At 37.0% G+C, this 236,136-nt stretch overlaps 1 protein-coding gene across 21 annotated transcripts; it reads right to left on the bottom strand.

Annotated features, from left to right (window-relative positions):
• Positions 1-589: 589 nt before the first annotated feature.
• Odf2l (outer dense fiber of sperm tails 2 like) lies at positions 590-206,431 on the bottom strand. 21 transcript variants are annotated; one of them, XR_012449821.1, is made up of 23 exons: positions 206,230-206,369; positions 201,231-201,402; positions 199,074-199,206; positions 198,301-198,426; positions 194,392-194,454; positions 194,201-194,272; positions 193,535-193,651; positions 190,083-190,268; positions 186,936-187,045; positions 185,890-186,025; positions 182,345-182,455; positions 181,278-181,382; positions 176,583-176,668; positions 176,338-176,500; positions 173,973-174,098; positions 107,789-107,927; positions 106,963-107,078; positions 101,828-101,985; positions 100,002-100,132; positions 98,605-98,795; positions 73,779-73,949; positions 17,078-17,584; positions 590-724 (listed from the first exon to the last, which is right to left on the bottom strand). XR_012449821.1 is itself a non-coding variant. In XM_074079541.1 (17 exons), the coding sequence occupies exons 2-17, from the start codon at positions 201,341-201,343 to the stop codon at positions 170,959-170,961; spliced, it is 1,935 nt and encodes a 644-aa protein (XP_073935642.1). In that variant the 5' UTR covers positions 201,344-201,402; positions 206,230-206,369; the 3' UTR covers positions 170,587-170,958. The 21 variants fall into 21 exon arrangements, 13 of the variants coding, with proteins under 13 accessions (XP_073935634.1, XP_073935639.1, XP_073935640.1 ...); XR_012449822.1 differs by lacking the exon at positions 106,963-107,078 and having other exon boundaries at positions 591-724; XR_012449824.1 differs by lacking the exons at positions 590-724; positions 17,078-17,584; positions 73,779-73,949; ... (2 more) ...; positions 101,828-101,985; positions 173,973-174,098 and adding exons at positions 110,802-110,875; positions 117,141-117,276; positions 119,140-119,253 and having other exon boundaries at positions 106,835-107,078.
• Positions 206,432-236,136: the final 29,705 nt, after the last annotated feature.

Genomic DNA, 236,136 nt, shown 5'->3' with positions numbered 1-236,136 from the left:
TAGAACTATTATTATAGAACCATTTTATGGGAATAATAGGTATTTCAGGAGTAAAAAAAGAAAGTTTGTACCCTGGTTTACTTTTCCTAAATCTCCTCTTGCAACTTCCCTCATTTTTCATAGGACAAAATTCTATTCTGAAAGTTTCTGGAAAAAAGTTTAATGTTACCATCTTTGATATTCATAAACAGAATAATTTTTAAATAATAGTCTGAAGAAATGCTAACAGACAATTGGGGTGCCTAGAATCATAGCAGCACACTGTTATCTTCTAATGTTAAAGTTTTATCAAAAAATGTATTATCAAAACAGAGTATTTCATGTGTATATAAAATTTAGAGGAAATTTCAAAGTATCATAAGAAATATGACATTGGTATTAAATTTAAGGCCTCTGTGTACCCTCAAGCCCCCATTCTCACCTTAAGTCACAGCTTTTAACATTCAAAAAGAATTATAAAACAAGATTTAAGCTGAAACTATTTTATTTTTCGGTATTAAAGAATTCATATTTACTTAAAGTCTTTTGTAAAAGAGTATAGTAGACATTTCGTCACTGAAAAGAAATTCTTTGGATTTGAGCTTCGAACACTGCATTTCTCTGGGCAATCTATCCACGACTCCTTCTTTAAGGCTCATCTAGGTCCTTGCTTGGAAAGAGCTCTCCCATTTCTGATCTCTCTGTGCCAGCCCGATATGTCTGCCACAGTTGTTTCCTGGCAGACCTGAAAATAAGAAGAGTGTGTGATTAATAGCAGACTCAGTATAACTATGCTTGATTCCATTGGCTTTCAGCCAAGAGAGAAAAGGAATTCAAAAGATTATATGTAACCCTCATCCTCTAAAATAAGATTGCTAACATAGTCATGCTTTTAGTTATGCAAAGATCTCAAAGATTTCAGATTGGCAAGAATTCCAAGATGAGATTTTCTAACTTTTCCTTTTGAATTGTACCTTCTAAGATTATTTTCCCTGACATGCAAATCTGAAGTCTTTAACACTTACTATGATATAGGACATCTCTCTTCTTTGTTCAAGCAAAAACTGAATCTTATACTAACCATATGAACTGATCACATAGAGGCATTTTCTTTCCTTTTGTTTTGGCACACAGGTTATTAAATAAAGATTCTTTTCCTGTGTTGACTGTGTGTGTGTGTGTGTGTGTGTGTGTGAGAGAGAGAGAGAGAGAGAGAGAGAGAGAGAAAGAGAGAGAGAGAGAGAGAGAATTAAACCAATTTCTTTCTCTTTCATTGCTGCCTTTTATTTAAAAATCTATTCAGCTCATGTTCCCATATTTTAATTTAGAAATTAAATTGACTGAAAGGCATTGGATAACATATGAATCACTCCTTTCAGAGGAAATTTTGGTCATGTTTACAGGCTGTACACTACATTCTTAAACAAGTGGAGTTGACTTATTAATGAAATAATCTGTGTCAATATTGACTAAAACAGAAAGAAATGCAGGACTACCCTGATGTTTAAACTGTCTCACAATTAGAGTCTGTCATTGCTGATCATTTCTGTTTGGGGTATTTTGAAATTTTCTCATTCTCATAACCACAATACAGTGGTTTTGTTATATTTCTGGAGGCTAAGACTACAATACTATAATATGGAATATATATTCAAAGAGAAGGTATTTAGAATTTCATCACAGCTGGCCCAAAAGTATGGAGCATCACTTTGCTTAGAGAAATCCTAAATGCGAATATAAAATACTTAGGAAATACAAGAAATGAAAAGAATTAGAGCATGCTTTCAAGAGTAGCCAGACTAATTTTAGGAGAGATGGATGTTCTTCCTAAACATCTTTGGTTTGAATAAAGCACAAGAGAAACATTCTTAGGCGATGGTAGCAAAGATGATTTCCCCCAATCAGCATTTTATAAAAGAAGGCATGGGGAAGGAAGGACCTTTAAGTTCATGTACCAGATTGCATGAAGAAATTTTTCCATTGTGTGAATGTTAGATAGCACTTGCATATCATAAATGTATATCTGCTTTATATGGAATGTTTCTTTTAAATGCATTGTGATATTAAGCAGAGTCATTTGAATAGTAGATGATAATGTTAATGCTATGTAAGTATTATTTTTGTTACGTGATACTTTGGAAAGACTCTATTGCTCTTTTGTCTTCAGAAATCTGTGAAATCAGGACTGATGATGTAGCTCAGAGATAGAGCACTTGCCTTGCCTAGCATGCCCAAAACTCTGGGCTTTATCCCTAGCACTGCAAAAAACAACAAAAAAAAACAACCCTTCCCCCCAAACAAACCTAAAATTTTGAAGCTGGATGTGGTGGCACCCAGCACTTAGGAGGCTCAGGCAGGAGGATTTGTGAGTTTCAGGCTTGCCTGGGCTACATAGCAAGACCCTGTCTCAAACAAACAAACAAACAAACAAAATCAGTAAAACAATATAGTCTTCTTAGGAAATACATAGGAATGTATTAAGTCCTCCTCCCACTCTGGATGAGAGAATCAGTGCTGTTTCCATGTGCCTACATTTCTGTAGGTAGATATTTCAGTTTACAACTGAAAAAGGTCCATGCTTATTTATAGTGATAGAGTAGAGTGGGCTTAGCCCAGGGGACCTCAGGCACATAATCTCTTTCCACTTCAGTTTCTATGTTTGAAAAATAAAGATAATGCTATCATATTTATAGGCATGCTATAAAGACTAAACTAAATTCTTCATGTAAGATGCCTTACAGGACCTGGCACACAGCACCAACTCAACAAATATTACTGTCCCTCAACAATCCTTTGAGGTCTGCAGTTTGGTGATTTTAATTCCAATTCTGTTTTTTTTTTTTTTTTGGTACTGGGGTTTGAACTCAGGGCCTCATGCTTGCTAGGCAGATGTTCTGCCACTTCAGCCAGTCTGCCAGTCCCCCCATCCCAATTTTACAAATGATGACACATACTTACACAGTTATAGTCACATTAGGAATACAAATCTTTCTGATGATAATGATACTACTAACAACAGTGGTAACATTAAGATTACTGGTAATGAATTTCAAGTTGATTGATTGATGACACTTTAAAACTTAATATATTTCAGGAATATTATTGTGATAACAATGTTAAGTCCATAAAGAAATTATTACAAACTTGTATATTAAATAAGAGTTCCTTTTTCTTCCTTCCCTTTCAAAGTTACTTCGTATTTGCAACTATTAAGGACAGAAGATTATAGGCAGAAAACAAGGTATCCTTAGAAAGGGAAAAAGACTTTCTTCCTTAGCTGCATGGTCCAAACCCAGGACAACCAGAAACAGCTCTGTTTTCATTTGGAAACAAAACAAAACAAATGCTGCAATTACTTAAGCTATCAGTTTAAAAGAGATGCATCTGCCTCCAAACCTCTCCACATGGTAACAATTATTGGTCTTAATGTTGCTGACTTGCCATTACTCGAGACCTGTATTCACATTCTTATAAATGAATGTGTATTCATATGGCTAGTTTACATGTGAAATGAACATTTCCATGAATCATGGAGTTTTTTGTGGTCTCAGATGTAGCCATCTTACCAGGTATTAGCCAAGCAGGGTTTCTGTCTGTACTAGGACAGACTACTTCGGTAACAGAAAGTACCAAAGATTGGTGACTGAATTTAATATGGTCAGATACCTTTATGGACTTCAGTGCTTTTGAAATCCTGGGAAAATTGTGACAGTGTGAGTACAGGATAGAGTGTAATATTTATTTATAACTGAATCAATGTTGGCCCATGATAAGGTTTTAGAGGGGTTTATTAAAAATGATTTCCTCTCTCTCTCTCTCTTTTTCCCTCTCCCCATCCCTCTTTTTCTCCTTTACAAGCTCTGACCACATGAAGCCAGTTTGAGTTCATGAAAAACAAGCTGTCAGAGACTAATTTAATTTCCTTTTTGGACAGTTTGACAAAATTAGCGAATCAAAGGAATGCATTTCTATACAGTGTACCTGGATTTAAGTAAGGCACTTCACTAGATTTTTATGATACTCTTAAGGAGAAAAGAGGAACATGTTTTAGATGGTAATATAATCCAAAATATCTAACTATTTCAGGGATGTTAATTAATAAATAGAAATGAACCTATATAAATATCTTTAGCTGTATCATAGAATTCTGAGGTTGGCCCTTTTCAAGGCAAAGATTTTAAGTTCTTAGACGAGGACATTGAGGATATTTAAGAATTCTGGCCAAACTTGGAAATAGCATAGCATTGAGACTGAGTGGAGTGACAGACTTGTTGCAATTTGCCAGAGACATCCCCAGTTTGAGGACTGGAAGTCCTTAGCCCTGAAAGACCCACTAGTCTAGGCCAAGTGGGACAGTGAGTCACCAGAGGTTTGAGCCGTAACTAAGAGAAAGAGTAAGAAATTATCAGTCATCACACAAGACAGTGCTGATTTATTAAAAAGCCTAGCATATTTGAGGAGCTATGAGTTGTTCAGGGGTGCTGGGACATATGTTGATGACAAGGGCAGATAGCTACAAATCGGATACAATGGGATCTTCCTTTTATAAAATTGTGATGAAATATGCATAAAATAAAACTGGCCAGTTTAACTACTGAATTGTACTCTTCAGTGGCTTTATGTATATTTATATTATTATATAACCATGACCCACCCATCTAATCCAGAACCTTTTTCATTTTCCCAAACTAAAACTGTGTTTCTGTTAAACATTAACTCCTCCCAACCCCTCGCAACCACTGTTCTACTTTCTGTGTCTATGAACTTGCCTACTCTGGGCATTTCATGTAAGAATCATATAGTATTCTGTGATTGGCTAATTTCTGTTAGCATAATGTCTTCAAGTTTTATCCATGTTGCAGTATATGCCAATATGCCTTCTTTTGTAAAATTAAATAATTATATGTAATACTATATTTTCTTTCTTATACTGTATTTTCTTTATCCATTCATTTCATTCATCTCATTCTTCTGTCAACGGACCCCAAGTTTTCTTCCACTTTTTGAGTATAGTGAGTAATGTTAGTATAAACACAGGTGTAAAAATATCTTTTGAGGCCCCTAGTTTCAAGTCTCTGAGGGTATATACCCAGAAGTGGAATTAATGGACCATTCTATTTATAATTTTTTGAAGCTAGGTATAGTGACACATACCTGGAACCCCAGCACATGGGAGGCTGAGGTGGGAAGATCATGAGTTCAAGGCTAGTTTGGATTACATATTTAGACCCAGTCTTAAAAACAAACAAAAAATAATAAATTTTTGAAAAACCACTATACTTTTTTCCATAACATTTGTACTATTTTACATTCCTGTTCCAATTTCACTACATTCTCAACATTTAACACTTTCTCTCTCTTTCTCTGTCTCTCTTCCTCTCTGTCTCTGTCTCTCTTTTTCTCTCTCATGATAGCCATCTTAATGGGTGTGGTTGTGGTTTGGTTATGGTTTCCCTAATGATTAGTGGGTTAAACACTTTCTCAAGTGCCTACTAGCCATTGGTACATAATTTTGAAGAAATGTTTATTCAAGTCCTTTGCCATTTTTAAATTCAATGTCTAGAGGTTGCTGAGTAAGAGGAATTTATTTATTTATTTATTTTTTATTATTCATATGTGCATACAAGGCTTGGTTCATTTCTCCCCCTGCCCCCACCCCCTCCCTTACCACCCACTCCACCCCCTCCCTCTCCTCCCCCCTCAATACCCAGCAGAAACTATTTTGCCCTTATTTCTAATTTTGTTGTAGAGAGAGTATAAGCAATAATAGGAAGGAACAAGGGTTTTTGCTGGTTGAGATAAGGATAGCTATACAGGGCATTGACTCACATTGATTTCCTGTGCGTGGGTGTTACCTTCTAGGTTAATTCTTTTTGATCTAACCTTTTCTCTAGTACCTGTTCCCCTTTTCCTATTGGCCTCAGTTGCTTTAAGGTATCTGCTTTATAAGAGGAATTTAAAAAACATATTATTGCTACTTGAATGAGTGTGTCTACAGGATCTTAAGTGCCATCAGATGCAGATCTGAAATCACTTAAGAATTTTGAGCTGAAGATGACAAGAGGTTTAAATTTTAGGTAGATCATGGTAAATAAGTTAAGAAGAAGGATTAAAGGGGATGAGACCAGATGGAGGAGGCACCTTTTATAATTGTGAGTCAAGAAACAATGAATACCTTTGGTAGTAGAGTTGGAGAAGCAGAGCTCTGGATGAGATTTTTAATAGGTCAGTATGTAAAGGCTTGGGTGATTGATAGAAGAAATCCAAGACAACTTCCTAGTTTCTAACTTAGGAAACTATGTGGATATTGGCATCATTCACCAAATTCAAGAATCTAAGGAAAAGTAAAACCAGTTTTGGATAATTTTCATATGAGGTGTCTGTAAGGCAGTCAGGTACATATATGTCTAATTGGTAGCTAAATATATTGATCTGAAACCCAGCATTAAAATTTGGGCTGACAATATATACTTTTCACTGTGGAGGGGAACCTTAAAACCATAGGTTTTCCTGGGGTAAGATATGGAATTAGAAAAGTATACTGATTTCTGAGGAGCACTGAAACCTTTGGGCCTGGAAAAGGAAGACGCCCACAAAAAGAACAAGAAAGAATATTCACAGAGATGAAATCTACACGGATATAATTTCAACTCAATATAAGAACTTTATAAAAGTTGTTTGAAAAGAAAAAAATGGGGGGAAATCCTTTGAAGCCCTTGAGCTGTTGTTAGAATGGAATACCTGCTTGCCTGGATGTCACAGATGGACCCATTCCCTTTTGAGGATTTGGTTCCCATGCTGAGTATATATTTTAAGACTAGAAGAACAAGCTGTCTCACCAGAAAACAAGGTGAATTACCAAAATCCTGGGAGTTTTTTACTCATTTAAGATTTGAGGTTTCCAGGACTGATTGAATTCATTAAGGAGAAATACATGAGCCTTTTTTAGTTTTCCAAGGCAAGAGCCAGGCATATCCCACTCAGAAATTGCTGCAAATATTTTGGGAATATAAACCAAAATAATAACTGTGATTCTCTTATAAATAATGCTTGCTGAAAGACTCAGACTTAGTGGCCAACTACTTAAGCTCCAGTAAGATGAGTAAGAGATCTTGCTGGCACTCTGGAAAATAACTTCCCCTGTGTCTAAGGAAGGCTCTTTGTGTGTTACAATTTTTATTTATAATTATTAAATATGAATACAGGAACATAATGAATAAAGGAAAGATGAATGAGAACATAAATGAGAAGTGCTCTTGTTCTCTGTCCCAAACTACAAGGTTTACAGAATCCCAGGAAAATCAAAGAGATCAGAATAAAATCTCTCCAAAGAGCAAATGATAAGCATTCCATCCCTGTCTAGGAGAGGGCAGGTTTGTCTTTGAATCCTTAACGTGGTCTGTAACTCATAACGAAGTCCACCTGCCTCTATATGCTGACTGACAGCACAGCTGCATTCCCTCAGACAAGGCGGGCTCCCACGACCCACCAGACCTGGATGAAGTTCAGATCACCAGTTAGTGTAAGCCCATTGCTGGTCTCCAAGGGATGGTAACCAGCTTTCCAAACAAATGTGAACAGTCTGGAAATCATCTCCATAGTCTACACACAAGCAAAGCTGTTTGGGAATGAAGGCAGTAACTCCTTGTCTCAAAGTCTGTATTATTCATTTCTTACATTCCTCATCCATGGGGATGGGGATGAGAAAGTGAAATTTCTATAAAAAAACAGTACCATTCTAATATCCTTCTTGCAGTGTCAGACAGTGAGGATTTGAATCCTGCCTTTGTCATTTATTACTTCATTAGCTTAGATATTTTTGCTTCAGTTTTCCTTATCTAGTGAGGTTATTGGGAGAATTAAATGAGTTCATAAAGAGCTCAGAACAGTATAGGTACATAGTGCTCAAAAAATGTATGCAGGATATATAGGAATTTTATCTACACAGACTTAGAGTAATCATCAAACCAACTGATATTATTCCTGAGCAGGCAATGGGAGAGGACTAGGATGCTTAATGAATTAACCTTTCCAAAATGTAAATAGGTTGCCCCACTCATTGAACTATTGATGTAATCACCTTTTTTCACCGCCAGTCTCCAGGTCCTGGGGTCTTCAGGTTTTCCTGAGGAGGAGGTATTTATGATATAATGACGTGTTTAAAATATTCAGTATGCTGACCTGTGTGGGGTCCTTGAGTTCCAGGTGATTGAAGAATTGGAGGCAGGAGAAATCCAGTGGCTAAGAGCTAATATATCTGCTTCATTAAATATATATATATATGAACTAGTGATACATATATTCTTACAAGACTAGAATCCACTGCTTCTGGTCCAGTTCTCTCATTCCAAGAAATATTTCTTAGGCTTTCATGATACACAAAACATTGAAAATTAAGAGGTTAATAAAACAATACCTCAGCCCATGGTGGTCAGCTTTCTATCACTGAGACAAGATATCTACAATAACCAAGTCAAAGGAAGAAGTACCTCACAGTTTGGGAGGTTCAGTCCGTGGTTGGTTGACCCTTTGCTTTCAGGCCTATGGCAAAACAACACATCACCATGGAGGGCACGTTGTGAAGCAAAGCTGCTACCACAAAGTAGAGGGGTCAGGAGGAGGGGCCAGAGTTCCAATATTTCCTTCAAGAGCACCCTCCTAATGATCTACCTTCCCTTCACTAGGCTCTACCTCCTACAGGTTCCACTTCCTTTCAATACCGCCACAGGCTGGTGACCAAGTCTTTAGCATGTGGCTTTAGGGAACATTTAAGATCCAAACCATAACAGAAGTCCACCAAGTACATTGACAATTATCATACATTGTGGCAAATATTAACTGCTACAAAGTTGGGGAGACAATGTCAGAGGAGCTTGTCATACTCTACTGATAACTTCTCTCTCCCACTGAGGAGGTCCTAACGTATATCAACACCGTCCTAGGCTCTCTGAGGATGCAAATGTTGAAAGGTACAATCTCTGCCCAGCAAAGGTTGTAAAGGTCATCACAAATACAGTACAAAGTATCCCACCCCAGGTTGTGAGTTTTGGAGGCAGTGTAGCGCTAGTGGAGTGTGGAAGATAAAGAGCTTACTGAAAAATGAGACAACTGAAGGAGATGAAACTAGCATTGAACTTTGATGGGAATAACAATCTGAACAGAGCATCTTGGACTCCAAATGTACTTCGTGAAAGCAAAAATGTAATCCTTCCTTTTGTCTCTTCTCAATCTGATTCCTTCCTCCAATATGATGGCTGTTGCCATGACAATCTTTTTCAGAATTTATAAAGAATTTAAATTGATGGACTTAAAGCATTACTTCTGCCAAATGTGCTTTGATTATGCTTCCTAACTTGTCCTTTCTCAAGGATTCATTTTAAATTTAAATGAATTTTTTAGATTATTTACCTGTTTCTTTCTGAACATACCATCCTAGTTATTCCTCAACAAGTTCTTTTCCTGATCCATTCTCTTAAGAAATGTCTTTAGATGGATTTTAGTTTTATATTTCATTATTTTCTAAATATAAATTAATATGTGACTTTTAAGTAAAGACAATTTTCCAAATAAAAAACTGCCACATATTATTAAATATTTTCCAACTACGTATGTGTGAATATGTGCATATAAGTTTTAAAATAAGCATCAAAGTCTACCAAGTAACTAAATAATAATAAAACAGATTAATATTAGATGGCCAGACATTATTATCTAAACTTGGATAAACTGAATTATTTTTCCAAATAAAATATAAAAATCATCAAGTCGAGACGATTAGGAGAAAAATGATGTAATTAAATCAACTTTTAAATAGCTATAGCATGCTGAATTTCCTAGGAACCTTCAAATGTTTGCTTAAGATAGCCAAAATAATTGAAATAAAAGATAACAAGTCCCAAAACAGTTCTTTGAAATCATATTTCTAAGTATTTATAAATTTTCCCCATTATCTACATTATTTAGAAAAGAGTATTGTTTTCCCAGGAAGGAAACTTTCTCTTAAAAAACCACTCCGTTCTTTCCCTTGCTAGAAAATATGCGAGATCATTCCAACATGGAGAATTTTACTTGAGAAAAATTCTGAATATCATGAAAACTTTAACTCTTTTTGGCACTAATGGTCACTGTCCATTCCAAGAAGTTTTCTTCTTGATGAAAGATGATAATAATCAATGTCTACTAAAAAACAAAGTAAAAATCTGGTAACTGCAGCAGGTAGTGGAATGGGATCAGCACGAGATTCTAGAGTCTGGACTGGGATCAAGAAGCCTGCTTATCAAGGAGAAAAGAGTAGATTCTATAGATATGTTTTCAAAGTGTTCACTTTTTTAAAATCTCTATCCATTAAATATCCAATAGTATCTATTAGAATATTTATGTTTTACCCTTTATTTAATTTTTATTTAATTTCCAATGCAATGTAAAAGTGTTCACTTTAAATAGAGCATTTTGACAAATGTACATATCTGTGAAACCATTAACCCAAACAAAATATGAACACTTCCATCACCCTAGAAAGTTCTCTCATGCCTGCTTGCAAACAATTCCCAGCTCCTTCACGCACACACGCACACACATCATTGCCCCTGGAAACTACTGATTGTATTCTATCACCATCTATTAGTTTTCAATTTTCTGGAATTCATAGAAATGGAACTCTATAACAGACATTCTCTTTTCTCTGGCTTCTTTTTGCTCAATTGTTTTAAAGACTTACCTTTGCTGTTGTGTGCACTAACAGGTTTTTCTTTTTGCTACAGAGGATTTTCTATTGTGTAAATATACAGCAGTTCATTTATTCATTCATCTATTGACAGAAATTAGTTGTTTCCAGTTTTAGACTATTAGAATAAAACTGCTGCTGTGGTTAGTCAATCATCTTGCTATTTTTTCCTATTTGCTCCTTAAGTTTTTATTTCTCCTTTCCTGCCTTTATTTGTGTTAATAAAATATGTCTTTAGCATTTCTTTTAATTCCTTTATTGTATTTTTCCCTCTTTTATAGCACTGGGGATTAAACCCAGGGCAAGCGTTCTACCACTGATTTACGTTTGTCCCACCACTGAGTATGGGGGTTCTCTGTTTTGTTGAGACCGTCTCACTGTGTTGCCTGGGTTGGCCTTAAACTTGTGACCCTCCTGTCTTAGCCTCCCAAGTAGCTAGTTTTACAGGTATGCTCCTCCACACCACCTCTGAGCTCTTAACTACATTTTGTTATTATTTTTAAGTGGTGACTCTAGCACAAACAATATTCACAGTTATCAAATACGAGTTCAATCCTTTACCACTTCACTCTTTATACCTGACACTTCATATTCCCATTTGCTGCTTTTCATGTCACAAATGTAATAATCTTGCATTCACTTGACTTACCTTTGTTATATCTTTTACTTTCATATAGCTTATAAGAGCTCAATTTACAATGTCATTTTTCTTTTAAATGTTCACTTTATATTTACCCATTCCTTACTATAGATTGGAATTCCATATGGTATCATTTCCTTCCAATCTGAAGATATCCTTAGGCAGGCACCAGTGCCTCGTGCCTATAATCCTTGCTACTCAGGAGGCTGTGATCAGGAGGATCACGGTTTAAGGCCAGCCCAGACAAAAAGTTTGCAAGACCCCTCTCAACCAGTAGTTGAGCATGATGGAGCACACCTGTCATTCCAGCTGCAGGGGAGGCTGAGATCTGAAGGCTCATGCTTCCAAGCCAGCCTGGGTAAAGAAAAATTTCCAATCTCAGTGGAAGAATTCTGGGCATGGTGGCACACACATGCCATCCCAGTTATGGTGGGAAGAGCAAAGTAGGATTGCTGTTCTGGACAAAAACCAAGACCCCATCTCCAAAATAAACAGAGAAAGGGGGCTGGAGGTGTGGCTCAAGAGGCAGAGTACCTGCTGAGCAAGGCTGAAACCCTGATTTCAAGCCCTAATACCACAAAAAAAAAAAAAGAAAGAAAGAAAAGAAAGAATATCCTTAAGCATTTCTTATCATGCAAGTCTTCCAAAAGATATTTCCAAAGTCCTTCAAACACTAGATTGATATCTCTGTGTGTGTATGTAATAATGGGGTTTGAACTCAGGGCCTATACCTTGAGCCACTCACCAGTCCTTTTTTGTATTGGGTTTTTTCAAGATGGGTCTCAAGATGTGTCATGAGATGGGTCTCATGAACTATTTGCCCAGATTGGCCTCAAATTGCAATCCTCCTGATCTCTGCCTCTTAAGAAACTAGGATTTCAGGTGTAAGCCACTGGCACCCAGCTTTTTTTTTTTTTTTTTTTTTTGTAGCATTTCAAAGATATCTTTCCTTTGTCTTCTGGTCCTCAATGATTCTGAAAAGAAGTTAGCTATTATTTGTATCATTGCTCTCTTGTATTTAATGTGTTTTTTTTCTACTTTTGTGTTTGTTTGGGGGGGTACTCATGCATGTTAGGAAAGTGCTTTACCATTTGAGCCATGCTCCCAAGCCCTTTTGTTTTAATTTTATTTTTGAGACAGGCTCTCCTTATCTTTTTGTTTGGGTTAGCTTAGCCTTGAACACATACTTCTGCCTCCACCTCCCAAGTAACTGGATTATAGGCATGTGCCAGAATGTCCAACTCAGATTATCTCTTTATTTGTTTGGCCTTCCTTCCTCCCTTCCCTCTCTCCCTCTTTCCCTCCCTCCCTTCTTTCCACGTGAAAGAGCATCTACTTAGTTTCATAGTGAAACCATTTCTCTCCATTTCTTCCACCCTGCATAAGTATTGTATATTGGCTACAGTAGACCAGGTATAACTCTATGCCACACACAGTGTTCTGAATGAAATACAACTTCTTCAATGTACCAACCACAAATATGACAGAATTGGAAGAACACCAACAATAATGAATATATTTGGGTGTTCCTGTAGGTTTAAGGCAAAAATCTATTATTATACAACTCTGAAATGTCACTATCCATTATAAGTTTTAGTTTTGCCAGTTGTAGAATAAAAAGCAATTGAGGATTAGATTTCAAAACTCTTTTAGCAGTAGTTTAGAAATAGCCAGGCAAATAGAAATTATGCCATCTGAATTTCTGCACAACTGAAGGGCAACTTCTTGCCTGAATCTAGTTCACAGCATTCCTCAGCTGGCTAGGGAGGCTGCAAACATGAGCCAACAGTCCAGTGATTTGACCCCTGTTCTTCCTGCTATGGGATGTATAGCTGCACTTTAATATGTATTAATTTGAACTAATCTTAGTTATATGAAGACAAACAGCAAAGTCCTATGACTTGGTTTGAAGGTAAGAGAAGCAGGTGAAATGAGTCATAATGTTTTGACACCTTCTAGCCAGCTTGACGGCCATTAGATGGTAGACTGCTCTAGACCCTGTATTTTTCTGATTTGTGTAATTATTTAAATTCCTGATGCCTGATCCATGGAAAGTTATTTGACAAGTCTTTGCTATTGAATAAACATCAGGGAAAGATACATGTCTCAGTTATTTTGGCACAGGAGATTATAAATAAAGGTAACCTATTAGTACTTCATCACCAAAAGATCTTAATAAATTGGTTTTCTGCCTTAGTGGAATGAAATAGACATATTTTACTATGGCAATAGATGTTATCCAAACTTGAATCTTGACCTTGTCACTTACTACTGAGTTGGTGTGATGATGGATAACTTACTTGACATCTTTTAGTCTCAGTTGTCTCATTTGTAAAATGAAGGTAACAATCCTGACTTCATAGAATTATTGTAAATATATGTGCTGCAGGGTAAGATCTTAATTGCTGTAACTGTTGTTAAATCACTTTTAGGAATGTTGACTCTTTGTGCTGGGCCTGTGGTCTTTGGTACTAGAGGCAAGAGCTCTACTACTGAGCCACATTCCTATCTTGAATTGTTTTTTAGAGGATAGATGAATAAGAAATGACAACATTTATAAATGCTCATCAGAAGTGAATATGTACACTTCGGTTTTTAACCAAAAATTTGGCTATAGACAAAGTTTTTCTTTTGTAAAATAAATTAGTTCTTATAAAAGCAAAGATTTTGAAATATTTGTGAGCTATTCTCACAACTGAAGTAACTAGATAACTAAGGCCAATTGAATGTATTCCCTAAAAATCTATACTCAAGTCCAAAGCCCTGTTACCTATGGGCTTGCTCTTCTTTGGAAACAGGGTCTTTGCAGTTGTCATTAAGTTAAGATGGAGCCATATAGGATTAGGGTAGGCCCTTAATCTAATAACTGGGGTCTTTACGGAGGAAAGGAGAAGGAGACACAGACAACAGGAAAGAAGGCCTGTGAATGTGGAGGCAAAGATTGGAATGAGGAAGCTGAAAGCTGAGGATTGACAAAGAACGCTGAAAGCCACCAGCAGCTAGAAGAGTCAAGGAAGAATTCTTCCCTCCGGCCATACAGAGCCTGCCAACACCTTGGTTTCAGATTTTTTACCAGAACTGTGAGAGAACATGTTTCTGTTGTTTTAAACTGCAGAGTATGCAATACTTTGTTATGGCTTTACAAGGAAACTAACAGAATAACTAAAGAAGGGTGCTATTTTTCTTCATCTTTAAAGTTCTTTGTGAAACAAAGCTTTAAAAAAATATCTTTAGTTGAATTTGTTTAAAATATATGGTTTGTAGGCAGGAACTTCACACTTCATTTTCCACTTAAACTTTTTTTGGCGGAGAATGATATTTATAAACTATGGAACGACAACTAGTGGAAGAAGTATTTTAAACATGGGGCTATGTTTAAGCAAAGTTACTGACCATGAAGGGGTGTGAGTTACATCCTAATACAGTGGAAGTTCTTTATAATGTTTTCCAGGAGACCAGGTTTTTGAACTCTATGTTCAGGAAACCATTACATGGAGGAAAATATTGCTTTATGGGTCTCCAGCTAGGACTTATAAGTGTTATGTACAAAAAAACATTGAAATTGGGGGAAGGGAGAGATGTTATAACAAAGTGATCCTGTATTATGTTCCAAAATGCCAGATTATGAGGAGCATTAATTCAAATTCATTCTTATCCAGTTGCTTTTGTTCACATTTCTGGGGTTAATTTCACTTGCATTTTACATAAACATCTCATTTGGAGTTAAAAATCAAAATACAAACATAAAAGCCTTTTAGCCAAAAGCATGCAGTGCTTCTAGAGGTACCCCATTTCTACTTAGAAGGCAGAGGGCACGGGAGCAACCTCCTAAATTATGAGTATGCAGTAAAGTCGGTAAGTATAGGTGACATCTAGGGTGTGGGCAGTGGGCAATACGAGAGGAAGGGAGAGCGTGGAAGTTCCCTGGGCTCCAGATAATTGTAGTACTTTTTTAAAATTCTGTTCCAGTTATTTTACATTTTAGTTTTCTTATCTACTTGGTTCTTAAAATGATTGTTTTAGCTAATATATACAAAGCACACAGATAAATTTCTAGCATGAATGAAAGTTCAATAAATATTTTTTCTTCTTCCTTGTTGAACCTTTAACATACATTTGAGAGCACTTCTCTGTCTTTCTATCTTGGAACTGAGGGGAGGCTAGATGAAATGCCAGAACCATGTTCAAACACCCAAGTTATGATTCAGTGACTAGAAAATTCCAGTATCTGCCTTACCAGTGTGGAACCTGTTAGGCTTCCCTTGGATGGAATGGAGGATTTCCATCCTGCTAGGCTGTGCAGGGAATCACCGGCTCAGGTATAATCATAGTCTTTCCCAGCACTTGAGGGAGGTCTCTGTTCACTTTGTAATTCAACATGCGGCAAAGAAAAGAATTCTGAACTGAGAGCAATGAGAACCTGAAGCAAATTTCTCCCTGGTTTCTAATTCTTTCAACTGGACAGCAGGGGAACAGATTGATCTCCAAGGTTATTTTGACATATGTTAGCAAGGTATATTTTGGAAATTAGGCAGCTGTTGGCTTAAATCTTAGTTCTACTACTTACAGTCACTCAATTTTTGACAAATAATTTAACTTCTCTGAGTCTTACCTACCCAATTGTAAAATATGGAAACTACCTAATTGAAAGAGTTGTGATAAAGATTCAGTGAGAAAAAAATTTGAAAGTACCTGATATAAAGCAGACACTCAATAAACATTACTCCCTTTTCATTAGATCAGCGATTCTTTGGCAAGAATCAGAATTACCTACAGGGTTTGTTAAAACATATAAATGGCTCACCTAGAGTTTGACTCAGTAGGCCTGGGGTAGGGGTCCCAAAATTTGCATTTCCAATAAATGCCCTGGTGATGCCGCTCCTCTAGAGATTATTTTTTGAAAACCATCGCTTTGGACCAGGGGTTGGCAAAATATAGCACTTGGGCGAAATTTGGCCTACTCCTTATTTTTGTAAAAGAAAGAAAAAGTTTTATCAGAACACAGCCATGCGCATCGTCTATGACTGGTTTTGGCCTACTATGGCAGAACTGAGTAGCTGTGTCAGAGACTACATGGCTTATGAAGCCTAAAAATATCGACTATCTGGTCCTTCTCAGAAAACTGAGCATTTCTGTTTTAGGCTATCATCTTCCCAAAGAGTTCTTTTCTGTCAGTAGGTCTGGATATATTTCCCAATATTAAGAAACAAAGTGTTTGGTAAGCCTAATTGAATGTAGAGAGACTTAAAGGTGTTTCTGCAGAACACAGTTAAGAAGTCTCTTATATTCAAATCCCAGCTCCACCACTTACTGCCGTGTGGCCTTGGATATTTTATTTCATGAATATGTTAAGTAGAGATAATAACAGTACTTATGACATTGAGTTATTGTGAGTTAATACATTTGAAGCCCTTACTAAAGTTTCTGGCATATCGAAATCCCAAATAAGTGTTAGCTATTGCTACTACCATTATTATTATTAAAGGAAAAAAACATTAAAGGTGCCTATTCTCAGAATCATATTTTCCCTTTCTGGGCTTTTGAAGTTTCTTAGTAGATGAGATCATTAAATGTATTCATTCTCTGTTTATGATAGCAATGCAGCCACTTATTCTGGTTTAAAATATTTGATCACAAATCTTACTATCTCTAATGACTATCAAAAGCAAAGAGACAGAATTGCATTTTATGGGGGTGATTCATTAGAATTAATGACAACATTAATAGAACCTTACCCAAATTCTTTCTTTTTTCGGCAGCCCTTTGTGGAGACTTAAAGGCTTTTCTAAAGTGGGAAGGAGATCAAAGGTTCTTTAAATCAGAAAATCCAGTGTATCATACTGAGGAATCTCTGTGGTGAAGCTTAAATTTCTACCCTGAGTTGTTTGTTCCCAGTCTGAGGCTCTCCAGAAAAGTCTTGGGGAATGATAGGTTCTTCTGAGATTTTGTCAGGGTGCTTGTTTTGCTTGTAGAATTTCTCCTTCTAATAATATTTGAACTTGAGGAACCGAATGTGCAAATGATAAACTAGAGAGGCTTTCTTGGTGACACGCACAGTATCAGTCAGCTCCTCTCTTTCTCCTCTTGTCCAGACTGCAGCTTCACTGTCACTCAACATTCTGTCACCACTTTCTCCTTTACCTCCTCAAAGCATGATGGTTTTAACAGTCAGGCAGATCTAGATTCAAGCCTTGGTTTTTCCCACTTCGAAAGTATGCCCCTGGGCCTCTATTTCCTCTTTTCTAAAGTGAGATAATAGAATAATGTAGGAATTAAATATTCAGGCATATGAAAGTGCTTTGCATTTAAAAAAAAAAACCTCTATAAACAATAGAACTTTGTTTTCTTCTCGAACCATACTCACCATTTTTGAACTATGTAGGAGACTTTATGAAGCAATCTGTCTTTAGCCCTTTAAAAATGGTTTTCTAAATAATTAGAATCTTACTCCTTTAAGCTGAATTGTAGCCCTCACTCAGCAGGAACAGCCCTCACTGAAAGAATTAAAAGCAGCTGGGGGCAGACACAGGCTTTCCTTCCAATGACAGTTCAGGGAGAACAGGAGAAGCCAGACAGCCAGAGGAATCACTTAGACAAGGATAAATTAATTGCTGCATGGGAGCAATTAATTGCTGCAGGAGAAACCTTGTAGTGTTAATGAGGCAATTAACACTTGGGATAAAAATAGTAACTAAATGAAAGTTGAAACAGATGGGATTGGAAGCAATGACAATGACCTGAGGTAGTTATAGATAGAAATAAATATTTAGAGATAATGAACTGCTAAATTAGTGAGTGTGCATATAAGATTTTTTTTAAAAAACAGATGCTCTCTAACTATAGTATTGCATAGGCAAGAGAATATAAAATATAGGTAGTCTTAAAGAATTTATCAATTTAAAAACATCTGTGTAAGTCCTTCTCCAATCTAGAAGTCAAGCTGTCTTACCAATATTTCCCCAATTCTGCATTCCCTGGTGACAGCCTTGAAATTGCTGGTGAAACCTTTGTAGACCTGTCTATCTTAGCAATGGATCCAAAGTTACAGAACCAAGCCCTGAATCTTAAACTTTCAACTTGTACAGTTCAACCTTCATTTCCCTCTACTTTCAATTAGATAAAACCATTTTCCCATACTCTAAGTGGTGACTTTGATCTCCTGAGTCCTGGTTGTAGAAGTTGGTTTCCTCTGTCCATCTCAAACACTGTAACCTCCCCACCCCCACGCCCCCAACACCCTCACAGAGCTGCAGGGATTTCCTTGAATTTCAGTATTTCTGTTTCTCATGGTGGATAGCTAGGAGGTAATATGCAGAAGTCTTAAACTAATACAAAGATATGCTGTGTTTTACATAACAACTTGGTCTCAGCAATAATGCTTGCTAGAAACTTCATAAATACTTACTGATAAAAACAAAATTATGATTGAAAACATGAAATAATTCATATTTCTCCCAAACAGAAACATTTTAAAATCTGAGAGCCAAGATACTTTGAATTCAATGTTAATTTTATAGCAGATCTCTCATGTGGATTTATAGATAATGTCTTTCAAAGTTTCCTGTAAACCTTCAAGTAAAGAACCAGAACCTCTTACTGGCACTGGAAAGCTGAATTAAGGATAAAAGTTCCAAATATGTTTTGTCTGCTAGAGAATCTGGTACTTACACAAATTCATCTGGTTTTGAGTTTAAATTTCCACCCTAACTCTAATTAATCAAGAATTTAAACTTCAGAAGGCAAGGAAAATTTGACTAGGTTGGTTTGACCAAGGTTGGTCTGACCAAGATTTTTTTAAACTCAATTATTCCTAATTTATTCCAGAATCTTTTTTCCTAAAAAGGATTTCTGTTGGATTTGCCATGAACAATAATCAATAAAGCCAGCTGTAAGTAACTTAATAATTGTTTAGATATTGCAGAAATATATTAGAAATATTTATAAAACATGAACAATGACAAGAAAAATGAGTTCAGAATTTACCTTACATTCTCCAAAATTGAAATATGGGGTTAGGGGACAACTGGCAGGGTATTGTGAGAGTACTGGAAGAAGGAAGGAAGAACTATTAAAAAAAAAGCCACCATCTCCAGGTAGAGATTCTCTCTCTCTTTCTCTCTCCCCCTCACTTACCTCTCTATATCTACATACATACATATATACACACGCACACACATATAAAGTTTTTTTTTTAAAGAAACAAGGCATTGAGAAATCACTAAACAGAACTGATGGTAACACAGTCTAATTTGTAATAGTCATCTTTCAAGATTAAATCATGTATGTTTAATTTCTCAAGAGAACTGGCCCGGTGGCAGAGAACTTAAGAGGGTCAGACAATTACACAATGATCTAGGACAATGTGTAAAAAGCATCTGATGGCTACAATGATGTCTTTGTTTTATGCCAGAACATCTTAATTTTATTTGGCTTCCTTGATGCTGGCATTGGAAATCACAAACAGCTGTTTTACATCAATGCTCATTTGGTACATTCCACAAGTCCATCAGTTATGAAAGGTAATCAATCAATTCTTCAAATTTTTTTAAACAAGCATAAGACCAGATAAGATAGGCTTCCTTAAGATGGAACAGTTTTCACTCTGTGGACAGCAGTGATTTACAGTGGCCATGTATCTTCTTCCTCCCTACTCATATATTTTTCCCATTGCCTTTAGCACCCATGACAAATAATACCATGTGCCTAATTTCAGGCTGTGACCTTGTCCTCATTTCAACTTTATTAGTTCAACAAAATCCTGTTTCCTTGAGTGAACATCACAGATGGCATCTTTTATAATTAGCATGTTGGTTATACAGATTTAGTACTATTTAGTGCATGGGAAGAGAGTATTATTCTAGTGGCCCAGATTTACTCTTTTCTCTCCCATTTGCCCTGGTACTCTCACTTATCAAAATGTCACATTTCTTTTGCTGAGGAAGCTGAGAAAACACTTTCTTTCATGTATATATGGAAATAGATATTCTCAGATGAAGATTGACTACACAAATTCATGATATCAATATTTTCAAAATGCATCATAGGTTAAAAACTCTAAGAAACTCTTACTAAACTTGTTAAAAAAAGCTATCATAGTTAATGATGTGAATAATAAAATACCTAATACATATTTGTTTTTTCAAATGCCACTTAAATTACAGGGGGTAAAATTCTCTTTAATATAAGCAAAACTCAAGGAAAAATTAAAACTAATAAATTGTTCTGGATATTAATTCTTTTGAATACTGGTTAATTTTACATGAGATAAATAATTTAATCCTGTGAAGGAATGAATGGGATTCTAAATAAATTTATGATCTATGAACTTGGCAACAGGGAAGGAATCAAGCTGAGACTGAGAAAAATTAGCATAAATTAGAGCACATGGGGAAGCAACTGAACTGCAGGGAACTTTCTTTTTTATTGTTGTTGTTAGTGTTTGTTTTGTTTTTTTCAGACAGGGTCTCACTAGCCCAGGTTGGCCTGGAACTTGCTAGGTAACCCAGGCAGGCCTTAAACTCTCAATCCTCCTGCCTAAGCCTCCCAAGTGAGAGGCTTCTGCCTTACAGGTGTATCCAACCGCACCTAGTGGGATCTGTCAACATTGAAGAAATCACCTGCAAACTGTATGCTAAATAAATTAAGCATTCTTCCTTGTGTCCAATTTATAATGCTGGCATTGTTACTAGAGAATTTAGAGTGAGTAAAGTATGGACAAGGATCTCTGTTTCATGGAAGGATGATACCCATTAGCTATTATTAGTGATATTGTGGACATGACATCTCTCATCCTTCATTTATTACTACCAAAATAAGACCATTCCAAACCAATTCCTCTGTAATAACATGGTGCCCGGTGTTTGTTTCCCTAAATCCACACCACTTCAAGGTTTACTTTCACCTTATGTTTTGGCTCTTTTAGTCAAGTTCATAACAGTTGTCTCCATCAACTGTTTCTGTTCCTCAGAAACAGAATTCAATCTTGATGCCAGTCCTCATTTTATATCAGTCTTTACCTGTTCACAGTGACCAGTGGGTGGGCATAATGGCTCACACTGTAATGCTAGCACTTGGGAGGCTGAGACAATAGAATCACAAGTTCAAGACCTGAGCTGCACAGTGTGACCCTATCTGCAAAAGAAAAACAGAAGAAGAAAAAAACCCTATTCCTTTGCCTGCATACTTGTTCTGTTTTTAATCTTTTATTTGTGTACCTGTTCTTAAATGAAATGGTTTTATTGTTTTTAATTGCTCAATCTAAACATGATTTAAATGCTCCTCTGCTAGTGAACTTCAGGTAACAAGCCAATTCTGAGATAGATTTCTCTAATCAAAATCAGCTGCCTTGATTGTAATGAAGAAAAAGCTTGGATGTAGAGGTTAGCATATCATGAAAAGAGTAGAAGAGTTTAGGGGGAGGATTTTTGGCAGTACTGGGGCTTGAACTCAGGGCCTACACTTTGAGCCACACCAGTCCCTTTTTTGTGATGTTTTTTTTCAGGATGGGGTATCATGAACTATTTGCCCAAGGCTTGAACTGTGATCCTCCCAATCTCTGCCTCCTTAGTAGTGAGGATCACAGGCGTGAGCCACCTGTGCCCCGCTAATGGGGGATCTTTTTGAGCAAGAATTAAGACCATTTCCCAGTTTGCAAAGGCTCTGTATCACTAAGGTAAAGGGTCCAGTGGACTTCCCAGTCTCGGAGATTACATTAGCAAACGCCAGGTTTTGCTACTGAGCATGCAGTGTGTGTGCTACGCTGTTGGAAACAGGCCGTGGAGTCTCCAGTACTGTCAGTGATTAAATTTATTTTTCCTAAAATTCATCACTTCTGAAAATTAATTTTTTTCAGATATCGATTGCCCTATGCCTACACCTATTTGGATGAAAACTGATTTTTTCCTGGATTTGGATCTTCTGTTTTGCCATCCCAACACATCAGATACCACTCTAACTCATGAAATCATAGGAACGTACCTGCTTTTTTCTGTAATGATTCACTGCCCCTTCTCTGACCCAGTGGCCCAACTGGGCTCCCAGGCCAAGGCTGGCTCCTCATCTTGAATTTCCCATTGCTGCCTGTCCTATCATCATGATTTATGAAAACATACCTCACTCTGCAATATCTTAGGCTTCACCTGCTAAGAATCCTGCTTCTGGACAGAGTGGGCCATGCTGATTATTCTACCAAGTGAGAGATACCTTCTTGGCTTCTCTGAGGGAAAAAATATACCACTTTGTAGTCAGAACTAATAGCATCAGTGAAATAATAAGATTGGGTCAGGGAATTTCTAAAGTCTCTTTGCAATCTAAATGCTGGGTTGCACTTTTCACAAACAAGAAAACAGAGGATTCTCCAGCAAAAAGAAAAAGCAAAGGTGCTTTTTGATAAATGTAGAAGTACCATTGGAGGTGTGCTGATAAAAGCTTAACCACTGGATCTCTGTGGTGGGGGGGAATCCTGACTTGAACTGAGTTGTAGCATTTCTGTGATGTGATTCCATGGTGTTAACTTCTGTGGTGTAAATACATTTATGACTGCTGATTTCAACTTATCAACCAACTGCAAAAGTCCATCCCAAGACTCATTTATGAGTTTATTTTACTCTGATGTTTTACTGGTGGTGCAGGTGAGAAATGAAGCACCGAGAGAGGCAGCTGCAGCTGGACTGGGGAGGTAGGGGTGGGTATGATCTAAGAAATATGATGAATGAAGCTTCTCGATCTCTAACCACTGTAGAAATGTGAGGTTTCTAAAGACATTGAGATCCTTTATCTTCTTTCACTGCTGACCTACAAAAGACCAAAAATGCATAAAAGCATTTTCTTTGATGCTGAGTCAAAGAAACATCAAATAGAGTTGTGTGCCTCCCTCTTGAACAAAAGACATTCCACTATGATGTCACTAAAATATGTTGAGTTCAAAATGTAGCTTAGGAAACTCTTCATGAGTAGCTATGATTTTGATACTAGAATTTAAAAAATACTGACTCTGGCATGAAAATGAATGAATAGTCATACATAGTCATGGCCACAAATCATAGCTCACTGAACCACTTGTTAACAACTCTGAGAAAAACCTGACCAATAGAGAAATAAATGAATTATAATGCATTCAATAAATGAGTTGTTATGCAAACCTTTACATTTTAGTTATAAAGACTACACAGACAAATGAAGAATGTTTATGATTTATTAGGTAAAAAGATAAAAAATTGTGGGATGCAACAGCTTAAGCCTGCAATCCCAGTTACCTGAGAGGCAGACATAAGAGGATAACAGTCAAAGCCAACCTGGACAAAAAGAACAAGGCTGGGCAAGGTGGTATACATCTGTAATACCAGCTACATGAGAGTCTTAGGTAATAAAATCATACTCCAAAGTCAGCCTGGGGAAAAAGTGAAAGACCTTATTTGAAAAATAACTCTCCCTAAATCTGTGACTTATTTACTCCATTTTGCTAAAAGCAAAAAGTGCTGAGGATGTGACTTCAGAGTAGAGCACCAGCTTAGCAAGCATGAAGCTCTAAGTTCAAACCTCAGTACGGCCAAAGAAAGAGAAAAAGATGCATTCTCTCTTCCCTGAGTGGTGGTAAAGTAAACAGCTCTGCAAAGTAGAGCTGCTACAAATTCATAATCTCCCAACTGGATTGCTTCCTCAGTCCTATCTCATCTACCTTCACCAGAGATGAGAAGAAAAGGCTCTAGTAAACAAAGAAGCAAGTTGGATGGAGTCTGTGCCAATATCAATTGATTGTCTTCCAGCTCTAAGTTCATGCTTGAACATATGCTCTGGGTTGTTGAATGGAATTCTTTTAAGCATTTCTCCCTTGAAATGAACATGGTGTTTTACTTTCTTAATAGACAATGCAGGACACTGCAGGAGAAAAAGGGTTTCCTGGGGTTTCTGGGGTAGCCTGGTGGGTCAGCAGTGAGGGTATGAGGATATCTGCTCGTGACTGGCCTCAGCCACTCACCCAGAAATTCTGTCCCTCAGGTGCTTTGCAGCCCCAGCATGGCTTAGTGATCATCTTTCTGCTGTCCTCTCTATGCACATATTCTGTGTCCTCACTGGGCTGCTGGCACTGGAAGTAATATTCACATTTACTTCCTCCTCCAGGTGTGTCTCTCACAGTCCTCCTGAGCTATGCCCCTCCTAATCTGACTTCTCTCCCTATGGGGACACCAGGCCTTGTGCCATACTGGAGTTCCCCTCCTATTGCACACCCATGCATTGACCACCAGCTGTGGCTCACCAGTCCTGCCTGATCTCTAAAGGGTTTTCCTGCTCATGCTGTGACAGCAGACCAACTCTGGCTAGCAAATCAGCAAACTTCTCTTCCATCCATTGGATTCAACTGTTCATTCTCCAGTGAGATTTGAATTGCAGTCTTGGGAATAGGGCCCCATTTCAAGTTTGTACCTCTTCTTGGTCCTAGGGTATCATAAAGAGTATTCTTGTATTCTGTAGTTACTCCACTATCATAGTTTAATAATTCTGATTTTTATGTTAAATATCTCCTATTTAAATCACTGTGTAGTTTCAGTCTCCTGATGAGATCTAGGCTGGTAGAGTATAAGAAACAATCTCTATTTACATTGACCAACAGCTTCAATGGAAGCTTTATCTGTATTTAGTTTTTCTACTTCTTGATGTCCAATCCATTCTTCATCCTACTGCACTCCAGTTTCCAAACCCATTATTTCACTAAAATATTCTTACCAAAATCACTAACCTCTTGCCAATTCTATTAGCATTTTTATCTGATGTATCTGTTCCATCTGACACAGTTTGCCTTCATTTTATGACACATTTTCCTTCTACTTTTTTTGACAATTCTTTTTTCAGCCTTCTTCTTCCCTCTGAATGTTTCTTCAATGTTGGTGTTTTTTCAGGATTCTGTCCATGGTCTTCCCCTTCCATATAATTTCCTCAGTGTCTTCTTCCATTTCCATGGTTTCAATTCTCAGTTACATACGAACACATCTCATATCTATATGTTCAAAAGTCTATAATTCAGATTTTCATCCTGAGCCTCATCTTTCCTTATACATCTTTACCTGATGCCTCTTACGCAACTCAACTCAATGTGTCTAACTGATAATCTCTGCTGAATCTATTTTTCTTCTCCATTTTCTGCTTCAGTGAATCACACCACTCATCACCTCACATAAGGCAGGAACATGGGAGTCATCCCATATTATTTTCCCTCTCCCACTTCCCAAAAACCTTAGTCATGAAGTCCTATTGATTCTCCCTGTGAATAGTTCTTGAAACTCCTAATTTCTTTCTATTTCCATAGTCCATACTGTAGTGAGGGGATGAAACCTGAAAAAGTAAGACACATTCAAGGAATAAGAATCAACATGAGGGAAGGCATTCCACATGGTGGTTACAGCTGTACAAAGGCACAAGGGCACGAAATGGTGTAGTCTGAGTCCGTGTTGCACTTCACAATGCCTGCCACGATGGTTCATTTATGTATCAACTTGGTTAGAATATAGTAACCAGCTTTTAATCAAAACTAACCTAAGTGTGGCTAGGAAGATGTTTTGTAGCTGTGGTTAACATTTGTAATGAGTCAAATTTCGCTAAAAGAACCTACCCCCAATAATTTGGGAGAGTCTTATGCAATAAATTGAAGGCCTTACAAATAAAAACAAGATTCTCAGAGAAAAAGAAATTCTGCCTCAAGACCACAGCATTAATTCCTGCTTGAGTTTCCAGTCTGCCTGCAAATTCCAACTTTCCAGACTTTCTCTTCTCTCTGTCACTTTCTTTCCTTCTCTCTCTCTGTAGAGTTGGCTCTCCTTATCCAAGGTCTCCACATTAGTGGATTCAACCACTGCTGATCAAAAATATTTTTTAAAAAATCACTCTGTCCTGAGCATGTACAGACTTTTTTTCTTGTCACTGATCCTAAACAATATAGGATCAATGTAACAACTATTTTCATGACATTTACATTGTACTAGGTATTAAAAGTAATCCAGATATGGTTTAAAGTATATGTAAGGATGCACATTAATTATATACAAGCACTTTGCCATTTTGTATGAGACTTGCACATCTGTGAGCTTTGAAATCCACAACACATTCTTTTTTTTAAAATAAATTGTCATTAGGATATATTCATTATGGGGGGGATTCAAAGAAACAATTCCGATTAGCCTTATATTGTACATTATTTACATTGCCCTGTAATCTCTCCCCATCAGCCCCCTCCCCATCCCACTTAAAGCAATTGCAAAAGGTTTTTTAGTTCTGTTTCATATAGTTGTATGCAGTCTATCAACCATATATAGCATCACCTTAATCTCCTTCCTTCATCCTCCCCCCTCCCTTTCCACTAAGACCTCCCCTCCCCTTGTACACACCCTGCCTATTTTACAGTCCTGGTTTTCATTATTAATGTTTGAGTTGACATTCAAAGGGGTGTCTCAATGTATGCCCACCATGGGTGTGCTTTAGTTTGGTCTGTTCAATCCCTTCAAATATACTCCCTTACCCCTTTACCTACCCACCCCTGTTTTTCAACAGTTTTCAATACACATTCTCATATCCTCTACCTTCACATCTTATGGTATGCAGTATTACTGATGCTCTATCATTCTCTTTTCCTTTCTCTCTTTCCCCATGTTCAATAGAGTAGTTCCACTGTTACAAATATGTTCTACAATTGAGTTTGTATATGATCATGCTTGTTTTTGTGCATGTGTTTATCTTTGGATCTATCTTCTACATATGAGAGAAAACATGCAGCTTTTGTGTTTCTGATCCTAACATGATCCTTAACATGATGTCCTCTAATTGTATCCACTTATTTTCAAACCCCATGTCATTATTCTTGTGGCTGAGCAATACTTCATTGTGTATATATACCACAATTTCATGATCCATTCATCAGTTATAGTACATCTGGATTGTTCCCATAGCTTGGCTATTGTGAATAGTGCTGCGATGAACATCGGTGTACAGGTGTCTCTATTGTAACCTGTCTTATGTTCTTTTGAGTAGATGCCCAGGAGCAGTATCACTGGATCATATGGCAGGTCTGTCTCCAGTTTTTTAAGGCATCTTCACATTGCTTTCCTTAGTGGTTGTACTAATTTGCATTCCCACCAGCAGTGTATAAGTGTTCCCGTTTCACCACATCCTCACCAGCATTTGTTGTTGTTATTACACTTGACTATGGTCATTCTAACTGGGGTGAGATGAAATCCTAGTGTAGTTTTGATTTGCATCTCTTTTATAACCACGGAAGTTGAACACTTCTTCATGTATTTACTGGCTATTTGTACCTCTTCCATTGAGAATTCCCTGTTTAATTCATGTGCTCATTTCTTCACTGGGGTGTTGATTCTTTGGGGGCTGAGTTTTTTGAGTTCCCTGTAGATTATGGATATTAGTCCCTTATCAGATGAGTAGCTGGCAAAGATTTTTCTCCCATTCTGTGGGCTGTCTCTTGAGTCTAGTGATTGTTTCTTTTGCTGTGCAGAAGCTCTTTAGTTTAATGCACTCTCATTTCTTCATTGTTTTTCTTCAGACTGGAAGCAATCTTTTGTGAATACTGAGGGATGACTGTATACACATGCGTACACACACACAGAAAGATGCACACATTTCTCTGAATAAACCCAACTGATACACCTGCAAAATGTCTTCACTTGGCCTAGTTGACCAGATATACACTAACTGATGGCCAACCCCACAGAAGGGTTTAACTCAAAGTCTGACACTGTCTACATTTAAATCCTTCTACATTCAGCTAGATCATAGATATGGAAAGCAGAGATTATGTTTTTCATATTCTATGTGTAAAAAATCATGTGGTATTTGTGATAAGACCCATACTTTTTAATAGCTGGTAATAGATATTGTTGAAGTGTTTCTGAGAGGAGAGAAAACAAAATATGTCAGGAGAAAATCAGTTTGATTATCAGGTAATTAATGAGCCTGACAACCTTAGCAAAAAGAAAGTAAGTAATTTCTCCTTCAAGTAGAAAAAGAAATAATTAAATTATCCCAGCAGATAGATGGGAAGAAGTCAAGAGCTAAATTCCATCTCTTGGCCACTGTCTCAATAATCTTTTTTTCCTTAAATACTGAGAAATTGTAAGAGCAAAGAGACAGTGAGAGGAGTTGACTTGCTGGAATATTTCATTTAATTTCTGGCATTGAGAACTAGTAGAAGAAAAAGTCTTTTGAAGTTAGCTTCTGCAACAGCCAGGAGCGCTCATTTAATCTTAGCAGTGATTCAAAAGGGGGTTAAACATTCTTGTATCAAGTTTGCCTTGAGAGATGACCTTGATCAGTTCATCAACATTTCTGCAAGTCCCTATCCTGAGATAGTACACCATATCTGCCCTAGGTGAGCACAACCCTCCCCCAAGCAATGTACTTTTTACTCAAGAAAAATCCCACAGAACCTGTGACCCCCAGAAATGGTGCTGAGACTCATGCTAACCCCACAGTTCTTGTATAAACTAAGAGGTTTCATTCCTTTACCTATTAGTCAGACAAACATTTTAGACTTGGTTTTTTTACCCCCCAGTTTAAGAGAAGAAATGAAGAAAAAAAGCACAGGAATTCTTTTAAAACCCTATTAGTTTTCAGTAGAGATGAGCTAGTTTTGAATTAAACAATATTACTAAACACTTCAAGTTAAAAGTTTAATATCATATGGCAGATTTTTAGGTTCTGAACAATCCTTGTACTTAGAGCATGAATTAAAATAATTATAGAAAGGATTACCCAAAATGCAATCCAATTATCAATTGAATTACATTGGACAATCTCAAAGTATACTCAAGAAAACCTTAATAGTGTGACAACAGAGAACTAAAAATTTGAGATAAGATTTAAAAATATTAATAACTGTCTCAAAAAGAATCTTCCAAATGCAGTTTTCTTGTCTGAAATTTTCAAGTAAAATTTGTTTTGACCTTTCTCATAAAGATCAAATTTTGCCAAGCAACCAAGTTTGTAGGTCCCCTGCTAGTCTTTATGACAAATTTTCGTGGTATATGATTATAAGAGTCAGAAGTTAAACAAAAGCCAGAGATTTTTCTGGTTTCTATTGTGGAAAGTTCCAGTTCTGAGTATCATATAACATTACTGGCACCACACCATCATCTTAGTACGATAAACATTCTAGAAAGACACGAAGAGTGAGCAAAACAAGGTGTCAAGTACTTTCCTAGCACTCAAACATTTTGTTATGTTGAAAAAGTAAGAATTAATGAAATTTTGGGAGGTAAGGTGAATCAAAAATGTTTTTGGTAGGGACATTAAATCCCTGTCCTAATCTGAAATGCAGTTACCATGAAGACTACAGTGCTATATGCAAATAATAGACTGGTCTCAAGACTCCATTCTTGAGATCTGATTCTACTCCAGACAAAAGACACAAATGTTTTCTCCTTGATTTGATACTTGTAGAAATTAAATAATATTGTGAGAAACAACAACAGCAACAATGACATACAATTACATTGTATGTATCTATGTCATACAACAACGACATAGAATTACATTGTAAATATCACAAATACTCCCACTTAGAAGGATGAAACATATAAAGTCCCTAAAAATAGAATCTGGCACACAACAGCCACTTGAATGTTTGATAAAAATATTAATTAAACAAGTAAGTGATTGTTTACATGTAACAGGGAAACTTTCTGGGATTCTTTCATTATTGCACCATTGTTGGTCATATTAGGCACCAAAATTGGTATTTCAGTTTAGTTCCAATTGAAGTGACTGTCCAGTATTGGAGGTCCAGCCATGCATTGGTTTTGCATTAGTTATGCATCAGTGGGGATTGTTTGGCAATGTGTGTCAATTCTGGACTCTCAAGGAATGTATACAGCATCACTCTATTGATTGCTGAAATAAAAATACTACAGATGGGTTTTTAACAGACAAACCCTCCCTCAAGACCTCCTTCTGCTTTTATGACTTCCTCATCACCAAAAACAAGGTGACAGCAGGGGCTACTAAGACTTGCTTCTTGGTAGCAGCTGAAGTCTTGCCAAAAGTTGATCTCAGGAGTGACTGCTCTAAGGAGTAGTCATCACCACCATTTGGAAAGGGGTGGGATGATGTCTAAGCATCTCTCAGCTTGGCCTGGGTCCCAGGAGGAGGGAGGATACTGGAAGTGGAAGAAGTGTGATGGGTGAGAATGAGGCAGACTAGTCTGTAACTGATCCTGTCAGCTCCCAAAAAGTTGGGCTTTGCTCAAATGGCAACAAAGGGGAACCAAAGGCAAGGTCTGAAAACAACCTTTCAGAGATAATGGGAAGCTAGAAAGCGAGGCTCGGTCAAAAGGTTCAGGTTCCTTTTGGTTAAAAAAGATTTATTCTGAAGAAGGGAAGGATGAACAATATGTATTGGGGATACTTATGACTCAGTAGGAAGAAATAATTGTACAGATTACACAATGAACCAGGCACTTTCACAACTTGATTGCTTTTTTTTAAATAGTAACCCTCATTTCACAGATGAGGAAACCAACTTATCCAAATTATGTGGGAAATATGGATAGAGCTGGGATTCTCTTCCACATCAGTCTGACTGCCAGGGCCGGACTGCTATATAAAGTATCCTATTCACAGATGGATTTGGTTGCAGACTCAAAGCGGAGGATCTAGAAGGGCATCAGGGTAGTCTATATAGACATCTCAGGTCTCTAGTTGCCTTGTGTCTGCTACTGGCAGCACACATTTCAGTTTTGTTCAGTCCTCCTTCCCCAACACATGGCACACTTGTTGACAGGCTACAGAACTCTCAGCTCAAATTTCTGAGTGACTACAAGGCATAATGGCAGTTTCTCTATCTCTCTGACTCTCTGTTTCTTTCTCTCTCTCTCTCTCTCCCTCATTCTCTACACACACGCACACACACACACACACACACACACACACACACACACAATATACTCTCCCTCAGAGCTTTTGGATTGAGTTCATATAAAACTTGCTTTCCAGTAAAGAAGTATAGAATCTGATTTGACCAATATCTCCTGGAGAGTTTAACAATAAAATAAAATAGTCACTACTATACAGATGCTTCAGGCAGAGACCAAAGTTTGTAACTCAATAACAGTACTCCTCACTCTGAGGTCTTCTGTGATACCTTTACAGAATGACATTAGTTTATGTCAAGCACTTCTAAAACCACAGAAAGGCAAAAAAGGATCTGGGATAACCTGGCCCAATTCCTACATCGCTTCTGAGGAATCTGCCATCTTGGTTCAGACAATTCCTGAAGTTGACTCTGTATTTTCTGACTACTCCATCACTCTCCCACCCAGCTCTGATACAGTATTAGTGCTTCCTAGGTCCCAGAAGGTGTTGTGACCCACTCCCATTTACTCTTATCTATTCAATTTCTTTAGGCCAAGTATGCAAGACAGGCTAGTCCTTCAATCACTCTACTTTTCCACTTCATCTTCCAGCTCTGGTCCCATGAGCCTATGCTCCAGCCCCACCCTATTCCATGCTGTTTCGTATTGCTTATACCTATTGAATTTTGCTCATGCACTTCCCTTGAAATGGAATTTCCCTGCCGCTTAAACTGATAAGCTTCTATTCATCCTTTAAAGTCTAGCTATAAGTAATCTTATATATGAAAAACTTCCAACCTTCTGCTTAGCAGAAATTAATGTGCACCTGTAGTGTGGTGTTTATTGTGACATATTATGTTTCCCTATTTCTCCAAAATGTTTATCTTTATTGCATATACTAATAATGCATATATAATAACATCTTTGTGTTATTCCTTTCTCAGTTGTTTGGCCTCCAGGGCATTTCCCCTATGATTCTGGAGATATAAGAGTGGTCAGATGGAGTCTAGAGGATAGGAAGCTGATCTCTTGGGATTTGCTCTGGATTGAACTCCCTGAGCTTCCACCTGGCTTCTTCTCCAAAGGTCACCAGTATTAGGAAAGAGGTAGCAGGTGAACATATAAACTCTTTCCAGCATGAATCCTGTTTGTTTGAACTGCCCTTAGTGTTCAACTGGTGCTTTCCTGAGAGTGAAAAACATCAACCCCTTGCCACATAGTCACACTTAATAAATATTTGCTTCACTGGCTTGAACTGAAGAAAACTCTCTGACAACATGTACATTTAACTTTTTCCTCAAAACCTGGTCTTCAATATAGCTAGCTTATTCCAATCCCCAAACCTCCTCTAACCTTGTCCTGTTAGATACTTTTTGATGAGCCCCTGAAAGGTTCCTGCAGATGATAACGGATTAAACTATTACTAAACATTCCCTCTGTTGCCCTGACTAGTTTTCTCCAACTGATTTGTTAGGTAACTAGCAGCTGTGGAATGATGAAAGTATGAAGTCCAGATGCTTAGGTTATGTATTTGAAAGTTCAGACATGCCTGAGGATGGCAAGCACCATGGCACAATGTTCTAAGAAAGTCTAATGAGAAAATTCTGCAGTATACACAGGTGGGAGGAAGAATTAGTAATCTGGAGGTGACCAGGAAGGAGGTAAGACAGAAAAGATACCAAAACTGAGCAAGTACCTAGAGTGACTTTCCTTGACTTCAGCATTTTTTCTGAATGCAGCTCTGCTTGCCATAGTCTGTGCCCCTAAACTGCTGGTCACTAGTCAGAGAACAGGACATACGACTTATAAAATCCTGAATGGGCCCACTGTCATGTAAGAGTCCATTGTGCTCTGCTTCCCACAGTCCATGGGGGTCTCGGCACCATTGTGAGTTAGAGCTGCCCAAGACCCAAGCTCCCAGCTGGTCCACTTCCTTTGGGGAGATACAAGGAAGCCAAGTCTTAAAAGCTGTAAAGAATTTATTCAAGATCACATTAAAGTCCTAAATCTTGTTCTGGGCTTTTTATACACTGTGCCACCTCTCAAATTAAAAAAAAAATACCTAAGAGGTTTATATAAAAATATTTTTCTATAAATCACCATAGTGTTGAGGCTGATATTCTGTTTCTCAATACATAATCACCCCTTCCCCCTCAACACACCACCTCATCCTAAAATGCATTAGGGAGGAGTTTTGTTGGGTGTGTTTATGGGTTTCACAGTGTGTTTGGGGATAGATTTTAGTGCATTCATATGCAGGATAATGTGCTGACCTGAGTTCAACTCTTGGCTGCACGCTACGGTAACCATGACTTCTCCGAGTCTCACTGTTCTCTGTAAAATCAAAGCACTTATTTCACCTCATGGGTTTTTATGAAGAGTAAATGTGAAGTGCATAGAAAATATTTAGTATGGTGGCAGGCATTAATCCTTATTAATATAAGTGTTCTACTTATGTGTCCTTTCTTTTGCTTACATTTTTTTTAAATTCACATTTTATTTCTTTAGTATTAGGTACTTAATTTCTATCCATTTAAAAAACACATCTAGCTTGGCTTGCTTTACATATCACTCATTTAATTAACAATAAGCTATGAGGGCGTATTGTGTGCCTGGCATTGCTCTAGGTAATGAGGATACAACAAAAAGCTCTGTGTTCTAGAGTCTTCTTCCAGGACTCACTTGATGGAGGCTTCCTGATCACTCTGTGCCAAAACATTCTACTTTCAACACAAGAGATGTGATGTCTACTTCATATGTATATCTCACAGCACAAAAGTAATCTGGGTACTATATTATACGGGATATCAAAGAATGCTTAAACAGCACCAAAAATGACAGTAGCTTCAGCAGAGCAGACGTTTGTCTTTCATGTGGAAGTTGAAGCTGTTAGGTACATGAGAGATGTGGTAGGTTCATGACTGCCCCTTGGGTGGTCTAGAGACCAAGGTTACCCCTATTTTATTGCTTCCCTGTTCCCTAGGGTATTGTCCTCCTCTACAGGTTAAAGTAGGCTCTCAAGACTATATCCACTCCAGAAGCAATGGAGGCCAAGACGTATCTCTTTAAGGGCCAAATTTGGGAATTGAAATCATGTCATCCATTCCTATCTCATGGACCAAAACTTAATCACATGGTCATACTTAACTGCAAAGGAAGCTTGGAAATATAGTCTCAAACTGGGCAGCCACATGCCAGCTAAAACTCACAGGGAAGGTAGATATTGGAGGTCAATTCTTGGCACCTGCTGCAAACAAAGAGGTGTCTCTGCCATGAAGGAAGCTAGTCAACCAGCAAGATCACTAGATCATGGATGAGAATGACTCCACTATTACATGTAATATGTTTCTACATATTCATTCATTCATACAACTGTTCTTTTGCATAACCCCCCCGAAAGGCTTGTGATACGGTTTTTTCAGATACTATTAAGGAAAAATTACTTGTGATTTGAGGCTATCTCATAAACAAAGTACATTGAACTTACCATTGCCAAGTAATTATTTAGAATAAATAGCCACACCAAATTTAAAATGCAAAGAGAAATTGCTGCAGCCTATATTACTACCAAGGAGCTTGATTTATGGACTCCTAGACCTATTGTATCACATGCAATTTCCAGATCTTAGTCACAGAGCTCTTAGTTTAATCAGTCTCTCAGAATGAAACCATAATAACAGATGATACAGCATTTTGTGTGACCAACACACACACACACACACACACACACTAATAAAATGAATTAACCAAATTCAAGATGTTACCCTTCCAAAAATATATCTTAGAGGAAAGAGAGGACAGGAACATTTGACTCTATATAAAAACACAAATCCAATAGTCCTCTTTTCCCAGATTCCCAACTCGAAGCCACAGATAGTATTAAATTCTATATATACTGTGCTCTTTCATATACCTACATACCTATGATAAAGCTTAATTTATAAATTAGACAAAGTAAGATGTTAACAACAACATTATAATAAACTTGTAAGCAATATTATGATAAACTATTCTTGTATTTGGGGGTCACTAAAATATGGGCTATTTGAATGCAAGTACTGCAATACTATGACAAGCAGTCTGACAGCCTAGATGGCTACTAAGTGACTAATGGGAAGTAGTGTATACAGGGTGACTATGCTGGACAAAGGAGTAATTCGTCTCCTGGGCAGGATGGAGAGTGTGAGATTTCATCATGCTACTCAGAATGATACACAACTAAAAACTTACTTACTGCATATTTCTGAATTTTCCATTTAATATTTTTGGGCTCTGGCTGGTGATGGGTAAACAAAACTGTAGAAAGCAAAACCATGAACTGAGGAGATTACTATTCAATGTGACTACATGCATAACCTTTTCCTGGGGTTGTGCTCATCTGAGAATTGCCTCTGTTCTGGCAGTTCCGTTTAGCTACAGACTTGAATTTCAAACTGTATAGATACAACAGCAACAATTATGCTACTTATCCTGGCATACTAAGACTGCAGGACATAATAAATAGTTAATACTTACTGAGATCAGCTATGGTCTGAATGTCCTCCCCAACCCCCAAGTTCAAGTGTTAAAACGTCAACTACCAAAATTTTAGTTAAATTAAGAGGTAAGGCCTTTACCAGGTGATCAGTCATGATGAGCCCTTATGAATGCATTAGTGCCCTTATAAGAGGGCCGGAGGAAACAAGCTAGCTCCTTTTGCCCTTCTATCCTCTCTTTCATGTGGGGACACGGTGTTTGTCCCCTCTAGGAGTCTCAGCCCCAAGGCATTACTTTTGTGCTCTCCCTTTGCCTCTGTGCTTACCCCCACCTGAACTCCTACTGTGCTGTGTGAATTCACCCTTTACTCATTTGCATACCGCCTGACACAGGCAAACACCTGAGTGCAAGAAATCTACCCCAATGGGCTTGTGTTCCATGGGTCCAGCATCATGGCTAGCACATAGGAATGTATCAGAGATGAAGCAGGAGGCCTGGCACATAAAAGCACTCTCTCCACACCCCAAGAGACATTTATTTATTTATTTATTTATTTATTTTTGCGGTGCTGGGAATAGAACTAAGGGCTTTGAGCAAGCTAGGAAAACACTTAACTGTCAAGCTACATCCTCATTTCCTCTGTTTTCTACTAAAGTTATAGAAGAATGTACATTCTGAGTATAGGGACATTTTATGCACTCTGTGGCCCCAAGAGCCTAGAACTATGCCTGGTACATGGGAAGCACTCAATAATAGGTGTTGAATGACACAAGAAACAAAATCCATCTATATTTGCTAATAGTGTCATTTAGTTGGAAAATGTTACATTGAAAAATATTTTTGCTTACTGTTTCTCTAAAGTTTTCAATAACTCATCCCCTTGGAAATATATTTGAATGCTACTTAGTTGCTGCTTTTGTTGTTTACTATGATTTACAGAGATGCACGTATGTAGATAGACTTTGAAAAATGTTATTTTACATGTTTGGACCATTTTCTAAAGTACACTGAGAATTATTTTATAATTTTTATTTAAAACAATGCACATTGACAGGAAAAAGTAGGACAACAGCAACTATTTGTAGTTACCTACACAGAAAAACAACCATTGATATCCTTCAAAGTCTCACATTATTTTCATTTTCTCTCTTAATATGTACATATATAAATGGTATATGTGTGATATTTGTTATATATATATATATATATCAAATTTATATCTTCAGATTAAAAGAGAAAGATCTATACATATAAGGTATATACATATGCATACATATGCACATAAATATATTATACATACTGTTTTATAAATTCCTTTATTCACTTAATAGTGGATTATGAATGTATTTCTGTGCAGTAAACATTTTTCTACATTGTCATTTAACCTATCTTACAGGCTTGTGTTCTATTAGACAGGAAGCCACTTGCTGTGTCTGTCTGTCTGGGTGGTTTACTCTATGTGAGGCCCAACATGTCTACTGTCAGCAAGCACCTGTGAATGGATGAGTATTTTTTTTTAAATCTATGAGCAAATCTTTACGCTTTTCTCAGGCTAAAATCTCAGTAAGGCATCACTGGTCTCTGAGTAGTACACAGCATCTGGGCTACCTCAGCTGTAGAAGGAGCATAATGACAGACAAACAAGAGCCAGGACCCATAGCTGGAACTCATGAGGCACTGGAGTCAGAAGCCTCATTTCTGGAACTCCACTGGTATCATGTGCTTGCTGTTCTATGTGCCCCAGCTTTATTCTGACTTTGCAGTGCAGAAGAATTTTCTCTACTCTGGACAAGCAGAATGATCACAAAACACTCAACTCACATATTTTCATTCAAACAATGAACAAAGTATAACTGGCATCTCTGAGTTACATCTCCATCCTCATAGGAGAAAAAAATCTGATCTGCCCAGCATAGGGTTCTTACTGGGTTCAGTCTTCTTGTAGAAGGGAGGCAGAATGGGTAGTTACAACGTCATCAGTGGGAAGAGCAAGCATCAGCAAAGGGGGATCATGAGTCGGGTATGTTAGAGGTAATTCATTAGAAGTGAATAGTAGTATAGACACTACCAGAATTGAGGCCTACCACAATTTTCCATGAGCACTTCCAGCAATAACTTATCTGAGAGTTGTGTATCTCTGAGGGCTTGCCCTCTGCACAACTGTGAAATAGGTCAAGTCTGTCATCTGTGCTGTTTCAGCTTCAATTTCAGAGTCACCCTGTGATTACTTAGTCCTCTTTCTCCCTGCTATCTGAAACTCACACTATTGTCCCCATCACCAAAAGGGAAGCTTCCCAGTTAGAAAACAATGTTCCATTCCCTTAGCGTACTGTACTGTCTCTGCAAATCTAATGAACACGTTCTTTGCTAACTTAAAAACCACGGTGACTTGTTTTTATACTCTTCTCATTCCAAAAAGGATTAAGGGCAGCTTATGAGGATACCTAAAATAAAGCAAGATAGCTTTAAGATAGCTTAAATAGGAATGAAAAACAATGGCAGGAAAATTGAAGCCAGGGATCAGACTAACTTTAAAAATGTTTTTTTCTACCCAGAAAAGCTTAATAGTCTTTTGATGAGTAGGTTACTAATTCAGTTCATTATTTTAGTAACAATCACTAAAAGAGAAATCGAATTATTTGCTTAATTCATTACATTTGAAAGGTCCAAACAGATCAATTGCCCAGAAGTCATTCTTAGAATTAAGACTAAAATGGGATAGCTATCTATTCCTTATAAAGATGACATAGTTTGATATCTTTAGAAAATAGTTCTCAGAATGATAAGTTTATTCAGGCCTCAGTATAGCTGATAATATCACACCCAGAGGTAAAGTAAGGAACTAGCCATTTTCCACGAGTACTAGTTTATGAATCAAGAAAATAAAATCAAAATGGAGTAGCAATGGTTCGGGGCACTTAAAATAGAATCAGATATGTTAGTCTGATACATATTAAATCCGCTCAGTCATGCTCGTAACTGAACATTTGAACTGGGCTTCAGAGATATTTGAACTTGGCCATCCCCTGCCAAGCTGACGTTTGCACTGACCAAGTCCTCAGCTTCCTGAATATCCTTCTCTTCTACTGACCTTCCGCACGATGGACCCTTCCCCCAAACTCTCAGAGTCTGAGACCACAACCAATCCCTTTCATACAAAACGCCGTAACTTTTACCAGCACCAATCATAATTTCTGACTAACAAGTGATGCAATGTCCACCCTGCCCCCCGATTGTGGTTTAAAGCTATAAATATTGTCCCCATTTTGGAAAACCTCAGAACATATTTTCAACATTGCTTGAATCTGTGTTTTCCTGGATTGCAATCCTAATTAATCATAAATGAATAAACTTTTATTTGTTCCTGCCTAGGTTGATTTTACTCTCAGTGGACACAAGGAACATTAAAAGTTTGTCCTCAACAAATGAGAAAGTCAGTGATAATTGACTCAGATTATTATTATTTTGTTGGGAGATACTAGAGGCTGAACTCGGGACCTTGTGCTTGCTAAGCAGATGCTCTATAACTTGAGTCACTCCACCAGCCTTTTTGCTTTAGTTATTTTTGAGATAGAGTCTTGCTTTATGCTTAGACCAGCCTGGACTGCAATCCTACTTCTTATGCTTTCCACGTACCTGGGGTGACAGGCACACCCCCACCACACCCAGCTTTTATTGGTTGAAATGGGATCGTGATAATTTTTTATACAGGATGATCCTCCCAATCTCTGTCTCCCAAGTAGCTAGGATTATAGACTTGAGTCATTGCATCTTGCTGACTAAGATTTTTATATATGCCATCATACATATCTGGTAAAACATAAATTGACTTTACCAAATGGGAATCTGCTAAATAAAATTATTCCCTTAGGTCAAAATAGGGGCAGAGGGAGAAATCACACCTTATCTCTAAGCCAGTTTAATCCTTTGTGGTACACGAGTAAGTTTTATGGTAAATATAGATGTACCACCAATGTTGACACCAATCATCTCTCAAGAATCTGTAACTAAAAGTCAGAATCTAAGTAATTCATGGGATTGAAGGATTTACTTGAAAGATGCTATGGTTTGAATATGAAATGACCACCATAGGCTTATATTTTGAAGTCTTGGTCCCCAACTGGTGGTGGTATTTGGGCAGGTTCTGGAAGCTTTAGGAGGTGGGGACTAGTTAGAAGAAGTATAGCACTGGGGGGGGGGGTAGTCCTTGAGGTATATTATCCCTGGCTCCTCCCCTGGTCTCTTTCTTTCTGCCTCCCATTGCCATGATGTGAACGTCTCTGTTCTGTCATGCCCTACCTCTCTGATAGACTGAAACCTCTGAAACCATGAGACAAAATGAACTTTTCCTCTCATTTAAATTGTTTCTGTCAGGTATTTGCTCACAGTAAGGACAGGTTTATTTTTATTCACATTTTACATAATATAACATGTCACCTAATTAAATGTGACAAATTCCTTATTTTAAACATAAGGTCAGTACTACTTTATTTCCATTATTAGGAAACAATTATTTACTATCTCATTCAGTAATTATTGAAAAGTATATTTTGAAAATACTGGTTTGATAGGGTACTCCATTATTACCTAGGTGTCTCTGATGGCTAATATCAATTGTCAACCTGACTGGATTGAGAGGTGCCTGGGAGATTAGTGGAAGCACACCTCTGGTGAGGGCATTTCCACAGAGGATCAGCAAAGTGCAGAGAAGACCTGTCCTGAATATGGGAAGCTCCATCCCATAGGTTGGGAGCCCAAATGGAGTAAAAAGGGCTAAAGGAGAGAGCCCTAAAGGAGAGAGCCCGAGCATAAGCATTCCTCTCTCTCTGCTTCCTGGAGTCCACATGTGAGCTGCACTACTCTGCCACACCCTCCTTGCCATGATGGACTAAAACCTCTAAAACTATGGACAAAATAAATCCTTCTTCCCTTAAGTTGTTTTGTCACAGCAACAAAAATTCTAACAGACTCCAACCCACCCAGTCTAAACCGGATTGGACCAACAGTCAATTTAACAAAGCAGCTCTGTAGAGTACTGATGACTTAACATGCTTCATCTCCCAGAAAAAAACCTAGACAAGGGGAAAGAGAAGAGACTCCTATTGTGTGCATAAGTGCCCCTATATCAGTTTAAATCTAGGTAGAATGTAACTTGACCATGATTAAATATGATCAACCAAATGGGAATCTACTTTGAAGAATTATTAACAGCTGCGTGGAGCCAAAAATGAAATAAACCAAACAGATAAAAGGGCAATACAAAGAGAGCCTGGAATTGTTAGAGACTGTTCTGGTTATTCTATGGTTGGCTCTATATTGGGGTCACCATCTAATGCCTCAGTGGACATGAAGGAATCAATTAACATTCATCAGTCCTTTATTCTTCACAAACACCATGTAAGAAAGGATGCTTATCATCCTGGAAAATGTTTTGACTTCTCTGAAGAAAGACCATGTTATATTTAAAATTCTAAGTGATACAATAAAAAGAGTTCACAGAAGGACTTGGAAGTCCAGAAATTGAGCTTGATGGTCTCACTTGTAAAATTATGCTGATAGGAAAGTATGAACTATTTCTGGATTAGGTGTAACTTAACAAAATATTCAAGAAAATTTAGCCAACTTCCTCTAGTTTTTACTTAAACAAGCTCAAATAAATGTATTTTAGGAAGGAATCTGGGATCAAAATACTGAATCTTCACCCCTGAAAGAATTTTAGGGTCCCTAAAATCTTTTTTTGAAGTGCTACTACTCTCCTGAGAATTGCTACCTGCAATAATAGGCACTGTTTTCACACACTAAATGCTGAGAAGAAAAACAAAAACATATGTGGCTGGGATTTCTTTTTTTTAGAAAAGAAAACCATATTTAAGGTTTCCTGTCCAGATGTATCAGCGAGACGTGTCTTGCTTGTCTGACTGTATCACATCCGCTCATGTTGCACAATTTCATGTCAACTGACAGATTCCTACCACAGGAGGAGGGCAGGAAATCTGAATTGTGAGTTAACTTACACCATGAAGTCTATAAAGGTAGGTTTAAAGTGATGTTTTGTTTTCCCTTTTAAATCTTGCAATTTAATTTAAAATAGCATAGTTCTTGTTTGGATAATAGGAAAAAGTAAATGGGGCATTTTGGGCTTAAACTTGAGCCCTATTTTTTGACCCTGTCTCAAAGACTTTTGAATAAATTTAGAAAAAAGTCTTGGCTCTCCCCTTCACTTTCAAAATTGTCTGAATAGACTGATAACTAAGACTGTCCCTACAGGGCGCTTAATTTCTAGGCTTTGAAAGTTAATGGTGGGAAAAGCACAGCTCAGTATTTCAATAAAAGGCTTTGGACAGCCTCCTATAGAACTGAGATAGACCTGAGCTGACCTTTGCTTACTGACGTATGATCTTGGGCAAGCTACTAAATTGCATTAAACTTTGGATTCTAAACTGCAAAATGGGCTAATAATAGTACCTGGCTCCATAAAGTGGTTATTAAAATTAAATGAGACAAAGCACATAAAATTGCTTAAATGGCACTAAGACTATGTAACTATCCATTCTATGTTAGTTCCATAATAAGGACCTACCCACAGAAAACTTTTCTCACAGTTAGGCAGAAGGGGAGTAGGACAAAACATACTTTAATGAATTGCTTGGCTCCAATGGAAAGCTAATAAGGTGGTGAAGAATCTTGGGAGTAATACCTGGAAGAAGAAGCAAGTTCAGAGAGCTGAGCCTGGCTTTGGGGACCTTTTTATCTCCCAGCAGATTCTTCCAGTTCTGGAAGAAGTTGTTGAAAATCTGAGAAGCTGAGTAGAGATTTTGTCAGCCCCATGGGACTAAGGAACACAAAAATCAGAGACCAAGGGCTTCTAAAGAGGGAAGCTTTGGATTATAAACAAGGAGTATGGGTCAGCTTGAAATACAGTGGTACATTGCTTAAGGATAGGAACACATTCTATGAAATGCATGTTTAGGCAATTTCATCACCAAACATCGTATGTACTTCCACATTAAGATCGTAGCTATGGGGGAATGGACGTTCCTGACTGTTGAACAATGACTATCATTGACTGTCCACCTTTGTGGTCCTTAGTCACTTTTGAAGTCATATAGTTACAGGTCAGTCACTCAACATGACCTCTTACTGACAACATTAGCTGTGGATTTTGACTTTGGGGCCATGATAAACAAAACGACACAAGGTTAAATCTAGCACAAGAGAAAATACTGTGGTCAAGAGACCTACCAAATGAAACGTCTGAGGCTGCTGCCTGGATAGCACAGCATCATGTTTTAACATAGACTTTATTATTTTACAGGTGGAAAGAGTGTGCTTTGAAGTAACAATAAAAAGTACAGCATGTCTAACACCTAAACCAGCAACACAGCTACTCGTGATCGCTATTAAGCATTAACTACTGCACATAATTGTATGTACTATGCTTTCAATCTTTTTGAGTGCGGTGCCCTGCATGTGTTGAGCTATGCCCCTAGCTCCTTGTACTGCACTTTTGTAAGCCTGGCAGTGCCACAGCAATAAGTACAGCATCACAATGGCTGGGCATCACTGTGACAGGAGATTTTTAGCTCCGTTACAATCTTACAAGATCTTATAAGCACATATAGGGTCCATCATTAACTAAAAAGTCATCATGCAGTATGCATGACTATAGGCCCTGGTGGTGAGGGAAGCTGTTTCAAATAATCTCAGTCATGAGTGTATGTTAGGGAAACTAGCATTGCTATAATACTCGCTGCTGCAACAATGCAAACATTCTCGGGGGTGGGAATAGGAAGAACGTCACTCTGACCTTCAGATTATTCCTGCATTTTTTTCATATACAATGTCTGGTACTCAATAAAAAAAATGACTAGATCTTCCTTCCTTCCTGGATTATTCAGTTCAAAATCCATTAGATAGGCCCAGCAAGTTAGGTGCTTTTAAGAGTACGGGGATTGGTCTGGGCGAGGAATGCATCATGAAGCAGGGGAAGATGGTAAAGATAATGGAGAATTGGTAACATACAGAAAGAATGTATCCAATAAATAAACATGTTGGGGATGATAGGATTTAGGAGCTAGTTTTCTGTCAGAGAAGGGAGTCACAAACATGGAAAGAAAGAACAGTGGAATAAATCCTATGAAATTTGTTAGAATGGAGTTTTTTTTTTCAATGTGAATCTATGTGTTTCAATATAGAGAGATTTAAATATATACATGAATATGTAAATGAGATGCATACACATACATTCCATAGCTCTGTCCAATGAGAAGCCTAAGGACAGTACACCCCAAGAGTATTGACATGCCTAGCACCCAGGGTTTTTTTCTAAATTTTGTCCTCTACTAAAAGTCACCAATTTTCCTTGGGAAAATGATGAGCCCCAAGCTTATTCAGAGAAAGTATAAGCTGGTTCTGGAAAATCCTGGTGGGCCATGAAGTAAGGGGCCCACAATAATGACAGAACAAGCTTAAACACAAAAAGACATCTTTGTTTCCTATTACTACATAACAAATTACTAAAACTATAGATGCTTGAGACAATGCATGCATATCATGTCATCATTTCTGTGATTCAGAAGTCTAGGAAAACTTATCTGGGTCCTCTGCTCAGGGACTTAAGTTTGCAATCAAGATATCATCTGAGCTGTGTCCTCATCTAGAAGCTTGACTGGGAAAAGATCCACTTCCAAGCTCCTAAGGTTGTTGCAAGAGTTAATTTCTTTGCAGCTTCTGGACTGGGGATTCAGGCTTTTGCTGGTCACCACCCTCAGTTCCTGAAGTGACCCATGGCTCCTTTGTATATGAGCCACCTACTTCTTGGTAGTCTACTTTTTCAAGGTCAGAAACAGCCTAAGATATTCACAATAGCCAAGTTATGGAAACAACTAAGATGCCCCACTACTGACGAATGAATCAAGAAAATGTGGTATTTATACACAATGCAATTTTATTTAGTCATGAAGAAGAATGAAATCTTTTCATTTGCAAGTAAATGGATGGAACTGGAGAACATCATTCTGAGTGAGGTCAGCCAGGTTCAGAAGACCAAAAATCCTATGTTCTTCCTTATATGTGGACTTTAGATCTAGGGCAAATGCAGCAATGTTGTTGGACTTGGGTCACATGACAAGGGGAGAGCACATTCAGGGGTTATGGGGATAGGTAGAAAACCCAAAACGTGAAAGTGTTTGATGTCCCCACTCCAGAGGAAGAAATACAGAAATTTTAAAGCAAGAGAGGTCAACACAAGAAGGGGATCAGGAACCAGTGTCAAGATCATTTAGAGATGAATCAACTTGTGTTGTAACATATTTGTACATGAAAGCAATGCTAGGAATCTCTCTATATAGCTATCCTTAACTCAACTAGCAAAAACGCATTTGTCTTTCTTACCATGCTTATGTCTTCTCTTCAACAATATTAGAGATAAGGGCAGAATAGGTTCTGCCTGGAAGTGAGGGGGGAGAGAGAGTGGAGGCAGGGGACAGAGGGGAGAAATGACCCAAAAATGTATGCACATGTGAATAAATGAATAATAATAATAAAAGAGCCTAAGAACAGTTTGCATGGAGGTCAAATAATGTTGTTACCAAAATTTAACAGTGACATTGCAAGAAAGAAAAATTAGTCAAATTTTACTCTTAACCCAGAGACCAAAATCCTAAACAAGGTATTAGCAAACAGAATCCAACAGTCTATGAAAAGAATAATACATGGTAACTAACTTGGATTTACAGAATTATAAGATTGACTTAAAATTCAAAAATCTAATTCATCACATCAATAGAATAAAAGACAAAAATCTCCTATGATTACCTCTACAATGTGTATAAAAACTTCTGATAAAATTTAATATCTATTTATGATAAATACTCTTAGAAACTAGAACTAGAAAAGAACTTTCCTCTAAGACTGGGGAGACAAGTTTACGCTTTACTGTCACTACTCAACATTATATATGAAATGTCATGTAGACGAGGTACAAATGAAACATAAAATTCATAAAGTGAACCTGTGGGATAGTAGCCCATGCTTCTTTTTTTAGGGACTTTATTTTCTCCAAATTTTTTGTCTGTTATACTCAGTCAAATCTCAACAAACATATATTGACCATCTCCTTTATTCCAGGAATCTTTCTTCATTCACTCTGAGAAGAGCTGGGTCTCATTGACAGGCACAAATATTAGACTTTCTTCCGTAGGAATTTCCTGGTGTTTACATTGCCAAAGCTTATTTTGGGATTTTGTTTTACTTTAAGTGACTATTTTCACTTAAAACTCAAATAAATTGGAACAGAGTTGTATTATACATGTATGCATTTTGACTTTCATCTCTCACAAAGGAGGCTGGAGGAATAGGTTCAATGGGAAATTAGGAGCAATAAAAGGAAAAGAGCATGGCTTTCTCACAGTTCAGTTAGTAAAGTGTAACTGAACCCAATGTAACGAATGCATCAGGTTACACAAATGAAGCGTCTGTTATTGTGTACTTACAATAAGAATAAAAGCAGTGGCTGCTAATTTAATGAGATTTGAGTTAATTGATCTGGATAACTTTGCACATAAATAACCTGCATTGCATAAAAATACTTTAGAAATTTCTGTAAATAGTAGATGTGAAAAGGAAATAGGCAAACAGACATGTTTGATTCCTTCAGGAAAATATTTTCACATAATTAAAATTGTATAACTTTGCAGGTACTAAATAATGTATGTGAGTAACTAGATCATTTCCATAATTTGTAGAAATTCATGATATATGAATTTCTACAAATGATTATCAGACAACCTTGCAAATATCCAGACATGATATACCAAACACAAGTGGTCTGATTAAAGTTTTTGAATATACAGTCACATGAGGATAACAGTCCCCAACAACACATCCTAATAGTAAAATGTCACCATAGACTGCTACAGGTCTAATGGCAAAAATGGCTTTTCCATTTCATTTCCTGATCTAACAATCTTGAGTTATATAACATGTTTGAAATGAATGAATTTGTCTCCTTAATGAGTTTCCCAGTCTTCGGTTTTAAAGAGGAAATGGAAAAGACTGTGGCTCCCGCATTAAAAAAAGGTTGTGGATGTAAAGTTCTCACATGCCTCATCTTAATTCAGTCCAAAATAAACTTTGACCCTGTAGTACTGTTGGTGGTTCCTTGGGGAAGGGCTGTTGGATCAAACCAGAACATAACTGTGGCATGTAAATGAGTATTCCCACCCCCTCTGCACAGTACAAGTCAAAAATCCCCGTCTAAAGACTCAACACCTTCCAGTTTGCTTGGATCTCTTAATTAGGAAAAACTATGTGAAATAACTTATCCAGACTGTATTCATAAGCATTTGCTTTTTAAAGGCTTGCAGCATTTTGCCATTTGAGTTAATATAACCCAAAAATAATTTCATAGGAAAATGAATTTGGATCTTTTCCCATCTAACTTTGTTTCACTTTTCCTTCTTTAGGACATAGGCATGGACTTAGGATACTATAGATTGCATAGAAGTCCACGAGCTGTGGTCATTGTCGGTCATGGACTTTGCTAGAGTTCTGTATTTAAGGCAGCAAATCACTTGCAGTATATGTACTGGGAGATTGTGGACTACATTGTGATTAAACTCCTGGCCCAGCTCCTGATACTCCTACCAAACCACAATTCCCAGCTTCACAGCCTCTACCTCAGCATCCACATCTGTAGAAAGGCACCCATTTTCTTTCGCAAAGAAAGCACCCAAACAGGTCCTGAGCTGAGACACCATTACAGATGACAGTGTTGTCAAAGGAAATTAGACAGACCAAGTAAAACTGTTGATTTATTTTTCTTTACTTACCTACTGTTCTTTCCTGAATTCTTTCTGGAATTTTGCCTTTCAAAAGCAAATCGACTCCAAACAGGCCTAAGTGAGAAACCTTATACTTGAATTCTGGTATTCTCCAGAAAGCTCAGGGAACCTACCTTAGTAGTCAGAATTGCTTAAGATTTATTTTGCTTGTCTTAGTATAGTTTCAATTCCAGTGATGGTAGTAATAATTATAGATAATATTTGTGGGGTATTTACTATGTCTGAAGGAGGTACCAATATTATTCCCATTTGATAGGTGAAGAAATAGAAGTTCAGTAGATTTAACAAGTTGTCTGAGCTGTTATTCAAGTTATGTTATCTCACATTTTCTTTCCTTTTAATTTTTTCTCTTGCCTTGGAGGTAGAGATATTATTTTCACTAGCAAGTTGATTAAAGTAGTATTTCCTCAGGTACCCTCACCAGCACATATTAGAATGATTTTTAGATTACTACTGTCAGATTAGTTGGTTTGAAAAAAATTTCAAAATTACTTTTAGCTGTGTCACTTCTTTTCTTTCTGCCTTACTTTGGCTGCCTAAACCATGTAAGTATATGAGCCTCAATTTTGTTCTCACCTGTCCTGACCATAAGGGTCAGTAATTACAGGAGTATTTACAACCATTAAAGTGCAGCACAAAACCACTGCATGGTGGGTCCTAGATATTGGGGAATTGCAAGAGGTCTTGCCTCTGCCCTGGAGAACTAGTGGTTTATTATGGAGGACAGAAAATGAGGCATATCCTAAGTTACTTATGCTTCAATCAGCCTGTCAGTGTGAGGACAGTATATGGACTGTGATTTCCCCTGGCTGACCTGGCATGCTGTCAGCGCCATGTCTGAGCTGGCCCCTAGGGACAGAGATGATGCTTGTTTATCTGGTGCCCACAGCACCTGGCTTGGTGCTTGGCATATAGTAGGCAGTTGGTACTGGTTATTTAAGTCAAACCACTAGAAAAGTGAAATTTGATCATGGATCCAAAGGAGGAAATTAACATTCTCCCCAAACTCACAAGTAGGGAGCCTGGTCATTAACTCTCAAGAAATGTTAAACTTGGCTGAGTAGCAGAATTTTGAAGATTTGGGTTTTTATGCCTAACCATTCTGTTGCCTTTCTCTCTAATTTGGGCCAGCTCCATGCCAGAACAAGTCTGATATTTTAGCCTAAGCAAATATCAAAAATAGAAAACCACCGTGGCAACACAGTTTCTGATGAGTGTAGCAGGGAGGCAGAAAAAAAAAAAAAAAAAAAAGAACAGAGTAGTGTGAAGCTGTGGAAGAAAAAAGAAAAAGTGGTTGTGAGAAATCCTGGGAAAATATTAAAGCTGCAGCTTCTATAAGAGCCAGAATACTCCTTGAGAAAATAATGACAAGTGACACCTGAGCTGCCTTTTACATCTTTCTACAAAAAAGGCACTTGTTCTTTTGAGTACACGGCTGAAATCACTGGCCAGCCAGTGCACAAGGCAGTTTGGAAAGTCATGGAAGGCCGTGATGGAGACAGAGACCATTGGCAAACAAGCTCAGTGATATAGGTTAACATGGGATGATGATTCAGGGTGGGATTGGCTCTGGCCAGTTTCCTGAGGAGGTTCATCTCCACCCCACAAAGGGGTTTGAAGACTTCATTCAACCCCTAAATACTCTTCAAATAGACCAAGAAGAGTTTCAAAGAAAGCGATCCTGGAGCAGTCCTCTGGATCTCCCAGGACCGGATCCATTTTTGATCAGCTCATGTTTCCTTTCTAGACTGAGCTTGGGTTAGTCAATGTGGTAGGATAAAGTGGGAGTGGGAGCAGGAGGAGAAGTGCAGACTGTCAGTGTCTGATAAAGCATTTATCTATATCTGACATTTTAAGTCCAGAAAATCCTACCCAGGATACAGAGTTTAATAGACTCCAAGTATCATCATGCTCTCTTTGCCAAGTACATGCCTACACTCAACATCTCTGGGAAATAGAAAAATTTAAATAGAATGTAGAGAAGCAGAGTAAAAACAAACACCTATCTGTTCCTGGAACATAATGGTTCTATAACATCTTCAGCCTTGTGATAGTTCTCTGTTAATGCAACACTCATGCATGCTACTTGTATAAATGCAACCTTTGTTCATATTTACAACCATAGTTACCCTCAAGCATAAAACCATTTCAATGCTCTTTCTATTGTGTCCTGCTGAACTACTAAGCTTCACAATAGAAACAATAACAGTTTTAGCTTCTAAAACTGCCTTGAACAGCTGATACAATTTGGGTGGGCCTATGGAAAGTAAGCACTGCTACTATGTAAATGTTCGCCTTTGGTGTTCCTAAGGATTTTATACACAGTTGACCATTGCCCCTGAAGAAATTCTGGTCAAGAACAGCAATGAAAAACTGGATGTTTGTTCCTCATTGCCTCAAATTTCAAACTTTCAGTAAATCTGAGGAAGCTCTGGTGATAGATGCTCTCTTAAGACCTTGGTAATCTTTTTTTCCAGAGTCAGGGAAAAAAATATATCTATATGTATATTTCAGTTTCTTCCTCTTCTGTCTCTCTTTCTAATAATCTCAGAGCCATAGTCAATTGGCTGGTGTATAAGTGTAAATGGCTTCTATCTCTGGAAGACATGACCTTGGCAAACAACTTGGAAAAACAGATTTTTTAAAAAAGACCTTCTCAATTCTGTTGGGCTCACTTGGAAAATAGGAGATTTTCATCCTGAAGGCTGGGTGTTTAGAAGTGGTTGCAAACACTAAGCCCAGGTGAATGGTCAATAATTCCTCTTAAATGTTAATAGAAATTTTCTTTCAATCAAGAAAAACTTTATGCTATCACCATTTGATAGTATATGGCTCTTTTACCTGAGATTAAGTGGAAAATGATTAATTGTGGGAAAAAAGGAAGCAGGGGGCCCCATACAGATGATGCTTCATGCAGCCACAACTGTCTACTCCAGTGGGGCATCCATTAACACAGAACCAGGTTTTGTCACAGAGGAGTTTCCTTCTTCTCATCTCTGGTGTGGTCAGTGTGGTCACTCAATGTGAGGTTTGATATGAGTTGAAGTCTGCCCCCCAAAAAAGATTTGTTGAAGTCCTACCCCAGTATCTCAGAATGTGATTTTGTTGGAAATTGGGATTGTTGTTGATGTAATGCTTTAAGATGAAGTCATCCTGGAGGAGGATGGGCCTCTAGTCCAATAGAACTAATGCCCTTTTACAGCATTATAAAGACAGAGACACACAGGGAGAATGTCATGTGATGATAAGGCAGAGACTGGAATTATGTAGCTGCCAGCCAGGGAACACAAAAGATGCTGGCAAGCTACCAGAAACTAGGAAGTAGCAAGGAAGAATTGCCCTCCCACTTTCAGAAGGAGCATGGCCCTTCTGACAGCAGGGTTGGATTTTGAAAATTTAGCCTCCACGACTTTAAATGTCTGCTGTTTTAAACTACTTATAGTACTTTTGTTATGGTAGCCCTAGGAAACAAACACCAAGTGGTTTTGGGTTCAGTCAGAGACAATAGATTCAGCCCATTCTTATTGTGTTTTCTGGAGGCTATAACTCTCATTTTAAATATAAGTGTCTAATATATACTGTAGATATCACTGAAACCCTGGAGTGTTACCATCACAAAAGTAAGAGGGTTCTATAGAGCTGGGTCATACCTGGGTTTTGTCTTGGACTTCCTTGCCTCAATTACTCCATATCCCTTCTCTATGAGGACCCCAGGAGAATACAGTTCTGCATTAGTTAGTCCCACTATTAATTCTACTAAATTCCTATCTATCACAGTTGAAACTCTAAGTCTGTTAATTCTAGCCTACCCACAGATATCTTTACTCCTGATTATATAATACTTAACTTTTGGGCTGTAAGTAATAAGCTCTACAAAGGGTTAGGCAGCCCCACACAGCTTTTAAGATTGTTTTGCATTTGTGTTACGGATCATACTAGACTTTGCTAAAAATTCCAAGGAGGCAGAAAGAGAAAGTATGAGTAGTACAGAGATGTAGACATCCTCAGCCAGAATAGCAGGTTTTCACTATATCAGTCAGTAACTGACCTTCAGAAGCAACTTGACAAACCCTCTGATAAGTAGCAAGACCCCAAGAAAGGATGTAAAATCTATGGGGTCAATACAGGCCTGGAGATGCCTGAAGAAAAATATGCTGTCCTTGTTTTTCTTAGGTCAATGTCAATTCAAATTACAAGACCTATATTAAGAAAATAGAATACTGTTCTGGATTTCCTTAATCTCTTTAAACTCTGAGATCCCAAAAGTGAATTGTTTTGTTTTTACCATTTCATCTGGCTTTAATTTGAATTCACACTTTAGAAAATTCAATTGCTAGGCCAGCTGCTTCCTCTAATCTGCAATTTTTCTAACTCTAAAACTGTCAGTCATGTTCATGGGAGTTTTCTCTTAGTTAAAGTCATTTTCTTGTAAGGTCTCTCTGAGATCATTTGTCCCAGGAGTTTCAACACTGACATACATTTTATGGCATCATCAAAATCTGTCCTTCATACTCCATTGACTTCACTTTCTATGTAAAACCAGTTCAATGAGATTAATACCTCAAAGCTTAGACTCATATATTAGGGAGATGCCAAAACTAAGTTCCTTTTTATTTGGAAAGATTTTTATTAATAAGCCATAGTTATCCTTCTATTCTCCAAACTGTAACTGTTTATATTCTTAGTGCCCCTTCTTTGTCCTTAAAGTGTGGGATTTCTTTGTGATGCTTTTTATATTAATGTTTATACTATAGATGATCTAATTCAATTGACTATGTGCTGATGTAAAAAGGGGACTGTCTGAGGGGGTCAGCCAAAGGGGGAAGAGGAAAGGAAAGGATACTGAGGGATAAAGAGGATGGAAGTATTTCAAAACATATATAAAATTTTACATATATATATATTTATAAAATGATAGCATAATGAAACCCATCAAACCCTCTTTGAAAAGAGGAGTGGGATGGAAGGACATAAGGAAAGGATGTGCGAGGGTGAATGTGGTGGAAATGTTATGTACTCATGCATGTAAATGGAAAAATAAGACCTGATGAAACTATTCTAGGAATGGGGGGGAGGAGGAAAAGGAGAATGAGGGAGGGGGTGAATTCAACTATGATATATCATAAGAACTTTTGTAAATGCCACAATGTACCCCGAGTACAAAAATAATATAAGCAAAAAAAGAGGGGAGAGGTAATAGAATATAAGGGAGGAGGTAAACTTGTTCAAAGTACACTGTTTGCATCTCTGGAATTATCACAATGAAGCCCCCTTATACTATCAATGTATGATAATTAAAAACTAGAAAAAAATTCTAAAACCCCTAGACCAAGGCTTCTTCTACCATACATTTTTTTAAGCTTTATTTTATTTAATTTTTAAAATTTTTTTTCTTTTATTTATATGTGCATACAACATTTGGGTCATTTGTCCCCTCTTCCTCCCACCCTCTCCTTCTCCCCGCCACCCCCTAGCTACCAGGCAGAAACTATTTTGCCCTTATCTCTTAATTTTGTTGAAGAGAGAGTATAAGCAATAATAGGAAGGACCAAGGGTTTTTGCTAGTTGAGATAAGGATAGCTATACAGGGAGTTGACTCGCATTGCTTTCCTGTGCATGTGTGTTACCTTCTAAATTAAATCTTCTCGAACTAACCTTTTCTCTAGTTCCTGGTCCCCTTCTCCTACTGGCCTCTGTCACTTTAAAGTCTCTGCTTTAGTTTCCCTGCATTGAGGGCAACAAATGCTATCTAGTTCTTTGGGTATCTTACCTATCCTCCTACCTCCCTTGTGTGGTCTCGCTTTATCATGTTATCAAAGTCTAATCCCCTTGTTGTGCTTGCCCTTGATCTAATGTCTGCATAAGAGGGAGAACATATGTTTTTTGGTCTTTTGGACCAGACTAACCTCACTCAGAATGATATTCTCCAGTTCCATCCATTTACTTGAGAATGATAACATTTCGTTCTTCTTCATGGCTGCATAAAATTTCATTGTGTATAAATACCACATTTTATTAATCCATTTGTCAGTGGTGGGGCATCTTGGCTGTTTCCATAACTTGGCTATTGTGAATAGTGCTGCAATAAACATGGGTGTGCAGGTGCCTCTGGAATAACCTTTGTCACATACTTTTGGGTATATCCCCAAGAGTAGTATTGCTGGATCATATGGTAGATCTATGTTTAGATTTTTAAGAAGCCTCCAAATTTTTTTCCAGAGTGGTTGTTCTGGTTTTCATTCCCACCAGCAGTGTAAAAGGGTCCCTTTTTCCCTGTATCTTCACCAACACCTGTTGTTAGTGGTGTTGATAATGATGGCTATTATAATAGGTGTGAGGTGGAATCTTAGTGTGGTTTTAATTTGCATTTTCTTTATTGCTAGAGATGGTGAGCATTTTTTCATGTGTTTTTTGGCCATTTGAATTTCTTCTTTTGAGAAAGTTCTGTTTAGTTCACTTGCCCATTTCTTTTTTGGTTCATTAATTTTGGGAGATTTTAGTTTTTTGAGTTCCCTATATATTCTGGTTATCAGTCCTTTGTCTGATGTATAACAGGCAAATATATTCTCCCACTCTGTGGGTGGTGTCTTCAGTTTAGAGACCATTTCTTTTGTTGAGCAGAAGCTTTGTACTTTTATGAAGTCCCAATTATCTATGCTCTCTTAGTTGCTGAGCTGCTGGGGTTCCACTGAGAAAGTTCTTTCCTTTACCAATTAGTTCCAAAGTATTTCCTACTCTTTCCTGTACCAACTTTAGAGTTTGGGGTCTGATTAAGATCCTTGATCCATTTTGAAATAATACTGATATAGGGTGATAGACATGGGTCTAGTTTCAGTTTTTTGCAGACTGCTAACCAGTTTTCCCAGCAGTTTTTGTTGAAGAGGCTGTCTTCCATCGTATATTTTTAGCACCTTTTTCATAGATAAGTTGGTTATAGTTGTTTGGCTTCAAATCTGGGTCCTCTATTCTGTTCCAATGGTCTTCATGTCTATTTTTGTGCCAGTACCATGCTGTTTTTATTGCTATTGCTTTGTAATATAGTTTGAAGTTGGGGATTGTGATACCTCCAGCATTGTTCTTTTGACTGAGTATTGCCTTGACTATTCATGGCCTCTTGTGTTTCCAGATAAATTTAATTGTTGATTTTTCAATCTCTTTGATAAATGTCATTGGGATTTTGATGGGAATTGCATTAAGCATGTAGATTGCTTTTGGGAGTATAGACATTTTTACTATGTTGATTCTACCAATCAATGAGCATGGGAGATCTCTCCACTTTCTATAGTCTTCCTCAGTCTCTTTCTTCAGAAGTTTATAGCTTTCCTTGTAGAGGTTGTTCACATCCTTTGTTAAGTTTATGCCTAGATATTTGATTTTTTTGAGACTATTGTAAATGGAATTGCTTTCATATATTGTTTCTCAGTTTGTTCATTATTAGTGTATAGAAATGCTAGTGAGTTTTCTATGTTGATTTTATATCCCGCTACCTTGCTATAGCTGTTGGTGTTGTCTAGGAGCTTTTGAGTAGAGTTTTTTGGGTCTTTAAGGTATAGGAGCATATTGTCTGCAAATAGGGATATTGTGACAGTTTCTTTACCTATTTGTATTCCTTTTATTCCTTCTTCTTGCCTAATTGCTCTGGCTAGAAATTCCAGTACAATGTTAAATAGGAATGTAGATAGTGGGCATCCTTGTCTCGTTCCTGATTTTAGAGGGAATGGTTTCAGTTTTTCACCGTTAAGTATAGTGCTGGCTGTAGGTTTGTCATGTATAGCTTTTATAATGTTGAGGTACTTTCTTTCTATTCCTAGTTTTCTTAGAACTTTTATCATGAAATGGTGTTGGATCTTATCAAGGCTTTCTCTGCATCTATTGAGATGATCAAGTGGTTTTTGTCTTTGCTTCTGTTAGTGTGGTTTATTATATTTATTGATTTGCTAATGTTGAACCACCCCCGCATTCCTGGGATGAACCCTACTTGGTCGTAGTGAATGATCTTTTTGATGTGTTGTTGAACTTGGTTTGCCATTATTTTATTGAGGATTTTTGCATCAGTGTTCATTAAGGAGATTGGCCTATAGTTCTCCTTTTTGGAGGTGTCTTTGCCTGGTTTTGGAATAAATGTAATAATGGCTTCATAAAATGTGTTAGGCAATTTTCCTTCCCTTTCTATTTCATGGAACAGTTTAAGGAGGGTTGGTATTAGTTCTTCTTTAAAGGGCTGGTAGAATTCAGCAGAGAATCCATCAGGTCCTGGACTTTTCTTTTTTGGGAGATCTTGATTGCTGCTTCAATTTCATTTTGTGTTATAGATCTATTCAGGTGATGAATGTCCTCCTGGTTCAGTTTGGATGATCATAAGTAACTAGAAATCTGTCCATTTCTTCAAGATTTTCAAATTTATTTGAATATAGGTTCTCAAAGTGGTCTCTATTGATTTCCTGGACTTCCATGGTGTTTGTTGTTATCTCCCCTTTCGCATTCCTGATTTTCTAATTTTAGTTTTTTCTCTCCTCATTTTAGTCAGGTTTGCTAGGGGTCTATTGATCTTCTTTATTTTTTCAAAGAACCAACTTTTTGTTTCATTAATTCTTTGTATGGTTTTTTTGGTTTCTATCTCATTGATTTCAGCTCTTGTTTTTCTTTTTACTCTCCTTCTATTTGTTTTGGGATTTGCTTGTTCTTGTTTTCCTAGGAGTTTGAGATGTATCATTAGGTCATTGATTTGAGATCTTTCAGTCTTTTTAATATATGCACTCATGGCTATAAACTTTCCTCTCAGAACTGCCTTTGCTGTATCCCATAGGTTCTGGTAGGTTGTGTTTTCATTTTCATTGACTTCCAGGAATTTTTTATTTCCTCTTTTATTTCATAATGACCCATTGTTCATTAAGCGATGAGTTATTCAGTTTCCAGCTATTTGCATGTTTCTTGTCTTTATTTTTGTTGTTGAGTTCTCATTTTATTGCATCATGATAGATAGAATGTATGGTATAATTTCTACTTTCTTATATTTGCTGAGGCTTGCTTTGTGCCCTAGGATATGATCTGTTTTGGAGAGGATTCTGTGGGCTGCTGAGAAGAATGTATATTGTGTAGAAGTTTGATGAAATGTTCTGTAGACATCAACTAAGTCCATTTGATGTATTGTATATTTTAGATCTAGGATTTCTTTCTTGATTTTTTGTTTGGATGACCTATCTATTGATGATAATGGAGTGTTAAAGTCTCCCACAACCACTGTGTTGGAGTTAATATATGCTTTTAGGTCCTTCAGGGTACGTTTGATGAAATTGGGTGCATTGACATTGGGTGCATATAGGTTGATAATTGTTATTTCCTTTTGGTGTATTTCCCCTTTTATTAGTATGGAATGTCCTCTTTATCTCATTTGATCAATGTAGGTTTAAAGTCTACTTTGTCAGAGAAAAGTATTGCTACTCCTGCCTGTTTTCAGTGGCTGTCGGCTTGGTAAATCTTCTTACAGCCTTTCATCCTAAGCCTATGCTTATTTCTATCAATGAGATTGGTCTCCTGTAAGCAACAAATTGTTGGATCTTCCTTTTTAATCAGGTTCGTCAAATGGTGCCTTTTGTTGGGGGAATTAAGTCTGTTAACATTAAGCATTAGTACTGGTAGGTATGTGGTGATTCCTATCATTTAGTTGTCTTAGTTCTTTGAGGGTTTGATTGTGTTTAGTTAAATTGATGTTACTCTCTACTTTCTTGCTTTTTATTTTCCTGTAGTTTGGTACTGCCTGCCCTTTCATGGTTATGTTAGGCCTGTGTGCAGAATCCCTTGAAGAATCTTTTGTAGTGTTGGCTTGGTGATCACATATTGTTTTAGTTTCTGCTTATCATAGAAGACTTTTATTGCTCCATCTATTTTGAATGATAGTTTTGCTGGGTACAGTATCCTAGGGTTGAAGTTATTTTCATTCAGTGCCTGGAAGACCTCACTCCAAGCTCTTCTTGCTTTTAATGTTTCTGTTGAGAAGTCTGCTGTGATTTTGATGGGTTTACCTTTGTATGCTATTTGGTTTTTCTCTCTTACAGCCTTCAATATTCTTTCTCTAGTCTCTGTACTTGTTGTTTTAATGATAATATATTGTGGGGTAGTTCTATTTTGGTCACATTTGTTTGTAGTTTTGGAGGCTTCCTGTACCTGTATGGGCATAGTTTTCTCTAGATTTGGGAATTTTTCTGTAATTATTTTGTTGAATATATTACACATTCCTTTTGCTTGCACCTCTTCTCCTTCTTCAATGCCCATGATTTTCAGGTTTGGTCTTTTGATGGAGTGAGTGAGTTCTTGCATTTTCTTTTCACAGGTCTTGAGTTGTTTAACTAACAGTTCTTCCTTTTTTTCCTTAATTACCATTTCATCTTCAAGTTCTGAGATTCTGTCTTCTGCTTGGTCTATTCTGCTGGATTGGCCTTCCATTTTGTTTTGCATTTCTGTTTCATTCTTTTTTCTGAGGTTTCCCATATCCTGAGTCACTTCCTCTTTAATATTGTCTATTTTTGTCCTGAGTTCATTTATCTCTTTATTAATCTTGTTCTTTGTTTCACTTTGGTGTTTATACAGTGCTTCTATGGTTTCTTTTATTTGTTCTTGTGCTTTCTCAAATTCTCTATTTTTGTTGTCTTGGAATTTCTTGAGTGTCTCCTGTACATTTTGGTTGACCATATCCAGTATCATCTCTATAAAATTCTCATTGATTACTTGCAGGACTTCTTCTTTCAGGTTGTTCTTGTGGGCTTCATTGGGTTCTTTAGCATAGTTTATCTTCATTTTGTTGGAGTCTGGATCTAAGTATCTGTTTTCTTCATTTCCCTCTGGTTTCTGTACTAATTTATTATTGGGGGAAAATGTTTTCCCTCTTTTTACCATCTTCCCATCATTGCCCTTGCTATTGTTACTGTCCCTGTACTGTATGCAATTAAGTATTTTCTAGCTTGTAATAATAACAATGGTGATATCTAGAATGGAAGGGTGAAAGGAGAGGGAAAGGAAAGAAGGTAAAGAAAAAGAGAAAACAAAACAAAGCAAACAAACAAAAAACCAAGCAAATAAAAGAAAAACAGAGCCATAAAAATAAAAAGGGAGAGATAGTGTGCTAATCAATGGTAAGCTAAATAGGCATTAAAGAGACAGAGAGAGGATAATAATAAAAAAAGAATCCCCAAGTTCAAATACAATGAAGTTTCAGTCTCAATAATTTTGGTGTTTGTCCTTCAGCCTCCAGTCCTGTAGACTTCTCAGTGTCTGAAAAGTAGTTCTGTTATTTTCTCATCAAAGAGGAAAAAACAGAAAACAAAAAAATCCCAAGTTCAAATGCAATACAGCTTCAGTTAGTCCTTCAGTATCCAGCCCTGTTCTGTCGTTGTCTCAACAAAGCAAGAGAAAAAAAAAGGGAGTCTGGAGACAGTTTTGTGAATGTCTATCTTTTGCTGCGGCTCACCTGCCTCCTACTGTCAGTCATCTGCTGCTGCAGGCTTTGTTTATTTAGAGTTCTCCTGGACACATGCTGCTTTTGTTTTCTCCAGTATTCAGCCCTACCCACTTTTTGCAATTGCAGTCTTTTTTTTTTATTTAGAGTTCACATGAGGATGTGCCTCACCCCTACTCTCCAGTGCAGCATGCCACACTTCAGCCGCTGTTACAAGCTTTCCCTTCTCCAAGCACACTGGGGGAGGTGGCGCCACACCCGCCTTCTCTGGCAGGCTTGTTTATTTACTGCTTGTTTATTTTTCAGTTTGTTTTTTTTCTTTTATCCCTGGGTGAGGGTCAGCCTGTCCAGGGGGCTATGCTGATTTGTTCCAGGGTTGTCTGTGGGAGTACCATGTGCTGTTTAGCACATGGTCTGCTTTTCCCAAGCAGGTTAGGCGCTGGCATTTGGTGGCATGGGAGCCCTCCTGGTTTCTCTGTTTAACGTGGAGTGGGGATGCTATGCATGGGCTGGGGGTGTGGAAGTGTCAGAGTTTTGCTTCTTCTTGGTGGTTTTTCCTGCAAGGTGTATCTCCAGCATCTCTCCAAGATTTTACTTTAGGAAGCATGCTTTCTGCTTCCTCCCTCTAGTCCCCATCTTGGAATCCCCCGTTAGTTTTAAATGTAAGGTTTTATTTTTTTGGTTTGGTCCTTCTCTCCCTCCTTCCTTCCCTCCTTCCCTCCCTACTTCCCTCCTATTTTCCTTCCTCCCTTCCCTCTCTTCTACCATACATGATCAAGTCACTTGAATATGAGTAACCCTTCTATTGAAAATAACTATCAAAGCCAAAGGAGTAACATAAAACAACTGTCTGAAGGCACTGAAAGCAACCAACTCTGGTAGGACTTGAGGGGCTATGATTCCTGGGAGAAGTGAAACACAGCTTTATATTTGTCTTGCTTTTATTCTTGAGCAAAATTCCAGGAATTATAGGAAAATGACCCCAAAAGTTCAATTCCCCAGAAATTATTGGATGATTGCTAAATTGTGTACTACAGGGCAAGGCTCCAAGAAACTCAGAAGAAAGTCACAGATGAAGTCTAAATTGCTGAGCAGAGACTTCAGCAGCCACATGTGCCAGGGAGATGGAGTCAAGCCCCAGCAAGGATCTGCTTGAGTTAGGAACATCTGCACAAGAGAGTTTTAAACAGGTTTCAGATTTGTTTTTAAAAAATTGCTGGCTCCTGTGAGGTGAATGAAGAAAACAGTAGGATGACTTATTTAGCAGTCTATTGATGTGATCCAGTCAGGAGATGATGGTGGTTCAGTTGAGGAGGAAGATTCTAGAGTGATATCTCATGGCACAAAATAACACCTAAGGTAAGCAAAGGCCAAGCAACACAGAATGTGCTTGGTGCATCACTAGTAAATGGGGCTGAAAGAAGAGGATTTCTTGTTTAACCAGGGGATTCTCATCCCAGAGCCATGTTGCCTCCCAGGAGACACATGGAAAAATTTGGAGACATGTTGATAAACATCCTACAATCCATTATCAACAAGAATTATCTACTCCAAAACATCAGTACTACTACTGACATAGTTTAAACTACACAAAGTAGTTATTCTATGCATATCTGTATTTCCAATTAAACTGTAACATTCTAGAGAGCAGAGACCCTAACTTTCATCAATATTCACCTGGGCTGCCATGTACATTTTTAAAAAAATCAATGTACTTTATTTTCTAGAGGAGTTTGAGGCTTCCAACAAAATTGAGTAGAAAATACAGAGTTCCATTTACTCTCTTTCTCCCCTTTCTAGTCTCTGATATTATTAGCATCTTATATTAGTTATATATTGATTACAATCGATAAAACAACACTAATGTATTATTATTAACTGAAGCCCATACTTTACTTACATTCCTACATGAATAATACTTGTCAATAAATAACCAATTACTTAATTAATTCAGTCATTTGTTGAGGAACAGGATAATAAAAGAGTGGAAGAAAGGAAGTAGTTTGAGTATCTATCATGTTCCAGGCATTTAGCTACTTAATTCCTGTGTAAATGTATTTCCATGCATAGGTAATGTTATTATTATATGTAATCATGTCAATAACTATGATTTTGAGTACAGTCTCAATCTTGAAGATGAGAAAGTTTAGGCTCAGAAATTTTAAGTGGTTTCCTAGTTACACACCTGTCAAGTGGAAAAGTTGGGTCACAATGGTCAGGGTTCACATTCACATAGTTACACCAAATACCCCTCTATTTTTTTCCCAGTGGAAATGGTGTTGCCTAAATTTTCTTGTTTGAAAATGATTTCACCTGCTTCTGGAGCACAGTTCAAGTGAATGAGAAATTCAATGAATCCTTTTCAGGCCTTGTCTTAGCTCCCATCACTGGAGGTCCACGTGGTTCCCGAGTTTGCCAAGTTGCTGCCCCTCCCCTGATACTTTTAAGCCAGGCTAAAACACCCACACAAACCCATAAAATCAAGCTGCAAATGCTAGCAGATGTTCCAGTCTCTCAGCCCCACTCTCACCTCCCTTTGGATCCTTGCCTAAGTGTGCTCTCTCTCACCATGGTTCTGAACTCAGCCTCTCTGTAGTCACCTTAAACCCTGGATTTGTACTCCGACATTTCCCTACAGACTTTCTCCTCTGGGTTCCCCAACATGTTTTCTGGCTTAGTTGAAATCTACTTTCATATTTCTCCTTTTCTCAGATGTGTTAGCGAAAGACATCTTTATTTCCCTAATTCTTGGGTGAGTTTTGACCCTCAAAATATTACCTATGTTAAGATTGAGTGGCGCTGACTTATCAGATAAAATGAGAGAGAGGGCTGGAAGACCTGCCATAGACCAGAAAGAGCTTGTGAATGTTCTCTCTGCCCTCACCAGTACTCTATGGAGGATGAACAATCAGCAGTTGCATGCTGGAATTTAGAAATAGCCCACCCCAAAATGCCAATGTTCAAATTTGAACACACTGCCTGGGTAGTTCCATTTCCCCACCTCCCTCATTCACTTCTTTGTTTATGTACATTTCTGTGTCCTTCTAAATTATAAAATCCTAGGGGAGTTAATCATTTTCATTCCTAACCATCATTTCCTTTCCTTAAAATTCTACACAAATCTTTTGAACTTCTATAAAGCATATTATTTCCTTCTGCTTCTTTTAGATGAAATAGGAAACTCCAATTTGTTGCCCTCTCTGCATTTTACATAAAGGGATTCAACATATATCAAAAGTACTAATGAATAGAAACCTGAGCACTGAGTCCTAGAGATGGGTTTTGTTTATCTTCCTTTCCATAAGCCTTTTCCCTTGTCCTTTTTGTAACACTGGGAGTAATGTAATTTATCTAGCAGAAAATTCCTTCTCATCAATTTTAGGTTTTATTTTGGAGTCATCTTGACTCAGTCAGCATGACTTTGGGTTTGCCTCTTTCTTCCATCACCTTCTGTCTCCATCTCTAACCTTTCCTTAACTTTTTCTTCCTTTCCCATCTTTCCTAGTAGTGATGGTGTCTGCCCAAGGAGCCAGGGAGACTAGTTTCAAGGAATTGTGGGTGAAGGAATCATAATTCTCATGAAAGATATGTCTTTTAAATCTTAAGTTTTCACTTATTCTAGAAATTTGCTTCTCCTCCCAAATCAGTGTAGTTATTTTGTACTATTTCTGGAAGCTTGTATGCTTGAATAAGAAAATGCAATAGGAGGAAGGGAAAAGAGAATTTTATGTTTATTAAAATAGGATAAGAAGGTAAAAATGGGTAGACTAAAAAGGGTAATAGGAGTGTTGAATATGATCAAACTATATTACTTGCATGTATGAAAATATCACAATAAAATCCATTGTTTTGTACAATTATTATATGCTTAATAAAAATGGAGGTAAATTTTTATTAAGCTGCTTAAAAAAACCCAGACCCAGGCATAGAACAAGGTGTCTTTTAAAAATATTTGTAAGTATATCAGACATGAAAATATATAAATATAATACCAATTCACAAATAATGTATAACCACAAGGGCTATTCCTCTTCTCAAATGAAACTCAGACCCCAAACCCTATAGTTGCTCTTTGCTCCTTTTCTTCTCACACCAATTTCCAGTCAATCTATTATCAAAGCCAATCATCAATACTTTAAAAAGCAGGAAAAAAGACCCCTTCTTTCTGCCTCTATTGTGCCATCAAGATTCAAACCACTTCTATCCCTTGCCTGAATATTGCAAGAGATCTACCTTTTTCTTCCTTGATCTCTACCTCAATCTGTTTTCAACACAGTAGCTAGAATGGTCCACTTAAAATGTAATCTAGAACCTGCTGCTTTTCTGCTCAAAAACCTTAAATGCTCACCATTTCACCTAGCATAAGGAGCAGCAAAACCACAGCTTACAGACTAAATCCATGCACCACCTGTTCTTGTAATGCTTATTGGAATACAGCCATGTCCGTTCATTACATTATCTATGGTTGCTTTCATATAACAACAGCAGAGTTGTGTGTTTTCAACAGCAATCCCATGGCAATAAAAACAAGGCCCTGTCTCCAAAGACAGTGGACATACTGTCTTTTAAGACCAATGCACTAGCTATTTCATTTGCCTGGAATTCTCCTCCCTCAAATATCCATGTGGCCCACTCCCTTTCACATCTGGCTGAAATGTCACCTTCTCAATGAAGCCTGTCCTTATCCCATCAATTCTCCTTTATTTCTCCAACTGATCTGATCTGCCATAACCTTCTCAACTTCTTGTTTTCCCATAGAACTTAACAACTTTCAATACAATAATAATTTCATTTCATTATTTACTTTTTTCCTGTAGAATATGAGCTCCATGAAGCAACAATAATCTTTATTTTGTTTGCATTTATAGCCCAAGTACTTGTAGCAGTGCCTAAAGCATAGTGGCCATAGTGAGTATTGGTTGAATGAAGTAACACTAAAGAAATGGAACACTACTATTCATTTGAATTTCTCTGTGATCACCTACTTATCTTCCTCATATGCAATTATTTTGCTAACTTCTTTGTGGTTGGACCAAATTTTATAAATTCCTACTAAATATATGTTTAGAATAGACAACTTTTAAACTTCATATAAATTGAACAATGCTGTATATATCCTTCTGAGACTTCCTTTTATCCCACAGCATTATTTAGAACATTCATCCATATTGGTGCATAATGTCACAATACACTAACTTTCACAGCTTGATTAGATTCCAGTATATAAGTAAGTCATCATTCTTCTATCTCTTCTATAGCACATATTTATTTAAGCTATGTTAGTTGTTTTTTGCTGTAAGCTATACTTATAGTCAGGATCATTTTTATATACATCTTATTCTACAAATGTGTAAAATTTTCTCCAAGATTCACACCTAAAAGTGGAATTTCAGGGATGTAAGAATGAATATATTCAACTTTATTAGGTGATGCCAAATTGTGTTCCATAGAGTTACAAAAGTACTTTCACTGGTATTGATTAACTCAAACTTAGAAACTGAAAAAGTAAAAAAGAACTTTATAGGGGACCCAGGAACTGCAATTTGAGAGACACAGAATTTTGAATCTGTGTTCCAATGAAGGCAGGAAAAGTAGGAGCACATATAGACTATTAAACATGGTTGACATAACTGATAGAATATAAATGTCCATAATACAAGAGTCCCATCACCTCTTAATAAGCATCTTGAGCTTCTGGGCACAATGTAATTGTCAGGTCATCAGGTCTTTCTAGTGGTTCCAGATGCCTGTGGTCATAGGGTATAGGTAAGTAAGGTTCAGCTTGTAAGCAGAGTCAGAATGGTGCCTAAGCCCTCTCTTCCAATGGCCTCCTGACTTCATTTTGCTTTCATCATAATTGTCCTTTAACTTTGCACACCAGCACTGTAAAAGAGTTCTATAACTCCATATCCTCCTTAACACTTGGTTTGGTTAGACTTCTTACAGTGGTGGTTTATAGTGGTAACTCATTATGATTTTATTTTGTGTTTCTCTGACCACCAAGAGATTTAGAATCTTTTCATATGTTTATGAACTATTTGTATTCCTTTTCTATAAATGCATAGTCATTTTTCACCTATTGGGCTATTTTGCTTTTTCCATACTAAGTAAGGAAGTTTTTTCTCAAAACACATGATTTTCTCAAAGCATTGAATTAAGGCCAATCATACTGCACACTTTCATGACCCTAGGACACAAACTGTCTTAAAGCTTAACATAGTCATTAATACAGAATGCTCATCTTGACTTGCCAAGAAAAGTTATGTAATATTTGTTAGCAAGTAAAATGAAGGAATGAATAAATTTTTAGCATAATCTGTCAAAAGTGTGATCCTGATTTAAATTTGCCAAATCAGTATCTTTGATGGAAATTTTAATTAAAATGGGTAAAATGAAGACAGGAGCATGTACATTAATTTTTCTATGGAATTGATACTTTCCTAAAGATGCCCAGCAAATGAGGTTGACATTCAACAGAGCAATTGGCCTTATAAGCAATATGGGGAAGATATATACACTGGATATACTAATCTTTAACTTCAGCCTTGTCCATTCTCTTACAAAGACTTTCTTTCACAACTCTAGATAGAAAAATTGATGAAAAACTAACTTTAATAAATGGTTTGCAATGTAAATAACAACATTTTCCCAATGGTTATATTAGTGTAAATTCTGGTCAAATCACATTTCCTACAGTTCCAAATGGAAATCTAATTATTCCTCTATCTAAAACTAAATGATTCCTATCCATTGCTAATGTGGTATATTGTACAAAGAAACTGGGGAATAAATCCATGACACTCTGTTACTGGTCATATTGTTCTTACTTAGGAAACATTTCAGCTACTTATTAATGTCCTCCATTTTGTTTTATTGAAAAGGGATCCCCAGCCTGAATATCTATGTTAGAAAACAGGATGGGCCTTACCTATCATACAACCTAAACCATGAAAGACCTTGTTTTATAACAGGTTAAAGAAGCTTGTCACAGAAAATTCTATATCTCAATACTTATTATGAAATATGTTGCTTGTCTTACTTCTAGTCTCTACATTCACTTAACAATGATGTCAATCAGAGCAAGTTTGAAAGTGATTTTACAACTTGGTACTTTAGAGGACATAGAAATATTATTTGAAGAAAATTATATCAAGATTTATGTTTGAAAGGGTCCATTAAGAAATCACACAGGAAATGAAAGTAAGTCAACACCAATCAAAACATATAACTGTGAACTTTCAAAACACTAAACATTTAAGTTTTCAGTCATTAAAACTAAACAAAACACAGTTAACCTAAGAAGTATTGAAAATCAGAACACTTGACTTTTTAATAACAACACTGGAAGCTTGAAGACAATGTGGTAATGTTTTAAAAACCTGGGGAAAACATTTCTGAACTGTAATTCTATGTCAGGTCAAACTATTAGTCAAGTATAAAAGTAGCATAAGGACATTTTTTATATGTATACAAGTATTCTAATACCAAAGCCAAAATTGTTATCTCTATCTCTTTTCTTTTTTTTAGAAAACACTATCAAAGAATGTGTTTTTCCAAAATGAGGGAATGAAAAACTGGAATCCAGAAAACAGAGTGTCCATTACAAGAGAGAGAAGAGTATCCCAAGAGGATGTGAAAAGAGATAAGACCTCATGTTCCATGATAGAGCTAGAAAGCAGCTATTCCAGTTTGGAACAAGAAGATGAATGACTCCAAGAGAGAAGTATTCTATAAACCAAGAGACAACCAGATGTGTTCAAAAGAAGAGAAAGTATATGTTGACTTTTTGTAAAGAGTTTTGGGTGAATTAATGATCTTATGAAGAAAATTAAGAAAACAGAAACCATTGAAGAGGATCCAAGATGGCAACTGGGACATAGCTGCAGACTGTGTGAGCTCTGTGAACCAGGGACTTTGCTGAGATGCTGGAGACACCCTTGGCTGAGGTAAAGCACAAGGGAGAGCTGAAACATCAGCACTCTGAACGCCTAGCTCGTGGATGGCTTCTCCATGCCATGATTTACTAAAAGAACAGCTGGTGCTGCACACCAAGCCCTGCCACATAGGCCTGTGGAGTTGCTGCTCTATAGGCCATGGGATCTCTGATCCTTGGGCCCCTTCTCAACCCTGCCAGGGCCGCACTTCCCCAAACTCCCACTCTCAGACCAGCACGATATCTGCCAGACCAAGCCCCTCAGGCCTGCCAAGCCAGAGATCCACAGGCATTCAGGATGTCCAATCTGCTGGACCTGTGCCCCTCAGGCCTGCACAGGCCCGCACGATCTCCACTTTGCCAGGCCGTGCCCCTATGGCCTGCCAAGCCAGCAACCCACAGACATTCATGATCCCCACTGGGGCGTGCCCCTCAGGCCTGCCAGGCTAGCGATCTCCACCAGGACCGTGCCCCGAGGGCTGGCTAAGCCAGCAATCCACAAGCACACTCAGTCTCTGCCAGGACCATGCCCCTAAGGCCTACCAAGCTGGCAATCCACAGACACATGTGATCTCCACTCTGCCGGGCCCGCACCCTTCAGGCACACCAGGCCCATGATCCAAAGGCCCTCTATATTGCCTCAATGACAGTCCTCTGCCTACAGCCCTGTGGGACCCCACCCACCTATCACCTGCCACAGGAGGGCTCCAAACCTGCCAAGGAGATATAGGCAGGTTGAGATGCTAAAGGGATAACAGCAGAACTACTAAGACTAAAATCCCACTGTTCTTGAACTGGTGACTTTTTTTTCTTTTCTTTTCTTTTTTCTATATAATTTTTATTTATTTATTTATTTATTTTCTTTGCCTTCCTTTAAAGGTTTGGCTGTCTGGTTTGCTCTTTGATTGTCCACCATTTCTCCCTGTTGTTTTCCTTGGTACTATCTTTTTTCTTTTTTCTTTTTTTTCCTTCTCCTTCTCTTGTTTTCTCTATATATTCTCCTTCTGCCTTGATTTTGTTAATTTCACTATTGTAACTCAGCTAACACTAAATTACACATAGTGCAGGGACAGAAATGGTACCAAGTGGAAATATGAAAAAGGGATGGAAGCCATTATCCCCCCAAGAATAAATTAGTACAGGATTCAGAGGGAAATGAAGAAAAGATACCCAAATCCAGACTGCAACAAAACAGCAATAAACTATGCCAAAGAACCCAAGGAAGCCCACAAGAACATTCTGAAAGAAGAAATCCTGCAAGTAATCAGAGAATTTCATGGAGATGTTCTAGACATGGTCAATCAAAATGTAGAAGAGGCACTCAAGACATTCCAAGAGGACAAAAATAAAGAATATGAGAAAACAAAAAAACAAATAAATGAAATTATAGGACTTTAGGAATAAAAACCAAAATGAAACAGAAAATACCATAAATAGAGAGATAAATGAATTAAGGATGAAAATTGGCAACAATAAAGAGGAAGTGACCCACAACATGGAAAACCTCAGAAAAAAGAATGAAACAGAAATACAAAACAAAATGGAAGGCCATTCCAGCAGAATAGAACAAACAGAAGACATTTGAATAGAAGACAGATGAACTGAAGACATTTCATCTTCAGAACTTGAAGATGAAATGGTAATTAAAGGAAGAACCAAAGAACTATGATTCAAGACCTGTAAAAGAAAGATGCAAGAACTCACTGACTCCATTAAAAGATCAAACCTGAGAATCATGGGCATTGAAGAAGGAGAAGAGGTGGAAGCAAAAGGAATGCATAATACATTCAACAAAATAATTACAGAAATTTTCCCAAATCTAAAGAATTGTATGCCCATGCATGTGCAAGAAGTCTCCAGAACACCAAACAGACATGACCAAAATAGAACTCCCCCATGACATATCATCATTAAAACAACAAGCACAGAGAATAGAGAAAGAATATTGAAGGCTGTAAGAGAGAAAAAACAAATAACATACAAATGTAAACCCATCAAAATCACAGCAGATTTCTCCATGGAAACCTTCAATACAAGAAGAGCATGAAGTGAGGTCTTCCAGGCACTAAATGAAAATAAATTCAACCCTAGGATACTCTACCCAGCAAAACTATCATTCAAAATACATGGAGCAATAAAAGTCTTCCATGATAAGCAGAAACTAAAACAATATTATGACCACCAAGCCACCACTACAAAAGATTCTCCATGGAATTTTGCACACAGAAAATGAAAGCAAACAAAACCATGAAGGGGCAGGCAATACCAAACCACAGGAGAAGAAAAGGCAAGAAAGTAAAGAGTAACACTGATTCAGCTACACACAATTAAACCCTTAAACAACAAAGACAACTAAATGTAAGGAATCACCAAATACCTATCAATACTAACAGGGAATGTTAACAGACTTAATTCCCCCATCAAAAGACACCAATTGGCAAACTGGATTAAAAAGGAAGATCCAACAATCTGCTACCTACAAGAGACCCATGTCATCAACAGAAATAAGCAATGGCTGAGAGTGAAAGATTGGAAGAAGATCTACCAAGCCAATGGCCCACGTAAACAGGCAGGGGTAGCAATACTTATCTCAGACAAAGTAGACTTCAAACCTACATTGATCAAATGAGATAAAGAAGGACACTCCATACTAATAAAAGGTGAAATACACCAAAAGGAAATAACAATTATCGATCTATATGCACCCAACGTCTATGCACCCAATTTCATCAAACATATCCTGAAGGACTTAAAAACATATAAGTTTTTAAGTGGGTAAGTGGGAGACTTTAATACCCCACTATCACCAGTAGATAGGTCATCCAAACAAAAAAATCAGTAAAGAAATTCTAGAACTAAGTCACACCATAGACAAAATGGACCTAGCTAATATCTACAGAATATTTCACCCAACTGCTGCACAATATACATTCTTCTCAGCAGCTCATGGAACTTTCTCCAAAACTGATCACATCTTAGGGCACAAAGCAAGCCTCAGCAAACATAAGAAAATAGAAATGATCCCATGTATTCTATCTGATCACAATGGATTAAAACTAGAAATCAACAACAATAACAGCAGTAAAAAACATGCAAAAAAACTGGAAGCTGAACAACACATTGCTCAATGACAAATGTGTCATTGATGAAATAAAAGAGGAAATTTAAAGTTTCCTGTAAGTTAATGAAAATGAAACCACGACCTACCAGAACCTATGGGACACAGCAAAGGCTGTTCTAAGAGGAAAGTTTATAGCCATGAGTGCTTATATCAAAAGGTCAGAAAGATCTCAAATAAATGATCTAATACTACAGCTAAAACTAGAAAAACAAGAACAAGCAAATCCCAAAACAAGCAGAAGAAAAGAAATAATTAAGATAAGGGCTGAAATCAATGAAATAGAAACAACAACAACAAAAACTATACAAAGAATCATGAACAAAAAGCTGGTTCTTTGAAAAAATAAATAAGATTGACAGACCCCTGGCAAACCTATAAAATGAGGAGAGAAAAAACCCAAACCAATAAAATCAGACATTCAGAAGGAGAGATAACAACAGACACCACAGAAATCCAGGAAATCATCAGAGACTATTTTGAGAGCCTATACTCTAATAAATTTGAAAATCTCAAAGAAATGGACAGATTTCTAGAAAGTTGCAACCACCCAAAACTGAACCAAGAGGATATTAATCACCTGAATAGATCTATAACACAAAAAGGAATTGAAGTTGCCATCAAGAGCCTCCCCCCCAAAAAAAGTCCAGGACCTGATGGGTTCTCTGCTGAATTCTATCAGACATTTAAAGAACTAATACCAACTCTCCTTAAACTGTTCCAGGAAATAGAAAGGGAAAGATCACTGCCTAACTCATTTTATGAAGCCGGTATTACTCTCATCCCCAAACCAGACAAAGACACCTCCAAAAAAGGAAAACTACAGGCCAATTTCCTTAATGAATATCAATGCAAAAATCTTCAATAAAATAATGGCAAACCAAATCCAACAACACATCAAAAAGATCATTCACCACAACCATCCCAGGGATGCAGGGGTGGTTCAACATATGAAAATAAATAAACATAATAAACCACATTAACAGAAGCAAAGACAAAAACCACTTGATCATCTCAATAGATGCAGAAAAAGTCTTCGACAAGATCCAACACCACTTCATGATAAAAGCTCTAAGAAAACTAGGAATAGAAGGAAAGTACCTCAACATTGTAAAGGCTATATATGACAAACCTACAGCCAACATCATACTTAATGGTGACAAACGAAACCATTCCCTCTAAAATCAGGAATGAGACAAGGATGCCCACTATCTCCACTCCTATTCAACATAGTACTGGAATTCCTAGCCAGAGCAATTAGGCAAGAAGAAGGAATAAAGGAATACAAATAGGTAAAGAAACTGCCAAAATATCCCTATTTGCAGACGATATGATTCTATACCTTAAAGACCCAAAAAAATGCTACCCAAAAACTCTTAGACACCATAAACAGCTACAGTAAAGTGGCAGGATACAAAATCAACTTACAAAAATCATTAGCTTTTCTATACACCAACAATGAACAAACTGAGAAGAAATACATGGAAACAATTACATTCACAACAGTCTCAAAAAAAAAATCAAATACCTTGGAGTAAATTTAACAAAGGATGTGAATGACCTCTACAAGGAGAATTACAAACTCCTGAAGAAAGACATCAAGGAAGACTACAGAAGATGGAAAGATCTCCCGTGCTCATGGATTGGTAGAATCAACATAGTAAAAATGTCTATACTACAGAAAGCAATCTACATTTTTAATGCAATTCCCATCAAAATCCCAATGACTTTCATCAGAGATTGAAAAATGTACCCTAAAGTTCATTTGGAAACACAAGAGACCGTGAATAGCCAAGGCAATACTCAGCAAAAAGAGCAATGCTGGAAGTATCACAATACCTGACCTCAAACTATATTACAAAGCAATAGATAAAAAAACGCATGGTACTGGCATAAAAACAGACATGAAGATCAGTGGAAGAGAATAGAGGATCCGGATATGAATCCACACAACTACACCCACTTTATTTTTGACAAAGGTGCCAAAAATATACGATGGAGAAAAGACAGCCTCTTCAACAAATGTTGCTGGGAAAAGAGGTTACCCATCGGCAAGAAACTGAAACTAGATCCATGTCTATCACCCTGTACTAGTATCAACTCAAAATGGATCAAGGACCTAAATATCAGACCTGAAACTCTGAAGTTACTACAGGAAGGAGCAGGAAACACTTTGGAACAAGCAGGCATAGGCAAAGACTTCCTCAGTAGAATCCCAGCAGCCCAGCAACTAAGAGAAAGGATGGACAAATGGGACTTCATAAAATTAAAATGCTTCTGCAAAACAAAGAAATGGTTTCTAAACTGAAGAGACCACCCACAGAGTGGGAGAAAATATTTGCCAATTATACATCAGACAAGGGAATGATAACCAGAATATACAGGGAACTTAAGAAACTAAACTCTCCTAAAACCAATGAACCAATTAAGAAACGGGCAACTGAACTAAACAGAACTTTTTCAAAAGAAGAAATTCAAATGGCCAAAAAATGCTCATCATCTCTGGCCATAAAGGAAATGCAAATCAAAACCACACTAAGATTCCACCTCACCCCTGTTAGAATAGCCATCATCAAAAACACCATAACAACATGTGTTGGCGAAGATGTGGGGAAAAAGGAACCCTAATCCACTGCTGGTGGGAATGTAGGCTGGTGCAACCACTCTGGAAAAAGATTTGGAGGCTTCTTAAAAATCTAAACATAGATCTGCCATATGATCCAGCAATCCCACTCCTGGGGATATATGCAAAGGAATGTGACACAGGTTACTCCAGAGGCACATGCACACCCATGTTTATTGCAGCGCTACTCAGAATAGCCAAGTTATGTAAACCACCAAGATGCCCCACTACTGACTGATGGATCAAGAAAATGTGATATTTATACACAATGGAATTTTACTCAGTCATGAAGAAAAATGAAATCTTATCATTTGCAAGTAAATGGATGGAACTGGAGAACATCATTCTGAGTGAGGTTAGCCAGACTTAGACCAAAAATCATATGTTCTCCTTCATATGCGGACTTTAGATCTAGGGCAAATGCAGCAATGTTATAAGACTTGGTTTACATGACAAGGGGAGAACATGTACGGGAGGTACAGGGTCATTTAGAAAACCCAAAACATGAAAGCATTTGATGTCCCTACTCCAGAAGAATCAATACAGAAAACTTAAAGGGACAGAGGTCAACGTGAGAAGGGGATCAGAAACCAGTGTAAAGATCAGCTAGAGATGAATCAACCTGGGTCATGTACACATTTGTACATGAAAGCAATGCTAGGAATCTTTCTGTATAGCTGTCCTTAACTCAACTAGCAAAAATGCTTTGTCTTTCTTATTATTGCTATGTTTTCTCTTCAACAAAATTAATGATCAGGGTAGAACAGGTTCTGCCTGGAAGGGAGGGGGGAAGGAGGGAGAGGATGGGGGTGGGGGCAGGAGGAAGAAATGACCCAAAAAATGTACATACATGTGAATAAATGAATAATTTTAAAAAATGATAAAATTATACTCTAAAAAAGAGAAAGCATTGAAATTATATTTCAGGAAGCAAAAAAAGTTGCACAAGGAAAGAAATGTAATTGTATATAATAATATTCACTACCTGACTTAACCATGTATAATACTATACAATTTAAATATCTAACCAAAATTTATAATAAATGGTATGGAAAGAGTTGAAAAAGAAAAGTATGTGTGTGAGATCAGGTCTTTTATATTATAAATAAGTCCAATGTCAGGTGTGGCAGTATCTAGCTTACCTAGTAGTAGATGGTAAGGATCCCTTGTTCCTGCCTAGCATGGGATTTATCATAGTATCTATCCCATTTTATCACAGTTATCCATTTGCACATCTGCTTCTGCAGACAGAAGAGCTTCACCAGGATAGGCAGTGCATCCCATTCAGTTGGACAGATTTGAATCACATATACCTATATGAAATAGAACAATGAAATCTTTTGCAATTGCTTGAAGTGGGATGGGGAGGGGATTGAGGGAGAGAGACAGTAGGGGTAATCTAACTAATGTACAATATAACCCTATTTGGAATTGTCACATGAACCCCCCTGTACAAGAATTTAATCCTAATAAAATTTTTTTAAAAAGAAATATGTAGTGAGTAAGCCTATGTTGTGTAAGGGTGAGTTGGTAAGGGTATTTCACATTCTTTTGGGACAAACTTGACTTTACACTCCATCCTTATTCCATTTAGTCATTGATGGTTTAATTAGAAGGCCTTGGGAAGAGATCATTAATCAAACATCAGTGCTCATAAATCCTTTCTCTGAAGTAAACATTGTTATAACTTCAGTGCACAATAATCAGCTTCTTTTATTGTTAACTGAAGTCATTAGTTTCATAGATTCCTCAATATGTTTTATCTCTTCCATTTCAAATCATGCTAACTCATCTCTTATTCCCTCCTCTTTTCCCCTCCACATCCACTCAGATTTGAAGTCTCACCAACTCTACCTCTAATCCCATTAGCTCAAATAATTGCAGTACCTTAAAAAAAATCTTCCTTTCTCCAGCTATCCCTACTTCAACTAAGAAAGTGTAATGGGAGAATGATGGAGAGCAATTAGTACAGATTAACAGTAACATAGATAACAGGACTCAACATAGTATCTGCCACATAGCAGGCTCCAAAGCATGTTGGAGTTTAGTTTATTTGTTTGAGTGTGGAGATCAAGAAGTTAATTTAGATGAGATGACATTTTAGCAGACCTTGAGAGAGAAAATCCCTTTGCCTAAGAAATTTACTTTGTATTCTGTAAAAAACAAAAACAAAAACCACGTGCCATTTGGCAAAGGTGAACTTTGCTTCTTTGCAAAATGAAGTATGTAATTCCTCACAGGACTGAACTGCCATGGCCAATGCATTACAACACTTAACAAGCATGCTGTATTTTTCTGCAGAACAAACCTTTCTCCTGCATAATACTTATATAAATCATGCAGCAGAGATATATTTCAAAAGCAAAGTGACAGCCTATAATTCAAAAGGAAGTGACATCCAGTTCAAAGGAGTGAATGGAACAAATAGGGAAAAAGTTTCCATGAATGCAAACGTTTCCTGCATTCAAATGTTCTCTTGGTCCTCTAAATAATACTCATGATATCCAGAACAAGAAATGGACATTGAAACCAACACTTCTTTATAATTATAAAAGGAATTGAAAATGAGTTCTTCCCCCCTCTTTCTGAATGACTTTCCCCCACACAAAGAAATTAACATATAAAGGCTTCTATACTGGGAAGGCTAAAAGAAACAGCAAGTTCTATTTTGTTTTTAACAATAAAAAAAATAAAAGAGGATGGAGACAGTTAAAAAAGGAAAGTTGAGATTATGAACCAGAGTTAGATAAAATACAAAAATATGTCTTGTTGTAGAGGTGTGGGTCTTTCCAGGACCTAGAGATGCCCTGATCTGCCCCTTGAACCCTGGCTTGATTATTCCTTTCTTCTGAATGTCTCAGCTCATGTACATCTGTGCTTCCTGAGGTCTCAGAACATGCAGTTATCACCACCAGTCATAACTAGGGTAAATAGCATTGATACTTAAAGGAGCAATGTTGAGTGTCCACTATGTGCCAAGTTTTATCTTTGCATGCCTCGTTTAGTTTTATAACAATCTTATGAAGTAGGCACAACTATTACCTATGCTTTGACAATGAGGAAACTGAGGCTAGACTGGATAAGTTACTTGTTCAAATCAATGAAAAAACCAGTAGGAGAGCCAGAAATTGAATCCTCACAATATTCATTCCCTGATCCACATGGTACTTAAGTGAAGTGAACAAAGTTGCTGAATGTCAAACCTGGTAGGAGATTGCAGACTTTGATCCCTGGAAAAAATTTTGATCTGATTTTCAAAAAAACCCCCACAATTTGTTGACATTCCCATAGCCTTAAATAAAAGTAGGTATAATAGAATGGAATAATGCTCACACTGGTGGGGTGGTACTAAATACAATTAAGATGGAATTCAGAATCGCTTTGGCAAATACTATACTAGAGAAGATGTGACATTGGGGCAGGTTATAGGATGGTTTTGAGGATAAAAGTGGACTGACAATGTTGGGAGAATAAAAAGCAGATACGAAAGTCAGGGAACCAAGGCTGCATGAAGAAAGAGAAGCATTAGCTATTCATAAATAATAATGATATTTTAATTTAAAGCAGCAGTTCTCCATTTTGGTTACACATCACAATTGTATTTATAGTTCACCCATTTGAGAAGCTAAACAATAAAAATACCTGGGTCCAGAAATGTGCAGAAGTTAGGGCTCAAGGGTGATTAGATGATGGGAGTATTTACACCATGGAAATTGGCAAATACTTTTCCTGGAAGAGTTGGTTGCTAGATGTTTGTCAGCATACTATTGCCTGGGTCTTGCTTTCAAAGCTTCTGATTTATGGGATATGGCCTGGTATAGGGAAAGTGATTACTAAGCTAATTCACCATCTATGCAGGTGCACACAATTACTAAGTAACCACCCAAGGTCAGCTACTTATGTAACTAATGGTTGGATTCGCATGCACCATACATGTAATGACTTGGCTGGATGCCACTGTTGTCTGTATTTGTATAAAAATGCTGCACTGAGCAGTCTGGGCTGCTCTTGACAATGGGGGCTGCTGGGCTGACTGGTGGCTGCATACAAAATTCTATCCTGATCCTGTTTACATTTTGGTCTGCACAAATCAAAAACCCATCTGCCTGGAACAGAGTATTTGACTCACAATTTGTGTAACTTGGCAGCATTTGCAGCAGCCCAGTATGGAGCCATTTGTACCCCTGAGAGACAAAGAGTTGGAGGGTGGGCCACCAGGATATGGTGCCTGATGAGCTGCATGGACACCATCCCAGGCATAGCCAATGATTGATGACACACTAACCAGCTTGGAGAAAAGGATCTCATGTTGGTGAGTGAGACACCACAGAAGCAAAGTGCCCAAACAGCCCCAGGGTTAGTGGGCTAGGTAGTTCTTACAGAGTTAAGAAATGCCACAGAGAAGACAACTGGACTGCAAGAGCTATGGGACAAAGAAGACATCCCAGAGCTGCATGTCCAGGCCCTGGAGGAAGATTTGTAAGCAGCAAGTGCCAGCATCCTGGCAGTTTCTGCCACTCCTATGGTGGTCCATGTATCTGATGAAGAGGAGATACCTGACATCACATTCTGTGCCCAGCTGGTAGTAATTCAAAAAATAAAGTAGCAGCAGCCAGTGACCCCTGAGGGTTGCCTTGACAGTGGACAAGTCTCTGCCACTTATAATAAGTAAGTGGGTAATTCATGACAAAATTTATTACCTATGGCCCCTACACACAGGTGAAATTAGTGAAGTTGGATAAACAGTTCTGGCAAAGGGCCAGAGAGCCATTGGCAGCATGGTTGCTACACTTGTGGGATGCAGGGATGGATAGAGTGATGCTTTTAGCTCAAGAGATTAGAAAAAAAAAAGTTGGTAGGAGTCACTCTGCAGCCATCCCTGAGACAAAGGTTACTGAATAGTTCTCAGTATGGACAGGGAACCAGTCTCCGCTAAATTGGGTTATGGCTGCCATCCAGACTGTGTGGAAGCATGCAGGGGATTTACCTGAGGCCCTTAGAAAATGGCACTTATACACGGATCTGATCTAGATACTGCTAGAACTTGGTATGCAGCAGGCTATGTCTAATCAGAATACCCATGGACCAGATGGTAAGAGATTTACAGCCATTTAACTACTTGGTGGCAGTGTTCGTGCCCTGTGTGCGGCGATGCTGCCTGTGAATGGTGATGCAGGTGGGCACAAGGTAGATGCCATGGTGGGGAGACAAGCCTTGCCCCTGAGGGGCCTGACCAAACTGAGAGGAGAAAAAAAAAGCAGATGCTTCAATCACTTTTTCTTCCCTTTCTCGCTGCCATCTCCCCATAGGCAGACAAGACAATGTGATTCTGAAAGTTCCAAGGCCATTACTGTATGAGGTGAACAGGAATGGTAAAGGCCAGCTGGGCTGCTCTGAGCAAGGAGTGCAGGCCAACAGCAATAAAGATGGATCCTAGAACGGATGTCAGAGACACCCAGCCCACTGTGGCAGCAGACCCAGAACCCAGAAATGTACCAGCTGGGCACACAGAGATAGCAACAGGCGAGACCAAGGTGAACATCTCAGTGGTAATGAAGGCAAAGCTCAGAGCAAAGGACAAAGACTCCTGGCCTACCAGACCCAAAATGGAGCAAAGAATGTAGCAGCAGCAGCCTCAGCACCAAAGCAAAGGCCTGGGAACCCAGGGGTCAATGCCTGGGTGTTCTGCCCACAGCCAGAGTCAAGAGCAGTTCCTCTTCTTGACAGCGGACTTGGATTGTATTGAATTAGGGCTATTTGTAATGGGCTGGTGGTGACTGTCCTTGGTGGAGACCATCTACCCATTGTGGAATGGGTACATGATGGCTATCCCTAGAGGAGGCCATCTAGCCACGGTATAGTTCCAATCTATTTCTCTCCTGTGTGCACATTTGAAGTAATGCAGATGGGTGACCAACCTCAATAAGTTGCAAAGGCCTGACTTGTCAGTCAAGCTCTTGGGGGTTATCTGGTTGGGTAAGATTAAAATGATTCCTCATGCCATTGTAGATAAGGTTCAGGCTTACCCTGTGCCCACGACAGTTAAAACTGCACAGGTCATACATATTATTGCTGGATATGCATGTAACTCTTTGGGGGTGGGGGTGGATGAGGCCTGAGGCCTGACAGTCTTAGGGCTCTTAAGAGATTGGCTGGCTTTCATACCCCATCTGTCACAGCTAAAAGGAGCCAGATGGGACTAGACGGAAGAGGCAGAGACTGCCTATAGAGCTGCTAAGAGAATATTAGAAACTGCACAGGCCCTACATGTTATTAACCCTTAAAAATCCTGTAAGCAGGATGTAAATGTAACCCTTGAGGGGTTAAATCAGGCCTGTGGCAGAGATCTGAAAGACTGTAACAGTCAGTTGGGTTCTGGTCACAGCCATTGAAGGGAACAGGATAGGATACTCCCTTATTGAGAAGCAGTTGACCACAATGTATACCACTTTGTTAGCACCTGAGGCTGTTAAGGGCACTGCTCCTGTGGCAATACACACAACCTGCCCTGTTGTGGGGTAGATAAGAGACTGAAAGATCAAAGCCCACACTGGCATGGCACAGACTCCCACCCTTATCAAATGTGGAGCTTACCTACAACAGAGGGGGACATTGTCTGTTAGTCCTCTGCAAGATGAACTGCAGGCTGTGTTAGGCCCAATGTTGTGTGCTAATGGGTCTTTGGAGCAGATTATGCCAGATGCTGAACCTCTAACTAGCCCTTTTGAGAACAGTAAGGCCCCTATACTGGCAGATGCCTGGTACACAGATGGTTCCTGCTCTGGAGAACCCACTGCATAGACTGCAGTGGCCATATAGCTGGGCACAGATAGCATATGGCATGATGCTGGAATAGTCTGCAGTAACTCATAGCCCAAACTGTGAGTAATGTGGTTTGTGACTATGCACAAGCCTGTCTGTTATCTTGGACTGCATACCAAGGCTTTACAATATGAATCCCCACTGGGTGGCTGATGGCCAACTGCCCCTTGTCAGGGTAAACCTTTTGGCAGGGCCTTTAGACAGATGACTACATGTTATGTGACTATGCCCCTGGCCTCAGTAGAAACAGTAAGGCCAACATTGATGTCTCAGGACCTAAGGTGGACATTGATGTTCCTATGGTAAATTTTAAAGGCCTCACCCTGACAGGGGATCCTCTTCAAAAATGACGGACACCCCTCACATCATGACATACTGTTATTGCTGCCAAAGTAGGCAGTGCCTGCCTGCTGATTGCTTGTTGCCACAGTCTACATTGTTGTTGTAACCTATGGGTACAATGTTCCTCCCCTCTCACCAAGGGACCTCGCAGAAGATCATTGGTGTAGATTGTAGGGCCATTACCTTAATAGGGGAGGATTATAAAGTAAGTGATTATTAAGCTAATCACCTGCATGCAGGTACACTCTAGATATAAGTACACTGTTACTTAGTAAACACTCAAGGTCAGTTAGTTATGTAATTAATGGCTGGATTTGAATATGTAATTCATATGTGTAATAACTTGGCTGGATGTCACTTTTGTCAATATTTGTATAAAACTGCTGCACTGAGCAGCCTGAGCTGCTGTGGCTGATTGGGATTGCAGGCTTGCTGGTGGCTGCAATGGATAATAAACCATATAAAATTCCCTTCTGTTTGCATTCTAGTCTGCACAAATCAAGGACCTATTTGCTTGAAGCAGAATGTTTGACTCACACCTGAGTATTTGAAATTTTAAAACTCTCCCAAGTGTTGAAAATGTATAATTAAGTACAGCTGGTGAAGACTAAAGCCTAGGACTCAACCACAAACCTCAGCAGGGGCATCATCTGGGATCTTACAAAATGCAGACTCTCACCCCACCTCCAACCCTTGGGCTACTGGATCAGAATCAGAACTTTAACAACATACATTCACTAAAGTTTGAGAGGTACTTAAGTTTGGGTCATTTGTAACAGGTGTGTACTTACTACCCTCTGACCTAATAATATAAAAAAATGCAAAGAATGAAATAGAGAGTAGCACAAAAGAGAGAAGGGCATGTTGCTAAGTGTGAAGAAGCAAAGCCAGTGCGCAGAACAGAGCTACTTGGAATTATCTGCTTTGCAAGGCTAGGCAGGGATTCCATATTTTATTTCTATCTTCCTATACCTACAAACAGTGCATTCATGACTTTTTATAATTTTCTATGTCTTCTATAAAGAACTGTGAGAAGGGACAAAAGAAAAACTGTAGCTTAATTAACCAGTGCTGTATTTCACAGCAGGCTTCTTAAAGGACTCCCTACTAAGATCATAAAACTGGACAAGACTGAAGTCTCAATGGACAAAAATTTAGGGGTCAGGCTAGACATTCTGGGGATGAATAACTATTCATATGACACAATGTACATTTTCTTTATATAGATTCTAGAGTTCAACTATTGTAGCAGGAATTGATCCTCATTCAAACAGTGTTTGTTGTTTAGTTTCTGACAGTTGAGCTTTGCTAACAATAAGCTAATGAAAGCCAAGGGTGAGAGAAGAGCTTTCTGTAACTTTCTGGGTTTTTCTTATAAGCAATTCAGTATCAAGATCAAGAAGGCTCTTCCAGTGAAAAGTCTTAGCTATACTGCAACCTAAACCCAATGCAATGTTGAAAACGTGGTGTTAAAGCACAGCATTGAAAAGAATTATAAAATCATCAAGCTAGGAGAGGCCTTAGAATACCAGCCTGAATCATCATTGAATCCCTATAAAGTCTGTTTCTTTCAAAGAACACACAAATCATTTCCTGACTTTTTTCATCATCTTCTACTGGAAGCCAGACAGGAAAGTCTTAATCATTTAAACAAAACAAACATTTATTAAGAACTTAACTCTATGTCAGGCACTGAATTAGGTACCTGGGATTCAAAGATGGATGAGATTTTTCTCATTTTTATTAATTCATGGGTGATCCAAAGTTTATACTGTTATAACCATCTACTTCCTAAACTGCCTTTATATACTCACAGAAACTTTCAAAACAGAAATCAGGAAATCTGAAACTCTCACTGGGAAAAGAATGTATGATTGGACCAGAACATCTAGGGACTACTTATTTAAAGAATTATTATTTATTTAGCAGAAGAGCAAAGTGATTTTCAAAAGACTGGAATTAATAAATGAAGAGATCATGATTCTAGGTTTTTTCAAAAGAAATTTGAAATTTTTTGGTGGATTGGCCAAGTGTGGCAGTACTGGCCTCTTAATCTGCATGTCAGCACTGTCTCATTGGAAAATGTAATTCAGTTTGCCTGATGTTTTCTCTTGAGGCAAATGTTACTTAATACAACTGTTTGGAGGATGGGAGGTGATGGGCAAGAATCCATTTTATAGGGGGGTTCTTTTGCCAGATAGGATTAGAAGCTAAAGGGAAAACCAAACAACAATCAAGAGGTTTTCATTTCTAAAATGGAAAAACAAATAATGTTCTACTTTGTCATTCCAGTCTTTTCAAAGAACTGGAATTCAGAATTTCAGCAACTTTCTACATGAGCACATTGAAAACACTATATTGATTGGTGCCATCAGCTGTGCGTTTTATTTGAGAACACTTCTTTTTAAAAGGGAAATTGGTCCTCTAAGACTGTTTTATTTATTTACTCTTTATAAAGCCCATAAATATTTTCTCCCTCTAGTGACTTCAACCTTCTATCTTGGCCATTAAGAAGGAAAAGCCTGACAGGATTCCAAGATGGTGACTAGAGGGAGGAAGCAGAAAGCATGCTTCCTAAAGTAAAATCTTGGAGAGATGCTGGAGATACACCTTACAGGAAAAACCACTGAGAAGAGGCAAAACTCCAACTCCTCCAACTCCTCCACACGCCCAGCCCGTGCACAGCAACCCTACTCCATGTTAAATGGAGAAACCAGGAGGGCTCCTGTGCCACCAGATACCAGCTCCTACCAGCTCAAGAGATGCAGACCACCAGGTGAGCTAAGTGGTATGCAGTACTCCCACAAACAACCCTAGGCCACGTCAGCATAGCCCCCTGGACAGACTGACCCCCACCCAGGGAAAAAAAAGAAAAAACCCAAAGTGAATAAACAACAACAATAACAAAAGACACATAGCAAAGGGCACAGGGCGCCCTGAGTGCCAAAGTGGGGGGGGAGGGGAAATCCCTCACAGAACTGTAAATAAACAAGCTGGCTGGAGAAGGCAGGAGTGGCAGCACCCATCCAGCAACCTTGGAGAGGGAAAGCTTGTAAAAGTGGTGGTGGGACGAAAACTCCACAGGAGAGCGGGGAAGACCCACTTCCCACGTGAACTGTAAATAAACACGCCGGCCAGAGAAGGCGGGTATAGCGCCACCTCCCCCAGTGTGCTTGGAGAGGGGAAAACTTGTAACAGTGGCAGTCGTGCCCAGGAGAACTCTAATTAAACAAAGCCTGTGGGGCTAGATGAGTGTTAAGCATAAATAAAGTCTCCAGCAATAGCAGGCTGACAGTAGTGGGCAGGTGAGCCACAGCCTCAGATAAACATTCACAAAACTGTCTCCCGAATCTTTTTTTCTTTACTCTTCCTTTGATGAGACAACAACTGAACTACATCTGCATGCTGAAAAACTTACTGAAACTGTATTGCATTTCAACTTGGGATATTTCGTTGTGCTTTGGTTTTTTTGTTAGTTTTGTTTTTTTTGGTTTTTTTCCCATTTGAAGAGAAAATGACAGAACTACTTCTGAGACACCATCTCCAGGATTGGAGGCTGAGGGACTAAAACCAAAATTACTAAGTCTGAAATTTTATTGCATTTGAACTTGGGGATTTTTTTTTTTTATCCTCTCCCTGTCTCTCTGATGCCTGTTTAGCTTACTGTTGAATAGTACACTATCTCTTCCTGTTTATTTCTTCAACACTGGTTTTTTTTTACTTGTTTGTTTGTTTTTCCTTTTTTCTTTACTTTCCCTCTCCTCTCACCCTTCCATTCTAGATATCACCATTGTTATTATTTCAAGCTAGAAAATACTTAATGGCACACAGTACATGGACAGTAACAATAGCAAGGGCAATGATGGGAAGATGGAAAAAAAAGGGAAACCAGTTTCCCCACAGCAAAAAATTAGTATAGGAACCAGAGGGAAATGAAGAAAACAGATACTTAGATCCAGACTCCAACAAAATGAAGATAAACTATGCCAAAGAACCCAATGAAGCCCACAAGAACAATCTGAAAGAAGAAATCCTGCAAGTAATCAATGAAAATTTTATAGAGATGATACTGGATGTGGTCAAACAAAATGTATGGGAGATACTCAAGAAATTCCAAGACACAAAAATAGAGAATTTGAGAAAGCACAAGAACAAATAAAAGAAACCATAGAAGCACTGTATAAACACAAAAGTGAAATAAAGAACATGATTAATAAAGAGATAAATGAACTCAGATCAAAAATAGACAATATTAAAGAGGAAGTGACTCAGGATATGGGAAACCTCAGAAAAAAGAATGAAACAGAAATGCAAAACAAAATGGAAGGCCAATCCAGCAGAATAGAACAAGCAGAAGACAGAATCTCAGAACTCGAGATGAAATGGTAATTAAAGGAAAAACCGAAGAACTATTAGTTAAACAATTCAAGACCTGTGAAAAGAAAATGCAAGAACTCACTGACTCCATCAAAAGACCAAACCTGAGAATCATAGGTATTGAAGAAGGAGAAGAGGTGCAAGCAAAAGGAATGTGTAATATATTCAACAAAGTAATTACAGAAAATTTCCCAAATCTATGGAAATCTATGCCCATACAGGTGCACAAGGACTGCAGAACACCAAACAGACCTGACCAAAATAGAACTACCCCATGGCATATTATCATTAAAACAACAAGTAAAGAGACTTGAGAAAGAATATTCAAGGCTGTAAGAGAGAAAAAACAAATAACATACAAAGGTAAACCCATCAAAATCACAGCAGACTTCTCAGCAGAAACATTAAAAGAAGAATAGCTTGGGGTGAGGTCCTCTGGGCACTGAATGAAAATAACTTCAACCCTAGGACACTCTACCCAGCAAAACTATAATTCAAAATAGATGAAGCAATAAAAGTCTTCCATGATAAGCAGAAACTAAAACAATATGTGACCACAAAGCCACCACTACAAAAGATTCTTCAAGGGATTCTGCACACAGAAAGTGAAACCCAACATAATCATGAAAGGGCAGGTGGCACCAAACTACAAGAAAAAAAAGCAAGAAAGTAGAAACATTGATTTAACTACACACAATCAACCCTCAAACAACTAAGACAACTAAATGATAGGAATCACACATACCTATCAGTACTAATGCTTAGTACTGATGTTAATGGACTTAGTACTAATGTTAATGGACTTAACTCCCCCAACAAAAGGCACTGTTTGACGAACTGGATTAAAAAGGAAGATCCAACTATTTGTTGCTTAAAAGAGACCCATCTCACCAATAGAAATAAACATAGGCTTAGGATGAAAGCCTGGAAGAAGATTTACCAAGCCAATGGCCCCTGAAAACAGGCAGGAGTAGCAATACTTATTGCGGACAAAGTAGACTTCAAACCTACATTGATCAAATGAGATAAAGAAGGGCACTCCATACTAATAAAAGGGGAAATACAACAAAAGGAAATAACAATTATCAACCTATATGCACCCAATGTCAATGCACCCAATTTCATCAAACGTACCCTGAAGGACCTAAAAGCATATATTAACTCCAACACAGTGGTTGTGGGAGACTATAACACCCCATTATCATCAATAGATAGGTCATCCAAACAAAAAATCAACAAAGAAATCCTAGATCTAAAACAAACCATAGATCAAATGGACCTAGTTGATGTCTATGGAACATTTCATCCAACTTCTACACAATATACATTCTTCTCAGCAGCCCACGGAACCTACTTTGAAATAGATCATATCCTAGGGCACAAAGCAAGCCTAAGCAAATATAAGAAAATAGAAATAATACCATACATTCTATCTGATCACAATGCAATAAAACTAGAACTCAACAACAAAAGTAAAGACAAAAAACATGCAAACAGCTGGAAACTGAATAACTCATTGCTTAATGAACAATGGGTCATTGATGAAATAAAAGAGGAAATTAAAAAGTTCCTGGAAGTCAATGAAAATGAAAACACAACCTACCGGTCCTATGAGACACAGCAAAGGCAGTCCTGAGAGGAAAGTTTATAGCCATGAGGCCATATATTAAAAAGACTGAAAGGTCTCAAATCAATGACCTAATGATACATCTCAAACTCCTAGAAAAACAAGAACAAGCAAATCCCAAAACAAATAGAAGGAGAGAAATAATAAAAATAAGAGCTGAAATCAATGAAATAGAAACCAAAAAAAGCATACAAAGAGTTAATGAAACAAAAAGCTGGCTCTTTGAAAAAATAAACAAGATCAATAGATCCCTGGCAAACCTGACTAAAATGAAGAGAGAAAAAAAACCTAAATTAGTAGAATCAGGAATGCAAAAGGGGAGAAAACAACAAACACCATGGAAGTCCAAGAAATCATGAGAAACTACTTTGAGAACCTATATTTGAATAAATTTGAAAATCTTAAAGAAATGGACAGATTTCTAGATACATATGATCATCCAAAACTGAACAAAGAGGACATTAATCACCTGAATAGATCTATAACACAAAATGAAATTGAAGCAGCAATCAAGAGTCTCCACAAAAAGAAAAGTCCAGGATGTGATACATTCTCTGCTGAATTCTATCAGTCCTTTAAAGAAGAACTGATACCAACTCTCCTTAAACTGTTCCACGAAATAGAAAGGGAAGGAAAAACTGCCTAACACATTTTATGAAGCCAGTATTATACTTATCCCAAAATCAGGCAAAAACACCTCCAAAAAGGAGAACTATAGGCCAATCTCCTTAATGAACATTGATGCAAAAATCCTCAATAAAATAATGGCAAACCAATTCAACAACACATCAAAAAGATCATTCACCACAACCAAGTAGGCTTCATCCCAGGAATGCAGGGGTGGTTCAACATATGAAAATCAATAAGCATAATAAATCACATACACAGAAGTAAAGACAAAAACCACTTCATCTTCTCAATGGATGCATAAAAAGCCTTTGATAAGATCCAACACCATTTCATGATAAAAGTTCTAAGAAAACTAGGAATAGAAGGAAAATACCTCAACATTATAAAAGCTATATATAACAAACCAACATCCAGCTTTATATTTAACAGAAAAAACTGAAACCATTCCCTCTAAAATCAGGAACCAGACAAGGATGCCCACTATCTACACTCCTATTCAACATAGTACTGGAATTCCTAGCCAGAGCAACTAGGCAAGAAGAAGGAATAAAAGGAATACAAATAGGTAAAGAAACAGTCAAAATATCCCTATTTGCAGACAATATGCTCCTACACCTTAAAGACCCATAAAACTTTACTCAAAAACTCCTAGACACCATCAATAGCTATAGCAAGGTAGTGGGATATAAAATCAACATAGAAAAATCACTAGCATTTCTATGCACTAATAATGAACAAACTGAGAAAGAATATATGAAAACAATTCAATTTACAATAGCCTCAAAAAAATCAAATATCTAGACATAAACTTAACAAAGGATGTGAACAACTTCTACAAGGAAAACTATAAACCTCTGAAGAAAGAGATTGAGGAAGACTATAGAAAGTGGAGAGATCTCCCATGCTCATGGATTGATAGAATCAACATAATAAAAATGTCTATACTCCCAAAAGCAATCTACATGCTTAATGCAATTCCCATCAAAATCCCAATGACATTCATCAAAGAGATTGAAAACCTACCATTGAATTTATATGGAAACAAAAGAGGCCACGAATAGCCAAGGCAATACTCAGTAAAAAGAACAACGCTGGAGGTATCACAATCCCCGACTTCAAACTATATTACAAAGCAATAGCATGGTACTGGCACAAAAACAGACATGAAGACCAGTAGAACAGAATGGAGGACCCAGATATGAAGCCACACAACTATAACGCCTTTAACAAAGGCGCTAAAAATATATGATGGGGAAAAGACAGCCTCTTCAACAAAAACTGCTGGGAAAACTGGTTAGCACTCTGCAAAAAACTGAAACTAGATCCATGTTTATCACCCTATACCAATATTAACTCAAAATGGATCAAGGATCTTAATATCAGACCCCAAACTCTAAAGTTGGTACAGGAAAGAGTAGGAAATACTCTGGAACTAATAGGTATAGTCAAGAACTTTTCAATGGAACCCCAGCAGCTCAGCAACTAAGAGATAGCATAGATAAATGGGACTTCATAAAACTAAAACGCTTCTGCTCAACAAAAGAAATGGTCTCTAAACTGAAGAGAACACCCACAGAGTGGGAGAAAATATTTGCCAGCTATACGTCAGACAAAGGACTGATAACTAGAATATATAGGGAACTTAAAAAACTAAATTCTCCCAAAATTAATGAACCAATAAAGGAATGGGCAAGTGAACTAAAAAGAACTTTCTCAAAAGAAGAAATTCAAATGGCCAAAAAACACATGAAAAAATGCTCACCATCTCTAGCAATAAAGGAAATGCAAATTAAAACCACACTAAGATTCCACCTCACCCCTGTTAGAATAGCCATCATTAGCAACACCACTAACAACAGGTGTTGGTGAGGATGTGGGGGAAAAGGAACCCTGTTACACTGCTGGTGGGAATGCAAACTAGTACAACCACTCTGGAAAAAAATTTGGGGGCTTTTTAAAAATCTAAACATAGATCTACCATATGATCCAGCAATACCACTCTTGGGGATATACCCAAAAGACTGTGACACAGGTTACTCCAGAGGCACCTGCACACCCATGTTTATTGCGGCACTATTCACAATAGCCAAGTTATGGAAACAGCCAAAATGCCCCACTACTGACAAATGGATTAAGAAAATGTGGTATTTGTACACAATGGAATTTTATGCAGCCATGAAGAAGAACGAAATGTTATCATTCACAGGTAAATGGATGGAATTGGAGAACATCATTCTGAGTGAGTTTAGCCTGGCCCAAAAGACCAAAAATCGTATGTTCTCCCTCATATGCGGACGTTAGATCAAGGGCAAACACAACAAGGGGATTGGACTTTGATCACATGGTAAAGTGAGAGCACACAAGGCAGGTATGAGGATAGATAAAACACCTAAAAAACTAGATAGCATTTGTTACCCTCAATGCAGAGAAACTAAAGCAGAAACTTTAAAGTGACCGAGGCCAATAGGAGAAGGGGACCAGGAACCAGAGAAAAGGTTAGTTCGAGAAGAACTAACTTAGAAGGTAACACACATGTACAGGAAAGCAATGCTAGTCAACTCCCTATATAGCTATCCTTATTTCAACTAGCAAGCTATCCTTATTTCAACTAGCAAAAACCCTTGGTCCTTCCTATTATTGCTTATACTCTCTCTTCAACAAAATTAGAGATAAGGGCAAAATAGTTTCTGCCTGGTTGAGGTGCTAGAGGGGGTAAGGGAGGGAGCGGGGGGGGGGGAAGGGGAGAGAAATGACCCAAACATTGTATGCACATATGAATATAATAATAAAAGAAAAATAAAAGAAGGAAAAGCCTGAGATCCCTTTGTTAATTAGGGAAAAGCCAAAATTCCTGCATAGACAGAAAGGAGTGAGTTGACTCACTCCTTCCTTTTATTTGCACAGTTCATTCAGCAACAAACAGTAATAGAAACACACACACTTTTCATCATATGTAATGTTAGACATGACTGTAGATTCCCAAACTATTTACAACATAAATGAGTGGTCTGTGGGCCAACGCAAATATACATTGACCAGATCATATATCAGATCAGATCATATTCTTTCTGCTATGGAGAACTTGGCCTGAAGTTTGGCTTGACACACAGGGTAGACTTGTTGCTCCAGCTGTGTCTGATAAGCAGATGACTTCGTGTAAGTCCTCCACTAACTAGCCAATTACAGCAACGTAAAGGTCTCATTGAACTGAGTCATGTATCTGCACCTTGATTTAGGCAATAAAGAAATACTCTTCACTCTTAGCAAATCTATGAAACGAACTTCTGATTTTTCTTGTTTCTGATGAGTTCTTGATTCTGATGAGCTGCAAATGTACTATGTGTCTCAAAGTCCTTGAAGCTTTCTTTAGAAATTGGGAATAATGGATTTTCTTTTATTTTAGAGATTTATACAGAAATAGTCAGGGATGAGATAAATTTACTGAACATGAATTATTATTTACCAAATTTTACTGATTTTCACTAAACTTTTACAGTATAAGGCATTTTTTGGATCCGTTACGTATTAGACAAGGTTCTCTAGAGAAACAGAACCAATCGGATATGTACAGATATATAGAAAAATATTTATTGTGAGGGAGTCTTACATGATTATGGAGTGAGAAGTCCCATGATCCGCAATCTGCAAGTTGGAGGCCATAAAAACTGGTGGTGTAATTCCAGTCCAAGCCCTAATTGTCAAGAACTGGGACACCAGTGCTCCAGGGTAGGAAAAGACCAATCAGTGTTCCACCCTTCCTCCACTTATTCTTTTATTTGTGATTGAATTACATTCTTCTGCATGGGGGAGGGTGATAGTCCTTTGTTTACTGATTCAAAGGAATAAAAAAATAAACTGAAAAGTGCTTTGAACTGAATGACAATGGAAATACAACATATAAAATTTTGTAGGATATTGTTAAATCCCTACTAAGGGAGAAATTTATAGAATTAAATGGCTATATTAGAAAAGAAGAAAATTCTCAAATCAATAAACTCAGCTTCTACCTAGGTAAACAAGAAAAAGAAGGGAAAATTAAACTCAAGATAGATAGAAGAAAATAAAGATCACAGAAATCAATAAAATAGAAAATACAGTAAAAAATTTACTTTGTAGTTTAAAACCTTACCCCCCAAAATAACCTGCAAGCCTAGATGCCTTTTCTGTGTATAAGCTGAAGTAATGCCAATTTTGCACAAACCCATGCGAGTCAACTCCCTGTATAGCTATCCTATCTCAACTAGCAAAAACCCTTGTTCCTTCCTATTATTGCTTACACTCTCTCTTCAACAAAACTAGAGATAAGGGCAAAATAGTTTCTGCCTGGTAGCGAGGAGTTAGGGAGAGTAAGGGAGGGAGTGGGGGGTGGGATAAGAGAAGGGGTGGGTGAGGGGGAGAGAAATGACCCAAACATTGTATGCACATATGATTAAAAAAAAAGAAAAAGAAAATGGAAATGGATGGAATAAATACCAACGCATTCTATGAAGTGAGCATTACTCTGGTACAAAAATGAGAAAAAGACATTATGAGAAAAGAAAGCCACAGACCAACAGGTATTATGAACAACAAGAAATTTAGCACATTGAATCCAACAATACATAAATAGGATGATAATACATATGTTCCAGGAGTACAAGATTGTTTTCTCCTTTAAAAAAAATCTGTTAATATAGGCCAGGCACAGTGGCTCACCCCTGTAATCCCAGCTACTCAGAAGGAGATCTGGAAAACCCAGGTCAGCCCAGGAAAAAAAGACCCTCCACCCTATCTCAACCAATAGCTGGGCATGGCGTTATGTTACTGTCATCCCAGTTATAGGGAAGCATAAATATTGCAGTCCAGGCCAACCTAGGCAAAAACACAAAACCCTATTTGAAAAATGACCAATGCAAAAAGGGATGACAGTGTGGCACAGTACTAAAGTACCTGCTTACCAAGTTTGAGGCCCTGAGTTCAAACCACAGTGCTGCAAAAAAGAAAAGAAAATCTCTAAGAGAAATTCTGTACATAAAGGCAGAACTGCAGTGACTTGAAAAAGCTGTCTCTCTCCACCCACTCCCTTCATGTGGAAACTAAGGTGATGTCACTGACGGCCCCTAAGGTTCCAGAGATGTGACCTGGAAATCACCCTGTGCCCTGGGGAAATTATGAACGCAAATCATCTACTGAATGAATAGTGATTGAGCCCTTGTTAGTGGTGGCTATGCTATAAACATAGCCAACAAGCATCCTCAGGAGTCCAAGACCAGAGTCTGGCTCCATCCCTGATACAGAATGTGTTCTGCCAGTGTTGGCTGCATCACAATGAAAGGTCATCAATGCATGAGTGATGGCTCATGCAGCTCAAATGGAAACCATTCCTCTGCACAGGGATGTATGAAACCCAAGGGCTTTATAAGCAGATACAGCTTACTGGACTTTTAATTTGACTTGAAAGTTGAGGCAAAAGTTCTTTTGCTATTCAACTTGTAGATATATAACAGAATACATTGCAAATTTACATGAATTTTTAAAGAAAAAATTGAAATGTAAAAGAAAATTCAGGCTTGTAATGGGCAACTTTAAACTCAGGGAATAGACAGTTTCTTTTTTCATTAAGAAGAGTTCCTAGGTGAACTTGAGAGGCACAAGATGAGTCATATGCCTTTATTTTGCTGGTGAGTTTACTCAGGCCCAGATTGCTGATAAGGGTTCTTTTAAGATCGGAGAAAACTAGGTCTTCATGAAGTATCCTAGAGCCTATCTCTTCAGAAGTATCTGGAAAAGTTATCTGTTCAAGGAATAAAAAATTAAACCTAAAAACTTTCTACATACCAATCAACCAAATTCGGGGGCGTGGGGGATTGGGGAAGACCAATGCAGCCAGAGTTGATGTACTTACATTTCCACAAATTAATTAGGTAGACAAAGCATGGACTATATAAAATAAACGGCAGATAAATATGCTTAGTATAAGAGACATGCAGTGGACAGAGTGAGAGAGACAGAGACAGAGAAACAGATACAGAAAGGAGAGAGAGAAGAGAAATACAGCTGGGATAGAACCTTGCAGTTTGGTAGTCTCCCAAAGACAAGAAGGGGAGAAATTTACATTTTCCTTAAAACATACACACATGTACAGCTGGTTTGAAACATCCCAAACTCCAAGAAACATATTTTCACTATTTACTTAAACTGGAGGTAGTCTGTCCAGGTTGCCATTGTGAGGGCTGGATTACATGATCTACCATATCCCAGATCCTTTTTGATACCTAGTGGAGTTTGATTTCATAATGACATGAAACTGTCCCTCTCTGTCTGCTCTGGGACAAATTTTAAAAGTGAATTTGTCTACTGTTTGCCTTGTGAGCATTTGCTACTTTCTCAATGTCAAATGAGACCCGCAGCAAGTAGCTGAAGGAGATAAACTCTGAAAGGCAATCTACCTGTCTCACACACCTGCTTGTGAAAGGGAGCAATGACAAAATGCAAAGTGATTCACCAAGAAAAAAACAGAGGGACAGCATCTGTGGCAGGCACCACAAAATATTATTTGGAATACCACAACAAGAATTAGAAGGAAATGGCTTTTGGCAAATTTATACACCAAGAAAGTTTTAGGTTTTTAATGCAAGAGAGCTGTTGGCTGTATAACCAAGTCTCTTACTGCCACCAACATGAGTCCTTTGTTAAGCCAGATTTATTTTTTAAAGGGGCAAAAACACTTTCAATGAACAGTATTCCCCTCAGGGCTTCCACTGAGCATCTTGTTCAGTTTTCTGTCATGCAGATGTTCACTTGGTTAGCACTCAAGAAAGAAGCAGACAGATTCATTAAGAGACATGCAGACATACAAATTCCTGTTTGGAAAATTCACCACAAATTTTTTTGAGTGCTTGCCTTTTAGGATGGCTGTCATGGGCACTTCGCAGCAGCCATGCCTCTTTCATTTTGAGAGCTACCGGAGCACTCCTTCATACGCCAAGCTTCCGCAAGCAGAGCATTGGGCAGGGCGGGACTCAAGAGTGGCAGGGAGGGTAAGCATTCTGGCGCCAGATGCCCTGTCCCTACACTGTGTTCTGTTCTTCCTGGCATTACCCCCTTCACTTATGAGCTGTCATTAATTCCTTCCAGCTTCTACTCCAAGCAGAGCCTACCTCCCTGATTACATTCTGGGATTATTTTGCTGGACCAGTGCCTTGCTTGGTTACACATGTGTAGCTCCCATTAAAACTTAATATTGCACAGTAAAATGCTGGATTCTAGGTTGCCCTTCTCATCTGTGGGCTGATTAGATGGAACAGAAGATGACTACCTCTCAAGTAAAAGCCTGTGCTTTCTATTACAGCCTGAAGGACTTCTCTGATTTGCTTTTAAAGTCTGAAGGAGGAAAAACAAGGACAGCAAAGCCCCACTGACTTTCCCAAAAGTCAGCACATTCTCTCCACAGAGTCAGCAGACCTCTATTTTACAGTTCCTTAAAACTCTCTCTGGATATAGTCGTATTCTGTGTGGTCTTAGTAAGGCATCCCATACTAAATTGTGGACTACCAGGGAGATGGGAACAACCATTGATAGGATAGAGTGTGTGTAACAAGAAAAGGTGGCCCACCAGTCTGATTCAGGTTGGTGGGGTTATTTCAGGATCCTCTAGGCAAAGGTGGGGCTTATGTTCAAATGGGTAACAGGGTCTTGGCACTAAGAACCATGTCCATATTGAAGCAGGGAAACTGAGTCAATTCCTGGGGAACAGGGTCTGGAAAGAGTAGGGCAGATAAAACATGGAAAATAAATCAAGAAGTTGAGCAGAAATCCAGAAACACCTGTACTATGGAGCACCAGCTTAGCAGTCTTCCAGGCACCTATGGTCTCATGCCATCCTAATTCTAGAACCCTCTTCTAGGTTTAGAAGTTGGTATTTATAACCTGCTAGATTTGGCTCAGGGCATAAGATCTTTTATCACCATTATGGAATAGGCTTGGAGTGTAAAAGTTATGATAGCTATTTTTGCACCATTGGTCAAGCTGTAAAATACATCAATGTCATTAAAAAATTTTCCTTGGGATTAACAAAGGAAGGAGAAATTAGCCATAGTGGTCATAATAATGGATTTAATTAGCTTGACTAAAATTTTCCAGTTTACCAAAGAGCCATTTTTCCAATGCACAGTTTAGGTCTGTGATTTTGAAACTTTCCTAAGTAGTCTTGGTTGGAGTCTTTACTTTGATGTTTTCTTTGGGAAAAGCTTGGCCATTTGGAGAGCTTTCTAAAAAAAAAAACAAAAAACTATACTCGCAACCTGCTGACCTAACATGTTACCACTCCTCTTTGCCTCTCAAACAGAAGCCCTCAATAGAAAATGACTTAATTAACAGGTCTCAACAGACCTTCAAAACAGACAAGGATAAAGAAAAACATAGATTTCTTCTAGAAGTCTATATTCTGGGGAAAAAGGTGAACCTTACTTATTACTTTTTCAGTTTTAGCGGATTATGAGAAGAAAGGAATCTGAAGATAAGGATGTTTTGTTTTGTTGATTATATATCATGCTTACCTTTGCTCATTTTTTTGCCCCACACACTCTCTTGGTAAGGAGAGTATTCTCTGAAGCAGAATTGTAAAAGGAGATATACATGGGCTACAAATGGAAAATAGGTTTCTGGGAGGCTGTCTAAATAGTTGGCTTGAATGAAAAGACTCTTACTTGAAAGCTTTGTACTTGGCAGGAGAGTAATTGGAGGATCATGGATTTTAAAATCCATTTGGAGAATGCTTAAAGTTACTTTTATGCTCTCAAAGACCAACTCCATATCCCTGAGTTCTCTTTGGTTCAATTTTGGTAATTATTTATAAATATAAAAATTTTCTGAATGAATAAAAGTTGCAGATTACGAAGAGTAAAGGGAGAAGTACGATTTGTGGAATATTGTGTTGGTTTCTGAAGAACTTGAACAGAAATGAATGAAATAGAAACAGAAAAGACAAACACAGAGACAGAGGGAAAGACAATGAAATCAGCAGATAGTTTGTTGAAAAATCCAACAGAATTTACAAATCTTTGGCTGATTAAGAAAAAAAGAGAAGACTGAAATCAACAAAATCAAGGATGAAAGAGAAACGTTACTATGACCATACAAAAATGCTAAGGAATGACTTCATGCCAACAAATTAGACAACCTAAAAGAAGTGGGAAAACTTCCAGAAGGATACAAACTACAAAACTGATTCAAAAAAGTAAAAATACAGATTTATAACACATAAATAAATTGAATTAGCCCTTGTCTTTGTGCCTTTATTGTTAATTTTATCAAATAGTTAAAGAAGAGAGAATATTAATCTTCTGTACTCTAAAAATTACATAATACTTTTTAATTAATTCTATGAGATCAGTGTTACTTTGATACCAAAGACAGAAAAAGTCCTCTCTAAAAGAGAAAACTATAGACCAATGTCTCACATGTGACAAAATTAGTCAAACTGAATCCAGCCAAACGTAAAAAGGATTCTATACCATTGCCAAATGGGATTCCTCCCCAACATGCAAGGTTGGTTTAACATATCAAAATCAATTAATATAACATGCCACATTGATAGAATAAAAGACAAAAACATGATAATTTCAAAAGGTGTAGAAGATTCAAAACACATATAAGACCCTTTGATGATTTTAAAAAAGAACCCTCTTCACACACTAAAACTTCAAACTTCACAGCTATGTGATGCCGATGTTGAAAAACAAAATACTTTCTTTCTAAGAATGGAAACAAGGCCATGATATCTGCTATCACCACTTACATTCATTATTATATCAGAAGTAAAATAAAGGAGAAAAATTAAGCATCCAAATTGGAAAGGAAGAAGTAGAACTGTCTCTACTTATAGTATACATGATCCTATATGTAGAAAATATCAAGAAATCCATTTAAAATATTATAATGAATTAAGTTTGCAAGTTCACATACTGCAAGATCAACATACAAAAAAATCAAATGTATTTCTATACTAACAACCATCTAAAAATAAAATGAGGGAATAATTCCATTTATGAGGGCATCAAAAAGAATCAAATACTGTTGTACCTCAGTAGCCTGAGATTGGTCCCAGAATCCCCATGGATACCCAAGTCTGTGGATGCTCGAGTGTTTTATGCATAAATGCCATAGTATTTGAATATAACCTATACATATCCTCTTGTACCTTACATACTCTCTGGATTATTTGCAATGCCTAATATAACGATATCTTTTTAAGTACAAAGGACAAGCTACAGACTGGGAGAAAGTATTTGTAAAATATTTATAAATCACATCTCTGATTGTATGTTACTTTTGCATAGCTGTGACCAAAATGCCTGACAAAATCAACACAAAGGAGGAAAGATTTATTTTGGCTCATGGTTTCCGAGGGTTCAGTTCATCATAGTGGGTTAGAGGCATGGTGAAGCATAGAAGGTCACATCCTGATGGTCAGTAAGCAGAGAAAAGGGAATACAGAAGGCACCAAGTCAAGCAAAATATAACCCCAAGGATATCCCCAGTGACCTACTTCCTCCAACTAGTACCCTCTTCCTACTTTTCACTATGTCCCAATAATACCATCACATTCTGAATCCATCAAGGGATTAATCTATTCATTAGATCAGTGTTCTCATGATCTAATCACCTCCTGAAACACCATTACAGACATACACAGGGGTGTGCTCTACTAATCTCTTAGAATCTTTCTTCCTTCCTTCCTTCTTTCCTTCCTCCCTCCCTCTCTCCCTTCCTTCCTAAAATGGAAGAAATTCACATATGAATAAATAAAAAACCAAAATATTAAAAAAAATAAACTAAGGGCCTTACACTTGCTAGGCAGACACTCCACCATTTGAGCCCCAGCCCTTCCCAGGCATTTCTTAATCCAATCAACTTGGAAATCAAAATAATCATCACACTGGTAAGTGACACATATATAGATAAATAACTCTTCATAACTTGATAATACAAAACAAACAACCTAATTAACATATGGGGAAAAATATGAAAGTATATTTCACCAACAAACATATGTGGACTGATAATAAACACATAGTAAGATTCTCCACATACTTCTTATTAGGGAAGTAAGAATTAAAAGAATGATATGAAAACACTGCATACCCGCTAGAATCATAATAATTAGAAAGATAATACTAGCCATGGATGATGATGTAGAGGAACTGGAATGCTTGTGTACTTTATGGAAATACCAAGTAATGAAGAAACTTGAAAAATAGTTTTGCTATTTATTAAAAAGTTAAGTATGAATTTTCATGTAACACAGAAAGTCCATTCTTAAGAAAGATAGGTGAAAATGTATGTCCATAATGCCATGTATATGATTGTATGTCTAAGTGTTATTCATAATATCCCCAAACTGGAAACAATCCAAATGTCTATGGAGAGACAAATGGATATGCAAGACATGATTTGTCTATACAGTGGAATTCTAGTCAACCAGATACATCTGTAATATGGACGAATCTCAAAAAAGATGTTGAGTGAAATAATTCAGATGCAAATGATGACATCATATGATTGCACTTATATAAAATGCTTAGCAAAGGCAAAAGACAGAAAGCAGATCAGTAGTTGCCTAGCCAGAGATAAACTTCAGACAGACATGAGGTTGCCTAGCCAGAGATAAACTTCAGACAGACATGAGGGAGTTTTTTGTGGTGGTGAAAATGTCTTAAAACTGAGTCTGAATTGCAGGCATGGTTGTACAACTCTATAAATTTAGCAAAATGTTCATTGAATTATACAGTTACAGTGGGTGAATTTTATAGTATGTATATTTAACCTCACTAACATTGCTAAAAAAAAAAGAGTAAAGGGCAAGTCATCTATAGTTCTTAGCTATAATAAAACTAAAATTTCTGGACTCTCTCCTATGTACTGAGCATTAAATAAGTGTCAGTTACTGTTAAAAGCTTCATGAAAGTTTTTAATTACCACAGTAACTCTCTGAGGTAGGAATTATTTTACTACTTTACATAGGAAGACAGCCACAAAGAAAATAAACAAAACTCCAGGGTCACTAAAGTAGTAATCTATAATTTGAACTCCTTTGTCTGGTGTTCCTTAGTGTCCTTTTGTGGACTTCTGAGCAAATTAATTCTGACTTTGTCTCCCATCTGAAATATCTAACTCCCCACAATTCTTACTTTATGATCTTGGTAGACATGCTGAGTTTATTTCCTTCCTGCCTGCCTGGGTCACTCAGTTTCCCATCATTTTCTGTGCTTCAGTGTTTTCCAGTCCTCAGTTGTGTTTCAGCTGTGTCATAGTTTTAACTTGCACCAGGTAACTGCAATAGTACTTGACATCTTGGATCATCAAAGCAGAGGACTCCAGGCTATGAGAAAAGCAAGTTTCCATAGATTAAATTTTGCAATAACAGTAGGCCTATAGAATCTATCAAGTATGGCAGCTTTTCTGAAGACATATAAATTGATCATACAGTGAAAATTATAGAAACACATTTGTTTCTAAATGTGTTCACATGAAGCATAGTTTATTCCACAGGTTAACTTTCAAAATTAACTTCTCCTCTAAAGTCAAAACACTAAGAAGAACCAGACTTCATAAATGAATAATGATTTTTTTCATTAACAACAAAAACAGCTTCAAGTTGAAAGGTCCACTGAGCAGATCTGAAATGTGGGAACAATTCATAATTGAGGGCCTAATGTCCCATTAGGAAAAAATCTCTTTGAGGCATCCTCAGACAAGCTTAAAAATTCTCCACCACTGGCCATTTCCAAGTAAAGATGCCAGTTTGACCACACATTTTAAACATGTGTCTGGAGAATTTTATGTAGCTCCTTTTACAAACGTAAAGAGAAATATATTCTCTGTTACCAATGAAAATTGGTCTTTGGGGAGGATTTAGAAATGGAAAAAAATGTGGAAAATAATCCACAAATAAATACCGAGGTAGTTTCTATCTGTACGTATGCCTGTGCGGGTTATAAGTTAGGCTCTTTTGATACACACATTATCAAAAATGCATTTTGGAAGATAGGTAAGAAGAAAGAAACCCTGACCAGATGGTGGTATGATAAGGAATCTAGGCAATTTCTCTAAACAATTATTGCCAACACCTAATTTCAGGTAAGCTCAACGTGTGGTGAACCAGGTCCCATAAAAGACCACATAGAAAGCTACTCAATGGTACAACAGTGGTGGCAAAGCACTGTTGTAACTGTTGTAACTGTATACCTCTATTCAGATAGAGGAGGTGCTTGATAATTTTTACTTTAATTATCATATAATCCCATTGTTTCCATTTCTATGTTTTTACTTAAAGTCCAGTATGATAATTGGACTCACATATTTGTCTAAGTGTTTACATGAATTTCCCTCTTTCAAAAAGAACAATCTTAGCTGCTGTAGGAAAGTAAAAGTGACCACTGGGACTGTGAACCAGAGTTGCAGGATCTGACTCATGACACAGGTTGGCATTTGGCAAAGGGCTTTTACCCTGCAGGACCAGAGCCAAGCTCCTAGCACCACTGTTCTTGGAGTGACCTAGGCAGGAATGAGGCAGTGACAGATGTACCTTTCTGGCACTGTCTGAAGTAGAAACTTTTCCCAGAATTGTCAGGATCATCTGAAGGCAGGAGTGATGGGCACAGACCACCAGGGAAGAATTATGTTCATATCCACATTAGGAGATAGTTTTCCCCTGCCCTAGATAAAATAGTTAGGCATTACCCAGAGAAAGAGGAATGGAGGAGGAGTCATAAAGTGGACTTCACTATGATTGTTCTCCCTTCTTCCCTTCTTGAGAATCTGGAGGAGATAGGATTGAGTCTCTCCTTTGTGTGAAATCCTGTAATACTTTCAGTGTGGTGTATTTTTCTCACCATAACCAGTGAAGTGAGCAATGACATCCACAAGTACAATCGATACTTCTGAGTCTCAGAGAGGGCAAGGAACCTGCTGCAAAGTGTTTAGGGCATTCATGCTCAAGCAAGGATTGAACCCTGTTTCCTAACCCCCAACCCCCAGTGTCCCCTTCACTAGATGACACCAACTCTCTGAAATCAATGTTGTGAGGTTCACTGTTTATTCTTTTAAATGTAATTATGGGAGAGAGATTGGACTCCAGTTAAGATAACCAGAAGAACCTTGTTGTACCAGCAGCATAGAAAAATCCAACTCTGTACAGATGGTTTTTGTGTTTTTCCTTATATTCTTTCTCTGTTCTTTTTCTTGGTTGGTATCCCACTGAGTGCATCTTAGGAGACCAAGGTAGAACTGCCAATTGCCACTCTGGCTAAGGGGCTCCATGGTTTCCATTCAGAGGTAGGGGTATAGTTCCACATTTGAAATTTGGTTTGGATTGAATTTTGGGCCACAATTCTCATAAATCCAAAAGGAAAAATAATTCTCCTCTACAAAGATTTTTTTTGTAATTTTCAAGTGTCAAGTAGAAAGAGGGGAAAAGTCACAAGCCAAACTATGAATTATTGTTATTTTTGATGATTGTTTATAAGCACCATTTGTCAAAGATCATTGTTCTAGCATACCACTCATGACTATTGAAACATTATCAGGACCTGCAATTTTAGAAACTGCAGAAAAATGTTATAAGGACAGAAGAGGAGCTCAGATTTTGAGAGCATCTTTGTTGTAAAAACTTTCCCCAAACATCTGAAAGTGAATCTGTCCTCTATCCATCTACTAAGTGTGATTTTGTATACAGGAGGCTCTTCAGAAAACAAATAGTGATAAGTATTTAAAAGGTATTTCAAAAACATTAATTATTGTTTATATAACATTTTAGAGTTTGAAAACCTGTTGTGCACATATTTAAGTGGTTCTTATTATCCTTTTTGTGTGGCAGGTACTGCCGTCCAGCAAAGCAAAGCAACCTATTCAGCTTCTCACACAGCTCCTGAGGGACAGAAGTGACACAGACGCACAAGGTATATTCATGACATCTCAATCTTTCTCACAAGGAATTCATCAGAAAACAGAAAGTCTCATTAACCAGGGGTCTCTGTGTGATTACATAGTGCCATGTGGAAAAAAAGCTTTTGAAATTGCACAGTGCTGGACTTGGTACCACTGATGAGGTAGAACATGGATGTTTCTCATCATGCCACAATACCTGGGAGGGACTCTGTGATTCCCAGCTTATCATTCACCGAAACTCAAATGGGTAAAAAAATTTCTCTAGTCTTTAACATGCCCTAGTCTGCTATTAAGAATGAGAAATTAGGAGCCAAATTGTTTTCTCCTGCTCCTCTGAAGCCTGCTGTTGGACTAACACAAAGACGACCTACACTTACTCTAACCTGTTTTCCCCAAGTTGAAGACAGATGCATCCCCTTTCCTGTATCACCTTTGAACCTTATTCATACTGGATTGATCACTTACCTAATCTATTTTTGACCAGGAGAAAATTCTGTTTTGAGTTAGATAAATAATAGTCATCTTCACTTATAATTTTCTTTTCTTGTCACATAGAGCCTTCATTTATAGATATGATGCTACCTTTCCATTAAATGAAGGATAGTCATACACTTCTGTTTTTCCTGTAGGAAGAATGTGTTGGATCAAATCATTTCCACTCTCTTACTCTTCCTCTACTTGAACAATAGTATTATTTATTGGTTGACAAACCTGGAATGAACTTGTAATCTGGAGTATGACACAAAAAAATGCATACGATGAAAGGGCTCCCATCAAATCAGACTGTGGGAAATGGAGTACTTGTTAAGAGATGGCACTGAAAGAAGAGGCTCTCATTATGATGACCAAATGTGGTCTAATTTTCCATCATTGGTGTGAAGCATGAATCTCCAGTGTTTTGAGTAAAAGACTGGTGTAAGTATCCTATTGACAAATCTAATGTATAGTTATTAAAAGGTAGAATGAGTCTGCTGTTCTCATCCCAGAGCCCAGCAGCAGCACTTCCATAAGCATTTGCTGTTTTCAAACACTTTCACACACATTTTACTAATTCATCCTTATGAAAGAAGCAAAAACCATAGCTGTCAATAGTTCATTGTACAGGATTTGAATTAGACTGACCTGAGTTAGAATCCTACCTTCCATGTACTTGCTATATGATCTATGGCAAAGTTTAACTTCAGTGAGTCGTAGTTTCTATCCATTATGAAGAAATAATAATAGTACCCACCTCAAAAGTTAAGTCAAAATAAAATAGTATACATATAATACTTAACCAAGTGCCTGGCATAGAATAAGTGCCTAATAAAAGTCATCTCCAAATGGTGTAAATGTTATTCTTACCATTTAAGAAGATGCTTGTTGGCTGCCTCACTCCCAGAGAAAGAAGACCTGAATTAAATGCTAATTCTATGCCAGTTCTCAGGCATGTTGGCTCAGAGCCCTGACAGTCCCTCTTTAGTCATGGCTCCCACTGACTTTAGTCAGCCTCCTACCCACATCAGGACCAAACCTACATTTTCCCCTTATCACATGACTCTTTCTTCTAAGTTTCTCATTTATCTTGTACTTCCTGGCCTCAGTTCCAGGCAAAATATGACACAAGTCATTGCAGCAAGATGTTTCATGAAGTCAGCCAGGAAGACAGCTTTTCTTAGAGAGACTTTTTTTGGAAAAGAAATTCCTCCTTTCAAGTAAAATAATACTGACTGAAATCACTGGGCTCTGCCAGCGACATCAGGGCATCATTAAAGAAAAGCTTTGACTAAGCAATGTTTATAATTTCAGAGTTGTTTAGAGTTTACGGTATAATTTATGCCATGTGTTCTATCATTAACAGTTTTTAAACCAACCTATTTTTTTTATCCAACTGAGAACAAAACACCCACTTATGACATGGCATCTCCCATAGTAGGAGAGACACTCTTTCATTGAAGTGGGAGATTTCCTTTGGACGCCATTATTTGCTGGTTAGCATTTTCCATCAACCATCTAACTGGCTGGAGACAAAAGAACAACTTAAAGAGAGAAGAGTTCAATTTCAGATTCTTCTTGCCTAAAATTTGTATTTGTCTGGTATGCTGCTAGGAGCCTGCCTTGATTCATGTTTAAGAACCTGGAACATGATCAGAATAGGCAATTCTCAAAAGAAAACCTACAAAGGGCTAACAAATATATAAAAATGCTTAGTATCACTAATCATCAGGGAAATGAAAATCAAAGCCACAATGAGATATCATTCTTTAGTTTTAATAGTTATTATCAAAAGACAAAAAGTAACAAATTTTGGCAAAGATTTGGAGAAAGGGGAACTCTTCTACACTGCTGGTGGTAATGTAAATTAGAATACCCATTATGGAAAATAATATGGTGGTTCCTTAAAAAAAACCTAAAAATAGAACTATCATATAATTCAGCAATCCTACTACTGAGTGTGTATCCAGAGAATGAGATCATTATAAAAGAGATACCTGCCCTCTTGTGTTTATTTCATCATTATTCATAATAGCCAAAATATGGAACCAACCAAGGTGTCTATCAACGGTGAATGGATGAAGAAAATGTGTCATAGTGGATAGAACTGAAAGATGTCAAGTCAAGTGAAATAAGAAAGGCACAGGAAAACAAATATCACATGTTCTCACTCATTTGTGGAGACTAAAACAACAATCTCATGGAAGAAGAGTGGAAGAATGATCTCTAGAAATGGGGAAAGGTAGAAGGATAGAGGAGAAGTTAAATAAATGGTGCAAAACACAGATAGGAGGAATCCATTCCAGCATTCTACAGTACACTAAGGTAACCATAGTTTCCAAGGAACTGTGATATATTACAAAATGACTAGAAGAGTTCAAAGTTGCCCAACATAGAAATTATTAGTATTTGAGATGAAAATACTAATTATTCCGATTTGGTTCTCATATATTGCATACATACATTGAATTATTATACTGTATCTTCATAAAACTGTACAAATATAATGTGTCAATAAAAAAAGCAAACAAACAAATGAAACAAGAACATTTCTGGCACCAAGCAAACCCTTTAAAGTATTTTCAAGTAAGCCTTGGAGGCAACAGAGCAGTGCTTATTTATGAGGAGTGGTAGGGAAGCCACAGGTGTGAGGAGCTGGGTTCTGACTTGTATCCACAGTTTCCAGAAGTACATTGTTGAGCTCAGCATAACACAGACTTTTCAAAAGGCTTGGTGCCTTCTCAGAGGACTGACTAAGTGAGAAATGAGCTATGTAGAATAAGTACCTAAAGAACAAGCAGCTAGTTGAACTTGTAATGCAGCTTTTAAAAAAATCTACTTAGAAAACCATTTGAATTGTAAATAAACAATACATATGCGCATACACATACACTCCAAAACTCTAACCTCTGCTTTGGTTTCACTGAAGAGCAATTTTTAGACTCAAAATATTCTGTGTTCAATGATATTACGATAATATGATTAGGTGATGGCAAGGTTAGTTCTAGAAGATAGAGCTGTGATGGAAGGAAGTTGATCCCTGATTTATTTCCATGTCAATGCTTCACATCCATGATGCAGTATAATCTCATTGGTCACCCTGAGCCCAGACACATGAGTGCTAACTCTAGGGCTTTCCCAGGTCACGGAGGAACTGCAGGCCTGAGGAATTTGGCTTAGGGAATCCCATGACAAATAATGAGGATAGGAGTATGTGAAGAATACAAGATAACAGACATCTAAACCAAACATCCATCCTCTGAGTCATCCTCCCTTCTTTTACACCCACAACTGGTTATTCACCAGGTTCTGTTTCCCTACTAGGAAATCCTTTTCATGGACCTCTTATTCCCTAGTTAGTGCTGCTGCCGTGATTTCTTGCTGGGAGCATACTAAAAGCCTCCTTACTGAGTTCACTGACTTCTTTCTTGTCATTTTCTACCTAATTCTCTACTAACCCACTAATGGTCTTCCTAAAACTCAAACCAACACAAATAGGCTCTTTTTCACTCTCTTACCTAACAACTTCCAAGGTCCTGACAGGATGGAATTCAAATTCCTTCCAAGATCCTTTCCAGTGGTCTGGAGTCTATCTTTCTAGGTTCTGCCATTGTCTGATACTTGCCCTTAAACACTCTGAGTTTCAGCCTCCACTTCCATGAAGTGGGGATAATAATAGTACAGATCTCACAAGGTTGTCATGGGGGTTCAATGAGGTACACTAAGTAAAAGACAGTATAATCACACAAAGAAGCGCTAAGTGAATGTCACCAGCATTGTCCTCAGCACACAGCCCTTACGTTAGACAACTTGCAGTTCCTGGAATAAGTTGTGCTGCTTCTTTTTTTTTTTTTTTAAATCCAGAGACTATGTACCTGCTGTTTTAATTAATTATTTATTTATCATAGATTTACTGAATGTCTCCACATAACTGTGTCATCAACAACAACCAAACATCACATGCCAAAGACACAGCCATGAACAAGATGGAAGATATACTAGCTTTTGTGAAGTTGTATTCTAGATTTGGTGATCCAGACAATAAAGCCAATTTTTAAACAGTTCAGTATTATAACACATTTAATATTTAGTTTTGAGTACATAAATATAAAAAATCAACTATAGTTTTGTGCTTGAGTAAAGAAATTCAGTCCAATAGAAACTGGTGATAGCCTGAGCTGTACTTTTGTAGAGATTCGAGAAGCTCTCTCTGAGCCAGTGACAAGAAGAAGCCTGCTGTGAGATGTCTGGAGGTGCTGGCATCAACCATAATTCAAGAGATAGCACTTAGTCAAAGAGAATGCCAAATATACATGTAAATTCTTGGGTTATATTTTCTTTACAAAGAGTTTTCTAATTCATTTGAGGTTCTTTGTGGCCTTTATATAAAATGCTCTTTGATATAAAATGTTCTGTGGTCTTTATATAAAACCTTCAATTCACTCTCAGATGAATTATGAAAATAATTTTCCAGCAATATACTTTTAGAAATAAGTTGCATTTGCTGTTTATTTGCATTAGCATAGCTTTTTTCACTCAGATGTTACAATCTGCCAGCTGACATCTTTTAATTGTAGGTATGAATATAGGTAAAATAATTGCACTTATAAGAACTGCTGTCATTTATTGAGTTTTTCATACTAGGCACTGTGCTAGAATCTTCATGATTATTGTTTTAAAGTCACAAAATAACACTGGGCATAGATATTATGAGCCCCAATTTACAGGACCAAGAATAACTTGCCCAGAGTCACAGCTAACTAGTGGCAGTAAATATCTAAACTTGACTTTTGGGCTATGATATTGTCAATGCATTACAAAGGATTATATTGTCAATAAGGTAATGTATAGTATAATATTAAGGTAAGAGCAACCAGTTAATATCAAAATCCATAATAAAAGACCATTCTCAACATAATTAACCATGATGAAAATTCAAATTAAATCATAATGAAACATCACTTCATATCCAGTAGAATGGCTAAAATTTTAAAACTTGATAACACCAAGTTTGGGAGAGGATCTAGGGCATTTGAAATTCTCATACGTTGCTATTAGGAATACAAAATGGTGCACACAGTTTGGAAAACTATTTGGTAAAGTTCTAAAGTAAAACAGATACTTACCATTTGGCCTAGAAATTCTGCTATTGTGTTATTATTCTAAAACAGAGGCAAAGGTTATGTTCACATGAGGACTTGTACATGGATGTTCATAGCAGCTATATTCATAACCTCAATATCTGAGAACAGGTAAGTAGAAAAATTGTATGTCACTACAATGGAATACTACAGAGGATGAACCACTGATATATGTAACACATGGACAAATCTCAAAACATTGTGTCAAGCCAACAGAGCCTGACTTAAATGAATGCAGACTGTGTCAATTCCTGCACATAAAATTATAAAACAGAAAAAAATAATAGTTACCCAAAGTCTAATTATAGACCAGAATTTGAACTCAGGACCTTGTACTTGCTAGACAGGCACTCTACCACTTGAGTCACACTCCCCAGCATTTTTTGCTTTTGTGATTTTTGAGATAGGGTCTCACATTTATGCTCAGGTCAGCCTTGATCTCTATGCTCCTACGTACCTTTCCCTGTAGCTGGGATGACAGGCACATGCTACCAGACCCAGTTTTTTATTCGTCAAGATGGGGTCTCACTAACTTTTTGCCCAGGCTGGCCTTGAACACTTGTCTTCCTGATCTCCATCTCCCAAGTAGCTAGGGTTACAGGTGTGAACCACTGTATCCACTTAAAATGTTCTGTGTCTTGGTTGAAGATACACTGGTGCATTCTATTGAATGCAAATTATACTTAAAGTTTTTTGCCAAACAAGATTTTCAAATGCTTAATACCTGACAAAGACTAACTGCCAAGAACTCTATTGCCTATATGAAGCATGTGTCAGCCAATTCAGTCATCAAAGATGATCTATACTTCACCTGAAAATTTTAGTGTTTGAAATTAAGTCCAGCTAGTTTGGAACATTATTCAGCATTCCAGGATGCCACAATTAATCATTTAATGATTTCTTCTGTGCTGAGTAATGTACTTGGCCTTTGGGTAACATAAGAGTCTTCACTGAAAAAGACAAATAAGAAAAAAGACAAGTGTCTTAAAAAGTGTTTCAATAAAGTTATTCACAAGTACTATGGGACACAAAGGAAAAGCTACAACATTCTACTTTAAGCAAATGGTTGGCAAAGGAATAGGTTTGGAAATGATGGGTTCCATTTTGTATATGTGAGTTTGAGGTTTTGATATTGATGAATAATTTGGAGTTCGTTTGTTAAAGAAACAGATTGGTGAATTATCAGCATATAGGTAAGTGAAGTCATGGAAATGGATGAGATTGCTAAGAGAAAGAGTACAGAATGAAGGAAGAATGGAAGACAGAGCCCTTAAAGGTCAAAGAGGAAGAGGAGAAATTTTGAGAGTCACCTAGGAAGAAGTAGCCAAAACTGACATGGAAAACAAGATAGAGCATCAACTTGGAAGGAGTATCTCTGTGTCAACTGTTGCAAAGAGATCAAGGAAGATAAGAATTTAGAACAAGTTAGATACAAGCAAGGGCAGCGAAAGTGGGAATAGGGACCAGTCTGAGTGGCTAAGAAGTGGAAACAGTGAGTTGTAGAAGGCAGATGGAGAAAGAGTCAGAGAGGACCATGGGGCAGGAGGTTTCAATAAATACTGAGGACACTAAAGCACAGAGAGATAAATGGCTGACATTTCTGATAGACTTGATTGTAAAACCCAGGCCAGTAGGCAGATTCTATCTCTACCCTTGAGAATTCAGTTAGCAAAACTAATTCTAGCATGAAATGGAAAAATCATAGTTTGGCACCTGGTCTAGAGACACATCTCTACAGCTGCCCTTTTCTCCCATAATAAAATTGCTACCATTATCGAGCACCTCTATGTTCCCTGCACTGGACTCATGCCTTCTGTAGATTGGTCTTTATGGTTTGACAGCCTCTGGGTAGTGCGGTCAGGATGAATTCCAGACACATTAAAAAAAAATTCTTAAAAGCGAAAGAAAGGCTGAGATCAGAGGCCAAATGTCCATTAGAATAATGCTGTTCTTGGAAGGCACTTTGGTATAAATTATTTTCATGCTGAAACCCAGCTCCTTTTTGGCGCTGCCCATGCATTTGAGATATCACCCCACATCTGCAGTTTCCAAGGCTGAGCCAATAGCTGCACTAAATCACCTCTTTCTAGCACTATGTCACCACAGTACATTGGCTTCCTCCTGAAGGTGACCACTGTGGCTGCTGCTGCTTCCCTGTTGGTGGCACAACATGCGATTGCCACCAAAAGTGAGCATTTATCTGGATGGTGACACATGGCTCAACTTTACTGCATTTCAAATTCTAAGGAGAAGATTTTTAAAAATTGTTTATATATTTATTCATATGTGTATACATTGTTTGGGCCATCTCTCCCCCCTGCTCCCAGGCCCCTCTTCTCCTTCCCCCCAACCTCCTCACTTCCAGGCAGGACCTGTTCTGTCCTCTTCAATTTTGTTAAAGAGAAAACATGAGATAATAAGAAAGACATAGCATTTTTGCTAGCTTGAGATAAAGATAGATATACAGAGAGATTCCTAGCATTGTTTCCATACACATGTGTATTACAACCCAAATTGATTCATCTCTACCAGACCTCTTCATTACTTCCCAGTCACCTTCCCATAGTGGCCTCTACCAGTTTAAGATTACTTTATTCACTCCTCTACAGTGTGCACATCAAACATTTTCAAGTTTTAGATTTCCTAAGAAGATTAAATGATCGTGTGCTCTCCTATCAAGACCCTTATTCCAATATTTATCACTCTGCCAGGTCTCAATTTCCAACTATCAAATAAAAAGGCATTGTGTATTAACCTCCACTTGTGAACATTTGTAAGTACATGTCATTGAAACTCGATTTATATTTCATAATCACATACATTGCTCAGTGTAATTTATATATAGAAGCTGTTTGCTTTGAAAAACTAAGCTAATGATTTTAACTAAATCATGCAGTTTAGAAAATTTTCCAAGTTAGTCAGTAATCCAGCATACTTTTAATTTAGTCTAATGTTACTTACCTTCATTTGCATTTGTTCTTTCAACATAAGTCATTAAAAATATAACAAAGTTTTTATCTAAGATGATAACTTTGATGGATGGTATTAATGATATCATGAAAGCAAAGTAAAACAAACCCACTTAATATTTAAACCAAAAAATTGTAGACAAAAATATCCTATTTAACTTAAGCATCACTTAGGTTAGGGGATAGTCTTATTATATTTAATGTGTTTAGATGCAGAATCATCCCATACTTTTTGCTGTTTTTAGGTTAGATATCTGCCATTAAATGCTACTTGATAGACCAATTCCTACAGAATAACTGAGAGAACAAAGAACTTTCGTTTTTTAATATTCTTCTCATTTTAACCAAATGACTAGAGATATGCCCTTTATTTCATTATATCTAAAGAATCTACAGTAGGGCTTAGACACCAATTAGATAGGAAAAAAATGTAGCGAATAAACTAGAAACCAATTTGCAATAAATTCAAGAAAGAACAGTTGATATTCTGCCTCTACAGCTGATTTGCATAAAGTAATTCAAACATGTCCTCAGACATGAAGCATTTGTGCCATGTGCTGGACTCAGGAGCCAGTCAAAGTAGAACCAGCTCAAAGGAGAAAGAACAGATACCTGGAGGCCCACTTACAAACTGATATTTTAGTCAATTTTCATCTTTGAGATATACAGAAATATAAAACTTCATAAGCAAGGTGGTCTGCCCAGCAATAGCAGTATCCCTTTGACTGAATGGGTATGCACTTCTGAAACCCATAGTTTTGGCACATTTTTTTCCCTTTCACAGCCGTTAGATACCTTGAACATACATTAGGGAGATGACATATAAATGAACTTATACCACAGCACTGTGGATACCTTCTGCCACCAAGACTTCTAAAGATCCTCTGTGCCCAGAAACAGAGTTCCTACTATTGTTCAATCAAATTGTCCTGAGGAGTAAAGAGGAAACAGTGAGTACAAACACACTGTACATACCATTAGATGTTCAATCTCATCTAATCTCTATAACAATCTAGTGATGTAGTTCCATTTTACAGATGAAGGACCTAAGTTTCAGAGACATTAATTAACTTGACCAAGGAGATATAGCTAGTTACATTAATGGAAGGAGCAAATAGGATCAGTCTAGCTACTTACAAAACACCATGGGAACTCCCAAGATGAAACCTTTATTTGATTTGGTAGATCTTTTTTTTAATCATACGCATAAGCTACCCACTCAAAAAAGATAGACCTGAAGTATTGTGCATTGATTTTGGTGCACATTCTCTGATGCTACCTTGCTCCATCCATGCAGCAATACATCAAAATATGGCTTAATGCTAACACGAAGCCAGTGAACACCAGCTGGTCTCCCTGGGGAGATGCATTTGCTCCCTCACTGCTCAAAGCTTTTAATAAGAACACACCTAAAAGGAAGGGACAAAGAAAGGACAAAAATAACTGACTAATAAATATATACCAGAAATATACATGCAAAAAGGATTCAAAGTCACAATATTAATGTTAGACTAAATAAGATTCAAGGAAAAAGAATGATATTATGGAATAATAAAAGACACAATTCACAAAGAAGATATAACAATTTTTTTGTGTGTCAAGCAACATTGACACCAAGGAAAGACTTAGAAAATAAAGATGACTTTATTTGTTTTTTTTTTTTTCTTTATTGTTGTGCTGGATGGGGGTACATTGTGGCATTTATAAGTTCTTACAACATATCAAATATATCATACTTGAATTCACCCACTCCACCATTCTTCTTTATCTCCCCTCCCCCTAATCCTGGAACAGTTGCAACAGGTATCATTTTTCCATTTACATACATATGTATATAGAATTTGCATTATATTCACTTTCCCATGTCCTTTCCCACTTCCTCCCCCCTCCTACTGGTTTTAAAAACATAATTTTATATCTATGTATTTCTATTTCTCTCTATATAGTCCATATATATGTATATTATACACACAGAAATATGTCTTACAAAAAGAGAACACATATTATTTTTCTAATTATGTTTGGTTACATATTTGGCTAAGAAAAAACTTTGACATATTTCAGAAAGCAAGATTTCGAGGCATTGCTTTCTGATTAGGGTCTGATAAAATGAGAAGTGAACAATTAAAAAAGTAGTCAAACACTCTACTGGAAATTGAGAAATACTTGATATTAGATTACAGTAAAAACAAACTACTTAGAAAGTAATAAAAAGATCACTTTCTATTAAAATATATGAGATATAACTAAGGCTAAATTCAGAGAAAATTTTATTTCTTAAAAACTTATTATTAAAAGTAAAAACTAAAATGAAACCAGGCATAATGGCACATGCCCTAATTCCAGCACTCAGAGGGCAGAGGCAGGAAGATCAGGAGTTTAAGGCAGTCTGAGCTATATGGTGAGATCCTATCTCAAAAAACCAAGATCTTGGTGCTTAACTCAGTGAGAGACAGCATGCCAAGCATATATAAGGCCCTTGATTTGATGACCAGCCTGCCAAAAAAAGAACAAATTGATTTCACTTTAGATGTTAGAAAATTATGCCAAAATAAACTAGAAGAGGCATGAATGAATAAAGCTAAAAGATTACAATAACAAAAGAAATGAATTAAAAAGTTAGAAACAAAATAAAAACAGAAAGTTCCACTAAATCTTATTAAAAAGAAGACAAAACAAAAACAAGTCAGTTTAGCAGTGAGAAAGATACCATAGTGTCTGTACACTGGGAGGTTAAAAAGAACTGTAAGAGAATATCATGTTTCTATATGATAATTTGAAAATCTAGAAATACTATATGATTTTCTATATATGTGCCAAAATTGATCCAAGAAGTTTTTAAAAACTGAACAAACTCATAATCATAGACTAGATTAGAAAGATAAGGCTCTCCATTTTTTAAAAGGCTATGCCACATAAACTGTAACAGGACCAGATAGTTAGTAATCATTTTATATATTTTATCCTTTAAAAATCTAATACTTATATCATTTGTGTTATCCCAAGCCATAGGAAAGATGGCAGTTCTCATTCATTTTAGGAAGCTAGCACAACAATATTAAAACCTGAAATTAACAGTAAAAACCATAGGCATAGTTATTGAAAAAATGAGCTTAAAACTATAAAATGGATCAATGGGAAGTGTATTTACAACAAATGATAAGAATACTATCAGGATTCCCACTATCTACATTTTCCCAAGTACTGAGATGAAGTAGACAGAATACACCAAGGTGTCCAAGTAGGAAATCCTGGTTCGAACCAGAAGACCATTACCTAGGTGAACACCTGAGTGTGTTGCTAAGATGGAGTGGAAAGGCAAGTTTTATTCAGCATATGACAATTATCATTAGGAAGGATGAATTCATGAGAAGACCCTTGATCTATTGTTTTTATCTTGGCTAAACTTATTGAAAGCTTCCTATGTGTCAGGCATTAGGTTAAGCACTTCTGCATTACTTTCATTTAATTTCCTCAATATCCCTATTATGTGGTTTGGATATGGTTTGAGTGTGTCCCTCAGGGGTTCACTAGGGCATTGGTCCCTAGTCTACTGGTGCTAAGAGGTTGGCAGTAAGTACTTTTAAGAGGCAGGGCTATAGTGGAAGGTTCTTAAGTCATTGAGGGAGTTACCCTTCAAATAGATAAAGGTAGCTCTTGTGGGACTTCTTAGCTTTCATGAGAGCAAGTTGCTAGAAGAGTGAATCCAACCTCTTGAATCTCCCTCTGGCTTCCTGTTTGTTAATATGGTCTCTTCCTCCTACATCAGCATTCCTGTCATTGTGTCACCAACCACCATAAGGCCCTCATCAGAGCCAAGCCATGCACTCAAGTCTCTAGAACTGTGAGCTAAATAAACTTCTTTAAAAGTCATCCTGACTCAGACAAATACACCTGTGAAAATGTTCTGCTATTATCCTCATTTTCAAAATGAGGAAACAGACTGTCCATTATTACCCAACAAAGAAGTGTCAGAGCCAGAATTTGAGTCCTGCCATGAATTCAGGTCTGAGCCACTCTATGCCATCCCTAAATTACCCTGTTAGCATTTTCATCTCCATATGTGATATCCTTTCTGCCTGGAACCAATAATAAAGGTTATTGTTAAACAAATGGCTGCCATTTACTGAGTGAGTAATGTGGTCCAGGCACTGTGCTAAGTATGTCTTATGCATTCTTATTAAATCATCTCATAACACTATGAGGTAGTTAAGTCCACTATTCAATACAGCATGATGGATGGTGTGTTCCCAAGGCATAGTGGGAAGATTCAGGAGAGTGACTGATAGGTCCAAATTAGTGTTCTGAAAGAAAATTTCTTGGTTGGAAACAGCATATCTTATCAGCCTTGTATGTTTTTCAGAGTTTAAGAAGGAAAAAAACTTGATTTCTAAGATAAATGTCTTGCATACAACTTTACTAGTATTAAAAGATTGTTGGGCTGGGGGTATAGCTCAGTGGTAGAGCACTTGCCCACCATGCATGAGGTCTTAGGTTCCTTCCTCAGAATCACAAGAAGAAAAAGTGATTAGGCTAAAAGAAACTTGTTGTGGACTGGGTATGCAGGTCAGTGGTAGAATGCTTGCCTAGCAAGTGCAAGGCCCTGGGTCTGATTCCCAGCACCACAGTAACTAACTAACTAAATAAACAAACAATAAAATAAAATAAAGATAAAAACTGTTGAAAATCTTAGCACAGTATCATTAAAAATAGTCCACACATACCTAAGAAATTATATGAATAAATTCATTATAAAATAATATCAGTAAAATGTTATAAAAGAAGCTGCTAAAAAATCTAGGTGGAATTGTATTAAAAATATTTCACATGTAGTCAGGACAATATATGAATCAATTCATTATAAAATAAAACTCTGCTTAGAAAAAAAAGAGACATCGTTTTATCTGACCTCATTAGTTATAACTCCAGTAGCTTCAGCATATAAAAGTTTGACACGTTCAGGTAAGCTTAGCAGCTACTAATACAGAAGTCAAAACTACATCTAAACAACTCAGTATTCCAAAGAAGTAATTTCCTGTCTTCCATGAGATTTGGGCCAAGCCTCCATGATAAATTGGCCTAAGCAACAAATTCCTAAATACTTGATCCAAGACAATACTACTGTATCCTAGTTTTACATTTATTTTTGGTAAACTGAAAAAAAGCACAGATTTTAACTCCATACAGCGAATGGAAGAAATACAGCACTTCAATATTCTCATTAATTCTACATGGTTTATTGATATTTAACTAGCTCTAATGAAGAAAACTATCCTTATCATTAAACAAGAGAGCTTTTAAGAATCTATGTCAAGAGAGTGTCTGATGGCCCCACTGCAGAGGAGCTAATACAGAAACCTTAAAGCGACAGAGGTCAATATGGGAAGGGGATCAGAAACTAGTGAAAAAATCAGGTAGATATGACAAGTGGGTTGTAACACTGTTGTGCATGGAAGCAATGCTAGGAATCTCTCTGTATACCTATTCTTATATCAACTAGCAAAAACGCTTTGTCTTTCTTATTATTGCTCATGTCTTCTCTTCAACAAAATTGGAGAAGAGGACAAAATAGGTTCTGCCTGGAAGTGAGGGGGGTGGAAGGGAGAGGGAGAGGGTGGGGGCAGGAGGGAGGAAGGGCCCAAACAATGTATGCACTGGTGAATAAATGAATAAAAAATTTTTTAAAAAAAGAATCTATATCAAGATAGAAAAGATAATTATAAAAGGCATTTTGATTTCAATAAATAAAATATGTCTTCAATTCTTGATTATGATAATGTTGTTAGAGTTATTTAGGAAAAATGTCTTTGCTTACTTAGATGACACATGGTGAAGTATTTTGGTGTGAGTGCCACAATGTTTGTCTCAACAACAAAATGGAAAATATGGCAAAGTATTTAAAAATGGTGAATCTAGGCAAAGGGTGCACTAATTTTTCAACTTTTTGGAAGATTACAATTTTTCAAAATAAAAATTTAAGGGAAGACATGCAATTGCAGAAAATGACCTGGTGCTGTAGCTTGTTGCTTACTAGCTGACACACAGATTGCAATGCTTTTGATATCCTGTGTCCCCAACTGACATTCATCCTTAGGCGAGTATCATCCTTAACATTAAGACTTACAGTGTGCCAGGAGGAAACTGTTATAAGTAGACATGGAAAATTCAGACAAATGCAATTTCTTTTAAACTTTAGTTTAAAAATATTTAGGGAACACTTCAGAGCTCTGGCCTGTTAATGTGACTTGGAGGAATACCTGGAAAATTTTGGAAAAGCTTCTGATTCCATGACACATGATTTCCCATCTTTCATTTTCTTCTCTTTTCAGACAACATGTAAAATCCCCTAGCCTGAAGAGAAGTGGTCTCACTCAAAGCTCGTGGGCTTACTCTTGAGCAGTATTGACTGAGGCTAGGAATCCTGAGGGGGTGAAAGCTGCCAGGCCCTTGTATGGAGAGAATCTTCCACCTATAGAAAGGGTAGGAAGCAACAATGTTCTTTTTTTTTTTTTTTTTGTTTACACTTTCCCAGGTGATTCTGATATGTAGCCAGTTTGAGAGCCAATGCTCTAGAGACTTTCTTCTCAAAGTGTGTTGTGCTTCAACATCGCCTGAAAGATTGTTAGGAAATGAGAATCTTAAATCCTTCCCTGGACCCAGTGACTCAGAATCTGCTTTTCAGCAAGATCCCTGAGTCACTTAAAAGTACATTAAAATTTGAGTACAACAAGTGCAATAATTCAGTGAGTAGGGATGAATTCAATGTTTGATGATATTTTACATCCTTACCCTACATCCAGACTATGGTAAAATATAGTTCTGTGCACGAAGAACTCCATCTTGAATCTACAGGTGCCCTATTCTTTCAACTAGTTATTGAGTCTTTATAGGACAAAGATTCTTCCTAGTTTCTCCCAGTAGTTTGCAGAGCCTAGCATGGTGCCTCATAGACAGTGTGTGTACAATAAATATCTCTTGATTGTGCCAGCAGAAAAAAGAGTACTTTGAAATTAGGAACCATATTTTATCAATGGACTTACAGATCTCATGGAAGTAAGCACACTACACCATGCCTTCCTTTAAAAGTTTAAGGAATATCATAAAAGAGAATAATTCTATTGGCTTCCTAATAAACTCTCAGCAATCTGTACACTTTTAGCAAATTAAACAATCAGAAATATACTTCATACTCACCAAAATTGCCATTATTACATCAACTGCTGAGGACCCAATTATTTCAGATCTCTCATTGCTGATGTTCAAATGCAGGCTTCTGAAATTCTCTTCACTTAAAAGAATCAATTGCATTTCCATGAGGAATGAGTCTAGACTGGTGAGATGATGATTAAAAAGTGGCATTAAATCAGCACAAACATGGAGTGGTTCTTTCCCTACATTTTTCATGTTAGATATTGTCTTGTGCTCAGCACAACTGTGTGTTGAATAGATGTCTGTGAAGTGCCCTCATTCACTGGACTGTAGGACAGGACAACTTTGGCAAGTTTCAAATAATGCCAGTTTCATTGAATGTTTGTGTGTGTGTGTGTGTGTGTGTGTGTGTGTGTGTGCACGCACACGCATACACACTGCGCATGCATATCAGAAGAATTCTTCAAGTAAAATACCAGAAAAGGTCTGAAAATTAACATTTGTTCTCCAAATGTTGACACTGTCCATATGTATTTGCTTAAATATTTATTGTTCTTAAATTTTTGAAAGAAAAGTGATGAAGTTCAGCCATGCTGTAATATTACAAAGCCAAAATTAATAAAATAGACAGCATGAAACAATTTTAAAATACCATAACTAAGAACATAAGCTTTGTGAACAGACCTCAGCAAGTTTCTTGAGCTTTCTCTACATCAGTTATCTCATCAGTGAAGTGGAATAATTTCACTTTATAGAATTGTTATAACATTACATAAGATAACATATCCATGTACTTTGTACACAGATTGATTCATCATAGTAAATGCAGTATTACCAAAATATTCTTATCAATAATTTTATTACAGAAATCAACTAACTACTTGGTCTAAGTTTTCTTTGTTACCTTTACTGTGTAGTTTAAGGGAATTTCTGGGGACCATTGGTTGAAAGACCTTGAAAGCCTTGTAAACAACTAGAAGAGTCTTGTCTCACCCTCATCCTACCCCATGAGTGATCTGAAGAGAACTGCAAAAAGGTTAGGATTTTGAAGGCTTTCCAGTTTCTATTTGCAATGTCCAATTCAATACTTAAAACCTAGTTTGCAAACATTTAAAACCTATTTCTAAAATATGGGTTGAGAGTATCTTTAATGGAGAACAGAGGGCATTTTCTCAGACATTTGGTGGGTGTTCACAGCCCAATAATAGTGGACCAAATACAATACAAAAAATTTCATCTAATTATTAGGCCTGTTTGAGTAATACTCTAGCCAATTTTGAAAATTAACGCCAAGGCTTCAAAGATGCACTGAATACAGTCAACCTATCAAAATTCAAAAGATTAAAAAAATCTATTCATAAGATTATAAACATCACTGTGTTTAAATTTTAGTTCAAAAGTTCGCCCTGCTATCAAATGTCTCATGTTGTAATCACTTTAATAGGCCCAATAAAATCCCTATTCACCAGGTTTTAAACAGGACTGCTTTCAATGTTTTGCAGCCACACACTTGGTGTCAATGTGCTGATAAAATGTCATTTAAGAAAGCAAGTCCAAGGATATGGTTAGTATTAATATTCTATTCCAAGCCAGGTATATAGATCAAATGTGAAGCTACACTTGCCAGCTGAGATGCATAATTAATAGGAACTTCACAAGATGGAGCTAAAGAGAGAAAACTAAGTACAGTTTTATGATCTTACCACTTGCTATTTTCCACTGTCTCTATTGCTGACACTATAGTAATAAGTGGTTTTATAGTACTCCTCCCCTCTATCTGATACCAAACAAAATTACATAAAGCTACTTTCCTATTTTTTTAGTACTATGCTGCTTACAAAATGCTTTCACTTGCACCCAAATGAAATAGAGTTTTGTGAAACTATTATTCATATTTTAAAAGCTAAGAAAATTGAAGTGCAAAAATAGATAATACAATAAATGCATGATTTCCTTTTGAAATATCCCAGTCGCTAGATTATCAACATTAATTAAGACAAACACTTGGGAACTCATGCACTGTTTAGAGACCTTTGGCTCATACCTCTGGAGCTCAGTCTAGCTGCAGAGGTACCAAAGAACAAGATTTGTGTTGCAAAAGACTTCTTGATTTCCACTTAAGACCAGTGTGCTAGGCTGTCTCTTGAGCTCTTGCAATCTGAAAGAAAGGGATATCAATTCTGGGATGTTATGTTAAGTTATATGCTAGTGGGTGCAATTAAGAGTACTTCTAATGTCATCCAACAGAGTTAATATTACTGATACTGTCAACTGAAAAATAAGTTAAACATCTGCCTTTGCTTATATATGGCTAGGTCTCAAATATTTCCAAACCATATGTGGATTTAACATGGATTTGATGGTACTATATAACTACTTTTTGATTTCTTGGTTGATTTTTTTGAATGTTGGAAAGAGAACAAGAAAGGGCAAATGAAGAAGATTACTGCCAAAAAAAAAATACTTAAGTCCATTTTTCTTTTCAAATCATTGGATTTAAGAGTTCAGTCTTATTTTATTGAGTTTATAATTTCCTGATGTTTTTGACTAATTTTACTTAAGGCAGATGTCTATCTGAATGACTATAAATTATTCTCATAAATTCACTCTTAAATGATTTAATTTATGATTCAAATGCAGATATATACATAAAATGTAGAACTAAGACTAAAAAACTGTGGAAATTAGAGTGACATAAAAGAATACAAATATTGTATTCCCTAAAAAGGTAGAGATTATACCATTAAAGTGTCAAAAAGAATGAGGAGGAACATATACTGATTTACCCATATGTATATATAGAATAAAAGAATATCACTTAAAATGGCAATTCAATAATATTGTGTTACTATTTCACAATACAAAGAGAAACTCAAAAGTGAGATGATAGAGATAAAGTAGACAAAGAAAGAAAATAGAAAAATATCCTAATTTTGTCACTGTTCATATAAGGAAACTAATAGGCCATGTCTAAATATATGAGTAACAAAGAATATTAAATAAATATGTAATTGAAGCAAGGAAGAGAACAATATTGAAACTCCTTAATATCAGTAGAATCATATACAGAAAGCAAACGGAAGAAACAGAATAGGCCTTATACAACACTGCCTTTGTTTCCATCCCTCAGATATGACACATGGGACGTTCTCTATTATAAGCTGAAAGAGGTAGAGAAGACTCATTTCTGTTTCATAGATAGCTCTGAGTGATATATATTGGCTATATACCGTCCACAAAAAGTGGACAGCTGCAGGATTATGGTCCCTTTCTGGGATGCCCCATAAAAATAATGGTGAAAAGAAATCTTTCCTCTAAATGAGTAGAACTTTAGGCAATGCATCTGCTTGTGTGCTATGCTTTGAAAGAGAATAACCAGATGCATGAGAATATGCTAATTTATGGCTTATGGCCATGGTTTAACCAGATGATGGGGACTTAGAAGGAACATAATTGGAAAATTGATAATAAGGAAGTTTGGGAAGAGTCTTTAGACCTCTCTGAATGTGTACATAAATAAATAAAAAACAAACCAAAAACTTCAAGTATGAAGACATTTATTCCTATATGAATGCTTACTAAAGGGTGATCTCATCAGAGAAGGATTTTAATAAAATGGGCTGATGACCCATTCTGTGGATACCAGTAACCCTCTTTCCCTAGCCACCCCTGTCATTACCCAATGAGCTCAGAGACAAGCTGACTGTGGTGCAAAGGACGGAGGTTATGCATGGGTCCAGCAATACTGACTTCTCTCATGTTGGCTAATCTAGCTATAGTCACTGCAGAGTGCCCAATCTGCCAACAGTAAAGGCCAACACTGACTCTTCAACAGTGTCATTCCTCAGGGTGGTCAGCCAGCTCCACCACAGACTCACAGAATGCCTTATCCACCATCATGGTATTCCACACAGCATGGCTTCTAAAAGAAACTCACAACACAGCCAAGGAAGTGCAGTAGCATCCCATGCTCAAGGACTTCACTGATCTTACTATGTCTTCCATCATGATAAAGTAGCTGGCTTGATTAAAAAAAAAGTAGAATAGCCTTTTAAAGACTCAACTACAGCTCCAGCTAGGTAGCAATACCTTATAGTACTAGAGCAAGGTTCTCCAGAAGCCGGTGTATACTCTAAATTGGTGCCTAGTACATGGCAATGTTTCTCCCATAGCCAGGATTTCAGGAGCTTAGGAATTAAAGGGTGGAAATAGAAGTGGTACCACACTCTATTGCCCCTAATGACCACTAGAAAATTTTTTCCTTCCTCTTCTTAAAACCTTATGCCCCAAAGGCCTAGTGGTCATAGTTCCAAAAGATCTTCCAGTAGGAACCACAAGCATGATTAAACAGAACTGGAAGTTAAGTCTCTACCTGGCAACTTTAGGATTCTCACATGCCTCTGAATCAATCAACAGGCAAAGAAGTGAGTTACTATGCTGGCCAGGGTAAAATTTCAAGGGGAACTTCAACTGCTACTACAAAGCGGTGATAAGGAAATGTGTTTGAAATAAAATTGTTAGCAGCACTATGCCCTGTGATTACATCAAAAAGAAAACTGTAACAACCTAATCTAGGTAGGACTACTAATGACTTAGACCTTTAGGAATAAAGATGTATGTCATTTCACCAGGTAAGAAACCATAACAGACTGAGGTGCTTGCCAAAGACAAAAGGAATACAAAATAGGACGTAGAAAAAAATCACTCCTGCTACAATCACGTGACCAGCAGAAGAAACAAGGACAACAGTTGTCATAAGTATCTCCTCCTTATTTTCTTATGGATGAAATAAGTACATACCCCAAAATGTATTTTGTTTGTGTAGAATACAAATGTATCCATAACAAAATGAAGAGATACACACACACACACACACACACAAACACATCAATTTGTCTTGTTCCTTCTCTTATTTACTTAACAAATAAGTTTGAGTCTATATTATAATATTTAAATATTACTAATATTACATCATAGTATTTAAAATATGAGAGATGAAAGGCTTTTCCTTCTCTTCTGTGGAAAGGAGTCTGTGCTTTTACTGGCTCTGTGTAGAGTAGTTGTATCATCTTAGAAAGAATTACGAACTTAGACACTTTTTTGAATCAAAGAGGAAAAATATAAAGCTAAAATCACAAAACATCTAAAAGACAAAGCCAAGAAGACCATAGACTGCCAAAGCACACTAAGAAAAAAAATCATAGTCTTAAATGTTTCTATTATAAACAAGAAAGACTGTAAATAAATGAATAGATTTGCCTTGAGAAGTTAGAGTTAATAAAAATGAGCAAGAACCAAAGAAAGGAATCAACAAAGATAAAAGCAGAACTTAAGTTGAAAAACAGAAAATAAAAGTTGGTACTTTGAAAGATGTCAATAAGTAGATAAAATGCTAGGTAATTTAATGAAGGAAAAAGTGAATGTGCTAAAAAAAGTGATAAGGGAGAAACCCCACAAAAATTTAAAAAATGAAATCTTAATAAAATGAGCTATTTTCTAGAAACTAAAACTACAACTGAACATATAAAAAGACATAAACTGCATAAGCACTTTGTATCTCAGTGATGGAGTACTTGCCTAGCATGCATGAGGCCCGGGGTTCAAATCCTAATACTGCCAAAAAAAAATCTAAACAGCACAATTTCCTTAAAAGGAACAGAGAAATTCATCAAAGAGCAACATCCACCACTTGCCCATTTCCTCTACCTCAAACAACAAGTGGAAATTATTTCTCAGAGGAATTCTGCAAAACCTTAAAACATTTTTCCTTATATTATTTTATTTGCATTGTGTTTTTTTTCTAAATTTTTTTCTTATTCATTTATTCACATGTGCGCACATTGTTTGGGTCATTTCTCCCACCTTAAAACATTTATTTCCAATGTTCTTTAAACTGTTGTAGAAAATGAATTCTAGCTGGGCAGTGGTGGTTCTCGCCTGTAATCCTAGCTGTTTAGGGGGCAGAGATCAGGAGGATTGAGGTTTGAAGCCAGCCCAGGGAAATAGTTTGTGAAAACTCCCTCTCAAAAAACCCTTCATAAAAATAGGGCTGGTGAAGAGGCTCAAGGTATAGCCCCCGAGTTCAAACCCCAGTACTGCAAAAAAGAAAAGAAAGAAAATGAATTCTAGATTCTTTTTATGATGGAAGCAAGGCAATGATGGTAAAATCCAACAAAGTATGGATCTGGGAGTGCCGCCCCAGTGGCAGAGCACAGCCTAGCATGCGCATGGCCCCAGGTTCAAACCTCAGTCCCACAAAAAAATTCAACGAAGCCTGTAAAAAAGAAAACTAGCTCTTATTTCATGTATAAATATTGAAGAAAGCGCCTAAATTTAGCAGCACAGTAAAAGAAAAATGCACCACTTTCAAGTGGAATTTATTACAAATCAGGAAGGGAGTTTCAATAGTAAAAAAGAAAATCTATTGATCTATTGATCATTGGTGATACAATGCACCAACTAATAGGCATAAGGAGAATTATATGATCACCCTCGTATGTATTAAAGACTTTTGACAAAAATTCAATATCCATTCTTGATGAAATTTCTTAAAAGTACTTATGATGGATAAATCTTTAAACATTGAAATATATTTATTTCAGTTCTCAAATGTATCATGCTTGAGAAAACACTAGCACATCCCCACTCAGGAACAGGCATGAATGGTCCTATTACCACTATGATTTAACACTCTACTAGAAGTACTAATCAAAGCAATTACATAAGAGAAAGAAATTAGAGATATGAAATTTAACAGTGTGATAAAGCTATCCTATGTGCAGATGATATGACAAAATATTCAGAAAACTCAGGGAGATCAAGTTAAAAAAATAACACAAATAAAAGATGCAGTAAATTATCAAGCTGCAAAATTAGCATGCAAAATTTTCAGACATACAATCAATGGTCATTAAAAATATAATGAGATAAAAAGAACCCATCCCTAGGAAAAGAACCTAGAAACATTTCTTGACAAAATCCAGTATTCTAAAAAAAAAAACAATAAATATATATATATACTTTGAAAGAAAAAGAAGTCTTAAATAGTTCAAAAATCATTTTGGGTAGGAACACTCAACATTAAAGATGTTGATCCTTTCCAAGTTTATAAATTTAATGTGATTTCAATAATACTAAACTATGGGATTTACTTCAGAACTATGCTAAGTGATTTTAATGTTCATATGGAAATAGAAACAAAAAATTCAAAAAATCTCTGCAAAAGCAGGGCACTAAAGGGAGATTTTTCCTATTAAATAAAGCCTCAGTAATTAATAAAGTATAGTACTGACACAGAAATAGGCAAATAAACCAACACAACATTTATCAGAAAATGACCTAAAAATAGAGCTTTGGTATATAATAAATCCAATATTTCAAACCACTGCGAAAAAGAGATATTGTCAATGAATCACCTGGGAATAACCAGAAAGCCATGTGGAAAAGATACAGCTTGATCTGTATCTCACATCATAACTCAAGAATAAGTCCCAAATGGGCTAAGAATTCACCCTACAGCTACAAACATAAGAAGGAAATGACATTTGTTCATTATTCATTGGAGCACTGTCTGTTCATAATAGCAACGTATTAGAAGCAATCTCAATACTCACCAATGAGGAACTGGTTAAGTATACAAATCTGTAAGATGGTATAGTTACAATTTTATAAAATCAAAAAAGACATTTTAATCAACACATTATATAAGAATACCTCCAGTCTACATTAAGTAAAGAAAAAAGGAAGGGCAGTAGAATGTGTACTGTAGTGTGACTCCTTGCAGGTTATCTGCTTTGGAAGATAAGTAAAGAGTGAAAGCCAATTTGCAGGGACTTCTGAAGCCTCAAAAACTAATGATGCCCTCTCAAATACATGCTCCCATATCCACACTGTTCTTTGTTTACTAAGGGAACTTCCCACACATGTCAAGTTTGGGCTGCAAAAATGACCACTCCAGCTCCAGGTGATGGTTTCCATCTTTCTGTGAATCTTGGTGAAGCTTTCAGTCTTGGTTTTAACTTTTAGGTTTGTAACAACTTCTGTTTCAGGTCCTTCAAAAAGAAATTTTTTGCTTTCTATGATTCCTCTTTTCCTTTTCTGTAACCTGGAATGTGGATGCAGTGTTGAAGACAACTAGAGAGAAAAGTCAAATGTAAAAGTTAACAGAGTAATCCCACCAGCCTGGGTACCCTAATGACTTTGTGGAGCATAGTTCAGATTCCCACCTTTGAACTGTTAAATGAGACAGAAATAAGGATCGAAAGCATTTAAGTCCCTCTAAGTGAAATTGCACATTTTTTCTTTTTACACTGCCTTAGCTTATTCCTCAGTAACAGCAACAAGTATTGGTGGGGTTCTTGGTTGCAGAGTCTGTTTTGTAGAGAACAAAATTCACTATAACTTGTTTAAGAAAGGAATGTATTGTGGCCCATTAGGTAGCTTATGGAACATTTTGGAAAGCCAACAAGATAATTTTGGATTATACATGTCAGGAGCAACGATCATCTAGCTCCCTGCAGATGTTTACCAGAAAAAAATCCCATGACTGACAGTAACCACACAGAGAGCACCCCATTGCTACCATCTTTTCTCTGTCCTATGTGCTGGTTGTTGGGTGATGAGATGGGTATGGAACTATTCATTGAACTCCACTGAATCCTGGCTGTCTGGGTCAAGCCGGTGTGGCCACGGGCCATGTCAGCATGGATTCTGACCTTGCAAAATTGGACTTGGGCCATGCCGGGGTGGGTTTGGATTATACCAGGGTGGGGGGGCTCTAACTGTAATGTACAGATCCTTTTAGCTCCCTTTCCTTTCTGGTATTAATGTCTCCTGTCAAGTAGCTTTTGTTTCAGTCTTTTGGAGCATTTGAACCTTCCAAGTACCATCAGTAATATTACTGAATGCCCTAGGTATTCTTAATGAGCTCCTAGAAATATGATCTTTCAAACTTTTTCATTACAGGTTTAGCAGAATAAAATGCTTTAAACTGTGAAAGCAATTTTTAGTAAAAGAATGCTGTGCTTAGTTCCAGAAATGTCTCCACAAAGGCAAGATTTATGATTAAAAACTGAGTTTAAGTAATAAAACTGGCGAGAAGTCAAAATATATCATTATTCTATTATTAACATTCTGAATTGTTCATGAACTGACTGGAAAGCAGACCTAGAAGACATAAGGCATTATGACTTCTTCCTTCAGTTTAAACTCCAAAAGCTCTTTAGGAAACAAAAGCAACATGTAACTTTGTAAAGGAAAAAGGATTGTGCAGAACTTGCCTATTTTGCTTCTTGTGCTGGAATATCCTTGTACATTCTTTCCAGTATTTTACGTAGTTGGAATCAAGCTCTGTAATTTTCAAAACTTGCTTCAAAGCCATTTTACCATAGGTCAACTAGGTATATCACCTTCATGATTTTTACATAAGCCAAAATTCATCTTTTGTAAGGAATGTTTCTATAGTCTATTATATTCTTGTCTGCTTTATTTATAACAGAAGATACTGGCCTTGGCTATTTCAATGAATGAAATATTAATGAATGAATGAATATTAATGCTGGTAATCCTTTACAAAGTGAAATTCTAACTACTTTTCAAAGCTCTATCAAGTATGTTTATATCTTGCTCTGTCTTCAAATCAATCTTCATTGAACTTGTGTATTAAATAAAACCAACTAAGCTCAAAATGAGAATTTGAAAGGGATGCTGTGGCTTTATCAAAGCCATTTCAGTGTGCTTTCAAAAAATTTAGGGTGCATAACTACGCACCAGAAGGTTGAGGATTATAGAAATCTCACCTTCAAAAAAGAATGGTTTAGAGACCATTTCTTTTGTTGAGCAGAAGCTTTTTAGTTTTATGAGGTCCCATTTATCTATGCTATCTCTTAGTTGCTGAGCTGCTGGGGTTCCATTGAGAAAGTTCTTAACTATATCTACTAATTCCAGAGTATTTCCTACTCTTTCCTGTACCACCTTTAGAGTTTGGGGTCTGATATTAACATCCTTGATCCATTTTGAGTTAATATTGGTATAGGATGATATACATGGATCTAGTTTCAGTTTTTTGCAGAGCGCTAACCAGTTTTCCCAGCAGTTTTTGTTGAAGAGGCTGTCTTGTCTCCGTTATATATTTTTAGCGCCTTTGTCAAAGATAAGTTGGCAATAGTTGTGTGGCTACATATTTGGGTCCTCTATTCTGTTTCACTGGTCTTCATGTCTGTTTTTGTGCCAGTACCATGCTGTTTTTATTGTTATTGCTTTGTAATATAGTTTGAAGTCAGGTATTGTGATACCTCCTGCATTGTTCCTTTGACTGAGTATTGCCTTGGCTATTTGTGGCTTCCTGTGTTTCCATATAAATTTCACAGTAGATTTTTCAGTCTCTTTAATGAATGTCATTGGGATTTTGATGGGAATTGCATTAAACATGTGGATTGCTTTTGGTAGTATAAACATTTTTACTGTTGATTCTAAAAATCCATAAGATGGAAGATCTCTCCACTTTCTATAGTCTCCCTCAATCTCTTCCTTCAGAAGTTTATAGTTTTCCTTATAGAGGTCATTCACATCCTTTGTTAAGTTTACACCTAGGTATTTTATTTTTTTTTGAGGCTATTGTAAATGGAATTGTTTAAATATATTCTTTCTCAGTTTGTTCATTATTAGTGTATAGAAATGCTAGTGATTTTTCTATGTTGATTTTATATCCTGCTACCTTGCTATAGCTATTGATGGTGTCTAGGAGCTTCTGAGTAGAGTTTTAAGGTATAGGATCATATCATCTGCAAATAGGGATATTTTGACAGTTTCTTTACCTATTTGTATTCCTTTTATTCCTTCTTCTTGCCTAATTGCTCTGGCTAGGAATTCCAGTACTATGTTGAATAGGAGTGGAGATAGTGGGCATCCTTGTCTCATTCCCGATTTTATAGGAAATGGTTTCAGTTTTTCTCCATTAAGTATAATGCTGGCGGTAGGTTTGTCATACATAGCTTTTATAATGTTGAGGAACTTTCCTTCTATTCCTAGTTTTCTTAGAGCTTTTATCATGAAATGGTGTTGGATCTTATCAAAGGCTTTTTCTGCATCTATTCAGATGATCAAGTGGTTTTTGTCTTTGCTTCTGTTAATGTGGTCAGAGTGGGAGAAAATATCTGCCAGCTACACATCAGACAAAGGACTGATAACCAGAATATATAGGGAACTTAAAAAACTAAATTCTCCCAAAATTAATGAACCAATAAAGAAATGGGCAAGTGAACTAAACAGGACTTCCTCAAAAGAAGAAATTCAAATGGCCAAAAACACATGAAAAAATGCCCTCCATCCCTAGCAATAAAGGAAATGCAAATTAAAACCACACTAAGATTCCACCTCACCCCTGTTAGAATAGGCATCATTAGCAACACCACTAACAACAGGTGTTGGCGAGGATTCTGGGAAAAAGGAACCCTCTTACAATGCTGGTGGGAATGTAACTAGTACAACCACTCTGGAAAAAAATTTGGAGGCTACTTAAAAATCTAAACATTGATCTACCATTTGATCCAGCAATACCACTCTTGGGGATATACCCAAAAGAATGTGACACAGGTCACTCCAGAGGCACCTGCACACCCATGTTTATTGCAGCACTATTCACAATAGCCAAGTTATGGAAACAGCCAAGATGCCTCACCACTGATGAATGGGTTAAGAAAATATGGTATTTATACACAATGGAATTTTATGGCAGCCATGAAGAAGAACGAAATGTTATCATTCGCTTGTAAATGGATGGAACTGGAGAACATAATTCTGAGTGAGGTTAGCCTGGCCCAAAAGACCAAAAATTATATGTTCTCCCTCATATGTGGACATTAGATCAAGGGCAAACACAATAAGGGGCCTGGACTTTGATCACTTAATAAAGCGAGAGCACACAAGGAAGGTATGAGGATAGGTAAGACACCTAAAAAACTAGATAGCATTTTTTGTCCTCAACACAGAGAAACTAAAGCAGATACCTTAAAAGCAACTGAGGCCAATAGGAAAAGGGGAACAGGTACTAGAGAAAAGGTTAGATCAAAAAGAATTAACCTAGAAGGTAACACACATGCACAGGAAATCATGTGAGTCAACTCCCTGTATAGCTATCCTTATCTCAACTAGTAAAACCCCTTGGCCCTTCCTATTATTGCTTATACTCTCTCTTCAACAAAATTAGAGATAAGGGCAAAATAGTCTCTGCTGGCTAGTGAGGGGTAAGGCAGGGGTGGGGGTGTGTGTAAGGGTGGGGGCAGGTGGAAGGGGGGAGAAATGACCCAAACATTGTATGCACATATGAATAAAATAAAAATTAGAAACTAAAAAAGAATGGTTTTAGCTGAGCACAAGTGGCTCAGGCCTGTAATCCTAGCTACTTGGGAGGTGGAGATCAGGAGGATTTGGGTTCAAGGCCAGCCTGGGTAAAAAATTTGCAAGACTCCATCTTTACCAATAATATCTTGGTGTGGTGGCATGCACCTGGCATCCTAGCTACTGGGGAAAAATGAGGATTGCAGCCCAGGCCAGCTCAGGCATAAATAGGAAACCCTATCTGAAAAATAACTAAAGCAATAAAGGGCCGGGGGCATGGTTCAAGTGGTAGAGCACCTGCCTAGCAAGAGCAAGGCTCTCTCAATACTGCTGAGAGAGAGAGAGACAGAGAAAGAGAGAGAGAGAGAGAGAGAAAGAGAGAGAGAGAGAGAGAGAGAGAGAGAGAGAGAGAGAACAGTTGCATTGAGCTACAATTGACATAATAAACTACATATATTTGAAGATTACAACTAGTTTTAACATATGTACACATCAATGGAAACCATCATCATAATCAAGATAATGAACACATCCTTTGCCTCAAAAGCTTCCTTAATCCTCTCTATAATCTTAAAATCGAGATTCTCGGGAAACTGATTATTTGCTTTACACCACTCTAGGTTAGTTTGCATTTTCCAGAACTTTAAATAAATAGGATCATACAGTATGTATTTTTGATCATTTTTCCTTAGGTATAATTATTGTAGAGTCATTCGTAGTTGTATTTTTGGATCTATGTTTTGTTGCATTGACTGTTTCTCTAGCTTTATACTGGTACACAGTCTTATTGTAACACTACAATAAATCTTAAAATCAAGTAGTGTTAGTCCACGAACTTCATTCTTTTTCAAAGATTTTTTTGGTAATCTACATACATTGACTTTCAATACAAATATTAGAATTATTTTCCCACTAGCTACAAAAGACCCTTCTAAGGCTATGTTTGGGATTGCATTCAATCTATAGTCAGTTTAGTGGCAAAGGGGTGTGATCATTTGGCTCACTAGCAAGATATATTTATTTAGGTTTTCTTTAATTTTTCTCAACAACGTTTTACAATTTTTGATGTACAGGACTTCTGCAGCCTTTGCTAGATTCATCCCTAAATGGCACACATTTTACAATGTTATTTTGAATGATATTTTAAAAATTATGTTCTGGGAGTATTAAACAGAAATACATTTTTGTGTATCGATCTTGCATCCTGTCAATTTGCTAAGCATATTAGTTTTAATAGAGTTTATGTGGTTGTTCTTGTTTGTTTTTTGGATAATTCAGTGATGTAGATTTCAATGGATTTTCTACATTGCTAATCATGCTGTCTGTGAATAAAGACAGTTTAAGTATTTTCTCTCCAGTCTGTATGTCTTTTACTCTTTTTCACCTTATTTAATGGCTAGACTATCCAACACAATGTTGCACAGAAGAGATAAGTGGACATCCTTGTGTTTTCCCCAATACTAGAACGAGAGAAAGTTCTCCCTGTAATCTGCAGTTTCTCCAGACCTTCAGCTGTGGGAGTCTTTGTGATACAAATCCCTCATTGCTATTGCTATGATGCATCCTTTTCCATATAGTTACCATGGTCCTTTTGCCAGAAGAACTTAGCATTTAGTGCTGCTGGTCTACTAATAATGAATTCTTTTAGCTTTTTATGTCTGAGAAAGTCTTTATTTCACCCTTGTTTATAAAAGATCATTTCAAGGGGTATAGAATTCTAGGGTTAGAATTCTAGGTTCATAGGGATTTTTATTTTCAGTAATTTAAATGTGTTTGTTCACTTCAAATTCACTTGCATTGTTTCGAAGGAGAAATGTACTTTCAGCCTTACCCTTGTTCTTCTGTATGCATCATGTCTTTTTTCTTTGGCCACTTTTGTAGTTTTCTCCCAATCACTGGTTTTGAGCAATTTGATTATAATGTGCTTTACTGTCATTTTTGTCATGTTTCTTGTGCTTGGATATTGTTGAGATTCTTAACTCTGTGAGAAAATTTAAGACTTTATTATTTGAAAGTTTGAAACTTTTTTTTTAAGTATTCTGTCCCTTCTTTTCTTTATCTCCTTTAGAAATTCCAATGACTACCAGATATTGTAGATTTTATCTCATTGGGTGTTGGATGTTTATTGTGTTCCTGTAAATATTCTTCAGCTTTTTCTCCCCTAATATGCAGTTATGTCATTTGGAAACAGGTTTTTTCTTTAAGGACCTGTTAGTGATTCAGAGCAACGTTAGAGCCACTATTTCTACCATTGAGGCAAGACCTTTCTGTGTACTGTACCAAATATCCTGAGAATGGGGTCCTTTCCAGTGAATGGTGGGAGCCCTGAGTGAACAGTGGGGTCTGCTACCTACACTATGTTTTGGCATTTCTTTCCCCAGCTTCAGGAAGTTTCCTCATTGGCAAGTTCTAATCATATGCAGCTGAACACTTGAGAGGAATTCTTTGCAGATCTCTGAACTTCTCTCTCTGCCACTCTGTGCTATTTCAATTCCCTGTCCTGTGACAGCAGTTCACTGACTCATCCGAGTTTCCGCTCCCAGCACTTCTCCTGGAAACTCTCAAGATAGCAAGCTGGGCTCAGCCTTTTGTTTCCTGTCTCTCATGGATCACTGCCCTTTCTTGCCTAACATCTAGTGTCTTGAAAACTTTTGTTTCCTCTATTTTGTCCAATTTTTGGTAGTTGCAGATGGGAAGGAGTATCTGGTTCTTCTTACTCCATCTTGATCAGATGTAGAAGTTCCCAGAATCTTTGTTGACCACTGTTTTATAACCTCACAGTGCTATTGGTGTTACAATTTTTTAAAAAACAGCATCATTGATCAAAATTTTTAGCCAAAGTTTGCTGCTCAAATTCACTTATTTTTCTTATGTCATTGATGAACTGTATCTTTTCTAACCATGTATGATTCTTCATCCATATGTATCAAATAATGTTAATAATAAAAGGAAATAATTGGATTAACACTGAACATTAAATGCTTCCTTTTCTTTGTGCTTTTTTGTGTGTGTGTTTTTGGGGGTAAGGGACTGGGGTTTGAACTCAGGGATTCACACTTGCAAAGCAGGCACACTACCACTTAAACCACACCTCCAGTCCATTCTGCTTTGGTTATTTTGGAGACTGGGTCTTGTGAAGCATTTGCCCTGGTCAGCCTCAAACCTCAATCCTCTTGATCTCAGTTTTCCAAGTAGTTAGGATTACAGTTGTAAGCCACCACCTACAGCTTCTTCATGCTTCTTGAAGAGTGTTTTATCACTCTCCAACCAGTTTGAAACCTTTCATTCAAGGTTTTGGTGAAGTGCTAATGAATATGTCTCTACTTTGTGTCAACTCTGATTGGTTTGTTACGGCCACCAGATTGGTGTGTGTTCTATATTTTTATTACTATTTCTATTTTTACCTTTTTTTTTTAATTTCTGAATTATGTGTTTTTTCTTATATGAAATATAATAGCTTTTTTTAATGAACAGCCAATCATATTGCAATAATTATTGAATGGATGTAAATGTTGACTTGATCATATAATAAAGTCACACAGCTATGCTGTTTGATTTTGAACTCTTCTCTGACTGCCTTTCCTTTTCTATGTAGCCAAAAATACATTAAAAGTGGTAATGAAAATAGCTTCGAAGGAGACGGTCTAGGTTATAATTCCATTTTCGTCATCTATTAACTGTTTAATTTTAGGCAACTATATCCTTTTTTTACTAAAATAAATTCAGGATATTAAATACATTATCTAATTCCTAGATTTGAGGGAGAATTAAATGAGATATGTAAAACAGTATCTCAGTATTGCCACACAGCTTTTAAGAAATGTAACTAAAAGTAATAATAGTAACAAAACTTTATACTATGTTTCCATACCTAGTAGGTAAGACTTCTCAGGTAATACATTTTGTTCAAAATTTCCTTTGCTTCTCTGCCTGTTACCCTACCTGCTGCCTGTGTTTAGAGTGACTCCCCAAAATACTGTGGGAGAAATTGGGAACAGATCTTTGAGGGACCCTTTATTTTTAACTAATTTTCAGTTAATTGTGGAGAAAAGGCAGGTGGAAAGGACAAACATTGTCTTGATGTGATCAGTATACATTCTCTCACTCAAGTAACACAACCTATAGTTTCTAGTGACTGCTTTTTTTAAAAGTCTGACACTAAACCTGCCTTTCCAGAGAACACTTTATTGCTACTTTCCCCAGCACTGCAGTTAAACGATTACATTCTTCAGAACACTGCCTGCTTCTTATCATCCCGTTGCTCTTCACTCAACCATATTTAGCACAAGCTAGCCATGCCTGGCTTGTAGTTGCAGATTCTACACTCTGCAGTACTGAAACATTTAGGGAGAACCTTCCACCACAAGATCTTATCTAGGATCAAGGCACAGGTTTCCATGAGTTTTGTTCCTTAGCAAAGTTTTAATGTTCCTTCCTCTCTTTTCTATCCTTTCTTCCATGTCATAGTGAGTTTAAACATTCATATTTACTTTATTCCTAGGTATTTCCTGTCTGTACTATTGGAAATAATATATTGATGTCTTATCCTAACTTCTTGTTAATGGTGTGAAAACTACTCACTATTATTTAATTTGTATCTGCTTGCTTAACTCTATTATTATTTACTGGTTTCTTACTTTGATATGGAATGAATATTTATGTCTCCCCAAAATTTGTGTTGGAACCATAGGCTCTCATGATGGCGTTAAGAAGTGGGGTCTTCCGGATATGAAGCCACACAACTATACCCAACTTATCTTTGACAAAGGTGCTAAAAATATATGATGGGGAAAAGACAGCCTCTTCAACAAAACCTGCTGGGAAAACTGGTTAGCAGTCTGCAAAACACTGAAACTAGATCCACATATATCACCCTATACCAATATTAACTCAAAATAGATGAAGGATCTTAATATCAGACCCCAAACTCTAAAGTTGGTACAGGAAAGAGTAGGAAACACTTTGGAACTAATAGGTATAGGCAAAGACTTTCTTAATGGAACCCCAGCAGCACAGAAACTAAGAGATAGCATAGATAAATGGGACTTCATAAAACTAAAAAGCTTCTGCTCAACAAAAGAAATGGTTTCTAAACTGAAGAGATCACCCACAGAGTGGGAGAAAATATTTGCCAGCTAAATATCAGACAAAGGACTGATAACCAGAATATATAGGGGAACTCAAAAAACTAAATTCTCCCAAAATTAATGAACCAATAAAGAAATGGGCAAGTGAACTAAAAAGAACTTTCTCAAAAGAAGAAATTCAAATGGCCAAAAAACACATGAAAAAATGCTCACCATCTCTAGCAATAAAGGAAATGCAAATTAAAACCACACTAAGATTCCACCTCACCCCTGTTAGAATAGCCATCATTAACAACACCACTAACAACAGGTGTTGGCAAGGATATGGGGAAAAAGGAACCCTCTCCACTGCTGGTGGAAAAAAATTTGGAGGCTTCTTAAAAATCTAAACATAAATCTACCATATGATCCAGCAATACCACTCTTGGGGATATACCCAAAAGAATGTGACACAGGTTACTCCAGAGGCACTTGCACACCCATGTTTATTGCAGCACTATTCACAATAGCCAAGCTATGGAAACAGCTAAGATGCCCCACTACTGATAAATGGATTAAGAAAATGTGGTATTTATACACAATGGAATTTTATGCAGCCATGAAGAAGAATGAAATGTTATCATTTGCTAGTAAATGGATGGAATTGGAGAACATCATTCTGAGTGAGGTTAGCCTGGCCCAAAACAACAAAAATCGTATGTTCTCCCTCATATGGGGACATTACATCAAGGGCAAACACAACAACTGGATTGGACTATGAGCACATGATAAAAGCGAGAGCACACAAGGGAGGGGTGAGGATAGGTAAGACACCTAAAAAATTAGCTAGCGTTTGTTGCCCTTAACGCAGAGAAACTAAAGCAGATACCTTAAAAGCAACTGAGGCCAATAGGAAAAGGGGACCAGGAACTAGAGAAAAGGTTAGATCAAAAAGAATTAACCTAGAAGGTAACACACATGCACAGGAAATTAATGTGAGTCAACTCCCTATATAGCTATCCTTATCTCAACCAGCAAAAACCCTTGTTCCTTCCTATTATTGCTTATAGTCTCTGTACAACAAAATTAGAAATAAGGGCAAAATAGTTTCTGCTGGGTATTGAGGGGGTGGGGGGACGAGGGAGGGGGCAGAGTGGGTGGTAAGGGAGGGGGTGGGGGCAGGGGGGAGAAATGACCCGAGCCTTGTATGCACATATGAATAATAAAATAAAAAAATACGAAAATCAATAAATGTAATAAACCACATTAACAGAAGCAAAGACAAAAACCACTTAGTCATCTCAATAGATGCAGAAAAAGCCTTTGATAAGATCCAACACCATTTCATGATAAAAGCGCTAAGAAAACTAGGAATAGAAGGAAAGTTCCTCAACATTATAAAAGCTATGTATGACAAACCTACAGCCAGCATTATACTTAACAAAGAAAAACTGAAACCATTCCCTCTGTTATCAGGAATGAGACAAGGATGCCCACTATCTCCACTCCTATTCAACATAGTACTGGAAATCCTAGCCAGAGCAATTAGGTAAGAAGAAGGAATAAAAGGAATACAAATAGGTAAAGAAACTGTCAAAATATCCCTATTCGCAGATGATATGATCCTATACCTTAAAGACCCAAAAAATTCTACTCAAAAGCTCCTAGACACCATCAATAGCTACAGCAAGGTAGCAGGATATAACAACATAGGAAAATCATTAGCATTTCTATACACTAATAATGAACAAACTGGAAAAGAATATATGAAAACAATTCCATTTGCAATAGCCTCAAAAAAATCAAATACCTAGGTATAAACTTAACTAAGGATGTGAATGATCTGTTTAAGGAAAAGTATAAACTTCTGAAGAAAGAGATTGAGGAAGACTATAGAAAGTGGAGAGATCTCCCATGCTCATTGATTGGTAGAATCAACATAGAAAAATGTCTATACTCCCAAAAGCAATCTACATGCTTAATGCAATTCCCATCAAAATCCCAATGACATTCATCAAAGAGATTGAAAAATCAACCGTTAGATTTATTTGGAAACACAAGAGGCCACGAATAGCCAAGGCAATACTCAGTCAAAAGAGCAATGCTGGAGGTATCACAATACCCGACTTCAAACTATATTACAAAGCAATAACAATAAAAACAACATGGTACTGGCACAAACACAGACATGAAAACCAGTGGAACAGAATAGGGGACCCTGATATGAAGCTACACAACTATAACCAACTTATCTTTAACAAAGGCGCTAAAAATATATAACGGAGACAAGACAACCTCTTCAACAAAAACTGCTGGGAAAACTGGTTAGCAGTCTGCAAAAAACTGAAACTAGATCCATGTTTATCATCCTATACCAATATTAACTCAAAATGGATCAAGGATCTTAATATCAGACCCCAAACTCTAAAGGTGGTACAGGAAAGAGTAGGAAATACTCTGTGACTAATAGGTATAGGCAAGGACTTTCTCAATGGAACCCCAGCAGCTCAGCAACTAAGCAAAAGAATGGACAAATGGGACTTCATGAAACTAAAAAGCTTCTGCTCAACAAAAGAAATGGTCTCTAAACTGAAGAAACCACCCACAGAGTGGGCGAAAATATTTGCCAGCTACACATCGACAAAAGACTGATAACCAGAATATATAGGGGAACTCAAAAAACTAAATTCTCCCAAAATTAATGAACCAATAAAGAAATGGGCAAGTGAACTAAAAAGAACTTTCTCAAAAGAAGAAATTCAAATGGCCAAAAAACACATGAAAAAATGCTCACCATCTCTAGCCATTAAGGAAATGCAAATTAAAACCACATTAAGATTCTACCTCAACCCTGTTAGAATAGCCATCATTAGCAACACCACTAACAACAGGTGTTGGTGAGGATGTGGGGAAAAACGAACCCTCTTACACTGCTGGTGGGAATGCAAACTAGTACAACCACTCTGGAAAAGAAAATGGAGGTTTCTTAAAAATCTAAACATAGATCTACCATATGATCCAGCAATACCACTCTTGGGGATATACCCAAAAGAATGTGACACAGGTTACTCCAGAGGCACCTACACACCCATGTTTATTGCAGCGCTATTCACAATAGCCAAGATATGGAAACAGCCAAGATGCCCCACTACTGATGAATGGATTAAGAAAATGTGGTATTCTACACAATAGAATTTTATGCAGCCATGAAAAAGAATGAAATCTTATCATTGGCAAGTAAATGGATGGAACTGGAGAACATAATTCTGAGTGAGGTTAGCCTGGCCCAAAAGACCAAAAAATCGTATGTTCTCCCTCATATGAGGACATTACATCAAGGGTAAACACAACAAGGGGATTGGACTTTGATCACATAATAAAGCAAGAGCACACAAGGAAGGTATGAAGATAGGTAAGACACCCAAAAAACTAGATAGCATTTGCTGCTCTCAACACAGAGAAACTAATGCAGATACTTTAAAGTGACAGAGGCCAATAGGAGAAGGGGACCAGGAACTAGAGAAAAGGTTAGTTCAAGAAGAATTAACTTAGAAGGTACATATGTACAGGAAAGCAATGTGAGTAAACTCCCTGTATAGCTATCCTTATCTCAACTAGCAAAAACCCTTGGTCCTTCCTATTATTGCTTACACTCTCTCTTCAACAAAATTAGAGATAAGGGCAAAATAGTTTCTGCCGGGTAGCGAGGGGGTGGGGGGGGAGAGGGAAGAGGTGGGGTAGGTAAGGGAGGTGGTGGGGGGAAGGGGGGAGAAATGACCCAAGCACTGTATGCACATATGAATAAAAGAAAAAATAAATGAATAAAAATAAAAACAAAAATTTAGCAGATAATTTTACAAAAATGAATAGCATAAACTTCCTGTGGACAAGACTGCTCACCTTATGAGGGCAAGATCAACACTCTGTAACACTTTCAGCAAAGGAATAAATATACCTGCTCTTTAATTCTTTCTCCAGTTTGTTATTTTTTCCAATTTTAGTCTCTGTATCCAGAATGCACTCTTCCCATTTTTGCTAGGCAAATGTGTAGTAATCCTTCAAGATTAGTTCAAGGTCAAGTCACCAAAAATCAACTCCAGAAAGCCAATTTTCCACAAGGCCAATTTGCCAAATTTTCTCATTCCTTTGAACTATTTATAAAGTTTACAGCAATTCACATTGGATGGGATAGTTTTAATAGCTTTTAAAGATTTATGTAAACTTTTAGTCGACCAGTTTTCATAACAGCATTTTAAGGAATATTTACTTTGTGTCTACCCTGCTTCCAGAACTGCAGCTGGGAAGGGCTGAGATAGACAGAGGGACCTCTACTAGGGGCAAATGAAGAGGAGGGTCAACAGATGTTGCTGACTCCAGAGAGAGGGAAGATGTGGGTCAGAGAAGGAGGATGCATTCGTGGAACATATATTCACAAACAATATTTGTGAAATATAGTGACTTATTAAAAATACATTCTTCTTGAAATAAGCCTCCCTCAGTTTCTCCCTTCCCCTGTTCCCCAGACCTGCCCCATGCCTCCCCTCTCCCTAGTCTGCTTCATGTGAGAGCTGTTCCCTGTGCTGACTGCTCCCTGACTCTCCCATCAGTCACTCCATCTCTGCTGCCTTCAGCAAAAGCAGCAGGAGCTGGGGCAGAGGCAACCCCAACATTCCTTCGTGTGCTATGATGGAGATCAAAAGAAAACCAGTACGTCAAAACTAAACAGAGAAATGAAACAAGTAAATTCAGAAAAGTGGTTAGTTTGTGAATTGAACTCTTTCCCTCTAGGGCTTAAGTCACATGACTACTTTTCTGCAAAGCCTTTTCTAACCCTCCTTGACAGAGTTGCTGGCTCTTTTCTCTGGGGTCCCAAAGCACCCTGTTCACACCTCTTCTGCATCAATTAGAAGGGACTTGAAGATATCATTACTTGCTTGATTTCATAAGGAATTCAGTTTATACACTGTTCATTCAATAATTTCTTAATAAAAAATTCATCGATAAACAAATATCTATCTAATGAAGAAATGTAACCAGTAAGTTGGCACTGTGAGTTGCCTATGTGCCGGAGAGCAGAATACATGCTGGAAATTAAGGTTGAAAGGCCCAACCCTAACTCAGAGCTCAATCCAGAAGGGACAAGGACCAAGTCTTACACATCTTTATATCTACCCTGCTTCCTCACATTGTAACTGGTTAGAGTCTGTGCTCAGGGGAAGTGCTAGGAGTATTGCAGGCATGTGACTACTAAAAGAGCTAGAACTACAAGTGCCAAGTCTGGTCACAGGTGTCTATAGTTAACATTTAAAACAACAGCAGAAAATTGTACAAGTCCAAGAGAGTTTATGGGTTCTGAAGTCTACAATTTCTAATTCATCAAAATACGTAGCAGAAAAGGGACAAGTTTAAAATTGGTTAATGATGCTGGGGATGTGGTTCAAATGGTAGAGTGCCTGCCTCCAAATGCCAGGCCCTGAGTTCAAACTCAAGTACAAAAAAAATGCTTAATGAGATACATGGTATTTGGAATGTCAAATAAGACATTTTCTTAAAATAAGAAAAATTTTGTGATAATCCTTATATTGAAAATTTAGATCCTGAAGTTAGCTATCTGCCTTTCAGTTTAAATTTCACAAATTGTGCTTCAGGTCAGTTCAGATATGTTATATGAACTGTTTGTATAAATCCATCAAAAAAAGTAACAGCCATAATCTAGTTCAAGGTGAAACCTGTCTGTTCCAGGATGATAAAAATTAAAACTTTAAGGTTTCATAGCTTTCACATGGCTGATAAAAAATTTCAGAAACACATAATTTAGTAAGTTCAATAAAATATTAAAAAATGACCTCTACAAAATTTAATGTAAATTTTACCCTTATGGTATTTAAAGATTTGTAAACTAGTCTAGATATTTTATAACAGAAATTGTGTCCTCATAACACAACTCTTTGTTAAAACAAACTTCTCTAAATTCAGGTGGTATTAAGCATACCATTCTGGGTTTATGACATCAAGTCAAAAAGAAAATAGGTGATTGGGTTTACATTTCAGTGCATTTTTCAGATGGCATATGTGTTAGGCTGAATAAGAAGAGCTCCCCCCCAAAAGAAGATATCCATGCCTTAATTCCTGGAATTTGTGGATGTTATTTAATATGGAAAAAAAGACTTTGCAGATATAATGGAATGATGGTTTTGAGATGGAGAGATTACCCTATCAGGGTAGATAACCTTTGTTGTAGTTATGTCTTATCTCATAGTTACACTTTAATAATGTAACTATTTAATTTAAAGGCAAAATGGATTATGATAAATCCTGCAGTTGAACTGATGTGGAAGACAAGATTACCTGGATAACACAAGTCAACATTCTCTACTGCATGGTTCCTGAATGAACCCAGAGTTCCCTTATTCCCAACTTTGGCTCTGGGGCCAGATTGTGCCTTTTGGCCATCACTACCAGTTACAAAGAACAATTGTCTCATTGATTCCCAGCAACTCATATGCTCTGAGTTATAATTACATCTACCTCAGGACAAGATTTCAGTGTACACACTAAGCAGAGCTCTAAGCATGGAGATGCTGAAGACTCCTTTTATCCTATTTAAAGAAGTTTTGGAGTGAGCCTTCCACCCACAAAATATTTTGGATAGTGAGGGAAGCTCAAAGAGGTGTGGCTTTGCTTCCTAAATTGCTTTAGTTGATCATACCATCCAACAAATTCCCAACTATGCTCACCGCCATCTAATTCATGTCCACACAATTTAGACTGCTAATTAAATTTTGAGTCAAAGTTTTACCTTTATAATTATGAGAATGTTTTATACATACATATTCCGAAAGCCCTTTCAATTAAAACATTTTGGAGGAAATATTTTCCATTTTGGAGATGGTAAGAAGTATAAATTTGATTCTGCTCATGGCATTAGCTTTAAATCAAACTAATCCTTCCATAGAATATTCCATAATTTTCCCACTCTAACATGTTCCCTTTGAAATTAATTCCATTTTCTGAAAACTGAAAGGTGAAGACTAGAAAGAATGTAACTTCATATTGGCAGTTTCTGTGGTTGGATAAACATTATTAATGTTTTCATACTGGCCTAGTAAGTGATTTAATTTATTAAGCACAGTGGACACATGGTACCATGTTTGTACTAGCTATGCCCAGTACATGAAAAAAAAAGTAGAATTAATAAACCTACTTTAGTTCTCCAACCCACAAAATCTTACATATGAATTTGTCACTAATAAAGATCTCCAACTAATAAGAACTATGGCAAAAGAGAGTATATCATTAAAGGTATAGCTTAATATCTAGAGCATTCAAAAGTGGGTGATTTGCAGTTCGATTTTGTGAGTACTATGAGCATACTCTGTGACAGCATCTGTCTCCTAAGCTGGGGGTAAAGGAGTGAATAAGTCAGATCCAGTCCTACCCCAAGAACCATGGTGCCAGAGTCATGATGGAGGTGGATGTGGCAGAAGAAGTTGGTTGCCTTAATATTCATTCCAACTTCTTTCCTGGGGTAAAAAGACATAAACTACATTTCCAAGACTTCTTTACAAGGTCAGTATGAGATGTGCTTTGGGTTCAGATATACTTTAAAAGGCCTAAATTATTACTAAATTATGAGGAGACTTGGCTAGCTACATAATTGGGGGGCCCAGGTACAAAGTGAAAATGTAAGGACTTCTGTACAAAAACTCAGGGAAATTAGAGTGCTTTTTCTTTCTTCCCCAGTCTTTCTCACAAAGTCAGTGTGTATCACTTGGTTGCTCTTTAATCTTGTACTCCCAGGAACATGAAAAGACATATGAGTGAAAACTCTCACCAGTGCCCACAGGTAAGCACATGTACAACCTACTGGTTATGGGTTTTCCTTTCTACCAACTGCAGGATCAAAGACTCCAGAAGCCCAATTAGGCTCTCTCCCACAGCCTGTCACTCCAACTCACAGTGGATGGACAAGCCCCAAGAACATTGCACCTCTCTGCCCACATATTGGCCCCCACCAAGTTATCTACTGATTAATTGCCCCATGATGCTACCAGCCTGAGGCAAGGACAGCCCCTGCCCTGACCTTCCTGGAGATGTCCCAGGGTATGTGCACCTGCCTGTAGCCAACCCAATCATCTCCGCATCCAAGTTGAGTACTCCACCTAGGGAGGAGGGATGCAGTAGTCACTGGACAGGGGAGGCCTGATGTACCAAAGGGTAAGAGGAGGTGGCAAGAGGAAGGAACTAAGCTCTAACCTTCATTGCATATTTCATTGGCCCAAAGAACATTACTCACAAACATAAATTTATAGATAAATTATTAAGAATTTCAAGTTGGTAATCACAGAGAATTAAATTGCAAGCATGGGGCTTTTGTTAACTTGACCCTGAGCCATGCATACATCACCTCCTGGTGGAGCTGGTCCTGAGTGGAGAGAAAGGGAGAAACTCCATTTTATGGCTGCTGACTGTGATATGGCATTAAGGTTCTCCTGTCATCAGCTTTCTGCAAAAATGTCAGGAAAACTGAAAGATTCTTTTTTTCTTTCTTTCTTTCTTTTTTTTTTTTTTTGATGGTACTGGTGTTTGAACTCAGGGCCTCTTGCTTGCTAGATAGGCACTCTATCACTTGAGCTATTCTGCTAGCTATTAAGATTCTTCACCATAAAAGAGCTGAGTGATTTTGGAAACTAGGACTTGTTCCCAGTTTCCCAGGCTCAGTCTAGAGCCTGCTCTTTTGGCTCTTCTATAATTTTGAAAACCATCTAATGACTGGTGATAATTTCTTTTATACTTAGCCCAACTAGAAGCATTCATTTGCAAACAGCAGAAACCACAACTGATAATTCTTCAGAGGCATAAAATAGAGAGATGCCAGAAGGAGACTGACTATAGTAATGGCCACTATTCCAAGCACAAAATAAAGTATTTTATGTTGTAGGAGGTCATTCAATACTAGAAGAAAAATCACTTATACAGAAAGAGAGGCATCATAGAAGTGGAATAGCAGTGTCAGTCTTAGCTTCTTTTTTTATTACACATTTAGGAAGGATTGTTCAATCAGGCCGGTGACCAGATTCGAAAGTAGATAGAGAAGTACATTGTGTCCTGAGAAAAAAATGTAGGAATTGTCCCTATGACGTTGTAGGAAAAACAAGGCCTTTAGATTTCAGTAAATGGAGATTTGAAGTCAGGCTCTACTTTCTGTGTTATTGTGGGTAACAACTTCTCCAAGTCTCGGTTCCCTCAAACTGTCCTTCTAGGGTAGTTAAAGGTTATCTATGAAAAGAACCTAGAATAATGTCTGATACACAGTAGATTGAAACTGACATATAGGAACATATGGATAACTTTCCCAAGTTACCACTGCATATAGGTGCATTGTCCACATAGGTCTTTTATAAAGAATACCACATCAGAATCTCTACTGGGCGTCTTGACATCCACTTCCCAGTCTCCCATCTGTTCATCTACTCACCCTTTCAACTCATCCAACAATGCTCCCGTGTAGCCACTTATCCTCTCTCACTTCTAAAACAGGCACTGTCTCAAGATTAAGTAGTAGCTCCATCTATCAAGTCATAAATTAAAGAAACAATTTACTCCAAGATAAAATAATTAATTTAAATCCATACAAACTTTTTCCTCTAAAATTTGCACCAAATTTATAATAATCACAGAGATGCTAAAGATTTCTGTAGGTCTGGGATGGGAGGCAGTAAAAGGTGAGTCCTTTCATGTCAGCTTCTATTGAATATTGAATATTAATCTGAAATTTTTTTACAGATTTGCATGTGCTATATCCTTAGCCTGAATTGTCTTTCTCTGTTAAATTCAAGGTTCATTTTACATTTCTACTCTTCTGTCTACTCCAAGGAACTAAGATAGCTAATCCCACCCTCTTCATTGCCAACCTAGCGCCTCGTGCACAGCTCTGCACAACTCTTCCTATAAAGAATTATAAGCATATGTCTATTTATATTTTGTACATCTACATTTAGTTGGCTTGGACCATATCTTGTTTATATTCTTATATCTAATGCCAGCTCATTCTAAAATGTAGAGGAGCTTGATCCATATTGAATTAATCTAGAGCCTTAAAAGTAAGCCCAAGTCCTTGGCTCCAAGCCCCGCCAGTGTTAGCTCAGTCCAGGGCTCCTCTCTTCAGTTATGATCAGCACCATCCAGACTCCCCTCTGCTTACCAGAGCTCTACTTGGGATCCTGCTTGTTACGGAAGGAAGCAACATTCCTAGGGCTCATTCACCCTTCCTATGCTCCTGCTCTGTCCTTCCCTCATAGGCATGTCTTCTGGCATTTAAAAAATGACAATAAAGAGAGAGAGAGAGAGAGAAGGATTGAAGGACCAATGGCATAGTCAACAATGACAAATGCTCCAGGCTCAAACAAGATGTAAAGGGTGTAGAAATCCACAGCTCAAAGAGTCCCTTGATCTTTTGAGCCTTGTAGTCTTCCTTGAAACACATGCTATACATATTCAGTATGTATAGCATGTGTTTATTTACCTAGTAAATAAACTAGGTAGTCACCATTCATGATGAGTGCCACAAGGAAGCACGCCGGGGGGATAAGAAGATATATGTTAGTAACAGTAAGGAGCTATCAATAATGAATCCTACATTACTACTACATTGCTATTACACTAGCCTTGTTCTAAATACTACCCATATATTAATTCTCACCACAAAGTGAAAGGAACAACTGTTTCTTCCATTATAGATGAGAAGTCAAAGCACAGAGAAGTAACATTCCCAAAGTCACACACCATGTACTAACTGGTCACTAAGGAATGGATAGCTGAGCCAAATCATGAGGAATGAGCATAAACCAGCTGCATGGGAGATAGGAGAATCCTAGCCTGTGGGAAGTATGAAAATCTAGAGATGGTCAGGAAGTTGGGAGATTTGAGGACTAGGAGGAGACTAGAGGGACTGGATGACAAGCAGCAAGGAGGCTACTAGAAGTGATGAGGCTGAGGAGGAGCAAGCACTAGATCACTGGCCGCTGGTCAGGCAAAGAGATCCTTATGAAGCTGTTGTGGCCTGGGCAGCCCCTGGGAGAGAAGGCAACCTAAAGTAGAGAATGGGAGGTGCAGGTGGAGACTAGAGTTCAGAACTGCTTAAAGAAGCCTGGCTGTAGGAGAGAGAAGTGGCAATAAGAGCCAAGCTTATAGGGCTGAGAAATCTTATGTGCAGGTCAGTGCTGCAACAGATGTTTAAGACATAGGAGAGAAGATCAGCCTTTCCTGAGCATGTTCTGACCAAGAGCCAGAGGACTAGGATTTGGGTGAAAGGGAAGGGTAGAGAGAAGTGAATTCAAACAGGGCAGGGACAATGACATCCAATTTAACAGGAGTGATGGAAAGGAGGAGTTGTGTGCAGATAAGCTCCTGGGTAGAATGGAAGGAACTGAACAATTCCCATCTCATTCTTCTATTTTTCTCTGGGAAGTGAGTTCTCCAAATGTCATATCCCACTCATCTAATTGTATCCTCAGAGTCACACTTACTGGAATAAGAACAATTTCTTTGTGCTGCCCATCCCCAGTTGGGCTCTTTTTGTGGCTCACTAATCCTGTCCCACACTACCTGGTCCTTCCCAGCTGGCTGAAAGGTATTCAATACAACATAATGCTCTGTATCTGTGTATCCCTGAGACTTGGGAATAGCTTCACTCTTAAAATGGCAGCAATATTCACTCAAAAATTTAAAATGATATACGAAAACTCACCTCTTCACTAGGGGATTTTGTAACAAATGGTTCACAATCTATGCAAAATTTACACTGTGAGATGAAACCTTGGAATTCCATAGATCCGTTTTTAAGGAATGGAGGCATTTTGCTTACACAGAGGGCAGAGCAAAATCCTATGAATGGTCTCTTCTGTCAGCCTATATTTTACACACACTGAGTGGAATCATGGATTCTGACAGATACTACATTCCATTGGTGCACAACATCAGTGAACACACCCGCCTAATAAAAGTCTTGTGATGAAACAACATGTTCTTTCCAAAACATCTGCCACACCTTATTTTAAAATTCCACCTTCTTTGAAAAAGATCTTTTCCGTTTACAATAATGATAATAAGGACAATCCATATTGAATAGAATGGGTTGCATGCATCACACAAAATGAGTTGAATCTAGCAATCTACTCAGTTTTGAAAAGTAAATTTATTCTTTTATAAAAGGCTGAAATTGTTGACTGGTAGACAATTACAAAAAATGTTCTTAAAAGCTAAGTAAGCTCTGCTGGGCAGGAAAAGCTACTCTGAATCAAAGAAAGATTGTATTATGTTCAGGAAAATGTTAGAGTTAATATGTTATATGATATTGTCTAAAATTATATAACTCCTTCTTTTGGCACTACTGGCATTTGAGCTCAGGGTCTTGCACTTGCTAGGTAGATGTTGGTTATTTTTAAGAATAGGGTCTCACTTTATGCCTGGGCCAGGCTGAACCACTATCCTATTTGTGCTTCCCTGCTCCTGATCATTGGTTGAGATGGGGGTATCGTGAACTTCTTGCCTGGATTGGCCTTAAATCATGATCTTCCTAATCCCTGCCTCCTAAGAAGCTAGGATTATAGGCTTCAGCCACAGGGCCTGGCAAGACCATAACTGTTAAGCACAGAGCTCAGTAAACTTGGGGTTTATATTCCAACTTGGCCACTTCCTAGTTAATTTGACACTGAACAGACAGCATTTGGTCTGAATCTCAATTTTCTCATCTGCTAAATGGAAATGCTACCTACCTGTCAGGTTGAGATGACTAAAAGATACTATGTGCGCTAAAGTATAATTTTTTAAAAAAACTAAAATCATGACTTTTATAACAATATAAATGAACATGTACCAAGGATTTTATTCAACTCTAATGACTGAGGGAACTAATAAGATGGCAAGATATGTTCAAATGAGAAACTGACTTACAGAGCTTACAGTCAAAACTTGTCTGCATTGGTATGAACAAGAATTACCAAAATTGGTATCAGCTTTCCATTATTTAACAACTACCTGTACAGAGTTGTAAAATAATCTAGTTTAATACAAAGTCAAGGTACAAATTCATGGGATCAAGTGATTCCCCGAGAGTCTACTAGGCAATGGCCAGCACGCCACTGAGATACCAGTGGTCTTCTTTGCCTACTTCTGAGTCCTCTGTGAATACAAAGCACATGCCAGAGCATACTTGCTATGTAGTCAGTGCTGACTAAATGATGGCTGCAGCTGTAATTCTTAGCAAACCTAAGCAAATTGACCAAGTTCATTACTCCAATCAGGATGGATTATAAATGATAATCATTGAGTTACCATTACTGTGACTGTATGAGTTCAAGCTTTACATTCTTCTCTCCACTGTAAAAACAACAGTAAGGTTTTTTTTTTTAAATATAACAAAAGTCATTACCACAGTCAAAAGCAGAATAACAGATAGCCTGCAGCAATCTCCCAGAATGGAAGCCTCAGGCAGCATAAGAGGCCTGGTTGCACTTGTGTGGGGTGACAGAACAAGGTGCTCTTTCGAAAGCTGGAAGTGAGGAAAGTATCACTTTTTGCCAGCTCAGTGACTTGATACTTTTAAGGACACCAACCAAAAGGAGGCCAAGCCACCAACTAAGAAAACACTTGGTGTAGTGATGGTAGAAGGGAACATTGGTGAAGGCAACCGAAAAATTGATAGACAAGGAGGGTTGGAGGGGTGGGCAATGGAAACTCCCATATGCGCTGAATCCAAAAATTAATACTTCAAAGAAAATGAGGAAAATTTATACTAAGAGAGTGAATAAATTTAACAACCAGGGCACTATTAACAGAGAAAATGATGCAGCCAATTGTGAACAAAAGACAATGGGAAAACATGTTAAAGGAAGGAAAACACTGCCAAGGGAAGGTAAGTTTTATGAGGACTGGTTTGCTCATTGGCCATTGGTTCTCAGCTCCATTTCTACCTCCTATCTTTGCCCCACTACTGCAAAAAACAGGAAGATTGTGTATTCATCTTCTCCACATGCCCTTTCCAGCTGCCTCTCAGAGAGAATTTGCCAGTAGGAGGCTGAAAGAGACGGGAATTGAAGAGAATTTCCCTCTGGAAGTAGGGAAAATGCTCTGACAAACATGGCAGCAGCCACCACAGCAGCAGGTGAGCCTGGGGCCCTGAACATCTACTTGCTCAGACAGGGTTTGGACAGCAGATACCAAAGCAAGAGCCCCAAACGGCCTCTAAAGCATGTGCTTCTAGATTGCAAGGGTGCCAGCAGCTGGCAGCTCTGGGCTCCTGCATCCCTACAGCAAGAGTCAGAGTGCCGACTCTCTACTTCCTGTGAAAGAGCTGCAGTGGGCTTCCAATAGCCTCAGGGGTTAGGACAATGATGGGCTCTGGGTTCTGGGTGCCAGCATCTTTCTTTCTGCTTTTCCTGCCATAGTGCAGTTGGCAACTTGTGGAGTACTGATCTCTAGGTTAGCACACGGCTCTTTTTGGTTCCTCCAATCTTTCCAGCATGCTTGTAGTCAGTGTTCAGTACAAGATTCCCTCTGTTGGTTCTGATTGCCTAAGTGGACACTGATAGAGCAGGCTATCCCAGCAGAATACAAATGGTGTTCAGAATTCTTTCTTTCTCCTTTTATCATTTCTGCACTTACTTACTTGTGTATACATTGTTTGTGCCACCTCCCTTTTATGCTGAAAAATAAGAGAAGCGGTGATCCTTAAGGAACTGTAATGCCAGCAGAACTGATTTGTGCTAAAAAAAATAAAATGACAGATTATAAATGCATTGTGTGCCTAAAGAAAGGAGGCCAGGAGTCTTCACACTGACTTGCACAGGTGCAAGTCTCTATAGGAGACTATATAGGAGTACAGGTGATTTTTATCTGATGAAGCTATACAAATGACAGAATAAGACTTCATTCAGGGAGGATGTGTGAGCAGCCTTGCCCTATCAATAGGAAAGCTTTCAATTTGACTTGACTTCTAGTTATTTTATTTCAGATATGTTCTCAATTTTGGAGGAAAAGAGGGCATTACCTCTCAAACAGCAGCATGTTAAACGTTAAAATACCCTAATCATAACATGTAAAAGCCAGAGTACTTAGTGTCCGTGCATGCACGCATGCATACATGAGAATGAGAAAAATAACCCATGTCTTTATTTAGCCTTTTTTCAATAATGAATGTCAACTGTAAATCACAGAATTATGAACAGAATGACTTCATCACCAATAGTAACTACAGATATTTTCATCTCACATGATGGTTGTCACAGATACCTTAAATATCGCTTATACTCATCATTACTTTGAAATCATCAGGGCTTAACCACCAGTCAATGAAATCACTTCTTCTCAATTGCTGACCCAGACATCTACATCACTTTCCAGTAAATGAGTTGTGTTCATTGCTGAGTTTTTGCAAAATTAGAATGCTTTGAAGTGAGTTTTTAACTCTCAGAGTATGCATGAAACTCTCATGTAACTTGTGTAAGTGCAGAAGCTACATGAAGACATGGCAAATTCAAATACATCTGACAGTTACTGCTGAGGTGGAAAATAGCTTCTTACTGCTAACAGACACCAATCCTATGGTGTTGTAAGATCTTGAGCAGCAGAATCCTTTTTTCTCTTTTGTACACTGAATGTTTTAATAAATAAAGGTATGCATGCACAGTGCACTGTACAAGCAGTGTTTCCACATTATTCTTCCTTGAGACTACCACATATTTGAAAAAACAAAAAATTCTAAAATTCCAGTAAATGAGAAACATTTCTAAGGAGACACAGAAAGCCACAAGACTCTAATGCTGAAAAGAGTGCTGAGCCAAGATGATTTTGAGATGCAAAATTCTGTCCACTTTTTAGTGGGCAAAAATGAATTCTACAAACACCTGGAAACTATTCAGAAGTTTTCCTAAAGGGACTTATATTTTGACAGCATCAAAGTCAAAGCATCATTAAGGAGTGCCTCTCAGCTCCACTATCTATTTTCTTCTAGAACTATACCTCACTGGGTGCCATAGTCTAAATAGCATCTGCATATTTTTATCTCAGTTCTGATGACTCCCCTCATTAACTTTTATCAGTTCTCATGGCTCACCTCATTCACTTTGCTTTTGAGAGTGTGCAATAAATTAGTCAACACTATGAATCTCTGAGAAATTGGTGATGCTCCTGAATTTATTTCTCCTGCCCTCTTACAAGTAGATAGTCAAATGTCCAGTTCAGTTTTCTGATTATAATCATCATGGGAAAACATCACAGATACTCAAAACCAACTCAAATATACTCCTCCCTCCCCCAGTTTATTCTTGCCCAGCTTATAAACATATGCTCACCCACTCAGTTTTTTAATGGTGGGAGTAATTATTTCTTGAATCTGTCTCTCACTGCCTTTCTTAGTGCACATGTCCAAATCATTGTTCAGTTTTAATGTTCCTACTTTCAAACCAGAGCACAAATCTGCCCATATGATTCTCTCTTCACTGCCATCACACTGACCCAAACACCACCATTTTGCCTGGCTTTGACATATTTACTCTTACATTCACCCATCACACACATACTCATAGAACTCCAACTGTGTGTTCAGCACAGCTGCCTGCAACTATCCTACACAGCTGCTCTTGCCTTTATCCAACCTCCCCCAGGCGCCCCAGGGGTTATTGTGAACACACAAATCATGACGATGTGTTCCTTAAAACTGTCCAGTTGTTTTCCATTGTACTTCTTCCTGGGTCTGCAAAGCCTGGTCATACCCTCTTTGCTTCTTGCAATAAGAAGCCACCTTCAAGAACCAGACCCTCTTCTCGTTCTCCTCTTTCACTGTGTTTCAGCCACAATGGCCTGCCTTCTCTTTCTTAAACAAGCTAAGGGTTCCCACCTGTGACCCTTGTACTCGCTTCTCTGCCTAGAATGATCTTCATATGTGTGGCTTCTTCCCCCCATGCAAGTTTCAGTAAAAATGTCCCCCTCCATGAACAAGCCATTCTCAAAAATCCAGCACCCTGATCCCAGATTGATCATTTAATTATTTTATTTCCGTCACAATGATTATCCTTACCTGAAACTCTCCTTTGTTAACTTGCTCAAGTATTTGCCTTATACACCAGAGAAACAGTTACATGAAATGTGGAACCTTTTCTGACTTGTGTAATGAATTCCAATAAGTGTTATGTACTCAATGATCAGTAAATAAAAATAACACTTAACTGTATCGAGCCATAAATTTTAATATCAACAAAAGGTATTTACATACCCACATACATATATATATATATATATGCATTTCCACATCAAAAATGTGCTACTAAAGAGCTGCAAATCAAATATTTGTAAATTGAGTATCCTAAAAGTATACCATTTAGGGCTGGCAGAGTGGCTCAAGTGGTAGAGCACCTGCCTAGCAAGCATGAAGCCTGAGTTCAAACCCCAGTACCACAAAAAAATTAAATTATGCCATTTAAAACAAGGCAATGAACTCATTTGTGTATTAGTTCTCTATTGATAAGTAAAATCTAGCAACTTAAACATTATTTCACAGCGAGGGGTTAGGAACCTGGGAGGGCCCTGGTGGGTGGCACTAGCTCAGCCTTTCATGAGGCTGCAGTCATCTGAAGGAACTATAGAATCAGCTTCCAAGCTCTTTCATAAGGCTGTTGGCAAAAGGATACAATTTCTCATCAAGTAGGTCTTCCCAGAGCAAATAAGGGGAGAGGGAGAAGAAGAGAAACAGGGCAAGGAAAGAACACCACCGATAGAAGCTGTAGACTTTCATAACCAGATTTAATCTTAGAAGTTTACACATCCTCATTTCTGTCATATTCTATTGTTCACACAAACTGGCCCTAGATAGAGAATATGAGAGGAACTACACAGAAGTGAAGGAGGTGGGGGTCATCCTGGGCTATCCTAGAGACAGGTCACCACACTCCATTCAAGCCTATTGCCATATTAACTTTTTCCTGACTTACTAACACATGCAGCTAAGAGGAGCAGAAATTCCAGCAAATGGTGGTTTAAACAATGAAGTGGTTTATTTATATCATGTCACAAGAAGTCCCAGAGTGGGTAGTGTATAGCTAGTGTAGTGAGTTAAGGATATGTTCAAGATCCCGGTCCTTTGGCTTTCTACTTCCTGCCCTAGGAGGTGACAGACCAGGCTGGAAAGAGACATGTGGCATTAGTAGCCTTCTCAGTATAGCCTATGGATGCAATTATATTTGTAAGCATGCTGGGGAAACTGAGTTTTTAGATGATCTAACATCTATAATAGATGAAGGCAAGGAAAAACAGGTGCTGATTGGACCAACAGTGTCTGTCATGTGTTTCCAATTCAGATTTTGGACACTGCATTTTCCTAAGGTGGATCACGATGCAGTCATTTACTGGAGCTACATTATAACATAAGAGAAGTACAGGGCCTTCAACGCATCAGGTTTTCATTAACTATTCCTTCATTGAATATACTATTCATATCTTCTATCTTTTATAAGCATTAGCATTGTTTAAACATTTCCTAAAACAACTTTGTACTCTTTATATTTGTCTTAGTTGGGAAGAGATTTCTCCATTATTAAGAAATAACAGTAAGACAACAAAATAATTCTATTTACTTTACTTTTCTCTTAATTTCCAGACTTGTATTTCAGGTTTTGGTCTGTGCATTCAACACTGAGCCTACTTACACTTCAACACTACATATCCCCCACTGCTCCTCTGGGCCTAGAAACTCTCCTCGTTCATCCCACACCCCTTGCACAAAAATTCTTTTCTATTATTGTTCTTCCTGGTTCTGAATTTGTTTGGTAAGATAACATAAAAATAAAAAGTGATAGGGCAAGTTGGTTAAACATATACCCTTTAGGAAAACTATGTCATAAGAAACTACCTTAATTTTGTAAAAGAGACAACCCAGAAAACAAACTGCATTCTGAAAATACCACAAAATGCCAACATAGCATTTTTGTACTTCAAAAAACATCTTCAACTTTTATGCCAAAATTGACTTTAAAATTGAAGCTGTTAAAAATACACGCTTAATTTAGTAGCTTTTAAATACATGGGGCTTTTTCATGGGTGGGGTTGCTAAGTGGTAAGTAGATTTTTGCCACAGAAGAGTACACTGCCTCTGTAAAAGTCAGACTTTTCACTAAGAATAGACCTGTGGGCTGCAGGATAATTAAAAAGTGCTTGGCATAATTGAAGTTCTGGTGAGGAAATGATTAAAGTCATGGCCTTGCATGTTGGGTGTATACAAAATACTATAAAATTTGGATATTGGAATGTATGACCTTAAAAGGATTTCGTTAAGATGAAAAAAAATCTCAAGTACTATACTTTTCATTTTTAAATAGAACTAGAATCATAAAATTACATATTGATTTGATATGAATACTGAAACTTGCTATAGCTATTAGAAATAAAGAAAAAGATCTTTCTTAAAGCACAGCTTATGGTCTTACACAAAAGAGTAATCTATTTTACTGAAAATAAATTACAGAAAAGCTTTTATTTGGCCATTTCAGCATCAATCAGACATCCTTATTTTTGCTTGAGTTAACAATTTCAAACACTTTAAAAAGTATTCAGTATCTTCTAGGTTTGGCAGTTACTAAAATTTAAAAGTACTAAAACATTCTTCTTATTACTTGTAAAAGAAATATATTCTGTCTTTCCCCTTAACTGAATTGTTTGAAATTAAAAGAATGAAACTTTAAATAACCATGAATAGCAGTAAATCTGGGAATTAGAACCTAGATGAGAAGCAGCTGAAGAAATATTTTTCAAATCATTTTCTTTGGTATTGTTTGAATTTGTTTTAAGATAAAATTATTACTCTCAAAATTAAATTGTTAGTGTTAAAATGAAGTTGAAAGCCTTATAAGATCTAAACTCACTGAAGAAATAAGTCATGAAAATAAGAATTGCCTGTACTGAAACTTGAAAAATAGCTACACATGATATGAATAAACACCTTTCAAAACAATATAAATCCAATCCTAAGAATCTTATTAAGCTCAAAGAAAAAACTTTTTAAAGATTGCAAATTATTTTGTGTTGCAATCAAAAAAAGCATCACAAAAAAATCAAGAAGCTGGGTGCCGGTGACTCACGCCTGTAATCCTAGCTACTTGGGAGGCTGAGTTTGGGAGGAGTGAGTTTGAGGCCAGCCCACACAAACAGTTCATGAGAGGCCATCTCCAAAATAATCAGAGCAAAGGGGAATGGAGGTGTGGCTTAAGCGGTAAAGCGTCTGCTTTGTAAGCAAGAAATACTGACTCAAACCCCAGTCCCACCAAAAAATATTAAAAATAAAGAAGCCCAAATCCTTTTTCATTAAGTACCAATTGACTTGGTAATCAAAGGAAAGACAACTTTCACTCTTTCAGAGTGGAATCTCATTAATATGCTCTTATCTGCCTCAGAGTCCTAAGGACAGGTGTGAACCCCTTATTACGGTTTATAAAGAATGTGCTAGCGTGTCAATAAAACAGTTTATGATAAATAACATAAATTTCAAATTTGACGAACACCTTCTATAAATCCTTAAATGATTTAGGATTTCTTTTAATTTTTTATTGTTGTGCTGGGTGGAAGTACATTGTGGCATTTACCAAAGTTCTTACAACATATCATATATGTCATATTGAATTCACCCCCTCCACCATTCTCCTTCATCTCCCCTCATTCCTGGAGTCCTTTCAACAGATATCATTTTTATATGATTAGTTTAGAACCCCACCTAATTTCAAGTTTTCCACCATCATTATTAGCTATTAACTTATGTACTTATTTAGATTTGTAAAAGTAGATAATGCTTCTGAGTCTGTCCTAACTTAACTCCTACAAAAATATAAGTATGGTGAAAAATATATAATACACATTAATATTAAGTAAAAAATATAAAATATAATTCATATTTATTTGATTATGCAGACACTAAAAATAAAATAAATTTAACATATAAGCAACAATGTAATAACAAAGAAGTAACTTGGAGAAATTCTTTGATTTTTTAAATTGGCCATCACACCTGCTTCCCCAACAAACATACACATAAACAATGAAAAATAATTCATTTGACAAATCCATATGTTAAAATTAGACCAAAAATATAATCAAAATGATTATTTTTTCCTATGGGAAAAATTTAAATGAGTTCAAGTTAAACTGACTCTTCTCTCAATTCCAGTTCTCCTTCCTGTACTTTTGTGGATGGCATTGACTGGGCACCTAACCAGCAATCCACACATCCTTCCCTACAAAAATCAGTGAGTAAGAGTAGGAAATACTCTGGAGTTAGTAGGTATAGGTAAGAACTTTCTCAACGAAACCCCAGCAGCACAGCAACTAAGAGACAGCATAGATAAATGGGACCTCATAAAACTAAAAAGCTTCTGTTCATCAAAAGAAATGGTCTCTAAACTGAAGAGAACACCCACAGAGTGGGAGAAAATATTTGCCAGCTACACATCCGACAAAGGACTGATAACCAGAATAAATAGGGAACTTAAAAAACTAAATTCTCCCAAAACTAATGAACCAATAAAGAAATGGGCAAGTGAACTAAACAGAACTTTCTCCAAAGAAGAAATTCAAATGGCCAAAAAACACATGAAAAAATGCTCATCATCTCTAGCAATAAAGGAAATGCAAATTAAAACCACACTAAGATTCCACCTCACCCCTGTTAGAATAAGCCATCATTAGCAACACCACTAACAACAGGTGTTGGCGAGGATGCAGGGGGAAAAAGAAACCCTCTTACACTGTTGGTGGGAATGTAAACTAGTACAACCACTCTGGAAAAAAATTTGGAGGCTACTTAAAAAGCTAAACATTGATCTACCATTTGATCCAGCAATACCACTCTTGGGGATATACCCAAAAGACTGTGACACAGGTTACTCCAGAGGCACCTGCACACCCATGTTTATTGTGGCACTATTCACGATAGCCAAGTTATGGAAACAGCCAAGATGCCCCACCAATGACGAATGGATTAAGAAAATGTGGTATAACAAAATTAGAAATAAGGGCAAAACAGTTTCTGCTGGGTATTGAGGGGGGGAGAGGGAGGGGGCGGAGTGGGTGGTAAGGGAGGGGGTGGGGGCAGGGGGGAGAAATGAACCAAGCCTTGTATGCACATATGAATCATAAAAGAAAAATGAAAAAAAAAAAAAGAAAATGTGGTATCTATACACAATGGAATTTTATGCAGCCATGAAGAAGGACGAAATGTTATCATTCGCTGGTAAATGGATGGAATTGGAGAACATCATTCTGAGTGAGGTTAGCCTGGTCCAAAAGACGAAAAGTCGTATGTTCTCCCTCATATGTAGACATTAGATCAAGGGCAAACACAACAACTGGATTGGACTTTGAGCACATGATAAAAGCGAGAGCACACAAGGGAGGGGTGAGGATAGGTAAGACACCTAAAAAATTAGCTAAAATTTGTTGCCCTTAATGCAGAGAAACTAAAGCAGATACCTGAAAAGCTACTGAGGCCAATAGGAAAAGGGGACCAGGAACTAGAGAAAAGGTTAGATCAAAAGGAATTAACCCAGAAGGTAACACACACGCACACAACTTCCAGTATAGCTCTCCTTACCTCAACCAGCAAAAACACTTGTTCCTTCCTATTATTGCTTATACTCTCTCTTCAACAAAATTAGAGATAAGGGCAAAATAGTTTCTGCTGGGTATTGAGGGGGTGGGGGGAGGAGAGGGAGAGGGCGGAGTGGGTGGTAAGGGAGGGGGTGGGGGCAGGGAGGAGAAATGACCCAAACCTTATATGCACATATGAATAATAAAACAATTAAAAAAAAGTCAGTGAGTCACCAAAGCCATTGGAAAAAGAGGATGGGAAAAGTAGCAAATTATTTCTAGTAAAGGCATTGAAACAAAATGACAAAGGAGAATAAAATAATGAAACAGACAGAATTTATAATTTACATTACAGCACTGGGTAACTTTATCGCTATTCCTACCACTGTTGCCCTCACTGTCATTCACTAGATCATAACGGTTTACTACCAAATTTCCCAGAGTCCAGCATTTCTTCTCCATCCTTAGCTACTCTTACCCTCTTCTACATGGTCACCAGAATGATCTACAAAAAATTAAAAATTGAATACATTATATACCTACTTGGACAAAGTTCTCGAAAAGAAGGTACTAGGAGTACAGGCTTGGCATTTTCTCCTAAAAGTACACCTTAATAAGGAAAAATATATACAGAATTAACTATTTGGATCTTCATTAAAAAGCAGGACCGGGTATCATCTAGTCAGAGAGTTAACAACAATGATCCAGTGATGGTGCCAAATGAAAGGGACCCCAAGCAGGGAGAGAGGAGCATCTACAGAAATTCAGCAAAAATCCCTTAGGAGATCCATATAAGAGTAAGAATCCAGGGCTTCAGACGTCTCTTGTACAGGCTAAGTGTTGCTTTGTGAAGACAGAAAGCAACATCTACAGAACTCTGACACTGTAACCCTGATATTTTAATCCCACTCAAGTTTCCACTTGTGGATGAGGTCAAGGAAGACGTTCCTGATATGGGAACCCTAAACATATACCAAAATTAAGAAAAAATACTGAATAAAAATGTTTAAAGCACATCATAGAAAAATTAAAGGTTAATCAGAAGGAACAACTGGGTATTGATACTGGAAAGAACTGTCATGAGCATGAAATCAGCTAACAATAAAATACAAATTTAAGTGATTATTTTACACAAGGATACAACACTAATTTTTATAAAAACAACAAATGAGAATTTATAATCTCAGACTGGGAAAAGAGGATGTCAATAATTATTCCAAATTAGAGTAAAAGTATTAGGTATAAAAGGTAAAATGGGCAGAAACACATTTTTTAGTAGAAGACTTTAATATACACCAGCATTAATTTTATGATAAGCAGAAGACAAAATAAGGAAGATGTACAAATTAATGAGTAGAAAAAGATATCTAATAAACCCCAATAGCACAAATTATGAAGACTACATTTTCACTATTATATAAAAATGAAAGAAAATCCTTAAAAACATATGTAAGAAGTATGAAAAAATACAAACCAAGTCTCAAAAAATATACAAACAACACACAAACACCTGGATACGCATTCAACCACTCTTAAGAGAAGTAAGCAAAGGTGTATTTCACATATAAATAAAAACTTAAATTATTAAAAATAAAATTTAAAATTACCACAATGGATTAAAGTAGATGAATATATATACATATATACTTTTCATGTTTTGTAAACAAAATTTTAAAAATCTTTGTCACATTTGGAGGTTGCTGGCCACTAGCTCATTATTCTGCACATTGCATCAATCACTCACCCTGTCTTACCCTTATGGTTTGCATGTCATAATAGACCAGCAGTTGATGAAAGAGAGTTCTTTATAGAAGAATCACAATGAATAAATGCTGAAAATGATAGAATTCAAAGTCCTGGTCTTAGACTTAAAATTTAACATCCCTTAATGAACTAATGGGCCTTGGCAATGCTCATCAATGGCTACTTGCTCTCCATTAGGTAAAACGCTGATCCAATTCTTCTGATGAATGAGTCAGTCTGACATCACCTGAAAAAACTGATCTATTTTTATATTAATGAAAAGTGTGACAACCAGACATTACATTACCTCCAACATGATGCAATTGAAATTATACAGCTCCACTTATGAAGTAGTGTTTTGCAAAAAAAAAAAAAAGAAATTCAACCTGAATTTAATCAGGATTTTGAATGTACCTGCTGTTTTACAGGATATAAAGATGAAGAAATACATTAGATAATGTCATGAGGATACAATCAACCAAATTCAAGCTGTGGGAAATCCGACAGGACAAATGATCTGTCCAATAAATGTCTTGAAAATAACGAGTGGGAACTATCATAGATGACAAGGAACACGTCCACCAAGCATAATGTTTGGATTTTGTTTGGATCCTGATATGAACAAATCATTTTTAAAGATAATTAAACATGATTGATACTTAATAACTATATTTACATATTACTAATCATAACCTTAGAGTAGTACCCTGTTTAGAAAAGGCATGTGAATAAAAAAACTGGAAAACTGACTAAATAAATTAGTAATATACCTAAACAAGATAAAAATTACAACATTCATATATCCTATTAATTACTAAATAGCAGTGAACAATTCTTAGTAGCTCCACAAAACCCCAAAATATTTAGAATTTTACAAAGAAATATATGTAAGCAGTTAGAAGAGAACTACAGAATGTTTACTTATAAATACAAATATAAGTAAACTGTTTTTATACTCCCTCCTCCAATTTCCTTAAAAATCATTAAACATAGGACTGGGGCATGGCTCAATTGGTAGAGAACCTGCCTAGGAAGAGGGAGGCCTTGAGTTCAAACTCCAGTACCACCAAAAAAAAAAAATTAAACATTGACTTTGCTTTCATTCATTTTACAATACATCTAGTTTCTTATTTTCTTACCAGTGTATTAATCAATAATATATATATATTATATATTATATTATTTGTTTGTTTTGATAACAATGTCTCTCTTAGGAATCCCAGAATCATATGTTGAAGTATGTGGTTACAGAAACACCTAATTACTAGAAGTTGGAGAATCAGAACTGGATCTTTTTACCTTTAATGATTTGGGGGTTAATTCATTTCTGAGTATTTGAGATTAGGAAGTCATTACAGCCACATAAAGTTTTATTATAAGGGCATAGACTTTACCATTTTGTTGACTCATTAACCACCATTCTGTTGGCTGAGGCTTGCTGCTAACACATCTACAGCAAACCTTCACTGTAAGGCTCCCAACCACTACCAGCAGTCCAATGACAGTAAGCCAGCATACAGAATCTTATTGTTGTCATCATTCCAATTGCCCCAATTTGAGTATTTAAATGATTATATTGTCCAACCATAATCTAAACCTAGCAGAATCAATTCTGTAATCATACGACACTGTTGTCTCTACATATTTATTTTATATAAAAGGATATCACATCAAATCAATAAAATTCTCATTCATGAATATATTCTGATAGTTTTCTGTATCATCCCTCAGCTACATGTTACAGTAATCCCCATATAAAATGTTGGTTTAACATTTCACAGATTAGTTTAAATAAAACATCTATAAGTGAACTATGCTTACATTTAATTCAATAGATTTTTGAGAACTGTACAGAGAATTAACATTCATTAACTATAAAGAACTAAAATAATTATCCAGACTTAGAACAAAAAAATCTAATAAATTTACAAATAAGCCAAAATTTGACCATTACATTACATATCACTTTATGAATTGCTTATATATAATTTTGCTTCATTTTCCCATTGCAAATGAGAACTCTCAGTTAATTCAAAGCCAAACTACACTGCACTCCATATAATGAAAATCATGTGTTTCTCTGGATGAAGAAAACATGTAATGTATGGAGAAAGAACGGGAAGACATACTGAGGCAATAAATAGCCTAACAAAACACTAATTTTTGCTTCTTTGCAACAAGTTGTGAGTGGTCTATTTGTGCCATGGAACAGGAATGCAGAATGAGAAAAGATATAGAGTCCAACTCTGGCTCATATATGTATCATCTCAGATCTAAAAGCACATGGATTGGTTCCATTTCTCCCCCTAGGTACATGAAAAGATGTTCATAAGGCCTTTTGCAAAAGAAAACCTAGAACGTAAGAGGAAAGGCTAGGAATAGAAGTTGTTTGCACTTTTGTGAGTCAGGTTTTTTGGGGGGCAGTATTGGGACTTGAACTCAGAGCCTTACACTTTCTAGCCAGGTGCTCTATCACTTGAGCCACTCCACCATCGAGGCAGGGTTTCAATATGCAGCTCAGGCTGGGCTGGAACTCCACATATAGCCCACGCTGCCCTTCAACTTGAGATTCTTCTGCCTGAGCCCACCAAGTGTTGGGAATATCAGAACGGGCCATCATGTCTGGCAGCAATTGATTTTGTAAGGCATTATAAATGTGGAAAGGGGATATTGTTCTCAACTCGAAGAACTAATACAGTGAGGTGGCCTGGACAATACATATGTTGCCTAAAGGCCTGGACCAGAAATTTCTAGCTATAGTCAACCATACATTTTTACCATAGTTTTATATAAGACATATTTTTTATGTGTTACAGTTTTTAAGCAATATTGCAAGGAATGGAGAGAGACATTAATCATTTGGTGTGTTCAGTATCAAGTATTGTATCTGTTATATAATGGGTCATTATAAATGCATTATGTAAGTTTTCTTAATTCCATATTCACATTCAAATTGATGGTATAGAAAAAAAAGTTTTAATTTCTAACTGTGGTTTATAGTCCACAACTATAATTTAAGAATGGAATTTAAGTCAGGGACCCTTCCATTTTTCCTTCATTTGTCTATTTTTAATATAATCTACCATGACAATTCCAATAGGAGATATGAATATAGACATAAAGTATCTTCAGTTTTGTTTCATTAATCCTTCTTCTTAGAGCTACTTTCTTTAACATCAACTGATAGGGATTAAGAACTGTCAGTCCTTTCCATTGTGTAAGAGTATGCTGCAGTATGAGCTACTCTTCATAATGCTGTAAAGGATATTTATTTCATACTAACTAAACTTTCAGTTCTGAGTACGAATAAGAAGCTTTGCAGCAACCCAGCCTTCCTCAGATTTTTAGGTTCACCAATCATTCTGACTTCTCTAAGATTGCCCCAGTTTTAACAATGAAAGTCCTGCATTTCAGGAAATCTCTCAGTTCCAAGCCAACTTGGATGGTTGGTCACTCTATGATAATAAGAAATCCCAGATAAAAAATAAAAAATCTTTTTGAAAAAGGCACTACAGAGCTATGAAGAAAGCCTAAAGAACTGAATTTTTAGGTGTGAGCTAGGAATTTTCAGCTGCATTTCCTCACAGAAGTTACCGGCTAAGAATTTTGGCTTGGTCTAGGCATATGGCTGCAGCTGGGGCTTAGTATACTGGCAGAGGCTTTGGAGATCTCATATGGCTGGAGTGACAAATTTGGAGGCAAAGGAGAACCAAATGCATGCTGGTTTATCCTTCAACATACTTGCTAAATTCTGAAGCCGTGCAGTATGGGTAAGCAGAAAACCTTGGGAGAGCAAAGTGTAGTTTCATACAAAACCGAATGGCGATGGACAACAAAGACCTACCAGAGGGAGAAGCCCCTGAACAAACAGGAGGCAAGAGCTAAAAGCTCAGGAGGAAGTGGTGATAATCAGAAGGTGCAGTAGCAGACTCTGGACACAACTAGAAATTGAGAACCTGGGCATGGTTCATGGCAGAAGGCCACTCCTGGGAGCTCAGAGAAACTGGCAGAAGTTTTGGTGGTTGGATGGAAAAGGGAGGAAAAGTTGGAAACTGAAGGATCTTGAATATACAGCATCTTTCTGATCTCTGAATACTATTTGGGACAAATAACTAAAACCTTAACCTGAAAACCTGTGAAGAGTACAGTGGAATTACCTGTGGCCATTCAATGCTGAAGAGGAAAAGACTCATCACGATGTCAGCTCAAAGCCCAAAGGAACAAGCCACTGGAATAGAGGTGACCAAAGTTTACTTGTGTCTTATAAGGCAATAATACAGCTAAAATCAGCTGATTGGATGTATTAGTTTGCAAGAGCTGTTCTAACAAAATAACCCAGATTGGGCGGTTTAAACAACCCAAACTTACTTTCTCACAGTTCTGAATGACAAAAGCCCAAAAGATCAAGAGGCTGACAGGTTTTTCTCCCTAGGCCTTCCTTCTTGTTTTATTGATGGTTTCCTTTTTGCTGTTTCCAAATGAGATCTTTTCTCTATGTTCTCTTCCTGGGTTTGCCTGGTATCTTTCCCTTTTCTTACAGAGACATCAGTCATATTGGATAAGGGTGTATCTTAGGGCCTTAAGTGCCTCATTTAGACTTAATTACTTCTTTGAATGACTTCTATCCAAATATAGTCAAAATCATGAGATATCAGGGGGCAGGACTTGGACATATAAATTCTAGAAGTACTCAATTCCATTCATAACATTAGGTTAAGGTGATCAGTTGTGGGACTGTTAAGAAAATCAGGACTGCTGAAGGCTGGAGCTGTACCAGTAAAACTGAGGCAGCCCTTTGACCCCACCACAAGCCTAGCACTGACTAGCAAACAATAGTCTACTACTGGGGGAAGGACAAAAAAAGTGGAGAAAGAATCCCTATGGTGCAATTGTGCAGGGACTGCTTATAGCTGAGAGTGAATAAAATCCTTTGACACCTTGCCCCCAAACCTCAAAATAAGCACAAGGTAACCACTGGAGAGATTTGAAACTCATAGACTGTAAAGGTAACAGAAGCAACAATGAAACACCCCAGACAACCTCAGCTATTGACTAGATTGAATTACTCCCCCATATCAATGGCCTGACAAAAAATATGTACTTAATTCTAGGCATGATTATAGTCTTTGTGTGTGTCCTATGCACAATGTCCATCATTTAATCAAAAACAGTAAGACATACAACAAAGCAAGATTAAAAACAACCCATTAGCAAGAGAAAGCAAAATATCCAGACCCAGAGATGATGCAAGATGATTATCACACATAAAACAACTATGATTATGTTAAAGGAACTAGTGAAAATATATATATATATATATATAATATGCATGAATGAGTAGGAATTTCAGCAAATAGAAACTATAAAAAAAGTTAAATGGGAATGCTAAAAATAAAAGCATAGTATCAGAGATAAACAACCTCTTCAATGGGTTTATCAATAGACTAGACATTTTTCAGATAGGATCTCATGTTTGCCCTAGGGAGAGCCTCAGACCTTTCTCTTCCTTCTTATGGCCCCCCCACAGAGCTGGGATTATAGATGTGTACCACAACACCTGCTTTATTTTGTTGAAAGAGGTCCACTAACATTTTTCCTGGCCTGTTCTTGAATCTTTATCCTTATCACTGCCACCTCCTAAGTAGCTGGGATTATAGGTAAGTCAACATATCCAGCTATGTCTATTTTTAATTCCCAGCCAGCAGGGTATTATTTTTTTTCTAGTTATCTTACTAATTCGCAAGCATTTGGAGATTTTTTTTCAGCTATCTTGGGAAACAATCCAACAGTTCACAACTGAGTAACAGTTTATTATATCGTACCAGATTATGGAACAGTAAGACCCACTGGTAATATAAGAAAACAACCATTTCATTCCATCTTTTCCATACTAGAAATTCCCTATTTAAAACTATTATAGGCAACAAAAACTTTTTTCTAAAAAAGATTAGTTTTCCTTTATAATCCTCTACTCATAAATTTGAACATCTATTAAACTAGTTGATTGGTCTTAGTTATTCTTCTCTTGTGAATTGTCTGTTCTTACCTTTTGGCTATCTTATCTATTAGAAATTCATATTTTATTAATTTCAAAGAGCTCTTTGTATGTCAGGCAGGAAAAAGGAAGAATACAACTTTTTGGATATCTACTATACTATCAAGTATTGAGCTCGGTGTTTTAATATGAGTCAGCTCATTTGAAAAATACTATTCTTACTTCTTGAAACGCTTGCACTGTCAGAAGCATTTCAATTACCATCAATACTTTCAGAAAGGCTAAAACGCTTTAAATAAGACAAATTCAAAATAATAAACCAAGTTATTCCTCTAGTCTGAAAATGCAAATTTAGAAATTGTAAGGTAATTACTGTGGTTGTCTATAAAGTAAAAGCAACTTTTTTAAAAATTAACAAAACAGAAGTTTTAGATGGTGTTATGTTCGGTGACATTAGTGAAGCTCTCCTGGGGAATGGGTGCTGCTCAGCATGCACAAGGCCCCAAGTTCCCCAGCGTCAGAAATAAAGAACTTTGCTTTCCTTTTGATTATTATAATGAAATAATTTCTCCTTAGAGAAATATGTCTTATTGCATTAGGTTTAGATGTCCATTCTATTAGTTCTTTTAAAAAAATGTGTACTTTTTAATTTTAATAAGAAAAGGTACTTACTTTACAAAAACATTGAAAAAAATAAACTTTAAGCCTGAAAAAGTGATCAGCAGTATAATTAAAATGTTTATAGTTAAAAACAGTCATGCACTCCTTAATGTTTTGGTCAATGAGGGACCACATATGTAATGGTAATCCTGTAAGATTATGTCACCTAGGGTTGTCATAGCTACATTAGTTTATACAAGTACATTCTATGATGGCAAAAAGATGAAACTGCCCAATGATGCATTTCTCAGAACATAACCCTATCATTAAGCGATATATGACTATAACAGGCAATAGCAACTTTTATTTTTAGAACTTTAATATTTGTTGTCAATATTAACTCATCTAATAATAACTAGATACAGAGTGTCCCTTACAAATTCCCTACCCTCAGCCCTCACCCAAACAAAGCCAAAGTAAGAAGCAGCAAAATTCTTAGGTTATTTATTAAAACATAAATTTAAAATTTAAAGTGTTAAGCAAATCTTATGTTAAATTTTAAGAAAAAAGTTGATTTTTAAAAAATTTTTTGCTATTTGTATTTACTTTTGTGGAAGTACTATCTGAAAGTACTATAATTATTTATAACATAAATAAATCAAAAACAGTAAGTTATACTTGGAACTCCAACAGCTTTTCCAGTTCAGTATTAACAAAAGAAGACAATGCATAGAATTGTTATTCTTAGACAAAGGGAAGAGGGGAGTGGGATGGGGAGAAGGAGAGGAGAAGGAAGGGGGGAGGAGGAAGAAGAGGGAGATTTCTCTAAAACTATCTAAAGCAAGTAGCTATAAGGGAACCCATTCCACCTTCCTGTTTCTCTCCCACTGCCAACTCCCTCACATTTTCCACTGGGGCCTCTAGAACACACATCTGATTATTAAACAAAGTCTCCTGCACCCTGAATCTCTACTTCTTCCCAAAAGGAAACCCAGCTCCTCTTCAAGACAACTTGTAGCCCAGGGAGGCCATATTTCATATAGTTTTTCTGCACTTTTTCTATTTTTCTTTTTTTTTTTTTTTATGGAACTGGAGTTTGAACTCAAGGCTTTGTACTTGCAAAGCAGGCACTCTACCACTTGAGCCACACCTTCAGTCCATTTTGCTATGGTTATATTGGAGATAGGCATTTCACAAACTATTTGCCCAGACTGGCCTTGAACCATGATCCACCTGATCTCAGTCTCCCAAGTAGCTAGGGTTATAAGTGTGAACCACCAGCTCCCAGCATCCCTGCATTTCTGAGACAAATCCTCACTTCCTACTTTGAAGCTCAGAATAAACAGCAGTATCACCATCCATGCATCTATTACTCCATCCAACATACATGTAATTTAGTGTTTGCTGTGTGCCAGGCACTGTGTCAGACAAAGACTACAGAACAATAAATACTTCTAGAAGTCAAATCCAATGGGATAAACATGAAGCAAATAACCACAAATATTAGTAACTACCAATCATGACAGAAAAGGAGAGAATCAGCAGTATTTAGTCCAGTCAAGAATTTAAGAAACAGCATTCCAAGGAGAAAACAGAATGGAAGGAATGAGCTTGATTTTCAAGTAAACCGAGGACAAATGAGTATTGTGGTTGAGGAGGACCACAGTATGGAGATAGAGGGAAAGCCTGGATCATGCAGGTGTTAAATCCATACTGAGGACATTGGATTTTACTCTTAGTGCAATCAGAAGCCTGACTTTAAAAATTCATTCCTTATCACAGTTATCAGATGATGTTTGTTCATCCTAGACAGCTTCACCATCATAGGACTGGCAGTTACTTAGTTCCCTGCTGTCCACTGACCTTCCTCTCTACCTCAAGAAGGCTTCCTTGCACTTTTTCCTTGTCTAAAACTACTTCCCCTTGGAAGATCAATTCCAGTATTTTACTCTTGAACCATGACCTCTCACTAGTCCCACTCTCCCATCCCCTACCACCCATCAGGCTTGCCCTCTGACATTAAAACTTTTCTTTATCTGATTAAAGTTACTAAAAAAGTAATAAAATTTCACTAGACTAAGCAGATAAAATAAAGTCACACATACAGGAAAGGTTATTATTTTCCCTACCTCTACCAAGACATGTAGGTTTTTTCCATGTACACACGGACATCTGTAAATTTATATACACGAATAGATTTTTAAATTAAAAAATGAATCATACTGAAAGCAAAACTTTGTGACTTTTTCACCTAAAATAAAACCCACAAATAAATCATAAGCCAGCAAATAGATCAAACTCATTCTTTAAGTTGTTGCACATTTTTTCAAATATGGACCATTCCTGTCTGTGACTAACCTCCAAAGAAAACTTTACTTGTTGTTTGTTGCATCTGCTGACCCCAGAGAACTTTCAAGGGGACTCTCCAGTGAAGTGCTGCCAATCTTGGTAGTTGGGAAAGAACTGCTGCTTGTGACCAAAAAATCTGGGGTCAAAACAGGTCTTCACTGAAACTCAACATATGGTAACAGGTCTCGTAAGTCCATGAGAACTGAGACCATCATCTTTCACCACTTGGTTTGCCACTGCCCAACAGATGTGCAGAACCGGCTGCTGGCAGGTGTTGAGGAAACCACAGCCATCAGTAGGCAAGGAAAACTGAAACTCAGTTATGGGGCTTGGAAGAAAAGATGGCCAGCAGGACAGAAATAAGAGATGCCTACCAAAGTAGAACCAATGGAAGAGACAGAAGAGAATTTTAATGAAAAATATAATGAAATTATAGAACTAAAGAAAAAAAAAAGACTGTCAGGAACTAAATAAACACATGAGTTTTTAATTAAAAATCCAACATTCTAACAGCAAAAGAGAATGACTGTCCTTAAAAGCCACACTGGTGGTCAGAAAAATCAGGTAGAAGAAATATCTCACAAGAAAACTAATGACAGATTCCTAATTGAAAAAAGACCAGGTCACATGGAGATCAGATCCATGAGACCTTAAAAAGGCACTTGTTAAGAAGTAGTAATAACATAAGCAGTGAAAGAAAGCTTTCATAACTTAATAAAGTCTTGAGGCTCTGCATATCAAGGATCAAGGGAAAATCCTGCAAACCTGTTAGAACTGTGGGGAATCACGCTTCCTGAAATGGTGGAAAGCTGGAAGCAGAAACAGTGCTTGGGTACACCAGGGCCCTGACCCTGGGGCCTCACTGGTGCTTCGCAAGGGGCATTAAGCACAGTTCTTCTAGGTCTGTCAAACTTCTTTTGTTCTATCAGTGGAATCTAAGTTTAACCTTAGGGACTTTGTGATAGTCTCTTCTTCTACACTCTGACAAACACTGTAGGTACCAATGCCATAGACACAAATTACTTTGATGAAACTACAAAATTAAAAATACGAATGACAACCATTTGTAAATGATATAATTACATAATCATTAAGACAAACCATTACCTTTATTTATGAAATTGATAGAATGGCCATAGTTAAAAGCAGAGACTCTGGATAGACAACTGTATGCCTCCCACTTACTAGGTATGTGACCAGGGGCAAATTACTTAACCTTTAGGTGCCTTAGTTTCCTAAACACTAAAAAGTTAATACATGTATCACATTTAGAACTTTGACACATAGCAAGTGCTTAATAAATAACAACAATGCTGCTGTTGCCACTATTGCTGTACAGAACTTTAATTTTGGAATCATAAGACTTGAGTTCAAATACCAACTTAAAAACTTAAATTTCTAAGCACAAGGCACCAAGTTCAAACCCTAGAACCACATACATAAATTATATTTATATATAAATATATAGTTTCATTCTGAAGCCATGGAGGTTAGTCCCTCTATGCTTACCTTTTTCACATCTAAAACAAGAATATGAATACCTCCTACCCACCTATCTAACCACAAATATCAACTGACTACTACATATCAGTATTATGCAGGAGCTAAGACAAGTATGAGTAAGATACAGTTCTCTCCTTGAACTACATACCACAGTCTGCTGAATATTCAAGAGTCTGTTTGCCATCACATGGGCATTTCTTAAGGCTCCCTCCACCTTAGGAGAATGAGCAAAGTGCCTCAAGAGTCAAGTATATCTTTTAGTACAAGTACTGAGATTACAACATTGCAACTAAGAACAAAAAAAAAGGGACAATATTTAATCTGTTGCAATTGTTAGGCAAAAAAATTGTGACTAGTTTCTGACATTCTACATTTTTCTATTATAAGAAAAATATTATGAAGCAGCTGGGTCATGAGGAAAGGAACCCCTATGGATGAAATGACAATCTTAGGAGTCATGAAATGATGGAGAGCAAGCCATTCTTCCCAAATGTCCATCCTTGGAGGGACAGCTCTGTTAAGAGGCTGACTGTGGAGTATACAACCTGCATCTTTGATCTTTTAAGACAAGAGTGTTCCTTAGAATAAAGAGCTCTCAAGTCACTGCCAAGAGGAGTCACTGTCACTTGACCTGTTGTGAGCCACATTCATCCTGTTTCAGAGCATCCTGACTTGGCACACGGGGCGGGAGATTATAAGGAACAAGTTCTTGGTCTCTCTTCTACTTCATCCCAATACTAAAGACCCCATCCTAAAGCTTCTTAGTATTAAGAGTGCTCATTTTGATCATCCCTTGTGAACTGAACTGGCTATGGGAAGGATAGGAAAAATTGTTCTCCTTTAATCCTTTAGTTAACTCAGGGGCTTTATGATGCCTATAACAATATCAGATAATAACAAATACAAAATGAACAAAGAGGCTATGAACACCCAGGACAGCCTGAATGCTGATTCTTTATAAAGAAACAAAGCATACCAACATGTTTTCATTTGTCACCATCAACTGACATTAAATAGCTATGACTAAGTATTTTATATTTAAAAAATCTAATAGAGCCGGGTGCTGGTGGCTCATGCCTGTAATCCTAGCTACTCAAGAGGCAGAGAACAGGAGGATCACAGTTAGAAGCCAGCGCAGGCAAATAGTTTGTGAAACTCTATTTCAAAAATCCCTATCACAATTATAATGGCAATTCAGCATATACTTGAAGCAATATTGAGTAAGTTGAGATATTTGTTATCTTTAAAAATTATATGATATCATGATTAAAAATTAAAATTCAGCATATTTTCTTTTATTGTGTTTATATAGCACCACAATATAAAACATCTACATACATTATTTTAAATCATGTATTTGCCTTGTAATTGGCCTAGATTTATTACAAATTCATTCGAATGGTGGGTACAGACATCACAAAGAATGATTCTGACTTGTATAAGAAAAATATTCTAAAACCCGATATATTTTAAAAAGGAATTAAACCAGAGTTAAATGAGATTTAGCAAAAAAGACTACTAACAGCTATCATGTTTCAAAATATTGATTAGATAATAAATTACATTTTCACATAGAAACTCTAACACTACCACTTATAAATTATAATGTAAAACAACCAGTAGTATAGAAAATAAATTCAGCAGTTTATCCAAACATTGTTATATAAGAAGCTTTAAGAAACTGTAAATAATTCTTTATGCTCTCATTTTGATTCTCTGACTTCTCAAGATTATGTTGTATTTCTTTCAAGCATACTTCCTGATGTTGTGCTTTCTAAACAAAAAAGAAATGTAGACAATCAATAATGACATTCATATCAAAGAATAAGTTATAAAATGTGAATACACTATTTTTAAAAGAATTTTTTCCACATATTTTTCCCTCATATGTGGAAGGTAGACTTCAAAGATAAATGTACACATAATATATATATGATCATACATATATATATATACATACACATATACATACATAGAGTGGAGAGGGAGAGCACGATTATAATAGTAGGTCTGAGGGGACTACAAAGAGGCAGGAGAGGAAAAGAGAATGATAGAGAGAATAATATTGAAATACACTGCATAGCGAAATGCACTGAAAGCTGTTGAATAACGGGGCAGCAGGGCAATAAAGGAAAAGTAGTAGCGGGGTTAATCTGATTAGTATGATATACACATGTGCGAAATACCAAGGCAAAACCCTCTTGAACAAACAGTATACATTAAAAAAAACAATATACACTAAAAAAATGAAGGACATGATAGTAAATCAGGTATCAGTAGGAAGGAGGGAGGGTAAACAGAGAGGGTAAAGGAGGGTGAATGTGGTTGAGGAACTGTGCATATGTGTGTGAAAACAGAACAATGAAACCTGTTAATCTAAGATTGGGGAGGGAGGATGAGGGAGAATGATGGAGGGGTAAATCTAATTAAGATACATTATAAGTACATATGTAAATATTACAATGAAGCCCCCTGTACAGCTAGTATATGTTAATAAAAATGCAAAAAACAAGAACACCAGAAAAAAAGAATTTAAAAAAATTTTTCAAAAGAATCTCATATGTGATGTGTCCATTATTAACTTATCTTAAATTTCACTTACCTTTTTTAAAATTAATAATTAAAGCACAAATATGGCTATCTACTCTGATATAGTTTATTATAACACATATTTACTTAGCTCCAAATTATTACATATTTAACATGATTAACTTAATAAGTCAGTTGTATTTAAAACTGTCATAACGAATTTCCATTACATCTAACATGACATATTTCCATACTATTTTTGCCATTTTCTCTGCCTAAAACTTCACATTCTATCCCATAAGAATGACATTTGCTATCTTGAAAATTGATACAATTCTCATTTTAAAAATATGAACATGTTTTTACTTAGAATGGTTTAAAAAAATAGAAAGAACTCATACTATTATGAAAAATATTAAGAACTCTTACTATTTCTTTGAGAAAAAAGTTTTAAAATTCCACACTTTTTTAAACTTTAGTTATATTCCAATTCCTAAGTACATTGGTTCAGTGCAAATGCTTTAAAGACAAGTTACAAATACCATCTAGCTTCCAACTAAAAGGCAGGCACTTTGAGAAGAAAGATCTTTTCATATAGCACGTGTTCAATACCTGCTTTCTTTTGAAAATGAGTAGTGCCCTGCAGGATGACATGGCTTGAGGAGTGCGGGGGGAGCTGGGGAATTGTTATGAGGCCAGAATGTGCTAAACAGGATTGCATAAATCCACAGAATGAATACTGTGAACTTTTATGGAGCACCAATTTTGCTCAACAGTTTGAAGAAAAAAATAGTAACAAACATATTGTAGGTAAAGTGTAAAATGTGAATGGATTTCAGGATAATATATAAAACTTCCAAGACACACTGGGCTTCAGAAGGGTTGCCATGGGTTAAGCTTGAGGTATCCAGACCAGAACTATGAACAGGCCAGCAGGGTGGGCAGTGCACTGTGGAAGACGCTGGGAACAAAGTCAACTATGAGACAGGTTCCCTTGGTGCTCACAATTCAGATAGAACATGTACATAAAATACTTAACTGCTCACTAAACAGTCACAGAACACATAAACTCATTTTTCAGATATTTCTAAAGCTATGCTTAGATTTTTGATAGTACAAAAATTGGCAGTTTTAACGTCAGATCTTAAACCTATTTAATTTAATAGCCTTAGCTAAGTACTAGGAACATCATAGCAAAACCCATCTCATTTTGGTTTTCTTAATTTTTTCAGAGGTTCCAATTGCACAAAGAACATTGCACGTATTTTACAATATTAGCACTCTAATGGTGAGTTTAAAAAGTGTAGAAATAAGGAGAAGGGCTGTGCATTAAAAGTGATAAATGCTTTATTATCATTAAATTCTCATGAAACAGCGTATGACAAAATCATTTAACCATAGCACCTTTTTGGTTCTTAATTTTTAAACACTTGAGAATGAAAACCTAGCTTTCATATATTCTCCAGCTCCTGGAAAAAGAAATTATCATTATTCTCTATGTCTTCATCAAGTAGATAGTTATTATGTAATTTAATCACAACTAATGCTAGCTTCAAGAGTATCTTATGCGAATGGACAATTTCATGAATATTCAGGAAAAAAACAAGAGGACTAATTAACACAACCAATTTAGTATTCTCATTTCACAGCTAAGTGGATCAAAGCATCCATTCTCATGCAGATTTGACAACACTGAATATTTACTCAACACCAAATTATATCTTTCTAAAATATAATATCCACTATTCAAGACAGATATAACAATCTAAATCATAATTGCTTAAATTGCATATATCTTTAAAAAAATGAAAAATTCATACCATGAAGAAAATAAGTAGGTTACATCTATAACTTTCATTAAGCAGCTTTTATACAAAGTAATATGCAGGGAAAGGGCCTGATAAGACTTAGGGCAACACAATAGATGCTACCAGGAAGACAGAATAATGAATTCTTTGGTATGATTCTGCCATTTTAATTTTTCTTTGTATTATTTATTTTTAATATTATTAGTAAACCAATAGCCTTAATTCCTCTCAATTTGCACTTTAACTATTTAAACTACATTGCATGAATGTTAAATGCAAATATATTTTTTATGATAATACATTAAGTCATGCTAATACTTACACTGTTCATTTTGCAAATAAGTTGGTTTTGTTCTTCACTTTTCTTTCTAAGCTCAGTTTCCAGGTCTAGTATTTTAATTTGTAAAACCCTCTCTCTAGATGACATTTTCTCTATTTCTTCAGAAACCTGTAATTTTTATTAAGAGACTAAAATAAATGTGCTTTCTTTAAAATATAATTTAAAGCCTTGATATGGTTATAGTGTAGTTTTTTCCAAACAGATATTAATTGGGTATTAGACAATTTAATTAGAAAATGCTTAAAGCAGATTCTATATTGAAGAAGCACATGTAAGTATGTATACTTATTTTTGTAGCCTAAGTGTCTGCAAAATTAGCTTGAGATGAAAGAGGTGTATACATTTTCACTGCTTTGTGATTAGGTAGGTATTTTCCCTCAACAGCATATTTTAAAACACACCAAGACCAATTGTCATTTTTTACTACCAGTTGCATTCAACATGGTATCTAAAGCAGTGGTGGAACACAGAAAGTTCTCATTAAATGCTCATTCTACATTTGGATGAATAGAATGGAGCAGACTGATGTACACACTGTACATACTGTGTGTGTGCATGCACACACACACACATACAAACAATAGGCTTTTCATTCATTCACTTCCAATGTGACCTGAATATTTTGCATATTTTTTGACTGCTTATTTTAACAGAAAGTCTAGCTTAGCTATTTTCATCAAAGATTCAGATATGTGGGAGCCCATCTGTAAAAATGTTGAGTTGAAGCCACAAGGATTAGTAGAGGCAGGGATTGGTCCAGGAGCAAGGGACAGACTATCTTCTAATCTAACTCCTAAGGATTCAGTTCTAAGTTACTATAAAATTATTTACAAGGATTTCTTCTGCACAAGGCCCAAAGTGACTGTAGGTAAGGGATGCTAACAGGATCTGAGATGTAGGGGCAAGGGTTCTCAGGACAAACAGTCATGTCTTGGGCACTGTCCCCTTAGTATGGGCAATTGTGGCAGGGTAATGATGTTTTTCTTCATGTGGGCAAAAACTAGAGCCACCCCCACAATCCACTGAAGTAGAAGAGAAAAGAGGGGCAGACACACCTCTGGGGACTCAAACCAGAGTCCCCAGATTGGGAAAGGAATCTGAGAACACCTTGCATTTTCTTGAGCTGAACCCAAGATAAACTCACCTCTTCATTTTCCTACCAAAGGTTGGTGGGGCTGAAAAATACATACTAAGTTTCTTCAACTGAAGATACACTTTGTTATTTAGGTTTTATTCAATGTTATGCCTCTTAAATTTAAACTGTTTTCCCAGAGTTTAAAAACAAAACAAAACATATATGTGATACTTGTGATAGAAGAGCCACATTTCACGGATATCAGATTCTATCTTTTATGGAACTGACATTAATGAGTGCAAGGAAGACAATGAGTAGAAGAGAGTTTGGAGGGAAAGATTCAGAGTTGGTTTTAGACATGTTAAGTTCAAGACACCTATGTTAAATGGAAATGTAAGGTAGAAGTAGAATGTCTGAGTTTGGATTTCAGGGTGGGGAAACAGGTGTGAGAGCCATTAGGGTAGAGATGATCACCTCTTAGCATCACTCATCTTATGAAGAAATTCATCACCTCCATTTTAAGGAATGACAAGTTACTTCAGTGTGTCAGAGACATAATTTAAATCTAGTTTCTGTTGGACTCTAAAGCTCAAGATTAGATTTTTTATTTATTTGGTAAATTTACCTCTTTTTTGAGATCTTCCTCATTCATTTCTCCTTTGCTCTAGATTGGGATAAACACCCCTTCTGGCACCCATTGAATCTACCCTACAAATGGGATGACATTTTGTTTATTCTCATGTTATTTTCTACTACACCAATAGCATCCTGAGAACTAAAGCCAGACCTTTTTGTCTTTGCCTCTTAAGCATTAGCATAGTGCCTGACACATCAAGAGGCATTAGGTTAGGCTGAATACTACCCTAATTTAATTCTTGCATGTATTTGTGTATTTATTGATGTGACAAATATTCATCAGGAAGGCCTTGAGCTTTGCAGCTCACTGGTCCCTGATTGAAACCAAAATTCTTAATTATTTGCACATTCAACTTGGTTTTATATTTAAAAAGGGTGGGGGCACCTTCAAACTGTTTTCCATTTATGCCTGCTACCCTGCCACATCACCATTTATCTGGTAAAGTAACTCTGGCCCAATAATATATCTGTTTTGCTTCAAGGGAAAATTAGACAAAGAACAAAAATGGAACTGCTCCCCTTACCCTGTCATCAGGATCAAAACAGTAACTGTAGGTTTGGAAACATAAGCTACTAGCTGTTTAAATAGACAACCTTTGGCAAACTAATTAAAAAGTTTCTAAGGGCCATTGGTACCTTTTGTCTTCCTTCTTCTAACGCAGCTTCCAGCTGCCTGGCCAGAGCAGTGTATTCTTCTGACTTCTCTTTAAGCTTCAGATTGCCATGCTTAAGACATTCTTCTTGGTCTGCCAGCTTCTTTTCAAGCTCCTTATTCTCTGCATCCATCTGTTCTAATTTTCTTTTTATAGCAAATATATATTTTAAAACTACAGTGTATAGGGAAAAATATAACACCAATTTTAAGTCAATTTAATACTTACTGTTTAAGGTTTTCACACTTTAACTGAATAAGATAATTTTCCTCCTCAAGAGAAAGCTTTGTCAGAAGACTGTGATTTCCATTAATCTAAAAAAAATGTTTTCTTGGTTATTTTCCTTATAACCAATTTCCAAAAAAAAACTATATTTTGTATTGTTAGAACAACCACAAGAAACAAGAAGATATGAATGCCATCATTATTATTTCTATACAGAAAGATACCAATAATTATTACATTGTTAAAGTACAAGTTCTTAAATTTCTGGTTAAGTTTTAAAAAATTATTTTGTCTTTGTTAGAAAATCACCAACTGAAAGTTTTTTCTGGGTGATGGCAATTAAAACATTTTAAAAAATACTTTATTGGAAAAAGATACTTATTAAGTTATAATATGAAAAAATAAACAGTATCAGTCTATTGTTAAATACTTAGGGTTTCTCTTATAGTTTTGTGTTTCAACTAAATAATACTGATTAAGGCTGGGTACAGTGGTTCACACCTGTACTTGAGAGGCAGAGATAGGAAGGCTGTGGTTCAAGGACAGCCCAGGCAAAAAAGCTGGTCAGAACCTATCTCAAAGAAGAAACTGACCATGTTAGCATGTGTCTGTAATTCCAGCTTCTTGAGAATTATAGGTAGGAGGATCTTGGTCAAGGCCACCCTGGGCAAAAAGTTCAAAGCCCTATCTAAAATCAGTAAAGCTAGGGCCACGGCTCGAGTAGTAGAATGCCTGCCTACAGAACACAAGGCCCTGAGTTCAAGCCTCAGTACTACATATATATGGATTGGTAATTGATAATCAGTGAAACTGTAACTCTAGTAAAAACCATGTTCTTGTGAGAAGCAAAATAAAAGAAACAAATTAAATAAAGATATACTTGCCTATGTCAAGACAAAATGCTCTTCCCATTCCTCAAAGGCTGATTTAAATAGCTTAAGATGCTTTAATCATAATAAAAATTCTCATAATTTCAACTAGAAATTTAGGCTGAAAGTATATAATCTGACAATTTCCTAGAAAAAAATCTCCTCAGGAATTTAAATACACCAAAATGTTGCCTGCGTGTTTTTTAAAAACAGGATACATTTCAAAATGAAAATTCAGACTATATTTGGAAGACAGAAAGTGAATTCTTACTAAAAATGTCTTGCAAGTGAAGAAAAAGACTCGCCACCCTCCTTGGACATGCTTCTTTGAAAAATAACAAAATATTTTTTGAGTGCTTCCTATGTCATAGGCATTGAGCTAGAGATAGTTGTGTGGTGATTAACAGGACACACCTGATCCCTATTCTGATGGATTAAAAAAGTACATATTGTAAAAAAGATTGAAAATAATCCCAATAAACTTGATGTACAATTCTAATTAAAATACAGTCTAATGTTTGCAAGGTAAGTTATAATAATTTACCTTATGAAAATTCTAAAGCATTTTAATACACTAATTATAGTAATTTGCCTCATCCTGACATTAAGAAATATATATGTAAGCATAGATTTGCCCCTTCTCTCATGCCATTAGTATACTACGTCCTCCAATGTTGAACATAAATTAACAATTTTAATTAGCATTTGTCACTATAAAATACTAAAATAACAGTCTGCAAAATAATGTTACACTATCTATATGAAAATGATGTCTTATCAATGGATACAGATGAGAATAAAAAAATCAAGCCCTGACATGAGTGCCCTCAACTGGTGAAACAATTCCGAACGTTCCTTTCACATGTCTTGCAAAACTCAAATCGACCACTGACACCTGGCCCTGAAGCTCCCTAATGGTGTGGGCCTGCTCTGCACATTTCTCCTTGCAGCGCTGCAGACTCTCCTGACACTCCTGGAGCCTCCTTTCAGCTACCGTCAAGGAATCGCGGGCCCGTTCTACCTCCTTTAGATGAGACTCCATCTGGCCTCTCATCTGAGTTGTGAGATTAGGGGAAATAAGGCAAGGTCATACATTCAGCATGAATATTCTTACCATCTTAAACACTAAGTAAGTTTCTTGTATAGTAACGTTAAGTGGTTTTAAACAACAATACTTAGCCAAATAAATGCGAATGAATATTAATTTAGATTCTGCTACATAAAGAACACACGACAAAGAGTGGGTTGGGCCTTAATTAGTTTTCAAAAAGTTCCTTCAGCTGATCATGTGGTAATATTAGCTTGCAGGGTGGATGTCCAAAAACTACTTAGGAACACAAACTTTGTAATTATGTGCAAGCAGATATTATTAGTAATAAAACTGGTATGCTACTTTTCTACTGCCCAGCATCAGCTCTAAAGTAAGTGTCATTCAATATTGTAACTCAGATATTTAACTAAGATCCCTGCTTCACTCATCTTGGCCAAAATCAGTGGGGTTTACTGTATATTATTTCAATACAGCCAATATTATCAGTTCTCACATTCCTGTAATGAATAAATCTCTCTAATTTTATCTATATTAATCTTCTTACATCCTGCAGTTCCTCACTGTAGCACTTTTGTGGATATGTGACATGAAGCAACCATAAAAAATCTTATACTGTCAATTAAAAAAATAGCCAGACGTGGCATTTAGGAGGAAAAACAAGAGTGATACTTTCCCGGAGGCAAGGAACATCTATAGTCTCTGTGCAACATCTGGCAATCTTGATGACAAAAGATAAAATGAGAATGAAGCATATTTGTGTCCCAAAACAGCTCAGAGCCCATAAGAACACCAGGAGACTTAAGCAGTAGAAAAGGAAAAGAAGAATTTCACTAAAAAGAATAATTTTCTTTCTGATTACAGACCAGTAAGAAAACATTGTGACCTTACAATAGCTGGAAAACACAGGCTCCTGCCCTTCCTGCCTTTTGAACAGGTTTTTAAAGTAGGCTTCTGTCTTTTACTAAAATAGGCTTCTATGTACAGTGCTGCCAAGCAAAAGAGGAGAGAGAGAGGTGTTTGCATTGGAATACCTGATGAGAAAAAGAGACCAAAAGACATGAAATGGTATCTACTCTGGTTTGCCAAAAATAGGTGCAAAGTAATTTTTAAAAAGCAGTAAGCTTACACTGTTGGTGGGAATGTAAACTAGTACAACCACTCTGAAAAAAATTTGGAGGCTACTTAAAAAGCTAAACATTGATCTACCATTTGATCCAGCAATACCACTCTTGGGGATATACCCAAAAGACTGTGACACAGGTTACTCCAGAGGCACCTGCACACCCATGTTTATTGCGGCACTATTCACAATAGCCAAGTTATGGAAACAGCCAAGATGCCCCACTACTGATGAATGGATCAAGAAAATTTGGTATCTATACACAATGGAATTTTATGTAGCCATGAAGAAGAATAAAATGTTATCATTTGCTGGTAAATGGATGGAATTGGAGAACATCATTCTGAGTGAGGTTAGCCTGGCCCAAAAGACCAAAAATCGTATGTTCTCCCTCATATGCAGACATTAGGTCAAGGGCAAACACAACAAGGTAAATGGACTTTGATCACAAGATTAAAGAGAGCGCACACAAGGAAGATATGAGGATAGGTAAGACACCTAAAAAAATAGATAGCATTTGTTGCCCTCAACGCAGAGAAACTAAAGCAGACACCTTAAAAGCAACTGAGGCCAAAAGGAGAAAGGGACCAGGAACTAGAGAAAAGGTTAGATCAAGAAGAATTAACCTAGAAGGTAACACACATGCACAGGAAATTAATGTGAGTCAACTCCCTGTATAGCTATCCTTATCTCAACTAGCAAAAACCCTTGTTCCTTCCTATTATTGCTTATACTCTCTCTACAACAAAATTAGAGATAAGGGCAAAATAATTTCTTCTGGGTACTGAGGGGGCAGGGGGGGTGGCAAGGGAGGGGGTGGGGATTGGGGGGAGAAATGACCCAAGCATTGTATGCACATATGAATAATAAAAAAATTAAAAAATTTAAAAAATAAAAAGCAGTAAGCTGCACATTTGATGAGCTATTATTCACTATCTCTGTATCACTGGAAATATGTCTACTCTAAACGACCTTCTCTCCACAGAGATGTCTCACTGACATCCAATCCCAAGATACGGGAGCAACCCAGAGGTAGTAACCTTACTTAGCTCAGTTGGAACTGACCACTAACATGCCATGACCTCTCCAGTCAGGAGTCAGCATCCAATGATTTCCTTACCAAAACAACACAAAATCCAAAAAGGAATGCAGTTTTTCATTTAGAACTTAGAAATAGTCACAAAAACATCATCATTTGCCAACACCGGCCTTCTCCTCATTCTATTGCAATAGGGTGAACAAAAGGAAATGATTTTTTTTAAATATTATTTTCCTTCAAAAATGCACTTAGCAGAGAATATTTACTTTGCAATTTTTTTAGACACAAAAGACATATAACAAGAAAAAAAAGGTAAGAGTAAACATTTTATGGCTGCTAAATCTCAGTGAAAAATAACTGTTTCTTTAGCTTAAATCTGCAAAATTCAACATTTCTGTTATATCTCAAATACTAAGGAAAAAGTGAAAAAACATTCATTCACACAAATAACATTTCAAGCCTGGAAGAAACATTATTTCTTCAGGAAGAAAAAACTCCTACAGAGGTTAAGAACAGGCTAGGGAAAATGACTAAAATGAAAGAATTTGTATAATATTCATAAAGTAAAAATACACACATAAATAAAACATTATTTTATTATTTGAAATGTCAAACTTACCTTCTCAAATTTTTCATTTTTGGTTTTTGTTATTAGGTTATTTTCATGTAGCAAATTTTTTAATCTGCTTTTTATCATTTTAGCTGCTTCTTGCAACTTTTGTACCTGAAAATAAAATACATTATTAGAGACCATGTACTATTTTATTATTAGACATATCCTATGAAATCAAAGCTAAAATCTGAGTTTACATTTTAATAAATCAGTATCTCCCTATTAACACTATCAGGATATTTACCTAATATTCCCTATTTAAATATAGACTCACTCAATGTTGTGCTTTAATCAACCCTCTCTCCTTTCCTCCCTCCCACCCTTTTTCCTCCCTTCTCTCTCTCTCTCTCTCTCTCTCTCTCTCTCTCATTTTTGGCACTGCAGAGGACCAAACCCAAGGCCTCATGCATGTGAAGCAAGCAATCTAAGACGGAGCTACAACCTCAGCCAACCATTATTCTTTAATTCAAACTCTCTTCCAATAAAATTCAGATCTTTATGACTAGCATGTGGTCTATCATGTAAGTACCTGCGTTAGTCCCATCTTTTCCATGATGTTTTTCTTAAATATGACATATGTAAAACATACAGGTTTTTCTATAAGTTACCAGTGAATGCTGTATTTCAGATATATACTGTTCACATGTTCTTTTCTAGGGCTTTCATGTGAATAAATCTGAATTATACTTAACTTATTAGGAAAAGGGGAGGACTGGGCTTTAATGACCCTAGAAGGCAGTCATTATTCTACATCAGCGTCATTAAATGTACTGACTGACAAACACATAAGTAAAATTAACAACTTTATACATTAAAATTTGTATTTATACCTATGCAATTAATTTTCAAGCTACTTTAAGAAATATCCAATATCCATAAGCAGTGTTAGAATCAGGAGTTGGCAGAATTACCTGTTTGCGAATGCAGTTGACCTTAAGGAACATTTGGTACATATTGTATTGTATCACAAAAAAATAGTCCCATGTCCTCAGCTCCATTTATTTAGACCACAAACATAGTATTTTAAATTACCTACAAATTTTAACAAACATTAAAACAGATGCAGTGGTCACCTGAGTTTTATATACTTCTAAAAGGGTTTTCTGTTGTTTTTCTACTTCTTGCAATTCTAAGAGCTCATTTTCAACACAAACAACTTCATCCTCCAAAGTAGCAAGTGTAGTCTACAAAGGAATATGAAATAGATATTTAAGTCATTATAATGATATTCTAATGCTACAGTTTTATAAAAATGTACAACATAGTTAAAAAATATTTTGATTGCATACAACTACCACCTGAAATTAAGAAATTTTGAAAATTTAGTGATTAATACTTAGAAATTTATACAGGACATATTTTAAAGCTTTTATAATTCACTGACAAATAAAAGATTTGGATAATAGACTGTGTTCCTGGGTAGGAAGAATCAATAATGTTGACATATAAGTTTTTCTAATTAACTTAATACTTTACAATTTCAACCAAAAGTTAACAGTTGGAGGGGGTGACAAACTTAATATAAAACTCATATGGAAGAAGTAGCTCATGTGGTACAGCACTTGCCTATTAAACATGAGGCCCTGAGTTCAAACCCCAGTACTGCCAAGAAAAAAAAAAAAAAAAACACTCATGGAAGAGTAAATTAGGAAAGACCAATACAATTTTGAAAGTACTACTAAGTGGACAATTTCAGTACTTATTAGATATTAAAAAGTGTAAGAGTGAAAAAGAAAAATACACAAAGTTATACTCGGCACATGATAAAAGTTGGATTTTTATATCAATAGGGAAACAGGTCAAAAAACAAACAGTAAAAAGATAGGAACTTAACTATAAGGAAAAAGAGATCCATTACTTTCCTCAACATTAAAGTATCCTCAAATGAATTAAAGATTAAATATTAAAATTTCATGCCAGGTGCCAGTGGTTCACGCCTATAATCCTAGCTACTCAGGAGGTAAAGATCAGGAGAATCATGGATCGAAGCTAGCTGGAGCAAATAGTTTGCAAAACCCTATCTTGAAAATACCAAACACAAAAAACAGCTGGTGGAGTGGCTCAAGGAGTAGGCCCTGATTTCAAGCCCCACTACCACAAAAAAAAAATTGTTTTTTCAAAGAAGATACAGGTAAAACTGTATTTTATTTCATAGTAGAAAAGACCCAACTGAGCACAAAATCATAAAAAAGACACTGAGAATTATAAAGGTCTGAGATTTTATCCTCCTTGCAAACCTACCGGTTAGCCTACAGTTTCCTAGACACTAGCTGAAGACCTCCGATCCCTGGAGGTTGGAGACTGAGCACCTTACCACTCACAGCATTCGGAGTAGCAAGACTGTTACCATCTGCATCAGCTCCCTGAGTTCCATCTCCAACAGAGGGCCAGACAACAACTGCACATGCAGTGGAACACATTATAGGAGAGCCAACCTGAGTTTAGGAAACTCAAATCTCTTATTAGCAGCAGTAAGCATGCCTGCCCTTGGCTCCAAAGGCAAGCACTGCTACCTTCCAAGGATGTTAATTAAACAACTATCTTTGAAAGACAGTCTGGATCACAGGAGGTCAGTGCCTCTACTTGTAAGATATATAGAACTGTGAGATTCCCAACTATACATACATTTTTTTCAAAATATAAGTGTATATATTCAATGTATAATCAAAATTTCATAGCTCTCCCAAAGTTTACAAAGCAAACAAAATATGTAAAATATTAACAACTTATGACATATTTGTTATATGTCACCTGTCATTTGACATATATGACAAATACAAGATTAATCCCTTTAGCCAGGTGCCAGTAGCTCATCCTGTAATACTAGCTACTTGTCAGGAGGATCACAGTTCGAGGCCAGCCAGGAAAATAGTTCATGTGACCCCATCTCCAAAGTAACCAGAGCAAAATGGACTAGAGAAGTGGCTCAAGCAGCAGAGCACCTGCTTTGAAAGCCTGAAGCCCTCAATTAAAACCCCAGTCTTAAAAAAAAAAAAAAGTAAGGCTAATTCCCTTAATATATAGGGCATTCTAATCAAAACACAGATATAAAGGTCAATGACTATGTAATTCAAAAAGGCAGAAATATAATTATCAGCTAATGCACAAAAAATTATGTTTACCACACAGAAAGGATTGTTCTGGCCTGGGCAATCTGCTGCCTTTTTGTCATACACAGTATGACAGAATTACTGTACACTAACTGGGTACCACTATATAGCTCCCACAAAGACATATCAGTACTTAGAAAACAGCATGGCCACTGAGAAAATATGCCACAACCTATAGTAGATAAAATTCTCTCTCTGGTACATGATGTTTTAGAAATACAGAGAAAGAAAGATTTATAAAAAGTAGAAGAGATTTGGATGTATCATCACTTTCCTTCTGGGAATAATGTCTTTAAAATAACAATTATGAAATTTAAAGCCTGGAATACCATCATTTTGTTAAAATCATTTTCTGTTGTAATAACCTTTAATTCTTCTATATTTTTCCTTAGACACAAATTCAAAAAAAAAACCACTACTGCAATTTTCACATGTTCACATAATTTTAAACAACTAATTATAATTTTTCCAAGAAAAGGAAATGAGTACATTTCTAAGACAAAAACAAACAAAAAATACTTAATTCTTTAAAAATATAATAAGGTAAGATCTTATCACTTCTCTTTTAACACTAAAGATCTTTTCTCTCAAACACCATGCAAACTACAATACAGAAATCTTAATACACAGAATAAATGCAAATCTTTTAAGTAATACTAAAGGTTGTGGTAAAAATTAAACATTTATAAACAGAAAAACAAGTTTACAAGTTTCTCTAAAATGTACTCTGTTACTGATATTATACCAACATTTCGTCATTTATCCTGTGCACTCAAACTATTTCATGATTCAAAATGATCCTTTTCTGTCTTCTGTTTTCTGTCCTGCAAAGGGAGTATGATGAAACTGAAAATGGTGCCATCACCTTCAGTCAAGTCTCATCTGGCTACACTTATCTCTGGTTGACTGAAAACTCAAGTAACTTTTTTTCTCAGTCTAAAAACTGCTTTCCCATCTCTTCTCTGGTACACATACAGACCAATCACGCCTTGGATTTGACTCAGTTGGAAAATTCTTTCTGGTTATAAAGCAGCCAAGAACATACTTTCTGGTTTCAAACAGACCAGGCCTGAGGTTATATCCTATGGTAACTATGACACCTAGAAATAGTTTTACGCATTAAAGTTAATGTAATTTTGGATGATTTACTTAACTGCTAAAATTAGAGAGTAAATAATTTTTTTTAAGTTGAGAGTTATTCAACCTCTTAAGTCTTACTTTATACTGCTAAATACAGTTTAAACATTCATCTGTGTATATAGCTATAAACATTAAATTTTACATATGTACAAACAAATGTGTGTATATATGTATATACAAATAAATTAGATTGATTTAGAAGTTACCTATTCTAATAATACTATAATATCCTGAGAAACATAAAGGACAAAATGATAGAGCACTCCCTACATGCTGTTTCTTTAAGCTACTTATACTTGAAGTAGCTTCTACTACATTGTGTTAAGTTGTCATCACACAACACACACACACACACACACATACTGTACCTTTAATTTTGTATTCTCAAGAGTCAGAGTTTCACTTTCATATTCAAGTGAATGAAGTTTTCTAAGAATTCCTTCACATGAATTTTTTCCATGAGTTTCCATTCTCTTCAGGTCTTCCAAAAGATCAGTGATTTGCCTTTATAAAATGAAGCATTTTATAAAAGTTATGGAAATTTTAATTCAAATAACACATTTTAAGTGTTTCTGAAATCACTGCAGTAGGATGCATTGTTTCAAATAGGGAATTACAAAAAGTGAATAGTACTCCTAAAGCAAAGGAAACTGGAAGAAGTAACCTTTAAAGGTTATCATCAGAGTAACCTTGATTAGAGACATGATGATGCCAAAGAACCTCTTCAATGAAATAGCTAAGCTGTCATACACAGACATATGCATGTCTGTCTGTCTCTCACTCACACACAAGCACATACATACACACAAATTTAGGGACAAGTTTAACAAAAAGGATCAAGTAAGGCAATGAAAACTAATCTTTAGAAGCAAATTATGTATTTTAGCTTTCAATGATGAAACTGAATGTAATGTATAGAAAATAAAACATTTAAAAACAAATATTAAGGGCCTATTATTGTTGGTTCATCAGTAGTAAGCTTCAAAGCATAATATGTATTTTTATTTAATTATTTTCTTTATTACACATATTAATGGATAATTATGTTTAGGATTTTCAAAGCATTTATGCATTATGTTGCATGTTCTTATTTAATTGAGAAATATCACTTCCATTTAAGACAAGGTATTAACAGTCAATACAAATATAGATGACACATACTCAAACACAAAATACTTAACTACAAGTTCAAATTTTCTAAATGGGAAAGCCAATGCACTTTTAATGAGTAATCATTTTTAATTTTTTTTACAATAAAGAAAAATATACAAAATTATAAATAGAAAAACACAGATTAGATGCATATAGATTGCATCTTTACCACATGAAATCCAGAAAACCCAAAATACAAACTAGTGAAAGAACTAAAAGTATGCCCTTCTAAACAGTGAAAAGATTTTAAATTCTTTCTTACTTTTTCATTGTTTCGATCTGAACTTCCAATTCAGTTTTTTCAATTACAATTTTCTCATAACGACTTTTCCAGGCATTGGAAGCTGAAACTGTTTCAGACAACTTGGCTTCCTAAAAAAAACACACAAAGTATTCATCTTATAATATAAAAATGTTTTCTTTTGTTAAGGGCCCTAAACACAAATGCATAAGTAGTAAGAAAACATTCTTCCAATAAAATACAAAACTTTTATTACAGAAAAATTAAGTAAATTTGAATAAAATAACTATTCTACTATTATTTTATATACACACACAGCAGCGTTCCAACCTAACATTTTAAAGGATGTTGATGCAACTATTTTTAAACAGTATTTTATAATTAATGAAGATAATTTCCTTTTTACTTATTGAACTGTTTATATTTTCATTTTGCATTCCATATGTAAATCCTAACAACCACATAAGCATCACAGGAAAAAGCCTTCTATAGTATACATAAAAACTATTCCTAATTCCACAACTCCATATCATTTAGTAATGCTGCCTTATTTATCTTTGTTATAATGATGACAAGTTCTGTTTTGTAGAGGTCACCCTTGTCAGCCTTTGAACACTGCTACTGTCTGCAAAGAGATCAAGTGGCAGTAGTGGCAATCCAGTTTGAATGTGAAATAGAGATTCATGGGGTCTTGATCAATGCCTGGAACATAGTGAATACTCAATGGATGTCAAATGGCACTCTGTGAATCTATCTGAACAGCCATAATCACTATGGCCCTGTCCACAGTCTACAGAAAAAACATCACTGGAATGAAACAGTATCAGTTAATTAAAATCAGAAGACACAGAAAGAATATAAGAGCATTTAACATCCTTCTATCATTCCATCATTCATCCATTCACTGAACAAGAATTTATTGAGCATCTACTGTGTGTAAGATATTATTTACTTTGTTCATCATATGCCTCTGTCATTTTGGAAAAAAACTATTAACCTATTTTCATATTTTATGTAAAATAAATTTTAGTATAAATTATGAAGTATGAGTCAGGTATAACATACATTATAAAGTTTCAGATTATATTATAATGTAAATTAAGATAACTAGGAACCTTACCTATAAAAAGAAATTTATAGTTTAAATACGTAATTGCTACCTATAATTCACATGGAGGACAGTATTTAATTTTTATGACATTCCTAGAATATAGACATGAGTTAAGGAAGAAGTCACCTTCCTACAGAAGACTGAGATGCCACACCTTTTCTCTTTGCCTTACAGAAATGACACATCTAACCTACTAACAGCAAAATTAGGATCCAATTTTTAAAGAAGGAAATAGGATAATTCTTCAGTATGTACAATTACACAGCATTTAAGATCCTGATCCCTGGACAATAAATATCAAAACTGGTTCTCCTCAGTACTTTCAAAATCTTCTTTTACCTGTCCTTACAAACACACAAACACAAAGCAAAAGTCCTTTTTACCCTTCCTTCATGGCATTAAAATTGCTTAATTACCAGAAAATGGACCCTTTCAAATCCTTGTTCTCTTTGATCCCTCTGTAATTCTTGGGAAATTTTAGGCATTGTGTGTATGTGTGATGAACTACGTAACAGTTCAATAAAATGTCTTATTGCTGAACTTTTTGTGTTTTGAACTTAAAATGCATTATAAACAATGGTATTCTCAGGAAAATGGGACAAACAAGCTCCTGCTAACTTCGATTAACACTCTAGTAGAGAAAAACAGTAAACAAAAAAAAGGAGCAATAGCTTCAAATTATAATAAATATTATGAAAAAAATCAAGACAAGGATTGTTTTCAGGCTACTTCTTAAGGAGTAGCAGGGAAGGCCTCTCTGAACAGATGGCATTTGAACAGAAACTGAATGATTAATAACAAACAGCCAGTTATGTTGAGCTGGGAAGATCAGATCATTAAGGCCAGAAGCATCAGAAAACAAACAAAATAACTAAACAAACTCCCTGCATCAGAGGAACTAAAAAGAGGACAGTATGTCAAAAACGTAGAATAAGCACACACTATGGTTTGACATGTATTTTCTCATGTATCCTCCCTATTGATCACATAAGATAAGCAGTGCATTATCCTCTGTTTTATAGATAAGGAAGCTGAAGCTTAAGCAAGGTTAAGTTCCTTATGGAAAATCACAAGTTAATAAGTGGAGGAGCTTTTATGCACTGACAAGGAGCAAGGGCAGTGCTATTTCACTAAGAAAACCTCAAGAATGTTAATGACACAATCAACTTTTACCACTGAAGAACATTTTTAAGCACCGAATGTAGATTTTGAACCTAGTCTTTAATTCTTTTATCTAGTTAAATCTTATGAATGTAGGTTAAATAGTAAAGCCTTAAAATGTTAATACTTGAGCTTACAAAATATTAAATTGTTTTGTTTGCACAACTGTTTATACAGTCTGTTTTCATTTCTAAAAGCCTCTAATAATTCTATAAGCATTAACATAAGTTCTTCAGAGGTGGAATACTAGTGAGACATTAAAAACAATAAATATTTTATTAGTTGGCAACTGAATAAATATAATAATTTGTCAAAACTAACAAAGCACTAAGTCCATTTTTCAACTTTGTACTATACCCCAAGATATCTTTCACATGGTGTGTTTACGTCAGCATATGGTTTTAAATGCATTACAGAGATTAAATGAAGTGAATTACTGAATAAAGTCATATGGTCTAATAACATAAATCAGCATTTCCCAAACTGATATTTCTCAGAACCACTTCCAAAAGCTGCTTTGTGGGTAAAAGAAGAGTTCTGTGGTTAAGTAAGTGTGGGAAACCCTTAATTCAATACCCTCATTGCACTGGGTTTCTGAAAGCCTTCTCAGTGCCTTTAATATACTAATGTGCACTGCAACTTTCCAAAGGGCAAAGGACATGAAGCCTCTCTCTTAGTAAGTTAGCCATAGAAGCTTTTTGTGTGTGGAGGGGTATGCTTAATGCATTTTATGTGGTCTTTCAAAATAAAAAGTGAAAGCAAAAAATATGAGTAAAGTATTTATGATCTTTAATAGCCATATTGATAAAAATAAAATCATTATATTACATATCATGGCATTAACTACATAAACTAGGCTCATAAAATACATCGTTAGGAAAGAATGTAATACTTACCTGATCTCTAATTTGGGAAGTAAGGTGTTCAATATCTCCTGTAAAATGCTCAAGCCTTTGTTGGTAAATTTTAGATGCCTTCTTTAGAGCAATAGCTGTTTGTCTACTCGCTTCTTTCACTGCTACAGTCTCATGCTTATTTGTTCTCAACTGTAAGTTCCATTTGGCTATTTTGTTTTCTAAACTCTAAAAAAAAAATAAATTATTTCAGAACTCCAGTGTTTAAGATAAAAATTATAAAAACATTAATACATATTTTATCAAAAATAATCATAAGATTAATAAAAAGCAAAATAGGGATTAAAAAGTGATTTCACCAATGGTTCCTTATAACTAGGTAAAGAATGAAAATTTTAAATATTTAAACTTACACAAAACTAATTCTAACATTATTAAACTAATATTGGTAATTATAGTATAAATATTAACTTCTTTAAAATTTCTAACATAAACTAGGACATTTTTATACTTCATGTCTAAAATATGACACATAGTACTCATTTAAAAAACTAAAGAACATAAATGACCTGGAGTTGACCCAAATAATCGGTATGGAAAAGCTCAAAAGGTATTGGTAGCTCCCCAAATATATTAATGTTTTAGCTTGAAAAATTAAAGCTTAAAAGAGATATGATCAAATTCTATAGATTACAAAGGGGAAAGATGAGATAAATATCAACTTATTTACTAAATTTTAATTTACTAGAATTAGGAGGCATGCCCTGACAATAGAGTTACACTAAAGACAGTAAGAGTACTGCTTTACCCAATTATTGGTAAATGTATGAAAGTAATGGTTGATTGCAAGACCAAACACATAAATAACTAATGACTATCAGATCAATATGAAAAAATAAAAAGATGCCTGAAGACAGGCTTCCTACCCATTGAGTATGATGGTGTTAACTAACAAGACCTTCCCCTTGACAGTGTAATAAGAGACAGAATATTAGCGTAGGTAGATGAAATAAAAACATAAAATTATTTTAAGACTTTGGACTTAAGCTATTTAAGTATCTAAGAATGTAAATAACATTTTAATGCTTTTGCATTTTGAAAGCTATGCAACAGTGGAAAGATCTGGAATCATTGTAGAATTTGGGCTTTCATCTACCATTCCTTGGACAGCCATCTTAATTAAAAGTTTCAAATGGGCTAGAGTGACACGTGACGCTTCTACTGAACCCATGCCAACAAGCCTGCACGTCTTAACCTCCACTGAAATTCTGGGATTAAGAAGTGCATTGTTAGATCTGATCTCTTTCAAGAGTGATTTGGTAAACTAAGAGGAGCAGCAACACCTTCTTAAACTATCCTTAAGAACACATTTTATACTAAAAATCCCATGAAATATTGTAACTAATAGTTTGGGGAAAAAAACCATGTTCAATGTACATTAAGAGCAAGGAACACCCCATAGGAAATACAGCTGTCATCCCTCTAAAAGCCACAGGGTGTCATCGTCACACCATAAATAGTTGCTACACTAAAGTTAAAAACTTTATATGTGAAAGGTGAAGGAAAAATATTAATAAGGTTGCAACTGGGTTTTCTCACTAGTTATAAAATCCTACATGTAAGCATTATCAGGGAATATGCTGAAACAATCAAAATATTTTAGTTTCAAAATAAATAACCACTTAGTCATTTGCCAGATGAATGAACACATAAAGTTGATTATTTGTCTTTTCTAACAATTACACATATATGTTGCCAACTATGTAAAAAATTACATTTATATAATTCTAAAAATATAAAAAATATTCTAATTGCTACATTACAAAGACTTAGAAAGAAAAACTGGTTCAAAGTATCTTTGGGTAGTTTTCAGAGAATTACAATGTACTTTTCATTTTGGCAGTACTACACTGGAGTTTGAATTCAGAGCTTTGCACTAAATGCTCTATCACTTGAGCCACACCCCAGTCCTTTTTGCTTTAGTTTATTTTTCAGATAGGAACTAGCACTTTTGCCAGGGGCCAGCCTCCGTCCAACTGTGATCCTCCCATCTCTCACATAGTTGGGATTGCACTGCACCAGGCCCTGTGTTTTTACTGTTAAAAAATGAAACAAAACTTGTTAAACCTAAAATCAATTCAGAACATTGTGATCCCCCCCACCACCAATTCCTTAATGCTTTAAAGTCCAAAAACACATAATAAGAGGAAAATAGAAAAATCAGTAACCTACAGCAACTTCTTTCAATTATTTCTTAACAACAGCATTTTTGAAAAGGAATTTGAACAGGAGACTATCATGGCAAAATCTTTGGGTTTTAGCTTTATGTTCTTTCTCCAAGTGACTGAGGATATAAAAAAAATTATTAAATCATTCAGTTTAAACTGAATAAAATATTTTCAAAACCCTTTCTCAACTGCTATTTGAGGACTTTATTAAAAATTATGTAAGATTATCTGATAGGTTGGATCACAGCTATTTGCTTGCATTTACCATAACAGAGCATTGCAATACCAAACCCGTTCTATCTACAGTGTCCCAGCACACCCATGCAAAGGACCCAGGGAATCTATGGGGGAGAAGTTTGAAAGAACATGTAGGTAGAACAAAATATGCATCCTCCACAAACCTGCTTAATGGTCTCTTGGAGGGCAAAAGGTTTTTGTCATTGAAGGAAGAAAAATAAATAAAAACCTGAGCACAGCTTTGAAAATGTGCTATAGGCTGCAGACATCTTCTGTGATACAGGATGTAAAAGCAAACAGAAGTCTAACTAGAAGCCCTCACGTTCAGTGGGGTTTGAGTCTGTATACTTCTCTGAGAGTTGATACATTGCTTCTTTTACTTTGGCAAAAAGAGACAGTGAGTCTAGTTAGGTTGTGATACAGCAACCTCAAAATCTTACAGTGAATCTGACTCAAAAAGAATAATAAAGCCAAAAATATCTCTTAATTGTACTGTTACAAAGGGAATTACTCAATCATCTGAATATCAAAGTTAGGTTAATTGACTTTAATTTAGTTTAAAATTATTTTAAAATCACTAATCTGTAACAAAACAATTTACTCACTGCTTATTAAATGTGTGAAAATATGTATGTGTAAGTGTAGAAAAACAACTGGAATAAGATATAGCAGAATGTTGACAATGGTTTCAGTATTTACATGCTATTTTTATTTTTGCTGTTATGTTTTCAGTATCTTATAAATTATCCACAATAAACATATATTAACTGTATCATAAGAAAGTTTTTTAAAGTAAATCAATATCTACGAATCCAGCCTAGACTGGTATAAAAAAAGACATAGCATTTTTATATTGGAATTTTGATCTAAATTTTTAGAAGGGTCAGAAATCTTACTATTAACATATACATATTTCCCATGGCAACAATAAATTCTTTTGCAATCACCATATTCCACAATTAAGGAATGACATTATACTTTTCATTAATTTTATCACGTAGACTATAAAAATGAATAAATATTTATAACCTTTATGTATTCTTTCAATTTATCATTCTCTGCTTCCCTTTTATGAATTTGGAGCTGTAGTCGTTCATGTACTACTTTTATTGATTGAGAAAAACGGTTTGCTTTCAAAGCATTTGCCTATAACACAGAAAAAAGAACAACAAAAATGTTATTTGCTATATCCTCCTCATCCCTTTAATTTTACCCCAATTCAGACACAATCTAAAAACTGTTAAAAAGCAAAGTGCTACTTTTACATAAACTACTGCTGCCCACTTCAAATGCATTTCCTATAAAACTAGGGAGGAGTTTTCGCTATTATCCACATTTTATTTAATGCCTCCTGATAACTACCTAAAAAAATTCCTACCTATCCTTCTAACTACAATTATACATTTGTCTAAAATGCTCCTATAAATACCAAAGTTCTTAATTTGCACCCAAATTGAAATACAGTACAAATTTATGAGTTCCTAACAGTGATTCATGCCAACTGCCCTGAAACACCATAAAATCCTTTAAAAAATTAAGATGATACATCTGATACATCAAACAAAATATTCAAATAATGTAGGTTGTCAAAAATACCTTTTTTGTGTTTATTTTTGAGGACATGAAACCAGAATGGGAAGAAGGGAAGGACTCAGTATTAAGAAATATGACAAATTAAACTCAAAATTTGCTTACCTTTTCATTCTGAAACAAACATGAAAGTTCTTGGATATATGTCTCCTTTTCAATAATCTTCTTCTTAAGATTCTTTAGCAAACATACATAAAAGTTAGAAATTTCACAACTTAGATAATAATGGCTAATTTTATAAGACCAAGCAGCATACAAATGGGCAAAAAATGGATAAAAAGGGAAAAAAAACTTACAATATTTTCACTTTCATTATCAGTTACATTCTTTAACAACATGCTGGGTAGATTGTCTCCAGTCTATGAAGAAAGGATGTTATAAATCAATGCTCACAAACTGTATTTCTCTACACAAAACAGAAAGTAGAATAAGCATCACTCAAAAAAATTACATGAAGCAACTACTACGCACAGTGCAGATTTCTAAAAAGAGACATCAGGCTGGGTGCCAGTAACTCATGCCTGTAATCCTAGCTACTTAGGTGGCAGAGATCAGGAGGATAGCGGTTTGAAGCCAACCAGGGCAAAACGATCACAAGACCCTATCTTGAAAAAAACTCAAGGTACAGGCCCTGAGTTCAAACCTCAGTACCACAAAATAAATGCAATAAATAAATAAAAGAGCCATCAGAAAGACTTCTGTCTATGTATTCTAAATCATTTTTGTGCATTTATGAAATTAGTTAATTTGCTATATTAATCTCAACAGAATGCCTCAGAAAGTATAGGCCAATGACATATAAAAATCAGTTTTAAAAAACCCTGTTTGTGAAAGCTCAACACAACACTTTATAAGTAGGCAAAAATTATAACACTGAATTCTAGCATTAAGAAATTTCTTAAAGAAAGACAATAGATTCTATGTAATCTTTTTAAACGAGAACTCAAAGAATGTTTATTCATTTTTGAAGGTCAGCCTTCCCTTTAAGAATGTGAAAAGGCTATGCATTCTTTTCCTATGAAAGTACGTATGTGTGTACATATAATACAAAATTGTACACACAAGTTCAGAGGGTTCATGGATTTCATGAAGTCTATCCTTGGACTCTGTAAGAATCTACAGAGCTCAAGTTAAAATCCCTTTCTTTTCAAGAAATAGTTAATAAATAAAGAGCTGGGGGTATTGCTCAATGACAGAGTGCTTGCCCATAGCACCAGGCCCTGGATTTTTTTTCCCAGCCTTGGGGAAAAAAATAAAATAAAAAATATTGATGCTATATTGTTAAGTACAAAAGTTAATTTAAGAGGGAAAGGAGTGAAGAGTAATTTAAGTGACTTTGTTATTAGCTCAAGATTTCAGACTATCAACAGAGGTTAATTTCTTCAAGTATATTTGCACTAAGATTCAAAAGAAGTAATAATCACAAAGAAATAAAAATTATTGTTGTGGAGCTCTTATCTCCAATTAATACACACAATATTTTTCATAGTTTCAGGGGTTTCAAAGATCTCAGATTATAATGTTATGAATCTTGAACTTGTATAATTTTGTTATTCTACAAATAAAAAATAGTCATAGAGAAGATAAATACTATGAAGTTATTCTTTTAAATATTTTTAACTGAGAATACCATACTTGACCATTGTTTCCAAAGTTAGGCTTTACATTTTGTCATATGTTTGAGCAGAAGCTATAGATCAGCTTTTCCCAATGATGAGGTGACATCCTCTCAACTATAATGTTTTACAAGATGGGCTGAAATTGTACTATGCATAGGAACAGTGTTGGGGCAGGGGGAAAAAAGTGGAGAAGCAGATCCCAGATGAAAAGGAAACCCTATCTTAGACCAAAGGGAAAGTGTGTGTGTGTGTGTGTGTGTGTGTGTGTGTGTGTGTGTGTGTGTGTGTGTGTGTGAAGAATACGTATTCCACTCCTAGCTATATATCCAAGAGAAATGGACACAAATATCCCTACTACAACTTTGTAAAGAAATGTTCATCGCAGCATTATTCATAACAACACCAAAGTAACCATTAACTGGCAACTGGATAAATAAGTGTATGTACAGATATTCAATAAAATATTATTCAAAGAGCAATAAAGAGGATGAGACTTGAAAACATGCTAACTGAAAGAAGATAGTCACAAACAACCATATATCATATGATTCCATTTACATGAAGTAGCCAGAACAGACAAATTCATAGAGACAGAAGGTGGATAGAAGGGCTCCTTTAAGGAGACGCGAGTGGGATAGGAGGTATACAAGCTTTCACTTTAGAATCACAAAAATCCTCTAAATTTGATTATCATGATGGCTGCAAAACTCTGTGATATACTAAAATCCAACAGATCTCATATTTTAAATGATAGAACTGTATGCCATGTGAATTACATTTCAATAAACCTTATTGAAGCCAGGTATGGTGATACACACCTGTAATACCAGCACTTGGGAGGTAAAATCAGGAGGATCACAAGTTTGAGGCCAGCACTGGCAACAATGTGAGATCCTGTCCCAAAAAAAAACAAAACAACAACAACAAAAGAAGCTTTTACTAAAAAAGACAGAGAGAGAGAGAATGGAGGAAGGAAAAAAGGGAGAAAGGAAGGGAGGGAAGGAGGGACGAAGGAAAGAGAGGGACAAAGAAGAGTGAGAGAGAAAAAGACATGCAGACAAGTAAACAGGAGAAACACTTCAGGACATTGGCCTAGGCAAGGATTTTCTGGTCAAGATCCCAAAGCACAGGAAACAAAAGCAAAAATAGACAAATGGAATTATATCAATCTAAAAAGCTCCCTCAAGCAAAACAAATAATCAGCAGTGCAAAAGGCAGCCTATAGAATGGAGAAAATATTTATAAATTTATACTTCTGACAAGAAGTTGATATCCAGAATACATAAGGAACTCCAAATACTTCACAGAAAAAAAATTTGGAGGAGTAATAGATCTAAACAAACACATGTCAAAAGAAGACATACAAATAACCAACAGGTACATGAGAAAAAGCTCATCATCACTAATCACCAGGGAAATGCAAATCAAAACCACAATGATTATCACCTCACCTTAGTAAAAATGACTATTATCACTAAAAGCCAAAAGATAACAAGGTGCTAGCAAGGATACAGAGCAAAGGGAACCCTTGTATACTGCTGGTGAGAATGTAAATTAGTAGAGCCACTATGGAAAATTTAGAGGTTCCTTAAAAATTTAGAAACAGGACTACCATGTGATCCAAAACTCCTATCCATAGGTATATATCCAAAGGAAATGAAATCAATATGTCAGACAGGTATCTGCACTTCATGGTCAATGGAAAGAAATACAAACAACCTAAGAGTCCATCAACTGATGAACAGATAGAGAAAATGGGTACATATATACTATGGAGTACTGTTCAGCCAAAAAAAAGGTTGAAAGCCTGTCATCCACACAGTATAGATGGCAGTGGAGATTATGTTATGCATAAGCCAGGTACAGAAAGACTAGTACCACATGATCTCACGCACTCATATATGAAGGATAAAAGTTGATTTGCTAGAAGTTGAGAGTAGATTGGTGGTTACCAGAAACTGGGGAGAGTAGTGAACAGGAAGGGAAGTGGAGAGGTTCATCAATGGGTACTAAGTTTTAGTTAGATAGGGGCAAGAAATTCGGGGGTGCTATTGATCAGCAAGGTGACTGCAAGTAATAATAAGGTACATTTCAAAAAGCCAGAAGAAAGGATTTTGAAAGTTTTCACCATAAGGAAATGATAAATGTATAAGGAGACAGATAAGTTTAAACATTATGCAATATTTACATGTACCAAAGCATTACATGTATCCCATCAATATGTAAAATGTTTGTTTTACGTATCTGTTAATTTTTTTATTTAAAAAGACCTATGTATGAATAAAAATAAAATACATAAGTGCTTAAATTCTAAAAATGTGTATTTTATCAAACCAGCTAAATGATTAAAACAAATAAAGCATTTTGGATAGGAAATAAAAATATATTTTATATAAAAACTTGCTGGGTTTATGTAGAACTACTTATGAAACATTAAAAGTAGGAGTCTGATAATCACCTTTACGAACTTAATAATTATTTCCAGTTCAAACACACCAATATTTAAATTTTTACAGATAGACAAATAATATATCCTTCAAGTAAAAAACATTAGTATTAAATGAGTGCATATGGTTGATGCCTTACTTGTTTGTAGTCAGTCTGTCTAAGAAGATGATCTAAGGTTAGTTTTACACGTTTTAAAGTATCTAATTCTTTTGTTAATATTTCCTTCTGTTCAGAAATCTTCAAATTAGATGCAGAAAGATTAGCCTGAAAAGAACACAGTAACCAGATTATATAATTTAAGACACAGTATTAACTAAAACACTCTAAAATATAATTCTATCAAAGAATAATTTTTCTAGTAACAAAATCATTCTTTTGCATACACCAAAAGAATTCATCACATTTATTAACAGTAAGTAGAATCTGTTACATAGTACACTAAATTAAAGTAAAAATAAGAACTTAAGTTCTAAAAGTATTTTAGTATTTATTCCAATAGAAGTTATAGAATTCAATCTACTTTTGATCCTAACTCAAATTTTAATATGCTGGGATTTTAAAGTAGTTTTCCACTCCAAATAACATTATTGAAAATAGACATATTTCAGCTCTCAGAAGATTTTAAACTCATGAGAAAAAAGATAACTCTCTAGTTCAAGGCCAGGTTAAGTCAAGCATCAAAATATACAGTTTTAAGCTTAGCCTCTTATGAGGTGCATGCCTGAGATTTTCTTTAAGAGAAAGAATTGCAGCTAGTGAAACAGGAATAAAAAACATACATAAATTCCCATTTTTGGTATTAAATACCCACACATGAGGATACCTATTTAAGATATGGGATTTCAGTTAGTGAATTCTGAGTATTATATCAGCTTTACATTTTATTAGATATTCATAAGTCAAATACTCACATTTCCTAAACTAATCTCTTCAATAGTATTCTTAAACAAAGGTAAAAGTAATTCTACAGAACAGGTTGCCAACTCAGCTTCCTTAAGTGTCGCTTCCAATTGGGTCTTTTCACTTAGGATGTCCTGCTTCAGACTAATCACAAATGCAAAGGTAAAATTTAAGTTAAATCTATCACATAAGCTGATTGTACTTTTATATAAATATAGTACAGACTGACTTAATATTACTGAGTCCAATAAATTGCTCTACAAATATAATAAGCTGTCACTAAAATGTATGCATTTTCCTATATATTCATACTTTTGCTAATACTTTCCTATACATGGAAAGATAATTTTAAAATGTTGAGATATGTAAAACACAAAAACTGCTAACAGTAATATTTAACTTTGCTGTGTTTGATAATTTATAAACATATATAAATTTGAAAAACAAATTTTATGAATGTATACATGTTTTTATTGTATCCTTCCATTCTCTTACTCTAAATTCAAAAATTAATCTTTCTAGACTTATTACAAAACCTTTCCATGAAACTATCATCTTTCACAAAAACTTCCTTCAAAAGCATGAATAAGTTAAACAAATGGAACACAAAAGCTAAAGCCTTCCATGTATCTAAAAACCCTTCTTGTTCAGCTTTTGAACACGTTTTATCAAGCAAAACAAAACTGACAATGTCTGCTTTCTTGATTATGCTTACCTAGACATTACTGGGTATTATAAGATACTTTTTTTCCCCATTTTTTTGATCACTCCTGTTGCTTCTCATAGTTCTCATCAGCCACAAAGCTGATGACCTGTCTTTATCTGCACACACCCAAAATTTATAGAACGGGGTGGCAAAAACTTTGAAGAATAGCCCAGAGATAGAGTGCAACACTTTTTTAACTCCTAGGAGTCCTTAAGAGTTTTAACTCTAGAGTCATAGAGAGAAGTCCAGGGGATCCGTGAAGCAGGAACATTTAGCAACATTCCACAGTCATTCTATGAGTTTTGGGCAGATACTGATAAAAAGAAAAAAGTCAAGCCTGCCTCCAGGTGACAAGGATTTCATCTAAAAATGCTCATAAGAAATGCCCTCTCCCCAACACTCTTAATAGAAAGGAGAACTTTGAGTCAAAAAGTGGCTCGAAAGGATTGGCCTCTGAGTACATAGAAGTTTTGAGAATAATTTATTTCACTTACATTTTACTCTTATGTAATCACAGGTTATTTGGGTAAAAATCTATACATATCTCAATTTAAAGGAGCTTTCTCAATAGGTATAAATAAAATTCCAAATCATAGGAAAGGATCGTTTCTTCTTTAGTTGCCAGCTGTTTTCTTTCTTTACAGATTACATTATATGACAACTAACAACTGATGGCATCTTACAGGCTATGACAAGAAGTATATTTTGTTCTTAAGCACCACTAGCTTAAAATTAAGGGTATAAGAAAATTATGATAGATAAATGTTAACTGTCTTTCATTAAAAATAATGGGCAGAAAGTCAGGAATTATTACATGACAAAACATCATTTTCATATATAACAAGTTAAACTAGAAGGTGGACTGTACAATCATGACAATAATGGTATTTTAAGATTGTTATTTGGGGGTTGATGATTCATATAAGTAACAAGGGTATCTACCATTCTAAATAAGTAAAATATACGAAGTATTAGTTATACAGCAATGTACCACAGGACAGTGTATTGGTACTCATTAATTACATTTCCAGTATTCCATATTATTTATATGCTCATTTACCTTAGTTAAAAAGATTTACTTTACAAATTCTTAAATAGGTTTGGTTTCCATTCTTAATTGCTTTCATTAGGATCTAAAACCCTAAGCTAGCATGGTGGCTTATGGATGTAACTGTAGCACTCAGAGGCAGAGGCAAGAAAGAGGATCTTAAGCTGGAGGCCAGCCTGGGCTACATAATAAAGAGACTATCTCACAACCCCCCCCCCAAAAAAAGATCCAAAAACCTAAGATTCTGCTAAATGAGTACACTTGTTATCAGAATAAACTAATTTTAATGAATACTGAATTTGAAAAAGATATTATTGAAAGAATACTGCATTTAATTCAGATAATATATATTTTGGACAAACATGACACCCAAAAATCAGAAAATTAGATTTTGTCACATAATGATGAGAATACCTTCTGAACTGACTGTCACTAGCATACCACGGTAAACGTTCTTTCATTGGAGTACTTTTACGATGGGAAAAGAGTTCCTCTGAATGACTTCCATCATTGGTAGGTTTCTCCATAAATTTAGTAAATGGATTTATATTTGGCTTCAAAACAACTTCTCCACAGATGCTGAAAGCTAGGAAACATTTTAGTTATTAAACTTATCATTTCAGTAGAGATTCTTTTCTTTCTGTTATTACTCTCTGATCCTAATGATGTTTAAGAGAACGTCTTAAAGACACAATCAAAATTATAATGCTACTCATTATTATACTAACTCAAAATAGTATCAAAGTTGCATAGCACACTCACTCCTCAATTGCCAATTTCCATATACTGTTTCTAAAAGGACTGTTTTTCTCTATACAATTATTAGGGTGTGGAAATCCTTACTAGCCTACTGTTTAAAGGAGTACAATAATATTTTCACCCAATACAACTAGAAAACAGACACACAACTGTGGATTAACAATGGTACTCAGTTCTATCAGGCCTGTCCAATAAAAAACATGGTATTTATGCCTAGAACTGGAGAAAGTCAACATACTCTTAAAAGTATTTGGCAATGATAGCTACAAAGAAGGCAGGACATTCTTTTGCTAGACCTTTCAAAATTAATTCTTTTTATTCCTGTTCCCAGCTCAATCTAGAATATTCTTTGGTGATAAAAGAATAGGCAGATGACAGTATTTCCAAACTTTACCAAAAAATCTGTTTTCATTCAAACCTGGAGATGTCATCTTTTTAAATCTGAACATCTATGAATTTCTTCAAAACTGTTCCATTTTAAGTAATGAATTAGAGCTTTGCCAACTATGAACACATAATAGTAACATATAAGACACATATAAGGTGTCTCCCTGACTTCATGTTTATACAACATGAAGATAGTATTTAAGATTTTCTGCATTATTTTAATATATTTATGGTTGAGTTTTATATTTCTGTATTAAAAATACATTGTGTTCAAGCTGGGCACCAGTAGCTCATACTTGTAATCCTAAAATACTCAGAAGGATTGAGGTTTGAGGTCAGTCTGGGCAAATACTTCATGAGACCCATCTCCAAAATAACAGAGAAAAACAGACTAGAGGAATGGCTCAAGTGGTAGAGCATCTGCATTCCAAGTGCAAAGTCGAGTTCAAACCCCAGTTTCATCAAAAAAAAAAAAAAGATTATGTTAAAGATTTTCAATACTTTCAGTAGATATGAAATTATAGGTTAAAACTTATTCGCATTTAATTAGCAATTCAGAAACTTCCCATGTCTATAAAAATGTATTAACTTCTGTCTGAAAGTTCCATGTACAGCAGAGACAAGCCAATATGCTCATATTTCTGAAATGCCAGCAGCTTACATGAAGATGTCATAATGAAACTCCCTGTACCACTATCTTAAACAAACAAAAATGTCTTTTTTTCAGAAACAGAGAACAGAAAGATAAAATAGGTCCTATGTAAGGGCAGGTACCAGTGGGAGCGGGGAGGATATAAGGAAGGATAAATGTGGTAGAAAAATTATGTACTCATGTATGACAATGGAAAAATGAGACCTACTAAAACTGTTCTAAAAATGGGGAGGATAAGGAAGAATGATAGAAAGGGTAAATTTAAGTAAAATATATTGTAAGCACTTTTGTAAATGTCACAATGTTTGACCAGTACAATAACATAGTAACAATAAAAGAAAAAGACAAAAACAAAAATGCCAGCAGCTGCAATCCAAAAGGAACTTACTGAATAAAATATAGATAGCCTAAGATGATCCTCTTGGGTGCTGAAAATATGCAACATCTATTATTAAGGCATTATGATCCTTTGAGTTATTTATAGTATAGAAGAATTTAAAATATAGATATATACAAAACCAAATGAAAAATCACACTTAAGATTAAAGAGGAATGTGCTCTGGGTAAATCACAGCAAATCCAGTTATAGCTATAGATCCTTAGAGAGGAACTAGTATTTATCTTACATCCATTCACTTGTTTAAATATTCTCTCTCTGTAGACTGGAATCTCAAGAAAGAATGTCTAATATATTAATTCTAAGCACCTACAAGGTTTATAAAACTAAGCAATAATTGAAGCAGAAGACATAAGGCATAGAGCCTTTAATAAAAATGATGTGCTGTTTTTTACATATTCATTCCTTGCTTCTTCTTTTTGGGGATTATTTTAAAAATGATCCCTAGTTTTAGAATAAAAGCTTTAAAAACAATGTAAAAGGATAGGGATCTTCAATTTGTAGAAAGCATTTTATGAGATGACATTTGATTTGGTATCAGTTTTTAATAGGTTCTTAATTGGCTTTGTGGGCTATTGGCAGCAATATGTACAACTATTGTAAAAGTTTTTATCACAAGATAAAATTATAACGGGTAAACAAATACATTGTGAAAAATAAGGATCTAAGAATGACTTCTAGACCAACATTCGAAAATGTCATTTTCATTACTGATTCCTCAAAACACAATGCACAGAACTGTGTCTTAGATATTTCCACTGAAATTACTGATAATCATATTCTCCAGGATAGATTATTCAGGTGTTCAAAGGCACTTCACCATTTTTGTGTTGTAACAATACTACAACCAAGAATATAAGTATGGTGAACAAATATATTCAGCACAAAAATTCCTGGACATGACACATGCCTATAATCACAATACTGCAGGAGGCTAAGGCAGAAAGACGACAAGTTATAGGCCAGCCTGTGCTGCATAACAAAATCTTGTCTCAACAAAACAAAATAAAATAAACAAAATAAAAAAGGCCCACCTCTATAAACCATGCTATTATTTTAGTTGAGGAGTGTATATTTGTATGGAAAAGCAGATGTTTTGCAACAAAATGTTTTCAGTTATGTGGCATATACTGCCAATTGACAAGTTACGTTTTTATACAACTTGTTACAGACGAAACAAAGATAAATGTTCTGCACATATGTTTAATAATCAAATCCTTAAAAGATCAGTGATTTAAAAAAAACTTTTTAAATGTTAAGAATTAAATGTCCTATGCACCGGGAACTTTACTAGTCTCCTATCAAAAAAAGGCACCTACTTACAGCTTTTTCTGGAAGTATTCATGGGGTATGCTGATGCACCTACATTTACTCGGCTATGTTTGTTCCATTTTGGCCAAGTGTGTGAGGGATGGTTATTCTGGTACAGTGATATTGCATGGTAAGAGAAAAGAAAGATCATAACCCACTGCCCTCTTTAGCACCTAGGTCAGCCTAAGTAAACAAACCAGCATCAAACATATTTAAAACTAATCTCTCTGGAGAGAAAAAGTGTATGAATCCTGTAGATTTTTAACTGCTTTGCCAAACACCAATTCTTGAAAAACAACTTTCATTGACTTCAAACAAAAGCGCACAGCTTCAATTAAAAAAAAAATCAAATCACCATGAAAGGAACATCAAGTAGATGTTGGAAAACTTTTTTTGTCGCATTATTCTGGAAACAAGTCAAAAGTTTACTACAGGAAACATGGAACTAGGCAGAGTAAAATTGACCAGAGCTGGAAAATAGCTCAGGAATAAAAGCTATTAAATTGGGAAATATTTTCTGATGGAGGGGTTAACTTGCATAACCAGCTATTCCGCTCTCTAAAAGGCATTTGTATATAAAGAATGAGGGGGAACAGGTAGCTGAGTGTCCGGTCCCCATCATATTACTGCCGTTTCCTCCAGCCCATCAAGAACCCTAAACAACTAATAGTATTTAGTTGCTCCATAAGTGCCCATATTTTACTTTTCTTTTAAACTTGCTAACTCCGTGAAGGCAAATAGCACACCCATCACCCTCTCACCTCAAAAGCTACCTAACACAGGGGGCAGCATGGGTTATATTCTCAAATAAAACTTAGGGTGAACAACTGTTTTTTGTTCCAGGCTTTTGAGATGAAGGGGACCAACTACCCAGGCCAGGACACAGGACCAAAGCTGTTTGGAATACTAATTACAAATAAACTCGAAATAAATATAAATGTTTTCTTCATTCAACATGATCACAATCGCTGACACTTACCGACCTGTGACTGACCCTATAAAAAAAATCATCTCACAAAAGTCTTTAACAAGTTGTCATTAGCATCCCAAAGCTACAGGTAAGGAAACCAAGACTTGGAATAGCTCCAAAGGTTTCCCAAGACTACAATGGGATGGTGGAACTGTTCTGAACGAAAACCCACGCCATGCTGAACTACAAATGGATATTTAAAAAGTCTACACAGCACAAAGTAATACACACGCTGGCCTTCTTCAGGCTTTAAAACCACTCATAGATTCAATTTATATTCGTAAGATGAAAACTGTTCTCTACGGGAAACGAGGGACGACTAAGACGGACCTAGTCGAAGGCACAGACTACAGATCTAAGGAGAGCAGACGCCTAAGGGCTAATGGCTGTGTCACAGGACTCTCGGTGTACCCCAAAAATCTACAGGGTACCTGGAGGAATCCTAGAGAAGGAATTCCTTCCTGAGGCCACGTGGACTATGCCTCACGAAGGAGCTCCAGGGCTTCTCACGATCTGGTATTTAATTTGGCAGGTGCTGAAGAACCAGCCGTAGGATTAAGAAAGGGTCATTCCTGAAACGCCGCCATAACGGGAATGCCCCCTGGACCGGCCACCACTCGCTGCCATAGACCCTGAAATCCCGGGGACCGCACGCTCCTCCCCTAGGAAAGAGGGCTGCGTGGGCGGAAACCCGCAGAGCTCCGGGCGCCGTAGGGGTCACGGCCTTCACTTCCGGGACCCCGCCCCCAAGCGCCCTGGGCAGCCATGCATCCCACAGAGCCCACCCCCGGTCCAAAAGGCGCGCCTCGGCCTCCGCCGCGGCGTCAGCACGTCCGCCGTGACGTCAGCCCGCCGCCGCCGTCGCGACGTACAATGGGCCAGAACGTCGGGGAAGGCTGATGCTCCACTGTGGGAGTGAGAAGCCTGGCCAGCGTACCTGTGCTCTCCAGCCCTGGGTCGGCTAAAAGGGAGGGGGACGCGGGGGCAGTAGAGAGGGTAGAAAGATAGGAAGGGAGGCAAGGGACGCCAGGCGGGAAGCCGGAGAATTCCTAGAACTTCTGGAGGTGAAGGACTGCCCGCCAAGACGCAGTGGCTCAAAAGCCGAGCTGGTAACCGACGAGCAGCTTCTCTGACAACCGCCGCCCCGCCCCATCCGTCGGCCCGCAGCCGGCGCAGCTGATTGGCCCAGGCTCCGGAGAGCGAGGGCCGCGCCTGCTGCTATTGGCCGGAGGGAGGGGGCGGGGCGGCGGGCGCTTTTTCTCTTCAGTGGTTTCTCCGGTGATTTATTTATTTATTATTATTTTTTTTCAAGGTCTGGTTTTACGAAAAGGGGACCGTTTGTGTGTAGTTACGGGGAAACTGAACTGAGCTCAACTAAGAAGGAAATTAGGCCAATTCCGAACTTTCTGATGCCCTGGATTTGCCCTGCTTTTATTTTTAGAAAGGGAATTTGGTAAAAGCCTAGGTAACTGCGATGGAAAGACGCTTGGTTTTAAATGAGTGGTATTGTTTATCTGCGATCCTTCCCTGAGCCTCAGGTCTCCTTCTCCCCGCTAAATCAGGGAGCTTCGTGGCGTCTTCTGAAGTGCTTTCCAGGCCCCACAGCCAGCTGGTGTGATTTATAAACTGAACAAACAAAGCCAGACAGTATTTGGAAAAACTAAAATTAAAAGTTAATTCAATGTTTCCATTTTATGTTCCTGATAGGAATAGTAGGCCAACAAATTTAGTTAATAAGTATCAACAGCAGTTTACCCATGCATGCTTGCACCTGATTTTTGATTCCTGTCCATGCTTCCAGCAGTGTCTTGCTTTTCCCTAGCCACTGATTGCCAGCAAAAAGCTCAAGAGAGTTAAAAATTCACAGTGTACACGTGGTTGCACCATATTTGCAAATGCCAAAAAGTGCTGGAGATCGCCATTGAAATAAATTGTGACTTTGGGCAAGTCAACTAACTTCTCTGGGCCTCTGTTCTCAGAAAAAAAGGGAAGAGGGGCCACTGAAGTTGTGGTGAAGAAGTGAGCAAGTCTGGCCTTTTCACAGCTAACCTAGGAATATAGCTAACCTTGCGAACTTGTCATACTTAGAGGAATTACTGTTAACAGAAATCAGGCTCCATTTATAATATTTAAGCTGCATTGGTGTTAGATGTAACCACCTTTACAAGACACTCAAGAGCAAACATTCACACAATCTAAAGTACAACTGCTTATAAATGAGTATGGAAGAGTCTTAAGTTTGCTATTTCAACTGAATTGTCCAGGAAAAAGTGTGGCATCCTTCATTTTAATCTGTCCCAAAATCAGGTTCAATAGTAAACTTTTTGATAGGATGATTTCTTACTCCGTTATTATTTAAATGGGAAGATCATTCCAGCCCATCACAAAACCTCAGTTTCCCTAAATATTCAACACACTTGACCACCTAGGGAAAAAAAATCCAAGACTTTCCACATAATAGAAATGTGGGACCTGCATATTTAGTCTGTAGAGAGCCAAACAGTAATGTTTTAGGTTTTGTCAGTCATACAGTCCCTGTCATATTGTTTAACTATATTGTTGCACAAAAGAAATCATAGCAAATTCAGAAACATGCACTTGGATGTGTTTTAATGAAACTTTTTTAAAAATAGTCTAGGTTTTGACAGGATTTAGTGTGCAGACTCCTGACATAAAGCATTTACAGCATCAAGTACTTCACAAACACTGAACTCACTAGTCGTGCAGTTGAGGAAGGGACACAGTTTATCCTGTTGGACAGAAGCTGTGATTTCCCTTCTCACAGTTACAAATGTTTAAGAAAAACAATGAAATAAGTTAAAAAATACTTAGTGAACACACAATATTTTAGCAAAATTAAAAAGCAATTTTAATGGTTTGGGGGTGTGATTAACTGTTTCCAAGGATGACTTCTAAACAATTCTTTCATACCTGTACACAAAAGTGGAGTCTACTTCTCCTCCTCCTCCTTTGTAATTGACCAATATGGTGTGGTAAAAGTGATGGTGGGCCAATTTCAGACTTAGGCATCAAGAGGCGTAGCAGGTTCTGCTTTCTTCTCTTAGAACACAGTTACCATGTAAGAAATCCAATTACCCTGTCTTAGTGCAAAACCCACCAGGTTCCAGTTGTTTCAGTCACCACCTAAGATGCCAGTCATGTGAGTCATGGACTTTTAGCTGAATGAGCAATATGAGTGATCACACTGATGCAGGTTAGCAGGCAGGGAAAATAACTTTCCAGGGGTTCTCTTCTCTTAAGCAAAGCTAGCAGGCACCCCAGCATAGCCCTGAACCATCTCTAGAGCAATATATCCCCTTTAAATTGTAAATACCCTGGTGGTCATAAATGTCATTGCAAGATAGCATCTGGAAAAGGCGCCTTTGGGGATGCCTTTTTGTTTAAAAAAAAAAAAAGCCTGCCCCTAATTCGATGTCCCAAGCTAAGTCCTGTTACTTGAGACCTCAGGAATATTGGTCACATCTCATACATAAAATTGTTAACAGCTCCGTGCAGTCTGTAATCAGAAGACTTCCAAATTCTTTGGGTCCAGTGGGAAGAATCCATCACAGGACATGTGGGTGTAGAGGGAGTTTAAAGTTAGGAAAACAAAATACAAGAGGGAGCATTGTGGATGCAAGTGGAGTCTGGAGGCCGAGAAAGCAAGCTCTCTTTCTGAGGTAATTTTAAAATTTGTGCTAGTCTATGGAAAGGGAGGAACCAGGTGATTCCCATCCAATAATGAGTGGGGCGGGGCTTGGGCGTTTCCGGCCAGATGAGGGTGGTCTGGGCCATCCTGGGCAACCTACATAGAAGTCCTGAACTTTCCCTTCTTCTAGCCTCCGTTACAATTAAAGGCCTAAAAATTAACATAAGCGCCTACGCAGAATACCCCTTGTTATGTGATAAGGTTATGTTAATTAAACCTGCCAGACACCTCAACCCCTCCCTGAGGACTGCCCAGATTTTTCCTGCCTTACAACTTATGTTTGGCTTAAACAAAAAAATCAATGCTTCTATGCCATTTGGCAAGGGCCCACCACTTCCCTTGCAGCGCTTCTTTCTTTCCTTTTCTTCCAACAACGTTTTGCTAATCAATGCCTCCTTGCTATCAGGCAGGGATCCGCTGCTTATCTGGCAGTGCTTTTTTCCTTTTTCCTTACTATTTCTTTCCTTTTCTTCCAATAAAGTTTTGCTACTGTTTTGCAATTTGTGTCTCTGTCCAGTTCTCTGTTCAGGTGATACAGGACTCGGAGTCTTCTGGACTAGTGTCTTCTTAGACTACTCAGCTGGGTAACACTAGCCACCACCATGAAACAGCTTTCATTTTGAGTACATAAGCTAATATATCCCAGACCATTTCACCCTTGAAAATTCAGTGAAGTAGCAAGGTCCTGAATTTTTATATGGTTTATTTCCTACTCTGAATTGCATATGGTCTTTCCAAAGTGTTTTTGGTTTTTTGTTGCTGTCATAACAAAGTTTGTAGCATAAAGCAACAGCCATTTATTTGTTCATTATTCTGTGGTCCCAAAATTCAGGCAGGACCCAACTGGACAGCTTTTTTCTCGTCTATGTAATGCTAGCTACGGTCTTGTCAAAGCAGCCAGACTGCAGCTAAGACTAATGTACCTAAGATGACTTTACTGACATTTCTGATTACTTGGTCAGATCAATCAGGAGTCAGGAGTCTCTTCCACCCTCTCCATGTGGCTCTTCACATGCCTAGATGAGCTTCTTTTCATAGCACCTACATCCCATACAGCAAAGAAAGGAGCTGAAGATCTAGGAATGGTGCAGAAAGTTGCATATTTTAGTAGCTTGTTTCTATTTATTGCTGAGTAATAATCTATTGAATGAATATACCACAGTTTATCAGTTCTCTTATTGATAGACACTTAAATTGCCTGCAGTTTTAGTTGTTGTAAATAAGGTTGTTATTCCTAATTATTTTCTTATGAAATGCATTTTATGAACATTTTCATTTCCTTACCTAGTAATGGAATTGCTACTCAAGAGGTGCGTATATTTCTAAGAGAATGCAATATTCATCTTCTTCAAAGTTCTTGTACAAGCAATGTATGAGGGTTCCAGTTGCATCACATCCTTGCAACATTGATCATAGCCTTCTTTTTTATTTTAGCTGCTCTTATGGTGTGAAGTAGCATTTCAATATCATTTTCATTTTCATTTCTCCAGGGGCTATTGATACTAGACATTTTTTAGTAGCTTAAAGAGATGACCATTTGTGTATCTTTTATGAAAAGTTATTCAAGTCTTTTGCTCATTTTTGTATTCCTTGCATTTTTACTATTGATTTGTAAGAACTCATTATATATTCTTAAAACATTTTTGTCATGTATACACTGAATATTTTGTCCCAGTTTGTATCTTGCTTATTCATTTTCTTAATGATGTCTTTTGATGAGAAGAAAACTTTAATTTCATACAACTTAGTTTATTAATACTTTTCTTTTTATAGTTCAGTACCTCACAACTCCACATCTGTGAAGACATTTTATGATTCTTCTAAAAGTTTTGTGATTTTTAAGCTTTTATAATTAAGTATATGAATTATCTTGTAATTTTTTTGTAAGTAATGAGTAGGGGTCAAGGTTTACATATATCCAGTTGTTTCACCATCATTTATTTAAAAGGCTTTCCCTTCGCCCATTGAATCAACTTAATGCTTTTGTTGATAAAGATTAGACCAAATATGCAAGGGTCCATTTCTGGACTTTCCACCTATTCCAATGATTCATAACCTAGACATCTGCCAACATCATGTTCTCCTGGGTACTGTAGTTTTATGTACGTCCTAAAATTAGGTAGACACAATTTACTCAAGGTTGGTGGCTCACAGGGTCAGACAAGGGTGCCAAAGTCTCAGAGAACAACCAACATTACTTTTACTTGATAGAGTGTTAGTAGATGTTTTAATTCAGGTGGCCATAAGGAAAATCCCATAAACTAGGTATCCTAAACCTATAAATTTGTTTCTCACATTTCCAGGAGCTAAGGAAGTCCAAGATCAAAAGTCAGCCAGTTCCTGGTGAGGGTTCACTTCCGCATGTTTGCAGATAGATTGATGCCTTTTTTGCTGTGTCCTCACGCGGTGGGAACAGGCAGAAAAAGAGAGGAAGCAAGCTCTCTTATCTCTCTTCTCATGAGGGCACTATCCCGTTGTAAAGGTTCTACTCTCATAACCCCAGAGGTCCGACCTCCATGTGCCATCACATTGGAGAATTAGAATTTCAAAATATGAATTTAGGGGAAACACAAGCATTTAGTCCATAGCAGTGAGCAATATGCTACCAGTAATTGAAGAGAGGTCCTTCTCAGAACCATGCAGAAATCCAGACAGCCAACTACTCCAGTAGTGCACCAATGATGCCAATCATTGGCAGTAGGACCAGGTGCGGGCCTGGAGGAGGGTGAGTTGGGCTGATAATGTAACACAATGGCTCAAAGCAAAGGCTTTGGAATCAGATCAATCTATACTCATATTTCCTAGTGACAAGTTTTGGGCTTTTTTTTTTTTGAGTTTTTAGTGAGGATTTATTTTAGTGAAATAAGATAAAGTAGGGAGAAATAGAAAAAAAGGAAGAAATATTTCCCAAGAGTCTACCATATTACTTCTTTGATCCTGTTCCTCTTTCTAAAAAATTAAAGAATAATTCTAGCCGTGTGCTGATGGCTCACACCTGTAATCCTAGCTATCTGTAAGGCTGAGATCAGGAGACTCATGCTTTGAGGCCAGCCAGGGCAAACAGTTTGCTGGACCTCATCTCCAAAATAACCAGAGCAAAATGGACTTCGGTGTGGCTCAAGCAGTAGAGTGCCTACTTTGCAAGTGCGAAGCACCTGGGTTCAAACCCCAGTCCTACCAAAAAAAAAAAAAAAGGAATTCTAGCCATCTGATAAGATTGTTGTGATATTTAAGATTTTATTTGTAGAACACAGTCTTATCTCTAACAAATGTTAACTTCCTATACCTAAGTGATAGGTATCAGTATGCAATGGTTGTTTGAATATGCAAAACACATGGTACAAATCAATGATTAAGTCCTTTTATCCAGATGTGTTTGACAGAAGTTGATACCTTCAGAATGACCTTTTAAAAAAAGGATAATGGCATATATGAACATACTTTTCTCTCTAAATATTGATTCAACTAAACGATAGCCAGCAAAAATCCAGAATGTTTTACCAATTAAATAAACACTGTCAAACTTAGCCCACATTGTAGCATATGTTCAATTTTGGCATTCAAGGAAATTAGCTCATGTATGAAGCATTTCACACATTATATTATGTAGCCAATTTTCAAGAGTTTATTTTAAAGTCATGCAAAAAATAACACTGCTTATTCTATTTTAAGCTAAAATTTCCTCTTTAAAATATACTATTGTTTGGTTCTGGTTAGCTGTTAAAGGCTTTAAGAATGTGAGTCATTTTATTCTCATGGCATAAAAATAGCATGTGGCCATAAAGAGAATAGACACTTACATTGTTCTTGTAGTGTTTGAAAATCTACTAATGTATCCAGAAATTAAATTGAGATTTAGTGAACTATTTCAAGAACCTTCAGAAAATAATGGATGCTGAGGTGCCAAATATGAAGAAAAATATACAGAGGAAGATAGCATGTGGTTCTTAGAGAATAAGAGCTTAATAACATAGGGATAGAAATCCAAACTCACCTTTGTTAGCACATTTATGGGCTTGTACACACTTAAAGAACATCTTTTAAAACAAAGATTAGCTTTGCTTTTTGCCTTTAAAAATACAGACTTTTTCAGTGGGATGTTCCCCTTCACCTATTTAGTTAAACATTCTTTTGTATAGAAGAGAAAAATCACTTTAAAGTTTTGTGGCATGAAAAGACAGTAATACAAATTTGTTTCTCAAAATACCACATAGTGAACAGATTAAAGCACTTTATGGTCATGTTTCCACAAACTGATTGGCACTTTTTAGAAATGTCAATGAATGCTCTTTCCTGAAGTGCCTTTCATCAGTTTTAAAAGTTTCTGCTGGAGGCGACTGATACTCACCTGAAGATACCCTGAGCCATAGAAGTGTTCATTGCTTAACACAGTGAGAAGTCTGGAGTTAGGAGCTGGGTTCTCCAGGTTTGGCTTTGCAGTCACCTATATCATCAGGGGTGCCAACTACTTCAATCTTTCAGCTCTTCTATCCTCATTCTTCATTACCCTACTCACCTTTTCCCTGATGGCCATAGGGCCACTCTCGATTCTGGCATTACAAGAGGAAAGAAAGATGGGGTTTTCCTAGACATTTCTGTTCTTTTCAGGTAGAAAACTTTTTTTTTTTTTTTTACTGTAAATGATCCCAGCGTTACCACCTCCCCAGACTACCCCTTAGTTCCTATTATCTGGAGTCAGATCACATACTACTGCCACATTAGAAGGAAGGCTTGTAAAAATGAGTATCTGATATATTAGCCTCTTCTGGAAGATGAGTTCTTTCAGAAAGCAAGAAAGAAAAGGAATGGCTGTTACTCAGGCAATGCCTATGCAATAGCAGGTGCCAGGCAATACTGGAGAAAGGCTATAACTGATATGGACTAATATTTCTTAAATTTCTGCTCTGGCCTAAACAGAGTTAAATCACTACATGTGCTATTTAGTTATTATTCCAATTTTTTAAGTGTAGCCACTGAAACACAAAGATGTTTAATAATTTATCTAAGCCTATCTAAAAGACAAAGCTGGAATTTCAATCCAAGTAGTTAATTCACAGCCCATCACTTAACCATTTAGCCACTGGCTTTAGACAACTAAGGTTACACATGATCAGCAGGCAAATGCCAATAGAAGTTTGTGTAACTGAAAACTGAAACAGTGGGAAATTTTTAATATATTCTTAGACTGTGGAATGTTAATATTTTGACTTTATCTTTTGCCTCATAAGTAATCTACAGTGTGACTCATTGCTATAATCTATACTATGAAAACTCATCCAAAAAGAGATGTCATAAATGTTACATAGTGACATTTAGGATAAGTTATGATGCCAACAAAATTCATTGTTTTATTCTTGGTTGAAAAGACAAAATGGTCCTTGAAAAAAATTTTGAATTTGTCAGTTGTCCATAAACCACTGCTTTTTAAAACACCAATATTTTTATAATATGAATATTTGACCTTGGTTAAAATGTATCACCCACTATGCTTTTTTGTTTTTAAATTATTGAATTTTTAGTAAGCAATTATAGCATTTTATTGAAGAATTAATTTATTTTATTTTTCCTTGTTATATGACTAAAGAATTCCTACTCTAAAACCATCCTATGACCTTTTAGTAAAGAAAAAAATAAAGTCATGTGGTAAAAAATTCTTGCTAATCTTTTTTTTTTAAGTTGCTCACCATCCATTTTTGAAAAATGGAAAAAGACAGGGAAGAAAGTACTCATATGGAAGATGAAAAAGAATTACTGAGTGAAAAGGAATAAAGAAAGAAAATCAAAGAATCAAAGATGGTCTTCACTGGAATTTGTAAGCAAGCCACATAATAAGTTGTTGAAATAATGACAGTAGTAAGTAATTTAAGAAAACCAGGACCAAAGTAGGGTGGTCAACTCTGAGATTTGGAAAGAACTCTAGGCCCTTGGCTATGCTGAGCTAGTTAAAGGGGAACTAGCAATTGTAGACATTTGAACTTACATTTCACAATTAAAAGAATAGTAGAGGAGTAAGTATTTTGACTTGGAATTCAAAAAGGAAGAAATAGAGACTGTTGGGATCAGGTTATGTTCATGTTATTATGTCTTATTTTATCTTTTCTGTTGTTAGTCAGTTTTGTTAGGCACTTCTGGGCAAACAAGGAAGCATGGCTTGATTCCTCCCCTTAATAAAGCCACAAGCTGGGGAGGCTTTTATTTTACCCACACAGCAAAAATATTCAATGGAGAGAAAAAGGAAGTTCCTAGAAATCTGAAGAAGACTAAAAAGAAGATAAGGAAACTAGGACCAAAACTGGTCTGGCCAGACACAGTAGCTCATGTCTGTAATCCCAACTAGTCAAGAGGTAAAAATTGGGAGATCCAAGACCAGAGTGGACAGTAACTTTTTAGTTACTGCAAACTCATCTCAACAAATAAACTGGGTGTGGTGGTTCATGTCTGTGATCACAGCTACTGGAAGGCATAGATAGTGTTAACAGCACTGGTGCAGTCTGTGATCAGACCTTGGTTTTTGTGCTCCAAATGGAAGAATCCAAGCAGAGCATGTGGATGGGGTGAGGTAGAATAGCTTTATTGAGAGAAGGGGAGTCACCTCTTCTGCCAGGTGAGGAAAGAGAAGAAGAAGGAGGAGGAAGAGAAAGAGGAGGAGGCGCAGTGGGCGCAGGTGGAGTCCACCTGCAGAGAAAGGTGCTTTTCTTTTTCAGATACCTTTAAAAATGATACTACCCCATGGGAGGGCAGGCCCAGGAGGTTCTCAGCCAATAATGAAAGAGTCAGGAGGGGCATGGGCCATTCCCAGGCAGGTGAGGGTGGTCTGGCCCATCCCTGGGCAACCTACATGACCCCAAACTTTTTCTACTTCTAGCCTGCTTCAAACTCCCCCTGAAAGACAATATTCTAAAAAATTCTTTCTTTGAGGGGGGTGCTGAAGGGGAGCAGTCCATCTTCAGTATCTGCTTCGAGCTGACACCCTTGTTTCACCAAGGGCAGCAGACCCTACCTACAAGGTGAAATTGTCTCCCCTATTTCTTTCCCTTGGGGCTCATTTGGACACAAAGTGTCTGAATTATTGCCCAGCACAGTTAAGGTTTCTCATGGAGATCTCATTCATTTGTAGAGCTTGATAGCCTTGTTGTCTCATGATTTGGGTCCTAAAGGCTTTTATTCTGGAAGAGATAAATATGATTTAGAAGGCATGACCTGAACATTTAACACTGATAGGAGTATCAGAAGGGGCCCTGCCAAGTGTGGCAGGAAGGACAAAGTAATTTTGAAAAGTGACAGGGAGTCTTATAGGTGTTTATACCTACAGCTATTGTTAACTCTTAAATGGCCTTTTTTGGACTGTAGTTAAAGGCTGACTAGGGGCCAGGTGTTACCAGGGAGCAGGTGTTAGTCCAATTAGGGAGTAAACATCAATGAGTCAGTTCTATACAAAAAAAAGACTCACAGCATCTCCAAGCAGAAGTTAGATACCATGGAAAGTTATATTGTCTTTGTTTAAACAGAAGGCCTTTGCCAAAGACATGAGTTTGCCTTTTGCCAGAACCTCAGAAAGCTTAAATATTAGAGTACATGCATAAGAGCCCCTTTAAAAAAGTCTCTCAGCTGTGGTTACTTTTAGAGATCTGGCATAACTGACTCCATCTGGGTCTGTAGAAGTCCCTCATTTATGCAGTTCTTTTGAACTGTCCTGGGTGGCTAAATGCCACTTGTTCCTCTGAGAAGTTGGGGGATGCTGACTGCTCAGGGGTCACATCCTCTTAAACTGTATCTCTGAACAGTGTCTCTAAAGATTTTGCCAATTTGGCACTTCTGTCCCTTGGTGCAGGAGTGGCTTTTCCCGGAAAGTCCAGAAAGTCAGATTTTGTATCATAGAGGAGGGAGACTCTAACAGATCAGAAGTCAGTGCCAATAAGAAACAAAGAGATTTATAAAAAATCAATCAATAAATAAGTGGTTCTTAGGGTGGGTTAGTTAATCTAATTGCTTGTCCCATAGGGGATGTATTGACATCTTTATATTGCTGTAAGGTGTTAGCAGGTAACAGTTACAAAGTTTTTATAACAACACCAATACTTAAGAATGTCTGTCCTGGTTGATAGATAAGCAGTTGTCAGAGACATTTTTCATGGGCTTGCCTGTGAATTTTCTTGAAAGATCAGAACTGTAATGACAAAACTTAAAGTAACCATGGTTAATTATAATTTAAACCTTGAATTTTGGTTAGGTAAAGTAACAAATTGGGTTGTCAATACTGTCAATACAGTACTGACAATTAAAAACCCTAAATTTTCCAGTGGTTAGGGAAGGCAGTATCAGTAGTTTTAAATAGCCCCTATTTTTTATATATAAAATGATATTAAACTAGCCAATGTCAGATAAACCAATGTTTATCCAATGGACAGATGTCAGATAAACCAATGTTTAGCTGACAAGAAGAAGTCAGGCCTAAATTATAGAACTTTTAGCATTTGTCATAAAGAGCAGAAATGTCAAAGACCTTATTACACTTTTAACTCTATAAATGAGTTTATGACATCTAGATACACATATAAGACACTAGGGGTAATAGTACCATTTAAAAGGGTTTTTATTAGTTTAAACTTCATTTCTTTATTAGAAAAATACTTTGATTTTTTTGTGTTTGACAGGAGACTGATTTAAGCAGGATGTAAAGGATAGTAAATAATCTTAAATGAGCTATGAAGAGAACTAGTCATCTTATTTTTGGTTAACACGGTCAAAGCATTTCCCAACAATTCAGTATACAGCCAAATGAATTTGTTGGCTTCCCCTATGCTGGCTGGTGGAAAGAGAAAGAGGGGAAGGGGAGGGGGAGAGTCTGTTCATCCTTCCATCCCTGCACAGACTCCTGAGTAGGATTCCCTATGCTGATTGGTGGAGAGTGAGAGAGAGAAAAAGGGAAGGTGAATAGTTGCCCTTTCAGAGAGAGAAAAATGAGAACTTCTAGATCCTTGAAGCATCCCCTGTGTCTCTAAGAAGCCTCAACACAGGTCCCTTTAACCTGTTTCATCACACGTCTGTGGAGCAAGTGAGTGGCAGGCTACCCTGACTTCCAAGTCAACCATTCCCCTAAGGGCCAGTTTCATCCACATCAGCATGAGGGTTTTTTTTTCTTTTTTTCCTTTTGATGGGATGCTGATCTTCTATTAAATCATCAGAGCTATTATGACCAGTACAGAATCCAAATTGTACCAATGTAAGCTTGGCTGATACAAACCCATCACTTGTGGTTAGCTTTTATATCAGGCCATGGGATTGTAGTCAGCTTGTAGACTAAGAAAAATGGGAGAACATGTATAATTTTTAATAATAAACCAATTAAGATTAGTATCTCAAATAATTAGACACAGAGACAGAGATAAGGGATTAAGCATATTACTATATCTGGAGGGTGAGCATTTGTTCAGTTTTGGTAAAATTTTGTATAAGCCTACAGCACCAAAAGATCTTGGGAGTTATTTCAATAAAACAGAAACCCATTTTTATTTTTTTCTCCTTTTATTTTATCATTTTTACATTTACTTACATGTGTATACATTATTTGTGCTACCACCAACCCCCTGCTTCCAGGCAGAACCTATTTTGTCCTCTTCTCTGATTTTATTGAAGAGAAAACATAAGAGATAATAAGAAAGACATATCATTTTTGCTAGTTTGGGATAAAGATAGCTATACAGAGAGATTCCTAGTGTTGCTTCCATGTACTTGTATATTACAACCCACATTGGTTCATTTCTACCCAACCTCTTTGCTACTTCCTGGTCCCCTTCCCATGGTGGCCTCTGCCAATTTAAGATTACTTTATTCACTCCTCATCAGGGACCACATCAACCACATTCAAGTTTCAGGATTCCTTTCCTTTCCCTATTTTTCCCATGCATGTTATCCCCTTAGTGTATGACCCCTGTCCAATAATATTACTGTATTTGTTTTGGGTCTATAATCCACATATGAGGGAGAAGATGTGATTTTTGGTCTTCTGAACCTGGCTAACTTAATTTAAGATGATGTTCTCTAATTCCATCCATTTACTTGCAAATGACAAATTTTCATTCTTCTTTGTGGATGAGTAAAATTCCATTGTGTATAAATATCACATTTTCTTGATCCATTTGTCAGTTGTGGGACACCTTTGTTGTTTCCATAGCTTGGCTATTGGCAATAGTGCTGCAATAAACATGGGTGTGTAGGTGCTTTTGTGATAACTTAAGTTGCATTCCTTTGGGTATATCCCCGGGAGTGGTATTGCTGGATCATATCACAGATCTATGTTTAGATTTTTAAGAAGCCTCCATATTGGTTTCCAAAGTGGTTGTACTAGCTTACATTCCCACTAGCAGTGTATGAGGGTTCCTTTTTTCCTGCATCCTCATCAACACTTGCTGTTGGTGGTGTTCTTGATGATAGCCATTCCAACAGGGCTGAGGTAGAATCTTAGTGCAAACCCATTTTTAAATACATATTGGTACCTCTAATTTTAACCTTAGAAAACTTTCAGGCAAATTTTAAATTATAAACTTATAAACTTAGAGACCTAAATTTGCATATTGAAGTAATCTGTGTAAAAACCTGAATTCAGATATTGTTCTTTTAAATAAAACTCCTAGTAACCCTATACCTTAAAAGACTCAGGAAGAAAACTAATCTATCTTTTAATAATAGCAATTTACAAGAACACATGGGTCAATAAATCTAATTATAAAAGAGTTAAATGTAAATTACACTCATGATAGGATGAAAAAGAGATTATTGTTTATAATTTTTTTAGTTTTAAGGCAGAGAATAATTAGGCCTAATTGGGATTAGATCTTTAGATAACCTTTGAGATAGTGTGCACATTAACTTTATAAAAGCAGTTTGAGAACCATCCTAAAGACATCTAAACACACACACACACACACACACACACACACACACATACATACACACACACACACACACAGATGTTTTGATTTAGGCATGCCAAACAATATAAGCACAAATAACAAGCTCAAAATGTAAAAATTAAGTAGCCACAATTGGTAGTAGACAAGGACATACACAGAAAACACATAACGACACACAAAACAATTACAATAATTTAGAGTTTACTCTTACTAAATGAACCATTTGTGTCAATATCTTTAGTAGATTAGTCAGCTAGATTCCTAAGTAGTTCACAACAGATCTTTAACATACTGTATTTTTGGTACAATCCTTAAAACAGATCAATGCAGTAAAAACAACATGTATAAGAACTATATTAACTTAGAGAATTTTAACCACAAGTTAGTTATAATTTTCCTAGAGGATGGCAAGATGGCATCACCCATGAGTTTTCTATTCCTAGTGTAAGAAAAATGATCTTTCCTATCAAAGTATTTGTTACCCTCTTAGATTACTTAAAAATTCCTCAGGTCACTATCTCAGATGAGTTGCATATTTAAAGGGTCTTGCTTCTTTTTCGGATTTCTGTACAACTCCATTGCCTGCCAAACTGCATGCCCTAACCCATCCCCCAAGCCTTTTAGCCAATCGGGAAAGATTGTGAACCTTTGACCTGGACAAATCCCAGGTGAGGGGCAGGTACAACTGTGTCAGGGATATAAGGAGGAGCCACTGTCAGCCATTTTGTGCTTGCATGTTTGCTTAGCAGGAGCGAGCACATGCTTGCATCCTCTTGATCACGAGAAAATTGTGTTGTCAAGATTTTCTGTCTCTTGTGTGTCTGTTTTCAGCACTGGAGGGTTATCAATTCCAACAATTTGGGGGCTTGGTCCAGGGTTTTACATTCCATCTGGGAAGGGAGTCCCGGCCCCTCCCCTTGAAAGGATGTGCCCTTTGCCCCAGCAGATCCCCATAGCAGAAACCAGTAAAGCCAGCACAGGATGCCCCGTGCAGGATAAGATAAACAGGATGGGGGCAGGTGGAATGTGAGGAATGTGAGCAGATTGCGAAAGACAACTAGAAGTACGTGCAAGATGTGCCCTGCCTGCTTGCTAAATGTAACCGTGTGCGCGAATACTGACCCTTGAATCTATAGGCTAAGAAGTAATGTACTCTTAAATGGATAGGCTGGAAATGTATGTGGTGTTACAAACTTATTGGCTATGTACTGTGCGGGCTTTTGCTGTAACAGCCGGTAGGGGCCTATATAAGATCTTCCCTAAAGAGGCTCGGGGTCTTGTCTGCCCAATCAGACCTGTGTGTCTGTGTGGGAGCTTGACCCTGGCTTGCCAGCTCAATAAACTCTGCTTTGTTGACTGCATTCACGGGTGACTCTCTGTCTCTTGGAGGAATAGGATTCTCCGACCCTAACACCCTGAGAGACATGTCCTGCTGCCTGATTGCAGCAGCCCCAAAGTTTGACCAAGGTCCAAGGGCGACAACTTTCTGGCTCTGCAAATGAACTTGGACTGAAGAAATTCTTGACAATGTGGGTAAAAGATCTCTGAAGACAGGGACTGCGGTGATCACATAAGTTTTGTGCACAAGCCAAGACAAGAAACATCACGGGGGTGACCAAGAAATGTCTTGGTTGTCAGGATACTGGAGGCTGTGTGATGTGTGAGTGAGAGGTGTCAGATGACATGCAGGAGACGTGTTGGGTGACACGCAGGGAAAGCGAAGTCCTGATCAGCAGCTCTGAGGTAACATCAGACTATTTAAGGTGGAATTTGATTCTTGAATCTAATCCAGGTCACCAGCTTATACTGACCCACAGGCTACCAAGAGGTGCCTCAAGCTCCCACAAAGGACGTGGGTGGAGATGGACAAAGTGAAAAAGAATCAGAGTGCAAGAAACTTCCAAGGCAAAGGAGGGGTTGAGCTCCTCATAGAGCACAGTTGACCAGAAGGGAGAAATGGGAAATAAAGGCAGCAAAGAGGGGGGCCAGAAAACAAAGGCTCAGGATAAAATAAAATACCCCCTGGAGCCCCCCAGGGAAGATGTTAAAATATTGATGATGAGATGATTTACCTGTCCGTCTGTCTCCCCCCCCCCCCCCGTACTAAAGGAAAGAGAAAGAAAGAATGGTTATATACTGTTGTCTTAGTTGGACCCAAGACCCAAGAACTGATCTTAAAGTCTTTGGTTTTTATTTTTGTCAAAATTTGGTTCTGATGAGGACTGGGTCTGTCAACTATTAATTGACCATGTTAACGACAAAAGCTCAGTCACTCAAGAGGAGATGAAATATGCCCTCTGTTGGAGACAGAGGCCTGTAGTCCTGTTTCCACCAAGCAAAAAAAAAAAGACCCCAAAGCCCCTTTCTAACTGGAATTTACTCTCCTCCCTTCCCTTCCCCTTTTGCCTGCTCTTCCCTCCAGCTCAGGCACCAGAGCTGGCCCCAGCCCTGCCCTCCAGGCTTCCAGCCCTCCACCTCCACCCCCTTCAACTCCCAGCCCCTCAGGCTTCTGCTTAAAATTACAAAAACTAGGAAATTGGAAAAATAGACCCATAGAGAAATTATTAGAAGGGGCACAAAGGGTGTATGTAAGAAGAAAGGAAGAAAAACAAAAACAAAAAGCAAAGATTATGTATTCCATGAGCAGATTAATAGGGAAAGGCCAAACTAATATCCTATTGGGCCTCAACCAGCCCAGCCTCCCTCATGGGGTGTAAGAGACCAGAAAGTCAGAAGATGAACAAAGAAGAGGGGAAAATAAGAGCTTTAAATGTGGGGAGGCTGGACACTTTAAGACAAAATATCCATAATGGGAAAGAGAGTGTAGGAAACTGTTCCCTTAATGACCTTTGATGACGAATAAGGGAGTCAGGAGCTCTTTTACCTTGAAGGGTCCCACTCAGAGCCCTTGATAAATTTAGAAATGGGAACACAATGTGAAGTTGTCACCTTCCTGATTGACTCAGGCACTTCCAGATCCTCTCTCTGTCTTCTGCCCAGGGGCTTAAACTATTCCCTGGAGAGGATAATAATTTCTGTGGTAAAGGGAGAAAGCTTTCCAGTTAAAATATTACAAGAAACACATGTTTATTTCCAAGACAGGACCACTAAGATACAATCTCTCCTAGTCCCTGAGGCAGGTTCCAACCTATTTGGAAGAGATCTAATGACCCAACCCGTAGGTTTATGTGTAAATAAGGGAGTTGCCCTTGGGGTGCTAACCCAAAACAGGGGGGTCAACATCAACGTGTGGCCTTCTTATCTAAATTCCTAGATCCTGTCACCCGAGATGGGCCTAAGCACATTCAGGAAGTAGCAGCTATAGCCCTTCTAACCAAAGAAAGTAGAAAAATCACCTTTGTGGGAGACCTAATTACTAGCAATCCCCATCAAGTTAGAACAATCTTAAACCAGAAGGTGGGTAGATGGCTGACATATTCCAGGATCCTAAAGTATGAGGCTATCTTGCTAGAAAAGGATGATCTAACTTTAACTACTGATGAGGTCCTAAATCCAGTCACTTTCTTGGCAGCAAGGCAGGAGGGAGGAGCCCCCAAACATAAATGTTTAGATATTATTGAATATCAAACAAAAGTGAGGCCAGATCTCGGGGAAACTCCTTTCCAGACTGGGTTCCATTTCTTTGTGGATGGATCCTCTCAGGTAATTGAGGGGAAAAAAGCATAATGGATATTCTATGAGGCCATGACTATAATAGAATCAGGCCAACTCCCTAACAATTGGTCAGCACAGACTTGTGAATTGTTTGCCTTAAATCAGGCATTAAAACACTTAAAGGACAAAGATGGGACCATATACACTGATTCAAAGTACACATTTGGTGTGGTCCACACCTTTGGAAAAATCTGGTTGGAATGGGGCTTAATCAATACCAAGGGCCAAGACTTGGTACATGGAAAATTAATTCAACAAATATTAGCCTAAAACTACCTGAAGAAATAGCCATAGTCCATGTGCCAGGTCACCAAAAGGAGGTAAACTTTGAGACTCGTGGAAATTCTTTTGCAGATGAGACAACAAAACAGGCTTCTCTCACCTCTGAGGCCCCAGTATTTTGTCTCATTCCACACCTCCCTGCTCCTCACATCACCCCTATCTTTACCCCCTCTGAGGAAGAACAACTAAAAAAAAAATCTTGGGGCAGTCAGGACTGAACAGGGAAAATGTGTTCTCCCTGATGGGGGAGGAAAATTATCTGAAAGCCCCTAATGAGAGGACTCCTTACCTATCTCCATCAGGGGAGCCACTGGGGACCCCAAGCCATGTGTGATGCAGTTTTGCAAGCCTATGGGTGTATAGGGATCATACACTAGCCAAGTAAGTATCAGAAGGATGTCTTAGGTTATTACTAGAAAACATAATCCCAAGGTTTGGGGTTATAGAAAATATAGACTCAGACAATGGGAGTCATTTTACTGCCAATGTCCTTAAGGGACTTATGAAGGCTCTAGAGATCAAATGGGAATATCCTACTCCCTGGCATCCACCTTCCTAAGGGAGAGTTGAAAGAATGAATCAGACTCTTAAAAATCAACTCACTAAATTAGTTTTAGAGACCAGATTACCTTGGACTAAATGTCTTCCCATAGCGCTACTCAGAATTAGGATGGCCCCTCGGAAGGACATTGACCTCTCCCCCTATGAAATGCTTTATGGGCTTCCTTACGTTAGCTCTGTTGCTGATGTACCTTTCTTTGAAACCAAAGACTATTTCCTCAAAAATTATATACTTGGATTGTCCTCTACTTTACTTTGTCTTAGGAAAAAAGGATTGTTAGCACAGCCTCCTCCACTTGACTTTCCTGTTCACCCACACCAGCCTGGTGATCATGTGCTGGTGAAGACCTGGAAAGAAAATACACTTGAGCCAGCTTGGGACGGATCCTACTGACCATGGAGAGAGCGTCCAGACTGCAGTGCAGGGATGGACTCATCACACACGGGTAAAGAAGGTACCCTCGCCTGACCAGAAGGAACAATGGGCTGTGCTCTCACATCCAGGTAACACCAAAGTGACTTTAAAAAGACTATAGTTAAAATATTCTTTCCCTTTCATTTGGGAAATGGTATGCTTATTATTAATGTAACTCAGAGTACTTGTCCCTTAACTGTTGAATTTGATGCATGCCAGATCCTTCCTTGTGGAGGCCTTATGTCCCAACTCCAGCTCCAAGGATATTCCTTTTATATGTGCCCCATCCCAGAACACACAGGGAAGCTGATATCTGTCCAGAGTGGACGGATGTGGGGTGAAACACTGGGTATAAAGGATATGATTCTCCCTTTTATGACAATCCTAAGGGCTGGATCAGACCCCAGGGCACTGGAAAGACTCCAATTTCTACCATCTAGAGCAATCAACAATCTTTTAACAGACTACAGTCAAAATTACAGCTGTTTTGGACACACCCCTCTTCTACTTGTAAAGGTAAACAATGTAACCCACTTAGATTAGTCACAGAAAGCCCTTGGAGTATGTATCTTCATACATACTCCATTTTATATACATACTCTATATTTTGTAGATATGGGTTGGGACATATGTCTCAGAGGCAGACCTGTTAGGTGCCTTTAGGCTCCATCTAGCTCCCAACCCCTTCTGGGTGACACCCAGTTCTACCTCTGCATTTGTACCAATCGAACTTGGGTAGCTGTAGTAGAAGTCAAGGACATAAGACAAACTGTGGCTATTGAAATTGGGTACAGGGACACAAATGCTTGGATGAGTGGATAAAATGCTGTCTGCCCATTAAATAACAGTGATTGCTATGTTTGTACTGCTGGGAAACTAGAGTCTCAGGTGGTCCCATTTTCATTAGGATGGTCCTCAGACCCAAATGGAAAGTATTGCACAGTGTCTCTGTTTTAGGATGCTAAAGCTTGAGGCAACGAATCCTGCTGTTCCCAGAGGTCAGAGGTCCTATGAGTCAGCCCCTGAGGACTATTAGGCCACCCACCCTAGACATCAATTATACTCCATGTCTCACCAGACAGGGGGGATGATTGACAAATGTGGGAAACCTGATGGGATGCAGTGAAAGCCAGTACTTCAACAGCTTCACAAACCAGTCCACACTCTCAGTTGGCAGAACCGATGTCTGGTAGTACTGCGGATGACTTTTACTTGAGACTCTCCCGGGTAACTGGGCAGGCATCTGTGCTTTGGTGCAGTTGGCAATCCCTTTCATACTAGCATTTAGATCCCCAGCCCATGCCACAACATCTAGAAAAAGGAGAGACATAGACACAGACACTGCAGCCAACCACAGAGGCTCCCTTGATCCCCAGGCTTACATTGATGCCATTGGGGTTCCTAGAGGAGTGCCAAACAAATTTAAAGCCAGAAATCAAATTGAAGCAGGATTTGAATTAGTAGACTTTTGGTGGTCCACTATAAATAAAAATGTCAATTGGATTAATTATATTTATTATAATTATTATAACCAATAAAGGTTTGTTAACTCTACCAGAGATGCCATCAAAGGAATGCAATTGGGACCAATTAGCCAGATGGCTTGGGAGAACAGGCTAGCATTAGACATGATATTTCCCAAAAAGGGAGGAGTTTGCACAATGATTGGAGTTTTGTGTTGCATGTTTGTACCAAATAATACAGCCCCTGATGAAACTAGTACTAAGGCCCTACAGGGATTAACTTCCCTATCTAACAAGCTAGCTGAAAACTCAGATATAAATGATCCCTTCATTGATTTAATGGAAATTTGGTTGGGAGATGGAAGGACTGGATGACCTCAATCTTAACCTCCTTGATCATAGTGGCTAGAGTTTTAATTTTAGCAGGATTCTACATAATTCCTTGTGTCCAAGGACTAATACGGTGGTTAATTGAGAAAGCCCTCACCAAACAATCACCCCCACCCTACCAAAATAACTTGTTTCTATTAGAAACACAGGACCATGAGAACCAACAGCTCCTAAATGAGTTTGAAGAAAAGAATTTAAATTAAAAGAGGGAGAAATTGTAAGAAAAATGATCTTTTCTATCAAAGTATTTGTTACCCTCTTAGATTACTTAAAAATTCTTCAGGTCGCCATCTTAGATGACTTGCATGTTTAAAGGGTCCTTGCTTCTTCTTCCAGATTCCTGTACAATTCCATTGCCTGCCAAACTGCATGCCCTAACCCATCCCCCAAGCCTTTTAGCCAATCGGGAAAGACTGTGACCTTTGATCTGGACAAATCCCAGGTGAGGGGCAGGTACAATTGCATCAGGGATATAAGAAGGAGCCACTGTCAGCCATTTTGTGTCTGCATGCTTGCTTAGCTGGAGTGAGCACATGCTTGCACCTTCTTGATCAAGAGAAAATTGTGTTGTCAAGATTTTCTGTCTCTGTGTGTCTGTTTTAGGCACCAGGGGGTTATCAATTCCAACACTAGTGAGTGGTAAGATGGCACTGGACCTATGATGGCTCCAGCATGGTGGCAGCATTTCCTGTGACCACATGCTCTCTCCAAAGAGTCTCTCAAATGGAACACAAAGACAAGTTACATGCAACATACAGGCTCAAAATAGCAGTCTCTTATAGGAATAAAAGTCATTCCCCCCAGAGAGACAGGTGTCCATGAGTTAGGCATGCTAATGAAAAGACCAAATTGAAGCAAGGATTTAAAAGTTTTGCTAGCCTGCTCAGATGTGACATCACTTGATAATTTTAGAGAATTACTCATAGGTTGTAGAATTTTTTCTTTTGAATATAATGTCCTGTTTTTTAGTTTTAAAGGCTTATTTAAATTTAGAATTGCTAGGGCTAAGGCAAATGGCAATAAACCTTTAAGTTTTGTTATTGTCCAGTTTAGTCCAGGTATTTATAATTAGACCCTGGATTCCCTCATAAAGGGGTTTTTTAATCACCTAGAAAGCCAAGAATCTAAACCCCGTAGAACCCAGCCATTTACAGATCTACAGTTTGGAAATGACTTTGAACAAGTTTAGAATCTGACATATTACTTTGAGCTATAGAGAACAAACTTTTATTAATTTAAAAACAAAAGTAATTGTTAAGAATAAAACCTGTAATTAAACTGTCTATGTAAAATACCCACATATATAAACCCATTTTCTTTAACCTCTTGGTTGTAAGCCTAATTTTATCAGCAGAGAACAGTTAAAGTTTTGTAAGGAAAATGCAAAACAAAACCAATGATTAATTAGTACCATTAAGTTCTCTTTATCTTAAGTATATGTCTAAAACTTATATTCTAGTATAAAAAAATGACATCTTATCAGTAGAATAATTTTGCCTTTAGAGTAAATGAATTATACTTTATAAGTGACAATATCTAATTCTTAATTAAATGGCACTATTTTTACTTGGAGAATTTAATTACATTTACAGCAACAAACAGCTGTAATGCCTGAGGTGCCAGGGGCCAGCAGGCTGCATAGGCTGTCTAGGCAGTTCTTTTTAGGCCTATGCCTAGAGGCAGAACTGGCTTCCAGGAATGTCTACCAGCCTCTGACCTGAAGATTGCACGTTGGTGCTGATAGGCAGGGCCAGCTACTTGGGCACAGGTGTGTCCCTGGTTCCTCTGATGGGCAGCAGTAAATGGCAGCCACAGGAATCACTTTCCAACTCCACTAACCTCTGCTTAAGATTAGGTGGTGAGAGCCCAGAAGCCATCACAGGAAACTGTAAAGTTAGCCTAGATTCACTCTAAAGCCTAATTTACTTTTTACCCAAGAGCAATCGACATCTTAAACAACTATGTTTGGAGCAGGGAGGTTTTTACAAGTGAATTAAAAAAAAAAAAAAAGCAAAAACCCAAACCAAGGAGTTATGCAGAGCAAAAACTGGGAACTTCAAACAAATTCTACATCCATTACAGCAGGAACCAGTAGATCACTCAGTGTCTCACTTAACATGACAATGACCCAAACTCAGAAAACCACCCTCGGGCCAAAAGAATCCAAAGCTAAGAGCTTTTAGTAAATATTTTAACCTTAAACTCTGACCCCAGGCCTGAGGCTGTTCAAGTGGGGCATGCCCTCTCACTCACTGGTTGGGCCACCAGGTTGAGGTCTGCCATTGCTAGTGTCGAAAGCACTTATGATTCTTTGAGTACAAGAGACAGTACTCAGCAGACTCTTATTTTAGAGAGCAGGGTATTTTTTATTCAAACACATTCACACGGCACTTTCCTATGGATCCTAAGGCCTGTCTCTGTTACCCTAGCTGGCCAGTTTACTCAGACACCAGGTATATAAACTCAGACCTTTCCCCAAGTCTCGCTCACCATGTGACATCTTCTCAGCCAATGAGGGGGGTGTAGCTGCACCCCAGGGGATTCTCACAGCCGCTTCCAGTGCCAGTCCAGTTTCATGGTTCACCTGCAACACCCAGTGGTCAGCAGGAGAAGGGGCACGCTCACAAGCAGCAGCTGCCTTTACATCCAAGTCTTGGGACAGACTCTGACAGCATGGTCTCCTGCTGGCAGGGAGACAAGCAAGGTTTTTGGGTTCCGGCCTGAGTTTACATACCTGGTGGTAACCTCACCACCCCTGTTATTGGCACTGCCACCTTAGGTTTAGCTTGTTTGCCTATTGCTGTCACCTTAGGTTTGGCTTATTGGCATATCAGCCTGTCATTCTCTGGCTGGTTTCTATGTCCTCACACACACTAGCTAATAATTCTTATTTCAACAAGTTTTCATATTTTAACACAATACAATCCATCAATACAACAGCAATCTTATATGTGTTCACCACAGCTAGCTTGCTTCCTCATCTGGCAGAATGGGTGACTCCCCTTCTCTCTCTCAAGCTATTCTATTTCACCCCATCCATGTGCTCTGGTTGGATTCTTCCATTTGGAGCACAAAAACCAAGATCTGACCACAGACTGCACCAGCACGATTTAACAGTAAGAACATAATTTTGTTTCTAACAGCTTTATTGAGAATTATTGACATCTTTGTTTTGAATGGATGAATGAGTGAAGAGAGAGGGAGAAGTAAAAGTTAAGGGAGCAGTCCCCTGACAGAGAGGGTGGGAGCGGGGGCGCGTGCCCAGCAACCATGAGCAGGAAAGCTTGTGAGAGTGGCGGTGGGAGGAAAACTCCACAGGAGAAGGGGGAAGACCCACCTCCCACGTGAGCTGTAAACAAACACACAGGCCAGAGAAAGCGGGTGCAGTGTCACCTTTCCCAGTGCTTGGAAAGGGGAAAGCTTGTAGCAGAGGCTCGCACACAGGAGAAATCTGAGCAAACAAAGCCTACAGGGCCAGGTGAGTGCTAAGCTCACCCCAGAGATCTGCATAAATAACACCTCCAGCAACAGCAGGCTGACAGCAGCAGGCAGGCAAGCCACAGTTGCAGATACTATTCTCAGAACTGTCTCCAGACTCTTTTTTATTTTTCTTTGTCTCCCTATCTTTGATGAGACAACAACCGAACTACACCTGTATGCTGAAAAACTTACTGAAACTGTACTGCATTTGAACTTGGGACACTTTGTGGGGTTTTCTTTTTGTGTGTGTGTGTAGTTTTGTTCTACTTTATGTGTCCCCTTTAATGAGACAACTACAGAACAACATCTGAGGCACCATCTCCAGGATTGAAGACTGAGACTTCACTGCATTTGAACTTGGAGGTTTTTTGGTTTTTTGTTTTTTTAAATTTTCTATTTTTCATTTTATCTTAATACATTTTTATAAATAGATTTTTCTTTCATTTACTTATTTTTTATTTATATTCTTACCTTTAATTTTTTTTCTTTTTGATTTTCAATCCTCTCTCTGTCTCTCTAATGTCTGTTCAGCTTACTGTCGATTAGTTCACTAAAGCTCCCTGTTTATAACTTTGAAATCTTCTTGTATGATATCATGTTCTGTTTTCTCCCTCCAGTCTGTGTATTTGTTTTTCACATTTCTTTAACTTCTTGCTTTCCATCTCAGCTCACCCTTCCATTCTAAATATTACCATTGTTATTATTACAAGCTAGAAAATACTTAATCGCACACAGTACAGGGACAGTAACAACACCAAAGACAATAACAGGAAGACAGAAAAAACAGGGAAACCAGTTTCCCCACAGCAAAAAATTAGTACAGGAACCAGAGGGGAATGAAGAAAACAGGTACTCAGATCCAGACTCCAACAAAATAAAGATAAACTATGCCAAAGACTCAATGAAGCCCACAAGAATAATTTAAAAGAAGACATACTACAGGTACTCAATGAGAATTTTATAGAGATGATACTGGATAGGGTCAACCAAAATGTACAGGAGACACTCAAGAAATTCCAAGACAACAAAAATAGAGAATTTGAAAAAACAAAAGAAGAAATAAAGTAAACCATAGAAGCACTGTATAAACACCAAAGTGAAAGAGAGAACATGATGAATAAACAGATAAATGAACTCAGGACAAAAATAGACAACATTAAAGAGGAAACCAGCCAGGATATGGAAAACATCAGAAAAAAGAATGAAACAGAACTGCAAAACAAAACAGAAGGCCAATCCAGCAGAATAGAGCAAACAGAAGACAGAATCTCAGAACTTGAAGATGAAATGGTAATTAAAGGAAAAACTGAAGAACTATTAATTAAACAACTCAAGACCTGTGAAAAGAAAATGCAAGAACTCACCGACTCTATCAAAAAACCAAACTTGAGAATCATGGGCATCGAAGAAGGAGAAGAGGTGCAAGCAAAGGGAATGTGTAATATATTCAACAAAATAATAACGGAAGATTTCCCAAATCTAGAGAAAGATATTCCCATACAGGTGCAAGAGGCCTCCAGGACACCAAACAGACCAGATCAAAATAGAACTACTCCACGACATATCATCATTAAAACATCAAGTTCAGAAACTAAGGAAAGAATATTGAAGGCTGTAAGAGAGAAAAAACAAGTAACATACAAAGGTAAACCCATCAAAATCACAGCAGACTTCTCAACAGAAACATTAAAAGCAAGAATAGCGTGGGGTGAGATCTTCCGGGCACTGAATGAAAATAACTTCAACCCCAGGATACTCTACCCAGCAAAACTATCATTCAAAATAGATGGAGCAATAAAAGTCTTCCATGATAAGCAGAAACTAAAGCAATATGTGACCACAAAGCCACAACTACAAAGGATTCTTCAAGGGATTCTGCACACAGAAAGTGAAACCCAACTTAACCATGAAAAGACAGGCAGCACCAATCCACAGGAAAAGAAAAAGCAAGACAGTAGAGAGTAACCTCAACTTAGGTACACACAATCAAACCTTCAAACAACTAAGACAACTAAATGACAGGAATCGCCACATACCTATCAGTACTAATGCTTAATGTTAACGGACTTAATTCACCCATCAAAAGGCACCGCTTGACGAAATGGATTAAAAAGGAAGATCCAACAATTTGTTGCTTACAGGAGACCCATCTCACCGACAGAAATAAGCATAGGCTTAGGATGAAAGGCTGGAAGAAGATTTACCAAGCCAATGGCCCCCAAAAACAGGCAGGAGTAGCAATACTTATCTCTGACAAAGTAGACTTTAAACCTACATTGATCAAACGAGATAAAGAGGGACATTCCACACTAATAAAAGGGGAAATAGACCAAAAGGAAATTATAATTATCAACCTATATGCACCCAATTTCAATGCACCCAATTTCATCAAACATACCCTCAAAGACCTAAAAGCATATATTAACTCCAATACAGTAGTTGTGGGAGAGTTTAACACCCCATTATCATCAATAGATAGGTCATCCAAACAAAAGATCAATAAAGAATTCCAAGATCTAAAATATGCAATAGATCAAATGGACCTAGTTGATGTCTACAGAACATTTCATCCAACCTCTACACAATATACATTCTTCTCAGCAGCCCATGGAACCTTCTCCAAAATAGATCATATCCTAGGGCACAAAGCAAGCCTCAGCAAAATAAGAAAATAGAAATTATACTGTACATACTATCTGATCACAATGCAGTAAAAGTAGTACTCAACAACAAAAGTAGACAAAAAACAAGCAAACAGCAGGAAACTAAATAACTCATTACCTAATGAACAATGGATCACTGAAGAAATAAAAGAGGGAATTAAAAAGTTCCTGGAAGTCAATGAAAATGAAAACACAACCTACCGGAACCTATGGGACACAGCAAAGGTAGTCCTGAGAGGACAGTTAATAGCCATGAGTGCATATATTAAAAAGACTGAAAGATCCCAAATCAATGACCTACTGATACATCTCAAACTCCTAAAAAAACAAGAACAAGCAAATCCCAAAACAAATAGGAGAGAAATAATAAAAATAAGAGCTGAAATCAATGAAATATAAACCAAAAAACCATACAAAGAATTAATGAAAAAAAAAGTTGGTTCTTTGAAAAACTAAACAAGATCGATAGACCCCCTGGCAAACCTGACTAAAATGAGGAGAGAAAAAACCCAAATTAGTAGAATCAGGAATGCAAAAGGGGAGATAACAACAAACACCATGGAAGTGCAGGAAATCATCAGAGACTACTTCAAGAACCTATATTCAAATAAATTTGAAAATCTTAAAGAAATGGACAGATTTCTAGATACATATGATCATCCAAAACTGAACTAAGAGGAAATTAATCACCTGAATAGATCTATAACACAAAATGAAATTGAAGCAGCAATCAAGAGTCTCCACAAAAAGAAAAGTCCAGGACCTGATGGATTCTCTGCTGAATTCTATCAGACCTTTAATGAAGAACTGATACCAACCCTCCTTAAACTGTTCCATGAAATAGAAAGGGAAGGAAAACTGCCTAACACATTTTATGAAGCCAGTATGACACTTACCCCAAAACCAGGCAAAGACACCTCCAAAAAGGAGAACTATAGGCCAATCTCCTTAATGAACATTGATGCAAAAATCCTCAACAACATAATGGCAAACCGAATTCAACAACACATCAAAAAGATTATTCACCACAACCAAGTAGGCTTCATCCCAGGGATGCAGGGGTGGTTAACATACAAAAATCAATAAACATAATAAACCACATTAACAGAAGCAAAGACAAAAACCACTTGATCATCTCAATAGATGCAGAAAAAGCCTTTGATAAGATCCAACACCATTTCATGATAAAAGCTCTAAGAAAACTAGGAATAGAAGGAAAGTACCTCAACATTATAAAAGCTATATATGACAAACCTACAGCCAGCATTATACTTAACAGAGAAAAACTGAAACCATTCCCTCTAAAATCAGGAACTAGACAAGGATGCCCACTATCTCCACTCCTATTCAACATAGTACTGGACTTCCTAGCCAGAGCAATTAGGCAAGAAGAAGGAATAAAAGGAATACAAATAGGTAAACAAACTGTCAAAATATCCCTATTTGCAGATGACATGATCCTATACCTTAAAGACCCAAAAAACTCTACTCAGAAGCTTCTAGACATCATCAATAGCTACAGCAAGGTAGCAGGATATAAAACCAACATAGAAAAATCGTTAGCATTTCTATACACTAACAATGAGCAAACTGAAAAAGAATGTATGAAAACAATTCCATTTACAGTAGCCTCTAAAAAAATCAAATACCTAGGTGTAAACCTAACAAAAGATGTAAATGACCTCTACAAGGAAAACTATAAACTTCTGAAGAAAGAGATTGAGGAAGACTATAGAAAGTGGAGGGATCTCCCATGCTCATGGATTGGTAGAATCAACATAGTAAAACTGTCTATACTCCCAAAAGTAATCTACATGTTTAATGCAATTCCCATCAAAATTCCAATGACATTCATTAAAGAGATTGAAAAATCTACCGTTAGATTTATTTGGAAACACAAGAGGCCACGAATAGCCAAGGCAATACTCAGTCAAAAGACCAATGCTGGAGGTATCACAATACCTGACTTCAAACTATATTACAAAGCAATAACGATAAAAACAGCATGGTACTGGCACAAAACCAGACATGAAGACCAGTGGAACAGAATAGAGGACCCAGATATGAAGGCACACAACTATAGCCAACTTGTCTTTGACAAAGGAGCTAAAAATATACGATAGAGAAATAGCATCCTCTTCAACAAAAACTGCTGGGAAAACTGGTTAGCAGTCTGCAAAAAACTGAAACTAGATCCATGTATATCACCCTATACCAAGATTAACTCAAAATGGATCAAGGATCTTAATATCAGACCACAAACTCTAATGTTGGTACAGGAAAGAGTAGGAAATACTCTGGAGCTAGTAGGTATAGGTAAGAACTTTCTCAACAAAACCCCAGCAGCACAGCAACTAATAAGTAGCATAGATAAATGGGACCTCATAAAACTAAAAAGCTTCTGTTCATCAAAAGAAATGGTCTCTAAACTGAAGAGAACTCCCACAGAGTGGAAGAAAATATTTGCCAAGTGTACATCAGACAAAGGACTGATAACCAGAATATATAGGGAAGTTAAAAAACTAAATTCTCTCAAAACTAATGAACCAATAAAGAAATGGGCAAGCAAACTAAACAGAACTTTCTCAAAAGAAGAAATTCAAATGGCCAAAAAACACATGAAAAAATGCTCACCATCTCTAGCAATAAAGGAAATGCAAATTAAAACCACACTAAGATTCCACCTCACCCCTGTTAGAATAGCCATCATTAGCAACACCGCCAACAACAGGTGTTGGCGAGGATGCGGGGAAAAAGGAACCCTCTTACACTGTTGGTGGGAATGCAAATTAGTACAACCACTCTGAAAAAAATTTTGAGGCTACTTAAAAATCTAAACATTGATTTACCATTTGATCCAGCAATACCACTCTTGGGGATATACCCAAAAGACTGTGACACAGGTTACTCCAGAGGCATCTGCACATCCATGTTTATTGCGGCACTATTCACAATAGCCAAGTTATGGAAACAGCCAAGATGCCCCACTACTGACGAATGGTTCAAGAAAATATGGTATCTATACACAATGGAATTTTATACTGCCATGAAGAAGAATGAAATGTTATCATTTGCTGGTAAATGTATGGAATTGGAGAGCATCATTCTGAATGAGGTTAGCCTGGCCCAAAAGACCAAAAATCGTATGTTCTCTTCATATATGGACATTAGATTAAGGGCAAACACAACAATGGAATTGGGCTTTGAGTACACAATAAATGCGAGAGCACACAAGGGATGGGTGAGGATAGGTAAGACACCTAAAAAATTTGTTAGCATTTGTTGTCCTTAAA

Source organism: Castor canadensis, chromosome 7, assembly GCF_047511655.1.
Source record: "Castor canadensis chromosome 7, mCasCan1.hap1v2, whole genome shotgun sequence".
NCBI classification, from domain to species: domain Eukaryota; kingdom Metazoa; phylum Chordata; class Mammalia; order Rodentia; family Castoridae; genus Castor; species Castor canadensis.
This window is presented reverse-complemented; position numbering and strand designations above follow the sequence as displayed.

Coding starts and splice junctions, on each gene's coding strand:
- Odf2l (XM_074079541.1), bottom strand. CDS start 201,343: ATGGAGAAACCTACCAATGATGGAAGTCATTCAGAGGAACTCTTTTCC. Junction 187,046..190,082: donor CTTCCCAAATTAGAGATCAG/GTAAGTATTACA, acceptor TGTTTTTTTTAG/GAAGCCAAGTTGTCTGAAAC. Junction 182,456..185,889: donor TTGAGAATACAAAATTAAAG/GTACAGTATGTG, acceptor ATTCCTTTGTAG/ACTACACTTGCTACTTTGGA.